Source organism: Pelodiscus sinensis, chromosome 2 (assembly GCF_049634645.1).
Source record: "Pelodiscus sinensis isolate JC-2024 chromosome 2, ASM4963464v1, whole genome shotgun sequence".
NCBI lineage: Eukaryota > Metazoa > Chordata > Testudines > Trionychidae > Pelodiscus > Pelodiscus sinensis.
The window spans coordinates 122,404,870-122,693,227 of NC_134712.1; the positions used below are offsets into that span (position 1 = coordinate 122,404,870).

Consider the following 288,358-nt stretch of genomic DNA (forward strand, 5'->3'; position numbering starts at 1 on the left):
GAGAGAGGGCTTTGGTTTTTTCAACCATGGGACTCTGTTCTGGGTACAAGGATTGTAACGAAGAGATGTGATCTACCTATCCAAGAGAGGAAAGAGCATCTTCACGGGAGGGCTTGCAAACCTTGTGAGGAGGGCTTTAAACTAGGTTCGTTGGGGGATGGTGACCAAAGCCCTGAGGTAAGTTAGGAAATCAGACACTGTTAAGAATCACAAGGAGGAACTAGCAACAGAGGAGGACCCCTGATTCGATGGAGATGGTAGGGCAATCAACTGGTTATCTAAGGTGTTTGTAAACCAATGTGAGAAGCCTGGGAAACAAACAGGAAAAATTAGAAGCCCTGGCCCAGTTAAAGAACTATGATTTGACTGGAATAACAGAGACTTGTTGGGATGACTCGCATGACTGGAGCACTGTCATTGAAGGGTATAAACTGTTCAGGAAGAACAAGTGTGGGAGAAAAGGAGGAGGAGTTGCACTGTAGGCAAGAGAGCAGTATGATTGCTCTGCGCTCCAGTACTTAGAGGGAGAAAAGACTGTTGAAACTCTGTGGGTTAAATTTAGAGGTGGAAGCAACAGGGGTGGTGATGTGGTTGGTGTCTACTATAGATGGCCAGATCAGGTGGATGAGGTAGATGAAGCTTTCTTTGGACAACTGAGAGAAGCTTCCAGATCACAGACCCTGGTTCTCCTGGGGGACTTTAATCACCCTGTCATCTGTTGGGAGACCAATACAGCAGTACACAGACAATCTAGGAAGTTTTTGGAGAATGTTGGGGATAACTTCTTGGTAAAAGTGCTGAAGGAACTGAGCAGGGGCCATGCACAGCTAGATCTTCTGCTCACAAACAGGGAGGAACTAGTAGGGGAAGTAGAGGTGGGTGACAATCTGGAAAGCAGAGATCATGAGATGGTAGATTTCATGATCCTGACCAAAGGAAGAAAGGAGAGTAGCAAAATACACACCCTAGACTTCAGAAGAGCAGACTTTGACTTCCTCAGAGAATAGATGGGCAGGATCACCATGGATGCTTACATGAAGAGGAAAGGAGTCCAGGAGAACTGGCAGTATTTTAAAGAAGCCTTATTAAAGGCACAGGAAGAAACCATCCTGATTTGAAGCAAGAAATGAAAATATGGTAAGCGACCAGATTGGTAAGCTCACTGGGGACATCCATGGTTATCTTAAACACAAAAAGCTTTCAAGAAGTGGAAACTTTGACTAGTGTCTAGGGAGGAGTATAAATATATTGCTTGAGACTATAGGGGAGTTATCAGGAAAGTGAAAGCATAATTGGAATTGAAGCTGGCAAGGAATGTGAAGAGTAACAAGAAAGGTTTCTGCAGGCATGTTAGCAATAAGAGCAATAAGGTTTCTACAGGCATATTAGATCAGAGAGGGTGTGGGGCCCTTACTGAATGAGGGAGGTAACCTAGTGACAGATGATGTGGGAAAAGCTGAAGTACTCAATGCTTTCTTTGCCTCTGTATTCACGGACAAGGTCAGCTCCCAGAAAAATGCACTAGGCAATGCAGTATGGGAAGGAGGAGGACAGCCCTTCGTGGGGAAAGAACAAGTTAGGAACTATTTAGAAAAGCTAAACATACACAAATCCATGGGCCCAGATTTACTGCATCCAAGGGTACTGAGGGAATTGGCAAATGTCATTGTGGAGCCTTTGGTCATTATCTTTAAAAACTCGTGGAGATCAGGAGAGATCCTGGATGACTGGAAAAAGGCAAATGTAGTGCCCATCTTTAAAAAAGGGAAGAAAGACAATCCAGGGAACTACAGACCAGTCAGCCTTACTTCAGTCCCTTGAAAAATCATGGAGGGAATCCTCAAGGAATCCATTTTGAAGCATTTGGAAGAGGGCAAATTGATCAGGAATAGTCAACATGGATTCACAAAGGGCAAGTCATGCCTGACCAATCTGATTAGCTTCTATGATGAGGTTACTAACTCGGTGGAGAAGGGAAAGTCAGTGGATGTGATATACTTCGACTTTAGCAAAGCTTTTGATATGGTCTCCCACAATATTCTTGCCAGCAAGTTAAGGGAGTTGGATTGGATAAATGGAGTGTAAGATGGATAGAAAGCTGGCTAGACTGTCAGGACCAATGGGTGGTGATCAATGGCTTGATGTCAGGTTGGCGGTCAGTTTCTAGCGGAGTGACCCAAGAATCAGTTCTTGGACTGGTTTTGTTCAACATATTCATTAATGACCGGATGAGAGGATGGATTGCACCCTCAGCAGTTTGCTGATGACGCTAAGCTAGGGGGAGAGGTAGATATGCTGGAGGGCAGGGATAGGGTCCAGAGTGACCTGGACAGATTAGAGGATTGGGCCAAAAGAAATCTGATGTAGTTCAACAAGGGCAAGTGCAGAGTCCTGCACTTGGGATGGAAGAATCCCAAGCATTGTTACAGGCTGGGGACTGAATGGCCAAGTAGCAGTTCAGCAGAAAAGGACCTGGGGATTACAGTGGATGATAAGCTGTATATGAGTATCAGTGTGCCCTTATAGCCAAGAAGGCTAATGGCATATTAGGGTGCATTAGGAGGAGCATTGCCAGCAAATCCAGTGAAGTGATTATTCCCCTTTATTCGGCTCTGGTGAGGCCACATCTGGAATATTGAATCCAGTTCTGCTCCCCACCCCCCGCCCCCGCTCCCCCGCGAAAGGATGTGGACGCATTGGAGAGGGTCTAGCAGAGGGCGACCAACATGATTAGGGGGCTAGAGTGCATGACCTATTAGGAAACACTGACGGATTTGGGTTTGTTTAGTCTGCAGAAAAGAAGAGTGAGGGGGGATTTAATAGCAGTCTTCAACTTCCTGGAGGGAGGTTACAAAGTGGATGGAGAAAGGCTGTTCTCAGTAGTGACGGATGGCAGAACAAGGAGCAATGGTCTCAAGTTACAGTGGGGGAAGTCTAGGTTGGATATTAGGAAAAACTATTTCATTAGGAGGGTGGTAAAGCTCTGGAATGGGTTGCCGAGGGAGGTGGTGCAATCCCCATCCCTAGAGGTGTTTAAGCTTGGCAAAGCCCTGGCTGGGTTGATTTAGTTGGGATTAGTCCTGCCTTGGGCTGGGGGCTGGACTTGATGACCTCCTGAGGTCTCTTCCAGCTCTATAGTTCTATGATTCCATGCATATGGGGCAGCACAGTGCATTTTCATGAAGTTAAAACATTAGTGACATTTCTGGATATATAAATTAGATTGCTAACAGATATTAATGATATCACTTTTAATTCCTATGTTTATGTCTAACTTCTACTTCTCTACACAAGGAAAGTTTTCTTACTTGTGATGAAATGTTAACACTAGTCCAACTCAGTATAAATATATTAAAGTTCTAAATTATAATAGTTTATGATAATTAATTTTAGAAATGTTGTTTGAATAAATTCCAAATCCATTAAAGAAATACATATTTGACAGTTTTCCACGTTATAGCACAGATGCATGTATGTGCAGTGTTTGTCAGGAAAAAATATGCATACTTGACTAAGTGATCAGGAAATTTTTGTTTCCAGTAATGTTACTCTTAGAAGAGATTGAGTAACAGATAAGCAAATGTGTCAGTGTGTTTAGCTCATAAACATTATTTACAGTGAAGGAAAAATTCTAATGTTTTTCTTTTGTAAATGTGCCATATGTTGAATCTTATAATGTGGGAGGTTTAACATCAATTGTTCAGGTCATTTGTCTGTCATTATGTTTCCTTATGTCTTATATGATATTGAAGTTGATAAATATAACTGTTTTATGGGTGTAAGAATCCAAAATTTGGTCAGAGTGAACACTTCATGCCTTTTTCTTTAAAAATATGAAGTACATTGAAAGGGAGCTGCTTGTTTTGGAATAATTTGAGCCCTTTCAATGGGGGGTGGGATGTTCGAGATTTACTTACCTTTTGAATAAGAAGATGGATGCTTGATTGAGCTTTGTGACAGGCTTTCTATTGCTTCTATGTCACTTAAAAAGGAATCACAGCTTACAAGGATAGCACCAAAATTTCCACATTTCAGGGCAAAATTGTCAACGGGAAAAAAAGCCAAGAGACAGCAGAGATTTATCCCTCACTGGCAGGAGCTTGTTAAGTGAGCCAAGGGAAAGGGGGGGAAAGGAAGAAAGATCCTGATTTAAAAAAAAATCATATCAGAGGCCGTAGGACCAGATCCAAAACCAACAGAAATCAATGGAAATCTTTTCATTGACTTTAATACGAAACTGGCCTGAAGAAAGCCCTTCAGGAGAAGGTGTTGTACCTATAAAATAGTTCTTAGTGTTGCAATGTGAATGTCCTAGGATTGCTTGAAAATGTGGAGAAAGATTTCATATCTGAATTCTTACAATACCCCCTGCCTCAGGTACTAGAGATGATATGGAAAATAATCTTGAAGAACCAAAGAGCACACAAATCTCTGCCACTCAAGCTGATGGAGGATATCTTGCTCATCATAGAGAAACTCTACTAGCTCAGTATTCAAGTGTTTTCTGTTCCTCAGGATCCATAAGTTTGTGGGGTTGGAATAGAAACAAGCCATACAAATCATGCTGCTCCTGAGATACAGCAGAAAATTGTGGAAAAAAAATCCAGATGTTTCCGTAAACCAAAAAAAAAAAAAAAAAAAGGGGCTATGCTCTTTTTCATTTCCTTCAAGGCCATCTTCTACCTAGGACCTGGAGGCCATTAATAAAATTCAGGGCAGACATGTTACCTCCTAAGAGCTCTGAGAAAGAGCAGATGCTCAGGAGGCAAGATGAACACTTTCTCAGTGACTGCCACTTTAATTTTTTGGTCCCTACCAGTTTTCCACTCTTGCTTTCAACAGATAAGAACACAGAATCCTCTCTCACTCCTTTTGCTTTTGCTAGTCCCATGTATGCACATCTGTGATCCCCTGCTTCTCCATTAGCACCAGCATCTCTCTCTAAATGAATCTCCTTGGCTATTTTTTTTCTATTTGCCAAAGCAACTTTTGACAATTCCAAAGTGGTATGGCAGATATATAGAACCGGTTGCAGTGCTTGTGGCAATGATGTATTTCCTGGAGGAATCGATGATGGTGTTGTTGTGACACTTGATTCTTAAGTTTTCATCTCTGTCTTGGACTTCTTGAGTGCATTTGGGTAAGTTACTTACAGAATCATCTTGCAAAATGCTGTGTCCCCTGATCCCAATCCAGAAAAAATACTTTGTATTCAGATGAAAAAGTTAAGCATGTGTTGAAGTACTCTGCTAGATATGGGCTGCTTTGCTCAATAACTTTCAAAATCAAGGCTTTATTCTTCATCTTTGTTAGTTTTCCTTATGGAACTGGAGGTCTGCCTTTTCAATCAACTCTTTTGTCATGTTTGTCTAGGGCCCTTAAGGGACAGCTATCTTACAATCTCAAATTGAAATAAGAAAAATAAGAGAAAGTAGGCATGGTGCCTACACATGAAAGAGAAACAGATACACATAAGCAGTGAGCCACAGGTTAACATGTTCCCACCTACAGACAAGATGAAGAGGTCCATGTGGGATAAGCATTCATTTCCTCTCTGCAAATTTGTGTGACACTGAAAATTTCATGAACTTTCCAGACAAAAACTCTTCAAAAAAATTCCATAATGTTTCAATGAAATGAATCTGCAAGAAAATTGGAGAAGGTATATATTGTGACAGATAGCTGGCTAAGCCAGAGCTCTGCCACTACAACCTGGCTGAAAAGGCCAATTACAGGTGAGCAAGCCCAGGCCTGAAGGGCTAATTGGAAGCAGCTCTGGGCCTCATTAGCCAGAGAGCTATGTAAGGCAGCCAGAGGGGAAGTGGAGAGGGAGGAGCCAGAGCATGGCTGAGTTTGTGGGGCCCCAGCTGGAGGAGAAAGTGGCTGAGTAAGCAGATGGTGAGAAATTGGCACAAGCAATAAAAAGACATGGGTGATTGCAAAGAAAGGGTCTCCTGGTGATTTGTGGCTGAAGAAGAGGTCCCAGGACAAGGGGCCTGGGCAAAGACCTTGCCACAATATATAGTAATTTGCAGCTGGAGAAAGTGTAAAGAAACAGGAAGGCTATGTCTACACTCCTGGCTTTTGCCAGCAGAGTGTATGCAAATGAAGCACTGATTACCATTTTGCCACACTTCATTTTTGTAATCTATTCAAGCCTTTTTTGTGCAAAAACAAGCAATGTGGACGTTACCTTTTACCCCAAATCCCCTTTTTGCACAAGATCCTTATGCTTCTTCCAGAAAGGGATAAGGATCTTGCACAAAAAGGGATTTTTGTGCAAAAAGGAAAAGTCCACACTGCATGCTTTTGGACAAAAACCTGTTGCGCAAAAACAGTTCGAATAGATTATGCAAATGAAGTACAACAAAATGCTAATCACTGCTTCATTTGCATACTTTCTGCAGGCAAATGCCAGCAGTGTAGACAAAGCTGAAGAGTGTATAATGGGGACAGGGAAAAAAATTGAATCCATAAAGCATTAGTCATGAATTCAATAGATTATGGTCCTAACACAAGAATGAGCTCTAATAACATCAGCTCTTTTGTAACATGCAAAGGAAAGTGCACATAAACTAATAAATGTTATTTTCCATCCATTCTCCCATAGTGTGTGTAATAATTAACTTCTGTGACTGAACTGTGCAAACTCACAATCCTAACTTTTGGAGTTGTGATCAGACAGCTTATTACATGGGAAACTCGAGGATTTGTGTTTACGACTTATATGTATAATAATTATCCAACAGAAAGTGATAATGGCAGGATTTTCAGCAGGGAAAGTATTTAGGAAATCTTTTAATTACAAAGCACATTTTTATAAGAAGATTGACCCAATTTTCTAATGAGCAACATTTCCCCAAGATGAAGAGGAAAACAGACATTTTGAAAAAAATAGCTCAGTTAGAGGAATAAAACAAAGTGGGAGAAAAAGACCATTCTGTTGATCCATACTTTATTGCTGTTCTCCTAGTTTATATAATATGAGTTAAAGACACCGGCATATGGACAGCAAACAACATGCCTATTAAAAATACATCAAAGAGCTCTGGAGGTAATATTTAATCTTTACCTAAAGATACAAATCATTTTTTAAAATGTTCCTCTCTTTAGTCTCTTTGGGTATGTCTACACTGCATTCCTCTTTCGAGAGAGGAATGCAAATGCAGGTGAACAAAATTGCAAATGAAGCCTGGATTTGAATTTCCCATGCTTCATTTGCATAATTGCGTCGGGGCGCTATTTCGAAATACCCTATTTCAAAAAAAGAAACACTGTTTAGGCGCGGTTATTTCAAAAGAAAACCCTTCTTTCAAATTACCCTTACTCCTTATAAAATGAGGTTTAAAGGTAATTTCGAAAGAAGGGTTTTCTTTCTAAATAATAGCGTCTAGACATCATTTCTTTTTTCAAAGTGGTGTATTTCAAAATAGCGCCCGGACGTGATTATGCAAATGAAGCATGGGAAATTCAAATCCGTGCTTCATTTGCAATTTCGTTCACCTGCATTTGCATTCCTTTCTCGAAAGAGGAATGCAGTATAGACATACCCTTAAAGATTAATCAAAAGGGAAGTTGATAACTTGGAAATGTTTACATATTGTCTTATTCAACAGTAAAGTATTCAGTTTCAAAGTCAGTAGGAGATTTCAGCTGTATAAAAATCAAGAGACATATATCTAGTCAAGAGAATGGCAAAACTCCTATTAACATCAATAAGAAGAAAAAAACCTGGACAAATTACAATTATAAAACCGTATAAAGGAAGGCTGATGGGGTAAGTAGGCAATAAGCCAATGTTATGTTATTGTGGCCCTTTGAATAGTCAATGACTGAGTAGAAAGGTGAAAAGTACAAACAAGCATTATTTTAGTTGAGGTGGGAAAGAATGAAAATGGCAAAGATCTATAGGTATAGCTGGCTACTGCAGCTTTCATTGACTTTGTCAGGAATTGTGGCTGTTCAGCCATACTGAATATTAGCTTAGTGGATGGTGAGGATCAGCACACAAGAAATTTTATTGTCTTCAACATTCCAAGGCCTTAAATGAAGTCTTGAGGTACAGGATATAAAAAAGTATCAACTTCTATTTGCCAGTGTCCCAAAATAGAAATGCATCACTTTAAAACAAACTTGTAATGTTCAAGTAGCTTGTTTAAAGACTTCTGTTTTGCCCCTTCCTCTTAGAATCATAAAGAATACTAGAACTAGAAGGGACCTCGAGAGGTCATGAAGTCCAGTCCCCTGCTCACAGCAGGACCAAGCACCCTCTAGATCAGTGGTTCCCAAATTTTTTGGCATCATGCCCCCTTTTTGATTGTTGAGAAACCCTCCCACCTCTCCCCCCCCCCAAAAAAAAATAGCAGCAAAACTTGTTGAGCAAAAAAAAAGAAAAAAAAAGGAACTTACCAGGCCTATAAAATAATTGCAGCCCCTTTAATTCCCAGAAACCAATGTTAAAAAAAGGTGCTGGTACTCCAGGGGAAAAAAAGGCATTGCCCTTTTAAGGCAGCCATTTAGAAGTCTGCCCAGGATGCTCCATCCTTCCCCCGACCCACCCAGCCTGCATGGATCGGGCTCTTTCTTAACGGGGGTTATTGACTGGGGGGGCTGGGTTGCCTTCTGCCCCTCCTGGAATTTTTTCACACACCCCAGGGAGGCATGCCCCCCAGTTTAGGAACCTATGCTCTAGTCTAGATCATCCTTGATAGATCAGTTAATTCACCTCCTTGCCCCAACACCACTGGATCTGAAGTTCCATGCAGGCTGCCCTACTTTAAATCTTATCTAAAGATAGCACATTCAATATTTGTTACAAACAAATGATCTCTGCATAGAGTGAATAATTCATTTCTCTTAATGTCAGCCATTTCCTCTGAGGCTATTGACATTTTATCAACTGATTAACACATTGCTTGCACTATTAGTCTGATCATGCAAACCTACACTCAGGTGACAAGTCCTATTCAAGCTCATTAGCTTATTCACAGGAGTAAGAGTCACTCATCTAAGGGAAGGTTTTCAAGACTGAGGCAAATATCTGCAAGTAAAATTCTTTGTAGATAAAGATTAGGACAAAGGAACAGCAAACTTTTAAGCACACAAGCAGCTCCTTGATTTCAATGTTGCTAATTGATTAAAGTCTGCAGCATGGGGCCCTGAATTTGTCACAGCTAGATTCCCAATTCCAAACACCTTTCTTCAGTGTTTAGGTTTGTCAGTATTAAAAATATTACTTTCGCTAATCTATAGATAGAGTTTATTTCCCTTAATTAATATCCTGGTCTGATGACAACGCAGCATGCTGTTCATATGGTCAGTTTTGACAATAAATGAGGTACTAATTCATTTCCTGTTGGTGGTATTGATGCAGGTGACACTCTTACCATTACTATTTCATCAGGCTGTCTGAAGGCTGACTTTCCCCCTCACCCCCATATTTATTCAGATATTTATTCAGATTTGTTACTTGATATTCTTGTCTTGGTAGCTGTGAGTTGAGAAAACAGAGACTAGGAAGGTCTGATTCAAAATAGGAATTCCCTAAACAATTAAATGTACATTTTTATTGAAAAGAGAGAAAAATATTTTTTAATCTTTTTGTATAAACATATTCAGTAATTTTTGTCTCTTTGTAACAAGAACAAAACAAAAGGATTTTAAAACAACAAAGGCCCTGTAGCACCTTCGAGACTAACAATAATATATAAATAGTATCATGAAATTTCATATGCACAATCCACTTCTTCAGATACCAAATATGGAGCAAGGGACCCAGAGTTTGAAATATAAAGCAGAAAAAGAGGGGATGGGGAGGAGAAAAAAAAAGGAAAAGCCCAGCCCGTCAATTAAAATGTCCATGTGCTAAATGAGACTAATAGAATAGGCTGTAAGTGCCCGATACTTAGCTTTTGATGCTTCAGAGAGGTAGCCAAATTAGCCTTTAACAGGGAAAACTTAAAAAACAGCAAATAGTCTAGTAGCACCTTAAAGACTAACAAAACATGTAGATGGTATCATGAGCTTTCGTGGGCAGAGCCCACTTCTGTCATCTGAAAGAAACATCTTTAAGGTGCTACTAGACTATTTGTTGTTTTTTAAGTTTTTTAGCTTTTGATGTCATTTGGATGTTGAATATAATGACCCATCCAGTTCATGTCTTTGGTCATGCCCTACAAGGTAGTATCAAATTTGTATGTGAAGTCTAGTTCTGCAGATGTCTGGCTTTGAAAGCTCTCTGGCCCACTACTTTCCTGTCCTGTTCTTTCTTTTTAATTTCAATGGCAGTGTAAAACAAATAACAAATAAAATGTCTCTGCTAGAAAATGAACACATTTGACAAGCTGACATCTCATTTACCTTCTCATTTGGAAGGTAAAACCCTGAGATTCACTTTGGGTCTAATCTATTTCCCCTTGAAATCAATATTAAAACTCTCACTGGCTTCATTGGATCAGGCCTTTTGTCACCAGCCCATTCTTAGACTGAACACCTGATGTTGGGTATTGAGCAAGTCAGACACTCCAACCTTCATTCTACAAGGACATGAGGAATCGGATGGAAATGGGACCAAAATTTGGTATGGAGAGAAGAAAACCATGAATGATGATGACCAAAATGCATTGAAAAGAGAAAATGAGTGCAATAAGCTGTCATCTGAATCCCAATGAAGGAAATGAGAATCTTTCTGTTGTATTTAATGGGCTTTGAATCAAGCCTAGTGAGAGGAGAGAAGGAAAAAAGTCACTAGTAGAAAAGGACTTAATGCACAAATACCAACCAATGCAGTTTAAATTTTAGAAAAAATGGTGTAAGGGGGAAAATAGACACTGACTGGATTTATTAATGCTAGGGAATTTTATCAGAATACTTTCAACCAGTTCATTTGCTATAGTGGTAGTTCTAAAGGAATCATTGTGTAAACAAGGATCCAACAGCTTCAGACATTTTTGCCACCATGTCAATTAAGCTGATACATCTAACCAATGTAGTTCCAGTAGGAAATCTTTTTCTCTAATTCCCTAAGGTCAACAAACACATAGAATTTGAAATGAAATTGCATTAGGATATAGATAAAAATGTAGAACAAGAAACAAATGAAGGAATGAGAAATGCCAAAACAAGAGAGATATGGGAAGATGTTTAATAATATTTATAGAAAATGCATCTGATATTATATTTTGAATTTGTTTTACTGGTAGCTTCACTACGTCTAGCAATTTTAAAAAAAAATCTGAAGATGGTTAGATGTTGGGGTTCATCCATTTTTTTGGTTAAATATAAAATCTTTTTTTTTTACCTGCAGTAGCAAGAACAGCTTCTTGGAACCAGCTCACTATCATTGCTATCAGTCACCCTTTATTTTATGAAAGAAGAAACAATATGAAATTTCTGTACAAAGTTATTTAATATACAGTTTTCTTACATCTTGTATACATCTGAATCTTTACAGGCGGCAGTCATTAAACATTTCCACTGTAAAACAATAAATCAGTTACTTTGTACCCCCTCATAGACTGCACCATTAGATGTGCCCATGTTCATCATGGGGGATGTAGCCTACACTCTGCTTCCCTGGTTTATGAAGGCCTACACTAGACACCTTTACCAAATCAAGGAACATTTCAACAGCAGGCTCAGCAGGGCCCACATTGTTGTGGAGGGCACCTCTTCACTTGCTTGGACCTTGGTGAGCGTAACATTCCCCAGGTGGTGGCAGCCTATTATATCCTCCATAATATTTGTGAAAACAAGGGGGAGACATTCTTGCCAGGGTTGGGGTCAGAGGCTGAGCAGCTCACAGGGGCCTTTCAGCTGCCATCTGGCAGGTCCATCAGGGGCCTGTGCGCATCCAAGAGGCTCTAAGGGAGAGTTTCAGACAAGGACACCTGTGAGACTCTCTCCCAAGCCTCCCCACAAGGAGCCTCTGCAGTGCCCCAGTGTGCCTTTGCTCCCCCGCCCTGCCCTCCTCAGCCCTCCTTGTTCCCTTCTTTCCCCCCTCCCTTGCTGATAAAATAAACAAGACCTTTTCTGTTGAATAAATGAACTATCTGGTTTTTATTTGGAGAATGAAGAACTGGGGAGGGACTGGGAAAAGAAACAGGGAGGGGGCAGGAGGCAGAAGGAGGGGAAGGAAAAGGGAGGTGGGACTCAGGGATGGGGCGTGGACTGATGCCTGCCTCAGGTGGTCCCACTGCCTCGTGTGCAGGGCTCTCAGCGGCCATGGGGAATAAGGGGGTGAAACCAGAGGGGCAGGGACAGAGGCAGGGATAGTAGCAGGAGCAGCAGCAGGTGTGTGTGGGGGGACTTGGGAAGGAATGGGTACATGAGGGGCAGCTGCTGCACTGCTCAATCGTGGTAACCAATTGGTTGACGGCAGTGCTCTGTGCCGCGCACATGCTCTGGGCCTCCTGGAACAGCTCCTGCCAGGTGGTGTGGTGCAGCTCCCAGTCAGCACAGTGCTTCTCCAGGTCTGTGTCCAATCTATGGTCCCGTTGTTCCAGAGATAGCCGTAGGAAGGGAGGCAGGCTATGTATTCCTTCTCACGGTCCTTGAGGGGTTTGTGACACCTACAGGTTTCATGGTGTCAGGAGTCTGGTGTGGGAGATGTAGCTCATGCCCCACTTGCAGCTGGTTCAGCTGTGAGAAATAAAGAAGGGCAGTCGTCCCAGGAGACACTGTGCATGAAGCCTAGCTCTCATCTCTGATCCGACACTGTAAGGTCTAGGATCAGGTGAAAGTGATGTGCTTCGAGTAAGGCCATCTGATGCCTAGAGAGTGGGTTCTTTCCTGCAGGGGCACATATATCCCAGGGTCTCTTCACCACCCTAACATCCCAGAGATAAGCAGGCATGGGAAGGTGCTGGCCAGGCCAGGAGCCTGCAGGCAGGAGGGGGGCAATGGGATGGCTCATCTTCCTCACATGCCAGTCTAGGTCTGGCAGTGGCAGTGTCCCACAGGGAGAGGACTCTATTTCTGCTCACTGGAGGAGAGGGTGGACGGTGTTGGGGGAGGTGTGTATGAGCAGCAGATGCTGCTTACCAGAGAGGTTATTACTGGGGTCTCCTCCTCCTCCTCCCCCATATGGCAGGTTCCCCTGGCAGGGGCTCAGTATCCTCTACCTTGCTGCACTTGCCCGGGAATGGATGTCCAGGCTGGTCTCCTCATCTTCCTCCTCCTCCTCCTGCACCCCCTCCTCCTTGTCCTCAGCTACACCCTCTGGGTGGTTGATGACAGGCGTTTCCAGCCCATAGTCCAAAGGAAGGAGGAGACAAGACTGACCCCTCTCCCAAGATGCAGTGGAGCTGGTCAAAATAGGGGCAGGAATGGAGTGCTACACCTGAGTAGAAGCTGAACTCCTTGGCCTTTGTGTAGGCCTGCCTCAGTTCTTTGATCTTCATGCGCACCTCTTCTGGCTTGTGCAGGTGGCCCTTTTGGGCCAGGCTGCCAGCCATCTATCCATAGATGTTGGTATTCTTGCACCTGCTGTGGAGATCCTGGAGGTTTGCCTCCTCCCCCGAGATCCCAATGCAGAGCTCATGATGTGCCACAAACTGTTTCCCCTCTAGTTGCACCTTTAAGGGCTGCAGGGGAAGGGGAACTATAGCATTTTGATTAGTGTGGATAGAATGGCCACCAGGGCAGCTGTGAGAAGCCCTGGAGGCCAATTATTTGGAAATAACCACGGCTGCCTCTTCTGCACACAACCTATTTCGAAATAACTATTTCAAAATAGGCAATATTCCTTGCAAAATGAGGGTTACAGATTTTGGAATAAGAAACCTATTATCTTGACATTATTCACTCACCTTGTTATTTTGAAATTACTCTGCAATGTAGACATGCCCAGTGAGTCCAAAGCAGTAAAATGGCTGCCACTGCATTATATCCATCTGCTTATGGAAAGTGGGCTGCCCTATAATGAGAATGGTTGCCACATCTCACTGGTTTTGGTGAGATTAAACCCAATCACAGAAATAAATGGCTAACACTCAACAGTTTGGAAAGAGCAAGACGGGATACTCTGAGGGGCAGAGGGTCTGTGAGGAGTAGCATAGATAATGTAAAAGGATCATGGGGAGTCTTAATGGGAGCAGGATATGAGCAGAAATGGGAGACAGATTTAGCAGTTACTGGGAAATGCAGAGGAGGCTGAGGGGGTGCAGAGGGTAACAGTGAGAATAGGATATGAAAGCAGGATCAAGTCAGCTCCTTCAACCCAGGGATAGTAAAGGGCAAGGGACATCCCTTTTGCCCAGCTGGCAGACTGGATACATTTTAGCATCTTTATGTATGGTCAAGGCTCATACATAAAAAAATTATGATTTTGTAAACCAAACAAGTGATTTGTAAATGAATGGTGTTGCCAGTGCCACTCCAGGTGTTTTTCTTGCTTCCGATGACTGACTCAATTGCACCAGCCAATTCCAGGCATATTCACTAAGCAATATTCATTTAAGAAATAGAAGAAAATATAAACCCAAATAAAAGTTAAGCACATTAAGTTTGAACTTGTCCCTCCCCACACACACTTCTTGGACAAAATAACTCTCTCAGTTAATGGCTGATTATTCAACAGGACTAGAAATCTTTCATTTTGCCAATTCCTGGGTCCAGTTTTGTTGACAGGCCCTCAAGTGTTAATCTCTCTCTCTCTCTCTGTGTCTCTTGTGGTAATTTATATATTGTGTCCTATGTCTAGCTACACTTTCTTATTCAGGTACCAAAACATCTCATGATTATGTTAAACTATAGGTCCTCTTCTAACATGATTATCCTGGTACAATTACCAGTGGGAGACTATTTCATTCACATAATCACATTCCTATCAATCTATAATCTCCATTGTACCCTATATTCTCATTTACCTAATGTCTAATGTAGGCCAGTATCCCTTGATATTCAGCCATTCAATTTCTTTCTAAGTAGATGATAGCATACTCAGAATTTCAAAGGGACTGTCTTTCCACTTCAAAGTCTGCCTTCTGAAGTTGTCTGAAGTTTGAGGTTTCTGAAAGGATTTTTTTTCCTCCTCCCATCTTCCAGTGTAAGTTTTGAGTAAACACCTTTAGAATGCTAGTTCAGTTAGTTTTCTAATAAATCCTTCCAGACAAAGTAAAGAAGGGTAGGCTGGAGACCTTTCTGTTTCTCAGGAGCTTTTTCAGATGCCAATTATTTTTCTCACTGGACATGGCTTCTGGCTTTGCTTACAGTATTGTAGGCCAGCCAGATATTTTACAGACACAGCCCCCGAATACAACCCCCAAGATACTGTTTTACACATAGCAAATACATTTCCAAATTAGATAACAATTCAGACCATCACAATAACAATTAGCAAATAAATCTATGCAAAAATAAAAATAAATGTAGAAAGTTCAGATTTTAAACTTATGCACATGAGAGGTTTATACAGCAGTCAGTCAGAAGTGATATAGAAAAAAGATTAACACAAAACAGACAGCAGCTTTTCCCCCCTCTGTGTAGACTGCAATTACAATAATCCCTGAGGGGCCCTTAATTACAGAACTCTGGTCTGACACAGCCCCCAAATCAGATTTGGTGGGCATGCTGTTAAAGTGCTTTTTTTCCCCTTTTTTCTTTCAGTCATCTTGTGTGGAGGTCGCTTGCTGAGACTTGGAAAAGGATTGTTGATGAGTATTTTTATTAAGTAGCTTAGATGAAGATTTTTTTAAATCTGGTAATGCCTCTAGTATTACCAAACTGCTTTGTCCTTGACAGTCCTGAGTTTGACAGCTTCTTAAGAGCAGGAATAGGAATAATGCAGGGCATACATTATGGAATACAATGGGTCAGAGCTGTCCATTCTGTAATTGTACTCAATTAAGATAACTAGGGATTGATTGGACCACTATCTGCAAAATTATGAAACAAGAGATTGGGTATGATCTGGTAAGATCAATTTTCAAGTCATGTTTCATCTTCTCCTAGAAATTCCTCTGAACCACATTGTACTCTGATATTTCTTTTTCTATTGTATAAAGAAATCTTTCACAAGTTGAAACTCCTGCTAGGTCAGCATACAGGCTCTGAATTATTATATTGTTTCAGCCTAGGTTACAAGTGTGACTGACCCAGGCAGGTCTGCACTAGAGGCGGAGCAGGAAGCGCCCCCCCCAGACCGCCGGGCGGGTCGACAGGCAACCCCGGGAGCGGGGGAGAACGGACCCGGGGGGACACCCAGCCGGGGAAGGGGCGGCCGGCCCCGCGCCGGGGAAGGAGGGGCCGGGAGCGGCCGCGGCCGAGGGGCGGGGAGCCCAAGCGGCGCGCCACTCAAACCGCGCGGCGAAGATCCAGCGCCGGGGCATTACGCCCCGGCCGTGACGTCAGGGAGCGTCGGGACGCCCAGGGGCCGGAACTGACGCCCCCGGCGTCCCCGCCCGGGCCACTTGAAAAGCGGCCGGGCAGAACGGACAGAGGCGGCACTTTGAGGAGCGGCCGCCGACCCAGCTGCCAGGGGGAGACCTCCCCGCGTTGGAAGAGATGAGCTACCGAACCCAAACCCACACGACGGCAGCGGGACGAGATCGACGCTTCGGGTGGGGTAAGCGACCTCGCGGGACCCTCTGACGGGGCGGAGGGTAGCGAGGAGTGGAAGGAGCCCGGGGCGGGGTCCTTCTGGCGCCCGTGGACAGGTGTGTTACGGGGATAGACCCCACCTGTCGTGGGAGGAACGTCCCCATTGTTCCCCCACTTAGGGCCCTGGGCTGGGACCCAGTGGAGAGGGCAGGCCCGGGTCCCCCACACCCCCCTCCCTGCCTCGAAACCCCAACCCACGTACCCCCCGCAGGGGGTGGACAACACAAGGTACAGCAGAGGGCGGAAAGGGGGACTTAAGGCCCCAAGGGGCCAAGGCCCTTACCCTCCTTTCGCCCCGGCGAGGACCTTGCCTACTGACAGGCCGCCGGGGGTGACTCCATCCCCTCGCCCATAGCACCCGGACAGACGAGTACCCCGGGGCTGCCAGAGAGGAGTCGGGACAACGAGTCCGCGGATCCCCGGCCCGGACTCGCAGCCGGGTGATCGCACTCGAACTGCAGGCCCCTTTCCGGGGGACCCGAGATGGCGGGTCCGCCGAACCCCCCTGCCCGGGTGGGAGGGGGTGTTTGCACCCACGCGAGCCGTCACAACAAGCATAATCTCATTGCATGAGATGGGGATGAAGTTATAATGTTGAAACTAACAAACAGTTGTGTAGGAAGATTAATTGCTCATTTCAGGACAAAAATTATTCCAGACAGGGCTGCTACAGGTGGGACCCAGTGATTTAAAAGCACCTGGGGATCCAGGCTGCCACCTTTTGCTACTGTGGCAGCAGCAATGGCCAGCACCCCAGGTCCTTTAAATTGCTGCCAGATCCCTATGTGGTGTGATCCGTGTGGAACTGAGGGCTGGTTAGGAGGGGCTAGGCCCTAGCCCCGCCCCTTTCACTGAAGACCCTGATCCATCATGGGAGGCTCAGTGCCAAGCCCCCTCACAAATTGTCCAGGTCATGGTGAAGTATGTCACCAGCCCTGATTTCAGACCAAAGTAATTAAAACTGCTCAGTGGTAAACTTGTCATGAGGTTTGAGGCATGAGCCTATTATGATTAAATCTCTTTTCTACTCACCCTGCAGTTACCCAATTTCTAACATTTTATGTAGATTTTTACACTACACCTTTCCAGTTCTGTATAGTCTTATTAATTTCATGTGCTATTTTAATATCATGCATGACAATTTTCTAGAGGAAAATATTTTTCCAGACATTCTTTAAGGTAGCAGCTCAATATCTACTCCAGAAACAATGCTTTTCACAATGAATATTTAATTTTAACTATGATATGTAGAAATGTGATACATGGAACACCAGCGATATGATAGGAGATGTCATCAACAAGGAGATCAAGCCAGCAAATGCATATTTGAAAGATTTGAAGGAGGGCAAAGTGAAATCTGCTTCCCCAGCAAAAGGGAATTCATGTAGAGCTAATCCAATGTCCCCCTCACCAGACATGGAAAATTGCAACTTTTCTTTGAGAAACTAAAAATTCATAAATTTTCTTTTCTTGTGCAAAGGTCGAAGGAGCTAACTAAAGGATTTGTGAAAGGGATGACATAATACAAATTGGCTGGTCCATTTCTAGCATGCTTTCCTTTTTTCCATTTGACATTTTTCATTTCCTTTTTCAAAATATTTTAAATGTATTAATACAATTTTTGTAAATATTTGTTAATCTACATATCAAACTTGAGGTGGAGAAGACTAGATAATATGGAGCATCATCTCAGTGATTTGTTGCTCAAACTACCATTCCATCATTAAAGTCTACCAGCAGAGAGCAATGAAGAACAGGTCTAACTGAGGAGGCTGTAAAAGCAAACAAACAAACAACAAACACCTTTCTAGACTGATTTTGAATTTCTGTCCCCTCGCCTCGCCCACATTAACATAAAACATTTCCCAGGAGTTCTGATACTGAGAAATAGTGGAGTGCAGGGAAATCAAATAAATATCAGTCCTGCTAAATCAGAGACAAATCTTGGGTCCTCCAACTGAGCAGTGTATCTTTAAGTTAGTCAAAGGCTAAATGGATGAAAAGAGAGGAATAAGTACACTGAGAACTAAGAAAGCAGAAAAAGAATGTAACTTTAGAACAAACATGGAGATAATGTGGCTATCCTTATACATGCCCAGATGTGCACAAACACAGCTAAACTATACTGCAAGAGAATATAGCAGCTCACTACTACTTGCTAGAAAAGAGATTCAGTCTCCAAAATTACTGTGCATTAATAGATAACACATCTTCATTAAGGGTTATGTTTTCATTCAGTCAGTGAAAGATCACGCCATTTTATATAAATGATTTGCAATTAATGATGAAGCTTTAATTAGGTTTCTGTGAATGTAATCATTCAATAATTGGATATATCTTCCATTATTCTACCATCTTTACATAATATTAATAATTAGAAACTATGTGACAGTTAAATAAGGACCTGTACCTATTACTATATTAATCTCATGCTTCTTTTTTTGTCTGCCTCAATGAATAAACAGGCAATTTCTTGTTTCAGTGGATTGAGACACTATTCTATTCATACTCCATGCTGAATCCTTAAAATTCTCTGCTGCCTTTACTATAAAATACATAGTTACTGCATACACATTCAGAAGCAAGTTCCCAGAACAAATATTAATTTATTATTTATTTAGATATTCACACATGCTAAAAAGGACTTATCCTTATGCTCTAAGTATATCTGACAATGTAAAAATCACAATATCAATACACAAGAGTAACTGAAATACGGCACTATAATCACCTACTAGCAACCCAAATTAATCAAATATCTTTTTACTCCTGTTATGAACATCTATGCTGGTCAGCTTGTTATAAGTTAGAACTAAAAGGAGAAGGAAGCAAAGGGATGGTTAACATTAGACCTCCTGTGCTTGTGACTATGTGCTGCTACTGTTTGAACTAAAGAAGCAGACTGTGTAGCTAATAGCTTTAACAAGTCCATACCTCTGGTGAATGGGCAGAACAAGAGACATGTAACTGCAAGTGGATCAGTGTAATCAGCAATTTTGCCAATGAAAATTGCACTTGTAAAAGGCTGAGGCTCAGCTGTGAATATAGCCCTTTTATTTCTAGACCCTAACAAATTATTTGTTTAAAGTTAGGTCAGTTTCCTGATTTTATTTATTGGTTTTGTTCCCCTTTCAAAGACCCATGTCTAAACAGAACTTAAAGTAGAGGTCAGGGACTTTTGTGAAGATCATTAAACATGATGCATGGGACAGTTGTGTTTTGGACACAATCTATGAGAACAGTATTTAGTTTTAATAATTATTGCTGATAAAACATATTAAAAACAGTAGAATTAAAATTCAGTGTATTTTTAATGTTAATATGAATTTAGTGCTTGTTGAAGATGATGGATTTAATATTTCGCAAAGGTCACAGCTCTAGAGATGGAATCCTCTGTTCTTCAACCATACAATTAATAATATTAACTTGTGCAACTGTAGTCTCCAGAGATTTCAGCCTAGTTTCAAGCTCCATTGTTCCAGGCATTGACAAATACAGTGTAGAGATATTCTCTTCCCCAGGACCTTAAAGATACTCTCATCAGCTTCCCTTCCTCCTCACAGAATGAGGAGTACTGGACACTGGTGGGGCTGCCTCAGAATTTGATTTATGGGTCTATATTAGACCCGCTAAATCAAACACTAGAATATCAGCTTCTAGGACGACTATCGTCTTGAGTATAGATGTGCCCATAGAGTAGCAATTCTATGGGCAGTAAGATTGAAGGTTTCCACTATATTTTACACCAAGGAGTCTCAACTTTGACATGAGAAGGTCTTCTCTCTAGTATTAACTGTGTTTCTAATTAGTGATCTAGACACTTGTCCAGTTTGAACTGAACAGGTACCAAACTTATTCCACATAGGTCATTTAAATAGCAACCTGTGATAGGTACTTTGATTACTACCAAAATGGCATAGATATAGTTAATTGTATTGATATGAACTAAAGTTGTTCTTTTCTAAAGCTTTTAAAGCACATAATCCATAAATTGCAGAAGCAACTATGAACATATTTAATATACTCATAATTTAAATGTAACAATTAAAATATATTAAGCCTGTAATTGAGGCACTTCAGATTTGCATAAACCTCTTAAATACACTGACTCTCAGCTGATCTCACTACTTTTAAACCTCCTTATTTGATAAAGGTATTTCCTAACTGGGACAAAGCTGCAGAAAAAAAATTAATTCAAGGTTTCAAAAGTCTCAGACATTTGCACAGTTCTTGTGGGTCAAGTAAATGATATATTTCATGGTTGTCAACACTAACATTAAAGGGACAGAGGCACTCTTAGTTTAAACTCATCTTTGCAAGTTTATCAAAAATGTCTTTTTCAATTCATGTTTTATATGTGACACAAAAATGATTTTCTTGCACCTCAGAAGTGAAACTTCTCATTTCCTACACATATAGAATTAAACATTAGCTTGATTTGAAAAATGTTCAATATTCAGGTCTGGACTAGTGACAGGTTTTACTTTCAATATCTCATGAGCCATGAGACTTGAAATTGATGTTTATTACATTTAAAAGTGGGGAGTCTCTTTCTTCATTGAGAGTAAGCAATCATTCTTAGGTTTGGCAGGTTGGAAGATATTGGACAATAGAATCATGACATTGGAAAGCAACCTTAGGTACTGTTTAAAGACTTCAGCTACTTGTTGGTTATTTTTTTCTCTCTGTAGTTAACATATTCATTTAATTGTGTCTTCAATTGTTGTGATTAACTTATATGTAATCAAAGTATAATGAATAGTTTTAAGTTATAGGTTATAGGCATAGGAATAAGTAGGATGTTATTATAGGGGTATAAAACTGGTATTTGTGAATAATGAGTATATATTAGGGCACTGTTTCTCAACCTTTTTAAATAAAGTACCCCTTTAAAAAAAATTCCCCAGTACCTACAGTTTTCAGACATGCAAACTTTTTTTCTACCATTGCAACACATTTGTTTAAACAACTTAATCATAGCTGGATGGGCGATGAAATTTTGCTGTGTAAAAAGTACAAAAATAATAAAGCGCTGTAATACTTTAAACAAAAATTCAGTTTTCGCCAAATTTCAGTTATGTAAATGTATCCCCCCCAGACATCTCTCAAGTACCCCTAAGGGTTGAGAAACACTGGTTGAGAAACACTATATTAGGGTATATATGCTAAGTAAGTTTGTAATACAAACCTTTCAGTTCTGTAAGATTTTACTTAGCCACATTTGGGGAAGGGTGACCTAGTAGCTGACATGTACTAGTATGTGATCAAGAAGATATACCACAATATAGTCATCAATACAGAAAGGTGCCAGATTGTAACAGCATGGAAAAATTTGCAGAACCTGCAGATTGCCATAAGAACTTTTAATGTATATGTTAATGAAAATAAAGGTAATAACGCAATAGACTAGGAAAAGGGAGACATCCAAAATTTTATGGTCTATAGAAGTCCAGATAAGAGAGAAGGATTTGTAACCCTCATGGATAAGTATAAGGGTTATGGATATAAATATTGTGCAAAATAAAAGGCATCCCCCAAAATGACTATGGAAGAAGAATCCATCAGGAGACTCTCCACACATGACAATTAGTTGAGAAATCCACCTGTCTGTATGGTACCCTTTAGGATGTGACCATGAAAACATTGATGGTGACCATTTTATAATATTCTTCCACCATAACTTATGTATCTTTAATTGAGACTTAGATTATTTCTGAAGTAAGGTTCTTAATAAAAGGAAGATTGTTAACTTGTGAATACTGTTGTAGTTACTGCCATCATCCCTTTCTAATTCCAATAATTGGAGCTCTAAAGGAGCATGAACCCTTAGCACAGGTTACGATGATTTAAGATGCCATTGGTAATATAAACTAAGCAATTATGGAAAGAATATATCTCCTGCTGGCACCTGTCCAGTTGAATTCAAGGTGATAATGTTATTGCTTAAAATAAGTAATAAAAGAAATAATAAAAACAAAAGTTGGCAAACCTTCTGAAAAAAAAATCTAAAAATATCTATTTAACGTGACATAAGCAAAGTAAGAAGGATAATATAATATAATATAATATAATATAATATAATATAATATAATATAATATAATATAGTTTTATTAGCACTTGTATCTTTGCCACGTGAGGATAATGCACAATCATAAAATGTATATATGACACCATTCCAGTGCATGTGCCAGTATCACAAAACCCTACAGATTTTATGGATTAAGACAACATCAGTCAGCCAGTGTGCCTCCTCCACTTTTTGAAGATTCAGCACTAGTCTATTTAGCAGAGTAATGTACTCTACAGTGGGGAGTGATTTCTAAAGTGTCTTTAATTATTTTGTGTTTTGTAATTGGTACCTGCATACCCTACTGGGCGCACTTTAGGTTCCCCGGTGTACTCTAACGTAAAGTGTGCAGCAGGTTCTACATGGAACACTTAACATGCAGCATGCTGGTGCAGTTTATAAATCTGAGGGAGTATCTACAGAATCAGGTAATGCACTCTGTAAAGATGTTGTACATTTAAAGAACATTACAATTGCAAAGTAATTAAAGTAAAAATGGTACCTAAGAGGGCAGAGGTAAAAGTAAAGGGAAAAAGGAAAGAACAGTAAAGGAAGGTGAGTAGGGGGGGAAGGGTGAATATATGAGACAGCAAAACATCTTTTTGCTTGTAAACTGATATTTGTTCTGAAAGGCAGTAAGAGATACCAAACATTGTATCCTATGATACTATTTTAGCAAAGTCATTTCTCAGATTATAACAATAGTTAAATGTGTGAAAACACTGGTATTTCAATCTTAAAATAACCAGATGGAATGTTTTTATTTTCATATGTTCTCTTGGATTGAGAGTAGTCCTGAGAAATTTCATCCCAAGCATATTTCTTGAAGTTCCAAGCTCTGCAAATTAGGGACTTCAAATGAAAGGGCTTTCATAATCATTACTACCATACTGTAAGGATTTTGCTGTGCCATAGTACATATAGGCTGTCTACACACTGGTACCTTTTTCCGGAAATGCTTAAAACGGAACAGTTTTCCGTTATAAGTATTTCTGGAAAAAGCGCGTCTACATTGGCAGGATGCTTTTCCAGAAAAGCCCTTTTTTCCGGAAAAGCGTCCGTGGCCAATGAAGACGCGCTTTCCCAGAAAAAAGCCCCGATCGTCATTTTCGCGATCGGGGCTTTTTTGCGGAAAAGACTGTGCTGTCTACCCTGGCCCTTTTTCGGAACAGTTTTCTGGAAAAAGGACTTTTGCCTGGGTGGGAGCAGCATAGTTTTTCTGGAAAAGCAGCTGATTTCTTACAGTAAATCGTCAGTGCTTTTCCGGAAATTCAAGGGGCCAGTGTAGACAGCTCGCAGCTTATTCCGGAAAAGTGCCTGCTTTTCCGGAATAAGTGGCCCAGTGTAGACACAGCCATAAAGTATTTTTTCAAATAAGTAGTAAATTCATTGACCTTAATCTCTCTCTATATAAAATTGCATACAGGCATGGCTGTGATAGACCAAATATACAAAATTATAAATTTATTGTTACTATTTTGATATATATTTAAATAAACATTAAGGTAACGTGTACTTTTTAGGCTCAAATGATAAGTGTGAGTCACCTAGGATTGTTTAGAGGAGGATTCTATGCAGAAAAACTTCAATTTCCACCTCTGGAACTTCTCCTGCATTCTGGATGAGGTCTTTGACATTGAGTCAAATTGGATAATGTTTAGGGCCTCAATCATTCAGGCAGCCACAAAAAGCTGTGGTCTGAATGTGGTTAGCGCCTGCCATGGTAGCAACCCTAGGACCTATTGGTGGACTCTAGTGATGAGGGATGCTGTCAGGTTGAAAGAGTCCTTCCAAGCAGTGTTCATGACCAGACTTGTGATATGTCTGTGAGATACCAACTGTCTACGAGGGCTGTAGCTATAGCACTTATTGAAGGGAAAGCCCATATTTGTAAGGATTTTGGAGAGACCATGGAGAATGACTACTAGATGTCATTAAAGATGTTCTGGCAAACATCTATGCTTTGGGAAGGGTTGGTGGAAAATTGCCCAGGCTGTACTCAGCAAGGGTGGTGCAATGCTGACCTTAACTGAGATTATCAAGAGGTAGAAGGAGCATTTTGAGGAACTCTTCAACCTGATGGACATGTCCCCCTTCTAGGAAGCAGCACTGGAAAATCTGATGAGATAGGAACTACTTCTAATGATGAGGTTGTTATTGCAGTAAAACTCCTCAATAATGGCAGCCTGAGTGGATAAGATTTGGCCTGAGATGTTGAAAGCTCTGGATAATGATGGATTATCAGGATTAATGGACCTTTTAAAGTGATGTGGAATGTGGGAACAGTGCCTGTAGACTGGCCAACCAAGGTGGTGTTCCCAATGTATAAGAAAGGAGACCAGAGAGTATGTTACAGGTATAGGGAGAGCACAATCCTTAGCCACTTCAGCAAAGCCTATGCCAAGGTGCTATAGAACATGTGATGCCCATTATCTGAACCTCAGATTCTGTAGGAACAATGCAGATTCCAACCCAGAGTCAGACCAGTGGAACAGCTCTAAGATATCTTGTAGGAAGTGCTGCAGGATTTTGAGATGACAGGGTTGCTTTTGTATTCTACTCAGTTCCTGTATTGGAGTGAGAGCTGTGTGTGTATTCTTGGCATTAAGTCAAATTTCTTATACACAGGCATTTGACTCTGACAAGTGTGTATCCTGTCTCCACTCCTGTTCATTAATTCATAGTCAGGATAATCATAGAACACTAGAACTGTAAAGGACCTCAAGAGCTCATTGAGTTTAGTTCTCTGCCCTCATGGCAGGATCCAGTACCTCTAGACCATGCCTGATAGATGTCTGTCTAACCTGCTCTTAAATATCTCCAGAGATGGAGATTCCACAACCTCCTTAGGCAACTTATTCCAGTATTTAACCACCCTGATAGTCAGGAAGTTTTTCCTAATGTCCAACCTAAACCTCCCTTGCTGCAGTTTAAGCCCATTGCTTCTTGTCCTATCATCGGAGGCCAAGGAGAACAATTTTTCTCCCTCCTCCTTGTGACACCCTTTTAGATATGAAAACCGCTATCATGTTTCCTCTCAGTCTTCTCCTTTCCAAACTAAACGAGTCAAATTCTTTCAGTCTTTCCTCATAGGTCATGTTCTCTTAACCTTTAATCATTCTTGTTGCTCTTCTCTGGACTTTCTTCAATTTCTCCACATCTTTCTTGAAATGTGGTGCCCAGAACTGGACACAATATTCCAATTGAGGTTTAATCAATGCAGAGAAGAGTGGAAGAATGACTTATTGTGTCTTGCTCACAACACTCCTGTTAATGCATCCCAGAATCCTGTTTGTTTTTTCTGCGACAGCGTCACACTGTTGACTCATATTTACCTTGTACAGTAGAGTCCCTATCATCCGACCTAAACGGGACCAACACATGGTCAGATTACTGAATATGATGGATGATACGGACTCTACTGTAGAGAGCAACAGAACACCTGATGCTGCTCCTGCCGGGGAAGTCTCCGGCAGAGCAGCATCAACTGTTCCCTTGCTCTCTAGGAGAAGCTACTGCTGCTGCCGCTGCTGCCGAGATGCTTCTGGGCAGGAGCAGCAAGCGGGGCCGTTCTCCTGGCCCACGCTGTATCCGACCCTACAGCTCCCGGGGACGAAGTCCCCAGGAGCTGCAGGGTCAGATAAAGCAGAGTGTCGGATTACTGGGTGTTGGTTAATGCGGACTCCACTGTACCACTATAAACCCTAGATCCCTGTATGCAGTACTCCTTCCTAGACAGTAACTTCCCATTCTGTATATGTGAAACTGGTTGTTCCTTCCTTTGCATTTGTCCTTGTTAAATTTCATCCTATATATCTTAGACCATTTCTCCAGTTTGTCCAGATCATTTTGAATTATGACCCTAGCCTCCAAAGCAGTTGCAACCCCTCTCAGCTTCATATTATCTGCAAACTTAATGGCTGAATCTAGACTGGCATGATTTTGCAAAAATAATTTTAACGGAAAAGCTTTTCCGTTAAAAGTATTTCCGCAAAAGAGCGTCTAGATTGGCACGGATGCTTTTGCACAAAAAGTGCTTTTGCGCAAAAGCATCCGTGCCCGGTATAGACGCGCTTTTGGGCAAGAAAGCGCCGATGGCCATTTTAGCCATTGGGCTTTCTTGCACAAAAAATTAACGTGCCTGTCTACACTGGCCCTCTTGCGCAAGTATTCTTGCACAATAGGGCTTATCCCGGAGCGGGAGTGTCAAAGTATTTGCTCAAGAAGCACTGAATTCTTACATTAGAACATCAGTGCTCTTGCGCAAATTCAAGTGGCCATTGTAGACAGCTGGCAAGTTTTTGCGCAAAAGTGGCTGCTTTTGTGCAAAATCTTGCCAGTCTAGATGCACCCAGCAAGCATATTCTCTATTCCAATATCTAAATCATTGACGAAGATATTGAAAAGAACCGGTTCCAAAACAGACCCGTGCAGAACCCTATTTGTTATGACTTTCCAATAGGATTGTGAACCATTAATAAATACTGTCTGAGAATGGTTATCCAGCCAATTATACACCCACCTCATAGTAACCCCATCTAAGTTGTATTTGCCTAGTTTCTTGATAAGGAGATCATGCAAGACCATATCAAATGCTTTACTAAAGTCTAGATATGCCACCATTTCTCCCTTACCCATAAGACTCGTTATTCTATCAAAAAAAGCTATCAGATTGGTTTGACATGATTTGTTCTTTACAAATCCATTCTAGATGTTACCTGTCATCTTATTATCTTCAAGGTGTTTGCAGATTAATTCTTTAATTACTTGCTCCATTATCTTTCCAGGCACAGAAATTAAACTGACTGGTCTGTAGTTTCCTGGGTTGTTCTTATTTCTCTTTTTATAGATGGGCACTATAATTGCCCTTTCCAGTCTTCTGGAATCTCTTCTGTCTTATATGATTTTTCAGAGATGATAACTAAAGGCTCAGATTCCTCCTCTATCATCTCCTTTAGTATCCTAGGATGCATTTCATCAGGCCCTGGTGACTTGCAGACATTTAACTTTTCTAAGTAATTTTTAATTTGTTCTTTTTTTATTTTAACTTCTAAACCTATCCCATTCCCCCCAGCATTCACTATGTTAGGCATTCCTTCATCAGACTTCTTGGTGAAGACTAAAACAAAGAAGTCATTAACCATCTCTGCCATTTCCAAGTTTCCATTTATTGTTTCTCCCCCCTCACTGATCAGTGGGCCTACCCTGTCCTTGGTATTCTTCTTGCTTCTAATATATTTATAGAAGCTTGGTTTGTGCCTTTGACTTTCTAATCTTGCCATTGCATACCTATATTGTTTGCTTGTATTCATCCTTTTTAATTTGTCCTAGTTTCCACTTTTTATATGACTCCTTTTTGATTTTTATATTATGTAAAATCTCCTAGTTAAGCCAAGATGGTCTTTTGCCATACTTTCTATCATTCCTATGCAGCAGAATAGCTTCCTCTTGGGCCCTTTATAATGTCCCTTTGAAAAACTGCCAACTCTCTTCAGTTGTTTTTCCTCTTAGTCTTGCTTCCCATGGGACCTCACTTACCAGATCTCTGACCTTACCAAACTCTGCCTTCCTGAAATCCATTGTCTCTATGTTGCTGTTCTCCCTTCTACCATTCCTTAGAATCATGAACTCTATGATTTCATGATCACTTTCACTGAAGCTGCCTTCTACTTTCAAATTCTGAACCAGTTTCCCCCTATTCGTTAAAATCAAATCTAGAAGAGTTTCTCCCAAGTAGCTTTTTCAACCTTCTGAAATAAAAAGTTGTCTTCAATGCAGTCCAAGAACTTATTGGACAGTCTGTGCCCCACTGTGTTAGTTTCCCATCATATATTTGGATAGTTGAAGTTCCCCATCACCACCAAATCCTGCGCTTTGGATGATTGTTAGTTTTAAAAAAAAAAAGCCTCATCCACCTCTTCTACCTGGGTAGGTTGTCTGTAGTGGACTCCTAGCATGACATCACTCTTGTTTTTTACCCTTTTTAGCTTAACCTATAGACTCTCAACAAGTCCGTCTCCTATGTCCATCTCCACCTCAGTCCAAGTTTATACATTTTTAATATATAAGGCAACACTTCCTCCCTTTTCTTCCCCATCTATTCTTTCTGAGTACTCTTCTATACTCTAATGAGTTGCAGCCAGGCTGTGAGGAATGGGATTCAGAGATAGCATTTCTGATGTTTGCAGTTGATGTCCCTCTTGCTTCTTCAAACTATAATCTCCAGCATGCACACCAATGTCTTGCTGCTGAATGTGAAGCTCCGGGGATGAAAAATAGCAGCTCCAAATCAGAGATCATGTAGAAAGTCTTCACCCTGAAGAAAGTGGACCACTCTTTCCTGTTGTGAGGGGTGCATTTGCCCTTAGTGGATGAGTTCAAGTATACAGAAGTGTTGTTCACAAATGATGGCAAGTTGGAGAATGAGATCAAATAGTAGATGGCTGTAGCAGCAGCAGTGACATAGGAGCTGTACCAATCCCTGGTGGTGAAGCAGGAACTATGTTCTCAGATGAACCTTTTGGATTCTAGGTTGCTCTAGGACACCATCCTCCCCCATGGCCATGGGTAATGACCAAAAAGGATGAAATTGTGGCTACAAGAGGTGAAAATGAGATTTTTCCACAGGGTGGCTGAGCTTACTTTTTGAGATAGGATGAGGAGCTTGGTTACATGGGAGGGCCTGAAATCAGAGTCAGTATTCCTCCAGACTGAGAAGAACCAGCTGAGGTATTTCAGGCACCTGATAAGGACATTTGGGAGGCTTCTGTTGGAACTGTAATGGGCATGTCCTAAATGGAGGTGTCCCCGAGGCTGACCCAGGACATGTTGGAGGGATTATATCTTCCAGCTGGCCTGAGAACACTGAAGAATCTCTCACAGAGCTGGGATCTGTTATATATGAAAAGGAGGTCTTGTCCTCTCTCCTCTCCTTGCTGCTACTGCAGCTCTCACAAAGAAAATGGCATAAAGGAACTATAAAATGATGATGCACATTCTATGTTAGAGTTATCAGAATCCTTTACCTGGGCATGTTCTTTACCTGGGCATTTGTTCTTACATTGAAAATAAGGCAGTACAAAAAACACAATATAAAATGAACTGAGACAAATTCTATTCTCATTAAAATTGATATGCTCTCTTTGGTGTAAATCAGTGAAAAATGTAGCCCCACAAATATATCTTTAAAGACTAAGCAGGTACATCTATATAATAATATCAAGACTAATTTGGAGAGTACACAATCCATAGTTAGCTTCTGCTTACAAAATGATTGTTGAAAATGTAGTTCGGGTATATCTACACTACAGGGCTAATTCGAACTAACTTAGTTCAAATTAGTTAATTCGAACTAAGCTAATTTGAACTAACGGACTGTGGCGGGCTCCTCCCGTCTGGGTCCCCGACACCCTTGTGATACAGTCTATCCCTGGCCCTTTAAGCAGGGCGAAGGCCCCCTGGCCTGAGTCCACAAAACAGTCTATAGCTGTCCCTTTAAGCAGGGCTAAGGCCCCCTAGCCTGAGTCCACACAGTTTACAGCTGGCCCTTTAAGCAGGGCTAAGGCCCCCTGGCCTGAGTCCACAAAACAGTTTATACCTGGCCCTTTAAGCAAGGCCGAGTCCACAAAGCAGTTTATCGTTGTAGCGGGGATGCACCCCAGGTAGGGGGACCTGGGCCCACCCTACTCCACCGGGTCCCAGCCCAGGGCCCTGTGAGTGACCAGGTACCGGGTCACTCCCTCATCGGGGCCATCCAGCCGAAACGCGCCGAGGTTCTCGGGCCGGGAGAGGCGGCTCCCGCTCCTGCCCTGGGCCACTTCCTACGTGGATCCCCGGGCTTCCTTCCCCTAGACTTGCCCAGCTGGCTGCAATCTCCAGGCCGGTGTCCCCTCGGCAGGCAGTCTCCAGGTTGCACCAACTCGCCTCCGTCTTCCTTCCGGCCTCTCCTGGAGTCCCTGGCAACTGCTGAGGGAGAGCTCCCCTCTCCAGTCCTTTTCCTTCGGCTGTCTCCCCTGACTGAGTCCTGGCCCAGGCTTTTATAGCCCTGCTGCAGCCCGGGCATGCTCGGTAGGGCTGTGGGGGAGGGGCCTCTGCAGCCAGATAACCCTGGCTGGGCCCTGTAGGTTCAGTGTGGGGCTGCCTCGCCCCGTCACACGGATCCAGACTAAAAAACTAGTTTGAATTAGCGTTTTGCTAATTTGAACTAGCATGTCCACATTAAGTGGACCCTGAACCGGGGTTAAGGATGGCCAGAAGAAGTGCCGGCAGGGCATCAGATGAGGACTTAGAGCGTGGAGCTGCTGCCTCAGGCTAGCCGAGGGCTGTGCTTAAAGGGACCCGACCCCCACCCCGGACAAACAGTTCTCAGGGGTGCCCCGCTTGCAAAGCAGTCCTGGCTTGGAGTGCCCTGAGTGCCCACATTGGGAACATCTCAGCACTCGGCCATCAGACCGGCTGCACTTGCCACAGGCTGCCATCTGGGGAGAGTGGGCAATTGGGGGGCTGCAGGAGAGCTTCCACCCCCAGAAGCCCACAGAGCCAGCCCAGTCCTCCCCATCGGGGGCTTGTACCCCATTCCTCCCTCACCTCCTTCCACTTACCCTTCCCTAGCCCTCCTTCCTGATGTACAAAATAAAGAAAATATGTGGTCAAAAATAGAATCTCTCTTTATTGAACAAAACTGGGGGAGACTGGGAAAAGGATGTGGGAGAGGGGAAGAGAGAGGGTGGGAGAGGGGAGGGCAATTAAAATGATCAGAGGTTTGGAACAGGTCCCATATGAAGAGAGGCTAAAGAGACTGGGACTTTTCAGTTTAGAAAAGAGGAGACTGAGGGGGGATAGGATAGAGGTCTATAAAAGCATGAGTGGGGTGGAGAGGGTGTATCAAGAAAAGTTCTTCATTAGTTCCCATAAGAGAGGGTATGTCTACACTACCCTCCTAGTTCGAACTAGCGGGGTAATGTATGCATACCGCACTTGCTAATGAAGCCCGGGATTTGAATTTCCCGGGCTTCATTAGCATAAGCGGGGAGCCGCCATTTTTAAATCCCCGCTGCTTCGAACCCCGTGTAGCGCGGCTACACGGGGCTCGAACTAGGTAGTTCGGACTAGGGTGCCTATTCCGAACTACCGTTACTCCTCGTTTCACCCTCCAGGGTCCCAAGGGTTGGCCGCTGTCGGCAGACAGGCTACTGGGCTAGATGGACCTTTGGTCTGACCCAGGACGGACATTGTAAGCTCAGGGCTCAGGGTCGGGGGTCTCAGTGGACCACCTTGATTTTCATGCACACCTGCTCCTGGGTGGCCCGGCTGGCAGCTCTCCTGCCCTAGATGGCCTTTCCTGTGCCTAGTGCGGAGGTCGTGGACGAGGTCCACGATGTCCGCACTAGACCAGGCGGGTGCCCACCTCTTGTCGTCCCGGGCAAGCTCCCGGGAGCCGCCAGCCTGATCCCAGGAAGAGAGGGAGGGCTGGGGGGCATTGGGTGGCTGGCTCGAGCCGTGCCGCGTGCAGGGTCTGCTAGCTGGGTGCTGGCAGGCTTGCACCTGGCACGGGCACCGTAGCCAGCCCGTGCCCCTTTAAGGGGTCCAGGGCAGGGAGGGGGGCATATGAGTTTCCCTGGTGTTGGCCAGAGTGGCCACCAGGGAAAGCTGGGAAGGGCTAGCCTCCCACTAGTTCGAATTAAGGGGCTACACACCCCTTAATTCGAACTAGTAAATTCGAACTAGGCTTAGTCCTCGTGGAATGAGGTTTACCTAGTTCGAACTAAGCACTCCGCTAGTTCGAATTAAGTTCGAACTAGTGGAGCGCTAGTGTAGCGCCTATCAAAATTAATTCGAACTAACGTCCGTTAGTTCGAATTAACTTTGTAGTGTAGACATACCCTTATAGAGAAGATTACAGTTCATGTGGGCATGAAATTATTGATTTGTATCATAGTATAGTTTTAGAGATTACCTACAAGTGAACATTAAACACATTATTTAAACATTTGTTCTGATAAAGGCATTAAGTATCAAATTGTATTTTGATCTCTTTTTTCTATCAGATTTTTATTTTAGCCCACAGGTTTAAAAATTTAATCAGCAATCCTTAGAGTGAGAGAGAAAATAATCACATTCTGCTATTCACTTTCACCCTTACCTCTTGTTTTGTTTTCCTTTTCTTTTGGTTATGTGTCATGAGACTAATTCTTCAACTAAATACAGTGATGCTGCTCAGCTAGTTAACTCACCTAGACAATTAACTTTTGCACTCTGTCGAATAAAGCACCTTTACATTTAATTTTAGTTAAAATAGTTAAGCCAAGTTTGTAAATGTCTGAAATGGTTTTGGAATGCTGCATTGCTACTGAGCAGTCCACTTATCAAATGGGCCTCTCTAAAATTTAAAGTAGCAACAACATTTTGGTAGCATATTGCATGAAGATTTATTTTGTGCTATTTTGCATTATCTAATGTGTTGTTTTTCTATAAAATGCTGGTTAAAAGGGCTTAGTTGTTTTCCCACATAAAGGCATGCAAAACATAACACATGATTTTCTTTCATGTGAAAAATTGTGCATGCTCATTTTTCACTAGGAAGTTGAAAAAATATATCAACACTCTTTAGTTCTTTTCTTGTGTTAAGAAGAACAAAAATATGTATACAGAAAGCACTGAGTCCTATATCTCTATGTTAGCTGGAAAATTGTCCCTTAATTTTTTGCAGTGATGCGGTATCATTGTATATCATAGTCCCCTCACTTTCCCCTATAGATGATGCACAGATGATGGTACAAGTATAGTTCTCATTTATCCTCACTTTCTCTTATTTGCTCTGACAAAGAAATGGATGTAGAATCAAAATGGTGTTCTAATCAATAAAACAGAAGTGCTGCATGAAGCAACCTCTGTCTGACATCTACAATTGTTTCTGCAATACATTGTTTTGTAACACATTTTCAGAGGGAGTAATAACCACAGACTCTTAAGAGTGAAGTAACTGCTGTTACTTTCAAAATCCTAGTGGCACCATTAGTCTAAGAACATATGGGCCATATAAACTCTACTGACCTCAGATGAATGCTGAAATTTGTGAGGGCTTTGAACTAAGCTTAAAATATATATATTATAGAATCACATATGAAATTTTAGGGTGGATTGTGGCCTGATTTATGTAGTTTCACCTGGATATAAAGGCAAATAAGATGTCCCACATTTCTCCCCGTATAAGCTCAGTGGATTGTCACTGCAGGTAAGTGGATAGGCCAAGCTCCATGGGACCGCTACTCTCCCATACTTGTGGGCAGAATCTTAAATATATTATCTCAGTCGCATATAATCTGCTACTGATTATTTTCTCCCAGATGCAAACAGGGATCAGGGAAAAAACTGTCCAAAATCACTAAAACAGACTTTCATTAAACAACTTTCTCTACAGTGTTATCCACATTATTGCTTGTTGCTTGTGACATATAGCACACTAGATTCTATAGGCTCTGTTCCACTTCCAAGATATGCTTGGTACAATAATTATGTATTAGCCATCAGGGAACTGGTTATGGCTTCCTAATTGTGTGAATTTTTTTAGATCCTTCTGGGTAAGCCTCAGTGAAAATGAGAGCAATTTTTGGGCTTTTTCTAACATTCCAGAAGTGCATGGCCTTTAAGGGTACATCTACACGGCACCATTATTTCAAGATAAGTAGTATTATTTCAAAATAACAATGTGAGTGTCTACACAGCCATTCTGTTATTTCAAAATAATTCTGAAATAACGGGCAGCTTATTCCAAAATCTGAAAACCTCATTCTATGAGGAATAATGCCCATTCCAAAAAGGCTATTTCGAAATAAGGTGTGTGTAGACGCTCCTCTACTGCTATATTGAAATAGCCCCTCACCAGAACCATTCTAAATTATTCCTCAAGAGTGCCTTCTGGGGCTATAAATCAAGATAGCACGTCTACATTAGGGAAGCCTGCATCAGAATAATTATGAGCATTCCCTATAGTGTAGATATGCTATTTCAAAATAAGATATTTCAGAATAACTATTCGGAATCGTTTATTTCAAAATAAGTGTGCAGTGTAGACCTAACCTAAGGCCGTGTCCAGACTCAGGGTTTTTTTCGGGAAAAGTAGCCTTTTCCCGAAAAAACTTCCCCTGCGTCCAGACTCAAGCCGCGTTCTTTCGAAATTATTTCGAAAGAACGCGGCTTTTCTTTCGATGGCGGTAAACCTCGTTTCACGAGGAAGAACGCCTTCCTTCGAAAGTTCCTCTTTCGAAGGAAGGCGTTCTTCAATGTAAAGAGGCCATCTTCGAAAGAGAGCATCCAGACTCGCTGGGTGCTCTCTTTCGAAAAAGCGGATTTTTCTTTCGAAAGATCCGCGTGCAGTCTAGACGCAATCTTTGGAAAGATGCTCTTTCGAAAGATGCTTTCGAAAGAGCATCTTTCGAAAGAAGTCTGCAGTCTAGACATAGCCTAAGTGACGATGCACTAGCTGTGCATCAGCAGAGCAGAGCTTCACCTTGGCCCCTTATTCTGCTTGCTATGCCAAGGCCAGGAGATGATTGGCCCAGGAGTTGCTTCACCAGCTTCATGCTAATTGGATGTTCTCCTCTGTGAGAAGGATTTTTAGCTAGTAGTTGTGCCCCCATTCTGGCTCCTTTATACTGCCTGAAGGCAAAGGAGCTGGATCAGAAAGGAGAATCTAGCTCAGCATGTCTAAATAGAATCCCTATGCCATAAGCTTTCAGGATGTTTGTTAATGGCTATGCTCTAGATAAAGCTTTGCTGGATAAAAATGGGGGACTGATAGGCAGTGGGAAACTTATTTAGGGTAAGACTTTTAAAGGCAAAAAATAACAGCTAGTTGCCTAACTCCCATCAATTTTCAATTGGATTTAGACTCCTAGCTGATATTTGTGTCTTTGAGAAATCTGTCACTTAAATGTCATCTCTCTTTACCGTTGAGAAATGAAACTATAACTATAGCCAAAGTAAAGTATTTAGCATAACCGCAGAAATATGGGAAACATTGACTGCGGTGTTGCCAAATTCAAATATATGCATCTGTTTTACTAATCTCAGAGGGTATGTCTACACTACCCCCCTAGTTCGAACTAGGGGGGTAATGTATGCATACTGAACTTGCTAATGAAGCCCGGGATTTGAATTTCCCGGGCTTCATTAGCATAAAGCCGGCTCCGCCATTTTTAAAAGCCGGCTTGTTCGAACCCCGTGCCGCGCGGCTACACGCGGCACGGGCTAGATAGTTCGAACTATGTAGCCATTCCGATCTATCTGTATACCTCGTTCCACGAGGCTACACGCGGCACGGGGTTCGAACAAGCCAGCTTTTAAAAATGGCGGAGCCGGCTTTATGCTAATGAAGCCCGGGAAATTCAAATCCCGGGCTTCATTAGCAAGTTCGGTATGCATACATTACCCCCCTAGTTCGAACTAGGGGGGTAGTGTAGACATACCCAGAATTAGTTTCAGCTTGTCCTCTATCCTCGCTGCCATCAACATGACATTGAAGGTCTTATTGTTTCAATGGTAGCAAAACAGTTGAGTCTTTAGATATGGAAATCTCCATTTACTCTATTATTTGGTGGTAAAATTTACAGGGATCTGGCTATGAATGGAAATAAGCTTTCTTTTCCCCCCTCCTCCCTGTCTCTCTCTCTCTCTCTCTCTCTCTCTCTCTCTCATAAGAAAATGACAAAGGTATTTGTCCACCTTATTTCACTTATGCTTCCAACTGGCTTCTGGTTGAAATTTTATTTTCTATCAATTTCTTTTCTATAGTGTGAAATAGTTATTATCCTGGCCCTAAGCAGGACTGCTACATCAGCATTCTGCACATCTTGTATTTTAAGTATTTTCCGTTATTTAGATTTGTGAATTTCTCTTCCAATCAATTATCCAAAAAGCACACAGACTCTGTTTTTATTGTATTTTTACTAGATCCCATTTTTATTTTACAAAGCTCTTAATTAAATGTGGAAATCAATGTGCAAAAAATATCTTTCTGCCTGTTTTTTCAACCCATTCTATATCAATCGGACCTTTGACTGAGTAATAAACAGGTCAAGAAGTAAATGCCATTAATTTACTAATGGAAAAATGTTCAAATTACTTGCTAAAGGATAATGCTGTAAAGTACTGCAATTAATCCATCAGAAGATATATAATACTCACTAATATTTGCTTTAAAATGTTTAAGCCACTAATGATGCACAATATGCATTAATATTTTCCCCATTTTTATGTGCTACATATCAGTGGTTAGATAAATGCTGCTTACAGTCAGTTTTATACCATGTTGACAATTCGAATGAATAACTGCCATTAATTCATTGATCTCAGCAATACACCTCTTTCAGTATCTCTGCATAGCTCCATCAGCAATGTCCAATAGTGATTCTGTATTTTCTAGAACTTCTAGTGAATGAACATTCACTTAATCACTATACATCAGAACACAGTTTCTAACAGTGAGAATATCCAACCACTGTGGGTCTTAACAAGGCTTATCCACTTCCCTCAGAGTATAAAATATTCATAGTGATTGAACTGTGACTGGTTTCCATCATTCTCAATCATAAAGTATATTATATAACAGAACTCTTTGCACACTCACACTTTGTGCTTGGTGAGTGAAAATGCCTGTTGTGTATAAGGTTGTGTATAAGGGAAAACATGAAAACAAAAATATAAATGCAAATCATTGTGAAAGATGTTATAAGCATTGAGAGTATTATCAAAACTCTCTCAATTTCTATCATAGCTCATAATATTTGATATTTTTTCTTAAAGTCCTCACTCCTGCAGTTATGTCAAATTTTCAGCTTTCATTACACAGAAATCCTCCAACAGATGTCGAAAAAAAATGAACCATGCACTAAAAAGACAAAGAAAAATAATCTAAAACAAATTATTTCACAATTTGTTTTAACATTTCATGTTTTTGGGTGTGTCACAAATGACTTTGGAGCTCTTGGAGTTAGCAATATTGATTTAGTAAAAGCACTTACATGCAAATTCCTCTATCAGTTCTGCTAGCATTGCCTTAGGTACTCATGCAGTCTCTTGTGCTCAGGCTTACTACGACTGAGGGTGTATGCACCTAAAGTTACTCCGGTTTGGAGACGAGGATCGCTAAGTCCGCCTCCTGTTACCCGACCCTACTATGACCGGGGGTATACACACCTGATTCAGGGTATTTTCCTAGGCAGACAGCCCCCTGTAATCAAATTCTCCCCAGCAATCTGGGGTGGAGAGAGGGATACTAAACCTCTCCCCTATTTCTTACCCTTGCTACGACCGAGGATATGTATACCAATAATGCAAAACAATGCATACATTAGTGATCACAATTAGTTCTTTCTTTTTAGCTGGTATCTCCTGACCAGGGTGTGCACACCTTTTTAGTAATTACAGCATACTGATCCCCCTTCACATTCTCCACCAAAAATGTTATGCTTAAAGGAAGCACACGAGATCTTTTATGGGGGAAAAGGCAGTACGTTACATTTATTGAGAATACAACAGTTGCATATGCTTTTCAGGCACACACACACAAAACATCATGCATACATCATCCTGCCAAATGATATCATAGTTACCAGTCCAGAGTCTGTTTCAATCTAGTGGCCAACTAGATCGAACACGGGGAGCAGAGCCTTTTGTCGGTCACAATCCAATGTTCCTCTCGGGATGGTGTCTTGGCAAGATGAAACCCAAAGTTCCATAGCAAAGCACCCTGCTTTATATAATCCTTCTTCTCTGTTAAAATCTATATATTCAGCTTGTGACCGGAATGTTATCTTGTTGATAACAATCGTTCCCAAAACATCTCTCAAAGGTTCATCCTGTAATTAATCGTCCTTTCGGGGTGCTTGCTCCGCTTAAAGGCCGCCAATCTGCCAATTATCCAAATTTCTTGTGAGTAGGGGGTATACACTGGTGGTTATAGATGGCTCCTCTGCAGCCAGGTTGTCTCGTGCTCTAACCTTGCCCATACTTGCTCAACCCCCTTCTTTGACCATCTGGTTTTAAAGCCGTATAACTTTGCATCTTATTTTGACACATTCATACTCCTTACACACACAACTCTCTGAAGTTACAGATCTGCATGGCAAAACAAAAGCGTTGTAAATTAAACAATTAAGGCTTGGCCTTCAACATTAGCAGAATTCCTCTAATCTTATTAACACAGCCACAATACCCAGAACTGTTTTTCTACTTTAAAACAAATAGACCTTTAACTGAAAGGACTTAATTTATAAAATATTAAATGTATGTTAATATATGTATGCCTTAAATTGCTATATTAATACTATATTATTATACCTAAAATAAGAAATATAAAAAGAATAAAACTTTCAATCCTAAAAAAGTGAGCCTTAAAGATTTATCAGAAACAAATGAAAGTTTAAGAGAAATAAAAGCCTTGATGATCTTATGTCATCCAAGAAAAAAAAGTGTTGAAGCTTTTAAATCATTACACTCCTGGTGGTCAATGGCAAAGGCTTATAGGCAATCTTTCAATGGGTAAAAGTATTCACTCAGCATGATTGGTGGAAACATCATAGACCTAAAAAGGGCAGGAACCTAAAAAGAAATCTCTTAAACAGAAATTTGTTCTTCTGCATATACAATTAAATAAGTATTAGAAGATAGATTTTCAACCTAGATGCAATCTTTGGAAGACAGATCATGCACGTAATGCTGACTTTGTAGAGTAAGGGAATCATTTTTCTCCTTAATCTTATTTTGTTCCCTGCCCAGGAATTTTGTCATTGCTGAGATAGGTAATGACTCTTGAGAAACTGTGGGCCTACCTCTTTCAAGAGTGGAAATGTTCCAGGTAAGCAGTGACAAATTCTCTCATTTTCCTTTTAAAGAAGCTGATGTTATTCTTAGTTCATGAACGTAGAAAATTCAATGTTTTCTGAAATTATGTGATGTCTTTTCTTCCTAACATGGGAATAACCAATATACAAGCCTATCATATACAGATTATACATTGGTGTCTTGTAGCCTTAAACTTTATGGGTATGTGTACACAGCAATGCAAGACAAGGGGTTGAATTTTGGCTCATGCCTCTTCCATCTCTACATAAATTGTTGTAACCTAAGGCTCAGACCCTGTGTCCCTATGGGGTCCAAGCCCGAGTCAATGTGAGATCCAAGATTTAAGCTCTGTTCCATTGCAGTGGAGAAACAATCTCACTGGACTCATTCTCAAGAGGGTGCAGAAGTATTCCTAAACCCCAGGAGCAGACTTTATTTGTCCTCTGAAGTCAAGTTTAGTGAACAGCCAAGTTTTCCCAACATGAACCAGAAGCAAAGGACAAGAGTAGCTATATCTGATATATGGCAACAAAATTCTTGTCTACATCTTCAGCATCATTCCAGTTCAGGTAGATGGCAGAGAATTCCCCTGACACTGGGGATCCAGAGTTTGTACATAGGCTGCACAGCAGCTCCTGTGCCACACTCTTTTCCAAACTCTGGTGCTCAGGGCGAGTGGGGAGGCTCTAGGTCACCATGGTAACTCCATGATCCAGGGTTTAAAAGGAGGTTTGAAAACATTCTCTTCATCTCAAGTATGGCCTGAGCTTTCTGTCAAAGGACAGTCCTATATAAGTAGTTTTCGCTGAACAAAACACGTTGTTTCTACATCTGGAAAGGTATTTCACTATTGAAATAACAGGGGGTGCAAAGGGACAGTAAGCAAAGAGTTTTCCTGTTGTAGTTTATGTCAACCAACTGCTCATTTTAGATTCTGTAGAGTGCAGTAGATGGAAAATAGTATATGTTATGTTTTCATTCCTTCCCCTTGGAGTAACAACCATCTGGCAAAATCAATAAAACATGGCTGTGTTAAGCACAATAGCAGAACAGCTTTAACTTGTTTTAAAACTCCTTTTTCTTTTTCCTTTTTTTTATTAACACATCATGGTACTATAGTAAATTCAGCACAACTGGATTAAACAAACAAGTATTATTTTGCCAATTTACTGTATAAAGTAGCATGTATGTGGCTCAACATCTGGGAGCTAATATTTCCTCTTAGGGCTGCGCCTGACTTTTTTGTGCATCCAAAATGTGCCCTGCTTTCTAGATACCCAAAGACTATAGTTTCACCTATGTTACCAATAACAAAACCTACAGAAGGGATGAATAGGAGTTCACGTATATTTGAGTATGTCATTCCCCATGGAATTATATATGTATGTGTGGTACATTTGTTAGTGTTACCCCTTTGCACCCAAGTGATTAGTAGAACTCTGGGTCCCTGAACATCGATACCATTAGGAGGAGAAATTAATGATGCAGTCAGCCATCTTTGATACATTCCTATTTATTTACAAAGAATATATAAAGTCCCGTTCCTCTTAACACAGGAGGAATCAACAGGAGAGTTTCTTTGTTCACAGCTCCAAGCCTCCTTCAACCAGTACTTAGCCCAAATGCTCTTTTTCTAGCCTTTCCTCAGGGCCATACTCTCTACGATTATCAAGGCAGAGTTAGGCTTTCTGTCCCACTGCCTCTGTTTCGATGCATTTCTCCTTCTTTTCTGTCTCTCATACACATCTCTCAACTCAAAACTATATCCAGCAAAGGCCTCTGCTTTCATGTGCCTTTGTGTTGGGCAATGATATGGGTCTATGTTTTAGGTGGATGTTGCTATTGCTTCAGATTTCTAATTCAATAATGGAGCTTAATGTAACAGCTATCTTAAATAAAGGATGATAGCTGGAGTTCCACGTCTGCCAAGGCGGTCCCTGAAGTTATTGATTCTGGGACTTTTGGCAACCTCCTTGACATTTTCAGGGGCCATTGTGGCTACTCAAGTGGCTCTGTGGGCAGCCACCCATGCCACAGGTCTGGCAATATTTCCAGGTAGGTCGGGGCTGTCCTGGGCATCAGTTCCCAGCCAGCCAGATGGCAATGCTCTCTGCTTTCCTTTCTAGCAGTGATCCTCATATGTCCCCCCTCCCCCAAGGAATGGCCAGGCATGCCTAGTGCCTCCCCCCCCCCCCCCCGATTTAATCATAGATATTTTGGTATAAGTCATGAAGAGATAATAAGCTATGAATGTTCTTTATTGCCCATGGCCTGTTCATCTATTAATGTACAATGTAAGCATTGCACTTCAGAGGCTTGGTTTTTATAAGGTGAGGCCAGAATTTGGTGCACCTTTACCTGACTACATTTTCAGGCAGACTTGTCTGCATTGCAGTACCCACTACTTCTAAAATCCTTCAGTGGTTCCTTGGCTGGGATGCCTTGCTACCTTTTTCATTGCCCTTTCCCCCTTCTTTCTATCCACTGCCATACGCAATCCTCAACCAACATGGACTAATTTGTCCTCCAATGCATGAGAAAAATAGGTCACATGCACATAACCGGAGTGTGTGGGGTAGAGGATGGTGAAGTTAATTAAATTTTAACTTGGATCTTTCTTCTTATATAGATATAGAAGGAGAGATCCTGTGAAATTATTTAGTAAGTGGGGTCACTTTCTACTAGTTTACCAAGGGCCATTCTTATTACCAGAAAGTTATGTCAGAAAGAAAAAGAGAATCATGCCACACTGAGCATAAGCTTCACACTAGCATTTGTTGAATCTCCATGTCTTATGGGTCCATTGTTGCTGCATTTTTGGCAGCAAGTGGCAGAACAGGCATTGCATAATACCCTTCCATATCAGGCCTTGGTGTGCTGTAATTAGGAATTGTAGTCCCTGATTGCTCCGTCATCATGTGCAATTGCAGTAACAACATATGCACATGCAAATGTGAAAATGTGCACGCACCTCAGGCCTCACTTTATGAAAAGTTGACCTGTCATGTGCTTTATTAAACTTCCAGAGGATATTCATTCAGAATTATCATAATCTTTCATCCCTAACTCCAGAAAAACTACCACTGAAGTAAAAAGTAGATTTGCCTGGGTATGGATTGCAGAAATGTGACCAAAAGGATATTTTATATGGCTAATATGCATGTGTTTTACTGTACAGTGTATTGCACAAATTACTTTTTAATCCATATTCTTTCTCCAAAAATACTCTAATGAGGTTCATCCTTTCATATTTATTAGGGGCAGGTGACAATTTCATTTTCATAGTAATTGTTTTGGTCATTTTATTTTATTTTTAATTAATCTTTCCATTCCCGGAACACCGGCAATTCCACAGGCACTGTCCTTAGACAAGGGAACCCTATTCCTATGAAAAATCACTCGCAAACAAACACAAAGGCAATGTGAGAAGGGTATATGGGAGCCTACCTATAAGCCTTCCAATTTGTGACTTCCCTCTCTCAAGTACATATCTGACCCCCCCCATTACCATAATACCAAAGCTCCTCATAATTTGCCTGTGATATAGGGCATTGTTATCCCCATTTTACAGATGAGGAGCTGATGGGCCAAGTGACTTGTCCAATTGCATCTAGGAAATCTGTTGTGGAACAGAGAACTGACCCCCAGATTTGACAATTCCTAGGTTAGTACATTAAATACTAGATCATCCTTCTTCTCTATGAAATGCATTAGATGGTTGACAGATGAGCAAACTGTGCCACATCTCTATTGCACTGCACTATTGTGTATTGTGCACTATTTCTTACTGTGAGAAAGAAAAGCACAGTAGAGGCTGAGAGCCATAGCTAAAGTTGGGCCATTATTCAGTGGAGAAAATGCTGAATCAGTTTATGAAGGGGCTCATTAAAAACGAACACAGGAATCTGTTGCCCTTGCTCGCATTAAATAAGTGGGGCTAGCCTTATAAATAAAGACTGAACAATCAGACCCTCAGTTTTCTCTTAAGCTTATCAGGAGGAGGCATACAAGAAAAAAAATCTCAACTTTTCCTTTTAATGATGCCCAAAATGGTCTGTGTCTGAATAATATGATGCCCTGTAGAGAAACTTATATCCCAGCTATATTTTAAAATATAACTGAACAAATATTACAGGATTCAAATGCCGTAATTTACTACCTAGTTTATATACTTACAAAAGCTGAAAATGAGGAAGCTCATTTGAAGAGCCTGAGGTCTTTGTTAAAAAGATTCAAAATGTTTGTAATGCAGGTAGAAAAGAAGAAATATGCCTTTTTTCCAGTCTCAGGTGGATTTCTTGAATCATATGAATGCTGTGAAAAGTTCAAATACTCTTCCACAATACAATGAAGCCGTCTCTCAAGGAATTGTACTTGAAAAGGTCTCTGTATTGACAGCCAATCTAGGTTCCTATTGAACTGCCTACAGTAATTAAACCAATGACACAAATATATATTTTTAAAGAAGAATAGAGGTTGGATTTGTACGGATGAATATAACAAGATAGCTGAGCAGACCAAGAAGCTAGCCGTGTTAGCAAAGATTTTGTTAGTTAGATTTGAACCACATGCAAGAGCTATTACTAGTATGTGCCATTACATTTAATGGTATATAGGTTTAATCATAGCACACAAAATGCTAGCTGGGACTCAAGGAGACTCTATCACAGAAACACTATAGTGTCTGATTTTCATGTTCCTGTGGGGTAGCTGGAGGGGAAACACCACCATTGAGAATTTTCTTCTCTGAAAACTCAAAGATGTTGTTTTAAATCTTGAAACAATCTGGGATTCTAAAGTCATCTAGCACCAAAAGGATATCAAAAGGAGTCAGACAGGCATTGCATTGAATTTCAGTGTCAAGCATGCATCAATGGACACTCGGCATCACTGGCTGTGGATCATGTCTTTATTCAGGTAGAAAGATGGAGCGATCTGTCATTTGTTGATACTGCGGCAGCATTGGAACCTAATATATAGACTTGATTAACTAATAGAGTCCCCTATTTTGATTCCCTGCATTCATTTTGGATTCAGGGAGCTGGGTATAGGTGGACAAGTCACAAGCAATTTCTGAGATAGTTTTCGGATCACTTGGGATTTTTCCAGAAGGACTCTTTTGAAGATTAAAAGTATTTGGGAGAAGAATGAGGCCATAGTGGAAAACCTGGAAGATCAAAGAACTAGACAAAAATAATGAAAAGGTAAAAGGAGTGGCAAATTAAAATGAAACTTCATTTTCATCCCTATCAAGCAAAGTCCTAAATGTTACTCTGTAAGGACTGCAAATAGAGTGTATGAGTTCAAAGAACTATCTATAATGACTCCAACATCTCTCTCTTGATTTGTAAAAGTGAATTTAGAACTCTGATGTCTATGTATAGTAGGGATTATGTGCATTGCTTTGCATTTATTGAGATTGAATTTCATCTGCCATTTTGTTGTCCAGTCACACAATTTTTTAAGATCCCTTTGTAGCTCTTCTTGGATCTAACTATTCTGAGCTGTTTTGTATCATATGCTAATTTTGCCACCTCACTGTGTACCCCATTTTGTGCACATAACATTCAAATAGTGAGGGTGAGGCCAAGAGGTTCTAAGTGTGGGAGGTGGCTCAGGCCTGGGCCAGAGAGTTATGGTGCAAAGATATGCAGGCTATGGTTGGGGGTGCAGGCTCTGGGATGGGACAAGGAATAAGGGGCTCAGGACTGGGGCAGAGGGTTGGGATGCAAGAGCTCTGGCTGAGGGAGTGGGCTCTGTGGTAGGGCTGGGGATGAGGAGTTGGGAGGGAAGGATGCCTTGAGGAGAGAGGACTACCCCCAGCCCTTTCTCACTGCAGTAGCTTGGGGCTAGGTGAGTAGCACCTGTCCATAGCTGCCGCAGTTCCAGCAGGCACAGCTGGGCTTGGATGCCCTGTCGCTCAAAGGGCTGTTCCAGGTTAGTCAGGATGGGGGCTACGAAATGGACACCTGTCCCCTGGCAGTGGCAGTGGCAGCTCTGGTTTGGGTACCATGGCTGGGGGAGAGGCGTGCACTCCTCTGATCCCAGCATGGAATAGCCATGACTGAGGGAGGCACCCCATCCAGTGCAGAGCACCCAGGGGCAGATGTGGAGCTGTTCCCTCCTCTGGCCCGAACACAAAGTGGCTGTAGCTGCAGAGAGCACACCCCTCCCCCAACACCAGCACTCAGCAGCTGTTGCTGTGTGGGAGGCAGCCCCCTCCTTGCCAACTCAACATGGAGAAGCTGTGGCCAGGGTGTGAGGCGCCTTTTCCCTGTCAGCCCGGCACAGCACTGCCACAGCAGATCTTTGCTGGGGCTAGCAGACAGAGGTGGCAGCCTGCGTGCACACCCTCAGCCCCTCCAAAGGTATATCTACACTACCACCCTAGTTCGAACTAGGGTGGTAATGTAGGCAACCAGAGTTGCAAATGAAGCCCGGGATTTGAATTTCCTGGGCTTCATTTGTATCTTGCCGGGCACTGCCATTTTTAAATGTCCACTAGTGCGGACTCCGTGCCGCGTGTAGCCGCGTGTAAATGCACTAGCGGACATTTAAAAATGGCGGCGCCCAGCAAGATGCAAATGAAGCCTGGGAAATTCATTTGCAACTCCGGTTGCCTACATTATCACCCTAGTTCAACTAGGGTGATAGTGTAGACATACCCCAAAGGACTTGTTAGGCAGCCGTGCGACCTCCTGACTGCACAGCTTAGAGGGATCTTAGGTTACAAATCATAGAATAGTTTGAACCTCTCTAGTATGGTACTCTCAGGACCTGATCAGTGCTGAACCAGAGAATTTGCTGAACCTTGGGAGGTTAATATTGTCTATCTGCATTCCCAACACTTTCATGGCTTACTGAGCTCTTAGAAGACATTTAGGGGTAAATTAGAGCTAAATAACAACACAGAACACTCACACACAACACTGGTGGCTATAAACAAACTTTATGGGACAGTGGGAAACTTGGCCACACCCACGAGAAGCGGACAACCAGCTAACTAAAATCATACTGGACCACTTATGTTGCCGGACCAGAGAGTGCCAAATTAGAGAGGTTCAATTCTGTTGTCTCACATTTGAGTTCCTTAAGAATTCTTGGGTAAATACCTTCATCCTGGTGACTTATCACGTTTAATTTATTACTGTGTTCAAAACCTCCCCTAATGACAATTAAGTTTGGCACAGTTCCTCAGATTTGTCTCGTAAAAAGAATGGCCTACGTTTGGGAAACTCTCTCACATCTTCAGTGTGCATACCAATGAAAGAATTAATTTAACTCTGCAATTGCCTTATTGTCCTTGGGTGCTCCTTTATCGTTTTGATTGTCCTGGGGTCCTGCTCATTGTTTCATTGGCTTCTTGTTAATGATTTTATTAAATTGTGGGGTTTTTTTTAAGCTATTGCTTTTTGAATCTTTGTCTAGATGTTCTTCATATTCTTTTTGGCAGAGTTTATGCTCCTTTCTATTTTCCTCCCTAGGATTTAACTTCCACTTCTACATTCATGTGCATGTATCTAATTTTAATTAACAAAGGGCTACAATAGTTTGGAAGATATTTATTTTATGCTTCATGTGCTGCCCAATGCAAATTATAGGTTTATTGACAGATGCAGGAGGGAAAAAAGCACATTACCTCGTTGAACTGACTATGCAAATCAGAATTATGCTTTCAGGCCCACTACTCGCTTCCATCTCCTTTTGAAGAGTGCAGATGATGGACTATCCCATGTAGGCATTAATAACACAGTTAGCAAGTATGCATATATTCTGTATAATTCATCACTTTCTTTCTAGCGGAGTAAAATCCAAGAGAATAAATGTCCTGTCCAAATCAAATGAAGTATCATTTACAAAGTTTCTTTTGCAACATATCTTGAGGGACAAGTCTCTTATGAAGAAAGACATCTTTTGATTAAGCCTTAGAGTATTTAAATACAAAGTCAAATATATCACTCATATAATCTGCATTATCAGAAACAAGAGACAATCCAGGCTTATATGTCTTAGTTTATGTCCTTCAGAGATTTACATTTTTATTCAAATACCTGGCCCTTCATCTATTTTTAATATGTACCTTTTTTAGATTTCTCAGTCAAATAGATTATTTTAAAAATTAGGCCATCATAAGTATCTTATTTTTGTCGCTTTTGGCAATGTGTCCATGCATGCATACCCATTTGGGCACATGCACAATATGTGTCAGTGTGTTAATGCAGTGTTTCTCAAAATGGTCCACAAACCTACTCTGAGGCTATTTCTACACTTCAGGGAAAAGTTGGAAAAAGATATGTAAACTGCAAACTGCAATTAGCGTATCTTTTCTTTTCTTTTCTTTTCTTTTCTTTTCTTTTCTTTTCTTTTCTTTTCTTTTCTTTTCTTTTCTTTTCTTTTCTGAAAGAGGCTTTTCCAAAATTTGGCCCATCTACACAGGCCAAATTTTGGAAAAAACTCCTCTTTTGGAATATCCCTTCTTCCTCTCACTGAGAGGAATAAAGGAATGCCAAAAGAACACATCCGCTTTTTCGGAAGCTATTCAAAAAATGCAGATGCATTCCTTGGATGTGGCAGAGTGAAAAGCTCTGCAGTCTAGAAATAGCCTAAGAAAGCTGCTAGCAGGCCATTTTGGTTTGTTTACTTACTGGGTCTGCAGCCATGGAGCCTCACAGCTCCCATTGCAGTTTGTTGTTTGCAGCCCAAGGGAGCCACAGGATGCAGCATGACTTGGCCGCTGCTTCATGCAGCTCCACTTGGCTACAAATCGCAAACTACAGCCAAAGGGAACCGTGAGGCTCTGTGGCTGAAGAACTGGTAAGTAAACAAACTAGAGCAGCCCAGTAGTAGCTTTCTCAGAGAGGGTCCCCAGACCACTTTGAGAAACACTGTGTTAATGCAGTGTTAGGGTCACACAGTTTGAATTAAAAGATCAAGGGATGACACCATTGAAAACTAATGGCAAAACTTCCATTGACATCAGCAGATGTCAAGATATCCGTAAGTTGTGTTTTAAAAAAGTAATAATGTCTCTGCTACAGTGCTTCCTATAAAACCATATTGAGATGGTAATCCCAAGGTACTACGTAGGATTGTGGGACTGCTGCGTCTCTTTAACTCACTAATCTGAATTTGTCTCTCACAATGCCTTATCGTGCGTTTATACTGCAGGTCTTAACTCAAAATAAGCTACACAAATTGAGCTATGTCAATTGCATATCTTATTTTGAAATAGCTTATTTCAAAATAGGAAGCATCTACACAGCACTTCTTTTGAAATGGAACACTCTTCCTCCGACTTCCCTTATTCCTCGTACAATGATGGTTACAGGAGTCGGAGCAAGAAGTCCTCCATCTTGACAGTATTTTGACAGTATTTTGAAGTAACTGCCTACTGTGTAGACACGGAATAAGACATTTTGGAATAACAGTCATTATTTTGAAATTCTGTTGCAGTGTAGATGTACCCTTACAATAGCAAGCAGCAGCCCCACTAAGTGCTGTTACCATTCAGTACAATTGCATGTAGAACCCAACTCTCAGGATATATCTACACTGTGTTTGTTTTTAGTAAAAGATACGTAATTTGTGTACCTTTTTCCGCTTTTTCCGCTGTTTTTTAGAAGAAGCTTTTCCAACATTTGGCCTGTCTACTCAGGCCAAATGTGGGGAAAACCTCCTCTTTCGGAAGATCTCTTATTCCTCATAAAATGTGGAATACAGGTATGCCGAAAGAATGCGCTCGCTTTTTCAGAAACTGTTCCAAAAAAGCGGACACGTTCCCTAGACGCAGCATTTGGTATCCTGGAAAAACTCTGCAATCTAGACGTAGCCTCAGCTAGATAACGTGAATGCTCCCAGAGCCACTCACAAATCACACAAAGGCACCAACCAAATTCCCCTAGCTACCAGCCTTGTACTACTTGGTACATTCCATCTTGCACTGCTCATGACCCTTTCTGAGCAATCCAAGTTTACTAATGTGTTCACCTTCTCATCTGTGGAAAGAGGATACACCAGCCTTTGTAAGCTAAGGAGATTTACCAAGCACTTCAGTTAAATTCACTGATGAGGATAAACATTAAAATAAGTTTTTTGTTTACAAAATATAGTTTGTATATGATTATATGTGATAGGCAAAAATCAGAGCAGTTACCAAAAGAAAATAAAAAATAAGCACACAGTCTAAATTTTTAACTTAATTAGACTGGGCAATATCTAGACTAATCACTTGTATTCATCCTAGGATACTGGGATTTGATTAAAGCCTTTCATATGAAGGCCTGCAACCAGTCTCCTCTGCACTAGTGTTCTTGTTGCCTTCAGCAGGGGTAGGATAGGAGAACAGGACAAACATGCAGCCACTGTTCCCTATTTTATATCCTTAGTCCATGTGTTAGGAGAACATAAATCCAGGCTTATCTGATTGGTATTGCTCAGGCATCATTCAGCAATTCCCTTGTTGTGGCTTTGTGCAAGTGAGTTATTGAATTGTAACTCCCTAGCTGGACAATGGCTGTTGATGGTTGTTTGCGAAAGAAAGAAAGAAAGAAAGAAAGAAAGAAAGAAAGAAAGAAAGAAAGAAAGAAAGAAAGAAAGAAAGAAAGAAAGAAAGAAAGAAAGAAAGAAAGAAAGAGTACAGCATTGTCAAGGCAATTTTAATTAATCTGAACTAGTCTGAGAAACGTACTTACACTGGGCCAGATCCTTGCCTGGTATAAAATGTAGTTTAGTTTCAGTCAGTGGAGCTTTGACAATTTCACCACTTGAGGACCTGGGCCACTGGGTAATAGATTATTATTTTACATAACAAAAGTATTATAAACATAAGACTTTCTGAAATTGTTTCAAATTGTTTCTGCTATGTAGAAGTGTTTCTACAATGTGTCAATGGAAAGATAATGTGATGTGTATTGATTGCTCATGTAAGAAATTCTTCCTCTCCTCTTGCCCCCCCCCCCATTCTTCTTATCATTAGATCCTGAGTTGGTGTAAATGAACTTTGATGGAGCTCTGTTGATTTACACCAACTGTTTTTTCATATCTACGTTCAAGTCTCCATGATTTTGATAGTGTTATTCTCTACATTCCCTCAAATCTCACTCTACCTACAAAAAAATGGTTTTCCTGCAGGACGACAGTCTGACATCATCACATCACTCTGGGTATGTCTACACTACAGCATTATTTTGAAATATCTAATTTTGAGATAGTTATTTCAAAATATCTTAGGGTATGTCTACACTGCAGTGTTAATTCGAGTTAACTTAATTCAAAATAGTTAATTTGAATTACGCTAATTTGAAATAATGCAGCTATACACAAAAACTATTTCAAAATAGCGCATCCACACTGAGTGGACCCTGAACCGAAGTTAAGGCTGGCTGGAACCAGTGCTGGTAGGGCATCAGGTTAGGACTTGGTGTGTGGGGCTGCTGCCTGAGGCTAACTGAGCTCTGTGCTTAAAGGGACCCTACCCCCACCGCAGACAGACAGTTCTCAGGGTCCCCCACTTGCTTGTCTACCTCAATGAGGGACAGCAAAGGAGTCCTGTCTTGGAGCGCCCTGAGTGCCCACACTCAGGACACCACAGCACTCGGCCACATGGAGCCAGAGCTCCTCCTGGGGTCCATCAAGGGGCTGTCAGGATCCAGGAGGCCCTGCAGTAAAGTGTCCACCCCAAGGAGCTTTCAGAGCCTCCCCAGTCCTCCCCACAAGGAGCTCATGTCCGATTCCTCCCTCACGTCCTTCCACTTACCCCTCCCTAAACCCCCTTCCTGATGTCAAATAAAAGACATGTATGTTCAAAAATACAAACTGGGTTTATTGAATAAAACTGGGGGGGTATGAACCTCTGGGGAGACTGGGAAAAGGAGGTGGGAGGGGGAAGAGAGAGGGTGGAAAAGGGGAGGGGTAAACCTGGGAGGAGGGAGCTGGAAGGGAGAAGCAAGGGGAAGAAGGGGGAGGGGAAGCTCAGGGCTCAGGGTTGGGGGTTCTCACTGGACCAACTTGACTTTCATGCAAACCTGCTCCTGGGTTCACAAGTGGCCTTTGGTGGCCAGGCTGGCAGCTATCCTGCCATAGACGGCCATGTTCCTCCATCTAGTGTGGAGATCATAGATGCTAGGGGCATCCCCCCCCCAAACCTTAATAAGGTCCATGATCTCCACTCTGGACCAGGAAAGTGCCTGCCTTCTCCAGCCTCTGTCAGGCTCCTGGGAGCTGGCAGACTGCTTCTGGGGAGCGGTGAAGGGCTGGCTGCCAGTGGCTTGCTGGCTCATGTTTTGGGGCCACTGGGTCAGTGGCCACTGCTGGCTCTGGGCTGGCAGGCTTGGATCTGGCACAGGCACTGTGGCCAGGGTCTACCCCTTTAATGTCTCCGGGAATGGGGGAGAGGAAAGTAAGTTTTCCTGGTTTTACAGAGTGGCAACCAGGGCTCCCTGGGAAAGGCTGGAGGCCCCCTATTTCGAATTAAGTATCTACACAACACTTAATTCAAAATAGCTATTTCAAATTTGGCGCTACACCTCGTAGAATGAGGTTTTCCAAATTCAAATTAAGCACTCTGCTATTTCAAATTAATTTTGAAATAGTGGTTTGCATGTATGGATGCTATTAAGGTTAATTTGAAATAACGGCTGTTATTTCAAATTAATTTGCAGTGTAGACATACCCTTATTTCGAAATAACATGTCTACACACAAAATGCATTTTGAAATAGCTTTTTGCTAGTTTGAAATAGCACGTACACACTGATTGGACACTGAATCACATTTAAGGCCAGCAGGAACTGGTTCCGGCAGGGCATCAGGTCATAAGTTACCTTGTGTCCAGAGCGGCCAGCAGGGCATCCTGGGAAGGGCTGGAAGCTCCCTATTTCAAAATAAGCATCTACACAGCACATATTTTGAAATAGCAATTTCTAAACTTGTGGAATGAGGTTTACCAATTTTGAAATAAGCCCTCTGCTATTTCAAATTAATTTCGAAATAGTGGTTGGCTTGTGTAGACGCTAGGAAAGTTATTTAGAAATAACAGCTGTTATTTGAAAATAACTTTGCTGTGTAGACATACTCTGTGACCTGCAGGCTCTGCTCTCACATGGCCTCCCTGCCCCAAACACTGCTCAGTGACAACAAAGCTGCCTGGCAGCCTGACCTGGGAAGATTCCACCTCCCAAAAGGCTGTGGCCAGAGCTGAGCAGGCAGGACCACTGGGAGGTGGAATCTGCCCAGGCCGGGTGCCAGGCAGCTTTGCCCAGCCCTGAACAGTGTCTGGGACAGAGTGTCTCCATCCAGGGCCTGGGCAATGCTCCTGATCAGCCTGCCACAGGGAATGGGTCTGTGGCAGTGCTACCACCATTGCTTGGAGAAGAAACCCCAGGTAGAGGCTCTGGTGCAGCTGGACCTGGGTACATTGGGGGCCTTCCCAGCAGCCACAGGGCCTGAGGCCCCACACAGGAGCAGGCCCACAGGGAAAGCAGAGCGGGGCCTGGTGGCTAAGGGCAGGCACTGGCTGTACACCAGCATGGTCCTGGCACCCCCTGCTTGGGGGAAGCAACCACGGCACCATGTCACCTTCTGGCAGCTACCTGTGATGCATGACTGCATGTGTGGGGCAGGCTGAGCTTTGGCTCACTGCCTGGGGACAGGGGCCACAAGGCTGTGATCCTTTCAGGGAAGGGAAATCAACCCACCGGCCCAGGGGGCTGATTCAGCTGGTGTGAGGCCCAAGGTGCAGCCCACTTGCACTGAAAATGGAGGCTTGCTCCATTTCCCTGACTGCCCGCCACCCCATCCTCCTCCATGCCCTGAGTGGACGCATCAGTGCCAAGTCACCCCAATGGAAACCACTGCTACAGTCCGGCAACCCCTGAGGCATCATAGAGGGGAGGCCCAGCAGCGTTGACAGTGGCTACCATCCCAGCTGAGTGGGGGTGGGGTAGAGGGGAGGTGTGCCTGCCTCTGCGTGGTGGCACCTGGAGATCCCTCCCCTCTCACTGCATGGCTCCCCAGCCCTCTTTTTATCCTCCATGTGTGTCCTCAGCCCCTCTCCTGCCCCGTCACAGACTCCCATCTCCCCTTCTCAATCTGGCATCCCAAAGGACCCCCTGCTGCCTGCCCCTCCCTCCAGCCTCTTTCTCTGCCTCCTCTCCATTTCCTTTGTCCACAGAAATCCCCCTTTCCCACTTCACAGCACCCCAGCAATGCCACCTTTGCTGCCCCTTCTCTCCAGGAAGCTGCCCAGATCCTGCTATCATAGCACCCGACGCAACCCCACACAAAAAATCCTGAATATGGTCCTGGTACCATTTCTTTGCTGGTTAGGTTGCCTGTTCATGGGAGGGGGCAGGGTGTGTTTAGGGAGGGAGGAACAGGGAAAAGCTGTATATGGGGATGGGTGGTACGAAAAAGAGAGATGGTGAGGGTAAGGGGGTATAGGAATGGAAACAGGAGGGTGGGCAGTGTGGGGCTACAGAGGGGAAGGGGTTAGGGAAGGATGTGGGTTTAGGAATATGGAGGAAGGGGGTTGGGGTAGGGATAGACAGTGTGGGGTGAAGAGGGGAAAGGGTTAGGAAGGATGGGTGGGTGTAGGAATGGAGGTAGGGTAGAGATGGAAGGAGGGAGATGAGGAAGGGGGTTAGGGAGGGTTGTGGGGATAGGAATGGAGGCAAGGGAATGGGGGTGTAAGAATGAAGGGGTGGTATTAGGGAAGGAAGGAGGGGTTGGGCAGTGAGCCATGGACTATTTTATTGGTGGGTGGGGCAGGAGCAGGAAGGATGCAGGCAGAGGGAACTGGCTGGTGATTGAAGGTCACAAGCAGGTGGGATGGGCCAAGAGCATTCGGATAGAGGGGCCCATACAGAGGTGTGGTGTGTGGGAGTAGAGAATGGTGGGAGTGACTTAGGACCATGGAGAGCGCAGCTGGGCTCAGTTCAAGATTAACAGGCTCTCTGGCTGCAAAAGTGGCCAGCAAGAGGAGGAGTTGGCGAGCGTAGCAACAGGGGCGGATATAGGGCAGGGCGAACGGGGCGGCCGCCCCGGGCCCCGTGCTTAAAAAAGCCCCGTGCATGCGCCGTGGCAAAGGGGGGCCCCCGCGGAGTTATGCTGCCCGGGGCCCCGCAAAACAGTCATCTGCCCCTGAGTAGCAAGCAGTGGGTGCAGCCCCTTAATAATCCTTAATGTATATGTTCTAAAGGTGGAATTCCCCATGAACTGGGGGGAAAAGGCTGGAAAATTCTATTAGCAAATCAGGCTAGTGACAGTTAAGGTAAGCTCTTGTGTTAAGTATCTGATACATGGTATTAAAATGAGTAGAATAATTCCTGATCTCCAAGGGCTAGAATCAATGTAAATTCCAGCTGGCTTAAACTTCACAGAAAGCCAACACAAATCTGCAAAAGTGCTGAGAAATTGACACCTACCAAAGAAATGTTCCACAATCTCAAGTCCCAAAGAATGAGGGAAATTTCTGATGAATTAATCAGATTGTACATAGGGAGAAGATTCTAGTGAAGAAAATCAACAACGTGAATTAGAAAAGATGCTAACAATCATAGATTACATTATGCAGTTTCACACAGAAAGCTTTCCTAGTTGCATTATAAGCAGGCTGTGAAAATTCAAGAGATAAAATCAGGAAATTAGGCTTCAAATAACAACTAAAAAAAGCACAAACCCTGGAAAATATCCTGCAGAATAAGTTAAATTAAACCTATGGAGGACTTTTCAGAAGATAAAATTTACTTTAAAAATCCTCTTCACTTCTCTTACAGGGCTATCTTATGGCTTTTTTCCTCAGTCCTGCTTTTAGGGAGGTGTGCACATTCTGCAGTTCCTTCCCCTTATGCTCATGCCTGGTTAACTGTAAATTTGTCTCTGAATCTAATATAGCGTTCCTTACTTATTTGAGTCATCCCTGATCATTCAAGCACTCTCACTGAAATAAATGGGAATACTTATGAGAATGAAGATAATTTATTAGTAGTATTTATTTATTATTTGTATCATCATAGCACATAGCAAGCCTAGCTATAGATCAGAAACCCATTGTGCTAAGGGGTACAAATATAGGACAGAAAGACAGCCTCTACCCCGAGAGCTTATAGTCTATAGGTAAAACTTACAGGAGTGAGTCCTCAATGTTCATTTAGAATGTTGGGCCGAAACATCCTAAATGTTCCTTCCTTACTCCTCCAACTACCAATATTTTAGCTAAATCTCCCATATAAGAGAGAAAAAAACCTTCCCTCCTTTCTGCTTTATTCTGATCATTTTTTTAAATCTTAGTTGCACACATGGAAACCTGAAGATACTCTGCTGAAATCAATGGTATGACACTGAAATCAGAATTGATCACTAGCTCTTCCACTCTACTGACTTCAGGTCATGTTAATCTCTAGTGCTTGATTAGCTTACGTTACACATTAATTTGTTCATTATTTAGGTTATGTCTACATGACAAATTACTTCGATGTAACTTATATCACACAGGGGCATGAATAATTGTTAGTAATACTGACCCAAGCACCTGTGTAGATAGTGCCATGTAACCAGGAGAGCTTCTCCCATCAACATAGTTACCACTTCTCACAGAGGCCGGAGTAAATAAGCCAATGGGAAGACTGTCTTCTGCTGGCTTACGGTATCTTCACCAGATGCGCTACAACCCCCCTTTTCTGTCTGGAATAGTTTCTAAATTAAGGCTGCCATCAGGTGCTATGAAGCCACGGTTACCCAGGGCAAACTGAGATAGGGATTGAACCTCAAAAAGCAACAATGTGCAGGCTGGTATAGGCAAATGGGGAGGAGAAAAAGGGATGAATGGGAGGGGCACCATCTCCTCCACCCTCCTCTCCCTTTTAGAGGTGAAATATACCGCTGGAAATGTAGGAAGGGAGCAGTCTCTCTACACAGGAAATGAAATTTCGCCTCCATTGCACTTCATAAGTGTAACTATGGGAACATTCTTATGGCCCTTCATTCCCACCTGCATGCAAGAGCTTGGGCCATTCTGCCCCATAACGTTCACCCACATAACTCTGTTTAGTGAACAGTATGTATGTGTGTCATTCAACTGTACTCTGTTTGGAACACAGCTATTCTTATTTGTTGAACATACTCTGATGGAAAGTTCTGTGTGTATTCACAGTACTAATAATATAGGGGAAAATGTTATTCCCAAATATGCTAGTGTAAATCCAGGTAACTTCTTTAAGTTCACATAAGTAGAACTGAAATCAGACATCTGTAAAAATTTTATGAGAACAGAATTTGGCTGACAGTTCTTATATTTGTGATTGTTCTTCATCCCTTTACATGAAGCTATTTAAAAACACCTCAGGAATCTTATATTGTGGTTAACAGTTGCTCTCTGCATTTACCTGTATTTGGCAATAAATGCAATAGTTGCTTTTTTCAAGTCTTTGAACTTAGAGAAATAAATTAGAAATGTAAATGGAATGCTACTGTGTACTTGCATTTGGGAAAAATCTGCATCCAACCTGCATTCATTTTAGGCTCCATGGGACACTGACATTTGTCAAAGCCCACCAGGCTTACTGAGCTTTGAGGATTCACGGGATTTAAATGGCTTGCTGTAGGGAAATCAAGTGTGTGGGAGGCCCCCTAGGCTCCAACCATCTAATTAAGTGGAGCTTTATTCTTGATCATCCTCATATAAATATATAATAAATCATCAAACTAGAATCATTCTGTTTACACATATTCTGCCAGTCAGGGAAATAAATGATAAGAGTAAACATTTTATGTTTATTTGTGAAATATGGTGTAGCTCACTGGATGGATTTCATTATGAAGGGTTGAATCTTTCAATGTAGGTTTGGAGACCAGCAGTAATTCTGAACTCACTTAAGATACAATTTTTATGGGGGAGAGGCTCAGGTTTAAAGGCTCTATGAAACTTGATTAGGGAAAATTAATATTTAATGATTAAAAATCTATATCCTGGTTTGTTACTCTTTGATATCACCACAGCCTATCACCACAGCATATTTCATAATCACAGATTCTCTCTTTTTCTTCTCATTTGTGCTCTCACCCTCCCTAATTCCCACCTTTAGCATTAATAATGATTTTTTGAAGTACCACAACAACATATCTGAAAGCAAAATACTTCATAATCCATTAACAGCAAAAAACAAAATGAATATGGTCAGGACTTGTTCTGAATGAGCATTGTACTAAATAATGAACACCATTTTTATAAATGTCCAGAAATGTATATATAGGTATTTTGAGTCAATCTTTATAATAGCACCTTTTGAACAGTTTAGAAAAAAAAGAAGCATGATATAAATTAGTGAGAGAAACAGATGGATCTCATATAGAATTTTACAAATGGTCGTATTGCAAAGCTATTCTGATTTTGGAGACTTTTGGTTATGCATGCAACAATACACAACTGGCAGTTACTTTCTTGTGATTTTTTTCTGCAACGGGCTTCCTATTACTTTTTATCAATAACTTTATTTATTTGTTTGTTTGTTTGTTTGTTTGTTTCAAATGTTACCATCCTTTTCATATCTCGAGCTGTTTTATGATACTTGCCCCTGCCTTTTGTAAAGTCCCCTTTCCTGTAAACAGGAGTTTCTTTTTATTAATACAGCCTAAATTTTCTCAAAGGTAGGGAAATATAACTAGGAGTGAGGCACCTTTTGAAGATTTACAAAGGATTATATGAAGTATGAATGATACTAATTAGATCCAGTAACTTTAAAACAATTTGAAGAGCCAGGAACTTCAAAAGGCAAGATAATCTCCTTTCTTCTTAGTTTGCCTTTTAACCTTTAGTGATTAGTCTCCATTCCCTGTCTCCAACTAAGAAATACAGAAATTCTGATAAAGATATATAGTAGTTAGCATTTTATTGGGGACAGCTGTCAGTTCTTTAATGTATACTATTGTTTTATTCAACATTGAACTATTTCAAATATTGCTTCTTAAAACAAGTATATAGTTCCATTTTCTACATTTTGCTTGGTTATGGCAGAGGGACTTCATTAAAAAAAATTAAACTGTTTCATAATGGTGAGGTCCTTGAAGGACCTAAATTAAAAGTGCCAGATTCTTCCACTGAAGTGAGAGGGAATATAAATTATTGACATAATGGGTGCGTCTAGACAACATGACTCCATCGACGGAGCCATGTAAAGTAGATACTTTTTGAAAAAGAGCATCTAGACTACAATCAGTACTTTTGAAAAAGCCACTTTTTCAAAAGAGAGCACCTAGGTTTTCTGCAGTCGACAAAACTGCTTCACTCTTTCAATTTGCTGTCAACAGAACGCGGCAGGAATCTAGATTCAGGTAAAGATTTTTTGAAAAAAGGCTGTTTTTTTTCGAAAAATCCCTGTAATCTAGACACACTCTGGGTATGTCTACACTACAGAGTTAATTCGAACTAACAGATGTTAGTTCGAATTAACTTTAATAGGCGCTACACTAGCGCTCTGCTAGTTCGAACTTAATTCGAACTAGCAGAGCACTTAGTTTGAACTAGGAAAACCTCATTTTATGAGGATTAAGCCTAGTTCGAACTAGCTAGTTCGAATTAAGGGGTGTGTGGCCCCTTAATTCGAACTAGTGGGAGGCTAGCCCTCCCCAGATTTCCCTGGTGGCCACTCTGGCCAACACCAGGGAAACTCGTCTGCCCCCCTCCCGGCCCCGGACCCCTTAAAGGGGCACGGGCTGGCTACGGTGCCCGTGCCAGGTGCAAGCCTGCCGGCACCCAGCCAGCAGACCCTGCACCTGGCACGGATCGAGCCACCCACCCAATGCCCCCCAGCCCCCCCCCCCCTCTTCCCAGGACCAGGCTGGCGGCTCCCAGGAGCTTCCCCGGGATCACAAGAGGCGGGCACCCGCCTGGGCTAGTGCAGACATCGTGGACCTTGTCCACGATCTCCACACTAGGCACGGGAAAGTGGCCGGCTAGGGTAGGAGAGCTGCCAGCCTGGCCACTCAGGAGCAGGTGTGCAAGAGAATCAAGGTGGTCCACTGAGACCCCCGACCCTGAGCCCTGAGCTTACAGTGGCCAAAGGTCCATCTAGCCCAGTAGCCTGTCTGCCGACAGCGGCCAACCCTAGGGACCCTAGAGGGGATGTACCGAAGACAGTGACCAAGCCATTTGTCTCGTGCCATCCCTCTCCAGCCTTCCACAACCTTGGGCAGGGACACCACTACTACCCCATGGCTAATACCACTCCATGGACCCAACCTCCATCCCTTTATCTCACTTCTCTTTAAACTCTGTTCTGGTTCTAGCCTTCACAGCCTCCTGCAGCAAGGAGTCCCACAGGTTGACTCTTTGCTTTGTGAAGAACAACTTTCTGTTACTAGTTTGAAGCCTGCTACCCATTCCTTTCCTTTGGTGTCCTCTAGTCCTTCTATTATGGGAACTATTGAAGAACTTTTCTTTATACACCCTCTCCACCCCACTCCTGCTTTTAGAGACCTCTATCTTGTCCCCCCTCCGTCTCCTCTTTTCTAAGCTGAAAAGTCCCAGTCTCTTTAGCCTCTCTTCATATGGGACCTGTTCCCAACCCCTGATCATTTTAGTTGCCCTCCCCTCTCCCAGCCTCTCTCTTCCCCTCTCCCACCTCTTTTTCCCAGTCTCCCCCAGTTTTGTTCAATAAAGACAGATTCCATTTTGGAAGACACATTATCTTTATTTTGTACATCAAGAAGAGGGGCTAGGGAAGGGTAAGTGGAAGGAGGTGAGGGAGGAATGGGGCACGAGCCCCCGATGGGGAGGACTTGGCTGGCTCTGCGGGCTTCTGGGGGTGGAAGCTCTCCTGCAGCCCCCCAATTGTCCCCTCTCTCCAGATGGCAGCCTGCGGCAAGTGCAGCCGGTCTGATGGCTGAGTGCTGTTATATGCCCAGTGTGGGTAGTCTGGGCACTCCAAGCCAGGACTGCTTTGCAAGCGGGGCACCCCTGAGAACTGTCTGTCCGAGGTGGGCGTCGGGACCCTTTAAACACAGCCCTCGGCTAGCCTGAGACAGCATCTCCACGCTCTAAGTCCTCCTCTGATGCCCTGCCGGCACTGCTTCCAGCCATCCTTAAGCCCGGTTCAGGGTCCACTTAATGTGGACATGCTAGTTTGAATTAGCAAAACGCTAATTCTAACTAGTTTTTTAGTCTGGATCCGTTAGTTCGAATTAGCTTAGTTCGAATTAACTAATTCAAACTAAGTTAGTTCGAATTAATGTTGTAGTGTAGACATACCCTCTTAGAGTAAATGACACTTTTGCCATTGTCTCCAGTGGCAGCAAGATTAAGACCTATTGTACTGATTCAGGAAAGCACTTCAGTTTGTCCTTAAATCCCTTGGAAAAGGGATGATTTATTGAATTGGGGCCATTGAGAAAGAGACAGTAAAAGTACTTGAAAAGTGTCATTAAATCACCAAACAAACTATTTGCATTATGTTTAGAACTTTATATTATGGATTGTGATATGCTATATATTGTATTTAATGCTTCAAGGTTTAAGACCATCTCTAATGGCTAGCGTTTAAGAGGAGACTCAATGTAGAAATAGATTATCTCACAGCTGCCTAGCACAAGGTTTCTTTCATCTTTCTCTGAGGTAACTTGTACTGGTCACTGTCAAAGAGAAGTCACTGTACTAGTTCGATCATTGATCTAATCCAGAATGGCAATGACTAAGAAAAGATGTTTGCTCTTATATGTACCTTTGCAGCACTTGTATCTAAAAATACACTTGGCATGTGTACAGTAACTTGGCAGGAGTTTGTGTGCCTTTTATTTCAAGATAGCTGGGAATGGAAAAGAAAAAGAATCAATGCATAATGGCATCCAGCAAGAAGCTTTAAATTGACAACTCTCATCTAACTGATATCAAATTCTTTATATCTGTAATCAAATGTTTTTTGATGGCAGAAGAAAGGCAGCTGACATGAAAGAATTAAGAGTTACCACTTATATTTTAGTAGTGCCTAGTGGACTCAAGCAGGTCAGTACTGTCTTGTGGTAGGCACCATACAAACACTTCATAAAGGGCAGTTTTTTATCCCAAGAACAGAATAATGTAAAATTAAACAATAGCTAGCAAGTTGTTTATTAGTATTATTAAATTAAAGTCATGCCAATAAGCCAATATTTTTCATGAATAAACTTGTCTGATACTCATAAATAGAAAAGTTATACTCCATAAAACCCTGCTGTAAAACACTAGAGGAGAATGTCTTTATTCAGATAGATTCCAGCTCTTAGTTATGCTGCTGAAAGTAAGTGTAAAAGAGTGTCCTAATTAAATGGCTTCTGCAGCTACAGGGCTAGTTGCAGCTGTGTCCCCATTCTGAGTGCCCCTCCCATGTCAGCCATTATTCCTGTACTTATGCTGGGAAAAAATTCCTCAGTTTTCCTACACTTAGACTGGGCCTGAGCTATTTTACCTTGGGAATCAAGTGTACTTACTCCCCAGGTCCCACTGAGTTCAACATCTCAGTCCTTTTCTTCAGGAGTACGTAGTCAGTGGTATTTATATTGACTAGTGAGCCTTCTTCAACCCACAGTAGTATTTACTTAAACAGCAAGAACAGAGGGTATTTAAATATCCCGTGCTTCATTTGCATAATCACGTAATGGCGCTCTTTTGAAAAAGTGCTATTTCGAAATTGAAACCGCAGTCTTGATGCAGCTCTTTCAAAAATGGGGTGCTTTTTCGAAAGATCTTGTAAACCTCATTTTTTGAGGTTTGTAGGATCTTTCGAAAAAGGCTTCTGTTTTTGAAAGAACTGCATCTAAATTGCGGTTTCAATTTCAAAATAGCACCATTTTCGAAAGAGCACCATTACGTGATTAAGCAAATGAAGCACGAAATATTTAAATCCCGGCTTCATTTGCACTTTAGAAGTGCTTCATTTATATCCCTCTGCCAACAGAGGGATGTAGTCTAGATATAGCCAGAGAGTTAAAGAGAAAGAAATTGGAAAAAAAAAAAGCCCAACAATCTGCATGCATGTCTATCTTATCTACAGGATCTCCATTCTTTAATGGTAACCTAGCAGGCCTCGTTTCTTCAGCAGGTCCTTGTGTTATCTTGGTCTTCTGCTTTCTTCCTCCAAACAACTTCCCTAAAAAATTATCTCTGTTCAGATAGACCATTTTAAACTGACACTGTCCTTGTGATCTATATTTAACTTGTATATGTTCCTTTTTTTTCTTGTTTAAAAACAATAAAGAGGTTTAGTTTTGAAATCAGGTTTGTTTAACAAAAAAATCAGGATAGAGTAAAAATAATTCTGGTCAAATAGGTACACTTTGATTTTGACATCTCAGATGAAGAAACTCTTTCTGTAACAAGCAAAATGCAGGACAATGTAGCACTTTAAAGACTAACAAGATGGTTTATTAGATGATGAGCTTTCGTGGGCCAGACCCACTTCCTCAGATCGGTCTGGCCCACGAAAGCTCATCATCTAATAAACCATCTTGTTAGTCTTTAAAGTGCTACATTGTCCTGCATTTTGCTTCAGCTACCCCAGACTAACACGGCTACATTTCTATCACTTTTCTGTAACAAGACGCTGAACGCTGGAATTGTTTGATTAAAAGGACAAAACAATATTTTTTTTAAAGTAGGTGGGTGAAATGAACCACAGACAGAGGCAACATTCCAACCCCTTTATTACAAGAAGAAATAGAGCACCATAAAAGGAAACTAAACTTCTGATTCTTTGTGGTAAAATTCTCCTCCTGTCCTCTCCCTTCCTCCCCGCTTCCCCCAGACAGAAACTAAATGGGACAGCACTAAGGACCTCCTCACAAGCCCTGGTAAGGAGACAAACCAGGACTAAGAGGGCCATCTTGAGGCAGAGTTACAGCAGGAAGCAGTGTAAAGATTCTTGGCAGGGATGTGACCAAAAGGGCAGCCCAAGGAGACAGTAGCTATGTCTAGACTGCAGAGATTTTCTGGGATACCCATGTCTGCATAAGGTTTGTCAAGGATGAGTACGAATGGTGTCCCTAGCCTCTGTTTGTCTGGGGCTGGAAATGGATGATAGGAGAGGGATGAATCCCAGTTCTGTTCATTCCCTCTGTGGCACTTGGCATTAGCCACTGTCAGCAAACAGGATACTGGGCTAGATGGACCCTTAGTCTGACCCAGTATGGCCATTCTTATGTTCTTATGTAAAGCTATCATACCCCTATGCTTTGGCAGTGACTGTTGTGCCATACCACTTAGAGATGCAGTAGAAAATCTCATGCCTGACTTTATGATGCTTTCACTTTAAAGTGGTTGTGCAAATACATGTAATAACATTTCTGTAGTACAGTACACAAAGAGATATACAAAGGAACCTAAATGAAAAAAAACCCCAAAATGGAAAATATTACTTATTTTATGCCAGATCATATTTATGACATAAAATTTAAAGAAAAATGATTCAACATCTACAAGAAAATTAAAGATACTTAGTGAAAATTAATACAAATTATTACCCTTTAGAAAATATAAGAAAAGTGCCCAAGCTGCAAAGATGGAACCAGGATCCAAGGTCCCTCAAAGACTGGAAGAAGGGACAGACCCAGGAGTGAACCATAATATTATAATTAGTCATCAGAGGGCACCAGTAAAATTAGACTTGCTAGATAAGCTTAACAGACTGAAAAAAATTCTGGCACTTATTTGTGTGGGTATGTCTACACAGCAAGGTTATTTCGAAATAACAGCCATTATTCCAAAATAACTTTACCAGCGTGTACACAGACAAACCACTATTTCGAAATTAAATCAAAATAGTGGAGGGCTTAATTCAAAATTGAAATTCCATAAGGAATAGCGCCAATTTCAAAATTGCTATTTCGAAATAAGCTCTGTGTAGATGCTTATTTTGAAATAGGAGGCCTCCAGCCCTTCTCAGGGTGCCCAGTGGCCACTCTGGGCACAACCATGAAAACTCCTCTCCCTCCCCCTCTCACCCAGAGCCATTAAAGGATAGAGTCTGGCCACAGTGCCTGTGCCAGCTCCAAGCCTGCCAGCCCAGAGCCAGCAGTCACTGCCCCTGACCCAGTGACCCCAGCATGAGCCAGACAGCCAGTGCCAGCCAGCCCTCCACCGCTCCCTAGGACCAGTCTGCCAGCTCCCAGGAGCCTGCCAGGGGCTGGAAAAGGTGGACACCTGCCTGGTCCAGTGTGGAAATCAGGGACCTAATTCAGGTTTGGGGGGATGCCTCCAATGTCCATGATCTCATCACTAAATGGAGGAACGCAACCGCCTACAGGTGGATGGCTGCCAGCCTGGCCACCAAAGACCATATGCAAACCCAGGAGCAGGTTCACCTGAAAATAAAGGAGCTGTGGCAAGTGTATGCCAGGGCCACAGGGGGCAGCTCCCAACCAGGGGCAGACCCAGACACCTCCCCTATTTTGATGCCATGGACCGCATCCTGCGGGGCAGGACAGTCTGTCCCCCCCAGGTGGTCATCGACCCTGGGGCAGAGCTTTCTGCCCTCTGCTGCTCCAGCCCCTGCTGCTTTCCCAGCTACCACTCCTCCTCCCACTCCTTCTCCCCCTCCTGCTTGTTCCTCCCCACATCCCCAGGGATGCTGAGGCCCCCTCACCCACGGTGCTGGGAGATAGTTGGGCTGGCGAGACTCCCAACCCTGAGCCCTGAGCTTCTCCTCCCCCTTCCTCCCCTTGTCTCCCCCTGCCAGCTCCCTCCTCCTAGGTTTCCCCCTCCCCATTCCACCTTCTTTCCACCATCTCACCTCAGTTTCATTCCCCCCACCCCAGTTTTGTTCAATAAAGAGGCTTTTTTGTAATGAACACATGTGTCTTTTATTGGACAGCAGGAAGGGGGGTTAGGGAGGGGTAAGTGGAAGGATGTGAGGGTATGTCTACACCACCCCCCTAGTTCGAACTAGGGGGGTAATGTAGTCATACGGAGTTGCAAATGAAGCCCGGGATTTGAATTTCCCGGGCTTCATTTGCATAAAGCCGGCCAGCGCCATTTTTAAATGCCGGCTAGGTCAGACCCCGTGCCGCGCGGCTACACGCAGCACAGACTAGCTAGTTCGGATTAAGCTTCCTAATCTAAACTAGCTGTACACCTCATTCCTGAGGCGTACAGCTAGTTCGGATAGGAAGCCTAATCCGAACTAGCTAGTCCGTGCCGCGTGTAGCTGCGTGGCACGGGGTCCGACCTAGCCGGCATTTAAAAATGGCGCCAGACGGTTTTATGCAAATGAAGCCCAGGAAATTCAAATCCCGGGCTTCATTTGCAACTCCGTATAACTACATTAACCCCCCCCCCCCTAGTTCGAACTAGGGGGGTGGTGTATACATACCCTGAGGGAGGAATGAGGCACAAGCCCCCAGTGGGGCACACCAGGGAGACTGTTACTGCCTGCAAAACATGCTGCCAGGCTCACAGCAACATGTCCAGGAGAAGTACAAGAGTGCCCAGGGGTGGCTCTGGCTCCATGCTGCAGAGTTCTGTGGTGTCCTGAGGGAGGTCAACCAGAGCACACAGAGAAATAAATGCTTTGCTGTCCGTCAGCGAGGTAGGCAAGCAAGCAGGGAAACCTTAGAACTGGCTGTCTGGAGAGGTTCCCTTTAGGAACAGGTCTCAGATAGCTTTAGGCAGCAGCCACACAAGGTAACTCCTGACCTGATGCCCTGCCAGAATTGGTTCCGGCCGGCCTTAAATGTGATTTAGTGTCCTATCAGTGTGGACGCGCTATTTCAAAATAGAAAAATGCTATTTCAAAACTCATTTTATGTCTAGACGTGTTATTTCGAAATAAGCTATTTCGAAATAGTTATTTTGAAATAAGATGTTTCAAAATAATGTTGTAGCATAGACATATCCTGATATAGTTCCTTTAGGAAGCTGAGCATATATTAATAAAGTTTGTTGCTGGCTTGGTGTCTCTGACTAGAATTAGATCTTAGATCTACTTTCTACAAGATATATTATGAAAACAAGGGTCCCAGTGCTGCAGACAGGGATATGCCTAACTTCTCAGAATTCAGTAATTTTATTTAATTCAATGGGACTATTCATATAATTAATTACATATGTGTCTAAATGTTTCATGATCATAGCTAAAAACTGTATTGTGTGCATATATATAAAGAAAATGCAATTGGCTTAAGCCAATAATATATCAAGCTAAAATTTATATAGCTGTGGTTATTAATTGTCTTAATCCATAGCTAGAAGAAAACATAAAAGAATGTTTGCCGATTTTCAAAGACACTGAACAAAGTTAAGTTCCATTAACTTTCAGGCAATTTTTAGGTATGGAAATTCCAGTCAGCACAGTGGACTGGCCAGATATATGGACCCTTCCATAACTTACACAGTACCTGGGATTACTAATTAAGTGTCGTTTTGAAACAGTGTGTAACATGCTTCAGTTTGCCAAAAGCCAGTTGAACAACCTATCCATTCCACAAACCCTTTGGTGTGTCTAAACTACACCCCTCTGCCAACAGAGGGATGCAGTTTGGAGATAGCCACTCATTCTAATGCTTTAAATAAATCAGGCGTATGTAGGGATCAGAAAGAGGAGTGGAATTTACCAGTGCTTCTGTATGTTTACAATACTGTTCTTCATACACTGGCAGCTCAGCATCTGTCTTTAGAAATCAGACAGCAAACTACTGATTGAGTTTTTTTAATTGCATTCCTGCCAAGATACTTTTAAGAAGGAAATAGTGGTATGAGCTCATGGTTTTTAAGTATATGGACACAAGCTTATTTATCAGAGATCAAATCTGCAGTGTGCTGCTTACTGAAGTTTTTATTTTCAAGTCTTAAATTAATGTTGCACTGGTATGCACTAAGACATCCAAGAAAACTGAAAGGACATTAAAAAAAAATATGTACATCCGACAAATGAAAGAAAGAGCAAAGAGCACTGATGCTTTCATAAGGCTAAAAATAATACTTTTCAAGTCAGCTATAAGTAAATTGCAAACTCTGAAAGAATAACTTTTCCTCACTTCAGCTCTACTATATTATTTCAGGAAATTAACAACATTTTTGGCACTCTGGAATACAGTTCAAAAGTCATCTAATTGATTTTAGGCTACAACCTGACATTCTTTGTCAGGAAACAATGCCAGCAGTCAGTTGGGGTATGTCTACACTACCTTCCTAGTTCGAACTAGGAGGGTAATGTAGACATACCGCAATTGCAAATGAAGCCCGGGATTTGAATTTCCCGGGCTTCATTTGCATAAGCGGGGCGCCGCCATTTTTAAAACCCCGCTCGTTCGAACCCCATGCAGCGCGGCTACACGGGGCACGAACTAGGTAGTTCGAACTAGGCTTCCTAGTTCGAACTACTGTTACTCCTCATTCCACGAGGAGTAGTGTAGTGTAGACATACCCTTGGAGTTCTGCTTGCAATACAAAATTGGTCTCTTTAATGGCTGTCAAGATCTTAAATCACAAATAAGTATTTATGATTATTTTTCTTAAGTGTGTTTCCAACCACACAAAGACAGCCTGACTTCTATATGTGCTTCATTATCCTTGATAGTCAAATACATTAATTACTGAATTACCTAATATTTTAGCAGTTGCTTTTATTGTCCATGAAGCATATATGAAGGTTAAGTTCGGGAGCATAATGAAAATACATGTTTGAAATGCTAGTAGTCCTGTGAAGATTCATTTTTAGCATAGCCTATGTTATCCATTTGGACCATGTCTCTCAGCCCTGGTCTACACTAGGGAGTTTTTTCAAAATAACTCCCCTTATTTCGAAATAACAAGGCCAGCGTCTGCACTACCAAGCCTGTTATTTCAAAATAATGGGCTGGTCATTTTGAAATAATAATTCCTGCTCTCCATGAGAAATAATGCATATTTCAAAATTGTTATTTAACAACAGTGTTAGTTTGCATGCTCAGCTGCTTCTATATTGAAATAATTGGCTTCCAGAGTCCGCTCACAGCTGCCCTTGTGGCTGCTCTGGCCACACCCTTGACAACTCCACTGTTCCCCTTCTCCTAAAGACTTGAAAGCTGCAGGGAAGGGAAAGGGCTTGTGGCACCTGCTAGCCCCATGCCACACAGCAGCCTTCAGTGGAGCCTTTGCAGACCCCAGCACTCCCTCTGTACCCCCCTTTACATTCAGCACTCCCTCAGCACTGTCGGAAGCCCCTGGCCAGAGGCGAAAGAGGGCAGCGGCCTGGACTGGTGCAGAGATCCTGGTTCTCACTGAGATCTGAGGGGACAAGACCAACATCCAGGATCTCTGTACGAAGAGGCAGAATGCTGACATCTATGGCTGGATGGCCACTAGCCTGGCAGAGAAAGGGTGCACCAGGAGCCAGGACCAGGTTCAGATGAAAATTAAAGAACTGTGGCAGTCCTACACAAAGGGCAGGGAGCAAAGTTCATGCTTTGGGGCAGCACCACACACAGGCTGCTTCTGTGCGAAGCTGGATGCCATCCTGGGAGGGGGCTGGTCACTGCACCAAGTTGTCATTGACTCTGACCAAGACACACCCACCATCAGCCACCACGAGGGTGGGGTTATGGAGGTAGATGAGAAGGAGGAAGATCAGGCCAGCCAAGCTACCATGCCTGCCAGCCAGGAGCTGGTCCTCAGCCTGGAGCCGACTCCTCCCTGTCCCCTCCCCTCCGCTCTTCCAGGATGTCTCCCAGGGATTGGACAATCCTGGGGAAGACATTTCAGGTGAGTTCCAGAACTCTCCAAGTACACATGTGGGGGCAGGCATCAGGCTGTGAGCGGCTGGGTACTCCTCGCTTTGCCTTCTCTGACTGAGGGTTGCACAACAGCCTGTGCACATGGGTGCACATGGAGCACCAGTCCAGACCACTCAGCTCCATAACACCCTCACAAAGGAACCCCTTGCTCCTTCTCACATGGTTCCTGAGGAAGCCTGCCTTACTCTGGACTCCATAGTAAGACACCTTCCCACAACAAGCCTCCACTAAAGAGACTGGGGTCAAGGAACCACACAGCCCTGCTGCACATGGCACAGGGTCATGCCTACACTCAGGCAACATCTGATCCCAGTCAAGTGCCGTGATGGGAAGGAGATTGATCCCCTGCATGGGAACTGCCAGGGGGAGGAAGAAGAGAGGAACTCAGTAGCATTCTCTCCAGCAAGAAGCCTCTGCTGCTCATACACACTTCTCCCAACACACACATCCTGCCCCTCCAGGGAGCAGGGATGGAAGTTCTCTCTCTGTGGGATGCTGCCAATGCTGGACCTGGTGTGTGAGGGATATGGAAAGAAGCCGAGTTTCCCTGTCCCCCTCTTCCACCTGCAGGCTCCTGGTCTGGCTGGCACATTCTCTTGTCTTCTTGTCCTTGGAATGTGAGTGTTGTGATGCTCCCTTGGGATGTCCATGCCCTGAAGGAAAGTGCCCACAGTCTAAGCAACATATGGCCTTGCTCGAAGCCCATCACCATCATCTGAACTGAGACCTTCAGTGTTGATGCATAAATTATGGCTAGGCTTCATACACAGTGGCTCATAATATTGGGGTCTTACCTTTTAAAACCCCTTTGTGTGTCCTCTCTCTGGGTTGCAGAACTCAGGTATTTTAATTCCTTCAGTATTCGTTAATAGTGAGTGGTTAGGGAAAGTACTGAGCAGAGGGAAAGTTAATGCCTACCCCCTGTCATTTAGAGGTTGGTTTGGTGATGGAGCACCACTAATGTCACTTGCTGGGATCATCTGAGTATCTCTAAATTAATTCCTTACCATTGCAGAGGCTTTGGTCATTGATATAAATCTGCTGTTCACTTCTCAGCACCGTTACATACACTTTGTCTTGAGCTACATTTTTCCCTTGTTGACTTGTGTTTATATTGTCTTTTATAAGACTGCCTGAATGCAAAATCACAGTTACCTTTCTTTCTAGATGTTAGCATAATCAAGCAAGGGACCTGTTTCAACGCATCCTTTGGTCATTTATGAAAAGTCACTAAATAATAACAAGATACAGTTATTGCAGCAAAAGATATTCAAAATATTCACCAACAATGCCATGTGATTGACCAGACTGCATATATTCCTTACAAGGAATTATTCTGAAGACATTGGATTGGAATTAGGAGACCTGGCTCCAGTTTCTGGAAAAAACAAAAGCATTTCCTGTTACACCAATACCTTAGATTGAGCTAAACTGTATTGAAATGGAGGCTTTTCATTGATATTAACAAATTTTGCATTGATCATATAAACACTCTCTTTGTCTTGACTCTTCTCCTATAAAATGGTGGTAGAGGAGACTATTACATGTCTATTTATAGGATTTTTGTGAAGAATTCAGCTACTATGATGATATGGGAAATAAATCGATACTCAGTATACAGTCCTATGCACAGAATTTTAGTGTTGATGGGTGATGGGTGTGTCATGATTTTAGAGAACACAGAACACTGGATCTGAGAACTGCTTACTAATGATTCATTAGCGCGTTTTCCCTGAATTTATTAGGGTCTAGACTAGATTTTCTATAATTTACTTCTGAAAGGGCTTAATCAGTTAAAATTTCTAAGTGATATAATTATATCAAATTGTAATCACCTTCTTAAAAGTGAAGTGGCATGATGGATTTATTTTAATTAAGCTTTGCAGATGACTCAGACAATATACATAATTTCTGAAGCTTTCTTTTATTGTATTCTGCAGGCAAGTTAGAGATGTACACACGTAGGGTTTGAACTAACAAAGTTAGTATCATCCTGCCTTTCCAAAGAGAGAGAATAATTATGCAATCAAATGTATATACCCATTATAATACACACACACATACATATCTGTCTTCCAATCTATGATTATTTGGAGTAATATATGGCAAAACAGTATATTTAGGTCTAGATCATCCCATAATCTGCTCTGAGAAAGAGGTCTAACCCCTGCCAGTAGCTGGTTTTGTGGCTGGTCTGCACAGCAAACTGGGTGACTTTCAGTCACAATCCATATTTTGGACCTCACTTTTTCTTTGCTTTGGAAGGAAACAATTTGCTATTTGTCTATATCATTGACAGATTACTTTCCCAACGCTACTGGCTCAGTTGTATTGACCAGTATTTATGTATGTATATTAGCAGGGCTTGACAAGCGGAGGCGAGCTCCCCAGCCGCACAGTTTGGCACGCTGCACATGCGCAATTTGTGCTGCGCATGTGCTGATCGCGCTGTGGCACCGTGCCATGGGCGAGTAGATTGCCCTAATTGTCGAGCCCTGTATATAAGAACTAGGGGTCACCAAATGAAATTAATAGGCAGGAGGTTTAAAAGAAACAAAAGGAAGTTTTTCTTCACAAAGCACACAGTCAGCCTGCAGAGCTCCTTGCCAGAGGATGTGGTAAAGGCTAGAACTTCAGCAGGGTTCAAAAAAGAGCTAGATAGATTCATGGAGGTTGGGTCCATCAATGGCTATTAGCCAGGATGGGTAGGAATGGTGTCCCAAGCCTCTGTTTCTCTGGAGGTGGGTGACAGGGGAGGGATCACGTGAGGATTACCTGTTGTGATCCCTCCCTCTGGGATATCTGGTATTGGCCACTGTTGGCAGACAGGATACTGGGCTGGATGGCCCTTTGGTCTGACCCAGTATGGCCGTTCTTATATTCTTATGTGTGTGTGAGAAAGAGAGAATGGGGAGCACAGTTCTCACTGGCTGGGAGTCATGGCCAATGGCAGCAGGAGAGCCAGTACTGGGAGTAGGATGTGGAGCTTCTCTTATCACCCTTGTACCTGGGGGACACAGGGACACTCTGGTTGCTTTTGGAAGCTGTACAGCGCCAACTGGACTTTTAACGGCTGGACAACCTTGTCCCTTCAGTGGAGCGATTTGGTGTTCATGATTCCAACCCTGGTGTTCAACGCACTGGGCTTGAGATTTCGGGCCCACTGTGTGGATCTTGCCACAGGTTAGATGACATGATGGAATATGATGGACACAAAGGAATATATTTTAATGTAATGATTTCTAGTTTTTTAAAAATAACTGAATGGTAAAATTCTCTTTAAATACATTCTATTTACAGTATTGTATTTGTGTGAAATGTCTGGCTAGTCTTTCAGGCCATATGAGAAAAAATTACCTTAGAGTCCATTTCTACGAGACAAGGAATTATACAGGAGTGAATTAACGAAAGAACACTTTTAAAGGAAACTGTAGTTAATACAGAAGATGTAATATTTTGTAGAAAATTATTTGTTACATAATTAAGTCTTTTCCTGTTTGCAATATTGCAAGCACATCACAATTTTTTCTAATGTATTCTATATTCAACAATTATCTTTTGGAATATTTTGCTTCATGGATTGCAAGTATCTAAAATATGCTGGTTGATTGAAATTCACTAGATAAGTTACATGAAATTGGTTTTGTTCTGTGACTGAATGAGCTCACAAGGATAAATACGTTTGCTGGTGAACTCAAAACTCCGGGGCAGATCTACAGCTGTATGAACTGTCATAGTATCACTGGAAAGAATGAGTCTATGGACCTTTTAAATCTATGCTTTTAAAATTCTCATTTTACTACACATTTATGCCAGTAAATTTTGATTATATTAGACTTCATGGAAATGAAACACAAAAGGGACTGGGCAAAGCAAATGTGAATTCATAAAATATCTGTAGACTTCCCCACCACACACACCATTCTTTCTTCAGATTACAATAGCAAATTCATCATCTTTAGCTCTGTACTCTGATGGTATCACATTCAACTGTGTAGCCTCATTCCTTTATACAGAATTAGCAATGATAGTGGTGGAGTGGGGGGTTGGAGAAAATGTTGCAATAACCTGATCTTTATCCCACTAATATTAAAGGCAAAACTCACATAGCTGTAATAGAATTAAGAACTGGGGCCTTGTTTTCAATTTATTTCTGTTCCTACACAAAATAATTACAATAAAAATACAGTTTCTAATTGAAGAGGGTTATGGATTTCTCTGAAAAGTCTCAGATTTACTAGTCCAACTGAAAATATATAAAAATGGATCTAGTATGTTGAAAGGTATCCACCAACAAAAAGACTGATAAATTATAAATAATGTTATTTAGATTTCTTCCAATATATTGATTTGTCAATAATTTATTGCTATTAGTTCTGCTAGTGATTGCCCTACACTATATAGTCTTATTGTTTTATGTCTGTTTAACATGTCATCTTAGAAGGATAGGTCAAATCCAAAATCCTTATTCACGGAAATCAGTTTGACTGACAGTTCTCTAGTAGATGCTAGAAACAATGGATAGACTTGGAGGCATGGTTCATATATATTCTTTATATATTTTATTATTTTTTCCATGATCAATGTAGTTATTCACATACAATATATAGTGGGTACCACATAGAGCTGTAACATGGCTTTCCCTGGTGAAATGTTCAACTATTTTATAACAAATTTAGGAAGCACAATTTTAACCTACTTCCTTTATGCCAATAAATATTTTTCAGCAAACCAAGCTTTTGACACCATTTTCCCCCCAAGAAGTTATAACAGAAAAAAAGCTGTACACTTCCATTTTGAACACATTTATTTTCAGCTGGCTCTTGGCTTCTCTTTGCCTTCCCCTCACAATTTTACATTTGAGGAGCACCTTAAGATAATAAACTTGAAAAAGATAAATTCTATACCTAGTATAAATAATATACATCATTCTTTCCTTCTACCGCCTCTTCCAAGAAATTACACAAATCCAGAGCACATAGCAAATTTTCCATTGACTTCCATGGAGACAGGATTTCATCCTTCCCCCTCACCCCCAAATCAACCCATTAATCAAGTTGTTTTGGCAAACCAAGTCAGGATCTCTACTGCTTTTTATGAAAATCTTCATACGTGTTTGTTCTAGGTCAGAGTCATGGAACCACAACTGACTCCCTAAAGACCTCTCTTCTCCTGTTTCTTAAAAAAAAATCTATTCTGAGCTATTTCTTTAAAATATTTTAAAAAAACATTTTGTCCATGATTACATTTTGTTGTCTTGGAAAGAAGTGAAACGTTCACCGATTAATTTCATGGATCATTGTCAATGAAAACAGACAGACAAGTCTGAAAACCAGCACAATACATTTTTCTTTCACCTAAATTGAATATAAACTTTTATCTTCTTTCAGATTAATTGATTCAAACAATCTCATCTTAGTTTAGCACATTTTGGTCGTTGCCCCCATCTTCTAGTTCTCCATAGTTCATCAATAACAAAGGAAAAATCTTTACATATGTATAACTAGATGTGCTTATCGTATCAGTATAAAGGGATAAAGTGGATGGAAACTGGGCATGTACATTTTTGATATCTTTGAAAGTCTCAGCCTTAGCATCATATTTAAATGATCTAAAGCTGGATTTATGGGGGCTTAATTCTTGCTATTTAACAAAGGAAATAGAAATGTTTTACCTGAAACCCAAAAGGCTAGATTCTCAGACGGTATAATGCAATATAGCTTCATTACCTTGACTACTTTTTGCATCATCATTCTGCAATGCATAAGAGCACTTTTAAGAAATGTTTGGAAAGAGGTGTTACATAGTTGCACACTAGGAATATAAACAGTTATTAAAAAGTTTTGATTTATAAAATGCAAATACATTAGCTTTTTTAGCATATCAGTATAGTTAAGATTTCTTAAATATTTTGGTGTTCAAACAATATATTATCTCTCCATATATTTACAAAAAAAATGTTTTTCCTTCTGGATGACAGAATGATGTTATCACATCATCAGTGTCAACAGACTATCTCAGCCAAGTGAATGCAGCCAGAGAGAGGGGGGTAGAAAGCATAGAAAGGTATCAACATCCAATTAACTTTCCTTGCAGCAAAGTTGAAATGGGTAAGTGGCTACAAGAAACCTCTTAAAAGGAGGAGCCCTGGCAAAAGTTTCAGTGGGAGGCAAAATCCCCCAGCTCAAGCCTAACCTCACAGCTTCTCCTCACCTCTTGGAATTGCAATTTTAAACTAAGCCCCTACTCATCTTCTGCCACCTTCACCTCACAGGGCTTTCGACACCAGAGGCCAGGGGTGCAGTGCTCAGGACAGAAACCCAGGGACAGGTGCTAGGAGTGGGACTGCCACCCAGGCTTCATGTGCCAGCTGTGGGCTCTTGGGGGGTCCACCCATCACTGGGCTCTTGGGGAGCTGGAGAACAGTGCCCGACTGCCCAGAGTCCCGCTGCCCCTGCGAGACTCACCCTGTCCCCAGTGGCTGCACTTACCACAGCTGCTAGAGCACCCCCCCCAGCCAGCCCAGGAAGCTGCCACACCGATCTGTCGACTCCTTCCTTTTGGCTCCTGGTGGATGGTCCCGGACTCTCTGGGCAGGGCTGGGGCAGTGAGCAGGGCAGTTAGGAGGAAACACACAGGGGAGACAGCAATCACCCCCACACCTCCCTCCTTCCCTCATCCCTCATCACATTGCACGTACAGGATAGAGCATCCTGCTGAGCACAAGGACTGCCCTACTACACACAGCGCCCAAGCTGCCTCCCCTCAGAACCCCCAGCCTCCTTGCCCTGCCCCCAGGATGCCTCTCCCAAGCCCTCAGCCTCCTCTTAGCCCCCTACCATCCTCCCAGATGGAGAGTGGCCAGAGACAGAGGGGTTGGCGTGCATAGTGGCCAACAAGAGGGGGGACAGTGTGTGTAGCAGCCAGAGCAAGTGAGCTTGCACAGGTTGGATTCTGCCCACCAAGCCGGTTGATCTGGCCTACGGCTGTCCTGTCACTCCCCCAGGGCAAGCAAGACCAGGGCAGGGGGGAGTGCATGAAGTCTTCTTCCCATGCCAGGTTCACTCTAGGTGCTGCATATCCCTTGCAAGGTAGGGCAGAGGGTGAAAGACTTTGTGCATTCCCACCCCTAAAGCCCTGATTGGCCTGGGGGCAAGAGGAGCACAAAAAATCTTCTCCCACTCTGCAAGGGGCATGCAGCACTTAGAGCGAACTGCCAGCTGTTCGGAACAGCCAGCGGGTCTCTCTAGGCACCAAGGGATGGGGGGCATAGACTTCATCCACTCCCCCTCCCCCGGCTAATCAGGGTCTGTGGGTGGGGGAGCACAGGCAGTGTCCTGGCCCCAGCTCTTCCACCCAAGACCCCACCCCTTCTATACTGTCCCAAGGCACTTCAAAAGTTTGTGAAGTGAACTCCTTCTAAAATTATTGCCCACCCCTGGGCCAGAGAGAGGGGAGTTGGCAAGCGCAGCACCCAGAGAGAGGGGGTTGGCGAGCGTAGTGATTAAAAAATTAAGTCTACCAATACATATATTAATTAAAAGCCCCTTACAATCTGTGTTTATGTAGTGATTCTATGACTAGTATGGTAATAATCCTGCTAATTCTAGGTTAGTTTTTAGCTAAAGAGCTTGGTATTGTGTTGACAATATTTCAATAGGTCAATAAAAAAGGAAATACAGGTTAAGTCAGTCAATATCTTTATTACTAACAATTTGTTTGCCAGCCAAACCTCCAAATCAATCAAAAGTGAATGTAAATAGCTCTATTAAATCTAATCTGGTTTGAGAAGGCAGGATACTTAAGAGCGTAATGAAAATTGAAGCTCTACTTTAATTATCTGTATAAGTGCTTCACCATTGGCATAAAAATACAGTTAATGCTTATTGGGTAACACTGAACTGCTTAAACAATGCCAGTTCAAAGTTTTGGGTTATTTTGTGTGTTTCCCCACTTCAATTTATGGCCCTAATACAACAAGGTACTTGTATAATTTTAAACACATGACTAGTCCCATTAAACAGGACTACTAATGTGCTCAACATTAAACATGTTCTCAAGTATGTTGCTGAATTGGTGTCTATTACAGAAAATAACTAACAAACAACTTGCTAACAAAATCATCCAAGCTTGGTGTTGATGAGGATCTTTGGCTACCCAAATGTCTACTGGGAAAATAACACAGCAGGGCACGGATTATTCAACAATTTCTTGGAATAGATTGGAGACAATCTTTTTTTCCCCCTGAAGGTAGATAATATAATAAAGGGGAAGAGTCTTCTAGATTTAATTTTGACAAAAAGGGAGGAACTGGTTGAGAATTTGAAAGTGGAAGGCTTTTGGCAGTAAAGTAATCATGAAATTAAGAGTTCATGATTCTAAGCAATGGTATAAGGAGGAACAGCATAATTAAGATAATGGATTTCAAATGGCAGACTGTAATAAACCTGGGAAACTGGTTAATAAGATCCCATGGGCAGCAAGCCTAAGGGGAGGAGGAGTGTCAGAAAGTTGGCATTTTTTCAGATAGATACTATTAAGGGCAGAAAAGCAAACTATCCCACTGCTTAGGAAAGATATGAAGAGGCCATGTTGACTTGACCAGGAGGACTTCATCGATCTGAAACTTTGAAAGGAGCACTACAAGAAATGAAAACTGGGTCAAATTATGAAAGGTAAATACATTTTTAAAAAACCATAAACATCTGGGCTGTGTCTACACTGGCCCCTTCTTCGGAATAGGCATGCTAATTTAGAACTTTGGAATAGGGAAATGCACGGGGGACTTAAATATCCGACACGGGATTTAAACAAACATGGCCGCCGCTTTTTTTCTGGCTTGGGGAAAAGCCGGAAAAGAGCGTCCAGACTGGCGCGATCCTCTGGAATAAAGCCCTTTTCCGGAGGATCTCTTATTCCTACTTCAAGTCTGGACGCTCTTTTTCGGCTTTTCCCCAAGCCGGAAAAAAAGCGGCGGCCATGTTTATTTAAATCCCGCGGGGGATATTTAAATCCCCCGCGCATTGCCCTATTCCAAAATTCTAAATTAGCATGCCTATTCCGAAGAAGGGGCCAGTGTAGACATAGCCCTGGGGAAAAATTAGAAAGGCCAAGGCACAAAATGAGATTATCCTAGCTAGAGACACAAAAGGTAACAATAAAACGTTCTACAACTATATCAGAAGCAAGAAAAACACCAAAGACCGGATAAGTCCATTACTCAATGGTGGGGGAGGGGAGGGAACTATAATAGAACATGTGGACAAGGCAGAAGTTATAAAGGCCTTTTTTGTTTCAGTCTTCACCAAAAAGTTTAGTAATGATTGGACATCTAACATTGTGAATGTAGAATGATGTTTCCAATTCTCAGCAGCACTCTGCAGGAAAGATTTGGACAAATTGAGATTCCAGAGAAGAGAAACAAAAGAGACTAAAGGTCTAGAAAACATGACTTATGAGGAAAGATTGAAAAAGAAAAGTGAGTTTGTTTAGTCCTGGAGCAGAAAATACAAAAAGGACATACATGATAAGCATTTTCAAACATGTAAAAGATAGTTGCAGTGAGGATGGTGAAAATTATTTACATTAAATTCTGATGACAAGAAATAATGGGCTTACCCTGCAGCAAAGAAGGCTTAGGTTTCATATAAGAACAGTGATCCATACAGCCCATTATCCTGTCTTCTGACAGTGGCCAATGTCAGGTGCTTCAAAGGCAATGAACAGAATATGTAACCACCAGAGGTGCATCTCTGTTGCCTATTCCCAGCTTCTGGCAAACAGATGCTAGGGACACTTCAGAGAATAGTTTTACATCCCTGCCTTTCCTAACTAATAGCCGTTGATGGACTTATCCTCCATTAATTTATCTAATTTTTTCATTAATCTTGTTATCATCTTGGTCTTTATAACATCTTTAATAAGGAGTTGTACAGGTTGATAGTGCATTGTAATAAATACCTCCTTTAGTTTATTTTAAATAGACTTTTAATTTAATTTGGTGATCAATAGTTCTTGTATTATTATTACTTCCTTATTTATTTTCCCCACACTAGTCATGATTTTATAGTTATCTATATCCCCCATTAGTCATCTCTTTTTGAAGATGAGTGTCCTAACATTATTAATTTCTCCATATACGGAAGCTGTCCTGTATGCCTAATAATTTTTGTTGTCCTTTTCTGTACCTTTCCCAATTCCAATATATCTTTTTATGTGGGTATGCAAGGTATGGGTGTCTCTTCAATCTATTTAGAGCAATATTTCTTTTCTGTCCTTTTCTTCATGATTCCCAACATTCTTTTGGCTTTTCTTGATGCTGCTGCACATTGAGTGTATATTTTCAGAACTTTGGAGGTCACTAAGAACTTCTTAAGCATCAAGTTAGTTAAGCACCAGAACAAATTAGCTGGGAAGATTATAGAATCTCCGTTCTTGGAGATTTTAAAAGTAGGTTCAACAAGCACCTGTTAGGAATGGTCTAGCTATTATTTAGTTATGCCTTAGTGCAAGGAACTGGATTAGAAGACCTACTCAGGTCTCCTCCAGGTCTACGACCCTATTTGATTCTGTTTCTACCATTGTGAATTCTCCCTTGAAGTTAAATGTCCTGGTAATGAACAAATCTTTAAAAAGTCCAATTTGGGTAAGCATGCATAACTGTGAAATATTATCCATAGATTTCTGCATCTGTTTGGAGCACCAAGAAATTTTACATTTGGCAGAAGTATTTCTTGTACAGAGACAGAATCTGATTCTAGGTTGTAGTTATGATTGCAAAATAGTTTCCATTTTAATCCACTGTATTTTGTGGCTGTGACGGGGCAGGACCCACATACCCCGGTGAAGCAGGCCCACCCCGCACTGACCCTGCGATCGCCCTGTCACTAATGGGGGCTGCGCGGGGCTCGGTAAGGGCGTGCGCACACTGTAGCGCGGCAGCAGCTCAGCTGAGCGGCGGAGCAGAAGGCGCCGCAAGGAAACTGCCGGCGGGAGGTGAAGGGGGGTGGGGCCACAGGGGTTGGTGTCGGCCGACGGCGGTGATGTCAGGCGTCCCCGCAGCAGCCGCAGGAGGTTTAAATGGAGGCGCAGCGGAGCCAGGAGGGGGGAGAGGAGTGCAGGGGGGAGCGAGGGTGAAGAGGAGGAGAGCGTAGGTGAATCCTAGACAGGAAGCGGGGTGGAAGTAGCCCAGGGCAGGGCAAGGAGCCGGCGCACCGGTGGATTGAGGGTCGTTACCCCTCCGGTGGGACAGGTCCTTGGGAGTCTGTCCTTAGGGCCCTGGGCTGGGGTCCGGGAGAGAGGGTGGGCCCGGACCCCCCTCCTCGCACTTCCATGGCTGTAAAAGCACCGACACGGAAAAAGGGGACTGTGACTTGGAGACAAAAGAGGAAAGAAAGGAGGGGGAGCAGGGTGAACCCCCACAGTGGCCCTTCGATGGCTATCACTCATTTTTTTCAGGTTGGCATTTTCCATGCTTGGGTTCTATCCCAATGTTCATATCTTTAGGAATATGGAACAAAACATCAGTAACTTACATAGAAAATTTTAAAAATGAAAAATAAATACAGTAGTATTATTCTTTTAATACCACTAGACCTTTCTACAAACAACCAACATTGCCGGTAATTCAGGCCATATCTTGAGAGTTGCTGAATAACTTCACTCCCCACTGAAGTTTCATTAGGATACTCAAATGATTTTCCCTTGGGCTGGGGAGACGTGGAGCAAAGCCGCGGAGCACGCGGGCAGCGGACAGCCCAGACGCGCCACGGCTGTTCCGCTGCCGGCGTGTTCCGTGGCTTTGCTCCCTGTCTCCCTGGTCTGCTGGAAACCAGCAGACCAGGGAGACGGGGAGCAAAGCAGAGCGAAGCCGCAGAGCACACGGGCAGCGTACAGCCCAGACGTGCCGCGGCTGTCCCGCTGCCGGCGTGCTCCGCGGCTTTGCTCCGCTTTGCTCCCGGTCTCCCTGATCTGCTGGAGACCAGCAGACCAGGGAGACGGGGAGCAAAGCTGCGGAGCCTGAGGGCAGCAGGACAGCCACGGCGCGTCTGGGCTGTCCCGATGTCCCCGTGCTCCGTGGCTTTGCTCCGGACGCCTGTGGTACAGCAGCTGGGGAGCTGCCAGTTGGTCCCGTAGCGCCGCTCTGGGCACTACTGGAACAACCCGGCAGCACCCCAGCTGCTCTGCCCCAGGCGTCCTGATTCAGCCACTGCTGGTCAGTTTCAGCAGCAGCTGAATCAGGACGCCTGGGGCAGATCAGCTTGGGTGCTGCTGGGTTGGTCCAGTAGTGCCGAGGAGCGGCGCTACTGGAACAACCCAGCAGCACCCAAGCTGCTCTGCCCCAGGTGTCCCCAAGTCAGCCGCTGCTGAAACTGACCAGCGCTGACTACAGGAAGCCCGAGGCAGAGTTGCTCTGCCCCGGCTTCCTGGAATCAGCCGCTGATCAGTTTCAGCAGCAGCTGACTTGGGGACGCCTGGGGTTCTTAAGTTGAATCTGTATGTAAGAACTGGTGTCCAGATTCAGCCTGTTGAAACTGATCAGCTGGCTGATTCCAGGAACCCCGGGGCAGAGCAACTCTGCCTCGCGCTTCCTGTAGTCAGCCGCTGGTCAGTTTTAGCAGCAGCTGAATCTGGATGCCAGTTCCGACTTACATACAGATTCAACTTAAGAACAAACCTACAGTCCCTATCTTGTACGTAACCCAGGGACTGCCTTTTTTGTGAAATTTAAACTTTAAATCTAATAAATACAAATCTAAAAAAGATTACATATAAACATGGATTTTACCCATTGAAATTATTTTAAAAAATCTGCTGCACCTAACTGAAAAATGAAATCCACGTGTAGACCATGTGTAGACAATTAAAAACATTCAATGTGAGATATCTATATCTATATCTCTAGTGAAGACCCACTAATATGAATTTAAAGGATACTCTTATCAGTTCTGGTAGTGCTGCTTCTCACAAGGAGTAAGGGAATTTGACAGGAGCATTGTCTTCCTGCTATGTGGATGGTCTGAAAACATGATTTAAGCTACATTGACTCCAGCTACATAATCAACATAGCTGGAGTTGTGTATTTTAAGTCGACCTTCCGCTTTAGCATGACCTCTTTGATTGGCATTGTTACGAAATACAGATGTAGATAAAGGGTATCATTTTCAGAAGCATCTAAGGGCACGTCTATATTACAGAGGAAGATTGAAGCTGTCAATATTCCAGGGTTTGAATTAGTAGGCCTAGTTCAGACAGCTAATTCAAAGTGAGAGGGGCACTCTGGTCGATGCCAGTAACTTTGCTTTCACGAGGAGTAAGAGAAGTTGAAGATCCCTTATGCCTCATAAAAAAAAGATATACAGGATCTATCAGAATAGCCACTTTTCTCCGACAAAGCTCCGTGCCGGAAAAAAGCAATGGCCATTTTTATGCTAATGAAGCACAGGATATTTAAATCCCTGCTTCATTAGCAATTTCGCCCAGCCTAATCTGCATCCCTCTGCCAGCAGAAGGGTGCAGTCTAGAAGTACCCCTTGTGAGTGGATTCAGTGATTAGGCCTGTCTTATACTTCCTTGAATATTCTTTGTGGGTTTTTTTTTTACTGTATTTAAAGGTTGAAACATAGCATATAGCATTGTCATGTTGTCATTTTTGCAGCCCCATTTGTCCATAATTTCTGTCCTCCACTGTTTTGTTTTTTATCATGTGCAAGGTACAGTTTGCCATAGTCAGTTAATGTGCTAATACTGTGACAACCTTTTGGATGTCATGGCCACTCTATCACTGAAACAAGTTGGCAGAGTACTGGCTTATACTTAAGTAAGCCTTAGAACTTTCCTCACTATGTATCACAAGCACGATTTACCCTTCATCTTACTTATATCAATTTGAATAATAAATCATAGTTGCTTTAATGTGATAGAATTTGGGACCGTTTTCTCATTTAATAGCTTTCATCTTTATGATGTTCTATATAATGGATATCACTGTACATTAACGAGTTTGCCAGCAATATAAGAAGATGTATGACCATCTACATAGTTCCTTTTTATCCCTGAAAAGACTGCATGAATTTATCAGTTTTATAATTTCTCTTTACTTATATGGACTGTACAGATTAAAATTCATGGGACTTTAAAAGAACGTTGAACCATTCTTCTTATTTAGTAATGTTTTTTAACTTACAGTTACCTTTGTGTTTTCCCATTTATAATGATATACTATGTATCAGGCAATATTCAGTATTTGTGTAAGAATAGTTTGACCACACATGTGAAGTTATTTAATTTGAAAAACAGAATTAAGAACAGAGCTGGAAAATAAGAGACTTCATTTATTTTATTCACAGGATATTAATGGTCACATCTAAAAAGCAATATTAAAAATAATGGCCTGAATTACTAATGCACCTAAGTTTTAGAACCACCAGATGTTTTGTAGGGATGCAGTGCAAGCTCTTTCTTTCTTTTCCTTTTTTTAAAGGAACAGTATGAAACAAATTAAGGCAGTCTTGAAATATAGAAAAAAACCAAATAGTCTTGTAGCACCTTAAAGACTAACAAAACATGTAGATGGAATCATGAGATTTTGAGGGCACAACCCACTTCTTTTGATAACACGAGTGTTAGAAGTCCAGATCCAAGAATAAATAAGGAAAGGAAGGGGGAGGAGAGGAGAAGAAAGGGAAAGAAAAGAAAAAGAGGGGGGAGAAAAAAGAGAGACAGTGAGTAGATACGCTTCAGAGGGGTAGCCGAGTTAGTCTGTAACAGGAAAACCTAAAAAAAACCCAACAAATAGTCTAGTAGCACCTTAAAGACTAAATAGTTACAAGAGGCTGATAAGAATCGGTAGCACCTTCATTGGTTAGTTGGTGGGTTAAGTCATTAACAAGTAGAAGATAATGTATGAGCCATCCGATATCCTGGTTCATTCCATTTGCATAAGAATTAAACTTGTGAATGAAGTTAAGTTCCAACCCTTCTCTGTATATTTGGCTTGTGGAATTGGTCTGAAACAAAATGGTGACTTGGAGATCCATTAATGAGTGTCCAGGAAGATAAAAGTGTTCTCCAACAGGGTTTTGTGTTTTGCCCTTTTGGATATCTGATTTGTGTCCATTAATTCTTTCCCGCAGAGACTGCTCAGTTTGGCCAATATACATTGCATTAGGGCATTGCTGGCATTTGATGGCATAGATCTCATTAGTGGATGTGCAGTTAAATGAGCCTCTGATTTGGTGGCTGATGTGGTTGGGTCCAGTGATTAAATCACTGCAGGAGTGATTTGGTTGGGTCCAGTGATTAAATCACTGCAGGAGTGATGTGCTTGGGTCCAGTGATTAAATCACATGGCTGCCGCTTTTTTTCTGGCTTGGGGAAAAGCTGGAAAAGAGCATCCAGACTGGCGCGATCCTCCGGAATAAAGCCCTATTCTGGAGGATCTCTTATTCCTACTTCAAGTACTTCAAGTAGGAATAAGAGATCCTCCGGAATAGGGCTTTATTCCGGAGGATCGTGCCAGTCTGGACGCTCTTTTCCGGCTTTTCCCCAAGCCGGAAAAAAAGCGGCGGCCGTGTTTATTTAAATCCCGCAGGGGATATTTAAATCCCCCGCGCATTTCCCTATTCCAAAGTTATAAATTAGCATGCCTATTCCGAAGAAGGGGCCAGTGTAGACACAGCCTAGATGTGTGGACAGAGTCGGCACTGGGGCTGATTGCAGGGCTGGGTTCCTGGATGATTATGATGGATGATGATAATGTGTTACCTTTTAACTGGAAAGAATTTGTTTGAGGTTAGGGGGTTGTCTCTAGGTGAGGCTTGGCCTTCCCCCCAAGCCTGTGAGAATGAGTGGTCATTTCCCAGGATAGATTGTAGATTGTTGATAATGCATTGGAAGGGTTTAAGTTGTGGACTGCAAGTGATGACAAAGGGAATTCTGTTGTTTTCTCTTCTGCGTCTGTCTTGAAGTCATTTATGTCTGGGTACTCTTTTTGGCTCTGTCAATCTGTTTTTTTTCACTTCTCTGGGTGGGTATTTCAGTTTTAGGAATGCTCTTTATAGATCCTGTAAGTGTTTGTTTCTGTCTGTGGGACTAGAACAAATCGAGTTGTATCTTAGGGCTTGGCTGTATACAATAGATTGAGAAATTTGTTGTTTTTTTAAGTTTATCCTGTACAGACTAACTCGGCTATCCCCTGAGCACACAACAGGTATGTCTACACTACAGCGTTGTTTCAAAACATCTAATTTCAAAATAGTTATTTCAAAATAGCTTATTTCGTGAAATGAGGCTTACAGGATCTGCCGACGAAGGGTTCTGGGGTCAGCAGATCCCCGTCTAGACTGCCGTGCTGTGCCGACAAACAGCTGAGCGGCACAGTGCGGTGGCCATTTTGATTTCCCTTTTTTGAGTAAACTAATCTACTAATCTGTCGACGGAGCCATGTAGTTTAGACGTACCCAAAATGTGTGTGTTTGGGGGGAGGGAAGCCACAGAATCCATAGTGGTGGTGTTAAACATTTCCAAGTTGATTTTTTTTTTAAATAACAGCCACGGAGACTAATGCTCACTTTCAAAATAATTTTCCCCTGCGGTGGCAATTCTGCAACATTTTATACATATCATTAATTTTACACACTGTGGGTGCCCCTATTGCATTGTTCATTTGCATCAAGTTAAGCATGTATATAAGGTCAGACAGGATTGTGGTCTTAGAAAGGATCACACTGCAAAGGGAAAGTCCACAAAGTTTGGGTCATTTTCTTGATCTGAATTAGGACACAATCCTCAACCACTGTTCAAGCAAGTATCCATTTCTTATGTGAGCAGACTCTTAGCTCCTTGCATGAGTGAAGATTGTAGGATTAGGAGTATTAGTCCTCTTGTTTAAATGTCTTTAATATAGAATGAGGGGGTCCAGGTCTCACTTTCAGTGAAGTCCCTTTACACTCTCTGGCAGTATTAATGGGTATTAAAAGGAGTAGAAGCAGCCCTCATCAGTATAGAGCTGGCATCAGTGCTGTGACTCAGATTCCAGCTCCTCAAGACAGTGGCTGTAGTGGGGGCAGGCTACAGTGAGGGGATATAGAATGACTTGAGCCAAGGTTTGTAAAGAAGGTGTATCTACAATGCATGCTGCTGCTATGGCTGTTTGGTGCTTCAGTATGCACTGTGTGGCTGGAATTGAGGGAAATTGCCAATGTAGATAAAGGTATGAGACTCTTTGAAGATAAAATGGCACGGTAATGGGCATGTTGAAGAGATATGTGAAAAAAAGGACCAGACACTTGCTTTCACTGTGGCTGCCACCATTGTCCAGTGGAGAACACATCTAATAGAACTTTACTGTGTGTGGCTAAATGGCAGCCATCCTCCAGTGGCATAAAGACTTTGATTTACTCTGCTGAAAGATTATGGAGGTTAGCATGCAGACAGACTATCCTCAGGCTGGGGTCAAAGAGGAGGATGCCCCTGAGCTCCAGGGAAGCTCCCCTTCCTCCTCCCCCCCCCCCCCCCCCCCCGGCAGCACTCACTCTTTACCACAATGACTACACACATGCCCTTTTGAAATTCAGGGGGTTACATTTCCTCACAGAAAGAAATCCTAATTCAAAAAACTATCAGCAACAAGAGTCCAGAGGGATGCCAACAATCAAGAAACTTTTCCTCATCCTCAACTCCAGAGACTCATTATGGGCCATGAGGCAGAGGGGGGAAGCATGGGAGATTTCACTCTGCATTTCTGGAGAAGCCCTGAAAGGAGCTGCTCTCATGTGGATGGTAGTAAGAAATACTGCTGGGCAGTCCTGACCATGGGCAGCAGGCAGGAGGCTTCATTGCACACAAGGACATCACTGGGGAAAGAATCTGGCTCAATGGGGGAGGGAGGGGGGAAGGTGGAAAAACCAAGTCATAAAGTTGTTTGCAGCAAGGAGACAGGAAAACAGAGCAAGTTTCTCCCCCTAAAGTGCATATGGGAAGGAGGAAGCAAGGAAGGGTGGGTCTGAGTGCCCTGCTTACAACCACAGAAAGTGGAACTAGTTACAAAAAATCAGAGGAGAGGAAGGAAAAGAAAAAGCCCAAATCAAACTGAGCAGTCACCTGATTCTCAGTTGCTGCAGTCACTCGTTCACTTTTCTGAACTTCCACCCCAACTATTCAGCCTGAAACTGGAGGCTGGTAGCAGCAGCTATGGAGGGAGAGCAGCAGGGCAGCTGCCAGCTAACCAAGGCAGGCAAGCATGCTGTGGCAGAGGCAGTTAGGGGTGGCAGGTGGGGTTTGTCAAAGACTCAGCCCAAGCATTGTTGGAGTCTGGTCCCGGGCTCAGAATATTCCTGGAACACGGACACCACAAGCTGAGAGAACTTGCTGCTTCTGCCTGTTGCCCATTCTCATCTGTCAAACAGAGGCTACGGACATGATCTCTACTCGCTCTGGCTAATATCCATTGATGTATTTATCCTTGATGTATGTAGCTGGGATTTTTTTGGGGGGGGAGGGGCAGGGGTTAGTCTTTTTAGAGTCTTGGCCTTCACAACATCGTCTGGCACGAAGTTCCACAGGCGGACTGTTTGTTAATGTGAAAAAATATTTCCTTTTGTTTGTTTTAACCTGCAGTCTATTAATTTAATTTTGTGACCCCTAGTTCTTGTGTTATGACAATGAGTCAATAACACTTTCTTATTTACTTTCTCCACATCTTTCATGATTTTAAACCTCCATTATAGCTCCCTTAGTTGTCTCTTTTCCAAGCTAAAAAGTCTTCATCTCACTAATTTCATCTCATATGGAAATTGTTCCATAAACTTAATCACTTTTGTTACCCTTCCCTGTACTTTTTCCAACAGATTTGCATTTGATGTGCTAGCATGACGATGTAGATGACTGAGTTACCGTTCACGTGTTTATATATTACTTTTTTATTTGTCTCTAATGTTTGTACAGAATTCTGCCAGTTTCAACAATACTATATCATTGCCTGCGGACCTTACTTGGCATTTATAGTAATATGCCACTTGTGGAGTCATTTGCTGCTCTGTGACTGCACTTGGGATTGCTACACATTCTACATAGATGAGAACACATGAGCAAGCTATTCATGATGGGCAATCAGTTTGGGCACATTCAGAAATGGTTGTCTGAACTTACTGCAGATTCTTTTCTTCCAGTCATCCTCTACATCTTTCTTTCTCCTTCCCTGCTCCACTCATTTGCTGTATGTTCCCTCCTGGCTCAGTTAATCAGATGGACCTGTATTCTTTATTGTTAAACTAGTTAGTTGACTGTTTATTGTTGCATCACATTTTTGTTTCTCTGCATTTAACAGTTTTACTTTTAGCAAAAATGAATTATTTTACTTCCCACCTTTTTTCCTCAGTCACCCACGTAATGAAGGAATAACATAAACTCTCCCGTTCCACCCGCCTTGTTGTGAATGTAGGTGTAGTGTGAGTGTAGTCAGAGTAAAGGAGGCATGACTACACTGCCCCTAAGCTACATCAGTTACCAGCTGTGGTCTCAGCCACTTGGGTCATAGCAGTGGATATAATATTATTTATATTCCAATAGTGCCTAAAGGCACTCAACTCTGATGGGAGCACTGTTATGCTAAGCATTATACAGTCAGTCCCTGTGAAACATAGCTAACAATCTAAAATAGACTCTCTCTCTCTCTCTCTCTCTCTCTCACATACACACACACACACACACACACACACACACACACACAAAGTGGGAAAGGAAACAGAAGCACAGAGAGTTTAAATTACTTGACTAAGGCTGTACACAAAGGGAGAAGTGGCAGAACTGGGATTAGCATCAATACTCCTGACTCTCAACCCAACACCCTCCAGAATCATGCTTCTCCCCTCTGGCTGTACTAAAAAAACCTCTGGGTGCAGAGTATGCTGGTAAGTTTTATGCCATGTTTGTATACTTACCCCATTAACCTGTGATTTGTGCTCTTCTGCCTTAAAATGATATACTTATGAAAAGTATCCCTGTAATTAATGTACTTTTTTCTGAGGAACAGTTTGCAGTTACTTATATATGTAGTCATCTCCCATGTGTTGCTTTTTCCCACACCCACTTTCCCCAAAATTATTTTAAATGAAATCAAGTACATCTAAGTAAGGGACAATAATTTAAAAATTGAATTTACCTTTCATATACTTCTGGCTAAAAAACCTCAGTAGCTCTGAAAACCTGAAAATGATGCCTGCCAGTGACAAAAAACAAGGCAACCATTGTATTTTTCTTTTCTTAAAGGTTAAAGCAATTACTTTATACAGGTTGAATCTCCCTGGTCCAGCACCCTCAGGACCAGAGTGGTCCAGAATAAAGGAATTTGCCAGACCAGGGGAGGTCAGGCATTTTGGCTCTCTGGGGGCTCCCTTTCTGGCTGCTGCTTTGGGAGAACCCAGAGGTCTGGCCTCCTCTGGCCCACCTGCCCGGCTCTGCTGCTCCCAGCCTGCTTGAGGGCTCTGTTGTTCCCTGTTCCCAGCTCTGAGTGAGGTGGCAGCTGCTCCCAGGGTTCCGTGGGCCTGCGCTTGGGATGGCAGGTGCTCCTGGGTTTCCCGGGCTTTGGTCCCACATGTGGCAGCAGTTGTTCTGGGGCTCCCTGCCCCCAGGTGACTGATCCTGCAGACTGCTGGCCACCAGACTGGCTTCCACTCTCAACCTCTGTGGTCAGGGCTTTCTGATCTAGTGAGACTACAGATGTTGTAGGACCAGAGAGTCCTGGGTGAGAGAAGTTCAACCGGTATAATAATTACTATATCCACATTGAATTCACCCCTTAGTTATGCCTGCACAATTGTTGTTCCATTGTCAATAAAATTGACCAAGGAAATGATTTTTTCAACATGCATATATGAATGATATTAATAGAAGTAGACAGGGATGACAGCCATGTAGTTAGGATTTGGAGTGCTGAACCACAGACACCTTGAGCCTGATTTTCAGCATAGTTGGATCTGTGAGTGCTCAGTAACACTGAAAATCAGCCATTAAATATATATCAGATTGTGGCACGCAAAATGAGCAAAGCCTGGTGAGAATTTTGGTCTTTATTTATACTAATGAAAACATCGATCTGAGCAATTAGCTACTCATTGTGCCAATCCAGAGGACTATACTCAGTCATGTCTCTGGAAAGTTTGTCAGTGGTTGTAATGGAAGCTTGATTTGTGTAAAGACTGATCATAATCGAGGGCCAGGAAACATTCCCTCCCCTAGAAACAGCTGTGGAAGGGAGCTTCTGTTAGGAAAACTGTGACATTCCTCTTCCCAGAGTCTTCCTGAATTACTCAGAGGAGAGAGGGTATGTCTACACTACAAAGTTAGTTCAAACTAACGTATGTTAGTTCGAACTAACTTTCATAGGCGCTACACTAGCGCTCCGTTAGTTCGAATTTAATTCGAACTATCGGAGCACTTAGTTCGAACTAGGAAAACCTCATTCCACGAGGATTAAGCCTAGTTCGAACTAGCTAGTTCGAATTAAGGGGTGTGTAGCCCCTTAATTCGAACTAGTGGGAGGCTAGCCCTCCCCAGGTTTCCCTGGTGGCCACTCTGGCCAACACCAGAGAAACTCGTATGCCCCCCTCCCGGTCCCGGACCCCTTAAAGGGCCACAGGCTGGCTACAGTGCCCGTGCCAGGTGCAAGCCTGCCAGCACCCAGCCAGCAGACCCTGTACATGGCACGGATCGAGCCACCCACCCGATGCTCCCCAGCCCTCCCCCTCTTCCCGGGACCAGGCTGGCGGCTCCCAGGAGCTTGCCCGGGACCGCAAGAGGCGGGCACCCGCCTGGGCTAATGCGGACATCGTGGACCTCGTCCACGATCTCTGCACTAGGCACAGGAAAGTGGCTGGCTAGGGCAGGAGAGCTGCCAGCCTGGCCACCCAGGAGCAGGTGTGCAAGAGAATCAAGGGGGTCCACTGAGACCCCCGATCCTGAGCCCTGAGCTTACAATGGCCGTCCTGGGTCAGATCAAAGGTCCATCTAGCCCAGTAGCCTGTCTGCCGACAGCAGCCAACCCTAGGGACCCTGGAGGGGATGGACCGAAGACAGTGACCAAGCCATTTGTCTCATGCCATCACTCTCCAGCCTTCCACAAACCTTGGGCAGGGACACCACTCCTACCACCTGGCTAACACCACTCCATGGACCCAAACTCCATGACTTGATCTTACTTCCCTTTAAAATCTGTTCTAGTTCTAGCCTTCACAGCCTCCAAGTTGACTCTTTGCTTTGTGAAGAACAACTTTCTGTTACTACTTTGAAGCCTGCTACCCATTCCTTTCCTTTGGTGTCCTCTAGTCCTTCTTTATGAGAACTAATGAAGAACTTTTCTGTATGCACCCTCTCCGCCCCACTCCTGCTTTTAGAGACCTCTATCCTGTCCCCCCTCCGTCTCCTCTTTTCTAAGCTGAAAAGTCCCAGTCTCTTTAGCCTCTCTTCATATGGGACCTGTTCCCAACCCCTGATCATTTTAGTTGCCCTCCCCTATCCCAGCCTCTCTCTTCCCCTCTCCCACCTCCTTTTCCCAGTCTCCCCCAGTTTTGTTCAATAAAGACAGATTCCATTTTGGAAGACACATTTTCTTTATTTTGTACATCAAGAAGAGGGGCTAGGGAAGGGTAAGTGGAAGGAGGTGAGGGAGGAATGGGGCACGAGCCCCCGATGGGGAGGACTGGGCTGGCTCTGCGGGCTTCTGGGGGTGGAAGCTCTCTTGCAGCCCCCCAATTGTCCCCTCTCCCCAGATGGCAGCCTGTGGCAAGTGCAGCTGGTCTGATGGCCGAGTGCTGTGATGTGCCCAGTGTGGGTAGTCCAGGCACTCCAAGCCAGAACTGCTTTGCAAGCGGGGTACCCCTGAGAACTGTCTGTCCGGGGTGGGGATCGGGACCCTTTAAGCACAGCCCTCGACTAGCCTGAGACAGCATCTCCACGCTCTAAGTCCTCCTCTGATGCCCTGCTGGCACTGCTTCCGGCCATCCTTAAGCCCGGTTCAGGGTCCACTTAATGTGGACATGCTAGTTCGAATTAGCAAAACGCTAATTCGAACTAGTTTTTTAGTCTGGATCCGTTAGTTCGAATTAGTGAATTCTAACTAAAATAAGTTAGTTCGAATTAACGTTGTAGTGTAGACATACCCAGAGGGAGTAGAGTTTGTCTTCTCATTGAATGGACAGGGGTGAAGTTTGTGTGTGTTTGAAACTCGCCAATCTCCTAAAGTTAGTGTGGATTTCAGCAGAACTGTTTGAGGCACAGACACATGTACAAGGAAGCCTCTATATCCATACTGGCTCTGGGGTTTCTTTTGTCCCTGGAGCTGCATGTCCCTTTCAAAGGAATTTCACTAAGCATGGAAAAAATCCACAGAAAAAAAGATAATGCAGACCAGATTTTGTCACATCTCCAACAAAACTGTAACCTCCTCAGATACCATGCAAATCCAAGCTTTATGCCCTGTTCCTTCTTTTTGCTCTGAAGTACCTGGACCTCAAAAGGAGCTCTTGGAAGGAGAGTGGGGAAGGAAGAACACAGGTCTGAAGAAAGAAGAATGAGGGATGGTGTCATGTATGCAACTAACACCACCCTCTCAGCATCCCATCTACACTCAGATAAAATCGCAAACTGAGTAAGGCGCTTGGGGTTTGTTCCAGTGTAAAGTTAAATTGTAGAAGCTTAGTGCTACTTATTGAGTTCATTCTTGAGTTTCATTGTCAATCAATACAATTTTAGTTTTTAATATATATATTTGTATATCATGTATATCTGGAGATATTAGCAACATGTAGTAAATGAACAGCAACATCTATCCAAGCCAATTAAGGTACGTCTACACAGCAGCATTATTTCGGAATCACAGCTATTATTCTGAAATAACTATTCGAGCATCTACACAGCTAGCCCGCTATTTCTAAATAATTTTGAAATAATGGGCAGCTTATTTTGGCTTTTGTAAACCTTATTTCACGAGCAATAACGCTTCTTCCAAAATAGCTATTTCAGAATAGCAGTAGTATGGATGCTCCACTGCTGCTATTTTGAAATAGCTCCTCCCCCAGGCCATTCAAAATAATTACTCCCCAGTGCATCCTGGGGCTCTAAATCGAGGTGGCATGTCCACATTAGGGGAGCCTGCTTCAGAATAATTTCAAAGCTTCCCTGCAGTGTAGATGCGCCATTTCAAAATAAGCTATTTCGGAGTATTACTTTCAGATTAGCTTATTCTGAAATAATTATGAAGTGCAGATGTAGCCATAGTGCACTATTCTATAGTACTCACTTAAATGTACACACCTCTACTGTAGCTTAATTCACTCTCTAGACAAGCCCTGAGGTCACAGGTCAAATACAGACTTAGTACCGCAAATCTAAATTACTTTTTCTTCTAACAACTGAGAGTACAGCATGACCTTTCAGCTTCTCTAGTATGAGTTGAGCTCACGCCTAACCACTTTCAATCACAGTGATCAGGATATGCATGATAATTCCCCAGGCAGAACTGAACAATACAAAGGCTCTTTATTGCTCTTCCCTTTTCCTCCTTTCATACTATTTCTTACTGATTTGGTAATGGTAGCTGCACAAATGTCTTTGCATGTTTCATTGTCATCATTCTGCATTTCTCTACCCTCCTTTTTGGATAAGATTGACTTAATTATGCCATGATGAAGATACATGTTCTGAGAATGGGATGAGATAGACCTGAGAGTTAATACATCAAGCTAACTTTTACAGTGTCTAATACTGATGTGGGTAAGGAATCTTGTACTTTGCTGCAGCAGTAAAGAAATGTCCCTCAGCATGTCCTCTATTTAAGGGGACTCCAAAATTCAGCATTATAAATGTATAATTTACTGTTCCTAGTTCTTGTTTCATGATGGCAATGAGCTGTATAATAGTACTCAGTAAAGGTGAAATTCGCTGCTTTGCCAAGGAACATATGACTTCAAAACAGAGCTTAAATGGGATTCAGGTGTATATAGGCTTTTTCTCTTTTGCACTGAGATGAGCTTCACAATTAGTGCTTCCTGTTGGTCACTATGGGAAACAGCTCTTCTGCAGATTCAAAGCAGCCTTTGTTGGCTGATGTCTTGCCTGCTGTTACCTGTCCTTTTGTCTCTGTCTCTTCAGGCCCTGTGTTCTGCCTGGGCCCTGGTGCCTCTTCCCTCAGGATACTTCCCACCTGGTGGTGCCCATGCCTGGGGTCCTCCCCCTTGGTGAACCCCATTACTCTTTGGTTCACCTTACCTTAATGGCTCATTGCCATTCTTTGTCTAGCCCCTTCCTTCAGGGTCATTCTGAAATGGCCACTTGATCATTAGCAAGGGGGGTTGAACCTACTGCTTATTCCTACCCTGGCTGCCACTTCATAGCCCTAATACCTCCTCAGGCCTTCATTGCAAGCCCTCAGCCTGGGAGTTTGCCAGGCCAGATCTCCCCAGCTCCTCCTGCTTTTCCCCAGCACAGCTCTGTCCTGGAAAACCGTATCTTTGAGGGCAGCAGGTACTTATCTCGTTCTGCTCTGTAGGCATTGTTATAGGGTCCAACCCAGCTCTGATTGGCTGCCTCATGCCCTCTTGTGATTGGCCTTCAGAATCACCCCATTCCCATGGCTCTTTAAACCCCTTAGATACCAGTGTGGGGCATCAAACCCATCATAGAGCCCAATCCTATAAGACTTATTCATATTACACTAACAATGCACATTTAAAAACATAATTAACATTTCAACTTCAAACATTCAGAAGTTAGGAAATGCCATAATTAAGGTGATCTGTGAAAATTTCCATTTTCTCTCTGATGTGAATGCATCAATATGCAGTCTTTTAATGACATACTATTTTTTCCACAAAACAATACATTCCTGATACGAGCACCACACTGTCAAAAGATGCATCTATGATCTAAAGTAGAGAGAGAGGCAAAACAAAGCTACCTCAACCCTTCGCCAAAATGGCAGAATTGTTTGAATTAAAAAAAACAATCAGCCTGATGCAGATATTCAGCATAAAAAAATTCATTACATATGGTTTGCAATGTCTGCCAAATGCATAAAAAATGGGTTGAAATGTACAGTCTGCCAAATGTATAAAAAATGGGAAAAAAAGGGTTTTATAATGGACAATGATGGGCAAATTTAATAATAGGTGGTGTTATCAGCTCCTCCTCTTCTAAGCAGCCATTTTTCAGGTGAGTTGTTCCGTTGACTTCAAAGGGTCTATTTGTGTGAGAAAATAAATACTCCTATGAACATGGGTTTCAGGATTGGGCCTTAGAAGTATGTGGCTGACAGACAAGATGACTGAAATCTTCTGTTTTCAGATCAGACAATATGGGCAGAGGATATTTAAACTTCCTCTCGGTGCCATGAGGGTCCACCTGCAGATGTTAAGAGCATGTTCAACATTCATGCCCAAAGTGCTTATTCAACATGTAGCTTATCTGTTGTTACTGAATCTGCCAGAGAGACTGAATTCCAGCTAGTACCACAGTAATGGTGGTCACCAGAGAATACCAGTTCATTCTGCATAGATCACCTAATATGTCTTATGTTTTACATCTGTTCTCTGTCACCCACATAAATTATTGGCTAGCTAAACTACTGAGTTAGTATTTGTTGGATGCTCCCAGGTCTAATTTCATTAACATGTATAGGTAAGCAGTCTAATGATATTAGCTAAGGAACTTACATCTCTCTTGTGCTAATAGTACATGGCATCTGTGAAGGCAGAACTGGTTTTCATCTAGCATGTTAATCTCATTAATTTTTCAAATGATCTGAGAGCAGAAAACGTAAGTCTCTTGGTGACTGCTTTGTTGTATATGTTGTCAACAATAATACTGATCATTGTTCTTCTAGATACATAATTTGGAATACAGGCAGTCCCCGGGTTACGTACAAGATAGGGACTGTAGGTTTGTTCTTAAGTTGAATCTGTATGTAAGTCGGAACTGGCATCCAGATTCAGCCGCTGCTGAAACTGATCAGTTTCAACAGCGGCTGAATCTGGACACCAGTTCCGACTTACATACAGATTCAACTTAAGAACCCCAGGTGTCCGCAAGTCAGCTGCTGCTGAAACTGATCAGCAGCTGATTCCAGGAAGCCCAGGGCAGAGCAACTCTGCCCCGGGCTTCCTGTAGTCAGCCGCTGGTCAGTTTCAGCAGCGGCTGACGTGGGGACGCCTGGGGCAGAGCAGCTCGGGTGCTGCTGGGTTGGTCCAGTAGCGCGGCCACTCCTCGGCGCTACTAGACCAACCCAGCAGCACCCCAGCTGCTTTGCCCCAGGCGTCCTGATTCAGCCGCTGCTGAAACTGATCAGCAGCAGCTGAATCAGGACACCTGGGGCAGAGCAGCTGAGGTGCTGCCGGGTTGGTCCAGTAGCGCCAAGGAGCGGTGCTGCGGGACCAACCGGCAGCGCCCCACCTGCTCTACCACAGGCCCCGGGCTTTGCTCTACGTCTCCCTGGTCTGCTGGGGGGGGGGGGCACTAGCTGCGTCCCCCCCCAGCAGACCAGGGAGACGCGGAGCAAAGCGGCGGAGGACCTGGGCCGGACCCGTGGCGCTTCCAGATCAGCGCCGCAGGTCCGGCCCAGGTCCTCCGCCGCTTTGCTCCCCGTCTCCCTGGTCTGCTGGCTCCTCCAGCAGACCAGGGAGACGGGGAGCAGCTTTTCTTGCCCCGGAGGAGGCGGGCGGCGGGACCAGGCATCCCGCCTCTTCAGTCCTCCGGGGCGAGAAAATCCCCGTTCGAAACTGCGGATCCGACGTAAGTCGGATCTGCGTAACTTGAGGACTGCCTGTACTGCAAATTTTCAACTCTGTCAATGTCATGTTATGTTCTTATGTTATGTTCTTAACTCTATCAATGTCATGTTTACAATTTAGTATACATGAACATACACATACATATATGTATAGTCAGTATGTTGGCAATCTATGGACAATAACTAAGTAAATGTAAACTTGAGTAAATGAAGGAAACATAATTTTTAAAAAACACCCTAATTTATTGTTATTTGATGTATTTAATAATGGTTTCAGTGTCATCAATGTGTCAAAAAAAGGTTTTATCTGTTTATTAGCTTTTCCTTTTCATTTGCATTTAAAATTTTGGCATTACAAAATTTGCTGAAATGTGATACCAGTTTCTCAATGCATGCCACCTGTTGTGTTATATTGGATGTTCTCATTATATTTTCCCAAACAATCTCTAATGTTTAAGTGAAAATGTAAGATTCTCAGTGTTACTGCAGGCTGCAAAGAACAGTCTCCTGACATTTTGAGTTTTAAACAGGAGATGCTGACACCTCATTACTACAGGCTAATTGGATTGGAATGGGCCATGGTCATGGGGATGGTACTTTTTGTGCTTTACATTTTCTTATTTTTTTTTCCCATTCTGAGAGACAATTCACAAAAGGCTGGCTTGCTCAGTGAATCAGATTTGGGTTAAAATTGGAAATGGGTAAGCTATTTATAGCAAATATTTTGTTCTACCAATGAAACCTTATTTTACCCATCAATTATCCATGAAGATAATTTGATTTTTAACTTATTGTACAAAACTGCAAACTTAATTCAGTCTATGGATTCTTCTCAAACTATTTCCTTCCTTTTTGATATCTGAGTGGAAAATTGGTATAGGCAATACTGAAAACTAAAATGAAAATGTTGGTGTAGTAAGCATAAACCAAGACTGAGATGTTTACTTAGTTCCATTAGTGACATTTTGTAACAAGTCTTGAACATATGATGCCTGATAAATGATCTGGCTCTGATTATTTGTGTCTTGCTGTTTGGTGCCATTACAAGCTGATTCTTCATGTATATAAGTGAGACTTTATTGTATACCTCAGAATGACTGCTGTTGATACCACTGTCTCTAGACAGAGTTTCTGCTTAGCCTCAGACCAGGAAATGTTATGGAGGTGCTGTAGCTGCATATTTTTCATCTGATTGCACTTGCATTGGAGGTTTTGTGTTATGTTTCCAACAGAGTCATTACACATTTTTCAAATGATTTTTTAAATTGAAAAATGCACTTTACCCACATCTCTTTTCTGTACAAATAAATAAATAATTTTTGAAATGTTATCAGAATAAGTATTGTTTGTAATTCATTGCTTCCAAAATACTAAAATGTTTAACATTTTTAAGATTAAAACAAAAAGCCTCACCAGATAAGATGATAAAATTATTTCAAATATTTCATAATTTGAAAACAGAAATGGTAAATGAAAAAAAATTGAATGGAAATGTTGATAAAATGTCATGAAAAGTCAAACAATGTTTTACACATTTTTTCAGTCCCCCTCCCCCCTCCCTTCACACATACTTTTCATCAAGCTCTAGATTCCATTCTGAGAGATATTTCTGCAATGGGGTGCAGAGGAACTCTGGCTGGTGTCATGATTGTAGGATGTCAAGTGTCAGAGGGGTAGCCGTGTTAATCTGAATCTGTAAAAGCGGTGAGGAGTCCCGTGGCACAGGATTCCTCGCTGCTTTTGCATGATTGTAGGAGTTGCTCATGGCAGTGAGTTCCAACCTCAGGGTAGATTGTCAAGAAGCAGGGCAAAAATCCTAAACTGAATGTGTATTCTCTAATTAGAATGACCAACTCAGTAGCAACTGCTAACTTCTAAAGTACCATTGGAATCCCAGACAGTTCCCATAGCTCTCCAGTCTATCTTGCCATCCAGACAAGTTGGACTTTGTGATACATAGCCTATTACATGAAAAAAAAATCACATCAATATTCAGATTATTTCCAGTCCCAAAGGGCAGGGTATTTACCCCAGGTCAACTGTATTAAAAATTTCAAATAAAAAACACTTGTAGCCAATTTTGTGATAAAATATTAACTAGGTGGAGGAAAGAGTTATTTACAAGGTTAAAGAAGGTAAACATGTATATACAAATAAAGCACAATCTGAATTTCAAAAAGTAATAGATGTATGTCTAAAAAGCAAAATGTTATGTCCTTTAGAGATAACCCAAGCCACACAGCCTGAAGATCTGTTGCTTATGTTTAGGAATCGTTCCCATCAGAATCCAGATATCATAAATATACCAATTTCTCTTTAACAGGCAAATGCTTTTAAATGGCTTCATTATCACTGGAATGGCTCTTTTACAGGTTCAATATTCTGCTAATAATTCTGGCAAGCTCTTTCACTTTTAAGTTAACTAGATCCTCTCAAGAAGAAGGAGAGCCACAGAACAAGGATAGAAAGTGGCAAGTGAGTGGACGTTAAGACCCAGTGGTGCCCCAATTTTTAGGTATCCTGCACTGCTGTGTTTTCTGCATATGGGTAAGGATGGCTTTGCTCTATAGCCATAAGGAAGGAAGCCCTTGCTAGGATGACTAGCGTGTTCCCTGATATGATGCTGGAGCCACTGATGTTGATTAGTGCAGTATTTATGTAGCTGATGCTCCTTCTGAATCAGTTCAGAATTTGATGCCTGCCCAGACAAAGCTGCAGTTTTGACTAATAGAACTGAACAGATTTCGAATCTAGATGAAGCAGCGTTGCCTACCTGAGAGCTCACTGGACTGGCACCCAGGAGCCCTGCCATTTATTCTCAGCTATGCCACTAGCTTAGTGGATGATCTTGGGCAAGTCACTGCAGTGTTTTTGTGTCTCAGTTTCTCCATTTGTAAAGTGAGATTAATTTGTTAAGTACTTTGAGAACTACTGAAGAAAAGTTCTTTCTCAGAGATAGGGTGGTATTATTATTTTATAGTTTGGACAAGGGATAGATGTCAGGGAGATGGAGATTATACCACTGTCATGGACACACTCTTACAGTCTTAGGGCTTCAGATCATCAAAGCATTCATACACATGTTTAACATCTTTATTTCACTTTGTAGATAAAATGTACGTACATCATGACTTGAGCTGTCTCTTAGCATGGAAGAAACAAATACTGACTCAAAGGCCAGGTCTGCACTACAGGGAAGGTCAAATTAAGATATGCAACTCCAGCTGGAGTCGATGTACCTTAATTTGAATTTCTGCATGATTTCCACAGTGGGAGATTGATGGGCACAAAGATGTTTGTGGGCTTCCCTTATCTCTCACAAGCAGCAGGAGCACTGGCATTGATGGGGGAGCCCTCTGAGTTCAGTTCAGTGGGTCTTTACTAGACCCACTAAACTGAACTCTGAAAGATTGACTGCAGCAGTGTCGATCTTCTGCATAGTGAAGATAAGCCCTAAGTTACTGTCAGCATTTTGCTAATTGACATTAGTGAATACTTTTTATACAGTATTCCCTGAGCCCCGAATTAGGCTGACACGAGGCAGATTAGTTTCACAATACTCATGATGTGATGTTGCAAGAGAAATCCTGTTTAGTATGAGATGAAATGCAAGTTCAGCTGTTCAGTCTATGAAGTTGGCTGAAGATTCAATGGGGCGTAGCTAACATTCGGTTTATGAATTAGCAGTTCCAAGTCAGAATGCCATTCATACTTAATAACACCACAGCGTGATGGAAACCTAGTTGACTATAGATTATCAGTCGCACTCTTTTGACGGGGTAGGCAGCATGCAGCTGTTTGTCTCACACTTGGATCTTAGACATAGGTCATCACACACTGTGCACACTTAGTACTCAATCTTTCATAGGCAATTAGTTTTGGGGGTAGGGTTTCATACATAGTATAGCACCTGCCTTGCTGAGATCTACTAGCTGTCATCTTTTGAATGACTACTCCAGACACATGTTGGGCATGTATGGCTATGTGTAGACTACAATGTTTTATCGGAAAAAGGTACGCAAATTGTGCTCTGCAATTTGCGTACCTTTTTTCGATAGTTTTGTCGGAAGAGGCTTTTCTGAAATTTGGCCCATGTACACTGGGCCAAATTTTGGAAAAATCTCCTCTTTCAGAAGAACGCTTCTTTCTTGTGGGAGGAGGAAGACAGAGCTTCTGAAGCAGCACATCTGCTATTCCACAAAAAAAAAAGCGGAAGAGCAGATGCATTCCCTGGAAGTGTCAGAGTTTTTCCGGGATACCTCCGGTAACCCAGAAAAACCCTGTACTCTAGATGTAGCCTGTATATATTGCAAGGCCCAATTTCTGGGGCCATAGCACTCAAAAATAACCTTCCATCTGAAGAAGAATGCAGTGCTTCCTCTTCCTACCTCCTTTTCTTAAAAACAAATCCCAAGTATATTATAAAAAGTAGTTAAAGTTTTTTCTTTGTCCTCTACAGTTTAACCATATGCACTTTCATTTTTTAAATGAAAAAGTAAAAGAATTAAATTACCTTGAATATACCTTGATTGTAGACAATTATTAAGGTATAGTCTATAATGGATTTTTGGTTTTATTATTAGTGAAGGTCATTATAGGAGTTATGCTTTACCCAGTTGGCTTCTAAAATATTGAAGGTTAGAATTATTTCCCCATCTCAGAAGTTCAAGAACAGCACATAAGAAGCAAAGAATGCTCCAGTCTCATTAATTAATCAAGTCATGTCACAGCAGATCTTGTTAATCCATCCTCAGAGGAAAATCAAATGATGTTTCAATTCTCTATGCAAGAATAGACAGAAGAGTGAATGGTGATAATGCTATACAGCTACAGAAAGATATGCAGTATTGGTGTCATCAGAAATTAAACTAAATTAATTTTTCCCTTCAGCATCTCGAAGATTGTTTATTTTATCTTTGAAAATTAATCGAAACAAAGGATATTGGAAGAATTTTATGTTGATGCTGAATATTCTTCACAAGGGGTCTATAGAAAATAACACTATTTATTAAACTTTAAGTCATTTTATGATACAAGACTGAGGAAACACTTAGCCCTATAATATATTCATTTCAAATAATGAGAGAAAGAAATGTACGTTGGCAGAGTTGGGTGTGATGGAAAAAAGAAAAGAAAAATAAATGTTGCTATGTATTTTCTTCAAGTTAGAAGCCCCTCTTTTTTGTAGAGTAACAAGAAGATACAGTAACTAAGTTCAGCAGTGTATACAAATGCACACATGCACAGGCAGATAGTGTGAGAATGTACTGGAGAGGATTTGCTCTATAGATTACAGAATAAGTTCACAGGACTCATATGAGCTATAAGTGCTGTAAAGGCCTTACGCTGATTCTGTGCAAATGAATTAACTTCATCTTTATAAAGTAAAAACACTGTAAAATAATAAAAAATCCCAGTGAGAGTACAACTGATGCACTGGTCATATTTCAGAGTCTGTATCTAAACTTTAATGTTCTTTTCCAGCCTTGCCTAAGGCTTTCCTATAGTTTAAGTTAGATGTAATTGGGCAGTTGTGTGGGATGGTGTAGTAACAAAGACTTTCATTCCAGTATTAAATATGCAAAAAGCCTAGGTGTACTGGCACCAGTGTTACATTGAAGTTATCAATATGCTAGAACAGGCGTGGATGTGCAGCGTGAACCTGATCCAGAACTCATTGAAGTCAATGGAGAGACTTCATAAGTTTTGGATCTGACTCCAAATGAGTTATCACTATCGAAGCATAGTGTAAAATCTTAGCCCCAGTAAAATCAGTGGCAGAGCTCCTATTAACTTCTATTTCACCCATATATCTTTCACAAAGAGCCGTCCATAATTTACACTTAAATTTCAGGCCCACATATAATTTCCCCTGAATAAATCAAACTTACCTGCATTTTTCTAGTAACCCCAATCTTTCTAAAACAGTTATTCAGTCTTTCAAAGTCCTGCATTGTTTCATTCCAGTACATTTGTATCAGATGTACATTGTACAGAAATAAAGCCGCATAAATCATTAAGCAAAGTTACTGAGAATACTTGTTCAAATTTGAAACTGAATTCACTATGGCTATGCTTATATTCTGTTTTGTATTTCTGTACCTCAAATATTTATGCAATTGAGATTTCCTGTCATAAGTGATGAACAAAAATCAGACCCAAATTACAAATACTTACCCAGTCCAAATTTTAAATTCACAATCATGAGTATTCTTAAGAGACATGCTTTCACGCTCCTCTAATCAGGGACCAAATAAAAAAAAATAAAACTTGTGAGCTTTGGGACCAATCAGAACTTATCACAATAGATGAAACAATCAGCTGATATATTTGGGCACAGCTTAATTAACTTCAATGTTTTCTCCAGCTGAGGCTCTGAACTTCAGGATCCCAGCCAGATCACTGTGAACAAACCCACAGAGTTTAAAAATTTAGTAGATACATATATTAAAAATATAAAAACTAAACAAATTTATGATTTGATGCTCCAAAATTAGAAAAAAGACTACATTTGTTAGATGGTCACTCACTGTAAATAATATACTCAGCTCTGTTCAGGAATACTACAATTGTCTTCATTCTTGGCCTTCAAAGTTTCCTTAGCTGCTGTGTCCAAGAATGTCACCTCAGTCATGACTAGTCCATTAGTTTAATCAGCTGCCCCCTTCTAAACCAATTAAATTTAATCATCTGGTTCCTTCATTCTTCAGTGTTTCCTCAATGGGTGCTTTAGGAACACAGACCTATCCAAATGGCCAACTAATTACATAGTTCTGTCATACCAGGTTCTGACCTCCTCATGTATCATCAGCTAAATAGAGTCCTGTTCAGCAGTAAGATAGAAATCTCCAAGGAAACGGCCGGGTACTGCAAAGTCTAGTATCAGAGCTGATGCTAGGCACAAGCACACTAAGAAATTGCTTAGGGGCTTGAGCAGCTCAAGAGAATGCCTATTCACTTTATACTATTACTAGGAGATTTGCCTGGCATTGCTTGAGACCTTAACACAAATACGTTTTGTTTTCCTTAATTTAAATCATTGTTCAGGTGGTGGGGTTAGGGATGAGGGGTGCAGTGTGCATGCTGTCCTGGGGAGAGAGGACAACCGCACCCCTTTCTCACCAAAGTAGTTTAGGGTCAGGTGAGAAGCACTGGTCTATGGCTACTGAAGATGCAGTGAGCATGGCCAGGAGAGGGGTGCATGTCTCCCAGCTGGAGGACAGACAGACAAACAGATACACAAATAGTCAAATTCTCTGAAATATATAGTAGTACAGGTCCCTTTCTCCACCGCGGCCCCTGCTGGCCCAATGAAGTTATTACTATCCTGCTCCCCATCTCTGGTCCCTTGCTGCCCCCTGTGGTCATTCTGTAGTATCATTTTCCATTCTACCAGACCCCCATCTTTCCATTTTACAAGAAACAATTGAATTCTAGGCACATTCTATTGTTCTGCCACAACCAAATTCTTATAAGAGGAGGCTGCATACCAAATGTGGTGGTCTTAGCTCTTACCATTCAGGAGGAGTTCTTGAACAAATGGACTCACAGATGGATGGCTAGACAGACAGATGCACATTTCTAAAATACATAGTAAGATTTTCATATAAACTTGCCTATTTTAGTCTTTCATTTTGGAAGGCAAGGGTTAAAACTTGCCTGATTATGGCATTTGATAGGCCAGCACTGCCATGGCCTCATATTAGTGATATGGTAGATTGCACTTTCCCTATGAATCGATACTGAGACCAGTAGTGAGCACTGCTGTCAACATGGACCAAAATCATCTTTGAAGAAACTTCTCGGTTTGCCATGGAATCACAGTAAGTATATATTTTGTCCCTATGCAGAAGGTGCTGATGTCTCCTTTCTATAATTGCATCTCAACACGTAGACTATTCTTTGTCGGTCAACCCTTTTCACAGAAACTCCTCCCCCAGGAGCAGCCACACTATGGCCCTGGCTCCAGCTCTGGCACCCTCCATGCTGATTTCTCTTACTCCTCATAAAATGAGGGTTACAGGAGTCGGGGAAAGAAGTCCTCCAGCTCAACATTATTTCAAAATAATGGCTTGCTGTGTAGACATGCATTTTGTTATATCAAAATAATGTCAGTTATTCTGAAATCTTGCTGCTGTGTAGATGTGCCCTAAGTGTGAAGGGTGATTAATAGACTTCTGCTAAGAGGGTTAGTGACTCTGCGCAATACCCAAGACATAGTGGATGGTTTTACTGCAATAGGATTTTCAAGTTGTGGTAGGGCACACATATCCTTATATTGGCACCAGACCGCCTCATAAAAGAGTACATAAACCAAGAAGGACACTTTTTCAATGGTGTTGCAAATGCTGGTAGATCACCAGGGGTGTTTCACCAATGTGGGATGGTCAGTAAAGATGGTGTTTGCATCTTTAAGAACACAGGTCCATTCAGAAAGCTACAATCAGGGATTTTCTTTCTGGATTTGAAAAAAAAAGATGATTTTGAAATGCTAATAGTGATTCTGAGAGACTCAGTCTACCCTTTGGTTCCATGGCTCAAGAAGCCATACATCGTCTACCTGGACAGCAGTAAAGAACAGTTCACTAATAAGCTACACAAGTGCAGAATAGTGGTGGAATATGGTTTTGCACATTTAAAGGGTGCAGTTTAAACTTGTGCAGTTTGCTTACTAGGTTAGATCTCAGTGAAAGTAACATCCCCATTTTTATTGCTGCCTTCTGTGTGCACCATAATATCCATAAAGGAAAAGCAGAGAAGTTTCTATAAGAGTAGGCATGGAGGCAGCTAGGCTGGCAGCTAATTTTAACAGCCAGACAGCAGGGCGATAAGAAGAGCCCAGCAAGGAGCTCTGCATCTCCAGGAGGCTTTGAAAACCCATTTCATTAATGAGCCACAGTCATGTGAATTGTGCTTTCCCATTCCATCCAATCCATTACATCAGTTTCCTGAACTTCTTGGTTCCCCTTCCCCAAAATGCCCTCCTGCTTGGCATAAATAAAGACTTCTTCATTTCTGACTTCTGTTGCACAAAGTGAAAAAGGAGGAAAATAATTGAAATTTAGCCAAGTGGTGCGATGAAATGGAGAGAGGGAAAAAGCAAGACAGCTTTCATGTGAAAGAAGTCTTGAGTATTAAAAGACTTTTCTTTTTCCACCCCTATTGTCGAGTGGAAGAAATAATGTACTTTCCTTCACACACACACACACGTACCTCCTGGAAAATTTGAAGAAGAGGGATTGGGAGCAGGTTGATGTTTGCAGCCCACTGTAAAGGGGTTACAGAGGGAGCCTAGCTGCAAGCTATTTTTCGTTATACCTCAATATTTCTTTCATAATTTGCAGCATCTTACATTGAGTGGCACCCTCATGCCCCTGGAATGCTCTCCATGTCCATGTCCATTTTTTTGTTTGGACAGCAAAATTATCTAGATTCCATATCAGCTGTCCTGTAGGCATTCACTATTTTGTTAAATATGCCATCACACATTCCCTTTCCCCCCTTCTAATCTGCTATAGCATCTCTGCTACTATAGAGGTTTTCACTGAAGGCCAAGCTTTCATCTGTATGGCATGCAAAGCAAATGGCAACTATTGTTGATACATACCATGAGGCCAGTGTAAGGTGCTATTTAAAAAAACCTCACCTTATTACATTTAAGTACAAGCTAGAACATAATCAAGAATCCCTAGATATTTGCTCTTCTAGCCATGGTGAGAACAGGCAGGCAGATGAACAATTCCCCTTCCTCCTAGCAACATGGGCATTGCTTTGAGATCAGGGACCAACATTAAGCCTCCCAAAGTACAGTCTTTGTCTGAGGTGTTTTGAGGAGGGGGCATGGTGTGGCTACAAGAATACCCACTCCCCTTCCATTAATGCTGCTGGTAGCAGTTGCATATTCTGAGATCAATGCCAATCCCTGCCACCCAAGCCACCAGCATGCTTGGGAAACCATATCTCTAGGACTTGGAAATTCCCATCTGTGGGAGATCACATGCTCTCTGTGGAAAGCAGTTGTAATGAAAACTTCCATCATCTCTCCTAGGTGACATCAGTTTCCTAAGGGTATCAGAGGTGACAAGTGAGCAGAGGCTGCAAGTGCCTGGGTACGGACCTGGTCCTTATGCTGCTCCACTGGGTACCACAAGGATGCCAGCGGAGTTAATACTGGAGTCACATGGAAAAGTGTTCTACCATCAGGAAAGAAAGAAGTCAGCCCTTCTGAAAGGAATTGCATAAAAGTTTCCTGGGTGATTCTGGACCAGCTGCAGTGGCCACAGGGAAGCAAATTCCTATAGCATATCGCCATTTTTTCATATTAAAAATAAAATATAAAAGCATGCAACCCCTGTAATTTGATAGGAATTGTATACTCAACAGAGGTGCCTTCCCCAATATCACACGTAACCATTATGCTATTCTATGATCAGCTGAAATCCTTCAGGTCAAAAATAGCTCCTGGCTCTCAAGAAGAATGAATCCCCAGCTCACCCTTTTCCAGAATGTCCTCCTCAATGTTTTCTGAGGTGACCTGGGACTTTGAATTCTGAGAGGTGTCCATACTGTGTTTGGGGTAGTAGGGCAGTTGCCACCAACAATCACATGCAGTTCATTGCAGCAATGGGCACGTGTGTAGGTCAGAGCCAGAACAATTGTTCACCTCCTTTGTATTTTTGTAGAATAGACTAGGCCTGAGTGGCTGAAGGGATGGCAGCACCAGAGAGCTGACACCCAGTTACCACAAGGAATATTCTATTTTGCTAGAGACAAATGGTAGCAAGGTTATACACAATATCCCGGGTACCATTTGAACTGTCACACTGCTTCACATATTTTAATGCCCTTCTATATGTACTTAACATATATGCCCTTCTATATGTACTTAACACCCTTCCAATCTAGTGCTTGATTCTTATCTCACACCAAACTAATTGAAAAAAACCCAACCCTTTATGTAAATCAATGTAACTTCATTGGTATAAAACTTGTGTTAAGATGAGAATCAAGTACCACACACATAATATATGAAGCAGTAACAACAACAAAAGTTAACAAACACTTTCCTGCTACCTTAGTCTTAAAAAAAAACAACCCACACTTGTCACATTTTATAAAGAGAAGAAAGAAAAATTCAATGAGGAAAAGCCAGCTCAACAGAACAGTCCATAAATTTGGATCTACTTTTCCAAGATGTTTAGTTTATGTTCTAGTGGTAACTATAAACTAAGAAAACAGGAAAACATAAAGAAGTTATTTCCACATCATTTACAGTTTGCTGGTTTATTGATTTTTTTGCACATTTCATTTGGGCCATTTGTTTTCCATTTTGAAAGGAAGAGCATTCTAAACATAATTAATTTTACTCAGGCTTCCGCATTTTGTTGGCTAGTCAGTATCATATTAATTTTGGTGGAAGTGCTGCAGAAAGCAAAGGTATAGGGCCAATTCTTGGTTACATTATTCATACAGTCAGTCTCATTATAATGGAACTATTACCATAAGTAAAGCCAACAAAATGTTGGCCTTTTTCAGCTGCCAGCATGCTTTTTTTTCTTCCATTGTAGCTCTTCTTACATTTTCTCCCCATTTTCAAAAGCAATAACTTAAGAGCACAATCACCCTATTTTGCTTAAACCTGTGTTTTGTTCCATTAGATATTTGTAGAGAATCATAATGTGCTTAATGTGTGTTTTCACTATAGCTGTTGAATTAAAATATACTGGAAAATCAATATTTTTATTTCAGTCCAAGCAAATTCACATTTTATTGATGTGTGACTTGTCTTTTGTTTGTTTGTTTGTTTATTGCTTGCTTATTTGCTTGGCTGCTGAATCAGGACCAAATCCATCCAGATCTGCATCATAGGGCAGCAGAGCCTACCTGAACATGCTTGGACCTGGACATCTTGCAGTTGCAAGGCAGAGTGCTATTCCAGCGGTCTGCTGAATGTGCTGTGGAACTTTGTTTGCTGCTCCTTTTATGCAAGATCAATGCCATTACTCCAGTTGGTGCCTTACTGTTGCACATCCTTTACAATGCAGCGTGGGCAACATCTGGGGATTGGTTTAGCCTTCATCTTTTTTCTGGTTATGTATATCGAGAACGTGGTGTTTTTACTCATTGGGACCAGGTGTTGCCAGAGGTTACTATAGATTGAAACAGGATGAAGAGCTCTCACTTCATCTGCCAAGGAAGAGGGGCACTGTGATGAATCAGTGCTTACACAATGCAGGAGCAGAGGAGGTTTGCCCTTCTGCTTAAACCAGAGGAAGTAGAGTGATACTCGCCTCCCACTCTACTTCCTGTTAACTCTTGAGCTGGGCTATTCCAATGTAACTCAACTACATCATGGCAGAGTTCCTATTGGAAGTCTCAACCATTGTACACTCTTCTTTGCTTGGTCCATTTACCCTCTTTTCTTTTGATACATGTGCACAGGAGCAGGCTAGTGTCAGATTTTTAAAAAATCTAATTTGCTAATTTTTTAAATATGTCCAATATTATTAAAAGAGTTCTCCCTGCCAAAGCACAGCCTCAAATAATAACAACACTACAGCACAATATAAATACCCTTAAAACAAATCGGCCTGTCACAAAAATAAATATGTGGTAAATGTAATAAATATGGGGCCAAGAGTGGTTACACTAAAAATATGCTCATGCTTTCCAATAAAAAAACCTTCCTATATATTAAAACAGTGTTTCTCAAAGTGTTCCATGATCTTGCTATGGGAAACCTTCTAGTGGGCCCATGCTGCTTTGTTTTAAAAGGTCTGTAGACACAGAGCCTCGTGGTTCCCATTGGCTCTGGTTTGCCAATTCCAGCCAAAAGAAGCCATGGAAAGAGCACCCGGGCAAGGCCATTTCCCAGAGGTCCCCTTGGCTGTTAATGGCAAACTAGAGCCAATGGGAGCTGCAAGGTTCTGTGGCTACAGATCCTTTGGGTAAACAAAGTGGTATGGGCCCGCTAGCAGCTTTCCCCAAATGGGCCCACAAAAGACTTTGAGAAACACCGTATTAAAATATGTTTAAAATGTCAAGAAGGAGGTATGAATGTCAATGGGTTGGAATTGCCACATACCTGGGTCTGTCACAAGAAAGACACAATCAGTTGGTGAACTACAACGTGATGACAGGTCACAAAATGGTTCTTGAACACAGATAGGGATAGAAAAGGATAGAAAATAAGATATAGAATATCTTACTGCCCCTGTATAAAACTATGGTACGCCCACATCTTGAGTACTGTGTACAGATGTGGTCTCCTCACCTCAAAAAAGATATTTTGGCCTTGGAAAGGGTTCAGAAAAGGGCAACTAAAATGATCAGGGGTTTGGAACAGGTCCAATAAGAGGAGAGGCTAAAGTGACTGGGACTTTTCAGTTTAGAAAAGAGGAGACTGAGGGGGGATATGATAGAGGTCTATAAAATCATGAGTGGTGTGGAAAGGGTGAATAAAGAAAAGTTATTAATTAGTTCCCATAATATAAGGACTAGAGGACACCAAATGAAATTAATGGGTAGCAGATTTAAAACTAATAAGCGAAAGTTCTTCTTCACACAGCGTATAGTCAACCTGTGGAACTCCTTGCCAGAGGAGGCTGTGAAGGCTAGAGCTATAATAGAGTTTAAAGAGAAGCTAGATAGATTCATGAAGGTTAGGTCCATAAAAGGCTCTTAGCCAGGGGGTAGGAAATGGTGTCCCTGGCCTCTGTTTGTCAGAGGCTGGAGATGGATGGCACGAGACAAATCACTTGATTAATGCCTTCGGTCCACCCCCTCCGGGGCACCTGGTGCTGGCCACTGTTGTCAGACAGGCTACTGGGTTAGATGGACCTTTGGCCTCACCCAGTACGGCCATTCTTATGTTCTTATACTTAGGAAAATAGAGTGAAAGGAGTTACACCTATGAACATCTGAACTCTTTAGACTTAGTATAGCCAAGGCCTACATCACTGGGTCAACAGCCCCATCTTAAATTGTCAATATATGTACAGTGTGGGGAAAAAAAAGTCTTTGTTCAGGATGATTACTGGCCACTTACACTGCTGAGGATATATGCTTCAGCCTGCTGTGCACATTGCAAGTGATGAAAACCTACTGTGGGAAGGCCTCACTATTCAGGGTGGTGGTTCTGAAGGCATGTTTTACATTGGTGATGCCCTCTGATCTCTGTGGGTATGTCTTCACTACCACCCTAGTTCGAACTAGGGTGGTTAATGTAGTCATTCGAAGTTGCAAATGAAGCCCGGGATTTAAATATCCCGGGCTTCATTTGCATCTTGCCGGGTGCCGCCATTTTTAAATCCCCGTTAGTGCGGACTCCGTGCCCGCGGCTACACGCGGCACGGAGTAGGCAGTTTGAATTAGGCTTTCTAATTCGAACTACCGGTACACCTTGTTCCACGAGGAGTAACGGTAGTTCAAATTAGAAAGCCTAATTCGAACTACCTACTCCATGCCGCGTGTAGCCGCGGGCACGGAGTCTGAACTAACGGGGATTTAAAAAAGGCAGCGCCCGGCAAGATGCAAATGAAGCCTGGGATATTTAAATCCCGGGCTTCATTTGCAACTTCAAATGACTACATTAACCACCCTAGTTCGAACTAGGGTGGTAGTGTATTCATACCCTGTCTGATCAGCTGGCCATGCAATGGGGGATCTTTCCAATCACAGGTAAAAGAAGTATTCCCATAAGTTAGCATTTTTGTACTACCAAACTAATACTGTTAAGGATTATTAGGAGTAAGGTTTCTTTGCTTGGATCTACATATTTACACTTTTCCACTGTGTCTATTATTGCAATGTAGGTTGGGAGTAGTGTTTCCTGTAAGCAGTGTGCTTGTGTGGCCACTCAGTAGAGATTCAAATGCTGCCCAGCTGATTAGCAAGGTTTGTTGTTTCTACTGCTGGTGGACATTTGCATTTGTCTTCGTGCACAGAAAACAGGCTGTTCGGTACATGAATGGAAAAATCTGCAGATAACATTGGTTGTGAGAACAAAATATGGTTCTCTTGGGCTATTATTGATTCACTTTGCACTCAAGCACTTCCATTGATGTATATGGGATTACTCAAGTGAGTAAAGTTATATACAGTTATATACATATATATATTTATAATATCCAGGCTACAGTGTGGAGCTGAGAGGGTTTTTGCAAGAACTGAGCTTACTTACTATGAGCAGCCAGAGAAAAGAATCATTTGCACTAAAAATAATTGAATCATTGACTTAAAATATCAGGTCTTCAAGGTATAAAAACTGCTCGACGCTCATAATAGAGTGAAGCAGAGACCTCAGTTTAAGAACAAGAAGCTGCTTGAGTGCACTTTGTAGTAGAGGCGGTGAACAAGTGTCTGGCTTTTTTTAGCTCTTGATGAATTTTCACACTCAAGGGTGACCACTCTCCGTGTTAATATGCCGGGCAATAGAGTGCGGAAAATAAAAGCACTACTGCCAGTGCTGGCCAAAAAACAGTAGCACGGGCCCACAGCCTTTCTCCCCTCTTGCACATGCCTGCCTTTTCCATTTATAGTCCATGTTATTTTCCTAGTGCATAGCAACTATTCCTATCACAGTACTATTTCCCACTAGCACTTTTCCATATAACAGGATTGTAACAAAGAACCTGGTAATGTGCAAATAATAGAGTCAACTTCAGCACTGCTTTATTATGTGATAATAAAAAACCCCATTGTTCTTGGTGCTTCTTAACCAGGAATTGACAACCACAATGAGAAAGAATCAGCTATATCCCCAGCAGCACTGACTGATGAAGGAGTAAGCAGAAAGGGAGCTGGCCCTGAAGTACTGGGGAAGGAAATATTACTCCTGGCCAGGCTGCCTCCCCACTCGAGGAGAGGAATGCCACTCCAGAGCAGGAATTGACCCAGAGTGAATGAGATGGCCTACTGCAAATTCACCTCATTCTTCTGGTGCTGCAGCCCTCCGGGACAAGGAGGAGGGACAGGGAAGACTGAGGTTCAGGGCTTCTCATGGGCTGGATTTACTCTTCTGGAGTTCTGGGGTTAGTGGATTTTGTGGCTCTCCCCCAGGCTCTGGGGTGGGACCAAACATGAGAGGTTCAGTGTGTCAGACAGGGCTCCCAAGTGAGTGGAATTGAGATGGGGGCAGGAGGTGGGGTGCAGGAAGGGTTGAGGGTGTGGGGTATAGGTGGGAGGGAGGCTCCAGGAGTAGGCCAGGGGTCACTGTCCAAGGGGTGGGTGCAGGAGTGGGCTGGGGGTGCAGAGTCTCAGCTTCTAGCTTTGCTTCTTCCCCACTAGCTGGATCCAATGGAGAGGCTTAGGGCTCTCCCCAATCCCAAGAGAAGCCAGCACTGGTGCTTCAACCTCATGGGGGTGGGGCATCAGGCTGGCACACCAGTGAGGCTTACTGCTGCGGGGAGAGGGAGGGAGTGGGGAAGAGGGGAGTGAGCTAAAGCCATGAACCACTTGCAAGGTGGCCATGGATCACTTGTGGTCCACAGACTATAATTTGAGGACCACTGCACTAGGAGATTGGCCCAAGTATCAGTCCAGAAGCACGGATACAGCAGCAGCTGGTACCCAGCTGAGGAGCTCTATTAACCATCACAGTGACCACAAAGACTGATTCCAGGCAACATAGCAATGCCCAGGAGTCCACTCTCCAAATATACAGTGAGTCTATGCATCAGTGAGCAGCACAAGGATTTTGAGGCTCTTTGAGCTTTTGTTTTAAAGACCACAGTCCTATACATTCAGGCGTCAGCGTCTGGATACATTGTACTATTGCTGGGGTGTTTATGTACCTTTCCATTGCTAATCTCCCCTGAATTGTCCCTAGTACCTACTGAGGTAGAGGCTCTGCTCAGAAGAAAGGGATTTTCACTGATGACTGCAATATTTATTTCTGGGATATATTCCTGGTTCCTGAAATTTGTGGAAGAACACCAAAGGGTTTGTGCTTAAACAGAGGGAAGTGAAGTTTCTTTCAGCATGTAGCTTGGGATCTGGAATACACTTAATCAGCTCACATTACATCAATACCCACACTTAACAGCCAAATTTAAAATCATGGACTTCCAAACAGATCATACTCCACTGCAAACCACTGAACTATTGGCTTATGGCCTCATAGTCAAACATTCTGATGCTGCTATTGAAATCAGTCTCTTTTCATTTGAAAATATAAGTACCTTAGTTGAAGTTCAGCCACAACATCTTGGCTAACAGTCTTGTCCTTTTGAAAAATGACAGAGTGTGTAATGGATATAATGGATCAGGATTCATTTTCACACAATGTTGTCAGGAGAGTACAATATTTATTAATATGAAAAAAACAACAAATGGTCTGGTAGCACTTTATAGACTAACAAAACACGTAGATGGTATCATGAGCTTTCGTGGGCACAGCCAACTTCTTCAGATGACTGGAATTATGAGTAGGGGATTTGAAAACTCAAAATAAATAGGAGAAGGGAAAGGACGGGTGAGAGAATGATGCTCTGTCTCCCATCCCCCCTCCTGTTTTTTCTGGAGAATGGGTGCTAAACATAAGCAGATAAAGATCAAAGTCAATAGATAGATTGCTAAGACAGGAAGGATACCACTCAGAAAGCTGCACTAACTTGGCTACCCCCTGAAGCTCCTATACATATGAAGACACTTCTTGTAGTACGTAGATTTAACATTTGCCCTTTCTCATACCGAAGTTCAGACCCAGCAGACTCTTCATTCTTATAACCCCCCAAAAATTATACATTTCATTAAATCAATAAAAATAAGCAGGTTCCATTTAAATATGACAAGAGTTTGAAACATTCAGTATTTCAGATACTAGATTCTATGTTAAAAATCTTATGTATTTATTTATTTAATTTTATGTAAAATATTTTTGCCCAGCCTCTCTATTTAAAATATTCAAGGCGGCTTACAATTTTTTAAAAAGACAATATAGATATCTATATATAAAATAGAGAACCCCAAGCAGGGGGTGGGGACAGAAAACCTGTTAAAACACCTCAAAACACATACCTAAACATCAATAAAAACATGGGTAAAAAGGGTGGCTTTGGCCTGGCGCTGAAACCATGCCATTGTTGGCATCAGGTGAATGTCCCGGGGTAGAGAATTCCATAGCCTAGGACAAAGGCTGAAAAGGACCTCCTCCACATAGATGTCAACCTTTTCTCTATAAGTGGTGGAACACAGAGCAGAGCCTCCCCAGCCAACCTCAATCCTCGGGTGGGTTTGTATGGGGGAAGACGATCCTTCAGATACCCTGGTTCCACCCCATTTAGGGATTTATAAGTCAGAACCAAGACCTTGATTTGTGCCCATAAACAAACCAGAAGCCAGTGCACCTGCTGGATCACTGGCATAATTACAATAATCTGATCAGGATGTGACAAAAGCATGAATCAACATAGCCAGGTCATTCTTATTCAGAAAGAGACACTGCTGGTGGATCAGCCAAAGCTTCTCAAAAGCACTCCTGGTCTCCAAGGAGATCTGATTTTCAAAGGTTAAAAAAGGGTCCAGGAGGACTCCCAGGCTGCTTACCTGTTCTTTCAGGGGGAAGGTAACCCAATCCAGAACAGAAAACACACCACATTCCTGGACAGATGACTTCCTGATTTACATTCAGCTTCAGCCTATTCAACCTCATTCAACTGCCTTCAGACACTGGTTCAAATTGATCACCACCCTACCTGGATTCGATGGGTTTGGGTTCTATCATCTTCATATTGATGGCACTGTCCTCCAAATCTCCTTATGACCTCTCCCAGTGTTTCATGTCAATGTTAAACAGCATAGGAGACAAGATGTTACCTTGCAGGACCCCAGAGCATAATCACCATGGGGCTGAGCAGCAGCCCCCTAGCTCCACCTTCTGAAAACATCCCAACAGGTAGGACAAGAACCTCTGCAAAACAGTGCTTCCATTACTCAACTCCACCACATATGCTATTATGTGCCGAAAGTGTCCGTCTGCTATGAACATTGGACAAACATCTCAGACACTTCGCCAAAGGATTAATGCCCACAAAACAGATATCAGACAAGATCACAAAGAGAAAACAGTTTCTTGCCATTTTAACCAGAAAGGACACTCTCTCAATGACTTAACCACCTGCATTCTGCTACAAAGACCTTTTACATCTGCACTTGAAAGGGAATCCTCTGAACTGTCATTCATGTTAAAATTCAACACTTTCCAAAAAGGACTCAACAAACATTTGAACTATCTCACCCATTACCAAGATAGTTTCCCCAATTATCACCTCTAATACCATTAACTCACAAACATCCCACTCTCCCTACCTCTAATATCATCAATTCACAGACACTTACCTTCCTTCCTCCCCCCCCCCCCGCATCTCCCTCCTGTTCTGCAATGTGATTTGTCCTTTTCATATTTGTTGATTTTTTTTAATTGTATCCTTTGGTATATATAGTTGTGACTACTTTCTTCCACTATTTGATCTGAGGAAGTGGGTCTGGCCCACGAAAGCTCATCATCTAATAAACCATCTTGTTAGTCTTTAAAGTGCTACATTGTCCTGCATTTTGCTTCAGCTACCCCAGACTAACACGGCTACATCTCTATCACTATTCTCAACTCCACCAGGTGCTCCAGAAGGATCTTGCTTCTCTATTTATCATTAGTAATTATTGCTTGTCTCAGCAGTGATTATTTTAACTTAAAAATACAGTTCTGTCAATGGGGAGCAGTACCCTAATTTAGTGGTATGGCTAGCAATATTAACACTGCTAGTTTACATGAGTAATAGGAAAGTCATCTTTTTTACAGGATTATATTTCTTCTGCCTTTCATTTGTAAGACTATACATTAAAGGAGAAAAATGTGTCAGAAGAGATAAAGATTCTTTTCAAAGATTTATTATGTTATATATGTTAATAGAAAATATCAATTCTATAAAAAGACATTAACATTGATTTGTTATATCCAGCAGCTTATGAAATTGGAATGAGGATTAAAGATATCAAACAAGCAACAAATAATTTAACTTTAAGCTATTTTCTACTGATACTCCACCCCCTGGCTGGATCAAGCTCTATATCATTTGCCTAAGCCAGAAACAGAGAATCTAGGTTGCATAGATTACTCATTATCAGTTTCAGTCTTCTTATTTTAATACATATCATGACAATTATTTAAAACCCAACCCAGGGGACATAAAATTTATTATTGACTGAGAATGTAAAATTCTGCAATTGTTTCTTTGTTCAAGGCAGATATTTTCCTTCATCTTCTAAATTTATTGGCAGAATCTAGTGACAGGTTTTTGGTTTCTGGAAGTATGTTCTGTCTTCAACTCTCTTTGCAGCATACCCATAACTAACTTTTTTGTCCATTTATTCTCCTTTCTTCTCCTCTATCTGCATTCTTTTCTTCCCTCCTTACATTGCTTTCCTTTTTTTCTCCTGTGTTTTTTTTTTCCTTTTCTTCCCTGGGGTCTCGCTCTTTCTTCCCAGCCCCCCAGCTCACCTTAAATGTATATGGTGGACATGGGGATCTGCACTAATCACACTGTGGGCCTGGAAAAAATCCTATTGCAGATGGGACTATATCTTTCAAGTGAATAGACCCAGAGAGTGAGCTGTTTGCTGGTATGTAATTCTGGGTATAATTTGGTACTCTATATTGTCGTCTTGTAATCATGTCCTTTGTGGACACATCCTCCTTTCCTCCCTCCTCCCCTTTATTCATTTTTGTTAGTTCACGCCCTTTGCTGCATACCTGCTGACTACACTTTTGCACCCAAAGGACCATGCTGATGAATACTGATAACATTTAATTTTCTCAAAAGAGATTCATTATGTCCCCTCTGCCCTTCTTTCTGAGTGAGTGCATGAAAACTTTTGCAAAACATTGCACATATCTGATTAATAACAAGATCCATAAGACTTTCAAATGACATTTAAAGACAAAAAAATAAGTAATGCATATGATGAGTTTTCAATGTATGGAGAACCTTTTAGTTGATTCTGCACTAATCAACAGTCTATGCACTGTTATTTACTGATTGCCATTGCCTCTTCTTAAGGGGCCCTCAGCACAGAGGAAATATTTCATAGGCAACGAGACTATGCAGCCAGAGCCTGCAGGCATTTCATAATGAGGGTAAAGTTAGAGAAAATCTTCTTTCAACATTTGTAGGAATCAAGGCTTGCAAATGTGGCAGAGTTTCCTGATTCTCCCCTCCTCATTCAGCTACACTAGATACTTCTGCAAATGCAGAAAGAGTGAGGATGTCAAAAGATTTAGATTTTCTTGAAACAAAGCTAGTCTCCCTCCTGATTTTTGACAACCATGATTTTTTAAAGAAAATTTAGTAGCAGAGCCAGTGTATGATTGAACTGGCTGAAAACTGCAACATCTTTTGCCATTACTATAAATGCCTACAGTGGGCTGCTTTTCTCAAATGATTCTTTTACAGGAAAATGAAAAAAGTAAGAACTTTCCCTGGTTCAGATTGAATAAAACTATTCATTTCTTCTCCTCCCCTCCCCCATCGCCAATACATACAAGGATAAAATGTATCTTTGCCTAATGTTTACACTGTAGAAAAACAAAGGACTGATGTTCTTCAAGTTTTAGCAAGTAGTGTGTGCATTAGAAGGTATAGTTTTTAAGGATACTACAACTCCACTTTTCTTTTCATATATTGATTTGTAAATAGCCTCATGACATGGGCTTAGAAGGTGCTTGGCATGCCATGTGAACTTTAGGAGTAGGATTTATAAGGAAAGACTTCCTCATTTGATAGAAATCAACTTAAAAATCAAGCAAAATTTACCTGTGCACAAGCTTATTTTTGAACTGATTCTTGCATTAAAATTCTGATTAATCATAAAACCTCAAGCAAAAAACAATTACTTCAGGTTTTATTACAAGATACTCACACTGCTTCGCCTGCTGGCTTGGGGCAAAGGAGACAGTTGAAGTTTATTTTGGCACCGATTTCTTCTTCAGCATTCCCAGAGCATGTAAGTATTCTGTGGGTACCTTCAGTACTCTCGGACTACGTCTAGACTGGCATGATTTTCCGCAAATGCTTTTAATGGAAAAGTTTTTCCGTTAAAAGCATTTGTGGAACAGAGTGTCTAGATTGGCACAGACGCTTTTCCGCAAAAGCACTTTTTGCGGAAAAGCGTCCATGCCAATCTAGACGCGGTTTTGCACAAAACAATACCGCATTGTCTACACTGGCTCTCTTGCACAAAAGCATTTTAGATGCAGCCTCTGAGGGTATGTCTACACTGCCACTCTAGTTCGAACGAGGGTGGCTAATGTAGGCATTCGAACTTGCAAATGAAGCCCGGGATTTAACTATCCCGGGCTTCATTTGCATGTTCCCAGATGGGAGCCATTTTTAAATCCCCTTAGTTCGAACTGACTGCCCGTGGCTACACGCGGCAGTCAGAAGTTAATCCGAACTAAATCCTTAGTTCGGATTAACTGGTACACCTCATTGAACCCTAGTTCGAACGAGGAGGCTAGTGTAGACATACCCTAAGATTTCTGGTAGTGATCCCTCTACCATTCCCAGAAAGATGGATTCATAGCAGCTCCTTTTTCCTTGTAATCATTAGATAACTTGGCCCACTCACTACAATCTGCCCCTTATGATCATCTGCAAGTTCCTTTTGTATGCTGGTGTTTTTTACTCTCTCTCTCTCTCTCTCTCTGTCTGTCTGTCTCTCTCATCATCAATCATCATCATCATCATCATCACCACCAGTGGGCAATTCCTACCACTAATTCCTGTGCATCAACATGCTATTTCTAATTTCAGAAGTACCCTTTTCCATACCAACCTCTCCTATCTTATAACATTGCTGTTTCTCCTTGCACTTTGTTCATATACTTTTAGACTTACATTCCACATAATAGCATATTTATTCAAGCCAATTTGATCTAATTTCATAAAATTTCATGAGATCATATCAAATGCTATATTAAAATTCAAATACAGTACATCTAATTTGTTCCTGTATTCCATTTCCTTTAGCTTTTTTAAAAAACTTAAAAGTTTGCTATGGAACTTCACAAATTAAGTTTCTCCTGTCCTTTATCACTTTGGTCTGTGTAGACCATTTTCTACAACTACAAATCCTGTAACCCTAATATTAACATACTTTTTTATTACTAAGAATAAAATGCAATCCTGGAAATCTGTTCATTTGAATGTTTCTCCACATACACTTGAAAAGTTAGTTCTTTCTTGCCAGCTAAAAGCAAACAATAATTATACTGTTTCACCAAAGGGCCTAATGCACATTGTTGACAATTGCACAAAGCAAATGAATTTCAGCTTGTTCTATAACCTACCATTTAGTTTGAACAGTTCTCAGGATAAAATAATTCATAACAGATTTAGAGTCTAATCATATGCCCACTTAAGATGATGCTGCGACTTACGCCAACTTAAATGAACATTGGTTTGGGACCTTCACTTTTTAGTTCTTATATTTTTCAAAATAGCTGTAAAAAATAGGTAGAGATAGAAAATTGTCATTCATCTATACATTCAGTGTACATAGTGTGCTGCAATAGGTGATTTAGGATGGTTGTTTCTGAAAATGTGTATTGTCTTATGGCAGAAAAAATATTAAACTCACTCCCAAAGAGTGTACAAGGTGGGACAGGAAACAATGAAGCATAGGATAGTCCAGCAGAGTAAAGATTATAGCATAGGGCTCTGGAAATCTTGCTTATATTTACCGCTCTCACATAGACTGATTACGTGATCCTGGGCAAGTCTCTTACATCCTGATCCTCAGAGGTATGTGGGTTTCTAGCTTCAGTTGGTATCAATGGAAATAAGAAGCCTACACACATTAAATACATTAGATAAATACACTAAAGGTCATAAAGTGCTCTGATACTATGGCAATTGTACTGAAAAAAGCTTTTTCCTTCCCCCTTGGTCTAACAAGGGAAACCCTGACATATGTGGCTGGCTATGTGCTCATCTGGTGTATCTCGGGGGCTACGTCTACACTGGAGGTTTCTTGCTCAAGAACTTTTTGCAGAAGAGATCTTCAGCAAAAAGTTCTTGCGCAGAGTATGTCCACACTGCCATGTGCTTTTGAACAAGAGATGTGCTTTTGCAGAAGAGAGCGTCCATACTACCATGGATGATCTTGCGCGAGAAAGCTCTGAGGGTCATTCACAGAATGGTCATCAGAGCACCTGTGCTTTTTCTGATAGGGGTTTCTTGTTCAAGAAACCCCTGTTGTCCATCCACACAAGCTTTTTTGCACAAGAGCTCTTGCACAAAAAGACTTGTTCCTCATAGAAAGAGGAATAACTCTTGTGCAAAAAGCCCTGTCTTCTGACAATCTATTGTACTTTTTCTTACACAAAACCATGCTTGTAGTGTGGTTGCTCTGTGAATTTCTTTGCAAAAATGGCCGTTTTTGTGCAAAACCCCTGCAGTGTAGATATAGCCTGAGGGTCCTGTGTGTCCTTAGTAAAGAAAACTAGAATTTGGAAGGACTGAGCATCATAGTATCATTCAAAGCATGAACTAGACATTTCAACATCTACAACAAGATTTATTTCTCTCTGACATGACTTGGCAGATTCCCAGGTAAACGTGGTATGGCGTGCTAATCTTTTCAAACTCAGAAAGATTTAAGGTGAAATTTTCAGCTATAAGAAGGACAGTTCTGTCAGCCGACGGTCAGGGCAGTGTGTGTGTGTATGTTTCCGAGAAAAGGTTTAACGTCCGTGTCTTTACTGCTAGGACCGGGGTCCCATCGCAGAGGTTGGCCAGCAGGCCAACAGACGCCCCGAGTTTATAGGAAGAGCTTATTACGCTTCAGATTTTAGCTGCTAGAATTTCATAATTCCTTCGCAGCGGGCAGCCTCGGGGAGATTGAGAAGCGCCCCAACTGAATTTTGCCACCTGGGTGTGACACAAATCCAAACGCCCAAGCTCTCCCTATATCTGTCCCTTTATGACCGGCTGAAGTTCTTTTAAATTGTGCTTGGTTCTGTTACAGCAACTGAAGGAGTCAGGTTAAAGCTTAAACAGTTACAGGTTTATTGAGGAAGCTTATAAATCATATGGTTGCAATGGCTATTGTTCTATTTCTTAACTATTAGCAAAATATAGGTCTTAAAAATGGTTACAAAGAAGATAAAGATAGAAAAATAGAAATAATGGTACCAAGTAACAGCTTACTCTTTCTATGTGTACACTTAAGACAGAGGACCACATCCAGGTACCATTTTTACTCCCTTCTGTGCCTCTCGACTCCAGCATGTCAGGCCAGGGCCGGTCCCTCAATTCCTAGGAAAGACGAAAATACGAGGTGGGCGTCCCCAATGAACCTCGGGAGGTCAAACACCTAACCCGACCAGCAGGTAGAGGGTAGAATGACACTCAAAGTGAGTGTGTGCTGGGCCCATCTTTTATAATCATGGGGTCACGTATTTCTCTTTCTTATCTGTAATGCCAATTGATGCTGGTCTGTCTGCTGTGAGACCAGTTCTTACAAGGGAGTTGTGAACTTAATTTACACTTGTAAGAGAGATTTGAGATGATTAAATTTTGAAGTACTGGACATTGTTTTCTCAGTGGGAAATTCCTCTTCCTGGGACTGTGTGTGTTCGAATCAACATAGGTGCCAGCCGCAGCCTCGAGGCCAGCTTATTGACTTAGCTGCTCTCTATCCACATATCTGTGTTTCAGCTTCTCAGGATCAGATGAGCCAGCATAGACTATGCTGATATTATTGCTCCTTCTCTGTCCTGTATGCTTCAGAGAGGCAAATAAGATGGATGATATGGAGGCAGGCTGTCTGGCCACAGACAGTGAGGAAAAAACAGTGACAATTGGATACCTAAACACTCTGTCCCTTTGAAAATCTCCCCCTTTGTTTGGATTCAGTACTTGGGATCTGGAGGAAGATGTTCCAGAAGGCCTACAAATCTCCCTTCCCCTCCTCCCCCCCCCCTCCCCCCCACACCCATACCTGCAAAAGTTTCAAAAGATTAAGAACATACTGGGAGATGAAAGATTTCATCTTTATTTTAGGTTTTACATCAGTAAATCTATTTTACCCTTTACTGTGATTCATGTTATGAAAATCAATAGCAGTTTCAAAAGATAGTTTAGTCTCACTGTCATACTGTTAAGAGTGGCTTACGAGTGTGAGTGCCTACCTCAGGGCATACTGTTAAAAAACAGGTCAGACACCCCAAATTGGTTGTATGTTCTATAACTATATTTCACCCATTCATTCACAAATGTGAACTCTGGGATCACTGTAACAGTTTTACTGTGAAAAACTTAAACAACAAATAGTCTCTAGTAGCACCTTAAAGACAAACAAAACGTGTAGATGGTATCATGAGCTTTCCTGGGCAAAACCTACTTCTTCAAATGACTGGAGTATAATAAGTCCAGATCCAAGAATAAATAAGGGAAGGAGGGGCGAGAGAAGGAAGAAAGGGAGAGGAGTAAGAAAAAAAGAGAGTGAGTAGATAGCTCAGATAGTTACAAGAGGCTGTTAAGAACCATTAGTACCTCCATTGTTTGGTTGGTTGGCTAGGTCATTAAACCAACCCTATATCCTGGTTCAGACCATTTGCATAATAATTAAACTTATGAATGAATCTAAGTTCCAATCCTTCTCTGTGTATTTGGCTTGTGGAATTGGTCTGAAACAAAACAGCAATTTGGAGATCCATTAATGAGTGTCCAGGAAGATTAAAGTGTTCTTCCACAGGTTTTTATGTATTGCCTTTTCAGATATCTGATTTGTGTCCATTAATTCTTTCCCATAGAGACTGTGCAGTTTGGCCAATATATCCCCTTACGTACTCCAGTCTACCTTCCACCCTGGCAAGCTAGACCTAGTGATAAATGGTCACTTGTAATAAAAATCACTAAATATTCTTTTTGCTTCTAGTACTGCTACTAGATCAAATGATACCTTGGATCTGACAAAAGTGGAGCACAGGGTCTGGTTCAAGAAGTAAATATAATTGGACCTCTTAGAATAAATGTAATAAAACTTAACATCCCTGTGGTGGGAAAAACTTCTCAGCAGTTCAGCACTGTGACATTTAATTTCAGAAAGGGGAACTACACAAAAATGAGTAAGTTAGTTAAATAGAAATTAAAAGATACAGCGACAAAAGTAAAATCTCTCCAAGCTGCATAGAAACTTTTCAAGGACACCATAATAGAAACCCAACTTAAATGTATACCCCAAATTAAAAAAACACAGTAAGAGAACCAAAAAAATGCCACTGTGGCTTAACAACCAGGTAAACAAAGCAGTGACAGATAAAAAAATAACAAATGGTAGCACTTTATAGACTAACAAAACATGTAGATGGTATCATGAGCTTTCGTGGGCACAGCCCACTTCTCCAGATGACCAGAGTTTGGAGTTTAGGATATGCAGACCCAAAATAAATAGGAGGGGGGGAAAGAAGGGGAGAGTGGGAGACAGGGAGTTAGAGGGAATCAGTAAGTATCTGAAGATTGGGTAGTTAAAACAAAGCAGATAAGAATCTAAGTCAATTAATAGTATCCTTCTTGACATAGGAGTCTACACAAAGAGTTGTTTTCACCTTCAACAAGTGTTAAGTTGATAGTGTCCCAACCACCCTTCATCATGATTGAGTCCATTAGCATGTGAATTGAATTTGCAGATTTACTGTCATTCTAAAGTTTCTCTGTGTATCTGGCTAATAGAACTGATTTCTGACAAGACAGCCACTTGAAGATCTTTTAAACAGTGATTTGGAAGATTAAAGTATTCCCCAATAGGTTTCTGTATGTTTCCTTTACATATATCTGATTTGTGCCCATTGATTCTTTCCCACAGAGACTGTCCAGTTTGTCCAATATATATATAGCAGTGGGGCATTGCTGGCATTTGATGGCATAGATCAAATTACTGGATGTGCAGTCAAATGACCTTTTGATTTGATAGCTTATATTTTCTTCAGTGATGAATTCGCTAGTATAGTTATGTGGGCAGAGTTGGCATTGTGTTTGGTTACAGGGCTGGGTTCCTGGATGCTTATGATGTGGTTGTGTGGCATGGTTATTGGAAAGAATTTGTTTCAGGTTGGGGGTTTGTCTGTAAGTGAGAATAGTTTTTTCTCCCAAGGCCTTTGAGAGTGAGGGATCATTTTCCAAGATGGGTTGTAAATTATGTTTAATGCGCTGGAGGAGTCTGAGTTGTGGACTATAACAAGAGGAGTTCTGTTATTTTTTCTTTTGGGTCTGTCTTGAAGTAGTTCATGTCTGGGTACTTTTTTGGCTCTGTCCATTTGTTTTTTTCACTTCTCCAGGTGGGTATTTCAATTTTAGGAATGCTCTGTAAAAATCCTATAGGTGATTGTCTCTGTCTGTGGGGCCGGAGCAAATCCGGCTGTATCTTAGGGCTTAACTATATACAACAGACTGAGAAATGTGTCTGGGATGGAACCTGGGGACATGAAGGTAAGTGTAGCAATCAGTGGGTTTCTGGTATAGTGTGGTAGAAATGTGTCCATTGTTTAACTGTACTGTAGTATCCAGGAAGTGGATTTCTCATGTGGACTGGTCTATGCTGAAGTTGACGGTGGGGTGGAAGTTGTTGAAATACTTATGAAATTCTTCAAGAATCTCTTTTCCGTGGGTCCATATGATGAAGATGTCATCGATGTATCATAAGTAAAGTAGGAGTGTTAGGGGGTGAGAGCTGAGGAAACATTGTTTAAAGTCAGTCATAAAGTTGTTGGCATGTTGTGGTGCCATTTGAGTGCCCATGGCTGTGCCACTGTCTTGAAGACAGAAATTGTCTCCGAATTGGAAGTAGTTGTGGGAGAGGACAAAATCGCAGAGCTCTGTAATCAGGTGTGCAGTGTTGTTATTGGGGATGGTGTTCCTGATGGCCTGTAATCTGTCTTCAAGTCAAATCCTAGTGAGAAAAATAAAAAGGACCATAAACTTTGTCAAATTTAGTGTAAAAATATAATAAGAAAAGCCAAAAGGAGGTTGAAGAACAGCTAGCCAAAAACTCAAAAAGTAATAGTAAAATGCTTTTTAAGTACATCAGAAACAGGAAGCCAGCTAAACAACCACTGGGGCCCTTGGATGATCAAGATGCTAAAGGAGCATTCAAAGATGATAAAGTAATAGCAGATAAGCTAAATGAATTCTTTGTTTCAGTCTTCAAGGATGAAGATATTGGGGAGATTCCCAAACCTGAGCCATTCATTTTAGGTGACAAATCTGAGGAATTGTCCCAGATTGAGGTGTCATTAGAGGAGGTTTTGGAACAAATTGATAAACTTAACAGTAACAAGTCACCGGGACCAGATGGCATTCACCCAAGAGTTCTGAAAGAATTCAAATGTGAAATGGTGGAACTACTAACTGTGGTTTGTAACATATCCTTTAAATCAGCTTCCATACCTAATGATTGGCTAACATGACACCAATATTTAAAAAAGGGCTCTAGAGGTGATCCTGCCAATTACAGATGGGTAAGTCTAATGTCAGCACCAGGCAAGTTCATTGAAACTATTGTAAAGAATAAAATTGTCAGACACATGGATGAATATATATATTTTTTGGGGGGGGAGAAAGTTATTATGGCTTCTGTAAAGAGAAATCATGCCTTACTAATCTGCTACAGTTCTTTGAAGGGGTCAACAAACATGTGGAAAAGGGGGATCCAGTGGATATAGAATACTTAGATTTCCAGAAAATCTTTGACAAGCTCCATCACCAAAGGCTCTTAAGTAAAGTAAGTTGTCATGGGATAAGAGGGAAGGTCCTTTCATGGACTGATAACTGGTTAAAAGAAAGGAAACAAAGGGTAGGAATAAATGGTAAGTTTTCTGAGTGGAGGTAACTAGTGGTATCCCCCAAGGGTCTCTCCTAAGACCCACCCTATTCAACTTATTTATATATGATCTAGAGAAAGGGGTAAACAGTGAGGTGGCAAATTTGCAGATGATACCAAACTGCTCAAGATAGTTAAGACCAAAGCTGACTGTGAAGAGCTTCAAAAAGATCTCACCAAACTAAGTGAGGGTACGTCTACACTACAGCGCTAGTTCGAACTAACTTAGTTCGAATTAGTTAATTCGAACTAAGCTAGTTCGAACTAACGCGTCTAGAACTAAAAACTAGTTCGAACTAGCGTTTTGCAAGTTCGAACTAGTAAGTCCACATTGAGTGGACTCTGAACAGGGCTTAATGATGGCCGGAAGCAGTGCCGGCAGGGCATAAAAGGAGGACTTAGAGCATGGAGATACTGTCTCAGGCTAGCCGAGGGCTGCGCTTAAAGGGTCCCGACCCCCACCCCGGACACACAGTTCTAAGGGGTGCCCCGCTTGCAAAGAAGTTCTGGCTTGGAGTGCCCTGAGTGCCCACACTGGGCACATCACACCACTCGGCCATCAGCCCGGCTGCACTTGCCGCAGGCTGCCATCTGGGGAGAGGGAGTAATTGGGGGGCTGCAGGAGAGCTTCCACCCCCAGAAGCCCGCAGAGCCAGCCCAGTCCTCCCCATCGGGGGCTCGTACCCCATTCCTCCCTCACCTCCTTCCACTTGCCCTTCCCTAGCCCCCCTTCTTATTGATGTACAAAATAAAGATAACGTTTCTTCCAACATTGACTCTGTCTTTATTGAAAAAAACTGGGGGAGACTGGGAAAAGGAGGTGGGAGAGGGGAAGAGAAAGGCTGGGAGAGGGGAGGGCAACTAACATGATCAGGGGTTGGGAACAGGTCCCAGATGAAGAGAAGCTACAGAGACTGGGACTGTTCAGCTTAGAAAAGAGGAGACGGAGGGGGGACAGGATAGAGGTCTCTAAAAGCAGGGGTTGGGTGGAGAGGGTGCATTCAGAAAAGTTCTTCCTGAGTTCCCATAAAGAAGGACTAGAGGACACCAAAGGAAAGGACTGGGTAGCAGGCTTGAAACTAGTAAGAGAAAGTTGTTGTTGTTGACAAAGCAAATAGTTAACCTGTGGAACTCCTTGCTGCAGGAGGCTGTGAAGGCTAGAACTAGAACAGAGTTGAAAGGGAAGTGAGATCAAGTGATGGAGGTTGCGTCCATGGAGTCCTATTAGCCAGAGGGTAGGAGTGGTGTCCCTGCCCAAAGTTTGTGGAAGGCTGGAGAGGGATGGCACGAGACAAATGGCTTGGTCATTGTCTTCGGTCCATCCCCTCCAGGGTCCCTAGGGTTGGCCGCTGTTGGCAGACAGGCTACTGGGCTAGATGGACCTTTGGTCTGACCCAGTACGGCCATTGTAAGCTCAGGGCTCAGTGTCGGGGGTCTCAGTGGACCCTCTTGATTTTCATGCACACCTGGTCCTGGGTGGCCAGGCTGGCAGCTCTCCTGCCCTAGCCGGCCACTTTCCTGTGCCTAGTGCGGAGATCGTGGACGAGGTCCACGATGTCCGCACTAGCCCAGGAAGGTGCCCGCCTCTTGCGGTCCAGGGCAAGCTCCCGGGAGCCGCCAGCCTGGTCCCGGCAAGAGGGGGTGGGCTGGGGGGCATCGGGTGGGTGGCTCTGTGCCGTGCCAGGTGCAGGGTCTGCTAGCTGGGTGCTGGCAGGCTTGCACCTGGCACGGGCACCGTAGCCAGCCCGTGCCCCTTTAAGGGGTCCGGGGCCGGGAGGGGGGCATAGAGTTTCCCTGGTGTTGGCCAGAGTGGCCACCAGGGAAACCTGGGGAGGGCTAGCCTCCCACTAGTTCGAACTAAAGGGCTACACAGCCCTTAGTTCGAACTAGCTAGTTCGAACTAGGCGTTAGTCCTCGTAAAATGAGGTTTACCTAGTTCGAACTAAGCGCTCCGCTAGTTCGATTCAAATTCGAACTAGCGGAGCGCTAGTGTAGCGCATAGGAAAGTTAGTTCGAACTAACGTCCGTTAGTTCGAACTAACTTTCTAGTGTAGACATACCCTGACTGGGCACCAAAGTGGCAAATGATATTTAATGTTGATAAATATAAAGTAATGCACAGTGGAAAAAATAATCCCAACTATAAATACAATATGATGGGGACTAATTTGGCTACAACTACTCAAGTGAGTGATCTTGGAGTCATTGTGGATAGTTCTCTGAAAACATTCACTCAGTGTGCAGCCGCAGTGAAAAAAGCAAATAGAATGTTAGGAGTCATTAAAAAAGGGATCGAGAATAAAACAAAAAATATCTTATTGCTTCTATATAAAACCATGCTATGCCCAAATCTTGAATTCTGCAGACAAATGTGGTTGCCTCATCTCAAAAAAGATATATTGGCGTTGGAAAAGGTTCAGAAAAGGGCAACAACAATGATTAGGGGTTTGGAACATATTCCATATGAAGAGAGATTTAAAAGACTTGGACTTCTCAGCTTAGAAAAGGGGAGACTAAGGAAGATATGATAGAGGAATATAAAATCATGAGTGGTGTGGAAAAAGTGAATAAGGAAAAGATATTTACTTATTCCCACAATACAAGAACTAGGGCTCACCAAATGAAATTAATAAGCAGCAGGTTTAAAACAAACAAAAGGAAGTTTTTCTTCACTCAGCGGACGGTCAACTTGTGGAACTCCTTGTCAGAGGATGTGATAAAGGCTAGAACTTTTAAGAGCATTCAAAAAAGAACTAGATGGATTCATCAAGGTTAGGTCCATCAATGGCTATTATCCAGGATGGGTAGGAATGGTGTCCCTAACCTCTGTTTCTCTAGAAGTGGGTGACAGGGGAAGGATCACAAGAGGATTACCTGTTGTGGTCCCTCCTTCTGGGGCATCAAGTATTGGCTACTGTTGGCAGACAGGATACTGGGTTAAATGGACCTTTGTTCTGACCAAATATGGCCGTTCTTATGTTCTTATGTTCTAAAAGACAAGGCCTGTAGCCAATTCTGTAATAACAGTTTCTTAGCTAGAAAAAAAGAAATAAGATGTAAGCATGCAAGCATATACCGCATACAAGTTGCAGACTAAATCCTAAGAAAGAAGTGGAGAGCTGTCAATGCAAAATATTCAAGGCTAACTGATCCAAGAAGCATGGGGATCTCTGAACTTATGGTTAGGAATTCTTGCACCTCAGAGTCCAAACAGCATATAAGAGAGTCAGACTCTCTTTGTCAGGGATTTTTATCCCCTTCTTTTCAGAGACCAAAACAGATGGGATGAGTTCATGTGTAGGCCTTAGCTTCCTCTGTCTTATAATGCTACATAATTCGTCAGCTGCTTCCAATGGGCCATTCTCTTGTGTAGGGTGAGCACTTTCCCTTAATCAATTATTTTTTTCCTGTTCATTCAGTTACATAGTTACACAGGTTTACAGTGCAAACAATTAATATAACACTATATCATGGGCTGTAGTGATTATAAGTGACATCAATATATGCAGCACCCTACCAGCATTTTATAAATTATAAAGACATTCTTATCAACTTAACATCTAGTATTTCTTTTGATAATGCTGATACACTGCTAAACAAAGTGGTTACGTCTAGACTGGCATGATTTTCCGCAAATGCTTTTAACGGAAAAGTTTTCCCGTTAAAAACATTTGAGGAAAAGAGCGTCTAGATTGGCACGGATGCGTTTCTGCAAAAGCACTTTTTGCGGAAAAGCGTCCGTGCCAATCTAGACATGCAAAACAATACTGCATTGTCTACACTGGCCCTCTTGCGCAAAAGCATTTGCGCAAGAGGGCTTTTTCCCGAACGGAAGCAGCATAGCATTTCCGCAAGAACACTGACAATCTTACATGAGATCGTCTGTGTTCTTGTGGAAATTCAAGCAGCCAGTGTAGCTGCTTTTGCGGAAAAACTTGCCAGTCTAGATTTAGCCGGTTAGTATTTATTCATGCCCTGAGGCCTCAGACCTTGGCGTGAGATGGCACCTTAACTGCCATTATCACACTCTCACTATAGTTGTACCTCTGATATTTGTTTAATGTGATCTCTCAGATATCAGAACTTAGATCCCTTTTTCTATTTTCTTGTTGCATACACAACTTGCCTTCCAGATAACAGAAAATGTAAATCATATACAAGTAGCTTCAGTGATGAAATCCCAGTATCAATTTGGAGCAGACGTCACCATCTGGCTGTCTTTAGGAATACCTCTTTGAGACTACTTAAGTCTCCTGGCTAACTTACACATGGATAATAATTAGAGTAAAACACAAGGAATGGGATCCAGCTGTGTTAAAACTAAAGTGTTTTCCTTCATCTAACTAACTAATGATGATAAATAATAGTAAATGAACAGATGATTTTAATGAAATGTACAGTTACTATTCCCTCACCTGAAATATAATAAAATCATACTTCTTGTACTATCTGAAGATTAGTTTGAAAAACCACACTGTACTAAAGCCTTTGATCCTATCTGTGATGGGGCTGGCCAGCCTTGCACTGAACCTACAGGCAGAGAGCCCGCCTATTGGGTAGAAAATGCCCCTCCACCGCAGCCCTGCTGGGCATGGTCACAGTGCAGCCCAGGTATAAAAGGCTGCTGGGATACTCAGTTGGGGCTGGCTGCTGGAGGGGAAGGAGCTCCTTTCCAGACACTGGAGCCACAGCCGGTGTAGCGAGAACCAGAGGTGCTGGACCAGTTACCCTGCCGCTGTTGTCTCCGGGCTGAGCCAGACCGCAACACCCGCTGCATTGGGCAGCCCCCCTAGAAGCTGTCGCTTCCCCAGCCACTGCTGTCTCCCAAGCCACGCCTGCCAATATTGCTGCTGTCGATGGGCCCGCATCTACAGGTGGGAAAGCTGTCAGCTAGGGCGAGGGGGTAGGAAGCAACCCAGGGCGGGGAGCAGGAAAGGACCTAGAGGGCTCAGTGAGTTTCAGGGGGAACTCCCCGCTGAGCCAGTGGTGGGAACCACCCACCACTGATAGGGCCCTGGGTTGGGGCCTGGTGGAAAGGGAGGGCCCAGGTCCCCCTACCCCTTCCTCCCAGATCCCGGATGATGAGGGGATCCCATTGAAGGACTAGGCCACTGGGCCTGTGTATAAAGAACTAGACCGCAAGGCCGGCAGTTAAAGGCCCCGGCCTTGGGGTTGAAGGAGGTGGGGCTGGTGACCTTGCCACACTATCCTTGTAATTTTTCCACAGCTGATAGCTCAAAAGAAGTTTATTTTGCCCTTTTAACTAGTAGCCTTAATATTTAAATAAGCTTACTTTCTATATCCTTGATTAGAAACAGAAATGTCATGACTTAACGCTCTGTGCTGTTGTATGATTAGTACTAAAAGACAGCATCATATCAAAGCAAGATAAAATAATAATGATGATGATTTATTAAAATACAGAGAAAAAGCAGAAATATTTTTTTAAAACCTACACCATCCCCAGGCAATACTTTTATTCAGAGATGTCTTGAGCCTCCCAAAACATCATCTCTTTTCAATCCTATTCAGGTGAAGTTGCCAAAATCAATCCCATTCTCAAAACAACAATTGGAAGAGGATATCTCCATCTTTGGCTTCAGAGAAAACACCTTCAAGATAATCCCTCTATGGACTCAATTATTCTTTGCTTCCATTCACCAGAAAACAAGGGCATGAATCTATTTGTGGTAGCTCAAATTTGTGTAAGGCTTCTAGAACATCTTTGTGTTTGATGGGTCTGAACTTTATCTGGCAAAATAAGATAGCTAATGGTAATTGATTTTGCTTAGAGTTTTCTGCCTCATCAAGTTGCTGTTGAATTTATGACAAATTTCTGCACACTGAGCTGAGAGTAACCAATGCCCGAGTCTGATGTTTGGGTCAAGCAGTGTGTGCTGATAAACCAATGCATTATAGAGAGCAGCTCTGCCAGCTGCCATTTTTTTCAGCTATAATGCTATAGAAATGAAAAGTGCTTGTAGCTTCTTTTACTACAGAAGTGCAGTGCTATTAGTAGATGAACTGGAATAGGGTTTGTTGCCATTACTATTCTACTATTCAGCCTGTGTGCTCCCTTGCACATAAGGGTTTTCTGAAGCCAAATATACTAAGCAGGATCTACAAGTGATTAATTATAGCATATGCTTAAAAAACACAGGATTTTATAGAGAGAGTATTCCTCTGGCTGGGGTGAACGTACCTTATATTAGACTCCTGTAGCAGCACACCCCAAAATAACATGGCATTATTTACCTCCCCAGACAGAAGATCTATAAAGGGATTATATTTATATGCTGCATAGAGCATTGGATTCATTTGTGTTATGAAAAAAAGAAAAGATAAAAGGATTTTTTGGCAGGCCCTAGAAACCTCTTTCAAGCTATCTACACTCCTGTGTATGTTCCTTGAGCTAATCGGTTCAATATACACTAACAGGATCCCTCCTCAAGCATTCCAATCTAATTTACTGCAGCAGGATCCTGAAAACCCCAGTAATCAATGTCACCCGGAAAGTGCTGCAGAGATGACCAAATATCATTAACCAGCAATATAGGCCTCATTACATTCAAAATAGTTTTCTGGGAATTCATTCTTGGCCTGAAGGACTCCTATACTAATTTCATTGGCTTGGTGCACATTGGAAACCTCTTTTTAAATGAGATCATAGTGAGTTTTGACTCACTCAGCATTAAATTCAAATTACTATGTTGACATTTTTGCATGTCTCTTTCCACCTAAAGACACATTTTATAAGCCAGAGTCAGAGACTCTGCCTTTTTCTTGAGAGTCAATGCAAAAGATACATTAAATAGACTAGAATTAAAAATGTACATTTTAGCTATAGCTGGGCTAAATCTTTGTTGTGCAGAACTCTTATATGATCCAAGACACATTTCAAACCACTATGACTAATGCATGTAATGGGGAATACTGCTTTAACATTTGGGTCATATTTGCTTTCAACATCCAGCTGAAGAAATAGCACTTAAACCATGGAATGTACACTCTCTGAGTTGTTTATAGTTATGAAATTATTTGATGTCAGTCAGCATGTTACCGGGTCACCAACCATCAGTAAATTAATGGATTCAAATCTGTAGAAACATTAAGATGGCAGTAAAAAAACAGCAAGCTTTCAAGTGGCATGGAAGATTTCCTGCCGCTTGGCCCTAGGGCAAGTTCTGTGGCTTGGGGCAGCTCCATTGAATCTACGGTTCCAGAAACAGGGGTAGAGAGGGGAACTATGCAGGCAAGGGCTCCCTTTAATCTGCTGCTGGCTGGTGATGGCTGCTCTTCTCTGCCTGCAGCTTTCAGCCCTTCTTTGGTGTGACTAGCAACAGCACAACATTCGGTGGAGATGCGTGTATCACACACCTCTGCTGGCCTCCCTATGACAGGGGTAGGCAAGGGTCAGGGGACAGCAGCTTGTGTGTAGTAGCCTCCCACAGGCTCTCTGACAGCAAGTCATAACAAGGTAGTCACTGGTTGCAGTCCCCATTCCTATCTGGGTGAGGGGCTCTTAGATGTCTCCTCTCAGAGTGGGAGGAGGGCCCAATGGGGGGATGGCGTAGGTCGGGAGGAGGGACTTGTGTCCACATTCCTGGCCAATGTGCTGTGTTGTGAGCTGTTCCTTTCCTCAGCCACCTGCCTGTTGCCAGGCTCAGTTTGCAGGATGGGCTGTGGTTTCACAGATGTTGTCACTGTGGCTGTGTCCAGACTCAGGGTTTTTTTCGAAAAAACTTCACCTGCGTCTAGACTGCAGCCGCGTTCTTTCGAAATTAAATCGAAAGAATGCAGCTTTTCTTTCGACGGTGGTAAACCTAATTCCACGAGGAAGAACGCCTTCTTTCGAAAGTGCTCTTTCGAAAGAAGGTGTTCTTGAAAGCGAACAGGCTTTTTAGAAAGAGAGCATCCAGGCTCACTGGGTGCTTTCTTTCGAATAAGCGGCTTGCTTTTTCGAAATTCCGTGTGCAGTCTAGACGCTGTCTTTCGAAAGAGGCTCTTTCGAAAGTATCTTTCGAAAGAGCCTCTTTCGAAAGAGGCTTGCAGTCTAGACATAGCCTGTCAGCTCAGCTGATAGGCAGGAACGTTGCTATGTATGAATAAAAACACTGAATATTGTTAACTTTGGTACTTTTGCATCTTTATATTACATAAGAATGTTGATAGAAAATAACAGGCTACCCAGAGGCAAATGGAGTAAACAAGCTTTTTTATTGCAGATACTTGTTCCTCCTCCAATCCCCCATCCCTCAAAACCTGGGATCTGAGGGAGCAACAAATAAACCACAGATACACCTTTTTATCTTAATATGTAAATACACTTATGAGTTATATTTACCTTTAATCCCAAAGGGTATGTCTACACTACAGTGCTATTTTGAATTAACTGAATTCAAAATAGTTAATTCGAATTAAGCTAATTCTAAATAACGCATCTAGAAACAACATCTATTTCAAAATAGCGTTTTACTATTTTGAAATAGCGCATCCACAATGATTGGACACTGGATCGCATTTAAGGGCAGCTGAAACTGGTTCCAGCAGGGTGTCAGGTCAGTAGTTGCTTTGTGTGACTGCTCTCTGAAGCTATCTGAGGCTCGTGCTTAAACGGGCTTCCCCAGCTGTGTGGGGGGGGGGGGGGGGCATTCGACAGGACGCACATCCCCATCCGTGCCCCAGAACACCCTGTACGTCAACCGCAAGGGGTACTTCTCTATGATCCTGCAGGCTGTGTCTGACCACCAGTGCCAGTTCATGGGCATCAATGTGGCCTGGTCCGGCAAGACACACAACGCGCGGGTGTACCACAACTCCTCCATGTGCCAGAGGCTGCAAGCCAGCACTTTCTTCCCCAACCACCACATCAGGGTCGGGGACGTGGACATGCCAGTGTGCCTGGTGGGGGATGCGGCCTACAGCTCTTGCTAATGAAGCCCTACATGGGACACCTCAACCCTTACTGGCAGGCCTTCAATGCAGGCTCAGCAGGGCCCACATTGTGGTTGAGGGGGCCTTTGACTGGCTTAAGGCCCAATTTAGATGCCTCCTCACCCACCTCGACCTCTCCGAGCACAATATTCTGCACGTGCTGTGTGCTCCACAATTTATGTGAGAGGAAGGGGGTGGCTTTCCTGCCAGGCCAGATGGCAGAGGCTGACTGCCTGGCTGGCTAGTACGCAAAGCCCCACACGGCTGCCAGCTGGGAGGCCCTTCGGGGGGCTATCTGCATCCAGGAAGCCCTGTGGGAGAGCTTCCACGTAGAGGAGGAGTGAAGTCCCCCTGGGCCTGCCCCACTGGGGCCTTGTGCCTTACATTCCACCTCTACCTCTTTCCCCTCCCTAACCCCCCTTCCTAATATACAATAAAAACACCCGTGTTGCCATGAAAAACTCTCTTTATTTAACATAACTGGGGTGGGGGGAGGGGGAAATGAGAGCGGGAGAGAGGAGGGGGGAAATCTGGGAGGAGGGAGCTGGAAGGGGGAGGCAAGGCTCTCTGGTATGGCTTGAGGGTCCTGGGTGCAGGGCAGAATCCCTGCAGGCTCGTGCGTCTCCTGGCTGTCATCTTCAATCTCTTCTCCTGTGTCAGGGACAGGGCCTTCTGCTCCAGGGTCAATGACCACCATGGGGCCACAGACCATCTGACCCCCCCAGGATGTGGTCCAGGGCCTCATAATGTGGGCAGGTGTCTGAGTCAGCCCCAGGTTGGGAGCCCCTGGCGTAGGGCTGCCGCAGCTCCTTAACTTTTGTCTGCACCTGCTCCTGGCTGCATATGTAGCCTCTGGTGGCCAGGCTGGCAGCCATGTGGCTGTAGATGGCCGCATTCCTGCACCTAGTGTGGAGTTCGTGGGAATTGGAGGCCTCCCCCCAAACCTCAATGAAGTCCACGATCTCCGTACTAGACCAGGCAGGCACCTGCTATTTGTGGCCTCTTCAAGGCTCCTGGAAGCTGCCAGCCTGGTCCTGGGGAGCGGTGGAGGGCTGTGTGGCAGCAGGTTGCTGGCTTATCCTGTGCCAGGTGCACGGTCTTCTGGCTGTGTGCTGGCAGGCTTGCAACTGACACAGTTACTGTGGCCAGAGTCTGGCCCTTTAAGGGCTCCGGGACTGTGTGGGAGGGAGCAGAAGAGTTTTCCTGGTTGTGCCCAGAGTGGCCACCAGGGCTCCCTGTGAAGGGCTGGAGGCCTCCTATTTCGAATTAAGTGTCTACACAGCACTTAATTCGAAATAGCTATTTTGAATTTGGCGTTACTCCTCGTAAAATGAGGTTTACCAAATTCAAAATAAGCACTCCGCTATTTCGAATTAAATTTGAAATAACAGTTTAAATGTATAGACACTATTGAAGTTAATTTGAAATAACGGCTGTTATTTTGAATTAACTTTGCAGTGTAGACATACCCTCATTTAGTAATGTGAATACCCATATAATGCATAATCACAAGCATGTGATGAATATAATTATACCTGCCCCTGTTTATTGTTTACAGCTTTTTAGTTGATGCAAGCAGTTCTCACATCACAAAACTCCTTAAATCAGCAACATACAAGGGGGAAAGGAGATGTGACCCTGATCATATACTTCCTAGCAAATGAGAACAGATAAGGGAGGAGGGAGATACAATTTGATTACCATATAGAACATTCTTTAAAAGTTGCATAGTTGGTACCGCTGAGTGCTTATCTATCTCAAGCAAGCATGAAAGAAGAAAAACATATCTACAAATGAATAGGGACAGTGCCTGCCCATGCTGTACTCTTATCGTTGTGGTAACAATTACTCAGACCCCTTATTTAAGTCTTAAATACTTCAACAAATGTGTCCATATAAAAGTTTGGTGGTCCGTAATTTTTTTCTATAGCGTCCATAAAAACCATTTTCAGCAGTTGGAAATTCTAGTATGGTATGAAAAATCATAGTATTCTTCCATCTCACTGTCATATCTGTTCCAGAAATCCTATCCTGGTGGACATAATTCGTATCTTTTTTTTCTATAGCAGTGGTTGTCTATCAGTCACCAATTGCCAACATCTGACAGAGCTGACAAAATATTTCCCGGCTGTTATCAGATAATTTTATCTATAATAGATAGATGCATTAAAACAGTAAATTCAGGACATCAAATAAACCTGTTGCTTGATATGGCTGGATGTGGACAAGTGTTCCAACTAATGCCAGAGTTTTCATCAGATAACTGAGATTTTCTGAGATTTTGAAGGGAGAGCAGTGTTATTTTTGCATTGTAAAAATCCTAATTTCTCTTTTATATCTGTTTATTTTCCATCACTCTCCAAACAACTTTCTGTAATCATTAAAATAGATTCCCTGTACTAGTGCCTTTTTAGTGATGGTACACACCAGTAGCACTCGCTGCTTTCCCCCAGCCAGCCATGGGAGCACTCACATGGCACTGGACGGAATTGTCGGGACACATGGTAATTAAAAGGACCGCATCTGCATTTCGCCCAGCACTTTTTTTTCCCCCGAGAACGTTTTGCTCGGCAACCCAGTGCAAAAAAAGCACTGCCCTATACTATATATTATATATATCTCCCTTATATTCTATTATAAAGTATATAGACTACAGGCAGTCCCCGGGTTACGTACAAGATAGGGACTGTAGGTTTGTTCTTAAGTTGAATTTGTATGTAAGTCGGAACTGGTACATATAGTAGGGGAAACTCTAGCCAAACATTTCTCCAGAGCTCAGTTTTATTCTCCCACACCTCACTTCCCTCAGTCCTTTATTCTAAAGCTGAGGTGTCTGCTGAGAAAAGCTGCTCCGTGTCTCCCTGGTCTGCTGGGGGGGGGCGCTAGCTTCGCGTCTCCCTGGTCTGCTGGGGGGAAGCAGCTAGTGCGGGGTTGCCTCACCCCGTTTGTAAGTAGGGATCCGATGTAAGTCGGATCCATGTAACCTGGGGACTGCCTGTATATAGTACTAAAAGTTTTACCTGGCTCAGGTCCTTCAGGGGAGGGGGGTGAAGCTGTGGAGGGTGCAGGAGTCAGGATTTGACAATGTGGGAGGCTCCGGGTAGAAGGGAGTAGGAGTAACAGTTTATATTAAAAGAGGCTCAGGCTAGGAATCTGAGCGTATGATGAGTACAGGGCTCAGGGTTTGGGAATAAGGAAGGGCTCAGGCAGGGGGCTGTGGAAGAACTAGTGGGGCCATGCTGGCTCTGCAGCAGCTCATCAAGGGCCACATTGGACAGGTAGCATCTCCCTGGGGCTGGCTGTGGCAGGCACTGCTCTTTCTGGGTGGTGGCTCCCTGGGGCTAGCTTAGGCAGGGGACAGCGCTGGTCACGGGATGGGCAGGAAGCTTAACTCCATCCCTGCCCTGAGCTGCCCCAATGAGGTTCTAGCTGTCCCAATCCCCATCTCTGGCCTCTGTGGTCATTACACAGTAGAATTATCCCCGCTTGCAACCTCCCCTCCCTTTCCATACATATATATATTCGTGAAATGTCAGAATCTGAACCACTTACTCAAATTCTTTGTATTGAACTCTGGATGGTCAGATAAAGGCAAATGACCCAAAAAATGATCCCTACATTACTTTTCTTTTAGAAGAAGGAAAACATGATTGAGGCACCACAGAGCTGTAGTGATTTGTTTACAAAAATTGCCAGCAGCTAGAAAAAAAATTGATGGTTGTGCAGAGTCATGAAGTGAAGTTAAAGATGGGAGAGAATTGCTGACAACAGTGGTCTTAATTTCCCTTAAAAGAAAAGAAAAGGAAGAAAAAATTCTTTCCTGCTGTTAAAAAAATGACATTTCTAGAGACATTCTGAATAAACTAATAAAGGCTATCAAGTGGAGTGCTTTTTTGCACTTAAGAAAAAAGGGGAAAAAGTTTTTTGTTTTGAATGCACTGTACAAGTATTAAGCGTAGAACTGCAAGTTCATGTAAAAATTTGAACAATATACAACTGAAATTAAACAGTGGGGCTGCTGCAAAACCTTTCTTGGTTCTGTGCTGTAGTAGTTCAGCCACACAGCATGTTGAAGAGCAGTTTTTGTTGCTTAAAGCTATATGAGGGACATAAGTCTGGATTAAACTCATCTCAGTATTCAACATAGTCTGAAGAGGAGTGAAGTAAATGTTAACCTTGTATAATTTCATTTTGCCTTCTTTCATCACCATTTTACAACAAACACTATGTATTTTGCTACAGTTTGAAAGGCTGCAAATATCAACTGAGCTAACTGCAGCAAGGAGAAAAAGTTGCTGTTGCTATTCAAACATGAGTCAAGATGAATTAGCTAAGATCTTGGAGGACAGTGGAATGACTTCTAAATTGTGTTTGAATAGCAACAAGATCCTCAAAGGTATTTATGTGCTGTTAATTACTATGGGCATTAGGAGACTACAATCTTATTAAAGATTTGTGTATTGACTTTTTTGCATAAAATATTGGAAATGTCCCAATTCCATTGACTTTCAACTGAAAGGCTTCTAAATACTTAGACACTTTTGAAAATTAAACATAGGTTTCTATATCATTTAGGTTTTAGAGTGGTAGTCCTTTTACTCTGTGTCAGAATCAGGGACACTGGTCTGCCACTTGGTGATGTTTTTCTCTCCTCTACTCTTGAGTGAGGGGAAACCATACATGTTTTCAATCCTGGACAGCCAATTTGCCAAAGGCTGCTCCAGTCTGCCGCTAAAGGTAGCATCCACACCTCAAAACTGGATCCAAAAAGAGAGCATCCAGACTGCATGGATGATCTCTCAAAAGAAAGCCCTGATTGCTATTCATAGAATGGCTATCAGGGCACCTGTGCTTTTTTTGATTGCCTTTTCTTTCGAAAAATGTCCTTGTTCTGCATCCACACATGCCTTTTTTCAAAAGAGCTCTTTCGAAAAAGGCGTTCTTCCTCGTAATTTGAGGTTTACCAATGTCAACAAAACCCCTGTGTTCTTTCGATTTAATTTCGAAATAATGTAATTGCAGTGTGGACTCAGGTGAAGTTTTTTCAAAAAAAGGGCAGCTTTTTTGACAAAAGAATGTAGTCTAGACATACCCTCAGGGCTCATTTAGATTGTGCCAAAGTTCCAAAAGAGGATATGCAAATTCCTGGGGAATTTGCATATCTTCTTCCGATCTTACTTTCAAAAGTGGGGCTTTTGAAAGTGAAAGCAGTCACAACACTTTTTTTCTGCAACTCCCCCCCCTTTTTCGAAAAGCCACTTTTCCTTAAAGATGAGATTTACACGGCTTTTCGAAAAAGGGGAGGGGAGTTGTCGAAAAAAGGGGAGGGGAGTTGTCGCGTCCCGACTACTTTCACTTGCAAAAGCTCTGCTTTAGAAAGTGAGATTAGAAGAAGATATGCAAATTTGCATATCCTCTTTCGGAACTTTGGTGTAGTTTAGCCATAGACACCTCCTGCTTGTAAGTTGGGGAAATGTGTGAAATTCAGCCTGGGCTGCTAATAGGTATGACTGCACTGCCAGATGTGGTATGTGTGACACTTCCAAGTGGTGTTAAGTATGTACTTGTACCTTTCTCTGATTCTGGGACTAAATATATATTTGATTAAAAAAACCAGCCTCTTAAATATGTACTGCCTCCCAGAATCTCAGGAGTTAATTAGCTAATAAAAAGTCTCGGTGAGTTTTCTTCAAACTCTAACTGGAAATATATGTCTGATTATCTCTTTTGAAAGGAATACATTTCCACATAATTGAAGCATTGAGACAACATCAAGTAAAATATTTTGGAATATTTCAGGCCAAATATATTAATTTGTCCTCTTCCATTGATCTCTCTGTTGTTTGGGATATAATTTTAAAAAGAACTCATATTATAATGACCATTAGTGCAGCTGATTATTTTCCCTCACTATAGAATTCTAAAAATTAATAACTTCAAATAGAAAGGCAGAGAATTAAGCCCCTGGCTCCATAAATTTGTAGTGGTTACTGCCTGGGGCATATTCAGAGAATAACTCTAAAAAAATCAAAGTGAAATAAAAATAAATATGGTTGCGATTTGTAAAAATTGAAAGCAACATTTTATGAAAACAAAGCTGCGATTGAAGACATGGTGTCTAATTTAGCATCTGTATTGAAAACATGTCTTTTAAAGAGGATAACTTATGGTTACTCAAGTAACAACAAACAGGCATGGCTTGTCTTTCTACAATGGAAGCAGCAAACCCACTTTGAAAGGTAAACTCTTGTTTCTAAAGTTGTACATGAAGACACAGAGCTCTATCCATACTCAATGAACTTTATATGTCAGCAATAAAACAGGAGACATTTCCAAACTATTATAAGGCAATGCATTTTTATGTTCTGTAACACAATGTCTGAAAGATTTGTGGCATCTAGGACAGGAAATATTTAGACCATTTTGACATCTATAAAAGGTCAAATTATTTTACAAAATGTTCATCTCTTTCAGACTGATATTATAAAGGTAAAAACTGGCTGTTAAATTTCAGCTAGGTCATATTTTAACCGTCTATGTTGAATGTATGGATATATCTTCTATCACCTTCATCCAATTTATTACTTCATTAACATAATGGTTCACAACTTGCTCCCAGGGAAGTCAGTGGGCACTTCAGTAGAAGTATTACACTTCTGCAATTTGGATCTGATCCAGAAAGTAATTATACAGATGTCTAACTTGAAGCATGTGGATAGTCTCATGGACTTCAGCTAGACTATCATATACTTCAAGTTAGGTGTATACTCAAGTATCTTGCTGGATCAGGACATACACCTGTATCTCTTATAACAGCAGTTCTCAACATTTGTAATCCTATATCCTTATTTTACAGCAGGAAAAAAAAAGTTTAAAGAAATATCTCCCACCATCAGATAGCTATTAAGAAGAGAGGGTGGTCTGAACCATCTGAACCCATTTCATATAGCAAAGATAAGCAATAAGTCCCTACTCATCAATACATTCATTAGTTAGCAAACATGCAGATGCTTACAATGAGAGGTCTCGATCTCACAAATGCTTACACGTCTGCTTACTCACGCATATAGGGCATTGAACAGAATGTCATAAGAGCTAACAAAGGCAAACTGTATTCCTGCTCAGTGCTCGAGTAAGTTTAAAGGACAAGGAGATAAAGCGAAGAAGCAAGAATTACAAAATAGAAAGATCACAGACAAATAGAGGAGGAAGAGGGAAAGCTAACTCTGGGGATGCCTTTGCCTTGCTGGTAGCATGAGAGGAGTTTAAGGAACAGCCTCTAGTAATTTACGTAACTCCTGAAAGGTGATTCCTTGGAACTAGATCTGAATGTCAATTGTGCTTATAAGGAAGCACTCCAGACATACAGGGTGTGTCTAGATTACAGTGTATTTTCAAAAAAAGTGGCCTTTTTTTCAAAAAAACTATACCTGCATCTAGACTACTGCCGCGTTCTGTTGACAGTAAATCGACAGAACGGGATGGTTTTGCTGACAGCGGTAAACCTCGTTTTACAAGGAAGAATGCCTTTTTCGACAGAGATCTGTCGAAAAAAGGTGCGTGTGGACGCAGGGAGCCAGTTCTGTCAAAAATAAAGGCCTCCAGGAAGAAGCCCTGGTGGACAGTCTAGTCTTTACATGTAAAGCACCTCTGAGGTTCCTGGCTGCAGCCTCTTAAAGGCACAGGCACCCAGACAGGCCTTGCTGTCTGGCAGCTAGCCAAAGCACCTGTGCCAGCTGTGCTAGCCATGTCCCAGCCTCAAGGCCCCCCTGGCCCTTCTCAGGACAGAAAGGACCCACCCAGGGGCACCAAAAGGAGGGCACCATCCTGGTCAGGGCCAGAAATAAAAAAATGTGCTGGAGCTCTGGTCCCAGGAAGAAGCCTTGCAGGCCTTGCAGACACACCACAGGAATGTGGACATCTATAAGCGCCTGGCCCAGGGACTAACCACCAAAGGGCATCCCCCATGACAGCCAAGGTCAAAGAGCTGCGACAGGGATATGCCAAGGCCCAGGACCAGAGCTCCTGCTCTGGGGCAGCCCCAGAGAGCTGCTCTTACTACCAGAAGTTGGAGCACATCTTGGGCAGTGGAGAAGCCAAGACTCCACTGCGCATGGTGGAGTCCGGGTTATCCCACCACATTGTGGACCAACCCCTGAGGGAGGAAGATGAGGCAGGAGAGGTGGGAGAGCTGCACCAGGAGGAGGAGGAGGAGGAGGAGAAGGAGGAGGAGGAGGAAGAGGAGGCAGCAGGGACCCTCTCTCAGGAGCCAGTTCTCCAGATCCCAGAGGCCTCCCAGGTGTCCGTGGACATCAGGGAGGGAACATTAGGTGAGTGCTTTGAGGGGTCACCACACATGGGCAGGTTGGCAGTGTGGGGGGGCCATCTAGTCCCACTGTGGGGACTGTTTGAGCTGGTCCAGCAGCACACTTCCATCTGTTCCAGAATGCGGGAGGTCCTAGGCTTGCCTGCCCCTGTCACGGGCACCGCTCCTCCTGCACGCCAGGCCCCTGCTCCTCCAGCCCCTTCTTCTCCCCCCCAGCCCATCCAGGCCCCTTTCTCCCCCAGCCCCTCCTGCTCCCATGCCCTCACAGGCCCAACAACTGCTGCCCCTCCCCATGCCCAGGCCAGGACTGGCTCTCACTCCACCCAATCCCAAGGCTGTGGCGATGCCAAGATGCAGGTAGGTGGCAGGACCCCGTGATCAGGGAAGGAGTGGCCTACTTGAGCCCTCCTCTCCCCTCCCCTCTCCAGGTTTTCAGTCCCCAATCACCCCAGTTAAAGGACATTTCAGCTATTCAAAAAAATCTTTATTTTTGACTTGCAGATTTACTTTGTTTAGAAACAGTTGAGCAGTAAGAAGAGAAAGGTGTTTTATGCATAGTTCGTACCTGTTCTATACTGCTGGTGTTTCTAACAAAACAAAATTGTGTTTACAAAGAAAACCGAGTCTATGTCTTCTTAATGGGAAGAGAGTGAGGGTTGTGGAGGGAAAGGTAGGGGTGGGCCAGGCCAAACCCCTCATGGCAGAGGCCCTGGGGAGAGTCAGTGGGCTCCTTCTGAGAATCTCTTCCTCAGGGCCTCTCATATTTGGACACCAGCCTGGTGAGCCTGGCGGATGGCAGCCATCCGGGGCGGCTGAAATTGCCTCTCCTCACCATCAGGACCTGTCCCCCATCCCAGCAGGAAGGCCTCCCCTTTCCTCTCCACCAGGTTATGGAGGGCGCAACATGTGGCCACCACCTCTGGGATTCGCCCATCTCCAGGCATGTGAGGAGGCAACATAACCTCCCTTTCGGCCGGCCGAAGGTACATTCCACCTGGATGCGAGCCTGACTAAGATGTGTATTGAAAAGCTCCTTGCTTGCATCCAGGTAGCCGGTGTAGGGCTTCATGAGCCATGACATCACAAGGTAGGCTGCGTTGGCCACTATGCACACCGGCATCTGCACGTCCCCGAGTGCAAGGTGCTGCTGGGGGGAAAATGTTCCTGCCTGCAACCAGTGGTACAGGAAAGAATTACAGAATATACAGGCATCATGTGCCCACCCCAAACACCCGACACAAATGTCCGTAAAGTGTCTCTGGTGGTCGACGAAGGCCTGCAGCACCATGGAATAGTAGCCCTTCCTGTTTATAAACTGGGCTGCTCAATGGGGCAGTACGCAGATTGTGATGTGTGTCCCATCGAGGGCTCCTCTGCAGTTCTGGAAGCCAAGGGTGGCAAACCCAGCCATGATGTTGTCCAGGTCTCCGAGACGGATGAGCCTCTTCAGCAGCTCTGCATTGATGGCCCTCACCACCTGCAGCACGAGACAAATAGACAGACAGAAACCAGGGAGTTAGACAGGTTATCTAAGCACTTGAGAGGAGAACCCTTCCCCCCCAACCACCCCTCCCCTTGTCAGGACGCCCCCCTCCCCCGCATCAGTGCAGGGGTGGCTGAGGAGCAGCCTCCAAGTGCCATTACATCCCCCACTCCCTCTTGCCCTTGCCTGTAAGTCCCCCTTTCTCAACCCCCCTCCCCACTCAGCAGGGTCTGTCCCCTGACAGTGACTTACCTCTATCAAGACGGCCCCTATGTTAGACCTCTATGTTAGACGTCCCACGGAGTGTAGCTGTGGGGGGTGGCCAGCTTCCACAGGGCAATTGCGACCTGCTTCTGTAGGGGGATGGCGGGTTGCAGGTGGGTGTCCTGGTGTTCCAGAGCAGAGGAGAGTGAGGCAAACAGCTCCAGGAATGTGGCCTTCCACACCCGGAAGTTGTGGAGCCAGTGGTCGTCATCCCAGAGCTGCTTTACGAGCCAGTCCCACCAGTCCGAACTTGTCTCATGCCTCCAAATCTGCCTGTCCCCAAAAAAGGGTCTCCTCGGTGCGGTCTGGGTCCATATGGGGCAGGAGATTCATGACAGAGTCATGCAGATGCAGCAGACTATATGGCAGCGTGGGGCCATCGCCTGCCATGGGGCAGATCAGGCTCCCTGGCCAAAAACATGGGGAAAAGCAGAAAAAAACCTGCATATAAACTGCCGTGGTGTCCAAGGAAGCAGGGCAACCAGAGCAAGAACTGCAGACGTAGCCACTGAGAGGAAAGTAGATTTATCACAACCATTACTGGAGAATTTCACCTATTCCTAGATTCTTTAGTCTCTAGGGTAGAAAAGCAGACCAAATATTGTGCCATTGTTTTCTTAATGAGAATTCTGGCATCTTTAAACTAGAGCATCAGGCGGTGTGTGTGGGGGGGGAGGGGGGATTATAATACATAAGTGGAAATTTGGCTTCTCCAGAAAAAATTACATGTATGAAATATCAGATCATTTTCTACACCAATGTAGGTTAGAAAAATGTAGTTACACTTCAGCTAGATATCCATACAGGGCCTTTCATTGATCATTGATATTTACAGACTTAAAGACATTTTCCTTTAGTTCTTATTTAGGTCAAATTACTACTGACTGTAACTTCTTGAGTGGCCCACCTTTCTGTTCCAGTTGCATGTGGTTTTGCACAAATTTGTTGTCTCTTCAATTTTATTGTTGACAACTATTTGTATCCCAAGCAAAGAATCGTGAAACTGAGGACATAGTGATATTTATATCAAAGGGAGGAATCCTACAGCAATGTTCTCTGCATAAATACATCCTTGTCCCTCCTCATGAACTTTTATCACAAACTGTGTCCTACATTTGGTCCTCAGAAGTTTCAGAAATAAGATCTGACTCCATTGGGTATTAGATCTGAATAAGATGCAATTAACACAAACTCTCCTTTTCAAATTCAGTCTCTATAGAGATACCTAATACTGCACTCAGATTTGGGCAAAATCCTGGCCTGGATGCTTTGCCATTGATTTCAGCTGAGGCAGGAATTCACCCATTGTATTTTCCTTATACAACTCATTATACCTTTATTGAATTATGCTGCAAGTACATGAACTTTACTTCTTCATTTATGCTAATTTAGCACTATATAACTTCACAACATTTTCTGTTTTATATACATTTTAGCTAAAAGAAAACTTGCATGTTCTTTCACTTTGTCAGAACTGTTTGGTGCATTCAAATTTGTGAAGGACTACATACAATAAAAATAGCTGAGCAAAGTAGGCTGCGTGATTAGAGGCATGCCTGTGGTATGATGATTTTCTCTTTTCCAAAGATTATTGGAAGAAATAACAAAAGAAATGAGAATTGTGTGACAAAATGATAATATACCAATAATAAAATATATTACTTATCAAATTACTACACTGCCTCAGGCAGAATTAAATCTATGAGATTCAAATGCAATCTGTACAAGTCTGTATTCCATAAACAGAGATAAAAAATGGAAACACGTTTAACACTGGAAGAACCAAGCAGGTCCTTTAAACTGCAGAACTTTGAATTTTAAAATTATAAAGAGTTACCCAAATTACACCTAATGCTTATTCAACTAGCAATTCATTTAGACCAGGGGTAGGTAATAATTTTTGAAGGGGGGGCACTTAAAAATTTTTGAAGTGGTCGTGGGCTGCCCCAGAAATGGTGGGGCCTTTAAACAGAAGCAAGTGAAAGGGCTTGCGCCTCCCCTGCAGCTCCCAAGCAACACGGCGGGACTGGGAGCTGCAAGCCCTTCAGTTGATTCTATTAAAAGGGCTCATGACTTAGCAACCACAGGGAAGGGCTCACAGCTCCTGGCTCCCCCTAATGCATTGCCTTGGAGCCATCTGGGAGGTGTTACACCTTTCAAATGTTTCTCTTTAAAGGTCTTGCGCCTGACAGGCAGCTGCTAATGTGTTGCCTGGCAACCTCCTGGCAGGCGCAAACCCTTTAAATAGAAGCAAGTGAAAGGGCTCATGCCTCCCTGAAGGCTCCTAGGCAACACACTAGTGGCAGGGACAGGAACTGTGAGCCCTTTCAGCTGCTTTTATTGAAAGGTCTTGTGCCTTTCCCACAGCTGCTAACTCATTGCCTGGCAGCCACTTTGAAGGTGTGAACCCTTTAAAGAGAAGCACTCATTATGAAATGCATTAGGGGTGGGGCTGGCAACTGCTGGGAGGGTCAGATAAAAGAGCTAGGCAGGCCACATCTGTCCCACTGACAGGATATTGCCCAGCCCTGATTTAGACTGATATGTGAAACATTTATCCTCTTATCATGAATATAATGTAGTAGGCTGGGTGTCTATTGGAGAATTAATATATTTGCTGGCTTGTATCTTTTTTCCTGTAGACAGAACTCTGGCTTGGTGGTGATGTGGTCCAGGGGGCAAATTCAGAACTCAGCACCTAGATGGACCAAGTGCTGGCCCAGATGTTCAGATGGTTAGGCGAGAGCAAAGAATCTCCCCAGTGTTGGGCAACTGTGAAATTCCTCTGTGGAGATTATTGTAGTACAAAAGTTTATATCGTCTTTAGGGTACCCCATGCACCTTCCACCCCATTGGAGGGCCTGGATGAGAAAATTCACAGAGTATCCTTGCACACGTCTCTCCAAATCTAATTCCACTTTGCATAAAGGTACCACATCATTTTCACTGCAAGGGAGCTCAGGGGCAGCATTTAGACCCTTATACATCTTACTCATCCAAGTTACTAAAGTCAATATGAGCTAAAACCAGGTGAAGATAGATCCTCATGATTCCAAAATTCCCGTAGTTCCAACTAACAAATTCCCACCACAATCCTGGAATAGTCCAGTACTGCTGTAAAGTCATCCTTGTAATAAGTCAATTGACTGTAATGGATGTTATTCAAATATCATACTAGGAATATAATGACCTATTATGTCTAATTTGAAGATGGGAAAATGGAGTGAAAGAGAGCAAAGTGACTCCTAGAAGGGAGCACAGTGAATCTGTTTTGAATCTTCATCAACTTTCCAAGCTTTGCATTTGTATTGTAAACTGGAAAGTTCATAAAAAAGCTCTAGCTGTTCATACAGAGATAAATTTGGTTAAGATAGATAATAGGAACACCTCCAAAATTCCTATATGTGCACAGACATACACTCATAGCTTGACTACCACCTTATCAAGATCATTTGAATGTATACAAGAGTTTCTCAAGTCAAACTTCTAGGTGTAAGTCAATAGCTTGCAGAAAATTCTACATATGAATAATTAGCTTGCTTAAACAGTCCACTAAAGTTATGGGGAATGAACAAATTAGTAAAGTTATCCAAATGTGTGAGTGCTTGCTGGATCAGACACCACATTTCCACCTCTCAAGTACAAAATAACATTTATAAAGTATTTAAAATTGTCCAGTCCAATGCTACTGAGTATACAATTGATTCTTGTTAGCTCTCCCACAAGCTGTTAAACAGATGACTGCAGCTGAGACCCACTCAAAAAGGAGCAAAATTCCATTGTATCAGAGATAAAATAACATCCCACAAACAACTCTATGCTCACATTTCAAGTCATCCTTACAATTCAAAGTTCCTTGATTATGATCAACAGGAGTAAACACATTAATGCCAGGAAGACTAGGACCTAGTTTTGGGCAAAGATAATACCATTCGTATAGATGAACACATGACTAAAAGTATGAATTTGCACAGTCAAATGTGTAACTCTCTTAGGCTCCCACGATAACCCCAGCCTTTATCTCTTTTCTTGTCAAACTCATATAAATTAATACTGTTCTTGTAGAGTAAGTGCTGTAATTTTGGGGAGGACATATAGTAAAGTGGTTGAATCTCTTTTTTAAGTATAAGACTAAGATCATGATATATCATTATGGGAACGATGATTTGAAGTCATGCCTCCATTTCTCTATCACTGTCTGTTTTTTTCCTGAAGATGTGGCAAATCAGAAGCACTGAGAAATTCATTCAATGGATTCATTTATATTAGTGCTGATTGAATGTTAGAACATGATGACATGATGTTTTTTACGATAAAATATTGTTTAATAGAAACGGAGATGTTCAAGTAGGCATGCATTGATTCCAACAAAAAATTATGTTTTAAAATTAAATGAATTATGAGAATGGTTTTTAATTTTAATACAATACAGTGCAAGAAAATTGAAATTAGAAAAGCATAGGTTGATTTAATCATAAAGGAACATTTTTAATGAACAAAAAAATAAATTTTGAAATGTTGGAATTTCTCATAGTATGGGAATTCCAATTTTCAACCAGCTCTATGGATGCGTGTATTCATATGAAACTTTCTTTATAGTCTTAGTCTTCCTATGATCCCCACTTCCACCAGCTTTAAAAACAATTCTGTAAGGTACGTGTACCTTACTTTTATTATTTCATTGTATGCTATAAGACATTTTACAATTTTTCCTTGAGATGGGCTGTAGTCCCCCATTTAGGCTGCATTGATTCTCTGATGACTTTTAAAATAATTGATTATGGTACTTCAAAGGGATGTTTACTCAAACCATGAGGTTGGCCTCCGTAGGGACACTTTAATTTTTCATTGGAGGCTCAAGCAGGTCAAGGGAAAATGAAAAGGCATAGAGATGCTCTTTCTTGCTTAATTGTTTTTACTGAGCACTCTGTAGAAGTAGAATTATGTACTGGTTACCAAATGTTCATTGATCTGTTCCCGTTTGCACCAACGTGGTGCTAAGGAACCAGAAAAAGGGAAAATGAACATGGTACTGTGATTCTTATTTACAGAAAACTTACTTTATGCCATTCCAGTAGTTTGAATGAAACTACTAGTGCCCATAATGTATTTTGGCACATCTATTTTCACTCCCATTCTCTAGCAACTCTGTTTTCAAATTATTTACATCAATGACGAACTGATTTTACTTTAGTATTTAAAATCCTTTCTTTTTTCACGAAGTTGCATACACCATATATTGAGCTAGAGACCTGGAGTTTTTCCTTTTACCTCCCCCAGTCCTAGTGTAACAAAGCAAGGTGTATACTAGCAACAAAAAGCGAAGTGAGTGCTCCAGCTGAGAGACTACAAAGACACTAACGCCCTGGTCTCATTTATAAAAATGCTTCTGTTTTCTTTTCCTTAGTGTGACAGGTCACGAGTGCTAGTCAATGGGGAGGGGCTGGAGAAAGGGTTCCAGCAGGGGTTCCCGGACACCGCGGCCAGGCCTTCCCCCGCACCTACACAGCCAAGTGGCAGCTGGCCCCACCCTGGTGTGCATCCGCACGGGGCGGATGCAATGATTGATGGGCGGGGGGAGGCAAGCGAGCCCGCCACATCCAGAAAGGGGCGGGGCCCCAAGGTCACGTCACGACCGGTGGACCATTTCAAAAGGGCCCGCCGGCAGCGAGGAAGGGGGCAGCCTCCAGGGCCGGCAGCAGGGAAGCTCTGCGCTGTGTTCGGGTCGGCACCACCCATAAGGGTGGTTGGCGGCCACACGCAGCCTCACGGAGGCCTAGGATCTCCTCGGACACCTCCCGCCACCAGATCCGGGATCAGACGTTGAGTGGAGACGTCCACAGAGCCGGACACCAGAACCACAGTAGGCCCCGGAGACCCCCAGGTGGGATACAGGAACACACGGAGGGGAGGAAGCAGCCCGGGGCGGGGTCCTTCTGGCAGCCGTGGGCAGACGTGTTTAGGGAGCGCATCCCATGTCTGCTGTGCAGGGAACTAGTGGACCCCTGCACTTAGGGCCCCGGGCTGGTACCCAGAGGAGAGGGTGGGCCCGGGTCCCCCTCCCCTCACACCGCCTCAGGAGCCAGTGACACCCCGGCCCTACGAGAGAGAATCTATCTATCAGTTCGGAACATAAAGGCCCCCTGTCGAAGGGGATGGCTACAGGGTTCACGGATCCCCTAAACTCACTGGAACAGAGTGATTGCATGTGATGGCACCGGCCGGAGGCTTGGCCCGGCAACCGGCATCGCAGAATTGGATGACGGGGTCCTCCAAACCCCCTTGCCAGCTGGCAGGGGGCAATCGCACCCCAAAACTTGTTCACACTTAGTTATGTTTTTTCAAGCAAACAGATGCATGTTTTCTAATGCATATACAAATCCCAGAAATGGTGATACCATAGGTATCTAATAAATACACATAAGTATGAGATTCGCAAGAGAGGAGAGACAGAGTTCAGTGGGATAAAGAATGAAAATGAGGAGGAAAAACAATGCAACATGCTAGGTTTGTTTGTTCATTTGTTTTTGTTTTCAACTGCATGGCTAATTTTCCAGTCTACAATGCACTTAAAAATTGAACTCCAAAAATACTGTGCTGCATGGTTTTGATGATCTTTTACATAAGTTAGAGCACTGGATGCAGTAAGTACATTAGCATCAACTAGAAGAGGAGCTCTTAATACTCCACTTAAGTCAGAAGGGAGTAATGACGGGGCATTGTTCTCCCAAGCCATTGAAAGGAGGTCAGGTATGCTCCCTCATCATTCCCCCTTATGTTAATTCCAGCTATCTGGGTACAGTCTGCCAGAAGGAATGTCTACAAAAACTTGGTTTCCACTGTGGAATCAAACAAATAGCTTTGGATCAAGCCTTTATAATACAATTTACTATGCAATTTAGGCAAAGGAAAACTAACCTGCTTTGTAGTGTCTTATGTTCTAAAGAAGAAAGAGGATTCTTTAGTAAATACAACAGAATTATTTATGCTGGACAATCACAAACACCATTTCTGTCTTCTCCCTAGCTCAGACACAGAAATTGGGTCTGCACTGTACAGGGTGACCACACAGGGTCTTCCTAAATCTTGATTGAGGCTTAGGAGGCATGCTGTGGAATGATGGCTACACTATACTGCCACGCAACATCTTTTTAAATGCCTAAAAACCCTAGGCCTGGTCGACACTACATGGGAAGGTCAAAGTAAGATACTGTACACAAGTTAATGTATCTTACATTGTGTTTGCATGCTGTCCACTCAGTGGGAGTCTACAGGAGCAAATGCTTCCAATGACTTCCATTATTCCTTGTGAGAAACAGGAGTACCAGTACTGATGGGGGCGCCATTTGAATTTGATTTAGTGGGACTACACGACACCCACTAAATCAAAAAGCTGGAAGATCAACTGTGTAGCGTTGATTTCTATTTATTGTAGCCATACCCGTAAAGAAGGAAAGACCTAAAGCCTTATTAATTCACTGCCTTGTATCACCCAAACCTAGGCTGCAGCTTCCTATTGCTGTATAGTCTGGTAGGGGATGGAGTTTGGACTGGTGCTTCAGAATTTTGTAAAACAATACAGATACTATTGGTGCAGCAATTCTGATACCAATCATTTAGGTGGTAAATCTCACACACATCCTCTGGCTCAATATTTAAGCATTTATACAAAGTGGAACAATGACAAAAGGAGGAATTGAAAGTAGGCAACACCAAATATCCAATAGCCTGCAAGCTAAGCTATTTACTTAGCACTGGAGACAGTTGTGTTGAAATCCCTGTTCCAAAACTGCTGGACTGTGGATTTGAAACCCATTCTCCCACATTAGCAGGGAATGCCCTCACCACTGAACTATTGGAAATTCTGGAGCGCAGCCAATCAGTGACCAAAATTCATTGTCTCATTTCTTTTAGCTATCTTTTTGGTAAGATTCATTCTGGCAGGGATGTTCTTAAACTAGCTAGAGTGAATGCCCAGCACAGGAATTCTGCTGGGGCTAAAGTGAAATGAAAAATTGGGTGGCTTTGCGCATACCCGTCAGCAGAAACTTACATGGTGTGAGAATATAAAGACCTCCACAGTTAGGTGACAGCTAGGCAGGGTTTGGAGGAGCCTGATTATTGAATTTAGGTATCCGAAGTGTCAGGCCATTCAGTCTCTTTATGGATCTAGCCGTTGCTCCTATTTTCTAATTCCAGACTTTGTCCATCTTGTATATTTAGACTGTAAGAAATTCAGGAATTGATTGTAAATACGTTTGCATAGTGCCTAGTCCAAGGGTATCCTATGTAGGTGCTATTATAAAATGATTAAAAACAAATACATCAGATCCTGTGGACATTGCTGTCTCAGATGTTATAGAGATATATTATATGCTACTTGTCTCTTCTGTCCACTTTCTTGTGGAAGATATACTTTCAGTTGATAGGGAGAAGGAGGCGAAACAGGTCACCTCAAGAGCACAACATGCAAAAAAATGTACTAAAAATTCCAGGGAGATATGTTGCAAATAGATAATCAGTTTTTGCATTAGCTTGGGCCCAGCCCATTTTCCCCATGCACTGTAGAACAGTAATAGTTGTGTGTTCAGAACAGTTATCTAGGATCATTAGAATTTGTTCAGTAAGATTAATTTGTTCAGTAACTCTTGTTTTGGGGCAAATAATCATAAAAGTATAAACTTATTTTAGGATGCCCAGGTATAATAAAATTCAGAGACTAAAAATGAATGAGTGGGAGACAGAAGAATTGTAGAAGGGCATAAAATGTACCAAAATGGGATGAACTAGTTGAACAAAAAAGAGAATGTGTCACAATATAAATCAGGATCAGTAAACATTTGGAATGAGTTATTAGTGACAAAGATCAATCATTCAAGACTTGGTGACAATGGAGAAAGTGGAAAGAATAAAATCTTTATAGGAAACTAAAACAAATCATTCATTTTTCAGGGACACATGAGAAATAGTCAAGTAAAACAAGATTAAGAATGTATTAGAGCTAGAAATTTGTTATTTATAGTTGATCATTTCTTCCATAAAATTACACATACATTCATATTCAGTAATATCAAATTATGAGATATACATGACATTATATATAGAAATATATGAATAAAAAACAAATCAGGATGATTATTCTTCTTGTATAAACACATGAATGAAATAGCATTGTCATTATTATTACCATTGTTACCATTAACAATAACAATAATTAGTATTCAGTATCAATTTTCCTCATAGTATTTTCATCTTCCTAAAATCTATGGGATCAAATTCTGCTGTTCATTATCTCTATGTAACTCTGTGAATTCATATTTTGCTAAGAGAAGAATTTGGACCACTATTTTAAATATGTTTTCACTATCTAGTCTGACTTCACATGGATGAAACTTCTTGGTTAAAATGCTGTCAAAAGTCAGGAAGAACCAATAGCAGATAAACCAACAAGACACTTTCTCAAAAGGGGTGGGGGGGTGGGGGTGGGGGTGGGGAGGAGACTGTCATGTTACTCTTTAACAATAAGGAAAGAAAAAATCAGAAGCTGTAATTCTGAAACTCATTAAGGAGATGTCTAATATCTACAAAATAGCAATTGATAAAGCATAATCAAATTTCTAAATAAAAAGAAATGGTTCTTAATGTGTGCTGTATTTGACAAAGGGAAATAAAAACTGCTATAGTAGATCAAGACACTGGTCCACTTAATCCAGTATTTTATCTTGGGCTATAGCCAGTACCTGCTACTTCACAAGAAAAAATCCTTCAATATGAAGTTATGGGATGACCCGAGAGTTTCAAGAGTTTGTGGATAAGAAAATATGTGCAGTAGAAACAGGACAAGAACTATATCCATTTGTGTGACAGCATGAGTACAGTTGAATGAAAAAGGGTGTCAAAGTGAAATAAGAAATTTAGAGGCAAAGTTCTAGTATCAGTTATATCTGTCTAAAAACAATTCATTTTATATCAGCAGAGTATCTTCAGATGCTATCTGAAAGTCAGCAACAACAGAAGTTGAACCTAGGGTTTAATTTTGAAAACAAACCGATGATGGTAGGAAAAAATGTTAGATTTTTTTCACAAAATAAATGAACCACACTGTATTCAAACTGAATTACTGAATTTACCTAAAAGAAAAACTCAGATGTACATTATGGTAATACTGCCATCTTTGCCAGGCATTTTAAGCTTTTGCAGAATCTTGAAGACACTCGATGGACTATTTTCTAATAAAAATTATGATTATCCTAGGCTTGCTTTGTCTTATATTGAATAAAAAAATGAAAGCATTGCTGTCCTTGAAAACACCATCTGAAACTAGTGGAATCATGCCAGATAGCAAGCAGTCATTTAACCACAACTGACAGTCATTCATAAATATAAGATGAAACAACACAGTGGTGGATAGAGGTTACGAAAGACAGCACCAGAGAGTCAGTGCCTCAGGAAAAACAAAATACTGTGGATATCTAACCAGCAACTTGATACTATTAATCAAAACTACAATGGTGGAGAGAAGATCCTCTAGTAATGCTATAAGAGCAGAACCAATTCAGCAGATGGACTGTGGAGTAATGTTGGCAACGGTTAAGAAAATGTGTGACATGTAATATCAAAAACATTCAATGAAGTAGCTGGATACCAACTCCTACCAATGATAGAACTCTGAGAATGCAAAATAAAGTGAAGCTAAATTTTATACTGTAAAGCTGGACAAAAGTCACTGATACAGCAAGGACCTTCCAATATAAATTGCCTTGCAAAAGACAAATAGTTTCCTTCACAAGGGAATCCATCCAACAAACCTATCAAAACATTCTCTTCATCACTTCAGAGGTATTGAACGTACATACTTCTCTCCTTGAATTCTCATTGTCCTGTCACAAGCAGTAACCCACTCTTTACTTGCTCAATGACATACTACATTTATATGTGAGGCTGCTATATGCTGTCATCTGAAGCCACAGAAAATATACTTCTTAGGCTCTGATTCACTCACCCTTATTCACAGAACAAAATTACAAGCAGTGGGACTAACTGTATGACTGGATATGTCATGGTTGCAGAGTCAGCCCCTTTTATAATGAGTTTACTGACAAGAATTCCTTGTTATTAAGGATGAAAAATCAACTATTCCAAAAATAACATTCGGCAGCTTCCGCACTCTTGCCATAGGAAATTGTTAAGTAATGGAGTGAAGAAGGAAGCATTCTCAATAAACATTCAGGGTAGTAAGGGACAACAGTAAAGAAAGTGGTATTGAAAAAAGTCCTTGAGAGTCAGTCCAATTATGATTGCTCTAGCATGACAAAATATATGGCTTGAGCGTTCCTATAATGTGATCAGGCACACAATATAATACATGCAAACAGTGAAGGGTACATCTGAGATTCACTCCCCAGTTATTTTCCTGAGTTTATTGGCCATGGAATCCGACTAAATATGTTGTGCTGCATTTTTTCAGTTTTGTGACTGAATCTTTAATAACCATAATCCAGCGAGGTGTGTAAAACTGATTCCCAAAGCCAAAAACAACACTAAAATTTTATGGAAAAACTGCAGGGAGTTTAAAACACGGAGATGGTCATTTCCCCCTTGTTTATTACAGATAATATATCACAGCGAAAATGTTAGTAATTTCAACAGTAACCAATGCTGCACTAAATGCATATTATACATCATATACCAAGATATACATGTTTGGGTGGGTATTTCTCTCTCTCTCTCTCTCTCTCTCTCTCTCTCTCTCTCTGTCTCTTTCTGTTGCACACATACACCCTATTGGGAAAGGCTGTTTTTTTTTCAGAGGTGCCTTAAAAAATCAGAATTTAAATGTGTTTGGGCAACTTTCTTTTTTATGATGTCCTGGAAAACTAAGTCATACAATATTGAATTTTAAAAGACTCCAATCTAGAGATCAATTATAGGAAAAATAGTAAGACTTCAATAGGTACTCACCAAGGACTCTTAAGCAAAGTAAGCAGTCGTGGAGTAAGAGGGAAGGTCCTCTCACGGATTGGTAATGAGTTACAAGATAGGAAACAGAGAGTAGGAATAAATTATCAGTTTTCAAAATGAAGACGGATAAATAATGGTGTTCCCTTGGCATGTGTGAACCAGTTCTGTTCAGTGTATTCATAAATGATCCCAGAAATGGGGTAAAACTGAGGTAGATACATTTTCAAATGATACAAAACTACTCCAGCAAGTTAAGTCAAAAGAACACTGCAGAGAATTACAAAGGGATCTCACAAACCCTGGTGATTGGGCAATAAAATGGCAGATGAAATTCAGTGTTGATAAATACAAAGTAATGTACATCGGAGAACATACTCCCTAATATGCACATAAAATGATTCTGTCTAAATAAGCTGTTACTACTCAAAGAAGATATCATGGATTCACTGTGGACAGAGCTTTGAAAACATCTACTCAATGTTCAGTGGCACTCAAAAAAGCTAACAGAATACAGGGAATTATTAGGAAACTGCTAGATAATAAGACAGAAAATATCACATTCCCTTTATATAAATCTGAAGTACACCCAGATGTTCAATACTGCATTCCATCTCAGAAAAGATACTGGAATTGGAACTGATACAGAAAGGGACACCAAAAATGATTAGGGGTATGGAACAGCTTGCATAAACAGTTACATAAGGAGAGATTTAAAAGGCTGGGACTTTTCCAGGTTGGAAAAGAAATGATTAAAGGGGATAATAATATAGGCCCATAAAATCATTACTGGTGTGGAGAAATTACATAAGAAAATGTTGTTTACTGGTTCCCATAAAATGAGGATGAGAGGTCACCAAATGAAATTAATAGGCAACAGATTTAAAACAAACAAAAAGGAAGTATTTCTTCATGCAATGCACAGTCAACCTGTAGAACACTTTACCAGCATATTTTGTGAGGTGCAAGATGATTACAGGGTTCAAAAAAGAACTAGATAGATTCATGGAGGATAGAGACATCAATTGCTATTAGCAAGGATTGTCAGGAATGGTGTTCCTAGCCTCTATTTGCCAGAAGCTAAGAGAGGATGACAGGGAATGCTTCACTTGATGGTTATATTTTCTCTTCATTTCCTCTGGAGCACATGGCACTGCCTGCAATCAAAATACAGATGGACATTTTCTCTGACCAAGTATGTCCCTATATATTCTTATGCCTTCTTTCTGTTCACAATCTATTTGAAAGACATTTTCTAAGGATCAGAAGATAAGGTTCCAATGAAAATTCATTCATTGGTTTCTCTTTTGAAACATGCAACCCCAGTGCCAATTAATTCCACTTCTGGTTGTTTGTTAAATCTCCATTTAGCAGCAAGACTGTGATCACAAAACACACAACAGATCCTTTATAACTGTTGGCATCTGCTACCCTTTACTTATTTAGAATCAGACACTAAGAGGGGAGAAGTTTCATAAAAGAACTGATAAATGCAGAGAATACTTTCCACTTACTATATATAATACATTTCATCCAATAATATCAAAGCACTTTCAAAAGATAGGTAAACTCTTGTATTTTGTCACCATTTAAAGGATGGGAAAACTGAAGCTGAATGGATGAGTGCCTTGCCCTATAATGAACAGGAGCACTGTTGACCAGCACCCAGTGCCTAAGGGGTTAAACTCATGTAGCTAGCAAAGGTTTGCCGGGGGGCTGGGAGAACCAATCAAGACAGAGGTTTGAAATATGAATTGGATATAGGTTTGCGCCTGCTTTCTTTAGGAAGGAGAGATAAACCAGGATTTGAGGCTATGTCTAGACTACGGGGGTTTTGCAGGATACCATAGGCAAAGGAACTTGTTTGCTCTTCCGCTTTTTTATGTGGAAGAGCAAACGCGCTCTTTTGAGGAGCCTGTATACCTCATTTCATAAGGCATAAGGGCTCCAACAAAAAAGGAGGCTTGCTAGACAGGGCCAAATGGCGGAAAACTCTCTTCCACAAATGCAATTTGCGTTCCTTTTTCCGATAAAGCCCCATAGTCTAGACCTAGCCTCAGACACACAGAATGATTTAAATCCAGGAAGGACAACTACGTCTCCAAGGAATTTGGGGCATGGGAGTGGACCGAACAACAAGAAAATTGGACGTAAGAAAACGTGGATCTAGTTGCGTTCGGGGTAATTTTTCTTTATTTTGTGCTTTGGTTTGAACTGTTCTGTATAAATGTGTGCCTTCCCTCCCCATTTACTACTTTGCATAGTGCCCAGAGACTTTTCTCTGTTTTAATTTGTTTTCCTTAGTTGCTCTGTAACATCTAGCATCCAAGTATGCTCGATCAAGTTTATCTTTTGTTTAGTATTAAAAATCATGTTTTTAAGGTGATAATTTGATTCTTGTGTCCTGGAAGTTCTGTCTGGCTATGTCTACACTGGCGGGTTATTGCACAAGAACGGCTGTTCTTGCGCGAGAATCCACAGAGTCCACACTGCCTGCCTGTTCTTGAGTAAGAAGATTTACAGTATGGCGTGGTAAGAGAGGGCTTCTTGCGCAAGAGCTACGCTCTTTTCTTACAAGTGTAAGCTCTCTTGCACAAGAGCTCTTGTGCAAGAAGCCAGTGTGGATGCGCAGCAGAGTTTCTTGCGCAAGAAAATCCTATGGCTAAAATGGCCATCAGAGCTTTCTTGAGCAAGAGAGCATACACACTGCTAAGGACGCTCTTGCGCAAAAGCACAGCTAGCACATGGCAGTGTGGACATGTTCTTGCATAAGACTTGTTGCACAAGAACCCTTGTGCAAGATGTTCTTGGACAATACGCCGCCAGTATAGACACAGCCTCTGTTTATAGCTGCATGCCTTTGAAAGAGGAGTCAGCTACCAGGAACAGCAGCTTGTTTTTCTCTTGTTTTCAAGCTCTTTTGGGGCAAAGTGCTTGGGGTACCCCTGGGGGTGATTTCAAGTGTTCACCCCTGGGTTTTAGGGATAAAAAAGCCCTTGATGGTGGCAGTGATTCCCCAAACTCTGTGTTTTATTCTCGGGGAAAGTTTGTTGTGACCAGTGCCTACAGAGGCAAGGTTTTGAAGCTCTCTTGAGGGCCCTCATCTGCACTCAGAGTGCCAGAGTCGGGAACAGCCCCATACATGTCCCTTAGGCACAAATTGAATTAGGCATGAAGCCAAGAATGGAACTCAGACTGACTGAATTCAAGCTTAGGGACCTAGGCTTTAGACCACAATATCAATATATTGTAATGGACAATCAGCCACGTACACCTGCTCAAAGAGTTGAGAGTTTTTCCATGCTATTATTCCATTCAGGATACATTGCAACTAGCCTTAGCATGTGGGGAAGTAAGAACCTATTTAACCCCCTGCATAACACAGTTAGGTAACCTGGATATGAGGAGATCCGAGACTAAACTACAAATGTTCCAAACATAGGGCAAGTAGCAGGGAGAACACACAGAATGAGAATAGAGTCATAGCCTGAAACTGCTAGCTGGTGTGCAAAGAGAAATAAAATTCATCCCTTTCCCACAAAGGAGTATGAGATCAGTCACAATTTGTGTTGTCCCAGTTCCTTCCAGGCTATTTCTGGTTGATGCAACATGTGCACCTCTCCAATAAACATCTGTACTTTATGGTACATTCCAACCCTTGTGTTTTGAACTACAAATGAGAGGATTTTCAGTTCCCATTAGAAAGGAACCATTCTAGCTGTTAGAGCATTCCAACTTAGGATGTCTGTATTATACTTGAAAAGATGGCCTAAACATATGTGCATATCTAAAAGCCTGTGGTCTTGGGGAATTCCAAGCATGGGCCCAGGAGAGGCTACACATCACAACTAATACATATTCTCAGTTGGTGTAAACTGATTCTGAAGTCATTGCACTTGTACAACTATGCATAGCTGAAGATTTGGTTCAATATCTCAAGATAGGGGTAGCTGAAGGTAGATAATATTTATTTAATCATTTAAAGTGCATATATATGTAGTACGTTTTGAGTTATTACTGAACCATTATTGTCTCATGCCTAACAGTTATATAAAATAACTAGAAATATTTGTATTTTCACTTATTCTCACAAAAAGCAATTTTCAGTGGCAGGCAATTAAAGCAGGGCCTAACTAAATTACTTGATTCCAAAATCAGGTTTTCATTATTTTCTCCCAACTCCTGTCTTTCTAGTATTGCTATATATACTTGGAGGCTTGCACTTGTAAAATATAATCTGTCAGGCAAAGAAACTCTATAGCAATGAACAAGGCATCTATCACAGTACAACAGTAAACATGTATATTTCCAGACTACTAAAACAAACCTAGAATAAAAAATAAATAAGGCTTAGATTTGAATATAAGTGAAAAGAAAAAACAGCTATTGCTTTGTACTATTTCTGTGGATATTCTGACAGGAAAATTTTTATTTTTGGTCAGAAGTACCAACAAAGAATTTTCAGCACAAGCACAATGACAGAGAAAGAAGATTTGCTTACTCAGAATCTGGTAGAATTAATAGCTTTGGATGGTTCATGTGCCATTTCTTTTTTACTTTCACGTTGTCAAATTTTATACATACACACCTAGGAGAAACCAACTACAGCTACTTGAAAATGAAAGGCAAAAAATTATTTTACAGTAGCATGAGTAGTAGTCAGACTGAACTGAGTCGTATTACAGTTAATAAAGATGCCATGCTTTTTCTCCTTAAAAATGTGGTTCACAACTTTTTAAAAATATCACACTGATTATGTATGTCATCATTATGAGTTTATTAAAGCAAGTAAAACATTCAGGGGAAGTACTTTTTGTAGTGTGTCATACTGATGTATACCAGCTTAGATGGAGTTAGGAAATAAAATATGAAACATATGTGCGGTACTTGTATTATGTGTGTTACACACTAGCCAGCAGGGGAAGCCAACAGTTAGTTAAACAAGAAAATGTGTGGAGGTTTAAGATTTTGGTTTGGACCATAGTTGCAAGTTGCAGCAAGGCTTAGGTCTGCAGAGTTTTTTTCCAAATCATGAATGTTACAGACTGCTGATACTGACAGAAGTTACAATAGCCATGGTTTATGATATGGCATTGAGGTAGAGCTGAAAAGAAAGACAGACAGACAGACCGACCGCATCATTTGGGATGATTCTACCCTTTAATCTTCAACACCAAACTAGGGAAGAATGCTGATAAATATGTTTTCGCTGACAATAATATTAAAGATGAAGTTAAGAAGAATATCCATCAATGTAGGGGCCAAGACTTACAACTCAGTGGTAAATGCATTAACCCCTGAAACCCCTGGAGATAAAACTTTTGATGATCTAATAAATCTGTAAAATATTATTTCAACTCAATACGCAGTAAAATAGTTGAATAATCTCAGTGTTCAGAGAGATACAGAGTACCAGCAGATGAATTTGTGGCAGAATTGAGAAAGCTCACTCAAGCTTGTAACTATGGTATGACTAACACACAAATTTGAAGATTTCCCACCAGAACCCAACTGAAATATCAAACATTGTTGGTGTTACATGTGTGACACTTTGCACTCCATGTTCACCAGAATTATAATTCTGGTACGATTATGAAATAGAATCATAGAATACTAGAACTGGAAAGGATCTCGAGAGGTCATCGAGTCCAGTCCCTGCACTCATGGCAGGACCCAGTACCATCTAGACCTTCCCTTGTTGACCATGGCATGTCCAGACTGCCCAGCTGTGTCACCAAACAGCTGATTGGCACAAAACAGCGGCCATTTTGATGGAAATGAAGCGGCGATTATTTAAATCGCCACTTCATTTTCCTATGTCTAGTAAACTCATCTACATGGCTCCATCAATGGAGTCTAGATATACCCTCAGTTTGGGATTCTATTTCTTATGATAATCTACTTTCACCTATATGGGTATGTCTACACTACAGCGCTAATTCGAACTAAGCTAATTCGAATTAGCGCATCCAGACTTAAAAACTAGCTCGAATTAGCATTTTGCTAATTCGAACTAGCATGTCCACACAGAGTGGACCCTGAACTGGGGTTAAGGATGGCCGGAAGCAGTGCCGGCAGGGCATCAGATGAGGACTTAGAGCATGGAGCTGCTGTCTCAGGCTAGCCCAGGGCTGTGCTTAAAGGGTCCTGACCCCCACCCTGGACAGACAGTTCTCAGGGGGTTCCCCGCTTGCAAAGCAGTCCTGGCTTGGAGTGCCCTGAGTGCCCACACTCGGCACATCACAGCACTCGGACATCAGCCCGGCTGCACTTGCCGCAGGCTGCCATCCGGGGGTGGGCAATAGGGGGGCTGCAGGAGAGCTTCCACCCCGAGGAGCCTACAGAGCCAGACCAGTCCTCCGCATCGGGGGCTCGTACCCCATTCCTCCCTCACCTCCTTCCACTTACCCCTCCCTAACCCCCTTCCTGATGTACAAAATAAAGGACACGTGTTCAAAAATAGAAACTCTCTTTATTGAACAAAACTCAGGGAGACTGGGAAAAGGAGGTGGGAGAGGGGAAGAGAAAGGGTAGGAGAGGGGAGGGCAACTAAAATGATCAGAGGTCTGGAACAGGTCCCAAACGAAGAGAGGATAAAGTGACTGGGACTTTTCAGCTTAGAGAAGAGGAGACTGAGGGGGGATATGATAGAGGTCTATAAAAACATGAGTGGATGGAGAGGGTGCATAAAGAACAGTTCTTCATTAGTTCCCATAATAGAAGTACTAGAGGACACCAAAGGAAATGAATTGGTAGCAGGCTTCAAACTAATAACAGAAAGTTCTTCACAAAGCAAATAGTCAACCTGTGGAACTCCTTGCTGCAGGAGGCTGTGAAGGCTACAACTAGAACAGAGTTTAAAGAGAAGTGAGATAAAGTGATGGAGGTTGGGTCCATGGAGTGGTTTTAGACAGGGGGTAGAAATGGTGTCCCTGGCCTCTGTTTGTGGAAGGCTGGAGATGGATGGCACGAGACAAATGGCTTGGTTGTTGTTTTCGGTCCATCCCCTCCAGGGTACCTAGTGTTGGTCACTGTCGGCAGACAGGCTACTGGGGTAGATGGACCTTTGGTCTGACCCAGGACGGCCATTCTAAGCTCAGGGCTCAGGGTCGGGGGTCTCAGTGGACCACCCTGATTTTCATGCAAACCTGCTCCTGGGTGGCCAGGCTGGCAGCTCTCCTGCCCAAGCCGGCCACTTTCCTGTGCCTAGTGCGGAGGTCGTGGATGAGGTCCATGATGTCCGCACTAGACCAGGTGGGCGCCCACCTCTTGCAGCCCCGGGCATGCTCCCGGGAGCTGCCAGCCTGGTCCCGGGAAGAGGCGGAGGGCTGGGTGGCAGCCGTTGGCTGGCTTGAGCCGTGCCAGGTGCAGGGTCTGCTGGCTGGGTGCTGGCAGGCTTGCACCTGGCACAGGCACCGTAGCCAGCCCGTGCCCCTTTAAGGGCTCCGGGGCCGGGAGGGGGGCAGAAGAGTTTCCCTGGTGGTGCCCTGAGTGGCCACCAGGGAAAGCTGGGGAGGGCTAGCCTCCCACTAGTTCGAATTAAGTGGCTACACAGCCCTTAATTCGAACTAGTTAATTTGAACTAGGCGTTAGTCCTCGTAGAATGAGGTTTACCTAGTTCGAATTAAGCGCTCTGCTAGTTCTAATTAAGTTCGAACTAGTGGATCGCGTGTGTAGGCGCCTATCAAAGTTAATTCGAACTAACGTCTGTTAGTTCGAATTAACTTTGTAGTGTAGACATACCCGTAGGCAGGGGCTGAACTGCTGCTTGCTATCAGCCAGCTAAAAGGAGAGAACTGCCATGGGCAGGCGTGGGTGTGCCTACTCCAATTGTTTAGCACTGCAAGATAATTAACTGTTACCTGTTGATATGTAAATACAGTTCACTCCAGGAGGGGGAGGGAATACGAGGTGTGGCTATGTAAATCCAATTCATCCAGGGCTGATGGAAGATCAGTGTTGGAATGGAATGTGGTGTATTGTAAGTAATTTGGGCCTGTTGTGGGGGTCACAAATCATGCTACCCCTAAATGTGGGAACCGTAAAACACGACACCAGTGCTTGGAGGAGAGACACCATCATTGTAAGAGGTCTCCAAGGAACAAGCGCCCCCCTTCCAGAGTTGAGTGTGCTGAGCTGGGGGGAAGGATTAAAGGGCTTGAGTCAGCCTGCTTCACACCTGCCAGGTGTGAGCTGTAAGACTGGTCCAATCTGCCCCTTTCCCCCTTTGTTCTAACGACAGACCTAAAGCAGATTCCATGAGGAGTCTTTTTGCTAGTCCAGTGGAAGCTGAAATCCTTTGCCAGTCTAGGTGGTGGCTGAACAGTTGAAATCACTAAGGGTATGTCTACACTACCCCGCTAGTTCGAACTAGCGGGGTAATGTAGGCATACCGCACTTGCAAATGAAGCCCGGGATTTGAATTTCCTGGGCTTCATTTGCATAAGCGGGGAACTGCCATTTTTAAAACCCCGCTGGTTCGAACCCCGTGTAGCGCAGCTACATGGGGCACGAACTAGGTAGTTCGAACTAGGCTTCCTAGTTCAAACTACCGTTACTCCTCATTCCACGAGGAAGCCTAGTTCGAGCTACCTAGTTCGTGCCCCAGGTAGCCGCGCTGCACGGGGTTCGAACGAGCGGGCTTTTAAAAATGGCGGCTCCCCGCTTATGCAAATGAAGCCTGGGAAATTCAAATCCCGGGCTTCATTTGCAAGTGCGGTATGCCTACATTACCCTCCTAGTTCGAACTAGCGGGGTAGTGTAGACATACCCTAAGAGCTTAAATCACTGGTTTGGCTGGGCGGCCTGCAGAGCAGCTGGTGGGAATGACTGGCAGGCAGCCAGTAGGAGTGGCAGCAAGTGACCAGCGGTACGACACAGCTGGTGGGAGTGGCAGCAGGTGAGGCGTGGCTGGTAGGAGCATCGGCAGGTGACCAGTGGAGTGGCAGCAGGTGACCAGCAGAGCGGAACGAGACAGCTGGTGGAGCATGGTGGAGTGGCTTGTGTTAAAGACTGCAGCAGAACCCTACGGAGAGGTGGGGCCATCGGCCTCGGACCACGTAAGGTGCCCCTATCAATCCCCCTACCTCCTTTCCACCCAGGTTGGGAGGTAAAACCCTGCAGGTGAACTTTTGGACTCTGGGCGGCACTGACCAGGGACAGAGACTTTTGGGGTGTCGGACTTTGGGTGATTCTTGGCTGGGGGGGAGGGGACCTTAGCTCATGTTTGGGCTATGAACTCTGTTTGTGGTATTTTCCCATGTTAATGCCGTATGACTTCTCTCTCTGTTTCATTAAATGTTTCTTTCCTACACTCAGACTCTGTGCTTGCGAGTGGGGAAGCATTGCCTCTCAGAGGTGCCCAGGGGTGTGTGAATTTCCCAGGTTACTGGGTGTGGACTTGAGCCGGTTCTTGGTGAGATGGACCGCTAGATATTGAACCCGGCCCTGGTTGCTGCCGGGACTACCCAGCAGAAGGGTTACAGTATCATGAGCTTTCGTGGGTACAGCCCACTTCTTCAGCTGACTGGAGTTATGATTAGAGGATAAGGAAACTTGAAATAAATAGGAGAAGGGAAAGGGGGTGGGGTGGGGAAGAAAGATGTTCTGTCGCCCACCCCTCTACTTCTATGCATAAAGTATCAGGAGAAAGGGTGCTAAACCTGAGTAGATAAAGATCAAAGTCAGTGGATGGATAAGGCAGGAAGGACACATATATGGGTACTATATATATCAAATTCAAAAAATTGAGGATTTGTTTGCAGTTTCGTCTCCCGGGCAATTTTTCACAGATTTAGACATGAGCCATATCTGCCAACAGATAAATATTCCAAGCAGTAAGTCCTGCAAGTATGCCCAAAGTACTGCTTCAATCAGCGGGCAACCTAGGCCAGTGAGTGGGCTGCAAGTTTGTCATAACCAAAATGGTCTCCCAGGAGAGTGTAGTTTTGCTAACTGCACTTGCATACCTAGAATATGTGAAATACGCTGATTTAACTGAAGCAGCATATTGATCAGATGCAGAGGGAGTGCATGGATTTCACAGTTAATCCGCACAAACCTCACTACATGTGCCCTGCATTTTGTGTGTGTCACTTTAATAACACATCTGGGAGTGTGTGTGGGGGGGGGAATAAAAATAAACCATGAGGATGGAAGCCAATGGAATCTAGAAACACTGTGCATGGGCAATGGTAAACAAAATATCTTGCAGGCCACATGTAGAACCTCAATGGGTCACCTGCATCGTGTGGGCTGCAGGTTGCCCACCACCGGTTTAAATTCAATTGGCTACCTTCTGATGTTTCCTTAACCCCTGCTATTTTCAAAGAACCGTGGAAGGGTTGATTTGAGGAGTTTTACATGTGGCAATATATCTGGATGATACATTATTCGCAGACAACACAGAAACAGAACATTTACAAAATTTATTAGAAGTACTACACAGAATAAAGGAAACAGGCCTGTGCCTGTTACTTCCTAGCACTTTAAGTGCTTTACTTGGGATATGAAGCGTATGTCCAGGGGTTACCTCTTAGAAAGAGAGAAAGTCAAAGACATTTGGTCTGCCTCTGCACATAGATGTATTTGAGAGCTTACTTAGTCTTGCTGAATTACTACGGTAAGTTTTTGCCAAATGCTTATCTATAGTTCCAATGCCTCTGTAAATGTAACTTAGAAAGGGTTAAATGGCATTGAAAATCAGCTAAAATAGTTTCAAAATTTTAAACTATTGTTGCAGTCCTGAGAAGTCCTCATCCATTATCAAGCTGACAAAGAACTGATCTTGTCTTGTGATATACTTCCTATTGGAATTAAAGCAGATGGAATATGAGAAACAAACTGTATCCCAGACTCTGTCTTCACTGAACATAATTTTTCCACAGTACGTTGAAGAAAGATTAGCTGTTATCTTTAGAGTACAGAAGTTTCACAAATACATATGTAGGCAAAGTTTGCAGTTTTCACTGATCTGAACACCCAATCTCAATATTTAATGAGCTGAAAACTGTGCCAAAGACGGCATCAGTGTCCAGAGACGGTGAGTGACATTAAGAGCCTATGAATATACCATGGCCCTTGAATCCGGTAAGGACCTGGAATGCAGATGTTCTAAGCCATGTGCTTTTACTGGAGACGTGAAAAAGAAATGCAAAGAGATGGGAGCTGTGGGAAGCAGTATGGGTTGTAGGGACATGCTGGTCTCTGCTTCCTGCCAGGAACAGTGAACCATTACTACTGGGAGCTTCAGGGGCTGTGTCTGCAGAGAGTCAATGTCAGAAAAATGTCTCACTGCCTGGCAGCACATTGCCCTAACAAGCCAAGAGTCAAAAGCTGCCAACCTCTGACTTAGAGATTCCATCACAGAAAAACAAAGGATCAATTTTATTATACATAGTTTATCAGATATTCTTGTAGCAGATAATAGACATTCTTTTATTATGATGGAATACCAAAGATTTATAAAATAAAACAGAATTCAGAATATTATTTCAGTACCTTACCATCTATCAACAAATAAGTTAGATCAGAGCTACTCAACTTTGGAAGCCCTGGGGGCCACAATGATACTCACAGCACATGCCGAGGGAAGCAAGTTAGTGTGGTTGCTTGCATATGCAAATATATGAAGACAGTTTCCTTCACACTGATGGCCATGAATACAAAGATTAAGGCACGACTACACTACACGCAGGCCCCATTTAAGTCAGTTCTGCTGATATTAATAAAATACAATATTTACCCAATTTCTACCCATATGACAGCACTTTTAATGAGCAATGATAGTCCAGGAATTTAACTACTAAAACACATATCAACAGAAGACCATTATATTGACTCGCCATTGTGGAGCCTGTTCCCAGTCAAGGCCATGTTCAAAGGATCCCACTCAGGGGCTGCATGTTGAGTCCTGCATAAACCCAAACCACACTGCAGGCCGCAAACAAACAGGCCCTGGGCTGCATGCGGCCCACAGGCCATGTGTTGAGTAGCCCTGGGTTAGATGAACATTCAATTCGCTTACTTAAAAACTGGAGACACTTCAGGTACAAAAACCATCTAATTACCTTGTTCAATCTCTTTATAAACTCAGCCACAGACCTGTCTACAGATGAGATGTTAATGTCAAGGAAATGATGGTCAACACAATCAATTTAGGACTGAATAAAGATCTGAACACATTGAAAAGGCAATTTCCCCTCTCTGGATATTCACATCTGCACACAGAATGCTATGAATGACTTCTTTGACCCTGACTTGATTAGCTTCATTAATACAAGCAATTTCTTCCTTAGAATCATAGAATCATAGAGATGGAAGAGACCTTAGAAGGCCATCAAGTTCAGCCCCCTGCTCTAGGCAGGACCAATCCCAATTAAATCAACCCAGCCAGGGCTTTGTCAAATTGGGACTTAAACACCTCTATGAATGGAAACTCCACTACTTTCCTAGGTAACCCATTCCAGTGCTTCGCCATCTTCCTAGTGAAATAGTTTTTCCTAATATCGAACCTGGACCTCTCCCACCACAACTTGAAACCATTGTTCCTTGTTCTGCCATCTGTCACCACTGAGAATAGCCTTTCTCCATCCTCTTTGGAAGCTCCCTTCAGGAAGTTGAAGGCTAATATTAAATCCCCCCTCACTCTTCGCTTCTGCACACTAAACAGACCCAACTCTCTGAGCCATTCCTCATAGGTCATATGCTCCAGCCCCCTAATCATTTAGGTTGCCCTCCTCTGGACCCTCTCCAATGCATCCTACAATCCTTTTAGTAGTGGGGGGCCAAGAACTGGAAACAATACTTCAGATGTGGCCTCACCAGAGCCAAATAAAGGGGAATAATGACATCTCTGGATCTGCTGGCAATGCTCCTCCTAATGCAACCTAATATGCCATTAGCCTTCTTGGCTACAAGGGCACACTGTTGACTCATATCCAGCTTCTCAACCACCGTAACCTCCAGGTCATTTCAGAACTACTACTTAGCTGGTTGGTCCCCAGCCTGTAACAATGCCTGGGATTCTTCCATCCCAAGTGCAGGACTCTGCACTTGTCCTTGTTGAACCCCATCAGATTTCTTGTGGCCCAATCCTCCAATTTGTCTGTGTCACCCTGGACTTTATCCCTTCCTTCCAGCATGTCTACCTCTCCCCCTAGCTTAGTGTCATCTGCAGACTTGCTGAGGGCGCAGTCCATCCCCTCATCCAGGTAATTAATAAAGATGTTGAACAAAACCGGTCCCAGAACTGAACCTTGGGGCACTCTGCTAGAAACCTTATATATACCCCTGCTTTGCTTCTCTAACTTCTAATCCAATTCATCTGGTGATGTGGGTTTTACCCACAAAAGCTTAATCCAGTGATCACCAACCAGTAGATCAGGATCTACCAGTAGATCTTGGAGCCTTTGATGGGTGATCCTGACTGATTTGGCCAGGAAGCTATCAAGTGTTGGCATTTCAGTTGCCCCACCACCCATTGTCATGCTGCTCCTACCCCCCCTGGGAGCCTCCTGCTTGCTGTTCAGGATGTGGGAGGAAGAAGGGGGGGCACTCTGTTGTCAGGGTGTCCCTGCTTCCTCCAGTTCTGTACCCTATATCTACATGGACAGAAGGGGATGGAGGGAGCTTGGCAATGAAAATCTCTGTCACTCTCACATAGTGGCTACGTCTACACTGGCCCCTTTTCTGGAAGGGGCATGTAAATTTCACCAGTCGTCGTAGGGAAATCCGCGGGGGATTTAAATATCCCCCGCGGCATTTAAATAAAAATGTCCGCCGCTTTTTTCCGGCTTTTAAAAAAGCCGGAAAAGAGAGTCTAGACTGGCCCGATCCTCCGGAAAAAGTGCCCTTTTCCGGAGGGTCTTATTCCTACTTTGAAGTAGGAATAAGACCCTCCAGAAAAGGGCACTTTTTCCGGAGGATCGGGGCCAGTCTAGACGCTCTTTTCCGGCTTTTAAAAAAGCCGGAAAAAAGCGGCGGACATTTTTATTTAAATGCCACGGGGGATATTTAAATCCCCCGCGGATTTCCCTACGACGACTGGTGAAATTTACATGCCCCTTCCGGAAAAGGGGCCAGTGTAGACGAGCCCATCATGTGTCTCTCATTCTCACAAACACACACTGTCCTTCACTCTCATCTCCTGACCCAATGCAACGTGGGGGGGTTGTTGTTACTACTTTTACTGCTTGCAAAGTGTGTTGGTTTTGATTTTTGACTGCTCTGTGCATTTCACAGTTTTTATTTCTCCCTTATGCTTAAATTTAATTCTTTGAGGAGTGAGTTCTAAAATGCCTAACCTGCAGTGGCTGGAATAATTATCCTGATGATAATTGCTGCTCCTGGACATGGCTGGCATGTCTCTGCAGCCCCTGAGAGAGGCAGAGCAGGGGCTCTCCACATGCTTTGCTTGCCTTCAGACACTAGTCCTGCAGCTCCCATTGATCAGTGATGAGGAACAGTGCTTGTAGATGATGGGCAGCACATGGAGCCATGCAGCCAGGCTGGCTGCTTTCAGAAGTGGTGCAGGGCCAGGGCAGGAGTAAGCTTGCCTTAACTCCACTGCTCCACCACTCAGAAGCCATCTCAGTCAAATGGTGCCCAGCCAGAACCTGCTTCCTGAACTCCTGTCCCACCCCTTAACCTCCTCCTACATCCAATCTCCTGCCCCAGATGTGAGTTCCCCTGCACCCAAACTCCTTCCCAAAACTTTGACCCTGAAACCCTCTTGAATCCTAATCCCCTACCTTGGGCTAAGCCCAGAGCCCCTCCCACACTCCAAACTCCATGGCCCAAGACTAGAGCCTGTACCCCAGCTTCCTACCCCAGCCTGGTGAAAGTGAGTGAGGATGGGGAGAAAGGGGCATGGAGTGAGCAGAGTGAGTGAGGATGGGGAGAAAGGAGCATGGAGAAGGGGTGAAGCAGGGGCAGGGCCTCAGAGAAGAGAAAGAGAAAGAGAAGGGGCAGGGAGTAAGGGGGACAAGGGTATTTGGGTTTGAGATAGATCTTACATTGCACTTCAATTGAAAATGTGATCTTGTGGTTAAAAAGGTTGGAGACCACTGGCTTAAGATCTAATAAATCTGTCAGGTTGAGTCTACACTGCACCATTAGTTCAAGAAAACGTGTTATTTTGAAATAACAATGTGAACCTCTACACAGCCAGTTATTTCAAAATAACTATTCAAAATAGCTATTTCAAAATAAGTTGTGTCTAGATGCTCCACTTCCGCTATTTCAAAATAGCCCCTCACCAGGGCCAGTCTAAGTTATTCTTCCCCACTTCTGGGGCTCTAAATCAAGCCTGCCTAGGACTAATTTTGAGGCTTCTCTGCAGTGTAGATGTGCTATTTCAAAATAAGCTCTTTTTTTATTGTATAAGCTCTACTCTGGAATAGTTTATTTCAAAATAAGTATGCAGTGTAGATGTACCCTTAGTCTTTAAGGTGCTACAGGACTCCTCGTTGATTTGAAAAAAAAAAGTTTTGTATCAAACAAAATGTTTTGTTAAAATTGATTTTTATTTAATTTCTCATTCCATCAAGGAAAAATCAGAATAATATTCTTTTGGTTTGATCTGACATTACTTTTTTCCCTGAGATTTTTTGGTTTTACCAGCAAGCTATAAAATAAGTAATTCACCTATCCCTATGGTTACTCACCCCTGACAAGGGTCTATTAGTAATAGCACATATCTTATGTAATCTAAGAAAATAGTAAACAGAAAATATTCCTTTCATAATGAAGGGTTCAATGTTTGATCATAGAAAGTGGTTGTATTAAGAGTCATTTGTTTGTTAACCACAAAATCATCCTTTTCTTGATGTGCTAGTATTATGCCTTATGTCCTCTTGACATATTAATATTTGCCTTAAGAATTACTGTATGTTCTCAGTAGATTTTATATATAGCTACATTGTTTTAAAGATATTGGGGACTTGATTTGTCCACTGCAAGGAACCTTGTGTGGACATTTTAAAACTGTATCATTTTGATTTGGTAGCCTGTATTACCTGCTTTGCAATCACTGCATAGATATAAATGACTACACGAAGTGCAAAGCACTGGAAAAATTAAGCCTATTTTGTGCCACCTTCTGTTTTTATGCTTAGAATTATTAACGTATAGTTGCCTTGAAAATACTTTCTACTTTAGGGTTGCTGTTGTGTCAGAAATACTATCTTCACCTAAGAGTTTTCTATTCTTAAATGAAGTATGTGTCCTCTATACAAAAATCCTAACAGAATGAGACGTGTGGTGATTATAACTTTAATGAGTGTATGTCAATAATAATTACTATTGAAAACTTATTTTTTCTTAAAAGTTCTGTCTCCTTTTCTTTGAATATTTGAAAAACCTGTTATCTAATGTCTCACTTAATATCACTTAAGTGTTTGTGATATCTGAGATGCCATTTCTACTTCTACTTATGTCTCTTTTTAACAAGTGAAGATTTAATAGAAAAATAAATAACCCATATTTAATATTGATCTCCTAAGACAAAATGTTACTTAATGAGAAAACTCAATTACAGTCATAAGGCAATGTGTCCAATGTTAACCATAAAGCAGTTGTTATTGGTACATATAAGAACAGAAATATTAAACAAACACTGAGATTTTTCAATTTTTTCTTTAATATATGAAGTCTCCTTAATATATAAAGTCTACTTTAATATATGAAGTCTCCGGCACAATAATTCCAGCCACTCATGCTCACAATAAATTTAAGGCCTGATTCGTCATTGTATTACTGTAATTTTATGCTCGTAAAGTTTCCTTGATCTCAAAGAAGTGGGCCTCTTCTGATGAATAATATCATCCCATGAAAACAACCCAGAAGTTCTTTCAACTATCAAAAGCTAGTAAGATTTTAGAGATCCAGTGTCCAGTTGTTCTGATGGCTACAGAGTGATTGTTCAAGATCCAACTGATGCAGATAAATCAATGACAAAAACGGAGACAGATTAAATTACAACCATGGAACTTCTTTTCAGCGTCTCATAAAGTAGCTTACATTATGTCTACTGCTTCCAACATGACCTTCATGGTTACCTCAGATAAACAGAGGTGTGATTAGATGATTCAGCCACTGGATGTTACTGGACAACATTAAAATACATTGAACTCAAATGAACTCAGCACATTCCTCTACTATTCAGAGATCTTTTGAACTCAGTGGGGAGGACACCAAGTAATTCCAAGGAAACTTGAATGTTTCACAATGGTGCATAGATTGTAAAGTTAAATACATTGCAAATAAAATTCAATGTCATAGTATCATAGAACACTAGAACTGGAAGGAACTTTGAAAGGTCATCAAGTCCAGTCCCCTGCCCTCACAGCAGGATCAAGCACCATCTAGATCGTCCCTGATAGATGTTTATCTAACCTGTTCTCAAATACAGGTTGAACCTCTCTCATCTGGGACTCTCTTGTCCAGCAACCACAGATGTTGATAGATGAGAGAGCCCCAGCCACAAAGGTTGAGAGGGGCTGGGAGCAGAATTGGTCTAGTCTGCAGCAGCCTGAAGTTGCCAGTAACCTGGAGTCAGGAAGCACCAGGAGCAGCTGCTGCTGAGCACAAGGCTGGAGGCAGGAGCGGGCTGGGGACATTAGAGCCAGGCAGGTGGGCCGGAGGAAGTCAGGCCTTCGAGTTCTCCAGAAGCTAGAAGAGGCGCCTTGGGAAAACCTGGAGGTCTGTCCTCCTGTGGTTCGGCAAATTCCCTTGTTTGCGACCACTCTAGTCTCTAGGTTGCTGGGCCAGGGAGGTTCAACCTGTATCTCCAATGACAGAGAATCCACAACCTCCCTGAGAAATTTGTTTCAGTGCTTAACCACTCTGAAAGTTAGGAAGTTTTTCCTAATGTCCAACCTAAACCTCTTTTGCTGAAATTTAAGCCCATTGCTTCTTGTCCTGTTATCGGACATTAAGGAAAATATTTTTTTCTCCCTCCTCCTTGTAACACCCTTTTAGGTATTTGAAAACTGTTATTATGTCCCCTTTCAGTCTTCTCTTTTCCAAACTAAACAAGCCCAATTCTTTCAGTCTTGTCTCATAGGTCATGTTTTCAAGACCTTTAATAATTTTTGTTGCTCTTCCCCTGTCCTTTCCCTGGAGGCTGAACTTCAAGATCGCAGTCTCAGGCAGCAGCAGCATTTGTGTCTTCCAAAGACTGTGTCAGACACGAAGAAAATGAAGATCTGATCAAGTTAATCTTTAAATAAATAAATAAAAATACAGGCGAAACCTTTTTCTGTTTGTTGAAAACTTTTTGAGCTATTTGTTTGTGTGTTGGTTTTTTGCAGTTTTATTTTTCCCAATTCATCTTTAAAGCAATGGTTGTAGGTGACTGGCTGTTGAACTGTATAGTTATTCTTTCAAATACTAATAAGCTCAGCTGGAATTTTTCTTTTCTTTTCCAGGTCCAGGGGCATTTGTTTATTCATGTCTGCATAGCCTGTGAACTGCTCATTGAAGTTCTTCACCAGATGTTCGATATTTTGAGAGTGTTCGCTATGCAAAATTAAAAGGTCCTACAATCTGCTAAGAGATTTTAATTGCTGGGATGGAAAGGTTAACAGCATTTAAGAACAGTTTGTAAATATCAATGGTTTCCTAAAGAAAATTCCAAGACAAAAGCAAATACTATAAGGGATTAAAAGTATGAAAGGATTTAAAGGAAAATGGTATCTATTTTGCTCATTATAGCAATTAGAAAGTTAATCAGAAACAGTCTCTGAAACGTTTTCGAAAATATGATTTATTTCACTGAGAATAATTAGATCAGATTCTCACGTGGGATAAATTGATTTAGCAGCACTGTATCCAATAAAGCTACATTATTGGCCCTTCGTGAGAAACTGTCCCAATTGATTATTACTTGTAATAATACACATCACTAGGGGCTGTGCCCTCTTCTCGCTACACTCACCAACCCCCCCTCTTGCTGACTGCTTTTTGTGGACAGAGAGATTGTTAATCTTGCACTGAGCCCAGATGTGCTCTGCATGGCCCCAAGTCACTTGCACCCTTCTCCACTCCCTCACCACCACACCCCTGGACAAGCCCCTCTATCTGAATGCTCTTGGCCCATCCCATCCACTCATGCCTTTCAATCGCCAGCAAGTTCCTCCCCCTCCAAGCCACTACATCTTTTTCACTTCTGCCCCACATGCCAATAGAATAGTTCATTTGCATGCAGAGTTCAGAGCCCCTACTGGCAGCTAGCACAGGTCTACGGAGACGTGACCTGCTAGAAAGGGCTATGCTCTGTGGGCTTATGGGCCTCACATGTAAACGAAAACCAAACACAATCAGTAAAACAGGGTCCAACTCCAAACAAATCCCCTTCATTCCAGAGGTGCTCCTGGACACCCAGCTCACTAGCAAGGGGCAGGGGCTGGGTTACATGTGAGCAGCCAGGAAGTGAGAGCATTCCCCACTCTCCGTGCCTGGTTACTGCTCAGCTTTGCAAGGCAGCAGTGCTCCAGATGTGCCCTTCCAGCTGTCAGTCAAGCTCCCACTGTGGGGCTGGGACATACTCCATGCAGAGGAGACACAATGGGGCAACATGGAACCACTGGGGAACCCCAGGCTTTATGCGCTCAAACCCTATTGAGATCCACGGGGGTCATGCAGAAAGAGAACCTGGTGGGGTAATCAGGGCCAACAGTCCTTATCCCGGAGCTCCATGGCCCACAGCCCACCCCCCTCCTACCTGCACCTAATCCTCCATTTATACACCCCCATCCTCCCTAACCCCTCCCACATCTCACCCCACAGTGCCTATCCCTACCTCTACCTCCATCCTCTATTCCTACACCCCCATGCCCCTGACTCTATCCCTACACCCACCATCCTTTCCTAATGTCTCTGTGCCCCCGCACTGCCCATCTCCCTGCCTCCGTTCCTATCTCCCTCTCACCCCCACCATGCCTTCTTACTGCACTGCCCATCTCCACATACACCCTGTCCCCCTTTCTCCCTCCATTTATAGAGCAACTGAAAGTTGTAAATAAAATTATAAGTTGAAGCACTCTATCTAATATTAGATGTCTGCATTATATATATATATATATATATATATATATATATATATATATATATATATATATATATGAGGGTATGTGTGTCCATCCTCATACTGAGCCTGAATACTAAACCCCTCACTCCCAATCCCATACCAGAGTAATGATTTAAATGAAGAAAAACAAACATTATTTGAGTTAAGGTCCCAAGGACTATATATATATATGTGTACTAGAGAATTTACCCAGTATTGCTTGGCTCTTAAACTCAGTTATTTTTTGTTTGTCTTCATTTAAATCATTGCTCTGGGGTGGGGCTGGGATTAGGGATTCAGGATGCAGGCTGTCCCATTGAGAGAGGACAACCCCAACTCTTTCTCATTCCAGCAGCTTGAGGCCAGAGGAGACGTGCCTCTCCATGGCTGCTGCATTTCTTGCAAGCATAGCTGGGAAAGGGGTGCATGTCCCCCAGCTGGCACATGTCCAAGTTTGTCTACCCCCTATTCTCCTGAGCCAGATTGAAAAATGGATCCAAATGTGCACTTTTCCCAAACTCCCCAAAGAAGGAGAGCAGCAAGCAATGTTCCCCTGTGAATAGGGAGGAGCTGCAGCCCCTTCCCCCACCCTCCTTAAAGAGCACCTGGGGACTGGGAGACTTGGGGCTGAGGAAGTCCTGAATGGGTGGGAGTGCCCCAACCAGCCCCTTTCACCTGCCTGATGCTTCTGTCTCTTTTTCTGTATAGTTTGATGCATCGCCATATGTATGGAAGCGGGAGCTTCAGCCTTCCCCCCCCCGCCCCCCGCAACCAAGACTTTACTTTGCTTTAAATTATGATAAGAGGAAGCTGTATACTGAATTTGGTGGTCCTAGCTCTTACAGTTTAAGTGGCTTCACTCCCTACACAGCCCCTTTGCGTATGTCTACACTACCCTCCTAATTCGAACTAGGAGGGTAATGTAGGCATACCGCACTTGCAAATGAAGCCCAAGATTTGAATTTCCCGGGCTTCATTTGCATGAAGCCGGCCTGCGCCATTTTTAAATGCCGGCAGTTCGAACACCGTGCCGCGCGGCTACACGCAGTACGGAGTAGCTAGTTCGGATTAGGCTTCCTAATCCGAACTAGCTGTACTCCTCATTCCACGAGGAGTACAGCTAGTTCGGATTAGGAAGCCTAATCCGAACTAGCTACTCTGTGTCGCGTGTAGCAAATCCCGGGCTTCATTTGCAAGTGCGGTATGCCTACATTACCCTCCTAGTTCGAATTAGGAGGGTAGTGTAGACATACCCTTACACCTGCCTGCTGATTCTGTTTCTTTCCTATATAGTTTTATGAGAAGTAATCCCATTCCAGGCACACCCACTGCTGTTTTGCTGGTAGGACCATTGCTAATCACCAGTTTTTTCATTGTTTCATTGTAACTTGTGTCTGTTGTATCTTGTGTTAAATTCTACCCTTCATGTGAAACGTCTTTTGTAATACACTCCTCCAAAATGACAAAAAACAAAAAACTTGCAAAACATAAATAAATGTGTGATACTTATTTTTGGCCAGAAAACACTGAATACCCTCCATTAGGAGTTCTAGTTTTCTCATCTGAAAAGGCCTCTTGTAGCTAGTGATGAAGTTCTAGCTCTTTGACTTGCACAGGACAAGCTTCTTCCTTTTGTTCCTACACAAGAGACGATCAGCTTTGCCTATCTTTAGTGAACTTTGAAAAGTATAAAAACAGGATTGAAGCTCCTGAACTACTGCAGGTAGTTTAAAGCACTTTGAAAACTTGAGTGACAGCGAAGAAGAAAATACAGCCTCTCAAGGATGAGCAAGATTAGCTCAAAGACCAAGTGACAGACAGATCCCATCAAGGCCAAATCTGGGAAAGCTTTTTGAGGACTGAGACTATGGTGACTGTATGAGCCCAGCAAGCCCCCAGAAAGCTTTGTAAACATGTAACTGCTGAACCAGGTTCTGAGGGATGAAGCACTGAGCTTTATTTATTAGCAGTACATGATATTAAAGACAGTGTGAAGAAAAAAGGTCATATCTGAAATAGAAACTTGCAGTTTCTTTAAACCTTTTGTTTAAGAAAAGAACAAAAGAGGAGAAATGGGAATGGGTTTAACTGCTTATTTCAGTGTGTCCCTTTAGCAAGAGAAAGGTTTTCCCAGGACATGTCTACACTAGGAAATGATTTTGAAATTACTTATTTCAAAATAATAACTCCTGAAATAATTATTTCTAAATAGCACATTCACGCTACAAGGCAGCATTGAAATAGCGCAAAATATTTTGAAATAGTGCGTCCAAACTGATTGGAGCCTGAATTGGATTTAAAGCCTCCAGAAGCACTCCGGAGATGGGGGGTGGCACCAGAAGGACGGACACTTCCTGTAGCTGCTTGCTGAGGCTAGCTTAGACAAGTGCTTAAAGGGGCTCCTGTCTACAGCCATGTCTCACATGCCACTTCTCCATGGCCTACTCCCTCAAGGGACACCAAACTCACACCGTGTGCTCTTGTTGCCCTTGCAAATGCCACAGCACTTCGACCATGGAGCCAGAGCTGCTGAAAAGCAGTGTCAGGCTCATGGGCCTCGTGATGTGACTCATGGAGCAGTTCATCCATGCTGCCCATGTGCTGCTTCAGGATGATGACAACTAGCTAGGAATGGAGGATCCGTTCAGCCAGGTCCTTGTGCTCTTGCTGCAACAAATGATCCTTAATCACCTGCACTCTGTGGAATGCCACTTCTGGTGGAGGAAGACCAGTTCCGACTGGTGGGACCGCATCGTCCTGCAGTGATAAGATGACCAGCCATGGCTCCAGAATTTCCACATGCGGAAGGCCACCTTCCTAGATCGCTGCACAAGGATGGCAGTACAAGGAGCAATGATCTCAAGTTACAGTGAGGGAGGTCTAGGTTGGCTGTTAGGAAAAACTATTTCATTAGGAGGGTGGTGAAGCACTGGAATGGGTTACCTAGGGAGGTGGTGGAATCTCCATTCCTAGATGTTTTTAAGTTTTGGCTTGACAAAGCCCTGGCTGGGATGATTTAGTTGGGATTGGTCCTGCCTTGGGCAAGGGGCTGGACTCAATGACCTGCTGAGGTCTCTTCCAACCCTAGGATTCTAGGCTTCTCTGATTCTTAGTGGTTCACCCCATTCTCAGATGACAGGACACTTAGCTGAGACCTACCATCCCCCTGAAGAAGCGCGCTGCCATCACCCTATGAAAGCTCAGTACCTGAAAACTACCTCTCCATGGGGAACCAGTTTGGGCCATGCTCCTGCAAGTAGTCAAGGCCATCAACATCGTATTAAACTGGGCTTACACTCCAGTAAGGGAAGCTTAGGTTGGACATTAGGAAAAACTTCCTAACTATAAGGGTGGTTAAATTCTGGAATAAATTGCTTATGGAGATTGTATACTCGCCATCACTGTAGATATTTAAGAGCAGGTTAGACAGATGCCTGTCAAGGATGATCTAGATGGTGCTTGGTCCTGCTTTGAGGGGAGAGGACTGAACTTGATGATTTCTGAAAGTCTGTTCCAGTTCTAGTATTCCATGAATCTGTGATTCTATATGGTTGTGGATGGTCATTACCTTGGGAAATGTCAACCCCATCATGGGTGACTTTGCCACCATGGACTTCTTCAGTGGGGGGGAGGGGCTAGACAACACCCACATCCCCATCCTGGCCCCTGACCATTGTGCCTGAGACTATATAAATAGGAAAGGAGTCTTCTCAATAGTGCTGCAGGCCTTGGTAGACCACAAGGGCTGGTTCACAGACATTAACATTGGGTGATCAGGAAAGGCTCATGATGCCCACATATTCTGGCACTCAAACCTGTTTCAAAACCTCCCCTTTTTTCCAAGACTGCACCATCAGGGTCGAAGACATGGATTTGCGCATGTGCATCCTTGGAGATGCAGCCTACCCCTTACTCGCCTGCTTGATGAAGCCCTACATGGGTAGCCTGGACTCCACCAAGGATCAGTTCAAATCAGCTCATCAGGTGCTGCATAGTAGTTGGGTGTGCCTTCGGCTACCTAAAGGGGAGGTTTGGATGTCACCTCATTCCCGCCTAAGGCCCAGTAGCCTGTCTGCCGACAGTGGCCAACCCTAGGGACCCTGGAGGGGATGGACCAAAGACAGTGACCAAGCCATTTGTCTCATGCCATCCCTCTCCAGCCTTCCACAAACTTCGGGCAGGGACACCATTCCTACCCCCTGGCTAATAGCACTCCATGGACCCAACCTCCATCACTTTATCTCACTTCTCTTTAAACACTGTTCCAGTTCTAGCCTTCACAGCCTCCTGCAGCAAGGAGTTCCACAGGTTGACTCTTTGCTTTGTGAAGAAGAACTTTCTGTTATTAGTTTGAAGCCTGCTACCCATTCCTTTCCTTTGGTGTCCTCTAGTCCTTCTATTATGGGAACTAAGGAAGAACTTTTCTGTATGCACCCTCTCCACCCCACTCGTGCTTTTATAGACCTCTATCATATCCCCCCTCCATCTCCTCTTTTCTAAGCTGAAAAGTCCCTGTCTCTTTAGCCTTTCTTCATATGGGACCTGTTCCAAACCCCTCATCATTGTAGTTGCCCTCCCCTCTCCCACCCTCTCTCTTCCCTTCTCCCACCTCCTTTTCCCAGTCTCCCCCAGTTTTGTTCAATAAAGAGAGATTCTATTTTTGAACACAATTGTCCTTTATTTTGTCCATCAGGAAGGAGGCTAGGGAGGGGTAAGTGGAAGGAGGTGAGGGAGGAATGGGGTACGAGCCCCCGATGGGGAGGACTGGGCTGGCTCTGTGGGATTCTGGGGGTGGAACCTCTCCTGCAGCCCCCCAATTGGCCCCTCTCCTCAGATGGCAGCCTGCGGCAAGTGCAGCCGGGCTGATGGCTGAGTGCTGTGATGTGCCCAGTGTGGGTAGTCCGGGCAATCCAAGCCAGGACTGCTTTGCAAGTGGGGCACCCCTGAGAACTGTCTGTCCGGGGTGGGGGTCGGGTCCCTTTAAGCACAGCCCTCGGCTATCCTAAGACAGCAGCTCCACGCTCTAAGTCCTACTCTGATGCCCTGCTGGCACTGCTTCCGGCCATTCTTAACCTCTGTTCAGGGTCCACTCAATGTGGACATGCTAGTTCGAATTAGCAAAACGCTAATCCGAACTAGTTTTTAGGTCTAGCTGCGCTAATTTGAATTAGCTTAGTTCGAATTAACTAATTTGAACTAACTTAGTTCGAATTAGCGCTGTAGTGTAGACATACTCATAGGTTCTAGTGAGTCTGAACATGCTATTTTGCAATATAGATCTGCACTATTTCGATGGGGATTTGTAGTGTGGATGTGTTATTTTGAAATACTTATTTCAGGAGTTATCATTCTGAAATAAGTTAGGGTATGTCTACACTAGAAAGTTAGTTCGAACTAACGGACGTTAGTTCGAACTAACTTTCCTATGCGCTACACTAGCGCTTCGCTAGTTCGAATTTGAATCGAACTAGCGGAGCGCTTAGTTCGAACTAGGTAAACCTCATTTTACGAGGACTAACGCCTAGTTCGAACTAGCTAGTTCGAACTAAGGGCTGTGTAGCCCTTTAGTTCGAACTAGTGGGAGGCTAGCCCTCCCCAGGTTTCCCTGGTGGCCACTCTGGCCAACACCAGGGAAACTCTATGCCCCCCTCCCGGGCCCGGACCCCTTAAAGGGGCACGGGCTGGCTACGGTGCCCGTGCCAGGTGCAAGCCTGCCAGCACCCAGCTAGCAGACCCTGCACCTGGCACGGCACAGAGCCACCCACCCGATGCCCCCCAGCCCACCCCCTCTTCCCGGGAACAGGCTGGCGCCTCCCGGGAGCTTGCCCTGGACTGCAAGAGGCGGGCACCTTCCTGGGCTAGTGCGGACAACGTGGACCTCGTCCACGATCTCCGCACTAGGCACAGGAAAGTGGCCGTCTAGGGCAGGAGAGCTGCCAGCCTGGCCACCCAGGACCAGGTGTGCATGAAAATCAAGGGGGTCCACTGAGACCCCCGACACTGAGCCCTGAGCTTACAATGGCCGTCCTGGGTCAGACCAAAGGTCCATCTAGCCCAGTAGCCTGTCTGCCCACAGCGGCCAACCCTAGGGACCCTGGAGGGGATGGACCGAAGACAATGACCAAGCCATTTGTCTCGTGCCATCCCTCTCCAGCCTTCCACAAACTTTGGGCAGGGACACCACTCCTACCCTCTGGCTAATAGGACTCCATGGACCCAACCTCCATGACTTGATCTCACTTCCCTTTAAACTCTGTTCTAGTTGTAGCCTTCACAGCCTCCTGCAGCAAGGAGTTCCACAGATTAACTATTTGCTTTGTCAAGAACAACTTTCTCTTACTAGTTTCAAGCCTGCTACCCATTCCTTTCCTTTGGTGTCCTCTAGTCCTTCTTTATGGGAACTCAGGAAGAACTTTTCTGAATGCACCCTCTCCACCCAACCCCTGCTTTTAGAGACCTCTATCCTGTCCCCCCTCCGTCTCCTCTTTTCTAAGCTGAACAGTCCCAGTCTCTGTAGCCTCTCTTCATCTGGGACCTGATCCCAACCCCTGATCATGTTAGTTGCCCTCCCCTCTCCCAGCCTTTCTCTTCCCCTCTCCCACCTCCTTTTCCCAGTCTCCCCCAGTTTTTTTCAATAAAGACAGAGTCAATGTTGGAAGAAACGTTATCTTTATTTTGTACATCAATAAGAAGGGGGGCTAGGGAAGGGCAAGTGGAAGGAGGTGAGGGAGGAATGGGGTACGAGCCCCCGATGGGGAGGACTGGGCTGGCTCTGCGGGCTTCTGGGGGTGGAAGCTCTCCTGCAGCCCCCCAATTACTCCCTCTCCCCAGATGGCAGCCTGCGGCAAGTGCAGCCGGGCTGATGGCCGAGTGGTGTGATGTGCCCAGTGTGGGCACTCAGGGCACTCCAAGCCAGAACTTCTTTGCAAGCGGGGCACCCCTTAGAACTGTGTGTCCGGGGTGGGGGTCGGGACCCTTTAAGCGCAGCCCTCGGCTAGCCTGAGACAGTATCTCCATGCTCTAAGTCCTCCTTTTATGCCCTGCCGGCACTGCTTCCGGCCATCATTAAGCCCTGTTCAGAGTCCACTCAATGTGGACTTACTAGTTCGAACTAGCAAAACGCTAGTTCGAACTAGTTTTTAGTTCTAGATGCGTTAGTTCGAACTAGCTTAGTTCGAATTAACTAATTCGAACTAAATTAGTTCGAACTAGCGCTGTAGTGTAGACGTACCCTTACTTCAAAATAACGCTGCAATTTAGATGTGCCCTTAGAGATTAACAAATGTGTATATCATGAGCTTTTGTGGACAAAACCCACTTTGTCAGATGATGAGCTGCAGTAGAAATAACAGAAACCAAATATATACCTATATACTTTTGTTTGTTTCTAAGGTGCCATAGGACTACTCATTATTTTTAAAGTTACAGTCTAATACGGCTACCACTCTGAGACCAAAATAAGCTCAAAAGCAGCAAAAGCTAGATACTCTAAGGGTATGTCTAGACTACAGGGTTTTGTTGACAGAAGTTTTGTCGACAGATACTGTCGACAAAACTTCTGTCGACAAAGAGCGTCTAGACTGCATCCAGTTCTGTCGACAAAGCAAGCCGCTTTGTCGACATAACAGTGTGGATGCAAAGGACAGTGTAGATGCAATAATGCCTTCCATTGACAGAACTCTGTCAACAAAAGGCATTATTCCTTGTAGAATGAGGTTTGCATACATCGACAAAACTGCTGAGTTTTGTGGATGTTATGTCAACATAACTCAAAGGCAGTGTGGACGCAGGTATAGTTTTGTCGACAAAAGTCCACTTTTGTCGACAAAACCCTGTAGTCTAGACACACCCTAACTGACTATTTCTTTCCTTTTTTCCCCTTCTCCCTCCCATGCCCTATTTATTTCAAAACTGAACCTTTAATAACTCCATTCATCTGAAGAAGTGGGGTTGTGCCCACAAAGCTCATGATACCATCTGCATGTTTTGTTAATCTTTAAGGTGCTGCAAGACTATTTGTTGATTTTTTGAAAGGGAAATGTTCAAGCAACCCTCTGCTCTAGTTTCTCCTCACACGCATAGATACGACCAATGGAGAGGAATCTGTTATATTACTAATTGATACCTTATATTAATTTCAAAAATGAGTTTTAGCAGAGGCCATCCTAATTGGTTCAAGCTATCTGTAAGAAAGCCTTCTGCAGAAAGAAGTATGTTTTTTTTAAATACATTTCACAGACGGTTGCTATTATTTGTAAAAAGTGTTTTTAGCTCTTTGAAGTGTATCTGGAAATACAGTTCTGCATTAAGGATGGTTTTAATTTGAGCTAACATAAAAAAAATTCAAAATACAAACAATTCACATAAATCATCCAATGAAAATATTGTTATACTCTCACACTCCCATTATGAATAATACAGTGAGAGACAATTAATAGAAAATGTACTGAATTATGAATTAGTAGCAAATTAAAAATGTAAAATTACAGGAAAACAATAGGTGCTTGTTTGAAATCCACCTTCCGGACAAGTAAGATTTTTAACTATCCCTGTTATCCACTTTTGATCTATATCTTTATCTATTCTTACAGCTAATGAGGAACAAATTACTTATCACTCATGAATGACACTAACTACCCACTCTTGCACAAAAGGAGAATATTACAATTTACATTTAAATGAGATTTGAAATGTTAATGAACAGAGCTAGTATTCTAATTATCTCTACAAATACATTAAATTAAGGTGAACTTTAGGAGATGAATTACTTTTTGAATCATATTCTAGGATTGCCCAGTAGCACTGCTCTACTTCGTCTGTTGGCATTTGCAATATAAACACAAATATTCAGAGCTTTTGAACTTGTTTGTTTCTTCAACATAACAGTCAGTAAGGTAGATCAATATATCAAATATCAGATCGGGGATTTCATAGAGGACATGAGATTAATTTCTCTTTTGCAGCCATAATAATGGAATCTGGCCATATTATTTTAAAGAATTTCAGAGCAATAAATGTATGTGTAATATTTTCATTTACTTTCAAAAGCACCCTCCTCCCCACATTTAAATTGTATGTAAAACATTGTACTAGAAGCTGATCCTGCCAAGAGCTCCAGATGTGCAGATCCCTGAGCCACTGCAGAAGCCCCTTGACTGGCTTATGGTTCTGCCAACTTGGGTCTTACAAATCCTGGGATCTAGCAGGAAGCATACTGTGGCCTCCTTGCTTTCACCAGTGGACCTGGAACCTGATATTTAATGGAGGTTCCTCAGTGCAAAAAGGGTGTGAATAGAAAGATAAATCATTCTGCCTCAATGCTCCCACTCCCCAACCCATCTCTGTGATAGATTCCCAGGCCATGCGAAACCTCTCCAATATGGCAGGGAAAAGGCTCCTTCAGAGGTGGCTAAGTCCACATTTTAAATAAAAGCAGATTATGCTGCCTACAGATCTGGGGCATAATCAGGCCCTTAATTAGTTTTCTTATTTGGTTACTAGAAGATTTACCTGCCATTGCTTGGGTCAGCAATATCCCTGTATGAATTGGGGGGAGGGGCAGCGTCAGTCCCCTGCCCTCCCTAAAGACTGCCTAGGGGATCAGAGGCTCAGGTGAGACTAGGGATAAGGGGATCAATATGCAGGCTTACCCAGGGAGAGAGGACAACTCCAGCCCTCTTTCACCATAGCAGCTTGGAAAAAAGGTGAGAATTGCCTATCCATAGCTGCTATAGGTACAACGGGCAAAGCTAAGGGCTGGGGAACAGACAGACTGACAGAGAGATAGATACACAGACAAACTCAGATATATAGAAGATACCTGTCCCTTTCTCTAATCCTGCCCCCTGCTGCCCTAATGGGGTTATATCTGTTCCAATCCCTCCTCTGGTCCCTCGATATCCCGTTTTGGTTATTAAACAGCGTAACTGTACCTGCTAGCAGCCCCTCCCTTTCTGTGTTATGAAAAGCAGCTGCATTGTAGGCACAGCTCATTGCCTTGGCACAACCAAAAAGTCATCTTGTTTCAAGTTATGATGAGAGAAAGCTCTATACAAAATTTGGTGGTTCTAGCTCTTACCGTTTAGGAGGAGTTCTTGAACAAAGACACAGACTGACAGACTCACTCATTCACAAACTCTCTCAAATATATAGTAGATAAAAATAGTTGCTAATAGCTGTATCTTTTTTCTCACATTAACTAAAGAATAGATTAGTACATACATGGTTCCCAGAAAGGAAGGTAGCATCAGCAAACATTCTTCAGATAGAATTCCTGAATATCGCTATTCTAGTGTCTGTAGGATTTTTCAAAACTTAGCTATATTCCAGATTTTCAATGGTACAGCCACATGAAGTTGACCAAAAGGAGGAGAAGAAAATCCAAAATGATAAAATGGTCATACATTTTTGGAGTTAATTCTAATTAATGTAACATCTTTTAAATTATATGACAAATTATATGCCAGTTTGAAGTACTTTCTGTTGTAAAAGGTAGGTCTTTTCTATGACCTTGCAGCTGGACTATTTGGATTCTGTAGAACTGAAGAACATTAATTTAACTAAGTGCTCAAAAGTTGCATGTATTTTTTTTGTATTATATTTCTTTGTAAGTAGAAGTGGAACATGCTATTAATTTTAATTATAAACAGAAGCAACCGCTAATGCCTGGAAACATTTTTTAAGCCAACCAAGGTTTCTTTAATAAGAATATTGAGATGATTCACAGGGTACTGAATTATGCATATATTTAAACTCCCATCTGAGTCTACATTTTTTAATAATTATCTCTACCTCTATCCTCTATTTCATCCTCTTAATAATAAGTTAAATAAAGAGGTAAGTTAGCTAAGAAGTTTTCAAGATTTATTTTTAGGAAGACAAAAAGTTCAACAAACTCCAGGTTGACTAAGGCTACGTGTACACTGCAGAGTTTTTGTGCAAAAACTCATGGAGCGTCCACACTGCAAGCGTGTTTTTGCACAAGTAAATTTACAGTAAATCAGATGAAGAGGGTTTTTTTTGCACAATAGTTATTCCTCTTTCTACGAGGAATAAGCCTTGTTGCATGAGAGATCTCTCATAAAAAAGTGTGTATGGACGGGAAACAGGTTTTTTTGTGCGCAAAAACAGCCCATCGAAAGAAGCACATGTGCCCTGGTGGCCATTATGTTAATGGCAATCATAGCTTTCTTGTGAGATTAAAAAAAAAAAAACAGGACTGTGTAGCACTTTAAATACTAACAAGATGGTTTAATAGGTGATGAGCGAGAGCATTCTTGCAGTGTGGATGCTCTTTTGTGCAAAAGTGCATTGCTTTTCCGGTGCACTTTTGCCATGTGGATGCGCTCTCGCGCAAGAAGTTTTTGTGGAAGATCTCTTCTGCAAAAAGTTTCTTGCGTAAGAAACCTGTAGGGTAGACGTAGCCTAATTCAATACCAATTTCAATGACAACACCTAGACAATGAAATATCTGAGAGGGGAATACAGCTGTTCATTATTAAAACTTAAATGACACTTGTAGATTAACTGCTAATTACTCACAACAGTGGACTCACCTGTTCCATACCTAAGTAAAGCATACAGGGCTTTCTTGATCATCAGAAATCTGAAAAGGCATGTTAGCAAAACAAATTTAACCATTAAAAAAAAAGATTTCTCTGGAACAAATTAATTAACCTATTATTCAAACTAAATGCACAACAATATTAATTGAAGAAAGAAAACATAACATTATAGGAAAAGGAGAGCAAAAAATAAATGGATATCGCAGGAGACAATGGCGCAATTCATAACCACTTTGCCTCATCTGTAGCTATTTATCCCTGTGAACCATGAATACAAAGTGGAGGTAAGATGCTGTCATTCTTGCTGGTAGCATCTTGCGGTCTTTTTGCACATGGATAAATGGCTTCTCATGGTGGAAGGCCAAGTAGAACAATACATTCTATTTATTTGCATTGTGGCTACAAAGAATGATTTGGTTTAAATTTTGCCAGGTTTATTATGAAGGCTAAGAAAATATGCTGTGACATCTGAGGAAAACAAAGGCCTAGATCCCTGAAAGGACTTAGGTGTTGCAACCATGAGTTTCACAGAACCTAACTTTTAGAATCCTAGAAAATTCAAGAAAATCTCAAGAAAAGAACCTAATGTCTCCATATAAAGAATAGAAAGAGATGCCTTATTACGCAACCTGCAAACACGGGCATGCTAGATGGGGAGCTAGCCAACAGTAGATGCCAATGATAGGGATATGTCCTATGTTGTCCCTCTTCTCTTGTGGAGGTAGGCCTATCTCTGCTAGTGATCCCACCACCTGACTCCATAAAAAATGGTCAGAGGAGGAGAAGGTGATGGTTATAACACGATGCTGACCTTATAAAAATTAGTATACCACAACCACCTCTTCCTCATTTGCCAGATTTTGAATCAAACTTGATCATATAGCTGGCTACTGAGCATATCTACCAGCATATCTTCCAGCCCCACATGTGACTGAAGAAGCTGAATGCCTATCTTTCACCAGCTGATGAATCACTCTGGAACAGAAACATGGGGAATTTTTAACTTACAAACTGTGCTGAGTGGGTTTAGGGACCTATAGCATTTGGTGAGAGATGTGTGGATCACAGTGGAGCCTAAAGCTGGGATTTAGATGCCCAAACCTTAGGTTTAGGCACTTTTCCAATGCCAATATATCCAACCTTTTCCAATGCCCATCTATCTTTTTTGAGATGAGGCAACCACATCTGTACTCAGTATTCAAGATGTGGGAGTACCATGGTTTTAAATAGAGGCATTAAGATATTTTCTGTCTTATTCGCTATCCCTTCTTTAATGACTCCTAACATTCTATTTGCTTTTTGACTGCTGCACTGAGTGGATGTTTTCAGAGAACTGTCCACAATGACTCCAAGATCTCTGTCTTGAGTAGTTGTAGGTAAATTAGTCCCAATCATATTGTATGTATAAACTTTCAATAAAGTTTAGATTTATTTTCTGAAAGACATGCTTTATTTCTAACAGGAATTATTTTAGGAAACTTTTATGACCTGTGTTATTGCAGAGGTCAGACTACATAATTGCCATGGGTTCTTTCTAACCTTGGACTCTATGATGGGGAAGAATTATATGATCTGCAGGCTCTATTACTTACAGTATCCTGAGAGGTAAATGCAGGCCCACTGATGATCCAGGCCCTGGCAATTCAAAAAGGCCTGGATCTCCCAGCCACTGCCACTGCTACTCTGGCTGAACCCCTCTTCCCCCCCACCCCACACACACTTGCCCTTAAATGGCTACCCAGAGAACACAGTAAGGGATATAGTGAGTTCAATATTTCAGGCAGTGTGGAGGGCTGGCTACCCCCAACTCTGCCTCAGTCAGAGCTGCCCCCCGCATCTTGTCCAAGGGCCCACGCAAGCTGTTGGTACTCTTGCTAGATGACACAATTAGGAGCTATGACAGAGGGGGACAAAGATTGGTTGTGTCCAGAAAAGTATTAAAAGGAGGATAAAAGAAGATAAAGAACAGTCAAAGGGTGAGAAGTTTAAATCAATCTCACAATTTGAATACTCTGTATGAGGGGAGTTCATATTTGAAATTAGTTATTATCAGCATACAATGACATGTATTTAAATGAATAATTGATAAATGAATGAAATGATTAGATTTAATCCAGCTCTGTTCTGTATCATCTCTTTATATAATACTCTCTCTGACAGCCACAATATTTAAATAGATAAAGTATAAACAAATATATATTTTAAATTACCATTATTACTTAGGAGATAGATTTTTAAAGGAAATCCCATTTTCTGTCAGGAAAATGTTTCATTTTAAATTTGTCTTAACCAGCCTTCTGTTAGCAATTTCTTTCTGTCCTTCTTACTCAAAGTTGATATATTCCTAGCCCTTCAAGATCTCCACATAACTCCATTTCCCTGAAATACTTTACATATTGAAAATCAACAGGTAGGCCAAATTACTGACAATTGTTGTGATAAATTGTAAGTGTTACATCATGAGTTTGATCAGTTTGACCTCTGGCACAACCCATGAGTCCTAGAATTTTATTCAGAACCAGATATTCCTATTGCCTCAGACATGAATATGAGTATCCTGCCAAACATCATCAGTCATGCCAAATAACAAAGTGTTTCATTATTTGATGTGCACAAGAACCCCAATTTTACATTGTCAAACATTATTTCATGTTCTCACACCTAACTACGATAATCATTATTAACATGTTTCTCATCTGTAATTTCACATTTGTTTATGCTGCCAGGGAAATACTTTTAAATCAGACATTCCTGCCCTCAGAAGCACAAAAGAAAAATAACCCAACAATTTTCCTCCATTTCCCGATTTCTAAATGGCAGCTTACATATTTTTTAAAAATTATTTAAAAAGTCTTCCTATGTTGTCTAGAATGTATAAATAAAACTGTAATTGTTCAACTGAAATAGGTCATAAAAAGTGTTCTGCCCAGGGAAAAAATGAAACTTTTAATTCTTTTCAATTCTCACAAAACAAAACAAAACAAAACAAAACAAAACAAAACAAAACAAAACAAAAAACAGCTTCAAAATGACAATGTTCCACATGAGTGGCCTGATGATAGAAAGCAAGTTCACATCACAATCATTCATTCTTCTGATCACCACACAGGTCGGCTACGTCTACACTGGCCCCTCTTCCGTAAGGGGCATGTAAATTTCAGCAGTCGTCGTAGGGAAATCCGCGGGGGATTTAAATATCCCCCGCGGCATTTAAATAAACATGGCCGCCGCTTTTTTCCGGCTTTTAAAAAAGCCGGAAAATAGCGTCTAGACTGGCCCCGATCCTCCGGAAAAAGCGCCCTTTTCCGGAGGGTCTTATTCTTACTTCAAAGAATAAGAATAAGACCCTCCGGAAAAGGGCGCTTTTTCCGGAGGATCGGGGCCAGTCTAGACGCTATTTTCCGGCTTTTTTAAAAGCCGGAAAAAAGCGGCGGCCATGTTTATTTAAATGCCGCGGGGGATATTTAAATCCCCCGCGGATTTCCCTACGACGACTGCTGAAATTTACATGCCCCTTACGGAAGAGGGGCCAGTGTAGACGTAGCCGACCTGTGTGGTGCCAGTTCCACAGCTCTTCCATGACTAGCTGTGAAATTGGGTACAGGATATTTCAATTGTATGAAAAATAGGCTTCTGAATGAACTTCGGCTGAAGATTGTCCAAAGAGTGAATTAGACTTTGGGTTGAACTTTGACCCATAAAAGGTCAACTTTAACACAATAGTAACTGCTCTGTATGAGGGCAGTTTGTATTTGAACTGTGTTATTAGCACCACACAATAAAGTGCATTTCAATGAATAAGGAATTCATAGAATCATAGAAACATTCCTGAGCAAAATATTTAGATATAATCCAGCTATGTACTGTATCACCCCTTTACCTAATATAATCCTCTCAGTGACAGCTACAATCCCTAAAAAGATAAAAATCATAAGAAAATATTGAAATTGCCATTATTTCTTAAGAGGGAGATTTTCAAGGAAGTTAGGGAACAGATGCTCAGTACAAGTCAATGGCACTGAGTGCCTCACTGCATTTCATGCCCTTCCCCTATACATTTCAGAGTCCACTTACACTTGGTCATATGTAATCAATGAGGACCTTTGTAATAGGTCCTATTTTTATGTGACTGTGTTAATGTGAAATGCTACACTTTCACCTTAAGCAGCTTAACTCCCTTTATATTAAAAATCCTAAGTGACCTGAGGAGGTTCTGTCGGCCATGAGTTCACTGGGAATATAAAATTTGTTTCTTAATGCGAGTGTCAGTTTATCTGCAGTGTTGGACTTCCAGAAACTGTGTGATGTTCAATGACACATTTGCATAAGTTCCTTCAAGGGCAAACGATGGTGGCAGGGGGCAAACATATTGGCTTCCTAACATAAAACAGAGTTGGATGAATAATGTATTTTAAAAGTGTGAATGTTCATTTACATAAAAACCTGCCGATTATGTAAACATGACTCACAGCTCCTTTAATTTGCCTCCCATAAACACTTTATTGACAAGAAAGTTGTTTAACTAATCATTTCCACATTAACACTTGTATGAATATGTATCCATGAGAAGGTTCAGTCATGAAGGCTGTGTCTAGACTGCATTCCTTTTCCGTAAAAGGGATGCAAATTAGACACAGCGCAATTGCAAATAAAGCGGGGATTTAAATCTTCCCCGCTTCATTTGCATAAACATGGCTGCTGCATTTTTCTGGCTCGGGGCTTTGCCGGCAAAAAGTGCCAGTCTAGACGGGATCTTTCAGAAAATAAAGCCTTTTCCGAAAGATCCCTTATTCCTCTTAAAATCAGGAATAAGGGATCTTTTGGAAAAGGCTTTATTTTCCGAAAGATCCCCGTCTAGACTGGCGCTTTTTGCCGGCAAAGCCCCGACACGGAAAAAAGCGGTAGCCATGTTTATGCAAATGAAGCGGGGAAGATTTAAATCCCCGCTTCATTTGCAATTGCGCTGTGTCTAATTTGCATCCCTTTTACGGAAAAGAGATGCAGTCTAGACACAGCCGAAAGGTTTATGTGACCCCAGGGGCTGTGGTAATTTACAGCAGCTTTATCCAGGCTGACTATGTGGCTTCAGCCTGGAGCAGGCCAAAATGTTTGGGTTCTCCTGCATGCTCTTTTCATGGCCCCTTTAACCCCTGGTCCCAACAGTAGAGGCTGGAGGACTGTGAAGGGAATAGCATAGGGCAATATTGGATGGCCCTGCAATGCCATTGTACTGGTGAAATTCTCACCTAGTTCATTATTTATAAAATATTTACAAAGAGAAAAAAGTGTATGTTTTTTTCAGTGTAAATAATTTTCACGGATGCAGTTTTTAAAAAGGCAATTCTTTGAAGTTATTTCTAAGGAAGGGAAAATCTGGGAAATTTCTCATTAAAACATAGTAGTGCCCACTAAACAACTAGGATATGTCTACACTACCCCCCTAGTTCCACGAGGCGTACAGCTAGTTCGGATAGGAAGCCTAATCCGAACTAGCTAGTCCGTGCTGCGTGTAGCCGCGCGGCATGGGGTCCGACCTAGCCGGCATTTAAAAATGGCGCCGACTGGCTTTATGCAAATGAAGCCCGGGAAATTCAAATCCCGGGCTTCATTTGCAACTCCGTATGACTACATTACCCCCCCAGTTCGAACTAGGGGGGTAGTGTAGACATACCCCTAGTTACTATTTTTGGGACCCTTTCCTGTTTTCTTTCCGTGAACACTTACATATTGGTACTTTAATATCATTCTTACTCAGGACAAGTATCAGAGGGGTAGCCATGTTAGTCTGAATCTGCAAAAGCGGTGAGGAGTCCTGTGGCGCCTTATAGACTAACTGAAGTGTAGGAGCATAAGCTTTCGTGGGCAAAGACCCACTTCGTCAGATGCATCTAACGAAGTGGGTCTTTGCCCATGAAAGCTTATGCTCCTACACTTCAGTTAGTCCATAAGGTGCCACAGGAGTCCCTGCCGCTTACTCAGGACAGTTAATCTGAAGCTTGAAAGTTCAATTTTGACCTGTATGTTTAATTGAAAACTTGCAATGTTCAATGTGCTGGTTAGTTATATAAATCTTCTAAACAAGACAATCAAAACAGTTAGAAGGGTCACACTTTAACTCAAAAACAAATAATTTTGAAATATAGTACAAAAATCACAGTCTTCAAAGTAAAAATTATTTGCAGCACTCACAATAAAAATGAAATACATTTCAAAACTGATTTCACAAGATCAGTTTGTGAACACCTGTTTCCCCCCTCCCCCACCAGGTTAAAACTTGTTGAATAACCATTACAAATTATTTGCTCAGTTTTACTGATAAGCATCTATGGCCCATGGCTGATGTAGTGCAAAAAAAATCTTTCATGCCTGAAAAATGAATTCAATAAATGTATCTTACCTCATGTTAAACTATGACTCTAGGTATAAATTTAGTGTGTTGCAGCAACCTTTACAGTTATTTAGTCCTTCAGTACCACATTAATCTTCTCTTAATGAGTTTTGACAAAATATTCAAAATTGGTTAAATAATAATGTGGCAAGAAAATTATTCGAGTAAGAATTGTGTGCTGTACTATTATTATACATTTTAGAGAGGTAAAGGGACTTCAGAAAACTGAGGCTTCAGGGAGCTTGCTGCATCTGAATGTCCCTTTTATTTTGTGCATTAGAGCTTGCTTGCATTATATAAAATGTGTCAATCACAGAGTCATCTCAGGCAATTCAGTCATTTCCACAAAACCTGTATTGTAAAGCTTTCTACCCTATCTTGTCCTATGCTTCTTTGTTTCACTCACTGCATTTGGTTTTCCTCTCAACATATTGTCTGCAATACTGTAAATAACATTACAACTCAGTCATATCTAGAAAGAAACAGACACCTGAATGGGCATTGACTCAGAGTGACTTGCAAAATGTATTAGCGTAGGACTGGTATACTAAATGGCTTCAGTGAGTTGTGGAAGGGGTTGAATACTGAGATTGCCACTGGGAAAAAAATCTACTCTAACTGCTTCTGGCTATTTCAGTTATATAACATCTAATAAACAAGCAATGCCAATAGAACGCTGAACAATAAACAAAAATACATCTTACATTTCTTTTCAATAAATTGTTTTTAAAACTTGACTAGGGGATCTCTTCAACCCATAACTTTTAAGTATGAGTTAAAAGTCGTGAATGGAAACAGCTAACAGAAGAGGTTCAGAGGGTACTGCTGTCAACACTTGTGTTTCAGGTAGAAGGCCTTGATGAGTCATTCATTTGGTCCATCTGTGGGGTGGGTTTTTTTGACAGTTTGTTCTCTGTGCCTAGACTGTGGCAGTTGGGACATGGGTCCCTGTGATGTAGTGGAGGGTACCTTGCTGGTTGCTATGCTGGGCAGTGGGTTGTGAGTGACCTCCACTGGCTGTTGGCTGCAGCACGGCTCAGCAGGGCAGTGGATGAGTCATTATGCAAGGGGGCTTCGAACCTGTCTGACCAATTATCTCCCAGGGAGCGGAACAACGGGAAGAAGGGGAGTGGAGCCCTGGCTGAGGGCAGGACTGGAAGTGAGTTAGTTAGGTTTTTGGCTGGTATCATGGAGGAAGCAGCCTAGGCAACGGGCTGGGATTTAGGGGCCCAGGCTCCCGCATCTCAAGGGGGGCTGAGGCATCCTAGGTATGCCCAGTAACCAGATTACATCTGTGCTGTGCTGTATCCCGGAGAAGCAATAAACTCCCTCTATTCTACTGGCTGGTGGAGTCTGTCCGTGCCACTATGGGGGTGCAGGAGACGGGAAAACCCCAATGCGCCGTCACAGTCCCTGAATAGGCAGGTGAAACAGATATTATAAGAAGTTTCTTGGTAATGGCCGTGTGGCTCTGAGCCAGGAGTTTTGATCACTGCTGGTGTTCAAGTGTCTGAGAAGTTAATCACTCCCTTCTTGTGAGATGTAAAGCTGTGCTGTACTAAGGAGACAATAGAACATCAGTCCACCTTTTATGGGGACTAAGGGTTGTAAGAGTTTGAGTGGCCTCTATACTCATTTAGAAGGAGAATCAAATCTCCTTGGAGACGTAATGGTTTGAGTAGACAGGAGAGTGTTATACTAATAGTAGGGGAGAGTAAAAAATGAGAAGACATGAGCACTAACTTATATAACATTGAGATGTTAAGAATATTAATCAAAGATCCAAATTCCTGATTTGCATATACACTGATGCTTGTAGTTTGGGTACCGCAAATGAAATGGGTCTCATGCATTTTACAAGTTTTCAAGAAAATAATTTAACTCCATAACCATAGTTGCAAGTCCACACTAAGGGTGTGTCTACACAGCAGCATTATTTTGGAATAATTGATGTTATTCCTAAATAACAAAGAGCGTGTCTACATTATATGCCTTTATTCCAAAATAATGTTGAGCTGGAGGACTTCTAACTCTGACTCATTTCACAAGGGGAAGTTGAAGGAAAAGTGTTCTTCCTTCAACTTCCTGCTATGTAGACAGGGCCTAAAGCCAAGTTAAGCTATTTTAACTTAAGCTACTCAATTGTTGTAGCTTAAGTTGCATTGCTTAATTCTATTTTAGTGCTACTGTGTAGACGTACCCTAAGTCTTTGATTTGAAAAAAAAACAGGGAAAAGTCTCATGTCATTAATTACTTTGCACAACTGGGGATTTTTCTACACATGAGAAAATATTAGGATGTAGCAGGTCTCAACAGGTTTACTCCCCTAACATCTAGAGTGTGTAAAGTTTGTTCTTTGCCAGAGACATGAGGCTTGGGATAAAAAAAATGGGAGAAAAATGTCCTGGGAGACATGAAACTGTGATACCATCTTTGGCAGGGAGGCAGGATAAGGGCTTGACCTTATCCTTGAAAAAGACTGTGTTAGAGGGGAAGGGTATGAGGTAAGGGCCCTTAACTCTGACACACATCTGCCCAATGTGATATCTACGAAAAACAACACCTTTCAGGAAAGGTGCAGCAATGAACAGGTAGCTAATGATTCAAAGGAAGGGGATCCCATAAATTTGGTCAGGACCAGATTAAGATCCCACTGAGGGACAGGTGGGTAGAGCCTGTCCATCCCCTTCAGACCATGCATGGGATGCTTAAAAAGTGTCGTGCCCCGGGAGTCTGGATGGAAGGCAGAAATAGCCACCAAGTGAACCATGATTGATGAGGGGAACAACCCTTGAACCCTGATCTTGAGTAGATAGACCAATACAAGTGGGACCTGGGTGTCCATATGAGAAATCCCCTTCTGAGAGACCCAGACTGAAAAACACTTCCATTTAGCCAAGTAGGGGGCTCTAGTGGAAGGTTTCCTGCTCCCCAGCAGGATCTCCTGCACCCTCTCTGAGCACTGCAGCTCTGCTGCTGTCAGCTATAGAGCTTCCAGGCCATTAGGTATAGGGACTGTAGGTTTGGGTGGCGAAGTCCCATGTAATGAGGTCTGGATACAGGGGAAGGGTGATCAAACTTTTGGAAGAGATGCTCAGTAGGTACGTGAACCAATGCTGCCTGGGCCAGGCTGGTGCAATGAGGATGAGGGAGGCCCTGAATTCCCTCATCTTGAGGCCTACCTTGTGCACCATCAGGAACAGGGGAAATGGTCTCTCGCACCGGGGGGTGGTGAGGGTGTCTCCTATATACCCGCATCCCAGACCCATGAGGGATCAGAACCTGGGGCACTTCCTGTTCTGATGGGTAGTGAACAGGTCCAGGAGGGGAAACCTTCATTTGCAGAAGACATGTAGGGCTACATCCCCCCTGAAGGTCCACTCGTGGCCTACAAAGGATTTGTTCAGTTGATCCACCAGACTATTCTGCATCCCAGGGAGGTAAGAGGCCATCAGGTGAATTCCCATTCCCTTACACAACTCCAAGAGATGGAGAGCTTCCTAACAGTGGGGAAGGGAACGTGCCCCACCCTATCTGTTTATATAGGACGCTGCCAAAGTGTTGTCGGATAGGATGAGCATTGCCCTGCCTCTGAGTTGGGGAAGAAAGGCCTGGCATATGAGACGGACAGTCTGCAGGTTCCTGACATTTATATGCAAGAAGAGATCCTCCTGCATCCACATACCTTGTCTCCATGCATTGCCGAGTGGGCCCCCCATCCAGTGTCAGAGGCATCTGTCCCTAGCTGCAGGGTCAGGAGATGCTTGGAGAATGGAACTCCAGTGCAGACCACCTCCTCCTGGTCCATAAGTCTAGGGATCTGAGGATGTCTGGGGGGAATATCACCACCCTGTAGCTTATAGACTTGTGCCAGCCATAACTGCAGAGGATGCATGTGCAGCCTGGTGTTCTGCATCATGTACTTGCAGGCGGCCATCAGTCCCAGGAGGTGTCAGCATCATCATCTTAATTTTGGTTTTGGCAATGAAAGCGTTCAGGTCTTTGAGACCTAGAATGGATTGGAACTCCCACTTCTCCTTGGGGACCAGGAAGTACAGGGAGTAGAACCCCACCCATGAACTCTAAGGATGTGTCTAGACTGCATCCCTCTGCCGACAGAAGGATGAAAATCAAGCACTTAGGAAGAGCAAAATGAGCCTGGGATTTAAATATCACGGGCTTCATTTGCATATTCACATTCCAATGCCGATCAGGCTCAGTGTCGAAAGTGAAAGTAAAGTGTAGCCGTGATTCTGCTGCGTTTCTTTTACAGCAGATCCTATACTCCTCTTTTTTTGAGGAGTACAGGATCTGCCAGGAAAGCCCCCGCTGTCGGCAGAGGAATGCAGTCTAGACGTAGCCTAAGGAGACCACCTCGGCCACCTGTAGGCTTTGAAGTTTATATCTGGAAGCATCTCCACCCACAGGAGATACTCATGAGAGGGATAGGAAAGGAGAGTGTATGTGGGGGGGAGAAAAGGAATGGGATAGCATAGCCCCTCCCTACTGTCTCAAAGACCCTCTGGTCTGAGGTGATGGAAGCCCATGTGTGGTAGAAATGGACTAGGCAGTCCAAGAAAGGGAGTGGCAAGACTGGTAATCTGTTCCTGGGCACACCCTCAAATCCTTTGATGAGGGCCCTGGGTCTTGTTGGCAAAGGCTGACCTTTGATTGGATGAGGGGCAGGAGCAGTGTCTGTTGTTCCTACCATTCCCATTCCTACCCCTGCACCAAGAGAAGTCAGGGCAGTTACCCAGCTTGGAAGGCCAGGGAGCATTTCTCCCCAGAAGGGAACGCCGCTGGGGTGCAGAACTATGGATCCCCAGGGATTTAAGTGTGTCCTCAGAGCATGGTTGGTCTGCTCTGAGAACAAGTTCAGCCCTTTGAATGGTGTTGAGGGTGACTGCCCCTCATCCAATCAAGAGATGTTTGCAAGTTATAACTGATGTAAAGTTGAATTGTTATTGGCTTAGTTTCTATAAATTCCCCTTACGGTTTCCCTTTCCTGAATGAATGCATGGTGTGTGTGGGAAACGAACATGCAGTGGATGATGAACTTTGACTCACCTGAACTAGAGTGCACACAGTCCCCTGCAGTGCACACGGATCACTGCACAGAGTGCATATGGACCAGGGAGGACAGTGAGGAAGGCCTATGGACCCAGAAGCTGCACATGGCCTGTAACATCGTTGATACAACAAAGAGGGTACGTCTAAACTACATGCCTCCGTCGATGGAGGCATGTAGATTAGCCAGATCGGCAGAGGGAAATGAAGCCGTGATTAAAATAATCGCAGCTTCATTTAAATTTAAATGGCTGCCCCGCTCTGACGATCAGCTGTTTGTCGGCAGATCGGGGCAGTCTGGATGCGCCGCGCCGACAAAGAAGCCTTTCTTGATCGGCACAGGTATGCCTCGTAAAACCAGGTTTACCTGTGCCAATCAAGAAAAGCTTCTTTGTCGGTGTGGCGCGTCCAGACTGCCCCGATCTGCCGACAAACAGCTGATCGGCAGAGCGGGGCAGCCATTTAAATTTAAATGAAGCTGCGATTATTTTAATCGCGGCTTCATTTCCCTCTGCCGATCTGGCTAATCTACATGCCTCCGTCGACGGAGGCATGTAGTCTAGACACACCCAGAGAGAGGGAACCCAAAAGAGTATCACCAAGCAGGACCTCTTGGGGGTTCCCTCTGCTCCGATCACCTGGCCAGCGAACCACTTCCCGATCCCAACAGCATGAACTTCTTCTGGTGCCTGGAGCTTAGCCTTCATTTCGTTGTACTGTAAGGGTGTGTCTAGACTACAGGGTTTTGTCGACAAAACTAAACCTGTGTCCACACTGCCTTCAAGTTATGGCGACATAACGTCGACATAACTCGGGAGTTTTATCAACGGCTGTAAACCTCATTCCATGAGGAATAACTCCTTCATCGACGTAGTTATGTCGACAAAAGGGCAGTGTGGTCGCAGGGGAAAAGTTATGTTGACAGGAAAAGCCTCTAGGAAGGACCCCTGGTGGACACTCCTGCCACAGCTTGGAACTCTATTCTTCCTGCCTGCAGCCATCTTTAAAAGGCACAGGCACCCAGGATTCCCATTCTGGCAGCAAGCCAGCTACAGCCAGGACCCTGAGACCATGCGTCTCTGTCCGGTCAGGAAACTTGGAGCCATGTCCCAGGGACAAGCCCCCCAAGACCTCCCTGGCCCTTCCAGGGACACATCCCCACAGAAAGCCAGGGGCACCAAACGCTGGGCACCTTCCTGGTCAGGGCTGGAGATAAAAGCCCTCCTGGGCCTCTGGGCTGATTCCAGGCCATGCACTCCACCAAAAGGAGGAATGCGGACACGTATGCCAGAATGGCAGAAGGCCTGGCCAAACAAGGTCACCACCCCCGCACACTGGAGCAGATCAGGGCCAAAGCTAAGGAGTTGCAGCAGGAGTATGTCAGAGCCTGTGAGCGCAGCTCCTGCCCCGGGGAGGCACCGCACACCTGCCTGCACTATGAGGAGCTGGACAGGATCCTGGTGCCAGGGGAACCCCTGCCTCCTGGGAGCCTCGTGGAGTACGGGCTGGAGACCCCGGTTCTACAGCAGCTGCAACACCTGCTGGGGGACCAGGAGCTCCAGGAGGAGGAAGAAGAGGAGGAGGATGGCACCCAGAGCACAAGGAGCCAGGCACACAGACTCAGGAGGCCTCCTAGACCACCTTGGACACTGGCAAGGGAACATCGGGTGAGTGCTGTGAGGGTTCAACGCACAAAGGGCAGGGCAGGGCAGGGCAGGGCAGGGCAGGGCAGGTGGGAGCAAAGGGGACAGTGCAGTGCTGTGACATGTGATGCTGAGCATGGCCCAGGGTAAAGGGGGTCACACCCATAGCAGCCCTCAGGGAGGGCTGTGCTACCCCCCTCTACCCACGCAGCTGCTAGGCACCGCCTGTTCCTGCAGGCAGAGATGCCACATGAAGAGATGGGCTGGAGATGCTGGAATTGCCACACAGCTGCAGGCCTCTCAGCACTCTGCGGGAGCCTCAACCGCAGCCTGACACTCCTCCGTGCTGCTCATCCAAGGGGGGTTCATGGGGGGGGGGACAACGGTGGCCTGCACACTGCCTGGGTTCCAGGGTGGCCGTGGCTGTGGGCCAGGCCACACCATGCCTTACTGAGACACACATGAGCAGCTTCTGACCCTAGCACAGGCACTGCCTGCTGAGAAGAAGGAGGGCATGCCCTCTCAGGGAAAGGGTGAGCATGCATGACTGACGACTTTTCCCTCTTGTCCTCTACAGAAGGACCAGATGACCAGGAGGGGGGCACCCCAGCTGCCCCACCACCCAGACGGCCGCAGGGAACCAGTTGGCACTGGTGCAGCTATTTAGAGCTGGTGCGCCAGCACATCATGGTCCTGCAAGGGATGCAGGAGTCAATGGAAAGGAGGCTGGAGGCAGAGGCCAAGTGCTGTCGCCAGTTGCTGCAGGAATTTGTCCAGCAGTGCCGGGACATCTGCGCTGCTATACGGGAGGCCATGGCCTTCCCCGGTCCTTTGCCTGGTCCTGTCCCTTCTCCTCAGCCTGCCTCCACTGAGCCCCAGCTCCAGCCCCACCTCCTGTTCAGCCCCCTGCTGTGGCAGCCCGCACACACAGACGAGTAGGACAAGGCTTCCAGAGCCAAACCGCCAGGAGCTCTTCCTCCAGGCAGCCCCCTCAGCCCTGAGCCTCCCTCCCCCCTTCCAAGTTCACATTCCCCCTTCCCACCAGTGACAAACTGAGGGACACACTTAATTTTTTTTCAAAACAGTTTATTTTCTAAGAAAAATATTTTTATTTTTCTCTGAACAATAGTTATTTATTTTATTTTGTTCCAAATGCAACAATTAAATTAAATACACAACAGTTTTCACCACCACCTGTCTATGTTTTCAGTGAGTGGGGAATGGGTACAATGTGTGAATGTGGGGCCAGGAGGGGCTTTTGGGAAGAAGGCACCGGGGGCATGGAGCATTCTGACATGTGGAAGGCCCTGGCGACAATCAGGGGTCTCCCTGTGTGAATTGCTCCCTCAGGGCTTCCCGACCGTGCAGGCCCAGCCGGTGGGCTTGCCGGGTGGCAGCTGTCCAGGGCTGCTCGAAGAGCCTCCCCTCCACGTCAGCCCGTGTCCCCCATGCAGGGAGGAAGGCCTTTCCTTTCCTCTCCACGAGGTTGTGCAGCACATAGCATGCTGCAACCACATCGGGTATGTCGTGTTCCCCCATGTCCAGCTGCGTGAGCAGGCACCTAAACCTGCCCTTCAGACGGCCAAAGGCGCACTCCACTTGGAAGCGAGCCCTATTGAGGCGGGAGTTGAACAGTTCCCTGCTCGTGTCCAGGTGGCTGGTGTAGGGCTTCATGAGCCAGGGAATGAGAGGGTAGGCCGCATCGGCCATGATGCACGTAGGCATCTGCACATCTCCGACTGCCAGGTTCCTCTCTGGGAAGAATGCCCAGCCTGCAGTACAGGTAGGAGTTCCAGAATACGTGGGCATTGTGTGCCCGGCCTGACCACCCGACACAAATGTCGATGAACTGTCCCCTGTGGTCGACCAGGGCCTGCAGCACAATGGAGAAGTAGCCCTTCCTGTTGATGTACTGTGTTGCTCGATGGGGTGGGGCACGGATGGGGATATGGGTCCCGTTGAGTGCTCCACCGCAGTTTGGGAACCCCAGCCCGGCAAATCCGGCCAGGATGGTCTGTAGGTCTCCGAGGCGGACAGTCCTGTGGAGCAGCTCAGAATTGATGGCCATCACCACCTGCAGAAAGGGATAAATAGAAAGACGCAGAACAGGACATTAGAGGGGTTGGCTCAGCTGATGAGAGGTACTCCTCCCCTCCCCCGCAGATCCCAAGAGCCCCCCCCGACAACCCCTCACCTACCCCCTGCTCCCCACACCATGGCACAGTGAGGCTGAGAGGGCTCCTACCTCTGCCACTCCATCCCTAATTCCCTGTGCCTGGTCCTGACTGCCCCCTGGACTGTCCCCTGAGAGTGACTTACCTCCATCAAGACGGCTCCGATGGTAGACTTCCCCATGCCAAACTGATGCCCCACAGAGCGGTAGCTGTCAGGGGTAGCCAGCTTCCACAGCGCAATGGCTATGTGCTTCTCCAGGGGGATGGCAGGCCGCAAGCGGGTGTCCTGGTGTTGCAGGGCAGGGGCAAGCCAGGTACAGAGCTCCCGGAAAGTAGCCTTCAGCATCCGGAAGTTTCAGAGCCACTGGTCATCGTCCCACTGCTGCAGCACTAGCCGGTCCCACCAGTACGAACTGGTGTCCAGCCTCCAAACTCGTCTCTCCAGAAACAAGTTGAGGGGAAAGGGCAGCAGGGCTGCAGTGTGAGTGAGGGGCTCAAAGCTGGGCTCAGGATCCAGCTCTGCTGCCAACGTCATCATGCTCTCCTGAGCATGAAGCAGAGCTTCCAGCAGCACGGTGTGGGGCCATCACCTGTCCAGGGGCAGCTCAGGCTCCATGGCCAAAAATGACAAAATAACACACAAAGAAAAGAACAAAAGAAAAGAACAAAAATACAAACTAACAAACAAACCAAAAACCCAAAACCAAAACAAACAAACAAACAAACAAACACATAAGCGCACACAGAAGCAAACACACAAACAAACACACAAACCAGAGAATACACAGCTGTGGTGTCTGACAAAGCAGAGCAACCAGATCCAGAAAAACTGCAGCAGCTTTGCTTTCCCTGTAAAAGGTTGGCAAGCCAGAAGCAGGAGCAGAGCTACGGCTGTCCAAGAGTATCCCTTTAAGCACGCGTCTCGTCAGAGAGCATGCAGCAGTGCCTGGGCTTTAAGGCTGCCCCTGTGACCTTCCAGAAGCACTTCCGGGTGCCTTCTTCTGTCGACAGAGCGTCCTGCAGCCTGGATGCTCTATGTCAACATAAATTTTGTCGACAGACTCTGGGCCAGTCTTCAGAGGATTTCCTGATGTACCCTCAAGTCCATAGGCAGCATCGATGGAAAGGCACCACCCAGAGCCTCATCTGAGGGCCCTGGCCAGAGCCTTGCCTGGGGATGAGGATGAGGAGCCCTTCAGAGGGGCATCCTCTTGATTACAGGCCTGAAAGTTCACCTGGCAGGCCTCCAAGGAAACCACTGTTGAGGCCGGGTTGTGCGTGGGACACTGATCTGCAGTGGCAGCCAGCGCCCTTCAGCTGGGAGCATGTCTAGCCATAGATTCAGGCTTCTCAAGGAGGGGGTAGCAGCATAGAAAGCCCCAACGGCTGGCCAGGTGGCAAAGCTGGCACCATGCATCTTGCCAGAGTCAATGCAAGTATCAAGGAGGGTCCTGGTGCTGACATCGGTATCATCATCTCCGAAGTATATGCTAGGGTCAGTACTGGTACGGGTGCTAGTACCAATGTCGGTGCTGCCACCACCACTGGAGCCAGTGCCGGGACTGAGACTTGGGCCAGCATCAGAAATGGTGCCACGGCTGTTGATGGAGATAGTGCTGGAGTGGAGGTTGTGGGCACCGGAGTGGAACTGTGATGCCCCCTTGGGACTGGAGCCAGGGCAATTGAGATTGAAGCCTTGGCCCTGTGTTACCAAAAGTCCTTATCCCTCCATGAGGTTGGCACCAGGGTCAGGGACGAAGTCAGTTTGATCAGGTCCTTCGCAATCTCAAAGATATCGGGCATCAACAGCTCTGAGAGATCTTCCTTCGGGCTGAAGTCCCAGTGCAGGCTGGTATGGAATCTGCCTAACCTCAAAGGTCTGGGGGCCAAGCCCTCTGATGCTCCATGCTCCTGATGAGGGCAAGGGCACAGTGTCGACACATGCTGAGACGGAGAGTGGCCCCTGCTCAGCCTCCATTACTTCTATGGCACTAGGGATTGAGTGTGGTGCCATCATCTCGGTGCCGGAGATGCTCTGGAGTGGCTGGGTGCCTTGCGCGCAGAGGTTGATGCACTCTGTATGGCAAGTACGGGGTCCAAGGCTAATGCCGAATGGAGAGCTGCCGCCATTTGCAGAATTTTAAGGCACTACTCACCCTCCCATTTGGTTCGTCACTTGAATCCCCTGCAAATCTTGCAGGACTCTGAAAGGAGGGCCTCCCTGAGGCACTTTAGTCAGGCTTTGTGGGGATCCCCACAGGGCATAGGCTTTGAGCACTTGAGGCAGGGCTTGCAGCCTTGGGGCTTGGGCATGCCCTGCCGCAGGCACGAGGAGTGCAAAGTGAGTCTCTGCACCAGAACAAATTACTTCACATTAAGAACTATTTACAGAAGATAAGGAAACAATCAACAGAAACTCTAAGCTAAACTAAGAAAGCAACGAGTTGAGAACTGCTAAGAGGCATTTGCAGAGCATGTTCCAATAACCATCACCGGCACTAAGAAGGAACCGAGGGGGTGGAGGGCCAGCAGGGATATGTATGCACCGATATATTGGCGCCACTCCAGAGGTTAGCATGCACACTGAACCCTTATCCTCAGCTCCACCCCAGACCTAAGATTCAAATAAAGCATGTACATTTTCATTTTATTAAAAAAAAAAACAGAATTAATTCAGGTAAGGACACAAGCAACACTGGGTAAATCTTCTAGTCTAAAATAAGAGAATATATTAAATAAATTCTCTTTAAACTTTGGGAATATTTCAACTATTATGTATAAAGTTCTATATTTGTATAGTTAGGGTATAATAAAAATGTTACAGACAACATGAAAATGTTCATATTATATATGCCAGTTCGAGATATTGTGTAAACTGAATCCATGAAATATATATAATATATATGACAGTTACATACCTTATGTATAGTCACGCCTGGGGATATTTCAGATTGATCCCCTAGAAACTGTGTCCAAATTAAAGTAAGATAAGAGTAGCATTAACCCAATGTTGGATAAAGGAATGCTCATTTAACAGGCAACAGCCTTCAATCTTCTGAGCTAAATAGCCACAGTGTTATTTTGTTATGATTACTAATTTAGAACACTGTCACGGCTAGCAGATGTTTTCTTCTTGGTTGCCAAGCAATTAAAGGATGCTGCTGCAGCTGAATTTTGCACCTGTACTATAAAATGACCAAACTGGTTCCTCAAACCTTTTGACTCCTAAAAATTGTGCCAGGGATCATCATGAAATCAATGTTAGATAGATGTGTCCATAACAATAGATTAATGAAGAATTACTGGCAGATGATACTTAATCTTTGGTTGAGGAGCGGCTGTATAAAAATATACTGGATTAGGAAGGTCTCCTCAATTGCTAATGTCAGAAAACTGAGATTTTATGCTTTATTTCAGAAACATTATGGGTTTTTTTCTTTTCATCTGTCAGATATTTGACTTTGCATTCACTAGACAAGGGATTTGAAGACAATCCCATTAATATATTGGACCCCCCTCCCCAATATTTGATGTAATTATACATTAAATATTTTGACCATCTAGTTTTGAGGAGGAAAACATAAACAAAAAAGTTTTGTTTCAAAGATAGTATTCTGAGTTTTAGGGACTAAATGATGAAAATTGGTGCCACAGAAGACAAATGGTATGCTTGCAAATTTTCTGTGTGCCTACCAAATCTTGCACTTGTTTGTGTAATCAGTCATTGCTACATGTGAATGAGCAGCCAAATCCTAAAGACTGTACTATGGTAAAACACCCAGTTAGGAAAATGAGAGATTTATCTAATCAAAACATGAGTGAGAATTTAAAGATTTCACATCAGGTAAGTGTACATCTAAACCAGTGGCTCTCAACTTTTCCAGAAAACGGCACCCCTTTCAGGAGTTTGGATTGTCTTGCATACCCTAAGTTTCATTTCACTTAAAGACTACTGCTTACTAAATCAGACCTAAAAATATAAAAGTGTGACAACCCACTATTACTGAAATACTGCTTACTTGTTCATTTTTACTATACAATTATAAAAATCAATTGGAATATAAATATTGTACTTACATTTTACTGTATAGTATACAGAGCACTATAAACAAGTCTTTGTTCCTATGACATTTTAATTTGTACTGAATTTCCTCGTGCTTTTTATGTAGCCTGATGTAAAACTAGGCAAATGAGGTGATGAACCTCCTGGAAGACCTCTGTACTCCTTGGGATATGCTACTCCAAGTTGAGAATCACTGATGATTCTAAACTACCCATTTGTTAATGAAATTACTACCTATGGATTTTTGTGCCTGTTGTTAAATGCATTTGAATGCTGAAAAATAGTTTCTGCAGGCACACATTTATATCCATCCTTTTGTGGTTGTACCTATGGTGCTCACATTTGCCTTTCATGTCTAAGAAAAAACAAATGTCCCCTAACCTCTCTTTAAAACAAAATAAATACCACCAAAACAGATTGTTCTAATTTAATGGACTGTGTAATCATTTGTCATGTTTATGTACCATAAAAGTAATTCATTGAACAGTTTATAAGACAGAGGACTATTAGGAACATGGAAATGTTCTCCTCCTCAAAGTACCTGTATCCTTTCAAGCTAAAGTTAAGGCAGCAGTACCAAGGCAATGGAACACAGCGCAGGACACATTGTCATTTTAAGACTACTTCTTTTATTATGCCAGATAAACATTCGCTAACATTTCTGTGTCCAGTCACAGAAAACTGATTTGGTATTCATTAAAACATCCATCAAAGATCAAAATAGATTAATTTGCTATTCATGATGTTGCCACATGCACATCTTCAGGGCTTAGAATGTATTTTGGTATTAAATGATACTAGGAGGCTACACCCCTGTTCTCTGTGCTTGCTAACCCACACTGGAGGGTTTCTCATCTAATCCAATGGGGAAGCTGCCTTCAGCTCTGCTTCTGCTTCCGGGTCTGAGGCCCCAATGTTCCACAATCCAGCTGTGCTGCCACCTGCCTCGCCTGCCTGGTGCTCTAGCCTCATGGCCCTCTCCACAAGATTAGAGCACCAGCACCAGGTTCCTGTGGAGGAGAGGAGGGCAGGAGAAAGCCTTGAGGCTCCACCAGATTCAGCTTGCAGGGAAGCACATGCTCGGTGCAAGCCAGATCCGGCATGGAGCCTCAAGGCTTTCTCCAGCCCCGCCCCTGCAGAAAGCCGGTGCTGGCACTCTAATCTTGGGAAGGGGGCCTTGAGGCTGGAGCATCAGGCAGGCGAGGCAGGTGGCAGCCCAAGTGACTGACCTGAAGCAGGCGGTGGTGGTGGTTCCCTGCTGGGTTCTGGAGTGTTGGGGTCCCAGACCCGGAAGTAGAAGTGGGGCCAGAGGTGGCTGGATGGGAAGTGGCAGGGATGAGGAATCTGAAGAGCTTGTTAAGTACTTTGAGGCTGTGCTGGCCACAGGTGGGAGTTGGGGCAGGAGGCAGGGCAGGGAGCTGAAGCCACTTCCCGAAGGAGCCCTGGAACACAGCAAAGAGCCACCACTGCTAGAAGCAGGGGTGGCCCGTGAGCCTAGGCGAGCTAGGCAGCTGCCTAGGGTGCTGCTGGCCCGGGCAACTGATAATGACATCATGGGGAGCCATTGACGGCCGTGCAGACAGGGGAACCGATTGCACCCCTCCCCCGCCTAGGGCGCCAGCTGCTGCAGCCGGCCTCGGGCTGCTCCTGAGTAGAAATAAAGAGGAGAAAGCAGCCACCAAAGGTTTAAGCTAAAGAAGATAGAACTCTCTCTATCTCTCACACACACACACACAGACAAGCAAGCAAGCACACACCCCTCCATTCATTTACTCATTCACACCCATTCATTCCTGCTCTCAGGCACTCACACACTTACACAGACATATAGGTTGCTGAAGGAGCCAAGGCATGTGGATCCTGGAGGGTCTGTCTACTCATCATGGCTGGGGAAGCTTGTCAGGAGAGAGACACTGGAGAGGACCTTCTCTTTATATAAGCAGTCCGCGACTCACTAGTGGTCCATGGCCACCTCCCAGGTGGTCCACAGCTCATGCACAGCCGCCCTCCTCCTCCACACAGCAGGGAGCCCACACTGTGGCTCAAGCCTCATGGTCTCTGTGCAGCTACAGTCTGGAGCACCAGCTCTGGCTTCCCACTCGGAGAGTGCACAGGAGGGCACAGCATAGCGTAGGGGCCAGGGCAGCCCAGCGAGAGCAGCAAGAAGCATGGAGCTTACTGTGGGGCCCTCTGCTGAGGTGCTGCAGGTAGCCAAGGAGGCCTTTTGCTGTGACAACTTCAAGCTGGCAGCCGAGATCTATGGCTTGCAGCTAGCCAACCTGCCACAGCCTGAGCAGGACCTCTGCCTGCACTAGGGGGATGCAATGGCCTGCACCAGCCACATGGCCAAGGCCTCACAGTGCTGCCACCCAGTTGGCCCACCTGTGGCCTGAGGAGCTGTGGGAGCTGACTGAATACCTGATGCTCAGCCTGCACAAGAAGGCACTGCACCTGCCGCGCTGGCCCACCAGTGGCTCCAAAGGGATGGGCGAGGTGCTGGGTGATCCTGCCTGCTCCCACCCGCCAGCGCTGCTTAGCTGCCCCTGTGCTGGTGGCTGCTGTGCAAACCGGTGACCCAGTGCAAAGCCCAGCACTGCGGCCACCCCACCGATGTGCCTGATCCAGCCTTCCCTCGGATCAACATGGTGCTGGTCAACCTGCTGGAGAAATGGCTGAAGAGGGAGAGTCGGGTTGTTCAATGACTGCAAGGCTTGAGTGGTCATGTGGACTCCCCACTGCATAAGCAGGGGGCTGAGTTCCTTCCCCACCCCACCCCATTGGGCGAACAACAGTGCAGTGACGTGCTGTCCAGAGGCTTTTCCCACTGCTCCCATTGATCTGCCAATGGTATTGTCAGGGGCAGTGCTTGGGAGGAATAGGGGCACAAAACCAGGTAAGTATGCACCCCATACCCAAAACCCCACATCCCAATCCCGCCTCACTCACCCACTGTCCTCCTACCAAGACCCCGCACCCTCAGCTTGCTCCTACACCCTCCCTTGCTTCTGCATCCTTCCTCCTAGCCACACTTTGCACCCTCCCTTGCTCCTGCACCCTCCCCCCATCCAGACACCCTACTCCCAGCTTGCTTTTGCACCCTACCTCCTACACAGACCTTGCACCCTCACCCCATCCCAATCCCACTCACTGGCAGCCCTGTTCCACACTACCGGGGACACACCAGTGAGGGTAAGGGGTTTTTAAAGGAGTTTTTTTGCTTCTCACTTGTGTGGTTCCCAACTGATTTTTCTGTGGGTCAGTGGCTCCCGATCCAAAAACACTTCCCCAACCCTTCCATAATTAAAGAAAACATGGGAACCGTTTTTGTTGGACATAAATTAATATTTTACTTTGTTTAAAATGAAAGCTTGATGAACTAACATGAGAAAGATCATTTAATCTGTTTAATAATTTTAATTAAAGCATTCTCCCTAGCTGCAGTACTAGCAAAATGGCTCGGGCTTAATTATGTAATTAACAGTGAGTGTCCATTAGCAACTGGTGGTCCACAGAAAGGTTTGCATTGAACCCGGTGGGCCACAGGCCAAAAAGTTCGAGAACCACAGGTGTAGAATGATATTGTTGTTTTTGTTTTTGTCAACAGAGCTGGTGACTGCTAGTATCCCACAATGCCTGCCCTGATCACTCTGCTCAATGTTTTGATTCTGCTGCCTTACAGGCATATGTCCCTCCCCTTTCAAAGCTCTGAGAAGCATCTGACAGCTGAGTGAGCTGCTCCTTTTTGGGAACAGAGACCAAATCATTGAAATGCTGTTGTACCCTGCACTAGGAACAAAGCAGAGGGCAGACGCTTGCTGTAGGGAATGTCTGGGGAGAAAGTCTACTGTGCTGCTTTGTTATTCCTCAGAAGCTCAGAGCTACTCATGTTGTCACCCCTAGCAGCTAAGGACGCTATTGGAGAACTCAAATGAAATCCTAAGAGGCACATGTACACTGCAGCATTATTCAGAAATAACGATTGTTATTGCGAAATAACAAGGGAATCATCCACGTGGCAAGCCTGTTATTTCAATAGGCTCCTTATTCTGGAATAATAAATCCTCATTTCACAAGGAATACCAAAATAGATATTTCGAAATAGGGTGTGTATAGACAAAGCACCTGTGTTTATTTAAAAAAAAAAAAAAAAAAGCTCCCCAGGGCCTCTTACAGCTTCCCTAGTGGCTGTTCTGGCCACACCCATCATAAGTCTATAGTTCCCCCTTTCCACGCAGGCTTTAAAAGTGCAGCCACAGGGGAAAGTGCTTGTGGCACAAGGAAGGCCCTGACAGCCCTGTGCTATGCAGCAGGACCCATTTGTGACACTGTGGCAGACCCCATGCTTCCAGCAAGCCTTCAACAGGTACTAGTGAGCCAGCAGCCAGCTCCAAAGCCCCTGCCCGGGGGCAGAAGAGGAGGGAACCATCTTGGTCTGGTGCAGAGATCCTGGATCTTATTGAGGTCTGGGGAGAAGAGACTGACCTCCAGGATCTCCACTCCAGAGGAAGGAATGTGGACATGTAGGCCAGACATGAGAGTTAAAAGAACTAAGTCAGGCCTACACCAAGGCCAGGGAGCGGAGCTATGTATTATGAACAGCTTCACTGCATCCTGGGAGTGGCTGTCAGTCCCTTTCCCCGCTCTTGTTGTGGACTCCGGGCTGAACCTGCTCATCATCAGCCCCCCCCCCCCCCCCGCCGGAGAGCAGGCCCGTTGATGAGAAGGAGAAGGCCAGCACCGACAACATGCTCACCAGCCAGGAGTTCATCCTTTCCCTGGAGCTGTGCCCCTCTCCCCCCTCCCCCCGCCCAAGGATGTCTCCCAGGGATCGGATGAAGTGAGGGAAAACTCATCAAGTGAGCTCCATGACTGTCCCTAGACACACCGGGGGGGGGGAGGGGGGCAGTGGGCGGCGAGGGGCTCCACACTCCTTGCTCGACCTTCTCAGCCTGGGCATTGCACAGTAGCACCCTACCCAGCAAGCAGTGTGTGCCGCTCACACACACCTCCCCCAACAGCCTCCCATCTTCGCCTTCAGAGGGCATGGATATAAATCCTCTCCCTGTGGGATACCACCAGTGGCAGACCTGGTAAACGTGCAGCATAGAGGGAAGCCGAACTGCCCCATCTCTCTCTCTTGCCAGCAGGCTCCTGGCCTGGCCGGCACCACCCCATGCCTACTTGTCCCCAGGACGTGGGGTAGTGAGGCTCCCCTGAGACATCTGTGCCCCTGCAGGAAAGTGCCCACTGTCTAGGCCACAGATGGTCTTGCTGAAAGCACATCACCTTCATCTGAACTAAGACCATTCAGTGTGAGCTCAGAGCTGAGGGCTAGGCTTCAGGCACAGTGTCTCCTAGGATGACTGCCCTTTTTGCTGACTTTCACAGCTGGGCCAGCTGGGAATGGGGCACAAGCCACAGCTCTCACACTAACCTCCCAACCCTGCAAGACCCGCAGGAGCTGGTGATCCTTTGAGGATTGCAAGAGGGAACACATTGCCTGCCTGCATACCCTGAATCAGTCTGTGGAGCAGCAGGACCAGAGGTTGGATGCTGACCTTGAGCTGCATCGCACCCCCTGGCAGGAGCTGTCACAGCAGTCCCAGAGCATGTTCATGGCTTTCACCATTGCTGTCAACCACCTGGTGGCCACCATTGAGTGGTCCAGCAGCCACCCTCCTCCTTCCCCCGTTTCTGCTGCCGCACCTAAACCCACTCCTGCTCCTGCTCCTCTGGCTTCTGGTCCTTACCTCCCCCCATGGCCACCAAGATCCCCGCACATGAGCTGGTGGGACCACCTGAGGTAAGTGCCAGTCCCAGCTCCATCCCTGAACCTCTCCTCCCCACTTCTTCTCCTTCAATTTCGTTCCTTCCCCTCTCAGGTTCTTTCCCCAGTCTCTCCCCAGTTACGTTTACCCTAAATAATAATAAAAAAGTGTATTCTTTCAAAACAAAAAGTGTGGTTTATTGTATCTTCAGGGGAGGGGAGAAGAAAGGGAGGGCCAGGGAAAGGAGCAGTGGGGGAGGAAAGACACAAAGGGGCAATGCAAAGGCCCCTTGTGGGGAAGCCCAGGGGAGAGTCTCACAGGAGGCCTTGGCTGAAACTCTTCCTCGGGGCCTCCCAGATGCACAAAGACCCCTGATATGTCTGCCAGATGGCAGCAGTGCATGGGTGTTCAGAGGCCCTGGTCCTACCCTGGCAGGAATATCTTCCCCTTGTTCTCACACAGGACATAGCAGGACACAGCGGGCCATCTCCACCTGGGGGATGTTCTGCTCGTCGAGGCCTAGGTGAGTGAGGAGACAGTGGAACCTCCCCTTTAATTGCCTGAAGGCACCCTCCACCACAGTGCAGGCCTAGCTGAGCCTGCCATTGAAATGTTCCTTCATGGGGTCTAGGTGTCTCATGTAGGTTGCATCCCCCACAATTTACATTGGCATGTCCATGTCCCTAACCCTGATGGTGTGATCAGGGGAAAAAGTGACACTGTGCATCTTCTGGAACAGGCTGAAATTCCTGAACATGTGGGCATCATGTGTCTTCCCCTACCATCCAATGTTCATGTTGGAGAACTGGTCTTGGTGATCCATGAGGACCTGCAGCATGATTGAAAAGTTCCCCTTCTGGTACATATATTCAGAGTCCCAGTGATCAGGGATCTAGATAGGGATGTGGTTGCCATCAATGGCCATCCCTCCCCCTGCAGTTGGGGAAGCCCATGGTGGCAAAGCTAGTGACAAGGGGGTCGGCGTCACCCTGGATGATGACCATGTGCATCAGGATAGTGTTGATGGCCCTCACCAGCTGTAGAATGATACCAACAGAGAATCACAGGTTTGCCCTCAGGAAATCCCTGGACCCAACTCCCTTCCCAAAGCAGGAGGAACCCCAACTTGTCCATTCCTGGTAGGGCTTTGTGAAGGCAGGACTGGAAAATCTCCAGAGAGGGAGAATCCACCCCCCCACACACACACACTTTCCCAGGGAACCCCATTCCATCAGTTCACCATCCTCCTGGAACAATTGTAAGAGAGTTATACCTGCATGAGCATGGCCCCAACAGCTGATCTCCCCACAGTGAAGTGGTTCTTGGCAGACCAGTAGCTGTCCAGTGTGGTGAGCTTCCAAATAGTGATGGCAGCCTGCTTCTGGATGAGGGTGGCAGATTGCATGTGGGTGTTCCATTGATGGAGGGCAGAAGTGAGCCACTCACACAGCTCCAGAAAGGGTCCTTCTGCATTTGGAAGTTCTGGAGTCATTGCTGGTCATCCCACCATTGCTCCATGATGAGCTGGTCCCACCAGTCGGAACTGGTATCCTGATGTCAGAAGCAGCAGTGCATGGTGTGCAGAGAAGGGCAGGAAGGGTCATGCTGCATGAGCAGCACATGGAGAGAGGAGAGGAGGTGCCCTGCAGTGAGCTGTGGGTCCTGTTACTGCAGTGCCACATGGGCAGCCTGCAGTAACTGCACCAGAAGGTGTGGCATGAGGTCTCAGAACTGGCACGTGCTTTGCAGCAGATCTGGCTCTGTGACTACAGTGCTGTGGCATATGCAAGGGAACCCAGAGCAGGCAGAGAGATGAGTTTACTGTTCTCAAGGAGGTAGGAAAAGGTGAAGAGACTGAGACACAGCTGTAGAGCGGAGTCACTTTAAGCATAAGCCTCAGACAGCCTCAGGAAGAAGCTACAGCTACAGTGATTGCTGTCTTGATGCCTTGCCTGAAGTGCTTCCAGGAGGCTTTAAATGTGATACAACCTCCAATCAGTATGGACACGTTATTTTGATGTAGCTCGGTGCTATTTTAATGAGGCTTTCCAGTGTGGATGCGCTATTTCAAAATAGCTATTTCAGGAGTTATTATTCTGAAATAGTTTATTTCAAAATAAGTACATAGTATAGACATACCCAAGATATACAGGGATGAGCTCTGCCTTCCCACAACACCGCACTGTGTAATATATATCCACTCATATTGTTGATGATGGCACCCTCCCGCATATACATGATCTGTCAACACAGGGGGCAAATGTGAACAACCTCTGGCATTTTTTATTTTGTTGACTTTTGGGTATTGACCTAAGTTTTGTCAACAAATTTGGTTGTGTAGACTTAGCCATGTTTAACTTTAATCATATACTTCAGTGTTCGTTTGCTTTTTAAACAGGACTCGAGAACAAATTTTCTTATATAATCTGACCAAAACTAAAAAAAAAAAATCATCTGAGAATTATTTTAAATCTCAAAAAAGTTTTCTGTTGACATATGTTCCTGAATCTTTCATATTCTTTGCACGATGGCATGAGAGATATTTTTCTTCAAAGACAGGCAATTTAACACTATCCAGAGTGCAAAATGACAGTAGCTTACATTTTTTGCAAGAAAAATATGTTTAATTCTCAACTTGTCTGGATTTGAATAAAATATGGGTTACTAAATCTTTATGAGCAAAATATTTATTCAACTAGGAAACAGAGAAAAGAAAGTACTCACACATAACTCCAGTTAAAAGCAACCATATTATGCGAAAATGTATCTTCCTATTTCCTGACATTTCATTGCATTTTATAGCTGTTTAGTATCAATAAACTATAAGAGACAAACTTAATAAAATGAAGACTAAGCCCTTATGCTAGGGTGTTATGGTTTTGTTTATGCTTCATTTTAAACAACTGTTGTCATAGCTATGCTATGTAATGCATAATGCTAAAAGTAAAATAAAAAGTAAAAGTTTCACAGAAAAAAGAGGGAGGACCATGCTAAAGTAAATGAAACTACTAATTAGATTTTAGATAAATGAAAGCTAATTGAGAGTAATAAACTTTTTTCTAAATTACTGCAAATGATACTGATAAGATTTACAGAAGTGAAAGGATCCTATTAATAACTTTTATTAATTACAGTATTAACTAGTTAGTTAAAGCTAGTAGTGGGAGGAAAATATTAGACCTTAGGGAGGTGGAGAATACCAATTTTTCAAAACTTGGACATTTTTATAGATCAAGGTTAGACAAATTAAAACCTCAAAACACAAACTGAAAATAAATCCACATTTTTCAGTGAAACATTTTACAGTATTAAATAATATTTTTAGTTTCCCCAGGGTGGGTGACACACTTGGCGAGTCCATGGGCAAGATGAATGGAGGACTGGCTCTGAACTCCTGGAAGGAATGGGACCTCAGGTAGAAGCAGTGGGGCTGGAGGCAGCCAGCCCTCAGAGTCACCCAGAGCACACTGCAGCACTGCTCCGGTGGTGATTTAAAGGGCCTGGTGCTCTGGCTGCTGCTGTGGCAGTAGCAGCAGCTGGATCCCTGGGCCCTCTTGAATCACCAGACCTTGTGGCAATTATCCTTTTTTATCCCTTCTGCCAGTGGCCTGAGTTTCCCAATTTGAAACAGTTCAAGTTAATTATAGAAGAAAGATAAAAAATTATCAAAATGTAAATGAAGTATTTCAAAATTACTGAAACAAAATATTTTGATTGACCTGAACCAAAACCCTTTCCAGACTTTCTGTTCACCCATGTTTTCAATATATCTATTTTTTTCATCCCAATTCAATCTTTTCTATCTTAAAAATGTTCAACCCTTTTCCATAGAATTCTAGTTCAAATGAAAAATAGAAGTGACCTGCTTCGATTAACAATTTTAGGCCCTGACTCAGAAAAAGATGTACCTTTCTGGTTCCCCCACATACTGATGATTGCGGAGAGCACTTAGTAGCTTGGCAGAACCTGGTTCTCTGGTCACTTTGCTACTCATGATCTGCAAAGTGTCCATTGCATGGCAATAGTAGCCAGTCATCATTGGGACCAATGCAACTATTTGTAGATATAAATTTAATATGCACTGATACTAAGAAGAGGCAAGGTTCTCTCTGTGTGTGGCAGGTGTATGAATGTGCTTCTAATATTGTGTAAGGATGTGGCTGTAGAGAACAGAGGTCATCCTCCATTTTGTAATACAGGGAGTCTGGACTGCAGTGGATGGAAGGGTATGTCTACACTACCCCGCTAGTTCGAACTAGCGGGGTAATGTATGCATACCGCACTTGCTAATGAAGCCCGGGATTTGAATTTCCCGGGCTTCATTAGCATAAGCGGGGAGCCGCCATTTTTAAATCCCCGCTGCTTCGAACCCCGTGTAGCGCGGCTACACGGGGCTCGAACTAGGTAGTTCGGACTAGGGTCCTATTCCGAACTACTGTTACTCCTCGTGAAACGAGGTGTACCGGTAGTTCGGAATAGGCACCCTAGTCCGAACTACCTAGTTTGAGCCCCGTGTAGCCGCGCTACACGGGGTTCGAAGCAGCGGGGATTTAAAAATGGCGGCTCCCCGCTTATGCTAATGAAGCCCAGGAAATTCAAATCCCGGGCTTCATTAGCAAGTGCGGTATGCATACATTACCCTCCTAGTTCGAACTAGGAGGGTAGTGTAGACATACCCGAACAGATTGTCCTGGGGCTGCATCTTGCAGCAGCTTTGACTGTTGTGGTGGCTAATAACTAGTAGAGCCTATAGACTTCACAAAGAAAAGGTCAGAGAAACCCAAAGATTGGAGTTGAAATCCTGGATCCACTAAAGTTAATGGCAAAGCTCGCACTGATCTCACTCATGCTTTGTTTTGGATGCCAATTTCACACAGAGGACCTAGGTACTTCCCAGACTGGCTGTACCTTTTTTCAGGTTGATGCTAGCCAGTATCAGACTCCAGATTTGAGAAGGGCTTGCAAATTGCTTGCAGTGCTGTGTTTCTCCTTTGGATAGTATGAGAACAATACCATCCGCCCACCTAGCCCAGCACCCCATCTTCCCACAACTTACATAGCTTAAGTCATTTCAATAAATCACTTATTCAGAGTGGGCTATTCACAATTCAATGAATTTAGGTTACTTAGGATAACTTACAAACCCAAGACTCCATAGAAATATGTAATTTTTTACTTATAGGACACCTCAAATCTGGGCTTTAGTTTAGGCAATCTGAAATTTGATTAATTCAACACCATTTGTAAATAAATTTTGATTGATAGATTGCGTTTTTCTAAATATTCATTTTAGTAATCAATAGTAATGTTAAAGATTAATAAAATAAATAAAACACTATGTTATAGTGTTTCAAAATGTAAATTAATGAATTAAAATCGTTAGGAAGTAACAAATCTAACCATACGATCACAAAATCGTAAGCTTATGTAATTTTACACTATTCTGAAGAGGTGTTTTTAGTACAAAATAGATAAAGATCAATAACACAGGTCTTTGTCAACTTGCTACTCATTTCATCCCAAATTAACGGATCAGTTACAGTTCACCCAAACATAATTTTAAATTTGGAAATATAGAAATGTGAATAATTACTGAACTAACAGGGTATCAAATTGCCCTCCTGAAAACTGATACTGATAATCATAGTTAAATATTTTCCTTTCATATGTGCATACACGAACAGCACACATCAATACTAAGTATGCACTTTGACTCTGTTCATGAAAACACATATGCATGTATTTAATGTCAAGAATGATAAATTCCCCTGAAGTAATTGGTGCTATTCATGTATTTAATATTATTTAAATGCTTGAGTTTTTTACTAAATCAGTGCCAATATGTGGAATGAAATAGTCCTACCACAATATAATTTGTGCTTAATGTGTCGTATTTTTATAGAACAATGAGAAAACATGCCATTTTATTTGTGGGTTTATGTATTTGAACTTGTTTACAGTTACTGTGGGGTTTACTCCCAAAACTCTGTTTAGCAAGTCTTCACATACCAATACATTGGGACATACTAGTGTCACTCAGAATTTCAACCAGTTCAAGCAATTTTGACAGTCATCCATTGTGTCCTGTTTTCTCATACACTCTGGTATCACTGAGGTGCACCATCCTATAATTTAATTTCGTTCCCTGGCTGCAGTTTCTCTCCTCTGTAATGTACAAGGTTGGGGCGGGGGGCATTCTGTAAAGTCTGTTTGCATTCGTTGAAGGTTTTATAACTTTTAAATCGTTCATGATGCAGCAACATAAAGCAATTTCAGTCATGCTTTCTAACAACCTCAGTTTGGTTCAGCTCCAGGAGGATGAAAGAGCCGTATAAATCTTTAATGTCTTACTATCCATTCCTGTTTGTTATCACTAGCATTTATGAGGCTGAATTAATCACTTTTCTGAGGTGTGTGTCTGTGTACTTCTAATTAAGTAGTTAACAAGCTTCTATGGTCATTCAGTTCCTTATGATATTTTTAGATTAGATTTATCATGAAGATTTTCATTCCACTGGCTTTTTAAAATGTACACATTAAAACATGTCATTTGAACTTCGATATAACCAATAATAAACATAATTAATTAAGGTATCAAAGATCTGTTCATTAATCAATAATAATTATTTAAAATAAAATGAATTTGTGGTTATGAACTGCAAGCAACAGTAATGCTCCTTTTAAGACTAAAGTTATACTTGTTATTTCAAAGTTTTCACAATATTTCTGTAGAGTTACACTAAAACTTTTAATCACCTTCTTTGTTTATGTAAGTTTGAATTCCCTTCAAAAGGTTTTATGTGATTGCCTGAATTTACCAGCTAAATATACTATTAAATATTTCTTGCCGGAATCTTCCCTTTCCCTTTCCATTGCAACTATCTTGACAATGGTACCACTGTTTTATCTCTAGCTACTGCTCCTGCAACCTTGAAATGAATTATGAAAAAGGAAAGTTCCTTTTTCACAATTGTGCCAGGAGGTTATTTGCTTTCCAAGGTTAATGTGGACTAGAAAAATCCTTCCATTATACACATTTTTTTCAGGGTTTATCTTTTCTTTCCAAGTAACGTTCTTTCTTCGAGAATACTTGATTGATAGAAATTTGTATGTTTAGATGTGTCACTTTCTCCACAGACTTACAGCTTCTAAGGGCTTCCAATAAGGGAGTGGATCAAGCCATCAAATCTTAAGGTTTGTAATTCTTTTGTAATTCATTCTTACTATGGTCTTGTCTACATTACAAAATTGGGTCAATGTAAGCTATCTTGTGTTAAGCTCATTTTGGAGGTGCCTACACTTAAATTTCTCTCTTACTGATGCAAGCCCTCCATTACAGTGATGTAGTAACATCAACTCATTGAGTCACAGTTGATGTACTGAAATGAACAATGCAAGTGTAGATACTATATTGCATATGTTAAAATAATAGTCCTCTAGAAGCTGTCTCACAATGCCTGGCACTGACCTCTATGACATAGATGACAAAATCAGGCCGGGTGGCTGCAAGAGGGTCCTGGAAAGCCAATATATTATCCCTAGAATGTTAAAGGCCCTTTTCCCTCCAGGCTGAAAAGGGGTTTCCTCAGGTCAATTAGCGACACCTGAATCCAATTAAGTGTTGCCATAAAACCCTGTTCTCTGGGGATAGAGAGAAAGACAAGCTGCTGCCGGGCTAGTGGCAGCAGGGAAATAAGCTATTTTACAGTGAGAGTTTATTCTCCTTCACACAGGTGTATAGCTGATGTATTTCTTCCTTTGTGGTAGGACACTTTCCCATAACTGTCAGCAATAGCTTCAGCAGGCACCACTGCAGCACGCAGGCCAGAAGCATACAGGACTGGGTGACTTTGAGATGCCAGCACTAGCTGCATTCTCTGTGCTTTTGTCACCCTTAGGAGTGAGATATGAGACAAATTCACCACTTCTTTTGGTGCCTAAAATCAGTGTTGTTGCCCTATACTCAGTTTCGTGCAACCAAGCAATTATATCCTCATTTTCCTCACCCTTGACAGCAGGAAAAAGAGAGGGAAATACACCCAGACATAATGTCTCAAAGGGGTAGTCATGTTAGTCTGTAACTTTAAAATCAATAAGTAGTCCTGTAGCACACATCTGAGGAAGTGGGTTTTGCCAATGAAAGCTCAGGATACCATACATAATGGAGCACTTCTGGCAGCACACATAGATGCTGAAGACTTCTGTGAACCTATAACAGGAATAGGGAACTTTTTTCAGTCAAGGGCCATTGACACATAGAAAATACACTTGAGGACCACACACAGAGAGAAGCAAAAACAAACAAACACACAAAATCACTCTAGTGGACATAAACCTCAGTTCCTTCATTTCAGCCCTGTGGGGCAGAAGTTGAGGCTTGGGACTTTCAGCATATGCCACTAATACTTGCCAACAGGCCAGCTCAAACTAAGCGGGGGACCAGATCTATAGGTTCCCCATCCTGATCTATAGTTTCAATAATACTTTCCTCACCTCTCTTTGCTGTCAATTGAGAATTCCATTTTAGCACCTCCCTATGCACCTCCTCAACATTCAATGTGGCATCTGGGGTTGCTTCCCTCCCCCTACCACTACATACCAGAGGACATTAAGGACAATCAAAGCTTTGCACAATCTGTCCTTGTTAAGTTCTGCTCCATAAATTTATTACATTTTTTTCATGTATTTGGTTTTTACTCACACCGAATTTTTGCAGTGTTTTCATTGCTCAATAAAATCCTACTGTTTGGGAAATAATTCATCTTTATTAGTTCCCTACATATGTTGCAAAAATACTACTGGGATTGAAAGCACCCATTCACTTGTTATATTACAATGTGACAACTCAGAGGATCACTGACAAACATGATGAAATAATAATAAATATTATATCAAGCACTACAAAATTAATAGGTGCTTAACGGTGCTAAATTCATAGATGCACACCAAGCACTACACAGTTTCTAACATGCTCCAAAAAAAGAGGGCCAGATAGCCCAAAGTACATCACAATGCATTATTATGGCTCATGGTTGAAATTCTTTTTTAAAGCCTTCCTGAGTTGTATAACTTCATGTTGAGCTCTTCTAATAATCCTTGTGTCTAGTAGTTCAAATTCAGTTGTCAGCCGCTCCACCTCCACCCTCAACCTAGATGGCAACTTTTCCTCCTTTGTTTCAAAGATTTTATGCAGAACACAGCAGGTAGCTATAACTGTTGGATTATTTTTTCCCACAGAGATCCAATCTGGTGAGTAAACTTTGTCAAACTTCCTTCAGTCTCCTAAAAACACATTCAATGGTCATGCTTCACCTGCCAAGCCTGTAGCTGAATCTTTCCTTGGTGCTGTTGATATCAGGGCCGGATTAAGGTGGGGGACTAGCCAGGCAGCTGCCAGGGTGCCAACCTATGGGGGCGCCCAATTGCATCTGTAAGGTGCGCAGCGTGCCGGGGGCAGGGTTGCATATGCACTGTCCACCGGGGGGCGGGGCTGCACATGCATCGTGCGCCCGCTGCCTGGGGCACAGGAATGGCTCGAGCTGGTCCTGGTTGGTATGGCTAGTGTATCACTAACTAAATCTCTTAATATTACTACTGGCAATTCAACATGGCCAATGGTCAGGAAAGGAAGAACTGACTTACAATTTCTGAAAAGCCCTATGTCCTTAAATGTATCTTCCCTGACCAGCCAACACTGAAGTCCGTGAAGTGTCCCTGTGATCCACCAATGCTTTCAACACCATAGAAAAGTAGCTCTTTCTGATGATGTACTCTATAAAAAGGTGTCCTAGTGCATGCTGTGTTTCAGTCCACGGACCACCAGGCAAATCAAAAAATTTTTGTAGATCACCTCCTTTTTGAGACATGATAAAAAAAAGCAAACGACAAACATTTGGTTAGAAATGTATTTCTTACTAACAGATTTTGGGTGCCTGCCCATGCCGTGTGACTTTGCACAATGTTCCTGTGGACCACCGAAAAAGTCACCATGGACCATCAGTGGTCCATGGACCACCAGTTGAGAACCACATTGCTGAGAGTCATAGTTCTGCATAGCAGAAGATGTGTAATGGCTGTGTACACTTGCATGACAATAGCCTCACAGTGGATTTTCCAATTCCAGAGTGATTTCCCCCTTACTGGTAACAAAGCAGCACTGCAATTTTGGCCTAGTGAAGGGTGTAGTGCCATTGTATTTGTTATGTCCTTCTGTCAAGGCTGTTCCCCACTCTGGCACTCCATGTGCAGAAGGTGGGGGTTCACAAGAAACCTTAAAAATACCTTGCCTCTTTAGACTTCGGCTTAAAAGCTTCCCAAGATCACATGCCTTGGGAGGTAGCTGCCACCACCAAATAAAACACCCTTTCTTCTTGAACCCAGGAAGAAGCATTTGGAACTTTTTCTGGAGGGGTACCCCAAGCTCTTTTAACACGAGAGTTTGAATAAAAGGGAAAACAATCTGTAATCTCTGATATCTGACCTCTCAGTCTTAGGCATGCATAAACAAACCTCCTATTATCTTCCAGGACACTAATCAAATAATTACTTTAAAAAGGATGATTTTAATAACAAAACACAAAGATATACTTGATAAGCATTTGGTTTCTAGGTGTTACAGACCAACTGATAAAAAAACAGATTAAAACAGAGAAATTGTATCTCTGGAATATATCTTAAATCACAGTGTTTGGGGAACGGGAGCACATGGACTTAGCAAACAACAAAACAAAGAAAATAACCTGATTGTGACTAGACATTTCTCTCTCTACTTATAATCCATGCTTCAAGGTCCAGTCCATTTCCATACCCAATATTCTTTGAAGGGATGGTAGTTCATCTTGTTCCCCCAACTCCTAGCTTAAAATGCTCACAAAGGAAAACAACAGGCAGATATATCTTCCAATTCAAATCTCAATACCCTCCCATTGGCTCTCCTGGTTCCCTGCCAACACCCCCTAGCTACCTGAGTTTAATCCTTTAATTGCTGAATGCTGAGATGTTCAGAAAAGGCCACCATCACACTCTCATTTATAGGGAAGTTAGTATTACTGTTTTTGTTCACTGTGCACATTTGTTGCAGTCTGTGAGTACATGGAGTAAAATTATGACTAGCTTTTCCGCAACATGGGCACAAAGATTAAGAATGCTTCCTGCATTCTCTTCCCTTCTCCATTCCATGTATTTGTTGGAATCTAGGAATACTCCATCTCAATGGTTCTTAACCAGTCTTGCAGAATGCTCTGATGTTACACCAGGAATAAAATTTGGATCAGCCCTTCCGCAATTTATCAAATTGATACAAAACAATATGTATTGTTCACTAAACTTGGCGTCAGCAAACTAGGGGAACAATAGAACGAGACTATACTGACAGGATGGGGAAATCTATCCTGGGAAGCAGTGACTCTGAAAGATATTTGGGATGTAGGTAGGGGTGGATAATAAACTGAGCATGAGTTCTTAGTTCAATACATGTTCAAACAGGCTAATACGCTCCTTAAATGAGTAAACAGGAAGAACATGAGCAGAAGTAGAGACATTATTTTGTCTGTATTTGGCACTGGTATGACCACTGTTGGAATATTGTATCCAATTTTGTGTCCACAATTCAAGCAGGATGTTAATACTTTGGAGACGATTCAGAGAAGAGCCACAAGAACAATTAAATGATTAGAAAATTTGCCTTAGAGTGGTAGTCATAGAGCTCAATCTATTTAGTTTAATAAAAAACAATATTAAAGGATGACTTGATGACAATTTGTAAGTTCCTTCATAAATAACAGAAATTTGACAGTAGATGGCTCATCAGTCTAGAATATAAAAGTATAACAATTTCTGATGACTGGGAGTTGAAGCTAGAAAAATTCATTCTGGAAATAAGATGAAAATGTTAACAGTGAAGGGAATAAATCACTGGACCTTCACAAGATTTGTGCTGGATTCTCCATCATTGGCATTTTTTAAACTAATATTAGGTATTTTCCTAGAAGATATGATCTAATTGAACCAAAAATTAATTCATGGGGGACTTATGGCCTGTGTTTTACAGAAGGTCAGACTGGATGATCACAATGTTCCATTTTGGCTTTATCATCTATGGAGTCCTCCCACTCCCTGTCACACATCAAGACTAGATATCTGTCTGAAAGCCATGCTCTAATTCAAACAGAAGCTGTAGGGTTGATGTGGGGATTGCTGAGTAAAAATCTTTGCTTTTTGTCATCCAAAAGGTCAAACTAGATTATCCTGATGGTTCCTTTTGGCCTTAAAATCTGTGAAAGGAAAGGAAGCAATGAATCATCTATATCTATTTGCAATCCCCCATCCTCTGGTAAAGAATTCATTCTTTAGCTGTAGTATGCATGTATTAAACAAAAAAAGATTTTTTATTAAATTAATGTCAAAGTAACTTAGAATTAGAACTCACTTTATGGTTTCACACAATGCGAAATGTCAAATGCCAAATGTCATCACTTTTTAGCCTGAGAATGTTGACAAAACTTCAGTGTGAACTCTTGCTATTACAATTCATTAGTAATGTTTCCCAATTGTATGCATGCAGACAAACACTTGTAGCCTGTGAATATTTCTGATTTTAGGCAGAGAAAAATGGGTGCAGTTTTTCCTTAAGGGATTAAATAATATTACACATTTTATGGATTTCCAGACCAAGAAGAGAAGGTTGAATAGCTGATGCTGAAGGATTACTAGAATACGAATAAGAGTCAAGAATGATGACAGTACTTTCAGTTCTGGTAACTGAAGGCTGAAAAAGAAAATTTAGCACCTTCTACAGCTGCTGTTGCACCATCTGCCTCTGACTTTTGATGTGATTGTTTTTAAACTGAAAGAAACTAAGCAGAAATCTTTGCTGTCTTCTGCTCCCAACACTTTTCATTCTCATGCATATTTTTTGCCATTTTCTGTTTCTACAAATCAAATATTAGAATATTTAAAATCAAAACCATGAAAGCACATGATGGTAAAATTTGCCTTCTGTTACATCAGTGAAATCCTGTTCATTTCAGTGGCATTGCACGAGAAAAGAATTTGGCTCATAGAGCCTCAGAGGGATTGCTGTCCTTTTAAAAAAATGTTAATCACATTTTAATCTCTGTTTCCTTCTTCCTCCTTTACTTGTCTGAAAAATAAATGTAAACACAATAGAACTGAATTATATGCATAACAATACTTAAAATGTGAATTAAATATGAATTTCAAGTATTCTGTATATGTCGGGGTATGTCTACTTTGCAAGGTTATTTCAGGATACCAGAGATATCCTGAAATAACTACCCCACGTCCAAGGAACACACCCGTTATTTTGAAATATTTTTCGAAATAACGGATATGCTATTTCGCCATTCCTGTAACCTCATTGCAGGAGGAATAAGGGATGGCTTAAAATAGCACTTTATTTCAAAATTTGGCACCATGTAGACACGCCAAATTTTGAAATAGCCTATTTTGAAATAAAATCGAAATCAGATATACAATTTGCATAGCGCAAATTGCATATCTTATTTTGATGTTAGAGTGCAGTGCAGACATACCCTCAGTATCAGACCCTATGTGCCATTAGGAAAATGACATACTGACACAAGTGCAAATGTAGATGTTTTGCACCAACACTAAACTGGGTTGTGACAGGTCTGACTAAGGCCATGTCTTCACTAGGGGGAAGTTCGACACTGCCACAGTTGATCTCCCAATATTCAATAGCTAGAAAAGGCCCACTAAATTGAACTAAGAGGGCACCCTCACCAGTGGATGGTATTCCTGCTCCTGATAGGAATAAAGGAAGCCAATGGAAGCATTTGTTCTCATCAGCCTCCAACAGTGGGGATGGTGCGGAAACTTGAATTAAGGTAGGTCGACTCCAGCTACATAATTTGCATAGCTGGAGTTGTGTATCTTAGTTCAACCTTCCCTTTTAGTGTAGACCTGGCCTTAATCTATCGAGTTACTAAATTTGGCTAGCTTTATGCTATATTAGCCCTGCTTTATGCCTGTATGGCATGCCTAAATTAGGGATTTGCACTGATGTCACTACATCAATATACTCTCAACAGTGAAGATTTCTCCAGCCCAGAGAGGATATTAAACACACACACATATCAGAGACTTTTACCAAGTTTATTTATATTTTTGCAAAATTTCTCAACTTTCCCAGCATGTCTACTCAAGTGCTGATCATGTGGACAGTGATTCCTCTTACAAAGATGTATGATGCGTCATAAAGGTTACTTTTCAACTTAAACTGTTTGGTGCTAAAGCCGAAAAATTGCTTGGTTTGGATTTTCATTACAAATCCTGGAACTCAGTCTAGGCTCATGGAAACATCCCATTCCTGATCACAGTTATGCAAATTCCAGTCAGAATATGAATAAGATGTGAAGGATCACATAAAAACTCTGCAATACCTGTACACAGATATTGCCCTTGCTCGTGAGAATATATCGTTTTCCCTCCGTAGATGTTATTTTTGGTGGGGCAGTAGGATTGATTTTCTTTCATTTCTGTTCCAACTCAACATCCATAAATCCAGTAGGAGCAGCATTGATGGTTTCTCATTTAATTTTTCCTTCTTCTTGGCTTTTTAAAAGCTGCTGCTGGCTATATTTTCTTACCTATCATTTTAAGCTTACTAGTTTATTATCATAGAATCATAGAATCATAGAATAATAGGACTGGAAGGGACCTCAAGAGGTCATCGAGTCCAGCTCCCCACCCTCAAGGCAGGACCAAGCTCCTTCTACACCATCCCTGACAGATGTCTATCTAACCTGTTCTTAAATATCTCCAGAGAGGGAGATTCCACCACCTCCCTTGGCAATTTATTCCAATATTTGACCACCCTGACAGTTAGGAATTTTTTCCTAATGTCCAATCTAAACCTCCCCTGCTGCACTTTAAGCCCATTACTCCTTGTCCTGTCCTCAGAAACCAAGAGGAACAAATTTTCTCCTTCCTCCTTGTGACACCCTTTTAGATATTTGAAAACCGCTATCATGTCCCCCCTTAATCTTCTTTTTTCCAAATTAAACAAGCCCAGTTCATGAAGCCTGGCTTCATAGGTCATGTTCTCTAAACCTTTAATCATTCTTGTCGCTCTTCTCTGTACCCTTTCCAATTTCTCCACATCTTTCTTGAAATGTGGCGCCCAGAACTGGACACAGTACTCCAGCTGAGGCCTAACTAGTGCAGAGTAGAGCGGCAGAATGACTTCACGAGTTTTGCTTACAACACACCTGTTGATACCACCTAGAATCATATTTGCTTTTTTTGCAACAGCATCACACTGTTGACTCATATTCAACATGTGGTCCACTATGACACCTAGATCCCTTTCTGCCATGCTCCTTCCTAGACAGTCGCTTCCCATCTTGTATGTATGGAACTGATTGTTCCTTCCTAAGTGGAGCACTTTGCATTTCTCTTTATTAAACCTCATCCTGTTTACCTCTGTCCATTTCTCTAACTTGCTAAGGTCATTTTGAATTATGTCCCTATCCTCCAAAGAAGTCGCAACCCCACCCAGTTTGGTATCATCTGCAAACTTAATAAGCGTACTCTCTATCCCAATATCTACATCATTGATGAAGATATTGAACAGTACGGGTCCCAAAACAGACCCTTGAGGAACTCCACTTGTTATCCCTTTCCAGCAGGATTTAGAACTGTTAACAACAACTCTCTGACTACGGTTATCGAGCCAATTATGCACCCACCTTATCGTGGCCCTATCTAAGTTATATTTGCCTAGTTTATCAATAAGAATATCATGCGAGACCGTATCAAATGCCTTACTAAAGTCTAGGTATATGACATCCACCGCTTCTCCCTTAGCCACAAGGCTCGTTATCTTATCAAAGAAAGCTATCAGATTAGTTTGGCATGACTTGTTCTTCACAAACCCATGCTGGCTATTCCCTATCACTTTATTACCTTCCAAGTGTTTGCATATGATTTCCTTAATTACCTGCTCCATTATCTTCCCTGGGACAGACGTTAAACTGACCGGTCTATAGTTTCCTGGGTTGTTCTTATTCCCCTTTTTATAGATGGGCACAATATTTGCCCTTTTCCAGTCTTCTGGAATCTCCCCTGTCTGCCATGATTTTTCAAAGATCATAGCTAAAGGCTCAGATACCTCCTCTATCAGCTCCTTGAGTATCCTGGGATGCATTTCATCAGGACCTGGTGACTTGCTGACATCTAACTTTCCTAAGTGATTTTTGACTTGTTCTTTGTGTATCCTATCTTCTAAACTTACCCTCTCTCTGCTTGTATTCACTACGTTAGGCACACCTCCAGACTTCTCGGTGAAGACCGAAACAAAGAAGTCATTGAGCATCTCCGCCATTTCCAAGTTCCCTGTTACTGCTTCTCCCTCCTCACTAAGCAGTGGGCCTACCCTGTCCTTGGTCTTCCTCTTGCTTTTAATGTATTTATAAAAGGTCTTCTTGTTTCTCTTTATGCCTGTAGCTAGTTTGATCTCATTTTGTGCCTTTGCCTTTCTAATCTTGCCCCTGCATTCCCGTGTTGCTTGCCTATATTCATCCTTTGTTAGTTGTCCTAGTTTCCATTTTTTATATGACTCCTTTTTATTTTGAGATCATGCAAGATCTCCTTGTTAAGCCAAGCTGGTCTTTTGCCATATTTTCTATCTTTCCTACACAGCGGAATTGTTTGCTTTTGGGCCCTTAACAACGTCCCTTTGAAATACTTTCAACTCTCCTCAGTTGTTTTTCCCAAATTATATTTGGGCTAGTCACCTTACAACCACAGTGACATTTGGGGATGGTGAGAGATTTAGAGCCAGATCCTGAGCTGCGGTAAATCATCAAATATTCACTGGAGTTAACAGAGGTAACTTATATCAGACAGTGATCTGGTTCAAAATTTGCATTTTGACAAAACTCCTACTTAAATTCCGTGGGTCCTGAGTTTTCAGGAAGATTTGCTTGCCTCAGAAGCTCACAGCATCCCACAATTTTAGGCACTATGCCTAAGGCATTAGCTTGCTGTTTGTTGAGCTCTTTTCATCATTAGCCAGCGTATGATAAAAATGGAGAATAAACTCCACAGTCCTTTTCCCTGAATGGAAATGGGGAAGTTGGTATTGGGGGCGGGGGGAAACCTGGGTCCATCCTCTACTCCAGGTTGCTGTCCAGAGCCCTGTAATAGTCCACATATCACAGTCCCGATTCAAAATATCCCATGTAATCACCGTCAGGGAATCTGATGTACACCAGTCACACTTGTCTGATCCTGTGCTCTACAGTGTTTCCAAATACTTAAACCTGAACAAATCTTAAAAGTCTCTGTGAGATAGAGAAACTGCAACACACAGTGACACAAACCCTGATTTGTCCCACATACAGTGACTAGTCTGGAAATATGATATTGTCTTTTATGGGATATGTAGCCTGCAAAACATAAAAAAGCAAACAGTGCTTAGCACAGTTCTGAGGTCATGGAGATTGTAGACTTCTCACATTTGGCAGCATGTGCTCTGCTGAGCAGAGTCTGGTAACACTGATGGTAACTGGTAACATTTCTCAGAGGTGACTTGGAATCAGACGTTGGAACACATTTTTAAAGATATTTAGGGATCCAACTCCTTTTGATTACAATGGGAGTTAAGTGCCAAAATATCTTTCAAATCTAGCACTTTGGCTCCAGTTAGTTATGTGATTCTTAAAATTTTGAAAGTCAGTTTGGAAAATAAGTCTTTGGCTCTTAAAACTGAGGTTGGTACTTCTGAAATGTTAACCTATGTGCAAATGAATCAAGGTGATAGACAAAGTAGATGGTGTCAACTATAGTAAAGGTTTCCTGATGCTGCTCAATATAAGACCATGCTTTCAGTTTTAAGCTAAACTTATTATTCCAATATTATAGATTCTGCCTCAAGATGAAGTTCTTTTGGGGGAGGGGTAGTCAAGCCATTTTTAAGAATGAGAATAGAGGAAAATATGTTGTTTCATCCATTCTATATCTACCTGGCTAGCTAGCCAGCTAAATAACTAACTAACTAGTTAGCTAGCTACCAGTAGACTTATATGACCTTGCTCTTATAACCATTTCACTGAAAATCTCCATATAAACATTATGTTTTGTCACAAGAACTTGAGAATGGCAGGATGAGTCTTCCTGGCCTCTTCTGATCCCATGAAAATTCACCTAACAGTCTACAAAATTTAAAGCTGAGTACAAAAAGTCTCACTTTACACATGCTCAATAGAATAGCAAGTTAAATATTTAGACATAAATACACTAAGGGCTTTTCTATGCTACAGGTTAGTTCACAGCACTAGGTTTTAAGCTAGTCCTGTTTCAAAGAGGAAGGCGAATCTGAGATTCAAAATAAAGCTTGCCACAAACTAAATTTTCACATAGACACGTCTGAAGAATCAATCATGCATGCTCATACCGAGGGCTGCAGATGAAGAATAGAAGTTTCATGCGATTGCAGTTTTGAGCTGTGCCATGAAGCTGTGCACCAGAACTGAAAGTAGAAAGACTTATACCTGTGGCCTCAGTGCTCTCCCTTCTGGCATCCAAACTTCATGAAGAGGGAAGCAGCTTCATGAAGAGGGCATGCGAAATAGACAGGAGTCAAACTCAGGATATGGGAGGGGACAGCAAATAGAATAAATGGGGACAGGAGATTGGAAGTGTCTGAGACTGGCTGGACAAGAAGATGGGAACTAGGAATTAGTGGAAAGGAAAACTGGAGTGCAAGCACGGAGACACGATGAAGTGGGAGGAAGATTAAGACTGTATGGGTAAGGAGCAGATGAGAACTGCCTGAGCAAAGACTAGAAAGACTAAAAGCTGTGGTGAGGAGAAAACAGACAGGGATGGGGATTGCTTAGACAACCTTAATTTCTGCTGTACAACTGCCAGATAATTCATGTAAATAGCTCTTTCCTTTATTATTTTTGTGGAAAAAATTGATTTACTCTTATTTTCAATTGATATAGTGAGTAGGGAGTTCTCTTGTTATTTTCTCCCTTCTCATGACACTGAACTACCACTAACTGATGACAGAAAATAATTAGTACCCTTAATTTAATGTATGTTTCCTAAATAATATACAAGTTTACTTTAATATTTCCATTTCAAAGGATCAGCTAATTAAAGTGTAAACCATAAAAGCTCTTCAACCTCCAATCTGTCATTATCAAAAAAGGGAAGTGGGGACAGCAAATTAGAAGATTCATTTAAGAAGAGAAGCAGGTTCACATCACATGAAAGCTTTAATTCTTTCCAGGTTTTAACATATCTATCCCTGAAATACAGATGAAAATAGATGAAAATATGGACAAAATATAATAGGTTTAGCATCAAGCTTACAAAATTCAAATTGTGGTTACTTAAGTGACTTTGATTGTAGACTCAGAAAAAAATATTGCTAGGGAAAAAAAGGTGTCTATTTTAACCTTTTTGTTCACTGATGAACAATCCTAAAGTGGGCAGAATTTGGGTTAGGTTTCTCTGAGCTCTCCAGCCTTCTCCATAAACGGCAAACTTTTGAAGGTAGCATGACTCTGCATCTCCAGATAATTCATAGAATCATAGAATCATAGGGCTGGAAGAGACCTCCGAAGGTTATGGAATCCACCCCCTGCCCAAATTAGGACCAACCCTAATTCCCTGTTATCTACCTACTAAATGTCTGTTGGAACAGGGTATCAGTTCAGCAGTCTGCTATCTCCTTCCCAGAAAGGGAATCAAGGAGAAGAGTCTCACCTTTCCATTCACTCTTGGGTTGATACAACAGGCAGTTCAATTCTCTTTTCCCTCCATCCCCCTCACAATGTACTCAGGCCTCCTCTTCTGGGGAAAAAACCAGTGCCATTTTAAAATATAAAGCAACAAGAAACTTATGACACAATATGCATCGTAGTGTTGTAAAAAACCCTACTCCCATAAACACACTCATGATTAACTTCACTCATCTGGTGAGAATCAAGAGTAGTGAAGAACTGATCAGTTCATTGTCTGTCACCAAGGGGTTTGAATGCTGGAGAATGGTAACAGATTCCAGAGAGTCACTGCCAAAAAGATAATGTGGTTGGTTTGAACAAATTGCAAGGGGAAGGTATAAAAGTAAAGAAGGTGTTTTCTGAGAGGGAGAGACTGTGACACTGCTGGTATATGAGGTGTCAGCTCATGCCAAGGCCCAAGTCCTCACTGGAGTCTCACAAATATGTAGTTGGGAACCAGTTTGGCTCGTTGATAGGTTAGTATAGCTAAATAGTAGCACTGTAAGGATTTAGACTTTATCCAATGATTGTGTGATGCTACATGCATTAGTCCTTATATCACCTGTATCCCATTGTATAAAAGTTATATTCAGTGTTTACATCCTAATCCTGGGTGTGTCTAGATTACATCTCTCTGTCAACAGCGAGATGTATATTAAGCACATCGAAATTGCTAATGAAACAGGGATTTAAATATCCCATGCCTCATTAGTAAAAACATGGCCGCTGCTTTTTTCCAAACAGAGTTTTTTCAAAAAAATGGCAGTCTAGACGTGGATCTGTCAAAAATAAACCCTTTTTCGACAGATCCTGTACATCTCATTTTTTGAAGAATACAGGATCTGTCAAAAAAGGCTTTGTTTTCAACAGATCTGCGTCTCCATTTAAAAAAAAAAAGTTGGCGCCATGTTTGTGCTGATGAGGCATTGGATATTTAAATCCCTGCTTCATTAGCAATTTTGATGTGCTTGATTTACATCCCTCTGTAGCTACCTTTGTAATTGTGTAACTCACCAAAAGGGAAAAGAAACATTAATTAAGGTAAAGTGCTCTTCATGCTCACAAGATGCCTATAAAAGAAAAATGTGGCATTGTGTGCAACCAAGAACAGAGACCTTGTTGATTGCATTCCTCGTTCCCTCTAAGGGTGTATCTACACTGCACTGTAGCTCGAAATAAGATATGCCATTTGAGCTATGCAAATTGTGTATCTTATTTTGAAATAGCTTATTTTGTTCTTTGGCACAGTCTACACAGCACTTATTTTGAAATAATCCACTATTCTGAAATGTCCCTTACTCCTTGTGGAATGAGGTTTACAGGGACATCGGAACAGTCAGCCTTTTATATTTCAAAATAACGAGCTTACTATGAAGACACGAAATAGCTATTTCAGGATATTCTGGCATCCCGAAATAGCGTTGCAGTGTAGACATAGCCCAAGGAGGGAGGCCTGCACGTGAAGTCAGATCATCAAACTTGAATTCTGGTTATAAAAATCCAGATAAGGTGAAACAGGGATTTTTATGCTATCTGGACTGTGAGGGCAAGTATGTCTCTATATAAGAAGGGGATTCTTGTGTTGCTTGGCTGAGGTCAGCCCAAAATATAGCACTTCTTATCATAGAATCTTATATTACCTCTTTAAATCAAAGACTAAGTTGTCTGTGAGTGTATATTCCCTGTTGGGACTTGAAAATAACCAGTTGGCATGTAGACTCCTTTCAAGACTACACAATTGCCATACTTTCTGGAGTGGATCACAACCATAAGTGTTAACCTCAAGGAGAAGGATCACAAAAAGCAGCAAAGAAACCACAAAACTGTGTGTTCTATCATTTGATTTCACCAAACTCAGTAAGAACTCCTAAAGCACTACAGTATTACAGTCTTATCTTGGCATCATAGACAGTCCTTGGACTATTCCAGACTAAGGAACCCCAAATGCTAGAGAATGGTAACAGCAGACAGAAGTGAGTCACAACCAAAAAGCAGCAGTTTTAAACTGGTTACAGTGGTAAAAATAAAAATGGTAGTTGTCTGGGGGCAAAGAGAAGGCAATGGTTTCAAATCTCAAACCAGGCTCGTGTTTAATTTGGATTAAGGGAAGGTGAAGAAGAGAAAATACAAATATGAACAAAATTTAAATTTTAAATTTTCTAAAATATTAAAGTTATTAGATGAGATTTTGCTTCCACTTCCTTTCTGTGCAACCCTATTATTTTAAATCACTACCATGGGGTTACCTGAGGTGAAGTTGGAATTTGGCCCAGAATGTACAGAAATAGTTCCATATAGTACTATATAACTATACCATATTGTGTTTTAACCTGAATATGGCCGCACAGAAGAATAACAGCACATAAAGTACAGGTTGTTACTTTTAGGAGGCAGAGGTATGGAGAAACAGGTTCCTAACCAAACCTACGTATAGTCTTGCTTCCTATTAAATGATTTTAATTTTAACCTAATGTTAAGAACAAGTATTACACATTCCACACTATAGTACAGCTTCATCCACAAGCTACGTATTCACTTAAGCTAAAATATTCTTAAACACAAATGGCATATTGTAGATCAGGGCTACGCAACATGCGACCCATGGGCCACATGCAGCCAGCAGCCCATTTGTTTACAGCCCACGGTGTGGTTTGGGTTTATGCGGGGCTCCACACACGGTCCGCAGGTGAGAGACAAAACAAAACAATAGTCAATATAGTGGTCTTCTGTTGATATGTGTTTTAGTAGTTAAATTCCTGGATGGTCTTTGCTCATTAAAAGTGCTGTTATATGGGTGGAAATCAGGTAAATATTCTGGGGAGTTTCCCAGTTGATTGTGAACATCACTCAGCGGGCTCCCTGACTGCTCTGGCCTCATGCTTCTTGCCCATTCTAGGAGTGGTCAGTACAGCCCCGTGTGTGTGTAGGGGAGAAATGGGGTGTGTGTGCAGGAGTCTCAGCACGTTTCTCCAGCTGGCAAGAGCTGCCCCCTACATTGCCCAGAAATAGGAAACTGCAGTCCATTGGAGCTGATGGGGATGGTGCTGACAGAAAGAAGGAGCATACAGAGCCATCAGCTCCCCTACATGCCCTCCCCCACTCCTTACCCCTGGGACCAAAAGGGCATGTTGGCCCCTTCTGGGAGCTGCTTGTAGAACCCTGCATAGATACAAATGTCTACCCAGAGATAATTGTATCCTTTGGTATATATGGTTGTGACTATTTTCTTCCACTACTTGATCTGAGGAAGTGGGTCTGGCCCACAAAAGCTCATCATCTAATAAACCATCTTGTTAGTCTTTAAAGTGCTACATAGTCCTGTATTTTGTTTCAGCTACACCAGACTAACACGGCTACATTTCTATTACTACCCAGAGATAGACATTGGTATCTGCTGGTCTGCAGGACTTTATTTCCAGGAGATACTATGGCCAAAGTAGAAGAGTGTAGTGCCCCCATCCCCAGAAACAAGCACCCCACACTAGCAGTTCATCACAGCTGTGCAACTGTACAGCTCCCAGTCCCACCACCAGTAACATGTCCTGTCTGAAGTCATTCAGCCCCACTGCTGATGGAAGCGCTACAGCTGCACAGCTGGGATGAGCTGCCGGTGTGGGGTGCTGACTCCCAAGAGCAGTGGTACCATACTCCTCTCCTGCAGACACAGTCTCCAGGTAATAGGTAAATCCCTGTGAATCAGCAGATACCAATGTCTATATCTGGAAGATATTTGTAACCATGCAGCGCCCTAGCATGGGGCCGAGGATGGGACAGTCAGGAAACCCTGAACCATCTCCTAAAGCCAGCACATCCTCCTGTATGCCTTTTCCCAGTCCTGGTTCCTCCCAGATCCAGCACCCCAGGCCACGCCCAATCCTCAGCCCCCTCGCAGAGCCTGCAACCATACCTTCTCTTGCATTTCAGCACCCTACCCCAACCCTAACCCCCTCCCAGAGCCAGGACATCTACCCTCACCTGCACCCCAATCCCCTGCATCAGCCCAGTAACAGTGAGTGAAGGTGGAGGAGAGCAAGCAACAGAGAGAAGGAGGGAAGGAGTGAACAGGGCAGGGCTTTGATGAAGGGATGGCTCCTCAGGAAAGAGGTAATGTAGATCTTGGGTTAACTTTAAATTCCAAAAGTGATCTTTGGAATAAAATGCTTCAGGACCATCTTGTGGATTAAAATTGGGGCTGCCCAAACTTTTCTATAAATTCAAATTAAAACTTAATAGACTCTTTCAAAGTCTAAAACCATTCAGAAACAAATAATAGAAAGGAAAAGTTAAGTTCTGTTTTCCCTGTCTGGTTTAATAAATGTTGGAAATAGACGTGAAAAAATATTGTGAGAAGGTTTCTTCTGCAATGTTCCAAATTATGCAGATTCAGAAGGTTCTGATTTTCAGGTAAGGATTGGATGAGCAGAACTTTCGAAAAAAGGCATTCTTCCTCATAAAACGAGGTTTTCCACAATCGAAAAAACTGTTGTGTTCTTTCAATTTACTTTCTAAAGAATGCGACAGCAGTCTAGATGCAGGGGAAGTTTTTTTTGAAAAAAACCCAGTAGTCTAGACACACCCTTAGGCTGTGTCCAGACTCAGGGTTTTTTTCGAAAAAAGTAGCCTTTTTTCGGAAAAACTTCACCTGCATCTAGACTGCAGCCGCGTTCTTTCGAAATTAAATCGAAAGAACGCGGCTTTTCTTTCGACGGCGGTAAATCTAATTCCACGAGGAAGAACGCTTTTTTTCAAAAGTGCTCTTTCGAAAAAAGGCGTTCTTGAAAGCAAACAGGGCTTTTTAGAAAAAGAGCATCCAGACTCACTTGCTGCTTTCTTTCGAAAAAGCGGCTTGCTTTTTCGAAAGTTCCGCGTGCAGTCTAGACGCTCTCTTTTGAAAGAGGCTTTTTCAAAAGTATATTTCGAAAAAGCATCTTTCGAAAGAGGCTTGCAGTCTAGACATAGCCTTAGTGTATAAATAACTGTTGAACAATGACTGACCAAGAAATATTTCATTATTGACTCTAGCTCCATTGTCTATTTTCATAATATGATAATTAATTTGATCTGAGTGATAATAACTATTGAACATAATTGGCAATCTTTCAATGTGCAGAAAGTGAGTTGTATTAAACGTGTCACAGAGATCTAATAAGCAGTATCAGTACACTTTGACAAAATTTCCAATACCAATTCATAATGAAGTTTTACATAAGACTTGTTAGACTCACTAGTACAGGCTTTAAAAGACTATATTTAGTTGCTTCTGCAGACTCATGTGACTCAACTGAGAATCTTTACAGAAAATAAAATATAAGGAAACAGTGTGTTTGTGGTTTGGAAGAGGATTAAAAATAGCTAGTTAAATGAGAGCCAGATCAAAAACTGAGTGAGGAAAATGAAAGTCTTTCTAATGATTTCAACTGGCTTTAGATTGGGACTTCCATAACTAAATGAGAAGATCTTTGGGTTTGTATCTTCATTTGAGTGTCATATAAACTGGATTTTTTTCTTAGAACCTTTCCAATTTTTCAGTGGTTTTGAATCAGGTTCTCAGAATGCTCACATTTTCCACACATTATTTCTATGCAATTCTTCTTTCATTTAGACTGACAAGATTTTTGCCTTTTTAAAACTGAAGCAAATTATTTTGATAAACAATTTAATCCAGTATCCACAGCTTCTGGCTACTTTCCCCTTATCTATATTAACCTTGTCTCTGCTCAACTGTGTAACACTATGCATAAAACCCGTAAAATAGAAACCTACCCTCATAGTAGTTAGATAGAATAGTCAGCTTCTAAAGTTAATAGTCACTTTGGTCATCTTCCTTAATAATATTCTAATCAAAACTGTTCATGGAGCAGAAAAGGAAAATTTTTCACCATTGTGTCTGAGAACCGAGGGCTCAGATCTCCTAGTCTCCGCTTGCTTGGAGAACAAAATTCCTAAAATGAACATGGAAAAAAAATAGCCCCACAGTCTGCTGTTAAGTTTGGAGGGTGTGTGGTAAAGTATAGCAAAACTCCAGACGGTGTCGACAGGAGTTCCATGCAGAGTCAGAAGAGCCACTACTACAGTAACTTACATTACAATAGATAAATTGAAACTGGAAGATTAAATATGTCTTTGGGATGAATAGATCTCATAATTTTTCATTGAATAGAATTATTTAGGAGTTTTTAGGTAATTTTTATATATAGTATCCATATATTTCAATATACTGCTGGGATTTGCTCTTGGTTTTTTGCTTAAAAACAAGAAGAAAGAAACTATGCATTTTGATTACGTAGAAGATGATCATCTTCCATAGATGTGCACTTAGCTGTCTGTTGATCCAGTATCACTGTTTAACCTCCAGCAACGAAGATACACACTGGATTGGTATTTTGAAGTCCTGATGGAATATGTATTTTCTATCTAGAGTTATTACCTCTGAACAGCAACTGGCAAACCAATAATCTTTTTCACCAGCACTGAAAATAAATTTGGCCAAGGACGATAACTGGCCAACCATGAAATTGTGCACTTAAGCAGACTTCACGCTGAAAACAGAAATGCCAGATGAAATTTATATAGGCCTGATAGTTTCACATCTGCTGAATCTTATTCTCCAGAATCTTCTTGCCCAAAATCCATTTGTAATGAAAGCAACAGTCTATCTATTTACTGTATCGATGACAGTATTCAGCTGTATATTGATCAAATTTTTGTTCCCTGAAGTTTAAACAGCAGAAATTATTCTCTTCATTCCAAACTTTACGGAAAGTGTCAGTTTACAAGCCTTATGTCTGAACGTCAGGAGAAGAATCGATTCCTTAGAGATGGTACTGTACCTCACTGATATAATTATAATATGTGATAAAGCCAGATGTAATGTGAAATGCCATGATTTGAAAGGCTTGGAAATTGGAGAAGATGCATTTTATGAAAAACAACAAGAAGTACACAAGTTGAAAACGTGCTTTGAATAAACCTATCTATCTCACTGGCAAAAATGACTTGTCAGTCAGGAAGGCGAAGTGATTTTTGGAAAAATATGATTTTTTTCTTTGCTTTTTAAAAGGCAGAATTTGATAGGATTGAATTTGTTCTTGTATGTTTGTTATGTTCATTTTGTTGTTTGTTTGAAAATGGGAAAATCCTTAATAAACGTGTTTTCCCATCAAATAGTGATTTTAAGACGTCTTTATTATTTTAATAAAGCCAAGCATTTTCTAAAACTACATTTTAGATCTACATTTATTTTTTATCTGAGGAAGTGGGTCTGGCCCACGAAAGCTCATCATCTAATAAACCATCTTGTTAGTCTTTAAAGTGCTACATAGTCCTGTATTTTGTTTCAGCTACACCAGACTAACACGGCTACATTTCTATCACTATTCTACATTTTTTTAGGCGCTTTTAAAAATAGCTTTGAGAATACACATTACATTTACACAGAATCTGGAGTGCTGACTCTCATACTACATACAAGATTGAGAAAATACTTTTTTTGTACAAATAAAATACTGAGTGGCTGAGTGAGCATGGTCTCTCAGAAGTTCTTTTATAATAATCAGTCTAGAAGTTCCTATCTGAAGTTCTAATTTTTTTTCATGATCAGAATTTTCCACACAAATCAAGTAGTTGCATATATAATTAACCAAATTGCATGCATAATAGTCAGGTTTGGGGCATGCCATAATATGAATGCTAAACAGAGTAAGAGCCCCTGGCGTGCGTATGGGGTGTGCGGGGTATGCCCAGACACACCCTAATGTCTTAGGGTTGCCAGGTGTCTGGTTTTCTATCAAACAGTCCGTTTTTTTGGGGTTCTGTCTGGTAAAAAAAATCCAGAAAATACCAGACATGTGCAATGTCTGGTGTTTTCTGGTTTTCCGGCTGGGTGCCCGGAAGTCTGGCAGGGAGAGTGGCTGGGAGGCAGGGCGTGATCAGTGCTGGGAGCTTGGGTTGCATGTGAGGAGGAGGGGCGGCCCAGTCCATGCTCCTGAATACTGGTCAAGCGTGTGGTGGAGCCGCAGCCGGACTGACTTGCACTTTGCCTGGACAGTGCTGGGGGCGGGAGCACTTTGGGATCTGCAGTGCCTGGGTCAGTCCCACTCCTCACCAGCTGATATGCTCCTCCTCCCCACCCCCTACTGGCCGGCAGGTTGGTTCTCCCCCACTTCTCCTCCCGATCTTCCCCAGCCAGCCCCATTGCACCCGCCCCCAGCCCTGCTTCCGGCGGCTAGTTCTCCCCTCCTCTCCTGATCTCCCTCGGCCAGCCCCACTGTACCCAACCCCTGCCCCCACCACCAGCTCTACCTCCCACCAGCTGGTCCCTCCTCCCCATTTTCCCCAAACAGCCCCATTGCACCCCTCCTCCTGAGCTCTCCCATCCAATCCCATGCCCGCTGGCTGACCTCCCTTCCCCCCAAACTCCCACAGCCAGCCCCGCTCCGCCCTCCCCCCACTGACCAGCTCTGCTTCCCTTTGGCCACCCCCCCGATTTCCCCCAGCCAGACCCCAACCCCCCCACCAGCTCTGCTTCCCAGCCCCTCCCCTCTTCTTCCCGGCCAGCCCCACTCCCCTCCTGGCTGGTCCCTCCTTCCCCCCCATGAAGTGTGTAAAAAATAAACTAAGAAGTACAATGTCCCATACTTAAGTTTGTATTTTTTAAGTAAAGTTTAGTTGTTAATTTTAAAAAAACAGTTTAGTTAAATTTTAGTTTCTTTAGTTTGTTTGATGAATAAAAATAATGTCCTTTATGACTGAGTATTCAATAAATGTTCACCTTTAAAAAATATTCTCTGGGTGCATACCCTAATAAAATGTACTGCGCATGCCTATGGTAAGAGCAAATTTAGCATCAAGTTCAGCAAATTATGGCATGTGGTCAAACTTCTGTGATTGCCTTGGCCCTCTGGCCATCAAAGGGGGGAAGGAGGGTTTCTGCAGGCAAAGTAATTCACCCACCCTTTATCAACTGTAGGATCAAAATCATAAAAGTTGTGTTAGTACTATTCTGAGAATATGCAACGGTGCAAGATGTTCAGGTGATATAAATAGGTGTAGCTCAATTCATTTGAATCGAGTTGTGCTTCTTAATTCCATCTGAGCAGTTGGGCCAATTACTATTTTTTCATGTGTGTTATATACTGAACTTCTAAGAAATAAATATGAATTTCTGTCCTGGCAATCTTAGCACAGCTCCCCATGGTTTACGCAAAGGTGCCAGCTGCAATCTCAGTCCTAGCCTATACCCCATTCTTCCAGTCACCCATTTGTGCAGTAAAACAGCCTGTAAATCCTCCTATGCGGGTAAGGGATGTGAAGAAAAACCCCTAGGCTAAATCTATATTGCACTCTTCTTCCGCAAAAGCTTATGCAAATGAAGTGCAGAGTAGAATATCGCCACACTTCATTTGCATAATTAATTAGGGACTGTTTTTGCACAAAAAAACCCTATTGCATAAGAGCCATTCTTCCTGAAAAAATGAGGAAGAAACAGCTCTTGTGCAAGAGGGGTTTTTACCCAAAAAGGGCCCCTAATAAATTATGCAAATTAAGCACTGTAATATTCTTCTCTGTGCTTCATTTGCAAAAGCTTTTGTGGAAGAAGAGTTCAGTATAGACATAGCCTAGGGTGTGGACTTTTGTCAACAAAACTATACCTGCATCTACACTGTCACAGGGTTCTGTCAACATAATGTCAACAGAACTCAGCAGTTTTGTAGACGGCGGTAAACCTCATTCTATGAGGAATAATGCCTTTTGTCAACAGAGTTCTGTCAACAGAAGGCATTATTGCATCTACACTGTCCTTTGCGTCTACACTGTCATCTAGACAAAGCGGCTTGCTTTGTCAACAGAACTGAATGTAGTCTAGACACTCTTTGTCGACAGAAGCTTTGTCGAAAGTATCTGTCAACAAAACTTCTGTCGACAAAAGCCTGTAGTCTAGACGTACCCCTAGTCTTTCACACACTTCTTTCCTAAAATGACTGGCAAAAACTTGCTATATCATAGACCAGAGAGTCCACTCACTGGGTGAAATATAACAGTGACCTTACTCAGTGACAGAAAACGACACCTTTCTGGTACATAGCAGTGTTTTGTTAAACTGAATGCCCCAGAAGGAGACCAGAGATTGAACTGCAACTCAAGAGAATGAGTTTATGCGTTGTTCCCGGTTGCTCCAAGAAGTAAGTAAGTTGTACCACTGTATACTTGGCATACATTAATTATTTCCCCAATCATATTCAACTATACTGGCCTCTGAATTGAGTTGGGAAACCAAGCCCAATTTTACTCCTTCCCTGCCCCTGCCCACCTGCATGAAAAGGGGAGAAATGGTCCAATGGAGGCTATTCTTCATGTGTACTGCAAGCTGTAGCCGGAGAAAGGGAATAAGGCATGTCTTAAATGAAGTTTACACCCTTGTGCTGGCATATAGGGTATCATGGTGAACTAATTCCAAGTTAGTAAAATAATGATCTATTGTAGTCTTGGTCATGGTTTTCAGTAAATAAATCTGGATAGTGATTTTCAATAACTCTTGTAAGTACATTATAACATGTGCACAACGGAGGCAAACCGGTAGTTAAATGAAACTAGGTGAAACTATTTTTACTTAGTTTCCTAGCATAGTCTAGTTAGCAGCATAGACAGAATCTTGTTGGCAGGTACAAAACTAGTACATGAAGAAAAACTAAATAAGTAAGTGTAGTTCCGCCCGCATCACCAATTCCATAAAACATGCTGCTGAATTGTATATGGCTTCATTCAGTACATCTCTGTCATCCAATTTTCTATGACATCTCTTATACTAATCCAAGGTTGGCTAAGAAACGGAGATAACATCTTATCTGGACTAAGCTCATCGGTTGTTTTAAAATGTTATTTTTAAGTTCCCAAGTGCACTTGTCCTCCCACCCAGGTCGATTAGGCATTGAAGTCAATAGGTGACAACAATGTAAAATAGGCATATGTGAGAGAAGCATCTAGCCCCTAACAACTACTAATGCTTCTATTATTACTCACTAAAAACATTTTTCATTCTAAAACTGTGAATGATACTAAATTATTAAAATGTTAACAAACACTTTCACCTCCCCTGAAACATCAGGGAATAAATGGATAATTTCCAACCCTGAATGGCTTGACTAACAGTGCTGTCCTATTTGTAGGAAAAACTTTAAAAACAACAAATAGTCTAGTAGCACCTTATAGACTAATAAATCATGTAGATGGTATCATGAGATTTCGTGGGCACAACCCACTTCTTCAGGAGTGTTTGAAGTCCAAATCCAAGAATAAATAAGGGAAGGAGGGAGGCAGGGAGAAGGAAAACAATGGAGGGGAGAAAGAAAAAAAGTGACAGTGAGTAGATAAGCTTCAGAGGGATAGCTGAGTTAGGGTATGTCTACACTACCCTGCTACTTCGAACTAGCGGGGTAATGTATGCATACCGAACTTGCTAATGAAGCCCGGGATTTGAATTTCCCGGGCTTCATTAGCATAAAGCCGGCGCCGCCATTTTTTAAAGCCGGCTTGTTCGAACCCTGTGCCCCGTGCCTACTTGCAAGGAATAAGAGATCCTCCAGAAAAGGGCTTTATTCCAGAGGATCGCGCCAGTCTAGATGCTCTTTTCCGGCTTTTCCCCAAGCTGGAAAAAAAGCGGCGGCCATGTTTATTTAAATCCCGCGGGGGATATTTAAATCCCCCGTGGATTTCCCTATTCTGACTTGCCTGCTTTGCATGCCTCTTCCGGAGAAGGGGCCAGTCTAGACGTAGCCTTGGAGAATGGAATTACTGATGTATGAAAACACACCTTGTACTTTCCTACACCGATATTAATTCTAATTCTCACAACCAGTGGGATGAGGAGGAGGAGGGCATTGCTGAAGACCTATGGTATGTCTATTATTCCACATCATGACATTTCGGGTTGGTGCTTGGTTGGTTGCTGCTGATGGGCGGAGGGGGAGGACAAAGGGATCATTTGCTGCAGAGCCCAAAAATTCAAAGGAGCCCAGGGCTCCCAGCTGCTACTTCTGCTACTGCAGCAGCAGCAGCAGCAGCAGCAGCAGCAGCAGCTGAAGACCTAGGCCTTTTAAATTGCTACTGGAGAGCTATGCTGCATGCTCCTTGTAGCTCTGAGGGCTGGGGGGGAGGGGCAAACTGATCTCTGTGTAGCATGGAGGGCTGGGTGCCTTGGCTTCACCCCTTTTGCCCGGGGCTTCCCCTCCTTCCTGGAGTTTGGAGTCACCCTCGTACATCTTGTCTAGGGGCCTGTGGGGGCTGCTGGCTTCCCGGTTGGTTGGTTATTTTGTTTGCTTCTTTTTTACAGTAAAGTATGAAGTTACAGGAATTATAAAACAAAGCAAACCCCCTGTGTAAAAAGAACATTAGGGTTGGAAGGCAGGCTCTCAAAAGTTGGGAAATGCCAGTATTAAGGTTGACTTCCCCATTTTAATGTACCTCCCTTTTGTGCATGCATTATGCTATTTGTTGAAGAATCTGAAAGATGTGCAATGAATGAGGAAGGTCATTTCAGGAGGAGAAAGGAAGTGGTCATAAGTCAAAGCAGTTGAATCCTGCTCTGTAGAACTGGATTCTATCACTGCCTCTGCCACAAAGTTCCTATGGGATCTAGGCAAGTCACTTATACCACACTTTTCACACATGGTCACTAATTTTGTGTTTCTTATTTTCTGTTGCCTGACTTGAGATCCTGGATCAGATTTTTAGAAGTGCTGCACTCTTAGGGTATGTCTAAACTGCACCCTTCTGCCGACAGAGGGATGCAGATTAGGATGGGCGAAATTGCTAATGAAGCGGGGGATATCCCATGCTTCATTAGCATAAAAATGGACACTGCTTTTTTCCAGCATGGAGCTTTTTCAGAGAAAAGTGGCAGTCCAGAGGCTGATCTATCGCTAAAGAAAGACTTTTCCAATAGATCCCTTATGCCTCATAAAACAAAGTATACGGGATCTATCGTAAAAGGCTTTCTTTAGCAATAGGTCAGCCTCTAGATTGCTGCTTTTCTCCAATGCCAGAAAAAAGTGGCAGCCATTTTTATGCTAATGAAACGGGATATTTAAATCCCCACTTCATTAGCAATTTTGCCCAGCCTAATCTTCATCCTTCTGCTGGCAGAGGGGTACAGTTTAGACATACCCCAGGAGTGAAAGTTAAAGTCAATAGGAGCTGTGCTTTGAATATATCTAATCTAATCCATGAAAAGAAGTGGGTTGTACCTATGAAAGCTCATGATACAATCTACATTTTTTGTTAGTCTTTAAGGTGCTGCTAGACTATTAGTTGTTTTTTCAGTTAGAGACTAACTCAGCTACCCCTCTGCAGCTTATCCATGAAGTTATATTCTCTGAAAAACTTTGGTCCTCTGTGTCTTAGTGTGGACATCCAAATGATTTTATGTTTTGACTTTAAGTTCTTTATTCTCATTTTACAGAAGGGAGGTTGAGGCACAAAACAACTCTCTCATCTCACAGGAGTGTTCATTGATATTTAAATGTTCATTAATACTTATAAAACACTTAGATGTATAGTCATGAGCACCACTGAAACATCCACAGGGAGATTAATAATTGTGACTTTAAAGCAGGGTTTGAATAATAGCAGTAAATAAGACTTGGAGACACATATTGAACAATGAAGAGAAAACAAAATATCGACTAGCTACTCATTAAGTGGCTATCATTTATCCTGTGCATTGAATGACAGAGGTATTCAATGGAAGAAAATAGTATGTGAGCATGTAATGAAAGGCTACCATAATACATAATTCATAGACTCAAGAGGGGTGAATTAAGGTTTGATAGCCGTAAGTGTGTTTCTCTTTAACTTTTTTTTTCCTGATGTTCAATGGTTTAAATACTTGCACTCCGTATTCTGGAAAGGAAAAAAGTGCTTGTTCTCCATTAATGAAACACTGACTTTCTTTGGAGGATGTGGTGGCAGTGGTGGGCATGACTGAATGGTGTCTGTCAGGAGGCAGAAAGAGCACTCTACCAGCTTGACTGGTCTCTTGGGCCTGCCATGACCACAGTAGAATTGCAAGGACCACAGGGAAGAAGGATGATGGTTACCAACATGGGGAGAGATAGTGGCTAAGAAAGGGAGAGGGAGGGAGTCCCATGCTTTGAGCTCCTCCTTCAGAGCTAGTGCAGGGGGAAGAAGCTCTGCACAAAAATTCTGCTTTATATGAGAACTACAGTGGTGTGAAGTGACCTCTTCCTCTTTGTGATGTTTTCAGTCTGGACATCTGACAAACTGAAACTCTGTGAAACGATGTCCTCTTAGGAACAAAAACAAACTTAGAAGCCTCAAATGTTGCCTCACCGCGGTATTGTCACCCTTGAGTAAGGACTAGCTGTCAGATGAATCAGAACTTCCAGAAGGAGCCTCTGAAGAATGCAGAAAGAATGTAACTAGGGTGAACTTTTTGAAAAGGCTGTCAAAGATTCAAAAAAATCACAGTACAGGAATACTGCTTAGGTTCAATGGTCATAGCATTCCACATCTTGCATTCCTCTTGCTCTAAGACAGCCTGTAGACATGCTTGCTTGCAAGAAAACCCAATTCTTGTGGCACATGCACAAATGACTTTTTCTGACTCATCAGTTTGACTCTGGCCACAATGAGGATTCAATCTTTGTTCTGAACAACATTTGAAATACCAGACCCTAAAAGAGGCAGTGGGTGCCAGACACTAGCAGAGCTCAATCAGTGAACTTGATCTATCCTGATCCTGCAGAGCTGAAGACAAAAAGAAACCAAATTTAAGAGGCTGTTATTCTCATTGGCTGTGTCTAGACTATTCGGAAAATAAAGCCTTTTCCGAAAGATCCCTTATCCCTCTTAAAATGAGGAATAAAATGAGGGATAAGGGATCTTTCGGAAAAGGCTTTACTTTCTGAAAGATCTGCGTCTAGACTGGTGCTTTTTTCCGGCAAAGCTCCGAGCCGGAAAAAAGCAGCAGCCATTTTTATGCTAATGAAGAGATTTAAATCCCCGCTTCATTTGCAATTGTGATATGTCTAATTTGCATCCCTTTTATGAAAAAGGGATGCAGTCTAGACACAGCCATTGTCTATCAGCACTGGGTGCAATCAACAATGAGACTTGCCTTTCTAATAGCTCCTCAGAAGCAATATCAGCACCAGGTATCATAGGCTATGTCTAGACTACAAGCCTCTTTCAAAAGAGGTTTTTTCAAAAGAATCTTTTGAAAAAGCCCCTTTCAAAAAAGAGTATCTAGACTGCAACCACTTCTTTCAAAAAAGCGAGCCACAGTCTGGATGTTCTCTTTTGAAAAAGCCCTGTTTGCATTCAAGAAAACCTTTTTTCGAAAAAGGAGCACTTTCGAAAAAAGGCGTTCTTTCTCATAAAATGAGGTTTACAGCAGTCAAAAAAACGGCCACGTTCTTTCAATTTAATGTCAATAGAATGCAGCAGCAGTCTAGATGCAGGTGAAGTTTTTTCAAAAAAAGGTCACTTTTTTCAAAAAACCATGTAGTCTAGACATACCCATAGTGAAAAAGGGAGAAAAAGAGCTAAAAATAGCTAAGAATGTGCTTCCCTGATGCAAAGAATTTAAATACAAATGTAGATTTTGTGCAAAGCTGGAGGTGTTGGGAGTCAAATTTTTTACTTACGCCAATCTCTTATTCAAAATATAGCGATAACGTTGGGCTCCTCCACCAACCACTCACTCTCCTCTTTAGCGAGAGTAAGTCTAGTGTATTTTTTTCAAAGTATAAATAATAGGTTACTGATTATGTCTGTCCGTTCTCTGGCTGTTTTGGGCTCACTGCTTCTTTGAGTGTCTTTAAAGATAAAGATACTGAAAAATTTTCCCTGTGTTTATACTGAGATAAATGTTTTTACTACCAAAAATTGTTTCCAAGTTTTGAAATTCAGATCCACACTCCAATCCCCCTAAAGCCTGAGTGGGTTTGGTACCAGGACATTGATTTGATCCATTATGTAGCTGGCAAAGACCTTTGAAATTCAAATCAGATTTGCAGTTCAGATTTCAAATCTCCCTACAGGTTGGAGGGCTGTCAATTTAGAACCTGGTTTCAGGCCTATATGTAGCCAATATGGCTCTGAAGGATGAAATGAGGGAGCCAGAAATAAAATAAGAGAGCAGGTAGCTCTGTGTGTGAATTTTGTGGTCTAGTAAGATGAATATTGATAATTACCTAACAGGGAGAAAGAAAGGGAATTATTCAGAGCCCTGATGCATGGTAGAAAGGAAGCATAAACAGGGAGTCGAAGAGGGAAACACTTTGCTGAGAAATAAGACAAAATGTATGCACAGTAGGAACTATTGTTTAGTAATAGAGTCAAGGAGGGTGCCATCATTGCAGAGGCTGAAAATCAATAACCACAAAAGTTCCTTTCCTATTTGTCTATCTGTTCATCTTAATTTTGCCCAGTCATTTTGCTTCATTGATATTCTTATCGTGATCCATTGGTGCCCTTTAATACTTGACTTGGAAAAAAATCAGTTAAATTAATTCAATTTAATGAGAACAGAACATGCAGATTTGAAAAGCGAGACAAGGAAAGTGGATGGGTGAGTAGATCCAACGAACATTTTGGGGAAAGAGATTAGTTACGGATGTACAGTAGATTCTTTATTGCTCAGCTATAATTCCAATCAATTGTCACAAAAGGGATGGCTCTTTCACTGAGGGTCAGGTTGGAGGAGGATGAGGCTCGTGTATATTACCAACAGCTTTATAAGGGAATAAATATGTCACCAGAGGTGTGAAAAATCCACACTCTTGGTTAATGTAGGTATATTGACTTAATCCCCATGTAAATAGCACTATGTCCATGGAAGAGGTTCTCCTGCCAACATAGTTATTGCCTCTCAGGTAGATGAATTTACACTGAGGAGAAGCTTGTCCTCAGTGTAATAGCATCTTCACTAAAGCACTACAACTGGTCAGCTGCACTGGTGCACCTGTACCACAAAGGCCCTATATGTGAAGACTTGCCCTGGGTATAGGTAGAGAAGAAGAGTTCCACTCTAAAAGAGGAGGGGGATGAATAGGGTCAGGAACTAAGTGAAGTTCTAGTTCCACCCTTTTCCTCATTTGCTGCCAAGTAGAGCTGACCTGACATGAGTCAAGGGCTGTAATATATCTGACAAAATACTCAGTTTATGTTAGCATAATTTACACAGATGCCCAATGTTACTGAAATAATACTCATGCAATGTACCACAGTTGTGCTATATGTGAAGATAAATCCTTAGGCTCAGTTCAACACAGTGGCAAGGGATTAGATTCTTTTCCCTTCTACCTAGATATCAGTTCATCATGGTCAGAAACTCGCCTTCCTCCTCATCCAGGAAAACTCCACTTGAGACATGCAATGACTTATCACTTATTAAATTCAACTTCTAAAACACCATTGAAAAACACATGAAAGGAAATGGTATGACTGAAGTGTCACAATAGTAAGCTAAGGATCCTAAACTATACACCTTATTAAAACCAAGTACAAGTGATAACCAAGCTGGAACTATTGTTTTCTTCTTGAAATATAAAAAAAATATAAAACTTCCTGTTTTCTTCCTGGACTATTGCTAGAGCATAGAATATATACATGTGGAATGCACTTGTTTCACTTTGGGGACTTAATAGGAAGGAGATCTGAATGGTAGTAACTCAGTCTAGGTATTAGAAAGACTTTTGTTCTAAGGGGCCATAAATTCATCTCAAAATGAAACAAACTAAATTCCCCACACAAGCTTAGGGTTAGATTTTAGCTGGCCCTCATGTGGACACACAGAAGAAGGAGTATGGAGCCTCTGTTTTCTAACTTCCCTAGGTAAGCAGGAATAAGGACTTGCCAGAATTAAAGCCCAGTGTTTGTATGATGAAGTGCTTGAGAGAGAGAACACTGAAGACATTCTGCTTCAGAAAGGCAAATGCACCTCACAGATGACTAGATATGTTAGGGTGGGAAGTGCAATCTATTGTATCATTTTAAGTCAGGGGAGCAAATGCTGCCTGAGTGAAAGAATGAGACTGTGCTTTGTGCAGCACTGCTGTGTGGTTCCATGACCCCAGACTACTTATGATGACTTTTTGTAGGAACGCGTCCCACCATGGAGACTGGAATAAGGCAGGCCTCTCCAGAAATCTTGTGACAAGGAGCGAGGGGTTCCTGTGTGACAATGTCATGGAGCTGAGTGCTCTGGACTGGCGTTCCATGGTCAAACACATGAACAAGCTGTTCTGTGCCCCCTAGGCCAAGTAGGCTGAGCAAGGAGCATGCAGCCTCTTGCAGCCCATCGCCTGACCCCATGTGTAGATAGACAAAGTTAGAGAACACACTTGAAGTGCCTTCCCTGGGTTCTTCAGAAGCCTGGGAGATATCCTGGGAACGGGAAGAGGTGGTGCACTGGCTCCAAGGTAAGGAACAGCTCTGGGATGGTGGTCATGGATGCCTGGCTGGCCTCCTCCTCATCATCCTGCTCCTCTACCATTCCTTCTGTAAGTTTTCACTGAGCATGTCGTGGCCAAACTCAATGACAAGGACGAGCCCTCCTCCCAGGGTGGCATTGAGTTGATCGTAGTAGCAGCAGTTGTTCAGTTGTTCCCTTTCTCTGCCAGGCTGGCAGTGATCCTGCCATAGATGTTGGCATCACACTTCCTGGTGCAGAAATCCTGGAGTTTGGACTCCTCCCACAACATCTCAATATGGTCGAGGATCTCTGCACCAGTCAAGGCCAGAGTTCTTCTGCATCTGTGGGAGGCCATGGGAGCAGCAGAAGTGTTGGCAGCCATCAGAGGATCCGAGGGGATGTTGGGGTTGCTCCTTTCTCATTGTAGAGCTTTCTCTCACAGGGCTTGTGAAGCTGGTCATATAGGACAAGTCCTTCCCCTGCTCCCAGAACTTTTACAGTTCTACAGGAGGAGGGGAGCAGTGGAGGCACCAAGTGTAGCCAGAGCAGTCAGAGCTGCAGATGCAAGAGGCTTCTGGATGCCAATTATTTGGAATGAGCAGCACTGGAGCATCCACACTACCGTTATTTTCAATAATTATTTTAGACTTAGAGTTATTCTTGAGGAAAAGCAGGATTACACAGTTCAAATTCCACATCCCATTATTTCGAAATAATGGGCTTGGTAGAGTGTACACACAGCTTATAAATTCAACCTTGAAATAAGGATCTAGTGTAGACTAGGGCATACAGAAAAGAGTCAGAATCACCAGGCAGATGAAAGGGGCTGGCTGCTCCAGGCCCAAGCCTCCCACCCCATAGGCACCATTTATGGAGGCTGTGGAGGTGGGGGGTGCTGCAGGTCTCCCTTCCCATTCACATGGGAACATTGCTGGCTGTTCCCCTTCAGGGAGTGACAGGAAAGTGCACAGATTGCTGCATTCCTCACTCTGGATGGGGAACATAGGGGGCAGATGAACCTGGACCTGCCCCAGCCAGGGACATGAACCATTCCTCCAGCTGTGTCTGCTAGAGCTGTGTCTGCTGTGTCCAGGACTTGTCTCATGCAAGTTAAATCTTCTAGATGTGGGGTTCATTTTGCAGGCTGCCCCAGGGAGAAAGGAACAACCCAGCCCTCTCTCACCACAAAAGGATGAATGGTTACTGTGCTATAGAAATGAAGAAGAAACATTTATTCTTTTGTATTGTCTCCATTACTCCAAGTTTCAAAAGAATGAATTGAATAATAGCAAGAAAATATAATCACCTTGACTTTATAAGAGCTAGCTGTAACTAATGTTACAGTAGTTTGGTCAAAAGTTGGCTGTTGAAATTATCTGTGGTGTACAGTCATGTCAGCATGCAGTTACCAATCACAGTGAACAAAAAGGATTGATGCAGATTTAAGAGACATCTGCTGAAAAGTGAAAGGATTCTGCAGTATGGGAAATATGGAATTTAGCATTTCATTAAATGAAAACTCTGGCTATATCTTAGTCTGACAAAAAGAAACAGAAGCTTCAAATGTTGATTTAACAAATGTTAAAATCTCTGTCCAGATAGTTTTTGTCAGACTGCACATATAGGCCGGTCAGAAAAGAGGGGATAAAAACCTCTGAAACCCCTGTCCCATATCTTTTGTCCTTAAGTCTCAGGCATTGAAGCAAGGGTTTCCTTGTGAAATCTAGTATTATAGGCCTGTACAACACAGAGCTCTTACAGAGGACATGAGAGGAGAATTAGCAAGGAATACACACGTTAATGTTCCACAATAGAGGGGGATAAGGGTTTGTTGTTAGCTAACATGTCCCTCAATCATTATCATATCTATAGTAGCCCAATGTCTGAGAGTCTGTAACGCTGAAATGCTGGCTGTTCCCTCTGGGGGGCACTGTTGCCTGAAATGCTGTCTGTTCCCTCTGAGTGGCCCATGCTGCATGGGGAGTGCGGGGTCCAAACGGCCGCTTGCTCTGCTTACTCCCCCATAGCGGCCCAGCTGAGCGGCACAGAAGTCAGCCAAGTGCTATGGTGGGAGGGGAAGGGGAGCGAGGCGGTGACATGGGGCATGACAGCAGCTCCAGGCCCTGCCCTGGCCATGAATGTCACCACCCCGCCCCCCTTCCTCTCCCGCCGTGGCGCTCGGCTGACTTCTGTGCCGCTCAGCCAGGCGGCCGCGTGGGAGCAAGTGGTGCAAGCAGCCGTTTGGGCTCCACAGTCCCCTGAGTGAGAGGCAGGAGGGGGAGAAGAAGAGAAAGAGAGAAACAGAGAAAGAGACAAGAGGCGGAGGAGAGCTGAGAGAGAAGGGTAAGCAGTAGGAGGAGAGAGAGAGAGAGAGAGAGACGGAGTGAGAGACCCGAAGCTCAGGAGAGAAGACCATGTGGAGGAGAGACCTGAAAATCCTATCTTATGACGGGCTAATTGGGTAGTTATATACAAAAAAGTGTTTCCTGCCGCTTGACAGAATGACATTATCAGGCTCTTTGGCCATGAAAGCAGCCATAGGGAGGGGAGTTGGTGAGCATAGCGGCCTCCTACTTTTATTTACAATTATTTGTATTCTGGTAGTGTTCAATGCTTCAAACAGCTAGTATGATAACAAAGAGCCTGTAAACTAAATAAGCAAGATGGAGAACAGAAGGACAGATTGAAAAATGAGGCACAGAGATAAGTAGTTTTCACAGACTTGCATAGGAAGTCAATTGGTACAAACACCCTACTTAATAGTGTGCTTCTTATTCTACAATAGTGAGATGCTAATTTTATTTTCTTATTTGTTGTTCTTTTAATGTACAGGCAGTCCCCGAGTTACGCGGATCCGACTTATGTTACGAACAGGGCTTTTCTCGCCCCGGAGGTCGGGAGCGGCGGGACCCCCAGATGCGCCACGGTCCACCACCCCCGTCCTCCAGGGTGAGAAAAGCTGCTCTGCAGGGAGACGGGGAGCAAAGCCTTGGAACACACCCACAGCAGGACAGCCCGGGCGCGCTTGAGCTGCCCCCTGCGGGCGTGCTCCGTGGTTTTGGTCCCCGTCTCCCTGGTCTGCTGGTCGGGAGACGGGGAGCAAAGCCGCGGAGCACACCCGCAGGGGGACAGCTCAAGCGCGCCCGGGCTGTCCCGCTGCGGGCGTGCTCCGCGGCTTTGCTCCCCATCTCCCTGGTCTGACCAGCAGACCAGGGAGATGGGGAGCAAAGCCTTGGAGTACGCCAGCAGTGGGACAGCCGCGGCGCGCCTGGACTGTCCTGCTGCCTGCGTGCTCTGTGGCTTTGCTCCACATCTCCCAGGTCAGCAGACCAGGGAGACCGAGCAAAGCCGTGGAGGACTTGGGCGGTCCCGCCACCCCCGTCTCCCTGGTCTGCTGCGGGGGGTGCAGCTAGTGCCCCTCCCAGGAGACCAGGCTTTTCTTGCCTACCCCTGGGGTAGAGAAGCTGGGGGCTGCCGGGTTGGTCCCGCAGCGCCGCTCCGGACCAACCCGGCAGCACTCCAGCTGCTCTGCCCCAGGCATCCTGATTCAGCCTCTGCTGGTCAGTTTCAGCAGCGGCTGAATCAGGACGCCTGGGGAAGAGCAGCTGGGGTGCTGCTGGGTTGCTCCAGTAGCGCCGAGGTGCCGCGCTATTGCCGGCTTTATGCTAATGAACCCGGGAAATTCAAATCCCGGGCTTCATTAGCAAGTTCGGTATGCATACATTACCCCGCTAGTTCGAACTAGCGGGGTAGTGTAGACATACCCCTTCAGATTCAAATCCCGGGCTTCATTAGCAAGTTCGGTATGCATACATTACCCAGCTAGTTCGAACTAGCGGGGTAGTGTAGACATACCCAAGGTAAGTCAGAACTGGCGTCCAGATTCAGCCGTGGTTGAAACTGATCAGTTTCAGCAGCGGCTGACGCCAGTTCTGACTTACATACAGATTCAACTTAAGAACAAACCTACAGTCCCTATCTTGTACGTAATCCGGGGACTGCCTGTACTGATTATTAACTGTGATGCAAGTAAAACAAAATGACAGGTATAGCATTTAATGAAAAATATCAATATAGCAGAACCATAAGGCAGGCAAATCTGTAAAAAGATTTTAGAAAGGAGAAGACATAAAAATTTACAGAAAAACACTATAATTTACATTAAACGTATCTTTTTATGACGATCCAAACACTTGATATTGAGCATTATATAAATACTAACATCACCTAATGAAAAAGGGGAAAATTCATAAAACCTGGAGTATTTTTTTTGAAATTTGTTAATAAATTATTTTTCAGTACTTTATATTTGTTTTGATTTAAATATAATTTGTTCTGTTTCAAATGTTTGTTCTGTAGAGATTTTCTTTTCTTTTCTTTTCTTTTCTTTTCTTTTCTTTTCTTTTCTTTTCTTTTCTTTTCTTTTCTTTATAAAAAGAAACAAACATATTTTAATTGAAAATTAAATTTAAAAAACCACAGAAGTTAGGAATTATAAAAAATTGACAAGGGAAGCAGAGTGACAGAAAGAGAAATCTTTGTTTAGGATAATTAATGACCACAAGGAAGAGTTTTTTAAGTGCATTAGGAACAAAAAATATCATAATTATAGTATTTATCCATTAATAGATGGAAATAGTAGAATTATCATTAATAATGCAAAAAAGGAAGAAGAGTTTATTCAATACTCTTCTCTATGTACGAAAAATAAATGATATAGTCATATCATATGTTAACATTCTTTCCACTGCACTAGTGTTTCAGGAGGATGTAAAAGAAAAAGATACTACAGTGAGATATTTTAATTTAGCAGGTTCAAATAACTTGTATGGAAGAATTTTAAAAGAGCTGGCTGAGGAATATGTTGGATCATTAATATTGATTTTCAGTAATTCTTGGAATGAGGAAATAAGTTCTAAAATGCTGGAAGAAAGCTAATGTTATGCCAATATTTAAACAGATTAAACAGGATGACTTAGATAATTAGTAGCCTGTCTGACATTGATCTCTGGCAAGATAATGATGGGCTGTTATGAGACTTCTGAAAACATTAAAGGATGGTAATATATTTAATGCCAATCAACATAGTTTTATTGTAAATAGATCCTGCCAAACTAATTTGGCATTATTTTTAAGAGATGACAAGATTGTTCATAAAAAAAAATAGTGTCTATATGTTATATTTAGGATTATGTACGGCATTTGTCTTGGTACCAGAGGGCATTTTGATTAAAGACGAAAAGAAAACAAATCACACGGCACACATTAAATGGATTAAAAGCTGGCTAATTCATAGGTGTCCAAAATGCAATTGTAAATGTGTTGTACCAAATAAAAGCAAGCAGGATCTTATGAGGGGGATAAGGCAAAAAGCCACATTTATTGTAAAGATAATAATAAAAACAAAGAAAAGATAGAAGCAAACAACGTTGTTTGACTACTTATTCCTATCACTACTTAACCCTTATACACTTGTGTGTATATATATATATATATATATATATATATATATATATATATATATATATATATATATATAACCATTCATTCATACATCCATTCATTCAAGTTCTGTGTATAGTTACCAGCCTGGAAGTTGCTTGTGACAGGATACTGGCCAGGTACTCTGTACACAAGTGATGGTAGTGGGGAGCGAAGTCCTGATCAGATGCGCATCTGAAGCTCCTGGTAGGCTGGCAGCAGAACCTTGGACTCTGATTCCATAGTTTTTTAGTCCAGTTCTTATAGGAATTTCTTCCTATGCCAGTCTATGGAAATTGCTGTATCATGCTGATGTCTCCAGGGTGGCTGCCAGGTGCTCATCAGTGATCTCATCGGGTGGACCTCCAGTTTCTCCACTTGACACCTTTTGGTTGCACTGGCACCTGACGCCTTCTTCAGCCCTTTGTTGCTGTATTCTCAGGCTGGCACCTCTCAGAACCATTCACTCATCATCCAAGCACTCTCTCATACATTCATACAGTATTTTGTATAATAATAAAAGTTGTAGTTACAGAGAGTTTCTGGTGGTATTGCTTAAAACATTCTCTGAGTGCTGAATAAAGTTACAATGTTTTAAAGAGAACAGGCCTCAATTAAGTAACAATGCCCTTAAGTCAATTACAGGGCTTGGCTCCCATAGCAGAGTTAGTGGCTTGACAATGCATTGTTACAATGTATCTCTGCAATGTCAATTTCAAGCAGCCCCTTGCACAAGCTTGAGTATGCCCTGGAGCGCAGGGGGGGGGGGGGCTGTTTCTGGCTATATAGGATTATATTCTTAACAGTTAGGATTATATTTTTAACAGTTCTAAGTTACATGACCTAATATATTATATTCTAAAGGGACAATAATAATAATAAATCTAAACATTTAACAATCTTAACAAATAATAATAATAATAAGAAGAAGAATTAATAATAAATCTAAACACTAAGTTGTGGGGAACAAATTATGGGGAGTCACTTCCATTTGGGGGAATCATTTTCAATACATTAATATGTTATCCCTACAAATGGAGAAGGGGAAAACAAGCTCTTAATTCTGTACTATATGCTGTCTGCTGTGTGTAACTCTACTGAAATCAATGGAATTTTATCAGGGATGAATTTGTCTTTACAATGGCAACATCATAAAGAGGTTGCATGATCTAGTGGATTAGATGCTTGGACTCAGGAGACTTACCGCTGCCATGGACCTGCTATGTGACCTTAGGCAAGACGTTTTCACTCTGTGCCTTTATTTTCCTGCCAAAATTTTGGCATGTATATTTACAGTACATGCTCATTGGAGGCAGGGCCTCTCTTATACTATATTCAGGTACAGCTCTGAGCATAATAGACCCTCAATCTCAAATAACCAGTAATAATAATTATTTTCAGCTATATCATTCAAAGCTGTAGCCATTCAAAATATGTTTTGAAGACCTTTTGGGTCTATATGTGCACTGCATAAGAAGAAGCTTGTAAACCTCATTACCTTAGTAGAGATTACCTGAATGTGAACTAGAGATTATTGGAATGGAAAAAGATCATCAGTGCTCTGGTATTATCTCCTCAATTAAAGTAAGAGTTTTCAATATTTCATGCTAATTGCACTAGTGAGTAGAAAATTCTGATTTGGTAGCATTTCACACTCATTTCACATTCACTTTGCACAAGTGCAAATAACTAGACCAGATGCCCGGCAGTGGAGAACCAGGCCATAGGATCTCCCTAAAATTTAATTTTTTGAGTCTGATTCTGCTTTAACTTATAATGATTTTATATCATCATAACTATTGGCTTGCCTGAAGTAACTCCTAATTCAGTCTGTTATGAAAGCAGAAACAAGACCAGTATATTTGTGGGATTTTTAAATGGTAAATTAACAAAAAGTGAAAGTCAGGATGAGCAAACTGAAAAAAGGAAGTGAAATGTTACAGAGAATATTAAAAATCATATGAATTGTGAACGTCTGCAAAGCAAATATGAAAACCTTTAGACCAGCTGTTAGTTAACATTTGAAAATCAAATGAAGTGAGTTTGGAAAATAATACACCAGATGGAGGGAATCTGTACACCCAGGGAATAACAGTGTTTCTTATCTGCCTTTCTAACTGAGTTTTGGACATGTGCTTATCAGCAAATAAATGCGAGTTTGAAGACAACTACTTTATACAGATGCAAAACCTTTCAACAAAGTACTACTGTTCATTTCCTAGTCATTTTTTCTGTCCTATTGTAGGAAATAAAATAAATGAATGGAAGAATGGTATGAACATCTTTATTTCAAACTTGAAGGCTACGTCTACACTGGCCACAATTCAAGTCAGGATAGGGAAATCTGCGGATTTAAATAAACATGTCCGCCGCTTTTTTCCAGCTTGGGGAAAAGCCGGAAAAAAAGTGTCTAGACTCTCTTATTCCGGGCTTTATTCCGGAGGATCGCGCCAGTCTAGATGCTTTTTTTCCGGCATTTCCCCAAGCCGGAAAAAAAGCGGCGGACATGTTTATTTAAATCCGCGGGGGATATTTAAATCCCCCGCAGATTTCCCTAACCTGACTTACCTGGTTTGCATGGCTTTTCCAGAAATTGTGGCCAGTGTAGACGTAGCCGAAGTTTCTGTGTGTGATTGTCTAGTGTAAGATGGAGTACTAATAAATGCAAGTAGAAGCTTAAATACATGTATAGCGGTGCTGTTTAAACTAATCATTTCTGTCTGTGTGATGTCTTGGAATAAGGAGATAAATATGAACCAAGTAGAAATTGATTTAGTTGGCAAGTATTTGGGTTGTCAGAAAGCTTTGGCAAAGCACTGAAATACAAAGTGCATATGCTGAAAATGATGCTGTCAAAAAGTATATTTAACTAGAACAGGAGTATGACAGTTTTGACAGTATGAAATTTGTTACTAACAACTGATTAGAAAATTACAGGTAATAATTCAAAACTGTTTATAAACAACAATTAATTTTTCATCTCTTAATTTTCCCCCATACTATGCAATGCCCAAAGTGCTAAAAGTGATGCTACTTTATACATGCAGAAAGCAATCGTTTGAAAAATAAAGGGCACCATCCTCATGTGCTGTAAATCAGCCTCTCTCTCATGGCATCGCTGGAACTCTGTCCTTTCACACAGGCTGAGACTCTTGTCCCACTTATTTTTATGTCACATTGCTTTAAGGGCCAGATTTTTGGAGACAAATTTTTCTATGTACCTAACAAATGCCAAATGTGTGCATGAAAATAAGGTACTGCCAGATGCACAAATACTAGATTTGCACATTCATTTCTTGATGTAGTGTACATTAGGTAGATGCACACCTATGCATGAAACACCTACCTTTGACTAGCTGGCCTATGGTTGCTCTTCATCTAAAATGTGCTCTCAGAGTCATTGAGTATGCAAAGAAATAGGGAAGATTATAGTGCATCTATATTAAGCAAACATCTAATAGTAAAAAAGTTATATAGTACTTTGTTTCCTCATTTGCTATTTGTTCGATTATGAATGTGCCTTTGTTGTCAGCATAAATTTTAATGCTACAGGGAATGAAATTAGCAGCCAGTGAATAGAGATAAAGTAGTAAGATGTTTTCTCTTCCTTGTGTTATGACTGTAATGATTTTGTGTAATCACTGCAGTAAGTTGTGAAAGAGGCAAGAAATAAATAAAATCTGCCATGTGCACAGTGAGAATAAAGTCACTGCTGTGAATGTGAGTATGCTGCACTGTTCAATTGACTGCATGCTACATACACAATGTTTAGTTCAGACGTAGCCAGGAAAATAAAGCCTCCCAACTCCAGATGTCTTATTACTAAAAAAAAGTTTAAAAGCTAACATTTTCCAAGTGTTAGTATTTTATTCTTAAAACTTTTCATGTGTTTTTTCCTGCAGGCACCATTTCCTCATTCCGTCATTCATTCAAGCATCCAGATGGCCGGATCCTTGTGGACCCAGAAAACTCACTCTTTTTAATCTCGTGCTGTCACAGTTTGAACCAGATTTGGTAGAAAACTTTGCACTTCTGCTTTTAAAAATATCAGTTGCTCATTTGCAATAGAAAAAATGATGTTGCTGAAACAAATGGGAATTGGGAGACAACCGAAAGTTAATACAGATATCCAGGGGCAGATGACCGTTTTGCAGGGCCCCGGGCAACATAATTCCGCGGGGCCCCCCCTTTGCCACAGCGCATGCGCAGTGACGCCATGCACATGCACGGTGGCGCCACGGCGCATGAGCGGGGCTTTTTGAAGCACGGGGCCCAGGGCGGCCGCCCCGTTCACCCTGCCCTATATCCGCCCCTGCAGATATCCTATCAGCAGCTTAAAGTGAATTTGCTGGCCTCGGATCACTGTCAATTTCACAGCTACCAAAGGGTTTGACACAATGAACGGCTGTGGTATACAGAGCTGTAAGAACTGGAACACTTTCAGACTGACTCTCATCCTATCCAAATTAGGGTAAAATCAAATCAGCTGCAGTCAATGGCACTACAATGACATAAAATTGGTGTAAAGAGAGATCAGAATCTGGACTTCTATGCAACAAAGTTCAAAAGGCTCGTCAGCTGGTGGCAGCTGCAGATGATTCCTGACCTAACAATGAAATCGATCAGACTGTAGTTTGTAACTAAGCAACTCTCAGGCCTTATACTCACTGGCTGTGTCTAGACTGGCCAGTTTTTCCAGAAAATCAGCAGCTTTTCCGGAAAAACCTGCCAGCTGTCTACACTGGCCACTTGAATTTCTGGAAAAGCACTGACTTCTTTCTGTAAGAAATCAGTGCTTCTTGCAGAAATACTATTCTGCTCCTGTTCAGGCAAAAGTCCCTTTTGCGTAAAGCTTTTGTGCAAAAGGGCCAGTGTAGACAGCTCAGATTCGTTTTCCGCAAAAAAGCCCCGATCGTGAAAATGGCGACTGGGGCTTTTTTGTGGAAAAGCGCGTCTAGATTCCGTCATGCCAATCTAGGCGCAGCCACTAGGAAAAAAAGCTGTCTTATTAAAAGGTGTAAGCTGAGTGATGGTAACTAACACAAGATAAACTCCTACACTACGTCTAGACTGGCATGATTTTCCGCAAATGCTTTTAACGGAAAAGTATATCTGTTAAAAGCATTTGTGGAAAAGAGCATCTAGATCGGCATGGACGCTTTTGTGCAAAAGCACTTTTTGCAGAAAAGCGTCTGTGCCAATCTAGATGCAGTTTTGCGCAAGAAAGCCCCGATCACCATTTTCGCCATTGGGGCTTTTTTGCACAAAACGGTTCTCAGCTGCTACACTGGCCCTCTTGCGCAAAAGCATTTGCACAAGAGGGCTTTTTCCCGAATGGGAGAGTCATTGTATTTGCAGAAGAACACTGACAATCTTACATTAGATCGTCAGAGATCTTGTGCAAGTTCAAAGCGGCCAGTGGAGACAGCTGGCAAGTTTTTCTGCAAAAGCGGCTGCTTTTGTGGAAAAACTTTCCAGTCTAGACGCAGCCCTAGTGAAGAGAAGGCAGTTGTAGTTTTCACATGAGTCAGCAGGTAAAGGTAACCATGGTGGAGAAGCCAAGAATTTACTTTTACCTGTATCTGATATGAAAACTACAAATTACTTTGTCTTCACTAAGATTTTACCATGCTAGTTATTAGGGGGTACTCTACAGTCTACACTTAAAAAGCTGCAGAGGTGTATCTGTGCTACTCTAGTGCTTTAGTGAAGATCTATGCTGATGGAAGACCTTCTGCTGTCTGCAGAGTTAAACCACCTCCATGGCTAAGTCTATATTGCAGAGTTTTTGCCCCAAAACTAGTGGAACGTCTATACCTCAAGCTCGTTTCTGTGCAAATAAAATGAAAGAACAGAGGGGTTTCTCCAGTGTCGATATTCCTCTTTGTATGAGAAATAACTCTCTTTTGTGCAAGAGTTCTTGACCAAAAAGGTATGTGTTGACAGGAAACGGGGGGTTTGCGCCAAGAGGCAATCAAAAAGAGCATAGGTGCCCTGGTGGCCATTCTGTAAATAAAAATCAGAGTTTCCTTTCGAGAGAGTATCCATGCAGTCTGGATGCTCTTTTTCACAAAAGAGCATTGCTTTTTTGATGCACTTTTGCAGTGTGGACACTCTCTTGCACAAGAAGTTTTTGCAGAAGATCTCTTCCACAAAAAGCTTCTTGCGCACGATGCCTTTGGTGTAGACATAGCCCATGAGAGGCAGCAGTTAGATCAACAGAAGCTCTCCTGTCAACATAGCACTGTCTACACAAGGGATTAGGCTAGAATAACTACTTTGTGGATTTTTCACATCTCTGATTCACAGACCAATGTAATTTATTATGTAGACCTGGCCTCCGTGCCAGTAACTTGACTTACACACCTTTTGGAAAATGAACCCTCACTTTCTTATCTTGATTCAGGTTTTTAATGTTACTTCATATCCTTGCTATTTTGATCCAAGCCACTGCACTGAAGTTAAAAGGAGAAATTGACCCAGTGAGTTTGCAGTATGCTCTTTCCAGGGTGTGATGTTTGATCCATGCTTGAATATTTAGGCTGTGATTTGGTGCTGTTCTTCACTTTGACGACTCTAAAATTTCGTCTAAAAATCCAAACCTCGTTATTAGGCAAACAGTATGCAAAAGATGGAAATAAATCTGTGTGTGATTGCTTGGAAAGCTTGTTTGAGAGGTTTTGTTTATTGGATGGTTTGTGTATGAGAGTTTATATCTACTATATATTCAGAGAGATTGTCTGTCTGTGTATTTATCTCTTTGTTCAAGTACCCCTCTCAAATGGTAAGAATTAAGACCACCAGATTTGGTATACAGCTTCCTGTAGGTATAATTTAAAGCAGCAAAAGGTTTTGATTGTGCCAGGAAAATGGTCTGTGCCTGGAATGGAATTGCTTCTCATAAAACCATACAGAAAAGAGAGAGAATCTCCAGGCAGGTGAAAGGGGATGGCTAGGGGTGACCCCCATCCAGAAATGCCCCAGCCCTGAGCCTCCTACTCCCAGGGCACCCTGTAAGGAGGAGGGGGGGGCAGAAGCTCCCCACCACCACCAATTGGTACACAATTTGCTGCATTCCTCATGCTGTCTGGGGAGCACAGGGGCCAGACAAGCTTTGTTCTCACTCCCTAACAGAGCCAGGAAGAGGAAATCTCGGGGGGGGGGGGGGGGGGAGAGGAGGGCTATGCCCCACTCACTCCCTGCCCATCCCCTTACACACACGCACACACACACACATAGGACCCCTGCTTGGAATCCCTCCTCACACTGAACCTTGATTTCTAAACCCTCATATCACCAGCCCCCTGCCCTGAGCCCCTCCTTAAGGATCTAATCAACACTGGGTAAATGTGCTAATATGTATCATCTGACATATTATTTCTTCTCTGGACTCAAGGAAGGGTCTCATGAGAACTGCAAAATTCAATCCCTCCTGTTTTCTCTCTGAGGTCCCAATAAAAACTTCTCTCAGGACTTTTTCAGGTTGAAGAGTGGATTTTTAACAAAAAAAATCAGTTTCAAATGCAAGATAAAGCTAATTTCATGGACGTTGTGACTTCACTCCAAGATATAACACATTGAGGGAAGTTAGCCAAAAAGCCCACTCCATGACAACTGTGCCTGCATCAGCCAAAGAACATCCTTCTTCAGGGAAAGAGACATAAAAAAGTGGGTTCTTCTCACAAAATCTCATGATACTATCTATTTATATCTATCTATCTATATCTATATATATATATATATGTAGTTAGTCTTTGGTGCTATGGCACCACTCATTTTTTAAGGTTTTTTTAAGTTACAGACTAACATGGCTACCCGCATTAGACTTTTAAAAAGAGGGATGTGTATGTGTGTGTGCATGTGCGCACACATCCACAAATATATCTGTGTTAAAACATCTCAATCATCCTCCTTCAGGAGAAAGCTTTTGACACAGTCTGTTTCTCCAATTGCTATCTTAGGAACTATAGGAAAAATATTAACAACTGAAAATGCTTTTGGACTTTCTCTTGGCGCTCTGAGGGCTAAATAAGGCTCCTGTAGCCATCAGTAATGCTTTAAGGACATTTCTGAAAGTGAAGGGAAATGTAAACACTCCAAAGTATTTTATTTTCTCTTGTCAGAACAGAATCATCCTGCCTGTGCACAGCTAGCTACTGCATTTAGCATGCACAATAATCAGGGCTCTATTTATAGGTAATGAAGCAATCAATGATTCAGATAGAAATGGGGAAGATAATCTATATTATGTTCTTAATTTGATTTCTTTTAAAATACGGTTTGTTAAAATGTGGCCAAAATAAAGAAACAATAGTGAACTATAATCTATTAGTAAATAATGATACTTTGTATTTACATAGTCTCTTTAATCTGAAATTCTCATCGCATTTTTTTTAAAGCTCTGATTCAGTTTGTACAGATAGGAAATCTGAGATACAGGGCAAGTTATGTGACTTAGCCAAGCTCATAGAGCAAGTCAAAAGCACTGGAAATAGGATTCGGGTTTCCAGATTCAGTCTCTTGCTTTAACTACTGTTTACTTAGGTATACGTCTCTCATTATCATATCCTCTGAAAACCTTAGAAACATTAGTTTGCCCACTGTCACTTTGTGAGACATTGAATCATTATAGTCTTCTTTACAGATGGACAACTGCCCAATATCACACAGGAAGTCTGTGGCAAAATTGAAAACTGAATTTAGTCTCTTCAGTCCTAATCCAATCATACCACATTTTCGCTCTAGACCTCACTGCCTCTCATATTGCCTGCTCTGCTGTATACTTAGGATAAAATAAATGGGGAGACAGAAGACAACTGATTGTCCAGTCACTATAAAGAAAGACACATATAGCTATCCCATTGGCTTCTCTTTCCATAAATTATCAGCTACTTATTATAAGAAATCTCATTAACTTTAGCAGTATCTAATAAAAGTTGATGCTGAAAAATAGATTGGATAGTAGGAATGAACTAGAATGTTTTAACCCTGCTGAGGACAACAAAGACAACATCTATCTGATAACTTTATGATCCAAAAGACAAATCTTTAATAAGTCGCAGATTTAAAACAAACGAAAGGAAGTACTTCTTTATGCAATGCACAGCCAACCTGTGGAATTCCTTGCCAGACTATGTTGTGAAGGCCAGGACTTCAAGGGTGAATCTACACTGCACCTTTAGCTTGAAATAAACTGAGCAATTTGAGCTACAAACATTGTGTAGCTTATTTCGCATGAATTTTGAAATAGCTCATTTTGTAATTTGGCACTGTCTACACATCACCAAATTTCAAAATAAACCGCTATTCCAAAATATCCCTTAATCTTCGTGGACCAAGGTTTACAGGGATGTCAGAATAACGAGCCCATTATATTTCGAAATCAAGGGCTTTTTTCAAAGACCCAGAATAGCTATTTTGTGATATTGGAAGTATTCCGAAATAGCGCCTCAGTGTAGATGTACCCTAACAGGCTCCAAAAAAGAGCTAGATAAATGAATGGAGGAGACAGGTCCATCAATGGAATGGTGTCCCTAGCCTCTGTTTGTCTGAAGCTGGAAATGGATGACAGGAGAGGGATCACTTGATGATTCCCTGTTCTGTTCACTCACTCTGGGGGCACCTAGCATTGGCCACTGTTAGAAGACAGTATAGTGAGCTAGATGGATCTTTGGTCTGACCCAGTATGGCCGTTCTTATGTTCTCTCCTTCTGTCTAGAAAGGTAGACTACCTGTGGGGACTGGAATGACACGGTGAGTGTATCACCAGTAGGAAATTAACTGAGTAGCTTCCCATAAGGAGTACTCCATAAAGTGATGGAAGTTATTTTTCTTTGATACAAATATAATTTGACATGAACTTTTCTGTAATTGTATTCTATCTAAATGCCTCAATTATTATCCTGATTCTGTTTCTCATATGTAAGGGATGAAGTTACTATATAAATTGTTAATCATCATAATGGATGACAGCATGGCACTGTTTAAACCCAGCGATTACTTCATTAGAACAAGTATGTATTATTTATTATTAATGCTTTTATCCAAAATTTGTTTTTGTTCATTTTCAATAGATGATATATCCAGGTAGTCCCTTACAACCAAGTGCTCTCCTTTTATTATTCAAAACTATGCTGAAGCCCCCTGTTTATTTCATGACTTCTCTCCATCACATCGGTTGAAAATTTTCATGGAATGAAACTGAACAATATATTGCACAACAATCCCCCCAAATAGTCCAAGAGTGAAATATGCCCACCAATCTTTCAGGAATCCTGGGCTCCACAGATAAGGAGCCTGGGAGCTTGTCCAACACCTGTAGAGGGAACAAAATAAATCATTTAAAAGCAGAAAAAAATCAGCCAAATATACCTTCATTTTGTCATGTCATGCAGTTTGTCATATTCTTTCATTTCTACATTCTCTCCTGATCAATAGTTTTGTCATTCAGTGTGACATATTCTATATGATAAAGTGTGCTTCAATATGCAAATAACTTTTGTTTATTTTATATAATAAAAATATCTCTACTGTTCAATTAATTGACTTCAGCAATCACTAGGAACAGGGTCTGGGCTATGTTATGCAGGAGATCAGAGCCAATGATCATGGTCCCTGCCAGTCCTAACATCCAGCAAACCTCAGAAATGAATGTACTTACTGTCATTCTTGGAAAGGACAAGTCTCAGTCATGGAGAGTGAAATAGGATTCCGAAATAAAGCCCTAACTCAAATTAGCTGGTATTTCTCCTGCAATGAGGTTTACCAGCTAATTCGAGTTAGAGTTTTATTTCGGAATCCTGTTTCACTGCCGCGTGTAGACGTGGGCAGTTACTTCGGGCTAGTCAATTTCTAAAATGGAGACTGGCCAGGAACATGCAAATCAAGCGCGGGATATTTAAATCCCGTGCTTCATTTTCAATTTCGGTCACCCTCATTAACCTCCCTATATCGATCTAGGGAGCTATTGTACACATACCCTCTGTCTATAAGGTGCCACAGGACTTTTCATTGTTTTCCCATATATGTAGCCTCCTTCTCACCCCACCTCTCAATAATTCTTGTTTTAAAACCCATGAACCTACTGAAGACCTTAAAAAGTTAGAAAAAATATAAAATTTTAAATACAATCTGATACCTTGTATTTAAAAATCTATACATTAAATGCATTTGAAAAGCAATGAAATAGGACTTTTCAGTTTTACCTTCTCTGGATTACAATCCAGGACATTTCCTCCCACCCCAAACACCAACAACATATAAAGTAAGGAATGATTCTAAAACCTCTGACATTTACAGTGCATTTGTCATTTTGCTTTAAACAACAGATGTTAGACTAGAGGAATCATCTAATGATCTCACCACATGTATTTAGCAACTCAAAACAATTCACACTGTTAACACAGCATCATAGCCTGGATAATTCAAACAAACTAGCCTACTGATCATTTCAGAAAATTCATTGAAGACTGGCTGAATGATGTATGAAATAGACAAACTATTTGACACTATTATCCAAAGAAATGTTTGTAGTTTTTCATGATACAAGATTGCACTGCCATCATCACCAAAATATTTAAAATAATCTTTTGCTAGATCCTAAACCTGAAAATAATTTTAATACAAACATTCACCTTCTAAAGTCTCTGTCTCATGCAAAACACAAGTTAGGGAGACATGGATTATGCAATCAGCAGAACCTTGTTTTTTTAAGAATTCATAAGTTAGTTTCTCTATTACTGTTCATACAAAACACTGATTTACAAGCACATTTGGTTACACAGTCTAGTTTTAAAGCCTTCAGCACAGATTTTCCAGCCTCCTCTGCTCATTTTCATTACTAAAGAACAAGCAATTAACATGTGGTGCACACTGTCCCCCTGTCAAGAGGCTCAAAAAGCTTAACAGGACAATTATGACAGCATAAACTGATAGGAATAAGTCATTCTTTTAGAAATGGTTCTATTCTGTAATAAGCAATTGTTTTAACACAGTGAAATATGTCTGATATTCTCCAGCACAGTAATGGGTAAATTAATTTGTGCTTGAAATGGGTTAAATGTGTGATGAAAATGAGAGAAGAACATCCAACAGAGAACGCTTGGGAGGAAGAGGAGAGCAAAAAAGATACCAAAGACTGACGATACGATGTAAGGAATGCCAAGAGAAGTTTGAAGGCAAAAGAACTAGAACTCCAAACCCTAAGAACCTGTGCCATAGACTGAAAGAAGTAGCAAAGAATTGTGGCACCTCGACTCTGGGCAAAGGGAAAGGAGTCAAGAGGTGATGTGGAATCTGCAGTGCTAGTAAGATAAAAAGCACAACTCCTTCTATTGTGGTAAATGACTTAAAATCAAAATTTGCCAATCGTGTCTTCTAATTTAATCACTTAAAAAGGATCTGAATTAAATCACACAAAATAAGCAGTAAATGTTAGCAATGTACAACTTCATACAGGGCCAAATTAAAAGAAGATACATAATGTGTAATTTAAATTCCTTGCACTCAGTTGTTACTATTTTGACTGCTCCTAAAGGTATCAACCAGGACTGGTGCCATATTGTACTAAGCATGCAACATCTATAGAACAGAAGTCCTTACCCAGAAGACTCTCTCAGAACTTTTTGTTTTCAACTTTGCTGCCAGGTAAAATAGTTAGAGGTTAGATCCTGCCCACATGATGCTTCCTACTGAAGTCTATGGATCTATGTGTGGACAGAGGTTCATTACGGTATATCTATTTGCATTATCTAGTGATAGACTAGCATAATTTATACACCAAGAAGTTATTCAAGAGCAGATTTTTTAAACATATTTCATGGAAACAACTTTGCCCATGCTCAGCTGTGTTTTTAAATGGAAAGTTAGGTGAGAGATGCCTTTCAACTCCAGTTATATTAGCAATGACCTTGAGTTAAAAGCTTATTGTAGAAGCCTATGAGGAAGAAATCTTAGCTTAAATTAATTCATCCTGAAAGCGCAGCTGAGTGACATACTCAGACCCATTGACAGACAAGGTAAGGCAGGGAGGCTTTTGGGCAAGGCAGGATATAAAATTAATTAACTCAGAAAGAGGAACTCCAGAGAGTCTCTGCCCTGTAAAACTTTGAAATGCTAGATAGTAGTGGAAGAACAGACAAAAATGTAGCATATTACATTTACTAGCTTTTAGCTGTGGAAAATTCAAAGGCTGTAGGGATTGTGATAAATGAAATTCCTATTTTTTAAAAAGAAATTTAACTCCTTTTGCTTCCTATCATGTGTCTTTTTTCTCCTCTCTCTTTTTTTTTGTCCGTTTCCTAATTCCTCTTTGCAGTCTTCTGTCCTGCCAATTATGTCCTCCTGTCCTCTCCTCCCATTTCCTTTCTCATACTTCCCCCTTTCTGCTGTTTCATTAACTCTTTAACTTAATTTAATTTAACTTCCCTTCCCCTGGTTGTACTCATTTCACTTATACTAGGAATTATGTGTTCATGATTTGAGAATACTTTATCCATTAGAGTGCTGTAGTATGCACAAACATTGTCAGAGAGCAAGCACTTGTGCAAGCTTTATCTAGATTTGTACCGATTACTTATGAGTAGTGCACCTACTAGTATCTAGCAAAATGCAGGACAATGTAGCACTTTAAAGACTAACAAGATGGTTTATTAGATGATGAGCTTTCGTGGGCCAGACCCACTTCCTCAGATCAAATAGTGGAAGAAAGTAGTCACAACCATATATACCAAAGGATACAATTAAAAAAATGAACAAATATTTGTTCATTTTTTTAATTGTATCCTTTGGTATATATGGTTGTGACTACTTTCTTCCACTATTTGATCTGAGGAAGTGGGTCTGGCCCACGAAAGCTCATCATCTAATAAACCATCTTGTTAGTCTTTAAAGTGCTACATTGTCCTGCATTTTGCTTCAACTACCCCAGACTAACACGGCTACATTTCTATCACTATTCTACTAGTATCTAGATTTCTATACTTTGCAACATAATACACCCCGTAACTACCACTGTGTACCAGGTTTGGTGATTAGGAAGAACACACGTTAGTATACACCACAGGAAAATTCAACTGTAAGCTCCTTCAAGCATGGACTATTTTGTGTTTCTACAACCCTCACAAGAGTGTCTTTTAAGTGCTAAACTAAAATAAATAAACAAACAAAGCAACAGTTTCTAATTTAACTCTTTCATGGTTTGAAACCAGACTGTTTTAGAAGCTATCTCCCCACCAGTTAGACTACAGGTATTCCCAATTATTATTTGTATTACTATATTACCTAGCAGTTCTAGTCATAGGGAACGACCTCATTGTATTAGGTGCTATACAAAAAGACAATCTCTGACCCAAAAACCTCTGGAAGGCTCCTGGTAACAGTCCCAGTTATGGAGTAGGCGGCAGGTAGCAGAATGTTTTCAATGGTTGTCTCTCAACACAGGTGTTTCCATCATTGGTTGGGTAAAGATTACATTTCTTAACCTTAAAGATATGTTTCTAGGTTGGTTTATTTACTCAAACTTTCCCTGAGTTAGTGCTATGAAGGGGATGAAGACATTTTGGAGGTTGAAGACATATTTTGATTTATTTCAGTCCTTTTTACTATGATTTCAGTGTTGTGTGTGTAATTATTATTTTACAAAGAATCAATAAATGTCTGCAATGGGAAAAATATTATATGCTACAGACCAAAAGCCTTACACTACTTTATAAATGGGTAAAATATATACTGTCATTTTGGTTTTGCTATTATGAATTTACAATCTGGAAAAATATTTGAATGTGTATTATATATATTTTTAGATGGAATAGAAACTTAATGTTATACTTTGTAGTATGAAAGGTTTGTAAAAACCAGAATAAGGGTATCAAGAATCAGATGGGTAGTCATGTAAGTCTGGATCTGCAAAAGCGACAAGGAGTCCTGTAGTACCTTATAGACTAACAGATGTATTGGAGCAAAGACCCACTTTGTAAGATGCATGTAGTGGAAATATCCAGAGGTAGGTATAAATATGCAGGCCAGAATTAGGCTAGAGATAACTAGGTTAATTCAATCAGGGAGGATGAGGCCCACTTCTAGCAGCTAATCTGGAGGTGTGAATACCAAGAGAGGAGAAGTTGCTTTTGTAGTTAGCTAGCCATTCACAGTTTTTGATTAATTCTGAGCTGATGGTGTCAAACATGCAGATGAACTCTAGGGGTATGTCTACACTACCATCCTAGTTCGAACTAGGGTGGTAATGTAGGCAACCGGAGTTGCAAATGAAGCCCGGGATTTGAATTTCCCGGGCTTCATTTGCATATTGCCGGATGCTGCCATTTTTAAATGTCCGCTAGTAGTTCGGACTAGGCTTCCTAGGCTACCTAGTCTGTGCCGCGTGTAGCGGACATTTAAAAATGGCGGCGCCCGGCAATATGCAAATGAAGCCCGGGAAATTCAAATCCCGGGCTTCATTTGCAACTCCGGTTGCCTACATTACCACCCTAGTTCTAACTTGGGTGGTAATGTAGACATACCCTAGCTTAGCAGTTTCTCTTTGAAGTCTGATCTTGAAGTTTTTTTGCTGCACGATGGCTACCTTTAGATCTGCTATTGTGTGTCCAGGGAGTCTGAAGTGTTCTCCTACAGGTGTTTGTATATTGCCTTTCCTAATATCTGATTTGTGTCCATTTATTCCTCTACTTAGGGACTGTCCAGTTTGGCCGATGTATATAGCAGAGGGGACTTGTTGGCACATGATGGCATATATTACATTGGTAGATGTTCAGGTGAATGAACCAGTGATGGTGTGGCTAATTTGGTTAGGTCCTGTGATGGTGTGGCTAGTGTATATATGTGGGCAGAGTTGGCACCAAGGTTTGTTGCATGGATTAGTTCCTGAGTTAGAGTTACTATGGTGCGGTGTATAGTTGCTGGTGAGAATATGCTTCAGGTTGGTGGGTTGTCTGTGGGCAAGGACTGGCTTGCCTCCCAAGGCCTGTGAAAGTGAGGGCTCATTGTCCAGGATGGGTTGTAGATCACTGATGATGCATTGGAGAGGTTTTAGCTGAGGACTATAGGTGATGGCCAGTGGTGCTCTGTTGATTTCTTTCTTGGGCTTGTCCCGCAGCAGGAGGCTTCTGGGTACATATCTGGCTCTGTTAATCTGTTTCCTTACTTCCTCATGTTGGTATCGTAGTTTCAAGAATGCTTGGTGAAGATCTTGTAGGTGTTGGTCTCTGTCTAAGGGGTTGGAGCAAATACAGTTCTACCTCAGTGCTTGGCTGTAGACAATGGATCATGTAGTGTGTCTGGGATGGAAGCTGGAGGCATGAAGGTAGGCATAGTAGTTGGTAGGTTTTCGGTTTAAAGTGGTGTTTATGTGACCATCAATTAGTTGCACCATGGTGTCCAGGAAGTGGACCTCCCATGTAGACTGGTCCAGGCTGAGGTTGATGGTGGGGTGGAAGCTGTTGAAACCGTGCATGGAATTCTTCCAGAGTTTCTTTCCCATGGGTCCAGATGATGAAGATGTCATCAATGTAGTGTAGGTAGAGAAAGGGCATGAGTAGACGAGAGCTGAGGAAGCGTTGTTCTAGGTCAGCCATAAAAATGATGTCATATTGTGGGGCCATGTGGGTGCCCATAGCGGTGCCACTGGTCTGGAGGTATATAGTGTCACCAAATCTGAAATAATTGTGTGTGAGGATAAAGTCACAGAGCTCAGCCACCAGTTGTGCTGTGGCATCATCAGGGATACTGTTCCTGACACCTTGTATTCCATCTATGTGTTTGTGTAGAAAGCCTCTACATACAGGGTGGCTAGGATTGTGTTTTCTGGAAAATCACCAATGCATTGTCGTTTCTCAGGAAATCAGTGGTGCCACGGAGATAGCTGGGAGTGCTGCTGATGTAGGGTCTGAGTAGAGAGTCCACATATCCAGACAGTTCTTCAGTGAGAATGCCAATGCCCAAGATGATGGGGCATCTAGGGGTATGTCTACACTACCCCGCTAGTTCGAACTAGCGGGGTAATGTATGCATAGTGAACGTGCAAATGAAGCCCGGGATTTGAATTTCCCGGGCTTCATTTGCATAAGCGGGGAGCCGCCATTTTTAAATCCCCGCTGGTTCGAACCCCGTGTAGCGCGGCTACACGGGGTTCAAACTAGGTAGTTCGGACTAGGTTCCTATTCCAAACTACCGGTACACCTCGTGATACGTGATACTAGGATTTCCAGGTTTGTGGATTTGGATAGTAGAGGGTACGTCTACACTACAACGTTAATTCGAACTAACTTAGTTCGAATTAGTTAATTCGAACTAAGCTAATTCAAACTAACGGATCCAGACTAAAAAACTAGTTCGAATTAGCGTTTTGCTAATTTGAACTAGCATGTCCACATTAAGTGGACCCTGAACCAGGCTTAAGGATGGCCGGAAGCAGTGCCGGCAGGGCATCAGAGGAGGACTTAGAGCGTGGAGATGCTGTCTCAGGCTAGCCGAGGGGTGTGCTTAAAGGGTCCCGACCCCCACCCCTGACAGACAGTTCTCAGGGGTTCCCCGCTTGCAAATCAGTCCTGACTTGGATTGCCCGGAGTACCCACACAGGGCACATCACAACACTCAGCCATCAGACTGGCTGCACTTGCCGCAGGCTGCCATCTGGGAGGCGGGGGGGCAATTGGGGGGCTGCAGGAGAGCTTCCATCCCCAGAAGCCCACAGAACCAGCCCAGTCCTCCCCATCAGGGGCTCGTACCCCATTCCTCCCTTACCTCCTTCCACTTACCCTTCTCTAGCCCCTCTTCTTGATGTACAAAATAAAGGACAATTGTGTTCAAAAATGGAATCTGTCTTTATTGAACAAAACTGGGAGAGACTGGGAAAAGAAGGTGGGAGAGGGGAAGAGAGAGGCTGGGAGAGGGGAGGGCAACTAAAATGATCAGGGGTTGGGAACAGGTTCCATATGAAGAGAGACTAAAGAGACTGGGACTTTTCAGCTTAGAAAAGAGGAGACGGAGGGGGGACAGGATAGAGGTCTCTAAAAGCAGGAGTGGGGTGGAGAGGGTGCATACAGAAAAGTTCTTCATTAGTTCCCATAAAGAAGGACTAGAGGACACCAAAGGAAAGGAACGGGTAGCAGGCTTCAAACTAATAACAGAAAGTTGTTCTTCACAAAGCAAAGAGTCAACCTGTGGAACTCCTTGCTGCAGGAGGCTGTGAAGGCTAGAACTGGAACAGAGTTTAAAGGGACGTGAGATCAAGTCATGGAGGTTGGGTCCATGGAGTGCTATTAGCCAGGGGGTAGGAGTGGTGTCCCTGCCCAAGGTTTGTGGAAGGCTGGAGAGGGATGGCACGAGACAAATGGCTTGGTCACTGTCTTCGGTCCATCCCCTCCAGGGTCCCTAGGGTTGGCCGCTGTGGGCAGACAGGCTACTGGGCTAGATGGACCTCTGGTCTGACCCAGGACGGCCATTATAAGCTCAGGGTCGGGGGGGTCTCAGTGAACCACCTTGATTTTCATGCACACCTGCTCCTGGGTGGCCAGGCTGGCAGCTCTCCTGCCCTAGCCAGCCACTTTCCTGTGCCTAGTGAGGAGGTCGTGGACGAGGTCCACGATGTCCGCACTAGCCCAGGCGGGTGCCCGCCTCTTGCAGTCCCGGGCAAGCTCCCGGGAGCTGCCAGCCTGGTCCCGGGAAGAGGGGGAGGGCTAGGGGGCATCGGGTGGGTGGCTCGAGCCGTGCCAGGTGCAGGGTCTGCTGGCTGGGTGCTGGCAGGCTTGCACCTGGCACGGGCACCGTAGCCAGCCCGTGCCCCTTTAAGGGGTCCGGGGCCAGGAGGGGGGCAGTAGAGTTTCCCTGCCAGCAGTAGAGTGGCCACCAGAGAAACCTGGGGAGGGCTAGCCTCCCACTAGTTCGAATTAAGGGTCAACACAGCCCTTAATTCGAACTAGTAAGTTCGAACTAGGCTTAATCCTCATGGAATGAGGTTTACCTAGTTCGAACTAAGCACTCCTTTAGTTCGAATTAAATTCGAACTAACGGAGCGCTAGTGTAGCGCCTATGAAAGTTAGTTCGAACTAACGTCCGTTAGTTCGAACTAACTTTGTAGTGTAGACATACCCCGATAGAATAACCCCGGGCAGGGCTCGAAGGGCATGTTGATTTGAATAAGGGTATGTCTACACAGCAAAGTTATTTAAAAATGACAGTTATTATTTCGAAATAACTTTCCTAGCGTGTACACAGCCAAACCGCTATTTTGAAATTAATTTGAAATAGCAGCATGCTTAAAGGGGTAGAATCTGCCCACAGTGCCTGTGCCAGCTGCAAGTCTGCCAGCATAGAGCCAGCAGTCCGTGCACCTTGCCCAGCATGAGCCCATTGGCACCCAGACTTCCACCACTCCCCAGGAGCAGGCTGGCAGCTTCCAGGAGCCTACCAGGGGCCGCAAAAGGCAAGCGCCTTCCTGGTCTTGTGCGAAGATCATGGACCTCATTGAGGTTTGGGGGTAGGCCTCCAATGTCCACGATCTCTGCACCAGATGCAGGAACACGGCCATCTACAGGCAGATGGCTGGCAGCCTTGCCACCAAAGAGCAGGTGCACCAAGGAGCAGGTGCACATGAAAATCAAAGAGCTGTGGCAGGCCTATGCCAGGGCCTCAACGGGCAGCTCCCAACCAGGGATTGACCCGGACGCCTGCCCCTATTATGATGCCCTCGACTGCATCCTGGGAGGTCATATGGTTCTTGCCCCCCAGGTGGTCATCGACCCTGGGGCAGAGGGCCCTGCCCATGACACGGAGGAGGAGGAAAGCCAGGAGCTGCAGGAGCCTGGAGGGAGTGTGCCCCACACCTAGGACCCCAAACCTGTCGCCGGTTTCATCCGAGGCCAGGGAGGCGTTGACATGTGAGTACCATCACTGTCCCCTTATGCAGGCTGGGGAGAGGGAGACCAGGGACTGCGCGTGTGGGCCTTGCTGACCACGGAGTACGCAGCAACCTATGCATATGCCGTGTCACCCTGGGCATGTAGCCCAGGCTGGCTGCCACACAGCCCCCTCCCCCACCCTCACAATAGATACAGCACAGGGGTATAGGGGCAGTCCCGGGTCAACTCACACTCCCAGGGATAGCAGGACATGCCAAACATGGCCTGTGTGCAAGCACATCGGCTCCGATGGTGTGGAGACCTGTTGTCCTCGCCATGCAGGGGGGGGCTGGGCTTTCCCACTGTGTCCCCAAGGAGAACTGACCACTTTGCTTGTTTCTCCACAGCCGCAGCAGCTGTTAGTGCAGGGCGCACCACCCCGCACAGGACAGTTGCCCACACCTGGGCCAGCAGGCTGACCCATAACCAGTAGGAGTACCAGCAGCAGCACCTGGGGATCCTGCGAGGCCAGCACCGCACCCTTGACCACTGGGTGCATGAAGACCTGCAGCTGCAGTGGGAGAAGAGCTGGTGGTAGCTGCTTGCCCAAGGCTGTGACATTTCCGACTACTTGCAGACCCTGGTGCAGAGATTGCTGCCTCCTGCAGCTCCATCCCCAGCTGCTGCCCCAGCCACTGCTTCTCCCCTACTCCTGCTCCCCTTCCTGCTTCTTCCTCCCCTCCCCCAACCGCCCCACCCTCCATACCCATTCCCCCCTGGGGATGCCGAGCTGGGAGACAGGTGAACCAGCAAGAACCCCAACCCTGAGCTTCTCTTCCCCCTTCCTCCCCACGCCTCCTCCTTCCACCTTCTGCCCTCAGGTTTACCCTCTCGCCTCCCCTCTCCCACCTTCATTCTCCCTCCACCCCTGTTCAATAAACAGAGTTTGTTTTTGTTAATGGGAAAGAGGGTTAGGGAAGGGTCAGTGAAAGGAAGTGAGGGTGAAATGAGGCACAAGCCCCCAGTGAGGCACACCAGGGAGACTTTAGTCCTCCTCTGGGTGGAAACTGTCCCGCTGTGTGTAGAGGCCAGCCAAGTGGTTGGCCTCTGCCATCAAGTCCAGCAGGAAAGCCTCCCCCTTCCTCTTGCACAAATTATGCAGCATACAACACGCTGCCACCACGTGCGGAATATTCCGCTTGGATAGGTCCTGGCGGGTGAGGAAGCATCTAAAATGGGCCTTCAACCGGCCAAACACCGCCTCCACCATGATGCAGGCCCTGCCAAGCTTACTATTAAAGGCCTGTTGGGAGGGGTTGAGGTGTCCTATGTAAGGCTTCATCAGTCAGGGTTGTAGGGAATAGGCCACATCACCCACCAGGCACACAGGCACATCCATGTCCCTGACCCTAATGTGGTGGTCGGGGAAGAAAATCCCAGTGTGCAGCCTTTGGCATATGGAGGACTTGCAGTAAACCTGCGCGCCATGTGCTTTGCTGGACCAGCCCATGTTGATGTCCACAAACCGGCCCCGGTGGTCAGACACAGCCTGCAGGATGACCAAGAAGTATCCCTTCCGGTTGCTGTAGAGGGAGGCCTGGTGGTCCGGGGCATGGATGGGGATGTGCATCCCATTGAGTGCCCCCCCCCCCCGCAGATGGGGAAGCCCAGGGTGCCAAACCCCTCAATCACTGCGTCCACATCGGTGAGGTGGATGACTCTGCGGAGCAGCACTCACTTTGTTGCCTTGACCACCTGCAGAGGGACACAGAAAACCACAGAGAGTCACTGGGGTGCCAGAGTGGCTGAGAGTGCTTCTTCCCCACCACTGCCCCGCACCCCCACTCAGAGAGCACCCCCCCCCCCTTCAATCCTGGCCACCACGGGCAGCCCGTAGTGTGGGTGGGACAGGCCAAACCCTCCCGTGGAGGGGACTTGCACCACCTCTCCCACCTTTTCCCTGGGACAGCCCATTACCTCCTTGCCCCCCGCTCCCAGCACAGTGGCCAGAGATTGCCATATCTGCATGAGCACTGCTCTGACGGTGGATCTCCCCACACCAAACTGGTTTGCCATGGATCGGTAGCTATCCGTCATGTAGAGCTTCCATAGGGTGATGGCCACACACTTGTGGAGGGGAAAGGCGGGCCTCATGCGTATGTCCCATCACTGCAGAGCAGGGGCAAGCCACTCACAGAGCTCAAGGAATGTGTCCTTCTTCATCCTGAAGTTCTGGGTCCATTGTTGTTCTCCCCAGTGCTCCAGGACGATGTGGTCCCACCAGCCACTGCTGGTGTCCAGATGCCAGATGCTGCAGGACACGCTGGCATCCGGGAGCTGCAGCTGCTCCTCCCCATCCCCCAGGAAGGTCCAGAGGACGGCGTGGGAGTTGAGCTGCAGCAGATGCTGTGAGGCAGCCTGCAGAAAGGGCAGCCAGGCTTGCAACAACACACATCCAAAATGAGTACCTGAGTGCCCAGGGGCAGCTCCGGCTCCATGGTGCCGAGTACTGTTGTGTCCCAAGTCAGGGCAACCAAAGCAGACAGAGAAAAAAATGCTTTGCTGTCCCTCATGGAGGTAGGCAAGCAAGCAGAGAAAGCTGAGAACCAGCTGTCCAGGGGAGTCCCTTTAAGCACAAGCCTCAGATAGCCTCAGGCAGCAGCCACACAAAGTAACCCCTGATCTGATGCTCTGCTGGAACTGGTTTCAGCTGCCCTTAAATGAGATTCAGCATCCAATCAGTGTGGACGTGCTATTTTGAAATAGCAAAATGCTATTTCGAAATCCATTTTGTATGTAGACACCTTATTTTGAAATAACTTATTTCGAATTAACTACCGTATTTTCCGGTGTATAAGATGACTTTTGATGTTAAAAAACATCCCCCAAAAATCGGCGGTCGTCTTATACGCCGGGTATACAGCTTTGCGGCTTTGCAAAGCCTCGGGGGAAGCCGGCGGCAGGGCATCCCAGGCGCGCCTCGGCTTCCCCGCCGCCGGAGCCCATCCGCGGCTTTGCAAATGGGATGCCCTGCCGCCAGCTTCCCCCGAGGCTTTGCAAAGCCGCGGAGGGGCTCCGACGGCGGGGCTGTCCCGCAGCCGGGGTGTCCCCAGAGGCTTTGCTCCCGGTGCCTCTGGTCTGCTGGGGACCGTCTCCAGCAGACCAGGGACACCGGGAGCAAAGCCGGGGAGGCGGAGGGGCGCTGGGGTATAAGACAAAACCCTATCTTTTAACTAAAAAATTAGGGGGTCGTCTTATACGCCCAGTAGCCTTATACGCCGGAAAATACGGTATTTAAAAATAAAATATTTCAAAATAACGCTGTAATGTAAGCATACCTTTAGGAAGCTGCTGTCTAAACCTGTTTGCCTTTACAAAATAAAGCTCCACACTTTCAGATAATAATTTAGAGAACTTTGCATTTCAACAAATTACAAATCATTTATCAAGGATGTGAAGCATGAAGGGTATGACTTCTAGTCCAATAAAATTTAAGCTTTGGAATGGCACACAATAAGTCAACGCGATTAAGCTAAGACGTAAAGAACATAAGAAAGCAAAAGATCATTAGCAGCATAAAGAATTTAGTAAATAGGATGATTGGACAGATTTTCTGAAGAAGCTGAAGCCAGCAAAATAGCGTAATTAGAGACACTATTACAAATGAGTGTTAAAACAGTAAGCATCTTAGCTAACAATGATTACTTCAAGTGTATATGGAATATAGATTGTTAAACTAAAGATTGTTTTTCTTCAGAAACTGAAGAATTCTTAAAGTACATTTCTGTCACTCAGAACATTTGGGCTATGTCTAGACTGCAGGCTTCTTTCGAAAGATGCTCTTTCGAAAGCATCTTTCGAAAGAGCATCTTTCGAAAGATCGCGTCTAGACTGCAGGCGGATCTTTCGAAAGAAAAATCCGCTTTTTCGAAAGAGAGCACCCAGCGAGTCTGGATGCTCTCTTTCGAAGACGGCCTCTTTACATTGAAGAACACCTTCCTTCAAAAGAGGAACTTTCGAAGGAAGGCGTTCTTCCTCGTAAATTGAGGTTTACCGCCATCGAAAGAAAAGCCGCGTTCTTTCGAAATAATTTCGAAAGAACGCGGCTTGAGTCTGGACGCAGGGGAAGTTTTTTCGGGAAAAGGCTACTTTTCCCGAAAAAAACCCTGAGTCTGGACACGGCCTTGGAGTGCATTTCTGACTCAGATATTGGTGGGTATAACATTTACCCAAAGATGACTTCTAATAGCCCAGGTTGTTTCATTTCCAGAGGCAATCGTGCTCCTTGGTGAAGCATTTAAACAACTATAGCAAACTCAAAGTTCAGCATTCTATGTGATCCATCTTGTACGTAGGGCCATATCTTCCCTTATTTCAAAATAACAAGGCAAACATCCACACTATGAACCCTGTTATTTGGAAATAATGGGCTTGTTATTTTGAAATAATTCCTGTTTGTGAAACTTACTTTGAAAGAGTTATTTCAGGAGTTATTATTTCAAAATAACTTATTTCAAAATAACCTGGTAATTTAGGGTATGTCTACACTACCCCGCTAGTTCGAACTAGCGGGGTAATGTAGGCATACTGCACTTGCAAATGAAGCCCGGGATTTGAATTTCCTGGGCTTCATTTGCATAAGTGGGGCTCCGCCATTTTTAAAATACCCACTCGTTCGAACCCTGTGCCGCGCGGCTACACGCGGCACGAACTAGGTAGTTCGAACTAGGCTTCCTAGTTCGAACTACCGTTACTCCTCATTCCACGAAGAGTAACTGTAGTTCGAACTAGGAAGCCTAATTATGCAAATGAAGCCCGGGAAATTCAAATTTCAAAATAGGAGGGTAGTGTAGACATACCCGTAGAGATAGCCTAGAAGTATAACAAACTGGGATTTCAACATTAGCATAAATTGGAGGAACATGTTTATAGCATGGTCAGAATCACAAAGGACTCAATTTGCAAAGTGCACAGAAGCTCAGCTAAGCCATGTCATTCAGAGGACAGGGGTTAAAAGTGATACAAACCATTATAGGAATGGCTGTTGATGTGATAGACCTCCAATTGTCCTCCAGCAGGAACTCACCTAGGGTATGTCTACACTAGCTCGTTAGTTTGAACTAGGTAGGATAATTAGGGCATTCCATGAGGAGTAACGGTAGTTTGAATTAGGATCTCTAATTTGAACTACCTACTCCGTGCCACATGTAGCCACGGGCACGGAGTGCGGACTAAGGGGGATTTAAAAATGGCGGCACCCTGGAACATGCAAATGAAGCCCGGGATATTTAAATCCCAGGCTTCATTTGCAACTCCAGTTGCCCTAATTACCCTTCCTAGCTCGAACTAACGAGCTAGTGTAGACATACTCCTACCTAGTAATTCCCTCTTTACCATGTTCGTAGCTTCCTACCCCTGGGTATTATAGGTGATGTTTCATAGTGATATTTTCAGTGAGATACAAACAGTCAAAATGTTTCCATGCTAACACTACTGTATTGAGGGTTAGTACATTTTCTTTGCAGCTCATTCATGATTTGGGTAAAAGAGTCCATGCTGAAGAGTTTTCTACAAGGGAATCTTCTTAGTTTGCCTTAAAGGACAAGCATGGGAGAATGTCAATATAAAAAAAGAGAATATTTGAATTTTATCGGAGGAGGAGTGTAGTTTTAAATGTTAGAAGGGGGACTGCAAATAGGGTTTGGAAGCTCAATCGATATTCACAAACTTTTTATGATCATTGACCAACCTTCTAGAACACAAACTCTAACCCAGGCTAAGTGTGGTTCAAAGCAAATATCACTCAAACCTGCTGTAGTAACATCAGTGGATGCCCTTATGTGCTTGGGATGACCATTTTCACAGCTTCTATGTGGCTACCTTATAACTTCTGCTCAACATCTTTATTGATTCATGGCTAGAAATAGCTTCATGCGGAAGCCACTATATGCCAACCCTTGTCTCTTCCATGTACAATCCATGGCTTATTGTATTAGACCTATTACAAATAGCTGATTCACAAAGCATTCCAGAACTGGGAGGTAGAGGGAGGAGTGAGGAGTGCTAGTCAGCCGATTTGTGATACTGGGAGGGAGGGGAAAAGTAGGGAGTGCAGGGCTCCAGTGTCCCTGTGCATGAAAGGCAGATGAGGGAGGGAGGCAAACAGGGCATATGCAGGCCAGAATTGTTGTCCCAGTGGACTGCATGCAGCCCATGGACTGCAGGTTGTCCACAACTGCTCTACAGACACATACTTAAATATCACCCTTACCTTTGGGGTTTTTTTTTAAGTCTTCCTCCTTCTAAGAGAGAAGAACTTCAACATTTAGTATCCTCAGGACACTAAACTCTTATCCACAAATGTTGAAAGAAGAAGAATTGAAGGGCCACCAATACCATGGATACAAATTTTCGTATCATGGCTTGCAAAGTCCCATTAAATCTTTCCACCAGGCCATTTGTTTGATGGTGGTAGGGGGTAGCAACTAGGTGTTTCACTTCATGAACTTCCCAGAGGCATTTCATGGCCTCTGTCAGGAAATTAGTCCCTGAATCCATGAGGATCTCTGAGGGCCAACTTACCCTGGCAAAGATATCTGTTAGTGCCTGACATGTTCCTGGCCTCAGTGCTTCCTAGAGCCACTGCTTCAGACCATTGAGTGGCAAAATCCACAAAAGTCAGTATGAACTGTTTCCCTCTGGAGGTCCTATAATATCCACAGAGAAAGGACCTATAATATCCACAGCTACACGCTGGAATTGGACCTCTATAATGTGGAGGGGCTGGAAAGATGCCTTGACCTGGTCTTGGGGCTTTCCCACCTGCTGGCACACCTAACAAGTCCGGACATAGCCAGCCACTTCTTTGCCCTCTCCCTTCCAGCAGAATCATATTCCCAACCAGTCTTTGGTTCTGTTCACCCCAGCATGTCCACTAGGCTGATCTTGGACTAAGCTTTTCCCAGTACTTAGTTGGAGCTACCAACTGTCTCTGAGGACACTAGTCCTCCTTGTGCCCATGAGAAAGAGAATCTCGGTACAAAAGTCTTCTTTCTACCACAAACCTGGACCAATTAGAAGAGCTGAGAGGCAGTGGGTCATTTCTGGCTGCCGTTCAAGCTCCCTTGAGGCTCTCGTGTGCTTCCTGTTCTGCCCGGAACTGCTCTCTTGATGCTGGAGACGTTGGTTCCTTGCTGGGCTGGACTTGGGCTCGGGCCCCTTGGAAGTGATGCAGGTGAGGTGGGTATCACTACTGGTGGGGAACCACTTTCTGCTGGAGCACTGGGCTATATTGCAGGCTCAGGCAGGGACTCTTATACAGATTCAGCTGCTGCTGCAGTCCCCTTGCTACCTTCTAAGGCTGGTTCCAATCCTGGCCCTTGCTGCTCCACCCATTCTGGTTCATGGGCTGGTTCCACCTGGAGTTCAGGAACTGGATTTACTGCTACTGTTGTAGTTGTGGGTCTGGAGTCTGGCACTGTCACCTCCAGTGATGGTGTCTGTTTGCACAGACTGGACCCTGGTAGGAGGCTTAGGAATGGCTTTAGGTGTAGAGGTCCATTTAGCCTTGCTGCGAGTGACCACTCCCACCCTCTTAGCCTGGTTCACATGGTTGACTAAGTCTTCCCTCACCAGCATAGGAATGGTGTAGTCATCATTGACAGCAAAGATCCAAGTTCCTGACCAACGCTTTTACTTAACTGGCTATGCAGTGGTAGGCAGGTCAAAAGGATCTGCCTTGAAGGATTGAAAGGTGACTTGGGCCTCTGGGTCAATGAATTTGGGGTCCACTAGGAACTGGTGGATCAAGGATACCTGTGTTCTGCTGTCCCTCCATGCAACAACCTCTCTTCCATCCACTCTCATAGTCTCAGTTTCCTCTGGAGGTATCCATAAGGCATCTGGTCCTGAGGTTTCTTGGTGTAACCCCAGTGTGATGAGCTGCAGTCTGTTGATGCTCTTGGAACAGTTAGCCTTTACATGCCCTGGTTAATTACATAAAAAACATTGCATGACTGGAGTATCACTGGAGCTAAGTGAAGGTTAGGGTGGGGGGACGAGAGAATGTTTGTGGTCTCCCTTGACATGGATAGGGTCCGTCCTGGTGAAGTGGGAGCTTGGACGGTCCCCTGTTCTGGGATGCCCCTTCTGGTTTCCTCACAGGCTGCTTTCTATACTGCTTTTCCCTCTCAGCTCCACCCATCTGGCACTGAGCACTGACTTTCTAGGATGTACCCTTTTATCTCCCCAGGAACACCTTCTAGGAGCTGTTCCATCTGCATCAGAAGACATAACTCTTCCCAGGTCTCAGACTTCTCCCCTGAGATCCATGTCTTCCAGCTTTTGACTACACAACAGGTATGTTCAGGAAATAGCATTCCTTCAGTCCACTTTAGGCCTCTGAACCAACAATGGGCCTGTTCAGGAGTAAGACCCATCATCAGTCTGGACTCTTGTTTAAGCAGTTCATAATCATTCAAGGCATCCTCTGACATGTCAGCTGCTACCGCTAATATGGGACCAGTGATTTGAGGTCTTAATTCTGGCGTGTACTGATTGGTGGGGATGTGGTATGCCCGACAGGCCCTCTCAGAATTGAGGAAGAAGTCCTCTATGTTATCTTCCTCTTGGTACATGGGGAATTTCCTGGGGTGTTGAACAGTGATTGGAGCAGGGTTATTGGGGTACCTGGAGTGACCGGTGCAACTTTGGCCTTTGCTTCAGCACACCTCATCTGTGCTTCCACTTCTGCTCACCTCATCTCTGCCTCCATTTTGGTCCACCTCTCCTCCTAGCACCTCATCTCCATTTCTGCTTCCCTGTCCATCATCATTAGGCAGATCTCCATCTCTTTCTCAGTTAGGGTATGTCTACACTACCACCCTAGTTCGAACTAGGAGGGTAATGTAGGCATACCGCACTTGCAAATGAAGCCCGGGAAATTCAAATCTGCCTGCCTTAAGGGCACTCCCACAAAGAAGACAGTGGTGAGGGAGAAGGGTTGCCATTCGCTGCTTCTGCCCCCACAAGATTATTTCCCCCTGACCTCATATGCCTGTCCCTCCTCATTGGGGTATGAGTCTTCCCCAGAGGTGGACATCTTCCCTGATCTGAGGCTGCTTTCACCTCGGGGTGCCACTTGGTTACTTTAGGGCTACTTTGCCCGACTGCAAAAGCATGCACTGGGCTGTTTCTCTGCCCTATTCCAGCATAGCTATTCAGCTGCCCCAGAAGCTAGGTTGGACTGTCTGGCTTTACAGGGTTAAGCTTCTGTATGCCTTTCCCCAAGGCAGCAACAGAAAACAAAAAGGAAAAAAAAAAAAAAAAAAAAAAAAAAAAACCTTGCAACCAGTCAAAAGAAAAACCTGTGCCCTTTCAAAATTTTGGGTTGAGAAAAGGAACCCACACTGCTGCTCACCATGTCACGGCTCAATACCCCAACCTAGTATTCTGAGTGTAGATATGGGGCTGGCTAGCAGAATAAACTCTGTATGAATCTGTCTCTGTAACTCCCGGAGACAAACATTTTCGGTCTCAGTTTCTCTGAAATCTAAGAAAAAAATGTGCTGCCACTACCAAAAGTCAATTTGAATAAAAAAAAAATAAAAAAAAAAAAAATCTTCTTACCGAGAAGAGATCACTTGGAATTCCTTCCCTGAGGCAAAATTCTCCCTCCTCCCTTTCCTGCCCCATCTCCATTTTCCTTGGAGTTGGGGAAAAAAACAAAGGGAATCCTCAGAGGACAATGGGGCTCTGCTCCTTCCTGGTAACTTAGGCATGTAGATTTAAGGACACAAAAATCAACCAATACCAGTTAATCAAAACAAAAAGGAAAACACTTTTATTATCAAAGCAAGACTAGTTCAACAGCCATAGAGTGAAATAGACTCAGGGATAATCTCTGGCCTGTAATCCTTAGTCACAAAAGAAACAAAAGAATTAACCAGCTCATATAGGATTTCCAAATCCCCAAACAAGGAAAACAATAAAACCTAATAGACTATCTAAACTTTTCCCTACTTACATGTTTCAAGGAGTCCATTCCTGGGAGAACCCATCTCCCCTGTTACCTGGGGAAAACTGCTCTGATCTCAAAACAAAGGAAGAGAGAAGAAAAAAAAAAACCTCTCTCTGTTTGAAATTCCTGTCTTCATTTTATTGGCTGAATGTCCAATGTCCCCTCCTTCAAGTGTATTTCCAGAGCTGCTTAACCTTCTCCA

At 43.0% G+C, this 288,358-nt stretch overlaps 1 long non-coding RNA gene across 1 annotated transcript; it reads left to right on the forward strand.

Annotated features, from left to right (window-relative positions):
* Positions 1–16,369: 16,369 nt before the first annotated feature.
* On the forward strand, positions 16,370–107,878 carry LOC142826773 (uncharacterized). Its single transcript, XR_012901008.1, has 3 exons — positions 16,370–16,564; positions 39,444–39,522; positions 107,065–107,878. It is a non-coding gene; the product is annotated as an uncharacterized LOC142826773 (long non-coding RNA).
* Positions 107,879–288,358: the final 180,480 nt, after the last annotated feature.